At 41.2% G+C, this 243,793-nt stretch overlaps 1 protein-coding gene across 4 annotated transcripts; it reads right to left on the bottom strand.

Moving 5' to 3' along the window:
• Positions 1-664: 664 nt before the first annotated feature.
• Positions 665-200,087, bottom strand: FBXL7 (F-box and leucine rich repeat protein 7). Of its 4 annotated transcripts, XM_075744840.1 has the most exons (5): positions 199,456-200,086; positions 197,051-197,192; positions 154,079-154,168; positions 9,427-10,038; positions 665-3,758 (listed from the first exon to the last, which is right to left on the bottom strand). In XM_075744840.1, exons 4-5 carry the CDS (start codon positions 10,022-10,024, stop codon positions 3,022-3,024), a joined length of 1,335 nt encoding a protein of 444 aa, XP_075600955.1. In that variant the 5' UTR covers positions 10,025-10,038; positions 154,079-154,168; positions 197,051-197,192; positions 199,456-200,086; the 3' UTR covers positions 665-3,021. The 4 variants fall into 4 exon arrangements, with proteins under 4 accessions (XP_075600955.1, XP_075600953.1, XP_075600954.1 ...); XM_075744838.1 differs by lacking the exon at positions 197,051-197,192; XM_075744839.1 differs by lacking the exons at positions 154,079-154,168; positions 197,051-197,192 and having other exon boundaries at positions 199,456-200,087.
• Positions 200,088-243,793: the final 43,706 nt, after the last annotated feature.

Below are 243,793 nucleotides of genomic sequence, written 5' to 3'. Positions count from 1 at the left end.
CCACATCCACTATTTCAGTTTCTTTTCTGGTCATGTCAGTTTGCAAGTAGACATAGGAAAAAGGTTAAAAGTCAAAAACAGGCAAGGTGTATCAATAAGTTAAATTCAAATTTTCTTGAAATAAGTAGCAGACTCAGAGTGCCAGCTCAGATCACATAAGACTACATACTTAAAAATGTCTGGCTTAGAAAAATTACCGTTATTCATTTTCCACCCCTGCCCCTCAGAGTAGGTTTTTTTAGGGCATTCAAAAGGCAACATTGCACTAGTAAGTGCTCTACCCTTTCAGTCATTCCATTTTACTTTTCACATCAAATATGTTAACTTGCCTTTTAAACCAATGCAGAGGCCCTCCTGAAATTTTTATACATGTGCTTTTTATATACTGGTTTTTCTTTTACTTACACTTCCAGTTACTGATTACGTTTCAGGGTCAAGAGGAACCACATGAGGAAAATAAAGTTTTAAAGAGACAGATAGGCAAGGTCATAATCTACAACAAATACTTTTCTTTTCCTTTTGTTAATATAGTCATCCACCTACCTGATGTGCGGATGTGCTCATTCACCCACCTACCTTCCAAGAACAGTTTTACAAGTATTTAATCTTTTCTTTTTCACCAGAAGTTAATCAATTAGTGCAAATGACGATGCATGTTCATCAGTTACCAATATATTGCTTTATTTCTTGGTAGCAAATTAAGGCTTTATAGTGAGATTTGTACAGTACAGGCCAATTTAAACATTAGAAACCTTAAAAACCACGTAGCACTATTCACTCAATTTAGCATAGCCAGAAAAGTAGCTTTTTTTTTTTTTAATAAACAGTTAAATGTTACTAATGAGGCCTTATATTTCATGAGTGCAAATGGCTCAAAATCCCACCGTCCTCAGGAATGGGCTTAACATTTAACTGTCCTTGGGGCCATTTTGAGATAAAGGAAAAACAGAGAGTATAGCTGTCTCAGATAAAATACACTGTACTACTTGCTGGAGAAGAATCTCTAATTTTAAAAATACAGAAAGGAAAATCAAAGTGATATTAACTGGCCAAAGGATGGTATCACCCCATATTAGTGACTGACCAGTAATAGTGGCAATGCCATATTCATTTTCCATGGCCCTCTTTGCTTTAGTACAATCTGATTTCTAATTCAGAGCTGATGACATCCTGTATGTTAAGAAACTCACAACTGGAGGAACATATATAAGTTACAGGAATTTTTGCAGCAGTAGGACAAGTTCCCTTGGCAGGGACATGTCCAAACCATTGCTTTTTTGTAATTTGAGAGAGCATTGCTACAAGTATTTCCTCAGCAGTTATGTATTTTTCTCGAGCATATGGATTTTCACTTCATATCAATGATTTTATTAGTGTTGTCTGGAGATGATGGAACTACTGCTTATGAAAACCAGACACGGTGCTTCCCTTCTTATGTTCTCTACCGAGACATTTCTAGTGTTTGAGCTGAACGTATGAATTCACCTGTCAGTCAGGCGCAGGGGGCCTGCCTGAAAATATCATCACCCCTAACATGTCTGGCTTTCAGATCTGAGCATTACATGTAAAAACATGCAGAGAAATGGCTGCCAGAAAGCTGTGAAGAAAGTAACCATGAAATGACCACACGCTCTGGGGAAGGAGGCAATGAAACGGGGGGGAACGTCCAAACCACGCTTGCTCTTGCATGAGCAAGAGTGACCATGAGAGTACAAGGGGCTCCCAGTGTCACAGGGCAACACTGGCGTTTTAATTCCTTGTTGAACAGCAGCTGTTTCTCCAGCCTAAGGGAACACACACAGGCAAGGTGACACAAAATCTAAATCTCACGTAAATAACGCTTTAAGCCCCTCTGTCGCCAGGGATGTTATCTAACATCAGGCTAACGTCTTTGAAGTCTTGAGATCACCCATCTATCCTTTCAACTGGAAGGCTGCAGAAAAGGGTCAGGTTTCTACGTGTATTAAGGCACATACTGAATTTACCTCAACGCACGTGCCTGGTTTGCTCAGGGAGTGTCAACTGCAGTGGTGCCATGGCTGCTGAAGAGATACGGCAAAGGAACAATGACAGACTTTCTGGTGACAGCCACGCAGCACAGCAATTGGGACTGTCCTGTGCAAGCTGCTCCACAACGCCTCAGAGAGTCCCCTGCGTACTGCAGTGCTATCTCAGCGTGTTGCAGAATTACAGCAACTTCTCAGGCTGATTTGCTGGCTTTCCCCTTTGCCAGGACACCAATATATCATCTGCTTTCCTCCACTCAGGTAAATATGTCACCGCTTATGAGACCCAGAAGTCCCTATTTGCTACCAGAGGGTGGTACTACACATGCAGGAGAGGGCAGATGTAGAAATGAAGGCAAGTAGTGACGATGCACAAGTGACCTGGAGGTGGGCTTTCCAAGAGAATCCATGCATGGACAGAATTTCCAGATTCACTCAGCAGAGTGCTTGGCAATGGCCAGCAGATCTTATTCTGCCTCAATCAAGTATGTTTAAGAACATTACCCAGTATTTCCTGAGGGACTACAATGCTTGAATACCAAAGAGAAAGTACTTGGAGACAAGGGAATGCTTTATCAGCCATATTGGAAGAAGTTGGGGGAACACAGACACATATTGCATAGTCAGCTTCATGAGCACAGCTGGAATTCAGATGTATTTGACACAGCTTAGTAGCATTTCCAAAGGAGGGATTATGTGCTATTTCCTTTGGAGGTAGCTACTGTAGCCTGGGACAAGATCACGGCTATTATGGAAATGGCACCCCACCGGGGATGCTGAGCACTCATTGCTTTCGCATTAAGGCAGCCTCTGCATGGAGACCCACCACACCTTAAAAAGTGATCATACAAAAAGCAAACAAAATAGTCCTCTAGAAACCCCCCTCACCCACAACATACAAGAAAAGCTGACTCCCGTGAGCTATAGAAAAGACAGCATTACTGAATATGGGAGCGTGTGTTTATACATCAGTGTTTTTAATACTGCATTGTAACGACAGGTGCGGGGTGTCCTTTCAGAAGAAGGCAGGGTTGGTGTGCTCTATAATACAGCGCTTGCAATGTCGTTTAACAAATCGCAGAGCATCCACAGAGACGTCGCAGTCCTGCACATTCAACATCTGCAGGTCAAAACAGTTGGCAGCTACAATCTGCAGGCCCTGCCCAGTGATGCTCTCACATGATTTCAGGCTCAGGCGCTTCAGGTTGAAGCAGTTGAGGGCTAGAAACTCCAGGCCGGTGTCTGAGACCAGAGGGCACTTGCCAATATCTAGCGATTTAAGTTTTGTGCAATTTTTGGCGAGGTACTCCACACCGTGGTCCGTGATGCCCTCGCAGCCCCGCGCGTTGAGGTAGCGCAGCTTGCTGCAGTATTTGGCTATGTAACGGATGCCCACGTCTGTGATCCGGCCGCAGTGAGCGATGCTAAGGTATCGGAGGCGCGACTCCAGCTTGGCTATCTCCCGCATGCCGAAGTCACTGACAAAGCGACAGTCGCTCACGCTCAGTTCCTTAATGGACGTGCAGTAAATCATCAGGTAGCGGAGACCCTCGTCGGTGATGCGGACACAGCGGCGCAGGTACAGGTGGGTGAGTTGAGTGCAGTGAGCGGCAATGGTGTGCAGTCCTTCGTCCTCCAGGACGAAGCAGTCTGTCATGTCCAAGTAGCGAATGGAGATTTGTTTCCCGTGTAAGGGAGACAGCTTGATGGAGGCTTCGCGAGTCAAACTGATGCATGTTACTTTGGAGCAGCCTAAGTGGAAAAACACAGCAAATTTAAGCAAGCAGTAAAAACAAATCACACAGCAGGACCAGAAAGGTGGGCACGAAATGACGTGCTGGATGTGCTGAAGATATCTTCATTTTGCAAGAGCAGAATCATCCTGACTGACCAGTCTGGATTTGCTGTGATGTGTCCCAATGCTAGAGGAAATAACAAACTCCACTGGTGTCAGTGAGGTTGCTTTAGGATTTTGAGCACCAGTAAAGCGACAGACCGATTCTGTCCATATCCAAAATGTTACATGATGGTCCTAGGTGTATCTAGGGATGGTCTGTGATCTGTTACTGCAATATAAACCCATGACAATTTGAGTAAAATGGTGCTACATGACAACCAACAGAGCTTTTTGATCAGAGGCAGTCTCATTGCTGACTGGCTGAGTTTGTAAACCAACATCAGAGCCTCTTTCACCATCCAACCCCATTATAAAAAAGACAAACCCCACCCACCCTTCAAAAAGCATTTGGAGAACAGATGTGAATCCAGCCCCAAGCCTGCAAATGTGGGAAGGATGCAAAACTATGGCAAGACTATGTGCTTGCAGAAGGGTGGAGATTCGGGTAACCTAAGGAGAATGGGGAGGGTCAGCAGGAGCCAACAGACTGGTACGGGCATGGGAGGACATGGACAGACGCAGAAAAGGACTGTTTCAAGTGAGAATGTCTGGCCATGAATGGAGGTAACTACACGAGAGAAGAAACACCAGACCTTGCAAGGAAATATAAAGAGCTAGATTAAAGGGAAAAACGCGCTCACAGACTTCCCCCATTTTTAACCTCCACTCTGTGCGTGGTGGTGAATAAAAACTAAAGCTTTTTTTGGAAAGTGCTGTTTCTGCTGCACTGCAAACCAGCAGTCTCAGGCTCCTGAAGGGAAATTCTTATCTGTGCCAAGTCCAGATGGGCACATTGCTTTAGCATAGCTAGAAACAGCTGCAAGGAAGAAGGGAGGGTCTACCTGTTAGCGATCAAGGCCCAACAGTTTTAGCCATAAACGTCTACTCAGACAAATTCTGCAGCTTATGCCTAAACAGGTGCCCTCAGGTACCGATATAAAGAGATTTTCTGTATTGCTGAAACACTGGCCAAAGGGAATGAAGTGACCCATGAAAAGCCAGAAAGGTTAGGATGGTGACCTTAGAGCTCCATGTATTAGAAATGCTGCACAAATCCTGTAGTCTGGAAGTAAAGAGCATGGCAATGTATGGACACCACCTCAAAAACTTGAATAACCCAAACCCATACCACTTGATACAACAGGTTCTTATTCAGAGGCTTCATGGAAGGTATGAATATATTTCAGTTCTTAAAAACAAAAAGGAAAAAAATCCCTTGAGATAATCCAGTGGGCTCACACAAATGCTATAACAAGCATGGGATATGGACTTGAAACAGTTTGCCACCTGCAATTAGATTTTTACATTCATCATTTGAATTTGCAGCTGGATTTTTAATTTAGGCTTCAAAGTTATTTGAACAGATGCAAATTTACCTTAGGCCTCACATAATGAAATGGGCAAATTGTCCACAGGTCATGCAGAAGCTCTGGGACCTTCAAGCAAACCACTGTGTTCAACAAACATCATCTTCTTAAAACTGAATGCTGCTATTTCCTCTTCAGACTGTGTTGCAGATCTGTCTATGTTACGGTGCAATCTTTGGAAATACATTTGCCTTCAAATAAGTGCTACATACACGCCCAATAATGCAAAGTGATTTTTCTAAAGGTAGGCAGTAAAATATTAATAGTGTAATAATTTCACTTCTAATACGTTTTTTGGAGTAGGTGATACAAAATGCACCACAGGAGTCCCCATCCTTGAGCTGGGTTTCCACAGAAGAAGCTGGCACCTAGGCAGAGTTCTGCTGGACCTGACATAGCTGTCACTATTGCGTTTGGCTGAGGAGGTTGCTGGATTAAGGAGTCAGTCTGGATATTTTACATGCTGACCAGAATTCAATTTTAAAATCTGGCTAAGTGAGAATGAAGGGTCCATGAAGCTGAGGAGAACGTCCTGTCTGCTAGGGATCCAAGAAGTGGGAACGCTTTAATGACTGCAATTAAAAAGTGAATGGATCAGAAGTCTCGCAGCAGGGTTGGAGTCACATACATCAGTGTGTGATCACTGTTTTGACAAGCTCAGCATCGCCTTGTCTAGTTACTTTGGCTACACTGTAAAATATTTCATGGGAAGGACATTCAAAATGGTTTCACCAGAAAAAGAGTCCATGTTGCTATAGAACTGACTGATTTTCAGGCAAAATGACAAGTTCCTGGGTCTGCAACAATTTTTCTGTCCTAAATAATAAAAAAAAGTAAAAACAAAGCTCTTGTAACAGGTTTTCCATAAAGTAAGTACAACTGATTTTTAAAAGGGAGAACAAACTTCCAAACAGATCGAAAAAAAAATACTGGCTAGCCTGTTAGATAATAACTTGCAGTCAAGCTCAACCAGCTTCTAGAGATATCTCAGACCTGCCCACAAAGTGGATGCTGAGAGTGACAGAACTTACATTGTGGAAAACTCTTAAAGTTAATATGAACATCTGGTTTTGACATTAAAGATTTTGGTACGTTATTGCTGCCAAGTAACCATCCAAGAGGGAGAGGGATTCAACTAGATGTACAACTGTGAGCTGGGTTTTAATTAACTAGCTACAAGTATAGTGTTATCCCACAGCACATGTACCCAACTTCTCAGTATGAAACTAAATCAGCGAACCACTTCAGTCCTAAGCATTTCTTGAGTGTGTACGTTCAAGCCTTGTCCTCCTAACTACAGACTGAAGGAGGTAAAAATGGAATCCTGCTTCCAAAACATCCTCCAAAATTACCCACATCAAAATGAAAAAAGTAGACTCAAAACAAGACCCCAATGATCAATTATCCTCAATTCATTTGCAAGCTGTCCTGGTTTTGGATGAGATAGAGTTAATTTTCTTTCTAGTAGCTGGTATAGTGCTGTGTTTTGGATTTAGTATGAGACAAATGTTGATATCACACTGATGTTTTTAGTTGTTGCTAGGTAGTTGCAGTGTTTATACTAATTCAAGGACTTTTCAGCTTCTAATGCCCTGCCAGGTGCACAAGAAGCTGGGACAGCACAGCCAGGACAGCTGACCCAGGCTGGCCACAGGGATAGTCCCTACCATAGAACGTCATGCTCCATACTTTTCCTTTTGCATGTGGTGAGCAATTGCATTTGTGCACCAGTTGTATTATTGTTATTCTTGCTATTCTTGTTATTCTTGTTATTATTCTCTTCCTTTGTTATCCTATTAAACTGTCTTTATCTCAACCCATGAGGTTTTTTCCATTCCCCTCTCCATACCCTTGCAGGGGTAAGGGTGAGCGAGTGGCTGCATGATGCTCGGTTACCAGCTGGTGTTAAACCATGACACAGGCACAGGCAGCAAAAAGCCATGTCTGAACCCAAACACTCTGACTGCTGAGCATGTTCAAACCCAGGATTTTTCCCTTACCTGCTCTAAAAAGAAAGGACAACTTAGAAAAATATGAGATTAAAATTACTTTCCTGTTCTGTTGATGAGACAAAATTCAAGGAAGACAGGTATTTCACTCGCCCTCTACATACTTTGGACCAAACTGATGAGCTCCTAGGGACAGACACCATCTTCTAGGTCTGAAGGTAACAGGCCTGGGGAAACCATAAATGAAGACAGACCCCAAAAGAACCTGTTTCACAACCTGGTATCATCTTTTCATTTTCTTCGCTTTTGAAAAAGTTGCCTTCGGTCTATAGCATATCTATCAGTAGAAGCTGTGGACCAAAGCATTTTCAGTCACCTACAAGCCCCCAGGTGCGCTTAGGGTGGCACCTACCAGACTGGTATGCCAAGGCAGTTCACCCTCAGCTCAGCAATTCTACTTGTCCTGTCTCTCCAGGCCCAGGATACTTGAGCCACTCAACTCTCTGCACCACCCTAGAGGACATAGTAAGAAAAGCATAAATATGCCAGGGATACAGCCAGCCTTCAAAGTGATATATAGCTCTAGGTCTAAATCATACAGGCACATGCATTTTCTCCTGGTATTGGAGATGCTTCAACCTGAATGTGTGGTTAGCAATCCAGAACTAATGTCAGTATGTACCAACAATAAGTAATTCATATGCAAGGTCATTGCGAATAGACTCCATGGGACGGGACTCCCATGGAGTCCTGCAGAGACTCCTTATCACCCGGCAATTTCAGAGAGTAACCACAAAAAGTGAATAATTCTGATTTGTTGCTATTTGGTTTGATGCCTTCCATGACATTCTACCATCCTAAGAATATTAGGTAAAAGAGTTGAATAAATCAATTAAAAAAAATAAAAGTCAGGAAAAAAGAAAGCAAATCAGTGCACACAAGATATAGTCAGCCTTGGAAAAAAACAGTTTATCTGGCTACCAGTGCCTCAAAAGCATTGCTTTCTATCCCCATTTTGTCCTGCTTATTGCCATTAGTACCTCTGCAATGGCAAAGCTGGTCTGGCTGATTAATAACAACATCAGACTGATAACAAGTGAGATCACAAAATAAGTATTGAACATCAAATTTACTTCAGTGCTCTGCTTGGCTACATCCTTTCCATTAAGTGCCAACCTATTTGCAGAGAGGAAATTCTGTGTGGCTGACTGTGGGAAAAAACATCTTGTTTCCCCAGAGCAGGTCTGAGGAAAATTGCCAAAACATTTCTGCTGATCTAAACAGCTGCAGTGATACCTTGTAACTGGGTGAAAGGAAAAGCAGAAAGCCACTAAGCAAATATATACACTATTAAAAAAAAAAACCCATCCAAACTAGCTAAGTCTCGCAACAGAAACAAGGGGACCTTGAAGTTTAGCTGGGGATGACAATTGGTCTTTATACCCAGACAGAAGCCTAGCACAGATTCTGAGCTCCTTCTCAAGTCACTTACCAGATTACAGACATATACTATATATATATATATATAATATAAGCTAAAAGAGGGTAGATTTAAGCTAAAAGATGATAGATTTAGATTAGATGTTAGAAAGAAATTCTTCACTGTGAGGGTGGTGAGGCACTGGAACAGGTTGCCCAGAGAGGTTGTGGATGCCCCATCCCTGGAAGTGTTCAAGGCCAGGTTGGATGGGGCTTTGGGCAACCTGGTCTAGTGGAAGACAAAACCTGGAGCGTCCTGCTGCGGGCAGGAACTAGATGATCTTTGAGGTCCCTTCCAACCCAAACCATTCTATGATTCTATGATTCTAAAATCTAGATATAAATTATATATATAGATAGGAAAAAGATAAAACAAATTTTGCTGAAGTAACTAGCCTTCACCATATGATGTAGCACTGACTGCAACGTGGGCCCTTGTAAGGGTGCTTTGTGCAAAAATGTATTAAAAGTACTTGTGCTATTTGAACGGGCCACCTCTGCTAGCTCGTCTCCATTGGAGGAGGCCCGGGCACCCAAGAGGTGCTGCTGGTATTTGGGGCCTTGAGATTCTAGCAGTGCCTGTCTCACCAGTGGTATCTTAGGAGACTGGCGTTCCTATTTTGAAAGACAACACAGAAAGGGAAAGTGTGCAGTCATGGGGCCAGGGTTTTGACAAAGCACGATGCTTTCAGAATCAGAGGCATCCATATAGAAATGTTTCCTGTTACCTGACACATCCAGGTGTTCCAGGTTTGGGCACAGTGACACGACATCAAAGACCGCCTCATTGGAGATGTTGTAACAGCCAGACACCTCCAGCCTTCTCAGTTCTGGACAGCACTGGGCAATGGTGTAGAGTCCTCTGTCTGTGAGCCGCCTGCAGCCACTAACAATTACCGTCTCCAACATGAGACATACGTTGGGTGTATCCTGACAAAGCCTCCGGGTCAGCACTTTAAGAGCCCTGTCTACGTTGATTGTCTCGCCGGTCAGGCGAATAGTCCTCCAAAGTCGGGGGTCCCAGGCAAGGTTATACCAGCGGCGGCACACACGGGCACAGCGGCACAGCTGGTTGGTGGGCAGGAAGGAGAATATCTGGATCATGGAATGGTCGGGCAGCCGGTCTATGTTGGCCTGTTCCTTCTGGTGCTTGGACGCCAGCCGGATGAGAGGGTGAGTGAGACGGGTTGGAGGTGGCGAGTGGACCATGGCAACAGTTTCCCCAGTGACTGAGGATGAAGATGTCGACGACCCTCTGCCATTCTGGAAAGTAGGGGAATTTGGTGGAAATATTAATGCTGGACTGGGTGTGCTGAGCGTCCGCATGCTCAGGTCGGAGTCTGGAAGACAAAACACACGATTTCAGTGAGCGGTGGGCAGACACAGAGCTCTCTGCACAACACAGCACCCCGCTAGCCTGTTTGTTAATGGAGCATGATGGGCTCTGGGGTTTGTTGGGGGTTAAGCAGTCATTTTTACCAGTGAGAGTAAGGAAACACATATTTCAAAATCTATCTTACAGTATGCTCTGAAAACACTGTTCATCTCAGTGTTGGGTACATGACAGAGATGCACCCATAGCTGCGCTGTCAAAGCCACGGTAGCAAAGGAGAGGCTGCAGGTCTGAGCCCTGTAATGAAGAGGAGATGGCAGTGGAAGTCCAGGGATTCTAATTCTTTATACTCTCAACTAAACACTGTAAGAAATGAGTAAATTTGAGTCTCAGGCTTTTTTTTACAGAGTACCTTGGCACTACCTAGACAGCTGTGAGCTGTTAGGGGAGGAATACTGTGGTCCTTCACCTCTCAGCTCCTTCAGCCATTCAGTGGGAGGCCAAAGAAGAGCTCACAAGTGCTTCTTCCTTCACCAGACTTGGGCAGATGGGAAAAGTACAAGCCCATACACTTATTTTCAAACCCTGTATGCTTATTTTCATTGTGTCATTAAAGAAGTTCATTTTTTGTTCATGCAAACTGGGACTCAGCAGTTCCACCAAGAGCCCAGTTCTTGAAGGAGGGCTGGTTGTGCCTCTTCATGTGCACGCAGAAAGCACTCTTTCCCAATGGACTAAAGCGAACTTCAGTTGGATTTGAAAAAAACAAGCCCAGAAAAATAAGTGGCGAAGAAACAGCATGCCTGGAAACTTGTTACAGAGCTGTTGCACAACATTTATATGCTCTTTTTGCTAGGGCTAACTGTCACGCTGGAGGCAGTCAACCCCAAAAAACCCCACACAAACCAATTTGCTACTTCTTTTCCTTCTTTATTTCACTTTACTGGCAAAAAGCAGGCACAAAAATAAAGGGCCTCTGCTACTAAAAATGTTGCCTTTGCTCTAAGATTATTTCAACTGTTTTCCCTCTGTTCTGACATTGCTGCCTATGAGTCATTTCCACTCCTGCTCCCAGCTCTCCAAGCAGAGCACATAAAAGACTGGAAGACAACTAGGATATAATTTTGATAGTCAAGTGAATGCCATGGACAATACATTTGCCAACCCTGAGATATTTCAGCAGTACGCTACACAAGATGGAACCAGTGTGTGAGAGATGAACGCTGCTGCTGAGCACGCTCCTTCCATCTCTGACCTCTCAGTACTGATGTCAACAGAAATTCTTTATGAAGTACCATCCAGAGATGAATACAGGAACCACAATTTAGTGCCCAGTAGAATAACCAATATCACGAATGGAGTAAGACCAGTGGTTTTAGAGCACCAAGCTTTCCTCCACATCACATCTTCTGCTATCACCTCAGTGTTCAGACATTTCAGGGAAGCATGCAAAGTCATCTCCTTAAGTAACACAGCTTGTGACTGCGACAGCATAGATATGGGTTAAGCAGGGTAGAGCCAGAAATGCATTCAACAAACCTTGATTTTTAAATTAAGTACATTTTAGATCAATTTGATCAGTGTATTACACATGAATTTCCTATCAACCTTAGCCCAGCAGAGGCACGCTCTGTCTCACTAGCTACAACAGTAGCAACCACAGGCCTGCATTTTCACAGCGAGTCTACAAGGGTGAGAGGCACAACTATTTAGCCAAAGAACCCACGACGCAAAGTCCAGAAGCTTGCCCAAGACCACTTAGTTCAGCTGCAGAGAGATCAAACTCATCATGTCACGCTGTGAAGGAAAAACTTACACTACCCAGCTCCTTCTCTCTTCTGTATCTTGTTTTACTTAGACAGAAATTCAGTATTTCAGCAAGTGACAGGAAAAACATTTTCCTCAAGGCTTCTGAGTCTATGCTATGGCTACATGGATCTAACCCAGGGATTTGTGTATTTTTGAGCAAGAATCATATCTTAACACAGAGTGGGTTTTGCAGACACTCTGCTCCCCTTTGAGACCTCTTAATACCCCCCCTGGCAGCTATTGCAAATAATTGCATGGAGGAGTGTTATTTGGAAAGTGTCTGGTATACTCCGGTATTTTAAAAATGAGATTTACAGCTGGAGTGAAAAAAACCCAAAACACCAGCAGCAGTCAGGCTCCTGCAGACAAGCACTGACTCCACAGACCACTTAGCAACAGTCTCCTAGATTAATTTTTGCAAGGACTTACCATATGTTTGACCTCCCTCACATCACCACCAAAACCAATGACAGTGCCTGAAGTTAAACATGTGCAGAAGATGTGGCAGACTTGGAGCCTTTACTTCTTGTTCTTTTCTTGAGATTTTAAGACAAGGATGCTTCTAATATAAAAGAATATGTATTTTTTCCAAGTGCTGGATGTATCTTCCGCTCCTACATATATTTAGTATTGTGAATTCCTCTCCTTTCCTTTTACTTTTTCATTTGCTTTGGGCTTTTTGTTTGGTTTGTTGTTTTTACACAAACCAGCACAAAAAGGGAAAACAAAATGATATAAATAAAACCTACAGAAAAAACCACTTGCTTCCACACTGAAAAATAGATGGAACTAAAATCAAAAGCAAAAAGATTCATTTTTTAACATCTACTATAAACAATTCTTAGTACTGTGGGAAAGGTTACCTCCTGTAAGACAGTCTCTCAGCATATTTTGAAAACATACATTTTAAGTCAGTTCTTGTTGAAAACACCTAAAAATCTCTGCAGGGTTACATTCTTCCCTACTCTCCATTCCTAGTTAAGTATAAAAAAACATTTAATACTCCCTGGTTCTCTCCTGCTTCCCCTGGTGATGAAAGCACCAAGCTAATACGGCTAATCTCCACTCCTTTTGGATCAAAAGTAGCATTCCTTCATCACTCCTGGGCACTCTGTGAATAATCAATATCTTAGACATTTTGGGTGCGTAATGAATTACCAAAAATGTGGTTTTTAAATTAGACCTAGAGCTAAAAGAGGTTTGACCTTCTGTTTTATGAGTATGTGCTTGCTTCGTGCTCTCTTAATTCTCTCATTCATGTAGCAGCTTCAGATGTGCATCCTGTATTTCCTTTACCTTCAGTCCTGAAGGTGCATCATGTGAAACTTGCTCCTGCCACCTTCAAGGCACGGCCTTCCAGACAGACACATACATGCACCCTGTCTCCCCAAAGTATTTTGGAAAAAGACTGTCATTATGTTTAAACAAGAGAGCCGAGAGACCATTATGGGTCTGCTGAGCTCGTAACGCAATGCGCTCTCAGACAGGAATTTTGCTGGTAGCTCAGCTGAACTCTGTACAGAGGTATTCCCGCTTACTGTTCGTTGTACACCCCTAAGGGGAAAAGAAAAAAATAGCAGGTGAGTCCAGGAGCCTTTTGCCAGTAAAAACTGGGAAAGCTTTTTGCCAGCATATAAAGCTTCAGCAAAACACTTGGTCTACTGTACATTTTCCAGGCTTTTCAAGTATTGTTGGGAGGGGCTTCCTCTAGCACTATCTAAACCTCTAAGGGTTTCCTGCAAATTTTGTTCTTCGCCATTTGCTGAGTGCTAGCTGACAGGCTGAGTCAGTCTGAGACAGGGCAACCTAATGACAGTGTGACATTAATAAACACAACCCCGCAAGTGCAAACAAAGTTACTGATTGCAGTTCTCAATATAGATCTTTACACACACATATGCCCTGTGCAAGCATTTCTTTTCTGTTCTTTTTCTTCAATTGTTTACAAGACTGAAATGCAGCTTTACATTTTGGTGATCTTAGAAAGTAAAAAACAAAATACAACGCAGTCCTATGCTTCCCTCCCTACAAGCTCTTTTGCCCCTTTCCCTCTGATTACCAATCATCTTCTGTGCAAGATGCTTTTTATTAAAGCTTTGCTCGGGCTCTGAAAATTGTTTGTTGATGTAAGAGAAAATTTCTTAACAATCTCTAAAGAAATCTCAAAAGATGCGTGCCAGAAACAGAACTATAAAAGCTGACACAGAGGGAGAAAATGCACTGGAGGGAGTTTTCTTATTCCATTCGGAATCTGGTTTATTTCAAAGGATTCCCCCCACCCCCAGTTTGTTTCCCAATTAATACATACATCTGGGGAAAAAGAGCCTTTAAATATTTTAAAGCAAGATCTAGTCTCTGCTCCTTCTGGCATTGACAACAATATGCAGTCTTTGATTTCAGAACCAGCGAGAGAAAACAATGTTGTATTTTTGTTAGTCCAGTGATGCACAATAACACGGGACACTTGATGTCCGGACCCCAGCATGGACTTCTTAAGATTGATCCATTTTCCATGCTTAAAGCATGACTCCATTCAACCATGCCTTCCACTATGCTATTGCGGGTGTGCCTTTTCTAAAGTGAATCCTATAGCAAGCTCCTCAAGTTAACAAAATTAAAATGAAATTTTCAGTAAATATCAATCAAACTTCAGATTCTTATCTGACAACTAAAAAGGATCCTTCATGTTGATCTGCTGTCATCACTGAGGTTTTTAGCAAAACTAAGGCAAGAATTAAACCAAACTCAGGCTCTGAAAAGTCAGTATAGCTGAGAAAAATAACAAGCAATTGGCATTTTTTTTCAAAATGTTAGATGCAAAATAATGTGTGCAAGAAGCATTTACACGTAGTACAGAAATGTCACTTATTTAGCATTTTTTCAATAACAGTGTTGCATAGATATTACATATTTTACTAAGTGCAGTGTGGGTATAGACTTCACATTTTTATCACGATACCATCAACTTCGTGGATGCCAAGGAAGTACTCCTTTTACCGAGACTGGGGAAAGTGGGAGCTTAATGGTTGTAGCAGCTACAGTTTACAGTGCAAAAGGGGAACAGAAGCAGCTAGCAGGCTTCTACAGGGGGAATATCACGGGCTGATTCGAGGAGAGGCTTGTGAATTTGACAGACAGATGTCAAATACAGCTGCGTGCCCTTAGTGGAGGTTAGGAAAAGGAGTTAGCTAGGACAGCAGGCTACAACAGGATCATTTGCTTTCTAAGGCTCTGGGCATGGACGAAGTCCCAGAAAGAGCAATACCGACAAAAAAGTGTCTTCCACGTCACAAACATCCTCAGGTGTTTCTCTCAGGCTAAGTTACCCCACTGACCTCAGTTCCTTCCAGCTCCAGGAGGCTGGGATGAATCGGAGAGTCCGTGATAGCGAAAAGGCAGCTGGAACAAAACTCATTGTGCAAACTTGCGTGGGGCTGCAGCGGTCAAGTATGCCAGAGGGAAAGGGTTGCTCGGCGGAGCTACCTACGTGATTTTGCAACCTTTTACAATGAAGACCGTACAGAATGGAAAACGGAGTTGGATGACCTCTCTCGTCTGTCTTGAAGTACACAAAGTACACTTAAACCACCTCCAGTGTGCATGTCTGCCCTGTTCTTAATTTCCAAGGACAACTATTACTCAGCTCACTGAGGCGCCTGTTCCAGTGTTGTCACCATATCAAGTTTCTAAGTTTTTCCTCTTACCCAGGTCACACAAGAAGCTGTTTCTTGCCCCTCTCCTAGTGATTGCGAAGAACGAGAGGTCTCCGCTCTTCCTGCAAGGATTTCTCACATGTGTTTGCTCAAACTTCAGCCCTTTCTTCCTAGTCACATTACTAATATTCAGTTTCTCCGAGTTTCTCCTTTAAATTTTCTCCAACATGCGTATATTTCTCTTAAAGCACAATGCTCCAAACTGAGCACTGCACAACACCGCACCTCACCAGCAGCGGCTAAACTGGAGTCCTTCCCACCTATATTTCGTGGAAACCACATTGTCAACCTTCCAGATTTCAACAGTCTCAGAAGAATGATGCATTCAGTATGTGATTCGACATATTGCCTGGATTCCCACGTGCCATACAGCTGCCTAGCCATTTATTTTCTTCATCCATGTTTATATAATCTATTCATCTTCCCCACACCTGTCTCCTTAGAGAGTGGTATGTTTTCTCTCTCCTTAATCTTCTTTCTCTTTTTTCAAGAGCCTTTTAAGTACTGAGAAACCTTCTCAAATTGTGCTCATTTTCACATTTCCAAATATACTGCAGGTCTGGTGTCATAAATTTTAAGAAGTCATTCCTCTGTATATGGGTAGTTTTGTGCCTCAATTCAATTCAAACAGATGGCTTCTGGAGAGAGATGCAAAGTCTAGCAACCTATTAACAAATTCTGTAAGGTATAGCAGGGCAGATCCCTAAAGAGTCCTTCTTGAAACACCATCACAGCAGACAAATTCTCAGTGATAACTACACAATATACTATTCCCCTTCAGTGGTGATTTCACATTGTCCATATTTCACCGGCTTGTTTCCAACACAGACATGTAAAAGTCTAAATAAACCTGAGATAAATTACAGCTACTGTTTCCCTCTTACCAGACAATTTATTCTTACCGACACAGAAAATTAGATTGAAAAGTAAGGTCAAAGGAACAAAAAACCTTTGGCAAAGGTGAGAACTTATTTCTTATCCTGTGAAATCTTGTAGGTCGTGCAACTCTCTTTTTGAGAGCAAAGACCTGTGACAAAGCTCGATTTTCAGTGTAAGAATGAGCAGCCTTGGAGCTCATGAAGTAATCGCATCCACATGCTCCTGGAAGCAACGGTTCCACAGAACTTAAAATAAGCTTTTATAGTTTTTAAAAACCTCCCATAGAATGTAATAAGAAACTGTACCTATTGTACAAGACTAGAGGCATTGTTACAAGACCACGTGGAAGAGGAATATGTTAACTTACATTTGAAGCTATTTCATAGTAGTTTCTATGTGACATTTTACACCTTGGATTATACTGGTGTAACTTCCCTGTGATGTAGAGCTCCAGTTTTCTTTAGTCTATAAACTCCTCCATGTACATTTGGAGACCTGATCTTGCATTCCTGGCATATCCACACTAGATGCTTAAAGTCAAACAGCACTGCAAGTGAAGTAATCGTTATAGTTTTATTAAGCAAATAATTCTTCCTTACAATGTATTTGTCAAAATCTGGAACTAATTTCTCCCCTACTGACATTGTCCCCTGCCACTTGGCAAGAATTAATTTTATCTCCATATTTGTGAACAGAGCTAAAAATACAAAGACTGAAGGGGAAAAAAGAAAAAGCAATCCACCTATTAATTTATGAAGTCAAAGCATCTTAATTTTGCCTTCGGTACCACTGATGAAACTAGCACATCAGTTCTGAGAAAAGGATTTGTCAGTGCATCATTGCTGGGAAATTACACAGCGATAGGTGGGATGGTGCATTTTTTTACATGTTCAGTAAATATCTAACCCCAAAATGAATGCCATACATGCTTAAGTACAAGTTCTTCTTATATCCCTTCAGGTCAGATCCCAACTCCTTGCAGTATGCCAGGGAGCTCCTCCAGCTGAGTTAGTTATATCTGCATTAGCAAGCAGTGCAGCCCAGAAAGAGGAGCTCTGCGGAGCAAAACTGCTACTGCTGAGAACCCAACATCCACGGGCCAGGGAAGCGGGCGTTAGTTTTTGGACAATGTCTAATTTCATCCTCAAACCTGAATGCTCAGTAGGGATTGCCTTTGGTGCTTTAGGTGTCCTGCCAGAACATATTTTTTACTTCAGTTTCACCTGAGAGTAACCGGGTTCACATACCTTGTGGTGGTAACTAAAACCCAGTAAGCAGGGACTAAGGGGAGAGTAATTTCAAAAGTGAGCTTCAGACCTGAAAAAAAATGCTAATGTAGATGAACCCAGTGGTCAGTGAAGAACCCCCTGTCCACCTCCTCCAAATCCTGAGTTACCACCTCCCAACCTAACCCATACCACCTAGAGGAGAGGCACCCTGGGCCCTGCTGGGTTCTCAGGACTGCATTATCAATGGACCGGACACGCCGCATTCCATCATCCTCCATTTTCAGGATTACCACACCTATGGGGATCCAGTTCTTTGCTGTTCAATGCATTGCTTTGAAATGTGCAAACCAATTGTGGTTAAAATGAAAATAAGCATTTACAAGATGCTTATATATAAACATTTTCTATATACTTCTATATAAAGATTTAAGATAAATAAGACAACAAAAAGACACCATGTTTGCTTAATTTCAAAGTCATACTAAAAAGCCTGCCATCCTCTCTCTCGCACCACCTGACGAATTGTTAGAAAGTTTTAATTAACCCAGGAACTCCATCCTGGTGAATACAAAACCCCTTCCCAATTCATCCAGAGAATGATGTGGTTCAGCGAAACAGGCTTACAACTATATTCTGCCTTTTCTTCAAGTTACTCTGACATAATCCAAGGTCAAAACTTTGTCGGATGAAACACTTTTCTGCCTGACTAGGCAACATTTACATTTCTGTGTTGATCTTCATTTTTCATTTAAAACCCATTTTACAGAAATATAGATAAAATGAGTGCACAGGGCTCAATATTCGCTCTCAAGCTATACATACATGGCCAGAACCAGTCGCTTAGAGTGACACTGAGCTGGGGCAAACGGATCCTACTGTTTGCAGTATCTTTGCAAACTATATAGAAAACTGGATCAAATGCCTAATGGCTCCCAACTTCAAAATGCAGAAATCCAGTCAGCTGCTCCAGTCAGGTGTGGCTGTTCCACTATTTCACCTCTCAAAAATGGAAAAATTTGGAATAAAAGATGTATCAGTTTACATTATTATAGAACTTCATGGTAAGTTGCTGGACATAAATTTACGGGAGGGAAACATTTTCCAAATCCCCAGTTGTTCATGTGGATCAAAACCAAGAGAACCTGCAGAACCCTGAAATGTAGTTCTAGTATATGTGCGTTGCTCTAAATGGAAAATAATATACAAAGCAGAGGAATGCTTGCTTCTGGGGAAAGTTGACAATATAACAACTTTGTTCTGTAATCAAGATGACTTGCATCCAGCTGGTAGCAAACTCTACAGTAGACAAATAATTCTCCTAAGAATGACTATTTCCAGCATATTCACCAAAAGTGAATTATTCGTGTAAAAGAACATTGTTTTTCACAATCAAATACTGTCATTTTAAAAGCACACAACTCTCAGAAATGACTGACTTTCAAATTAACAGGGGAACCAGGATTTGACCTCCAAAATTGGAGACATAAATAGTAAACAATAGGCTAAACAGAAGAAGGGACAGTAGCAAGAGATTTAAATCCACGAAGTTATTCTCCTCTCTTAACACACAAGTTTAGATGCTAAAGATTCATTAAACCAATGTAATTTAGAATAGTCCAAATATCCTTCCTAAAATAAATTCAGGCTTTGTAAACATAGGCTTTGCTGATAATCTGGGAAGAGACAACCCTCCAAATTATGGGACAGAGTTGTACGCAGCGCAAGAAGAGGTCTCTAGATTAAAAAATAGAAACACTCAAAACCAGATGAGATGGTCTGTAGGGTGGCCACGGATTATGAAAAAGCAGCAGAATTGTGCAAAGTGTAACTGAAAGCCAACCTATAACACTTGCTCCCAGTCAGCTCAGATCCATTTACACTTCAGTTCCCAAAGTTTATTTTCTTTCCTAGGAATGAGATTCCTTCAAAAGCACCTGCTAGCATCCTGGCAAGCATTCTCTCATTTTGTGGGCAAATACCTCATTTCTGGGGTTGCATCCCTCCTCCCTTTTGACACGTGGCCAAACTGAGAAAGCAAAGCTGGTCTCCAGGGCTTTTTGAAGGAATGGTAGGAAACTTCACTTAATCCACAGTTTTACATTTCTTACAAATCCAAAACACTTACAGACAAAGGAATAAATTCAGCAAAGAGCTGGCCAAAGCCAGTTCCCCAATGAATTGCTTTTGGGACCTGGGTGAGTGGAACACTCTGGGGGGGAATGAAAGAAAAGGAAAGAAAAGAAACGTAGGCCTCCAAAGCAGAAACCCAGGACACCAGCGCAATCTAACGTATCCAACACCTCTCTAACAAAGATACATAAACGGAGGATTTTTCATAATAAACACTTCAGGTTATAAAAGCCCCAGAGTGACAGTCAGCAGTCCCCTCTTCTGTTACAAACACACGCAATATTCATACAATGATGCACTGAGCAAGCACATAGTGCTTACTCAGAACCACAAGGATTAAAATTTTGTTTATGGGAAATTTAGGAGTTAAGCTGGGAAAGAGACATGGCCACTGGCAGCTTTCTCCTACTAGAAAATGTAACTGGCTCAAGCCCAAGTGCACTGTTACGTGGATTCCTGACCACCAGTGTGAAGCAGTCCCAGACTGTGTCAAAACAGATGGTACTTACAACTGCAAAAGCGGTGCATTAGCCATCCTCTAAAACCCAGCCCTGCCGTCTGAGGTCCCACTTGCTGTGTCTGTGACTTGCAATGTATAAATTGCAGATTGCTATTTATACGCAACAGCATATGGTACTCTGACATTTGAGGAGTATCAGATGTATATACATGCAAGTAAATCAAGAATTCAGCACTCTGTATATATAGCAACTTCAAAAACCTTCCAGTCTACTGAAAGTCACGATAAATAATTGCCTCATTGTGCATAAAATATTAACTGACTGTAATTATTCCTTTTCTAATTAATTGTTATTTCAATTTACTGAAAGGAGATAAACAAAATTATTCACCAATTGTTTTCATGTCATTTTGATTTTATTAAATCAAAATCAATATGCAGAAAAAGAAAATGTGATGTTTACATCCACACAATCGCTGAAAGTTATTATTCAAAGAATTCTGACATTATCTAAATCCTTCAGCCTCTTATTTTTTCATATTAACCTAACCTAATTATATTGAATACCATCACTGATTTTTACCTCTATATGCAATTTCACATTTATCCTCCGATTTAGTATCACCAGCCTATGGTGATATCTTAGGGAGCAGACTTAAAGACAGGACAGCAGCAGCAGCATTTGGAATCAAGAAATATTTGGTGTCTTGAAAAAAAAAGAGAAAGGCCCTCTTCCTTACATAGCCCAAGAAAAAAGTGAACCTGGCAGGGCGATCTCATCACTATATATAAATACCTCATGGGAGGGTGTACAGGAGACAGAGCCAGGCTCTCCTCAGTGGTGCCCAGTGACAGGACCAGAGGCAATGGGCACAAAGTGAAATGCAGAAGGTTCCCTCTGAACATCATCAGGAAACACTTCTTACTGTGAGGGTGACTGAGCACTGGCACAGGTGTCTGGGAGAGGTTGTGGAGTCTCTATCCTTGGAGATATTCAAAAGCTGTCTGGACATGTTCCTGGCCAACTGGCTCCAGGTGGCCCTGCTTGAGCAGAAGGTTTAGACCAGATGATCTCCAGAGGTCCCTGCCAACCTTAACCATTCTGTGATTCTATGAAACAACTCTAATACACCTCCTACAAAGAGCACATGAAGTTTAAGCCCCACTTTCAAACAGGCACCGTATGAACCTTTGCACTATTGTTCCAGGCATCTTCAAATCTGATCTTTGTTTTTTTCATTACATCAGCTCCAGCTCCATCTCAACTGGTGCCTCATCCTCCTGTTCAAAAACACCTTTTGTGACCAAGATGATAAATGATCACCCTCATCTTTAAATGCTAAAGCTGAAGCAGGCAAGTATCATCAGCTGGTAACACAGCCATTAGTGAGAACTGTCTTAAGGCATATTTGTTCTGTGGTGTTTGCCCCCAGTCCAGAGAATTCCCTGAAGCCTGGCACTGGCTTTTGGTGCCTGTAGAAAGTATGGACACTTTTTGCCAGAATTCACTGAAAAACTAGTCTACCTCAAAACTTCCAGTAGTACCCTCATCACATGCAACAGATAATATCAGGTTTACCTGAACATAAAGTTAGTGATCCATGGGTAAAAAAAATTCTCTTAAGCTATTACATAGGCATTGTCTCCCTTAACTTATCAACAAACTGGTGAAGTACAGACTAGATAAGTGGACAGTGAGGTGGACTGAAAGCTGACTGAACTGCTGGGCTCAAAGGGTTGTCATCAATGACACAAAGTCCAGTGGGAAGCCAGTCCCCACTGGTATGCTGGGGCTAATACCATTTAACCTCTTCATTAATGACCTGGATAATGGGACAGAGTGCACGCTCAGCAAGTTTGCAGATGACACAGAACTGGGAAGAGTGGCTGATATGCCACAGGGTGATGCTGCCATCCAGAGGGACCTTGACAGGCTGGAGAAAAATGGGCTGACAGGAACATCACAAATTTCAACAAAGTAAAAGGGAAGTCCTGTACCCAGAGAGGAATAACCCTATGTACTAGCACAGCCTGAGGTCTGATGAGCTGGAAAGCAGCTTGGCAGAAAAGGTCCTTGTGGACACCAAGTTGAACATGAGCCAGCAATGTGCCCTCACTGTAAAGAAGGCCAAGAGCATCCTAGGCTGCATTAGGAGGAGCGTTGTCAGCAGGTTGAAGGAGGTGATGCTTCCCCTCTGCTGAGCGCTAGTGAGGCCACACCTGCAGTGCTGTGCCCAGTTCTGGGCTCCCCAGTACAAGAGAGAAATGAACATACTGGAGAGGAATGCCACAGAGATGATCTTATCAGTGTGTATAAATACCTGAAGGGAGGGTGTAAAGAAGGTGGAGCCAAGGCTTTTCTCAGTGGTGTCCAGTAAATGGACAAGACATGGTAGGTTCAAAATGAAATACAGGAAATTCCTATTTAAACAAAGTTTTTCAGGGTGGAACTGGTGAAGCATGGAACCAGGTTGCCCAGAGAGGTGTGGAGTCCATCCTTGAAGACAGTGTCCTGGGCAACATGCTGTATTTGGCCCTGCTTTGAGCTGGAGGTTGGACAATCTCCAGAGATCCCTTCCAAACTCAACTATTCTGTGATTACCAATTCAGCTGAACTCATCAAGCCTCTTCTCTTTGAGGCTTCACATAGAAGAACAAACTATGCTTAATTAAAGCAATTGAAACCCTCATGAAAATGTCGTGATAAATGTGTTAATTCACAAACTCTGAGTGAAGAAGTTAAGTAATCTTGACCTGTGCAGCTGAAGATCGAAAAGGCTATGCTAATATATACTATTACCTCCAATGTATGTAGAAAGAAGACAGAGATGATGAAAAGGTTACTGTACTTGAGAAGGTATGTAAGAAGAAGCAGTTGCAAAGTTTGAGACTAAGAGAAAACATTGTAATTGAGGGTTAAAAATTATCACACTGTACACAATTAGGTCAAGGCATAGCCTGCTGATAGGGTGAGTCAGGATTGACATCTAGAGCTTTCTAGGAAGCAGTGAGATAAACCAAACCAAAACAAAACAAAAAAACAAATGAAACCAAAACACAACAATAGAGGAATTCATCTATGAAGAAAATTCTGCTTTAAGTTGCTGCTTAGACAAGATAACGCAAGAACTTTCCCACCCTTTATCATCAGCCAGCCTTGACTTGTCAGCCATCCTAGCCTTTCTAAAACAGAGAAGTAAAGCTCTTACTGAAAGAATTTGTCAGGGTGCATGAAAAATGAAGGAAAGAATAACAATGAGTAATAGATGCTTATTTTCATCAGCAAAGCTGTGCCACTCTTTTCCATCAGGTTGGCACAGAACACACTTTGTGCTGAGAAGCAGTGCCCTTGTTACAACTTTTTCAACGTTGTTTCAGTACACACCTTTACAGATTTTGTATTCCTGATTCATAATATGCAGCCCATTCCCCATTTTTGGAGAAAAGAGGATGAATGTCACTGCAATGTACACGATTCACAGAAGCATATTAAACCCTGCTTATGTGGGCTGATAAGACTGCTGTGCTTCAGTGAAAATTCCTCAAGATACTCTCTTTTTTTTCCTACAATACTGAAGATCCTTGTAACTTACAACTTGAGTTTGAAAGACAGCCTTTGTGGGTCTTAGATCTGGAACTCCTGAGCAGCATACTCCATTGGTAGTCCTTCTTCTCCATGCAGAAAAAGTAGCATGCGTTCTCCTCCTCTGCAGAGTTGAGGCTACAGATTTCTTGGTGGAATGCACTATGTTAAGTTTGTGGACAAGGGCTACCTAAACTACTAAACTGGCACTGAAGTCCTAGTGAATTCACACTCAGACTACCTTTAGTACAACTGACACTCTTCCTCATAAGACCAGCTTCAGAAGTTAGAGTGATCGACACAAAGCATAGGTGAAAGTTATGCTCTGTTAAGCTGCAGAAAGCAAAGCAGGGTCCAACCGGTGTACTGCTATTATATTTAAGCAGCCAAGTGATGACAAGGTTGTGTTTACAGGATGTGTGATGTAAATTAAGGTACGTGTAATGAGTCTTGGGTTCTAAAAAAAGGCATTTAACACTGTACTACAGTTCCACTAGGTATTGAAGTTTCAGGTGGACAAATTATAGTAATGACTTCATCTTCTCCTTCTTAATTGCACTTCAAGCAAAAGACTAACACCAAAAAATTATAAAAATGTATTTCTAGCATTTTTCAGTATAATTTGGAAACATGGAGCACAGCCAATAAAGAGAGATCACAAAGTCACATTTTAAAACTTCTAATGAGGAGGTAAAAAGAATTTATATTAGGAAGTGTTTTAGAAACCCACAGTGACTTCACATTTTCCAGCTCACTGGATTTACAAGTGAAGAGGCTGATGCTGCAGTATCTGGATGCCGAGTACTTCCTGGGCTGCGTGGACTACCAGTGGCTACTGTAAGTTCAAAGCAGTCAGCATCTCACAGGATCACAATTCACTTCACCTCATGCTAAATCTGAAACACTGCTGGGCTGGTTCACTCTCTCTGTTCTATTTGTGGCAAAGAGACTTTTCTAACATCACTAATTGCCTGGAAAGTATCCCCCTCATTTCATTACACTGAGCTACACTCCACTCATGCTGTATTTGTAACTATTTATAGCATATACCATGTATAGTAACATGACACTATGAAAGTGTCAGTATGAGAAATGCTGAATTAAGAAGTGAGATGAGATTGCGAACATTGGGCCACTAAGCTACTATAGTGCAGTTACAGCGACATTTACTTGTTCCTTCATTTTAATTCCATTTACAGAACACATGAGCAATGTGCAAGGCAGTGATAATACTGTCATTACACAAAATTCAGGAAAATACTTTTGTAGCCCTGAGGGTGATTCAAGAACTAGTACAAAATGTTGAAGCTTTCACTGTTTAATATCTTATCCAGTTTGAAAGACAGTGAAATCTCTTGCCCGTTCCTGATCACCCTTTAGTTTGTGGAAATATGTGTCTCCATCACAAGGCATCCCTCTTGTTCAGTTTGATTAACAGTTTTGACATGGGACACGGAAGAAAAAGGCGATGACAAAAGCATTGCTCCTCCTGAAGCAGGACATTTTCAATAACAGGAGTGCATGTGGCAGCTTGTGTTTTAGAGATGTCTCTCTAGTAGTGGAGCACTGAAGTCCTTCTACTTGAATCTCAGGAGTCAAATTCTCCCTAGGACCATCTCCATACCACATGAAATGAGCCTTTTGTTCACCTGCTGAAACAGAATGTCCGTACATCAACCTGGAGTTGGAGAACAAGCTATCAATAATCTGTCTCTCCACCAAGCTTCTTCGCATGTGGCTTTTGCAGTATTTGAATTCTGCCACTATCAGGCCACATCAGGCTGTGATTTAACTGCATAAAACCCTAGCAGAAAAGTAGCTCATACCCTACAGAAAGGTGTCTGTTCCCAGGGTCTGCCTTAGCAGAGTGGAAGGTTGATGGACAGACTTTGAAGTTCACATGGAGCGTTATCCCTTATTGAACCCCTGATCTTGACCATCTTGCCTTTTTAAGGAAAACACCTTATAAGGCTTTGAGTTTACTGAAATGAGGTAACAAACACATACCTTACTGAGGTGATATTTGAATCACAAGGTTTTTATGTTGAACAGCCTCTGTTGATTTAGAAATCTCTATTTCATAAACTCTAGAAGGAGAGAAGCCTATATTCCCAAGTGATCTGCTACGTTATAAAACAGCCAGAAGCCATTTGAAAACCATACAATAAGAAAAGGCTTCAAATAGGTGTGTGGTGCCTCCACCCACGAGGGCTGATCATTAGGCATGGACACCAGCTTTTCCTTCCTCCAAAACAAAGGTGGGATGCCTGCCTTGGGGCTGAGCCATGGTTCCTGCACCCCCTAGCCAGTCGGTCACTTCATTACTTTTTGTATCTACAGCACTCACCAGTGATGCTACTGAGTCTTTTTTAATGAGTATAATGAGTTTCATGCAAGTGCAGCCGTATCTGGGGAACAATTCAGGCAGCGTAAGTTATTTTAGCTGAGACTACAGCTGACAGAGCCTGCTCCTTTGGCAAATCACTGAAGTCCTTGTAACATAACAAAGCCTCATCTGCCTGCAGTACATTGCAGCAAGCTCCCCAGCCTTTCTGTGAACAGCTATTTGATCCTTGAAAGGAATTCAGATTTTTGTTTACAGAAAAACTCTAAAATGTCAGGCAATCTCATCACACTTGAACTGCATTTAGCAGCCTTGCTGCACACAAAGGTATGGATGGAGGGTGTGCTTCTACATCCTGCCTGTGCAGCATGACATTACTGTTGATATCAAAATGAGATCTAGGAACACATGATGATGGCCTGGCCCAACCTTGGCAAATGGTCTGGGTAACACCACCTTTTAAGATAGAATGCCAGTGAACCATTTGTGGTGTGCTTGTGTAAAACATGCATAAAACCAGAGGGTACTTCCCAAAACTGATCATGTTAAAAGGGAAGAAAATCATCACCCTCCAACCAGTCACCTTAAAGAGGAATAAAATCATCAGCCAGACAGAGCAGCTGCCCAGTCAGCGGCCACGAGCTGTCTGCTTTCAGGCAGGCTGCTGCAGGCAGAGACCCACACCCCATAGGGTGCGTGTGGGCTCGTGGGTGCTGCCGCACCGGCTGCAAGGAGCAGCATGGGGCCCCACCAGGTGAGAGCACCCACATCTCCTGCAGGACGTGGGTGCACCCCCAGATGGGGCAGGGTGGGGACTGTAACCCACATGTGCTGGTATAGTGTAAGTGTGTGTGAACCTGTGAAAGAGAGACTAGAACTTCTGGGGATTAAAGCTGTTTATCTGTAGGTGTTTATTAACATTTATTCAGTGTTCAGTGTTGTGATTTATCTGTGACATTACTGGTACTGATCCCAAATGTGCAGTTTATTGACTACAGATTAATTTCATGTCATTATTAAACTGCTTTGATCCTAATTTTGGTTTAAATTGTGTGAACTGAATAGCACTCCACTGCAGCACATGGCTGTGATTCATCACTCACTGCTGTTTGTTTCTGTTATATTCTTGAAGATGAGAGGACTGACTTGTAGCAGGTGTCCATGAGAGTTTCAAAATAAAGCTAGGGATTAAAGAGTGTTGTTTAGCCAGCTGCAACAAGCCATTGCTTAGAAAAGGTGTGGACAAACTCCAAAAGCAACGCAGACCTCACTATGGATTTGTGGAGCACCAGTAGCGCTGCATAGTGGAGCAACAGGGAGATGCTGAACACCTGCACTGAGGGATCACGTTCTACCTTGGCAAGGACTCCAGCTGATTCAGACTCTGGTTCTCCAGCAGGGAATCAGCAACCTTGGTATAATCTAATTATCTCTCCATATATATATATGTGTATTATTTCTCTATATAGCTATATTTGGCTATATCTATAGGCAGATTACTATAATTACAGATGGCTAGAAATGAAACAGCAGCTCTGAATTTTCTAAGTATGGAAAGTACTGGAAACCACAGAAGTGCTATGACTGAATGAAAAGCTTACCTTTCATTTATAAAAGCGTGTGCCAGGGAAAACTTAGTAATATACACCTAATGTCATTGGGAAACCAAATTAAAGACAATTAGATAAATTATTTAAAACATTTTTCTAGGGAAAGGTGTCAAATTCCTTATGAGGATATTCCAATCACACAATTAAAACAGAAGGATTTTACCCTATTAACTTTCTCACTTTTCTTATTTTTTGTCTTGAAAATATTTAAGATCAGGAATTGGCACGCTACAATAGATGAGTTTCTTTGCAGAATTATGTATTTATATTTTTATATATATATGAAAAAAAAAAGAATGAGAGGCACACCAGTAATGGCTATTTTTTAAACTGAGATAAATTTAGCTTATTATGCTAAAATTAATTAAAAAGTCATTAGTTAAGCCACAGAATGTTTTTCTGACAAGTAGCTGATATACCTTTTCAGTAAGGGGTACTTTCACAGGTAGCATCTGCTATCTTTAAAACTGAAACACTTTGTGATAGCACTGCTCAAAAACCAGATAGATATGAGCTATAAAACTTTAAGGGATTTCAAGCTGCTGAAATACTGTAACTGTAAATTTATACCACATGGAAAACAGCTTCCAGTGTGTGTCCAGTGCATCCTTGTAACTCGGACAGGCAATGGACCTTCTCACTTTCCTGGGAGTAATGCTACTTGGAGTTGTACTAACCTATGAGAGGCACGACTACACTATAGTCTTTTCCAGGTTCCTACCCATTTTTTAACTGAATTCTCCTTTAATAAACACGTCTCCCCTTTCAGCAGAGTGGCACAAGCATAGACACGATAAACCCTGAGAATGATTTTAGGTTGTACCTGGTCCTCAGCTGAGCTCCAGTGCAGCCTGGGGACATGTTAATGCAGGACCAGAACTCCCAACCATGGGAAATGCGGACCACAGCCCAGAGACTCCACAACCTCTCTGGGCAGCCTGTTCCAGGGCTCGGTCACCCTCAGAGTAAAGAAGTTTCTCCTCATATGCAGATGGAACTTCCTGTGTTCCAGTTTGTGCCCCTTGCCCCTTGTTCTGTTGCTGAGCACTGCTGAAAAGAGTCTGGCCCCTTCCTTTTGACATCTACCCTTTAGATATTTATAAGCATTGATGAGATCCCCTCTCAGTCTTCTCTTCTCCAGGCTAAACAGACCCAGCTCTCTCAGCCTTTCCTCACAAGAGAGATGCTCCAGTCCCCTCATCATCCTCACAGCCCTCCACTGGACTCTCTCCAGTAGCTCCCTGTCTGTCTTGAACTGGGGAGCCCAGAACTGGACACAATATTCCAGATGTGGCCTCACCAGGGCAGATTAAAGGGGGAGGATAATCTCCCTTGACCTGCTGGCCACCCTCTTCTTTATGCACCCCAGGATACCACTGGCCTTCTTGGCCACAAGGTCACACTGCTGGCTCATGGAGTGCTGGCTGTCCACCAGGACTCCCAGGTTCTTCTCTACAGAGCTGCTTCCCAGCACGTCAGCCTCTAACCTGTACTAGTGCTGGGGTTATTCCTCCCTAGGTGGAGGACCCTACACTTGCCCTTGTTGAATTTCATATGGTTCCTCTTCACCCAACTCTCTAGCCTGTCCAATTCTTGCTGAATGGCAGCACAGCCTTCTGGTGTATCGGCCAGTCCTCCCAGTTTAGTTTCGTCAGCAAATTTGCTGAGGGTACACTCTGTCCCTTCATCCAGGTCATTAATGAGTATGTTGAACAAGACTACACCCAGTACTGACCCCTGGGGCACATTGTTAGCTACAGGCCTCCAACTAGACTCTGCATTGCTTATCACAACCCTCTGAGCTCTGCCATTCAGCCAGTTCTCAACACATCTCACTGTCCACTCATCCAACTCACACTTCATAAGCTTGCTTATGAGGATGTTATGGGAAATGGTGTCAAAAGCCTTGCTGAAGACAAGGTAGACAAGATCCACTGCTCTCCCTTCATCCACCCAGCCAGTCATGCCATCACAGAAGACTATCAGATTGGTCAGGCATGATTCTCCTTGGTGAATCTATGTTGACCACTCCCAGTAACCTTCTTTTCCTCTACATGCTTAGAGATAATCCCCAGAATGAGCTGTTTCCATCACCTTTCCAGGGATGGAGGTGAGGCCAACTGGCCGTAGTTTCCTGGGTCCTCCTTCTTGGCCTTTTTGAAGACTGGAATGACATTGGCTTTCTTCCAGTCCTCAGGCACCTCTCCTGTTCTCCATGACCTCTCAAAGCTGATGGAGAGTGTCTTAGCAGTAACATCTGCCAGCTCCCTCAGCACTTGTGGGTGCATCCCATTGGGGCCCATGGATTTGTGGGTGTTGAGTTTGCCTAAAAGTTCTCTAATTCGATCCTCCCCAACCAAGGGAAAGTCTGCCTTAATTCAGACTTTCTCCCCTACCTCCAGGGTCTGGGTTTCCTGAGAGCTGGACTTAGCAGTAAAGACTGAAGCTAAGAAGGCATTCAGTAACTCTGCCTTCTCTGTATCCTCCGTCACCAGGGCACCCACCTTATGCCACAGCAGGCCCACATTTTCCCTAGTCTTCCTTTTGCTACTGATGTACTTGAAGTCCTTCTTGTCATCCTTGACATCCCTTGCCAGATTTAATTCCAAGTGGGCCTTAGCCTTCCTTGTTGCATCCCTACATACTCTGACAACGTTCTTATATTCCTCCCAAGTGGCCAGTCCTTTTTTCCACATTCTGTAAACTTCCTTTTTCCCTTTGAATTTTTCAAGAAGCTCCTCGCTCATCCATGTGGGTCTCCTGCCTCCTTTGGTTGATTTCTTACCCATAGAGATGCACCAATCTTGAGCTAGGAGGAAGTGGTGCCTGAATACTGACCAGCTCTCTTGGACTCCTCTACCTTCTGGAGCCCTAACACATGGGGTTCTCCCAAGCAGGTCTTTGAAGAGGCCAGAGTTAGCTCTCCTGAAGTCCAAGGTTGTAAGTCTACTTATTGCCCAGCTTCTTCCATGCAGGATCCTGAACTCCACCATCTCATTGTCACTGCAGCCAAGGCTGCCCACAACCTTCACATCCCCAACCAATCCTTCTTTGTTTGTTAGCACAAGGTCCAACAGCACTCCTCTCCTCGTGGGCTCCTCCACTATCTGTGCCAAAAAGTTATCATCAGTACTCTGCGGGAACCTCCTGGACTGTGCGTGCCTGGCTGTGCCTTTTGAGCAAATATTAGGATGGTTGAAATTCCCCACAAGAACCAGAGTCTGTGTTGTGAGGCTACTTCCAGGTAACTGTAGAAGGCTTCATCGACTTCCTCTTCCTGATCAGGTGGCCTGTAGTAAACACCCACAACAGTGTCACCCATATTAGCCTGCGCCTTAATTCTTACCCATAAGCTCTTGACTTGCTCTTCATCCACCTCTAGGCAGAGCTCGATATATTCCAGCTGCTCTCTCACATAAAGAGCAACTCCACTACCTTGCCTTGCTGGCCTGTCTTTCCTAAAAAGTACGTAGCCATCCATGACAGCATTCCAGTCATGTGAGCTATCCCACATGTCTCTGTAATTGCAATGAGATCATCTGTGACTGCACACAGACCTCGAGTTCTTCATATTTATTCCCCATCCTGCGTGCATTGGTGTACAGGCATTTCAAAGAGGTAATCGAGCATGCAGGTTTCCCTAGAGGGGTGCAAGAGGGTCCACCATAGCCATACACACCCTTGAGGTGGCTGGCCTTCTGGTTCTCATCTTGGGAGGCAGCTAAAGAACATTTGTCACTGCTCTGGTTGGCCTGGCTTATTCCCCAGTTCGATGCGATGACATGAGCATTGTCACTTTGAACCCCACCCCCTGAGTTCTTCAGTTTAAAGCCTGCCTCACCAAGTTGGCCAGATGTTTACTCTTATGTTTTAACCAATACAAACTGGATTAGGAAATTCACTTTATACTTAATTGTATATTTAAAAATAAGCCATTATAACTATCGTACTAACCTACAAGGAATTCAGATGCTGTTGGACATCTTGGCAACCTTGATGTAAATTCATATTCTGCTTCTTTCAAAAGGCTGTATCCAGAAGAAACACTGCATTAAATGTATTGTTAAGACTTTCCCCACAAGTGCTTTGACATCTAGGCAAATTTTATGAGTCAGGGTGGTTGAGAAGCTTAAGCAACAGACCTGATGCTGCTGCATCTGACATATTTATCACTTAGACAAAATAAGTTGCCTGTCTTCTTTTGACAGCTGAACAGGGCATCTCAGCTACTTGGCTTCATGCTCTCTATCAGTACGCTCGCATCAGCGTTCTCCAGCTTCAGCATGCAGCCAGCCATGGCACACAGCAGGGCTGAGTGGCCTCCTCTGCAGCTGGCACTTCTGTGTTCCTGGTAACATGGAAGGAATGAAGGAGCCCCAGGGCACTTTGAGACACCTGTGCTCTCAAAGCAGCTGACAAGCACCTAAATTACATTAATCATCTGCCAGCTTGCAACAGTATAACTGCCCCCTGCATTCCCCACCACAGCATTGGCAGTTTACTTCTATCACATCTAATTAGTCACCAATAATCATTTAGCAGCCTAAGAAGCAGCTCTCAGATAGCAAGCGAAGCCAGGTCACAGAAGTCTGTGTCCTTGCAATTGCACATTCTGATACCTGAGCATTAAAGGCAAGTGAGGTTCACAGAGCCACAGGAAGATTTCTTTCCTCATAGAAATATTTTAAGTTGGCATGACCATGTGGTGTCACCAACCTGACTGCTAGGTAATGAACCTTAGGGTTGCCAGGTTTTTTAGAGCTCCTTGCAAGATGTTGGTGATTCTAAACTGCATAGTACAGTGGTGTGTCCAGAGAGTTGTATTTCAAGCCTGCTAGCATCTCTGACTTGAGCTGTTTGAGAAGTTTGTGTTGTATTATGCATTAGCTTCTTTCCCAAGCACCTGCAATCTGACTGTTAGATATTCCATGAAGATGATGCAGAATATGACATACTGGAAACCACAGTAAGCAACACATCAAACAGTTATGCTCACCCTGCCACATGTATTTCTCTGTCCTGAAGTCCCTCTACTACTCTGAATATTCACATACAGCTGCTGAAATCCAATCTGTTGTTTCCCAGCACTAGCAGTAAAAACCACGCAGCCAAAGCCAGGCGTAACTTGTCCACCATCACAGGCAGTAGTTGCAGCAGACAAAATCTGAATAAGCAGATACAAAGTGTTCTAGTCTAAAAAAGAATAAGAAAAAGCAAGAGCAAGCAGATTGCAGGTGCTTGGGAAAGAAACTAATGCATAATACAACACAAACTTCTCAAACAGCTCAAGTCAGAGATGCTAGCAGGCTTGAAATACAACTCCCTGGACACCACTGTACTATGCAGTTTGGAATCACCAGCATCTTGCGATCAACTGTGAAAAACCTGGCAACCCTACTAAAGTTCATTATTTGAAATAGTTTCAGTTTTCATTTCAAGTTTTGTTTACCTGTAAGACAGAACATATCCAAGCTGAGACATGCTATGAGGATTCTGCTCATCAATAATCAATAATCACAACAAAGTTTGTTCAAGAGGAAGACTGTTTAACATTCACTTATTAACTGTTTTGAAATCTTATGAAGATGTCACTTCAACAAAAAAAAAAAAAAAAAGAGAAATCAAAACACGTAAATTAACAAACCTCCCTTAAAACACAGAGTTACCACAGTCAGAGGCCTGTGGCAAGGGTGAAGTTAAAGCTTTTACCACTGGTTTCCACCATCTGGCCAATACATGACACATTTTAGTTTCTATATACTGTACTATAAACACATACTAGATTTGAGCTTTGTATATAAGCCTTCCACCTGCAAACCCCAAAATACCACGTTGCACACACCACAACAGAGATTTGCTATCCACAGGATGGTTTGTGTCTCTAACTTCTCGCAGCCACGGTACCCTCCAACTCCTACGACTCTCTGCAGAGAAACTCCCAGAGCTTGCTCCTTTGTGCCGCTATCGGCACACACAGCACAGTGCTGCTAGCAAGTAAACTTGGCGGGGGCTCACAAATTACACAACTTAACAATCAAGGGCCTTGTTGAGTTGGACCTTTTATTGAACACAACTCTGGCCCTTGTCTCCCCTTTCTGTTTATAAGGCTTACCGAGTATATAAACTATTGCTCTTAAATTATGAGGACCCACATTTATGAGAGCAATTATCCTTTGTTTGTTTAGAAAGGCTATTTGTCTTTCTCCTGTCTTTTAAATGTCTCCCTGACTCCTTTGCCCAAAACAAAGCAAAATGTTTGGATTTTTATTTGAGGGTGGGCTCCATCTGAAGTTCACTTAATGAGAGGAAATCTCTGCTATAACCATTGGATGGGGGAGGAGCAGGAGGAAGAGATCAAGCCTTGCTTCAGTTCAAATGAATGCTGGGCAAGGGAATTATTTGGAGGAATAGATAAAGTTTTTGCTTTTATACCTCTATAAAATTAATTATAAAGTTGGGCTCGTTTTGCTTTTAAAAAAAATAAAATCATAGTACACATCAGTTAGTAAGTACCTCACTGTCACTGTGCACTAGGGCAGAGTAGGGTTTGAGCATTTGACTGGCCCTTCTGCAGTTTGTTCAGATGAAATGGAAAGTAAAAACCCACTGCTGGGGACTTAAAAAGACCACACTACCCCTAGAGAATGAATTAAAATATAACTTCCAAAAGAATAAAATACATCTTTGTAACATTGCTCAGTTCAGAATTAATACTGCCAACATAAAACACATTTGAGGTCTGCAAGTGAGCGCACTTGGCTGTGACTGTGCTTCCCAGCGAGTTGTCAAGTACCAAGCATAGATGGATTTCCTTTAACAGTTTCAGAAGAATGATCCTACATATCAGCTCTGTCATTCCTGTAACTCCAATAAGACTTTAAAACCTGAACAGCCCTGTGGCCTGCAGCCAACTAGCTATTTACCCTGAGGACTGCTGTTCTTCCTTCCTCTCCAGAATTTGCATCACGCGCTCTCTGCTACAGAAGGCAACACCCAGACCAAGCCTTTGAAATCATCTACTTCACGAAAAAGTAAGCTTCCACTGCCTGGAAAGCCACAGCAGCAGTAAGGAAAGGTGATGTAGCTCCCCCTTTCCTCAGCCGCACACCTCACCGTCAGTAACGAGTGAAACTGTGCTTTAATATGAGATGCCCTGGGTAGGGGAATGCCTCCATCATATTTTCAAGTGTGAAACTCCATAGAGGTCCTTCTGAGAGAGGAGGATGGGACAGATCTAGAGTAGCTGAGCTTCATTTTGGGGGAAAAAAAAGAAAAAAAAAAAAGAGAATCTTTTAAAACAAGTGCTGCAGAACTGTGTCAACAGAAGGGAACACAGGGCTGGTGGGTGCAAGGAAAGCCCCTTGGCGGACAGAGTCATTGCACAACCACCAGCCACTGCAGCACAGAACAGAAACGTAGCACGAAAAAAGCCTTCCAAGAAAGTGACAGTTGTTTTGTTCAACAAAGCCTGATGAGAAGATACTTCAGAAGTGAAATGCGTTTTCTAAATTCAGGGATTTTAATTATATGACAGGGAAAACTCATGCCTTTGAGTAACGTTCAGTAGTTGTTTTGCTCTCCATGTAGCAGTCACCCATCACCTAGGTGACTGCTATTCACTGAATTTCAGTGTTTCAGTGCAGAAAGAAGAAAGTCACTTGCAGGCTGAAAGTACATTTTGCCAAAGTCACTGACACTCCCTAATACAGTTTCTATGTCCAAATATTATTAGCAGAGATCTTGTAATGGGATTTCATGACACTTGCCAAGTTATAATAAAGGAGCTTATCTTTCATGATGTAGGATGCATTGCACTTTCAACAAGGCACCTCTGAAATAAAATCTCAAGTTCCCCTTCTTGTAGAACCTGCTTTCAAGGTTAAATGAATGCAGTCATCTTTTGGTAGAAATATGAAGTATTAATAATGAAAAGCATAAAGATGAGATCATACAAGAGCTAAATGCCATTCTACTTTCCAGAAGCAGTCTTTTAACCCCCAATCCTATTTTTTTTTAATATTTTTTTTTTCTAAACCATCAACAACTGTTTTTATGGAGTAACTTTACGCCATGTCCTAAATATGAATTTTATAGAAAGCTTTTGCTGTAAAAGAGTTGTCTGGTTTGATTAATAGTCATCTTGAACAGGAAATACTTGCATAATGTGAATACATCTTGGACACAGATCTGGCTCACAGTAGGTCTTTTGTGCTGCTGAGGCTAACCTGGAACTGTTCCCACTGATAGTGCTTTAAACAATCCTGCTGGACTGCAGAGTGTGGATACCAGCATCTCCTTCTGCAGGTTTTAAGCTATCCAGCTGGAGAGGGGAATTTACCCAAGTTCCACCCGCTATGGACAAAGAAGAGGAACTGCCTCATTACCAAGCTGTATAAACGGGCTTTTCAGTCAGAAAGCCTCTCACCCCTGTAGCACAACTCAGCATCAAGTGCTTAGAGCCCTGAATACAGAGGGCCAAAATATGGAAAATTTAGGATTACTCGTGACCTGGCAAACAAAACCTCTGCAGGCAGCAGCCTCAACCAAAAAAAAAAGTACTAAAAGGACAGAGAAATATCTGGTGGATATAGTCCACTTGAATTTCCTGAAGATGCTCAGTTAACATCTACCTGAAAGCTCCTGAAAGAAACTGGGCAGCCAAAAGGAGAAGTGGGAAGATCTCAAAGACAAACTATTTATTTATTTATGAGAACAGGAAACAAAGTAAGAGTTACCAGTTGCTTCTTGCCATTAAAGGAAGGATCCAGACAGTTCAACATACTCATAAGTAATCTAGAAAAAGTGGTTAATAGGAAAAGAATGAATACGATTATTGATACATTAAATTGTTCAAGGAGATAAAGATGAAGGCTTACTCTGAAGAACCACGGAAAAGTCTTAATCACACTCTGTTATTGGACATTACGTTGTCAAATAATTTAATGTAGATATGAATGAAACTCATTTGGGTAAACTTTCAGGTATGCACACATAAATATATGATTTTCCATACAAAGTGAAGGAGTTTGAGCTGACCATTACTATCGAGGAGTAAGATCTTGGGATTGCAATAGTTACACACTGTAGTTCCAAGTAAATATAATTTCAAACAAACAAAATAAACCCCCAAAATTAAAAGCAAAAAAATCTCTAGATGGTCTTTAAGGTCCCTTCCAACCCAAACCATTCTATGATTCTATGAAAAAGCAATCATCATCACAGAAGAAAAATACAACTCAAGTACTGCATGCAATCCTGGTCCTCTCCTCTCAAAACACTTTAGTATAAGCAGAAGCAGTCCAGAGGAGGATGCTGAGGACAAACAAAAATAAGGAACAGCTTCTAGATGAAAAAGAACTAAACATTCTTCAGTTGGAAAAAGAGACAATTGAAAAATAGTATGATGAAGATCTGTACAGTCACAAGTGGCACTAAGAAAGCTATGCCCCACCTTTCTTGCACTAGAGAACAAAGGAGATGAACCAAACTAACCATCGACAGGCTCAAAAAAAAAAAAAAATGGATGAGAGATGGTAACAAACTCTAGCTGGAGGACGGCAGCATTTGCAGAACAAGACCTATCACCTCTCCTCCTATCCTATTCATAATGCTTGTATTTCTTGCTGAGCTCCACCACTGTTTTAAATCTCACTCCTTCCTTTCCCACGTTTTTTTAAATCCGGTAAGAATGCCATATAAGCGCTTGCAATAAATATAGGACTGAAAACACATGATATTGCAAAGTGTTAAGAGCTGCTATCTCTTCTATATATTGTCCTGGTTTCAGCTGGGACAGAGTTAATTTTCTTTCTAGCAGCTGGTATAGTGCTGTGTTTTGGATTTAGGATGATGTCCTGGTTTCAGCTGAGAGGGTTAATTTTCTTCATAGTAGCAAGGATGGGGCTGTGTTTTGGATTTGTGCTGGAAACAGTGTTGATAACACAGGGATGTTTTTGTTGTGTGGCCCTGTTGTTGTTGAGCAGTGCTTACAACGGGCCAAGGCCTTTTCTGCTTCTCAACCCACCAGCGAGGAGGCTGGGGGTGCACAAGAAGTTGGGAGGGGACACAGCTGGGACAGCTGACCCCAGCTGACCAAAGGGATACCCCATACCATATGACATCATGCTCAGTTTATAAGGACCTTGGGGAAGAGGAAGAGGGGAGGGTGGCAGCATTTGGAGTGATGGTGTTTGTCTTCCCAAGTCACCGTTACATGTGATGGAGCCCTGCTTTCCTGGGGATGGCCCTGTCTTGCTTGTGTGCACAACTTTTGCTTTACTTATTAAACTGTCTTTATCTCAACCCACGAGTTTTCTCACTTTTACTCTTCTGATTCTCTCCCCCATCCTGGTGAGGGGGGAGTGAGTGAGCGGCTGCGTGGGGCTCAGCTGCCGGCTGGGGTAAAACCACGACAGATGAGAATAATGTTGGTAACACACTAATATTTTAATTGTTGCCAAGCAGTCAAGGATTTTTCAGCTTCTCATACTGCCCTGCCAATGATAAGGCAGGGGGGCAGGCAAGAAGCTGGGATGGGACACAGCCAGGACAGCTGACCCAAACTGGCCAAAGGGATATTGAATATTGTATGACATCATGCTCAGTATATAACCGGGGAAGTTGGCCAGGAGGCAACATGGCTCAGGAACTAGCTGAGCATCGGTTCCAGGTGGTGAGCAATTGTGCTGTGCATCACTGGGTTTGTATATTCTAATATTATTCTCTCCCTTTTCTGTCCTATTAAACTGTCTTTATCTCAACCTATGAGTTTTACCTTTTTCTTCTCAATTCTTTTCCCCATCCCACTGCAGGGTGGGGAGCGAGCATTCAGCTCGGGCTGTGTGGCTGTTTTAGCTGCCTGCTGGGTTAGACCACGACAAGCATTGCAAACATGATTAAAATTAATCGGTGTTCTCAAGCCCAAAGGCTGACTGGAAGGTGCAATTAAATGTCTCTTTCTACAAGGACAGCTGGAGCCAAATGGTGGTGAAAAAGTGGTGAGGGCCATAAGTCAAGAAAGTAAGCTGTGAACCGGGTCAAGAAAAGGTTAAGTTGTAAACAGGCAATCTGGCATTTAGAACTAAAAAAATTAATGTGCAGTCAATTGCTTAAGCGGGTAAATATTAGGCTTCCTAATAAACATGTCTGAAGCTAAGGGAAAGAAAAAACACAGCAGGAGATAGGCATTTTCTGACAACAGCACAAAGGCGAGGTAGACCTAGGTAACATGCACCGGAATTAGTAATTTAACTCAGAAGGCTGGTGTGTATACTGCGTAAGCAAGCTCCTTTGTTTGCTAGTACCATAACTGCGTTAGTGCCTTCCTGAAGTTCAGAGAACCAGGAGAATAATTCTTAGACTAATTTTTGGAAACAACCTTCCCAGTACCTATATACTGGCCAACGGCTCAAGCTAGCATTTCTCCAAATGAATTTTGAGTTCTGCAAAGTTGATTGAGTTTTCTTGTCAGATTTTTAAAATTTCAGCCAAAGACCATCTGTAAACATGATACAGGACATTGTGATCCATATCTGACCACTTGCAGTGTTATACAAGAACTCTGGTGGAAACAAGGGAAATTTTATTTCCCCAGAAAGTCCTGCAAGACAAAAACATGCAGAAAATGGTTGGGATTTGACACTGCTTTTATTAAAACCTAGTCAAGGAACAAAGGAGAATATTTTCCCAGCTATCCAAATGTCAAGATGAGTAAACAGAACTGTAGTAAGTATATGGTAAGGAAAGACAAGATTTAATACTAACTTATAGATTGTGTTCTTCTCAGAGAAAAAAAATGTAATACAGAAGAAACAGCTTCCCTCTTCAGGGCATGAGAGGCAACAGAAGCTGAGGAACAGGTTCACACAAGCAGCTCACATAGAGAAGCCCCAATCTGGGAATGCCTGATGTGGAAAAAGCAATTTATTTCCAGTGAATGAAGAAGCGAAAGTTGTTGTTGTCACCTGAGGAAAGGGAAAAAGAGCACTGGCATGGGAAAGAAGAATGATCCTCTAGTTAAGTTACCACATCTGCTCCAGGACTGCAGCAGAGTTATCAGGCAGCCTAAGCCACAGTTGCGGTGTTTTGGCATAATTGACAGAATAACTGTGCAGCGGTGTTTCCCAAGAATTTATTTCCCCCCCTTCAGCATCTCTCCACTCACGCAGATGCCTGAGCTTCTGCAGTAGAGACACCGCCCCAGGGCCCAGAACACTACAGAAAGGCTCCCAGGCAGTACCGTGACTCGTAGCTACCAATATTGCACACACCAAATTCTGCCCAGCCAAAGCGTGATTAATCTTCCTTGAGCATACTTATGTTAACGTGTCCTTTTAGCCACGTGGAGTTACAACATCAAGCAGCCCTGCGCAGTGCCCAAGTGCAGCAGCAAGCAGATTTTGCTGCCTTACAGCTGTAAGTACTGGTTTACAGTGGAGCTGGATTGCTGCTAAAGCAGCGCAAGAAGCAGAGGGTGTGCCGAGAGCCAGGGGAGCCGCCTGTCCAGTGGTTTAATCCCAGGAAGGAAGAAGTCAACTTGTAGTGAAGCTGCTTTAGCAAATTGTTCATGCTGACCTTCGGGACTGCCTTAATTTTACCAGTGCAGAAAGGTCACTTTTGCAATAATGAGCAGCTCTATCAAAAACATTATTTTAACAGTAGTGCTGAGAACACAGAGAGTCTGTAATTGATAAAAGAAGGAAACTCCACCAAGGTGTTTTTAAAGGATTTGGTTAGACGAAGAAGGTAAGAAAGCAACTTAATGAGAAGGAAGCAAAACAAAACACATAACGCTCAGAGTTCACTGGAGTTCAGATTTCATGCATTTTATACATTTTTTTCAACACTATTGCTGTTTCTGAAATGGTCTGCTGGTCTCCAGGAACAATGAAGAGACACCGAAATGAATAAATAAATGAGCTAAGTTCCCTTTAGGCTGTTTGAAAAGGAATAGGTATCATCGGACAACTTAATTACAGCTTTTTAAGTATACTAAACACCATAGGGAACAGTAGGAACATTAAGAAAAAGGGAAGTGAACTAAGCAGGAACAATGACATTCGTGAATTAGGATCAGAAGAGGAATTACAAATGTGTTTGGATGCTCAGTCTGAATCACTAGAAGTATAGTAAGGAGGCACATTGCCATAACGTGAAAAAAACCCACTACCTTCAGTGATTTATATGATGCGTTATCTGTGAGGCAAATCACCATGGTTAGGCTGACAACTGCAGTATTATCAACACACAAAAAACAGCTGTAAACTGAGAGCAAACCTATACTGCTGTCAGGAAAGTTATACTGAGCATCAAAATTATTCATTGACTTTTCTGCAGAAAAAATAAAGGTAGATTTCTTGAATCCTCATCTTTTCTCATGCAAACCTTCAGAAGAAAATCCTCACCACCCTGTTTTTAGGAGCTGTGGCAGCCAGCCCCCGAAAGGCATTCAGCTGCCCAGTAGAGCAGGCTGAACCTGGCCCCATGCTGGAGGTGAACCCTTCTCACTTGACAACAGTAGCTGTAAACCCATGCAGTCCCACACGCAATAACCAAGATCACGGCCAACACACCAAAATTATAAGCACAAAGGCATATAGCACACCTCAGAGAAGAACTTTACAAGTTTACCTGCCATTAATTAATTACAGGGGAAAAAAATAATCAATACCGATAAGTTCCTATCTCTGAGTGACAGCTTGCCTTGAGCCTCACACCTGCAGTTTAAGGCACTGGTCATCTTTATTCTGCATGGTTATTTAAACAGTTTCCTATTTAGTGTGTTTATCTCAGCCTGCTTCATTTGACTAGCTTCATCTTCTAAGATTCATGCTGCTACTTATGGCATTTCTTTCTGAAAGACCGCTGTCACATTGTTTAGTGTCCACTTGACCATCCAGCTTTAATGTGTAAGAGACTACTCTAATGGTATGCTTACTAATAAAACTCTGCTCAGTACCATTGTTTGATTTCCATCCCTTCTTCTCCATGACCAGTACACATTTTGAAAGATCTCACTTTAAGAAATTCTTGCCTATTGCCATAATCTTCTGTACTGTTTTTCACAATATTCCTAATTTTTCATAGCACCATTTAAAACCTCTGCTTCAGAATATGTACGTGCATTACTTATCATACCTTTAGTTCCCTCTTGTAGAGGGATTGTGGAATAGAGCACAGCACTTCCTAATCTCTTAAAAAGAGTTACAGATACTATATACTGTTGCTACTGCACTAGTCTCTGATTCTTTCCAAGTGCACCTCTTCCATCAGCGATGCTCCTTCAAGCCCACAGCCCTTTCGCAGTTGCTCTCCGCCCCAGGTGACCTTCTAGCATGAAAAAGCAGCTCAAAATTTAGACATTATTGTGTTGGTTTATGTGATTTATTTTCAAAGAATTCAGACTCGATCTTTATGTGATAGGCTAAAATTACTTAGAAATATTTAATGTTTTTTTTATTTTATATATTTGCACAAGACCCACTCAATGCCCACATAAAACGTGTTTTAATCTAGATCTCAATATTTACACTTGCAACTTCTTCCAAATTTCTGAAGTTTACATTCTTACTACAGAGTGTTCTGAAAACATTGCTTGTATTAGAGTGGCAAAACTATTCCATTTTGACTCTGATTTGATGTGCCTACAAAGTTTTCCTGAACATAGACCTTCACTCCAAAACAGAAACTTTTGATCTTCATAAAAATGTAATGAGGAAAGGAAAGGACCTTAACATTATAACCACCTTAACCCAGCCAGACCAGTATTTAACTTTTTATGTATTTTACTTAAACAAAATATAAGTGACTCTAGGGAATGCAACGTTAATAAACATGATCATATAAACTTTATGGTGAAAATTCAATTTCACCTTTAATAGCATCTCTCAAACAGTAAACTTTATTATAAGACCAATAACTCTTAATCAGATCCTAGCACCAAAATCAGGTGTTTCATTTTCCATTTTTAATCAGTTTGTGCAATTGCTTCTTGGAATATTTCATGCCCTAAATAAGATAAAAAATGCCAATGAAAGTGTCAGATTCTGCTGGAAACTGGATTGATGCCTTTACTCTCCTTGGTTCCAGGAAAATTTTTCTTGACCAAGAAAAGCATTCCTCTTTGGTTACTGCAAGATTCCATATCTGAGAAGCAGAGATACTAACGTAAGAGGTGAAAGACTAGAATTTGTCCAGAAAGCCATTCTGATACTTGGGTTAGTAGCAATTTCAGAGTCACACTACTGCAAGCTGATAATTTGGTCCAAATTCTAATGACAACAAGAAAATAATTGTGACACAAACTGATCATAGTTCTCTATATTTATTTGTTCAGTTTAAGTCTCCATAACACTGTACTCCCCCGCACTATCATCCTCTGCACTTACTCCTAATCTTTCCATTTGAAGTTTCCAGAAACGCTCTAGGGCATTTTCACTCTGCCCTCATCACAGCATTTGCAGCACACAAATGTGCACAGCCTGGATTTTCCCAGAAGTCTACTTTCTGTTTTAAGACACTATTGTTCTTTACATGCAAACATATAATTTGCCAGACACTAATTTATTTCTCAAGCCATAATGTCTTTAGCATATTTAAAGGCAACTCCACAAACTTTATATGCTAGGTTAGCGCATCATTAACTTTTTCAGGGATGCTATTTACATCTATTTCCCAAGAACACATGGAAGAGCTCTTGCCCATTTGGAAACTCTGCGTGGAGCCAAGCTTTCCATACTTATTGCAAGCGCTCAGGTTTTTGGGAGCCACCAGTTCTGAATGCTCAGTTTGAGTGACTACACCCAGACTTGCCATAAAAGACTGCTTGAGCTTCTGCAATGGGGCATAAGAAAGAGAATGAAGATGCAAGCATAATCTGCTGTACCATTGTAACATTTCCACCAGACTATGGAAAAAAAAAACAAAACCCAACGTTGACTTTCAACTGCAACTTTGTGTGGCTAAAAAGTGTCAAGAAAAACAGCAATTTGTGGTCCACAAGTGTAGTTTGAAGTCAACTTTGCTGTACAAGCAAAAAGAACACCTCTGCCCCTGCAGAGTCCAGACTGAACATAAGCACTCCATATACAGCACAAGAAAAGAGATGCTTGGGTTCTGCATGGTTAAAATTTTGCCAAAATTCAGAAATATTTGAAGTGAAATAAAAGGTGTCATACGCAAGGTTAATCTTCGCAGTCTTATGGATTGCCATGAAATAATGAAGGGCAAGAAACTTCCTGGGAACATAACTTTGTTATTACTGAATCTTCTGCACTTTTGTCTCACCATCGCATCTGATAATGTTGAAAAAGATTCCTACAGATTGACGTTGGTGTAGCTGCACTCAAGAGCCTGCACTAAATTCAGTACCTATCCTGTGGAAATTCTAATTTAATTTATTTGCAAAGTTGTATGGTGGCTATAAAATACATACTTTTTGTAATGTCATAAAATTATCCTTTTGTGTACATTTCATAGCAGCTATTGAAAAATTAATTACTTGTCATGAATATTGTACCTCTAAAGGGGAAAAAATGCAAATCAACTGCATCCTCCTTATCTAACAGCTACTGTAGTTCTAAAACCAGATAAAACTGGCACACAAAATAATGCATTGATGGCCTTATCTCCGAAGTATACTACATCATCCATGGGCACAAATCAACCCTTTCATGCTCTCTGGAAAGAAAAACACGACCAGTTCTTGAGAAATTCCTCCACTCCATTACCTGAGATTCTGGACGACTCAGGCGTATGTTTCCAGTGCTTCCAATAATTTAACAGGCTCACAGGTTTCCACATTCTCTTAAGATTACTCAGACTAGAGAAACCATACGCCAAGCTGAAGGAACTACAACGGCATTACTTTGGCACACATGGGGACAGAAAGGTTCTCCAAAATCAGAAGCATTAAGGAACAGAAAGCAATTATTCTTACAGAATGCAACTCTGCAGAATATAATGCAAGCTCCGAGGGACAGACAAGGTGAAATGTTCCAGGGGATTTCTCACTATTCGCAGAACACTTTCTTAGTTCAAGGACCAAAATAGCAGCTGCCCTTGATTAACAGCTTGTTTCTGCTCTTCTGGATACTGCAAACCTGTCACACCACAGGACGGAGTTACAAGATATATTTTCTTCAGTGCCAAGCCAGACGCAGGAATTTCCACCCTGTCAACTGGGTTGATGTGACTCCACGTGGAGCCGCATCATTCACTGGATTGCTGAAATGCTCTAGTTGTAAGAGCATCCCATTGTGTCGCAGCGCTGCATGACTCACACAGCTGAGTCCCGCCGCTCAGGAGTTTGGCTCTAGCTCACGTTTTGGGAAGGTAGCACCACAGTCTCTTCTCTGCCAGAAGAAATGGATCAGTGAACCCCAGGTGGGATGTGCTGTGCTGCAGCAAAAATGAAGCCAGTTTTAAGCAGCCCTTTGAAGTGTCAATAGATGTAACGCTCCGCATCATTGCACAAACTGGGGAGTTTTCTGCCAGGGGTCACAATGAAACCAAAGGTTTGCTGCAGAGAGACATGATCTGTAACTGCTGTCATGAGCTCAAGCAAGGTATGACAGCCACTGTGCCTTCGTCACTAGTGAGGCATGTTGCAGCTGGGATATATGCAGCAAGAATGAAAAAGGATACAAGACCAGACCCACAAATCAACTAACTGAAGAGACCTATGGAAAGCTAACTTCATGACGATGAAACTGTAACATGAAGGTACTAATAGACATCTGGCAAGAGATTTCCCGTGCTTAGCCTTTGCTTTCAAAAACAGAATATCCAGACATTGGGAAAGAGATGAAGGTATAGATTCTGAACTACTCTCTGCCTCTGCAGGCTTGTAAGATATATGAAATAATATACTTTTGTTCCCAAGCAAATGTCTTTTAAATGAATAGTATAGAACCATTGCAATGTATCCATAGGGAGAAATGCCTAAGTACTCATGCTGTTGCCATATAACTACTCCAGACATTATCCTTGCTACTCACAGATGAATTCAATTGTTTAGTGAATTTAGATGACTCTTAGAAGCAACCATTACTGCTGCCTTTTTTTAAATCTTTATAAAGTCTTCTCCCCTCACGCTTCCTTCTCAGTTTAGTAAAAAATACACTCCCATGTTTAATGTGACTGCAAAGAAAATTACACAGTTTACAATAGAATTCAAATTATATTCATAATTTTTTAATTCTATTTCTTGAAACATGGTATATAAAATCCCAGTTGCTTCAGCAGAATTAAAAGAGAAAACATGCATAAAAAGCTAAGAACAAAATGTTTAAATCCAGTCTTATTTAGCAAGCACATGTTCTACACTGCTGGATGGGTTCGAGAATGAAGCTTCACATTATTTCCAAATAATCTTTACTGCCCTATAAATGGGTCCATTGTATGAACTTTTTGGATTGGACACATAAGCAGATAACACAGACACATTTATTTAATGCTCTAACTGAAACCAGGCATTATTCAGTGCAAAACTTACCCCAACATTAAGGATTGCCAAATGCCTTGGTCAATGTAATGAGAAAATGGGGCAAAACATTGTGAATCCCAGGAAACTAGACCCAAAGGCTGTCACCCCCTAAGGCACTGGATGTACCAAACTACATTTTATCACAAACTCTTCCAACTCTGAGAGGGGCTTTAAGACACCAAATCATATTTTATCCTGCTACTGACTGGGCATCTCCCCAGCCTTTCTTAAAGATGCTGTAGAACAAAGCAGCACCCATTGTAACCAGTTACGCTTTCTTGTTTGATGCTGTGAAGAAGGCTCTGTTGCATTCGTTCTCCTTGCAAAATTTCTCTTGGTCAATACAACCAACTGACTTGATGTACAGTGTGATCAGGTTGCAAAGAAAGAGACAAAAAGCTGACGTGCCACCCTCAACTCATCAAACAATTGAACTACTTCTGTGCAAATCTGGGGGCTACAAACCTGTCCTCCAAGTGCTCTATTACCTTTCTGCCTAGAGTACAGTACAAGGCACAACCCACCCGGGCCATACTAGCTCCTACTCTTATAAGAGGCAAGTCACACGCTGATCACTGTTAGGGGATATCTGAAATGGCACTTCGTAAAACAAAGGTCCTAGCTTGCCTATTTATCACAAATAGTTATAATTTACCTTCCTGTTCCCCGAAAGAAGGAAGAAAAGGGACTACGTAGCACTTGCTATTTTTTTAATGGCCTACCTGGCCTAGTTTGGGACCTTTGGTCTGTGCCAAAGTCACACTCGTACTAGCTAGACGATGGCTGTAAGTACCTGATTCAGCAACATTCTTTTCATGTATCACCTTCCCAAACACTTAAAATCAAAAGCCTTTTAATAAGATGATGCATATTTATTTCCTTCTAACAGAGAAATACCTGAGGCGCAATCTCTATGGTAGTTCTGTGGCAATGGGAAATGCTCAGAGTGTTACTGTTTTTCCCATGGGATGTCAGGGTGCAGCCATTTGTGTAGCATTACGCAAAGGCACCTGTGGTGGGTTGACCCTGGCTGAGGGCCAGGTGCCCACCAGAGCCGCTCTATCACTCCCCTCTTTCATTAGACAGGGGAGAAAAGGTACAACGAAAAGCTTGTGGGTCGAGATAAGGACAGGGAGAGATCATTCTCTAATTATCATCACGAGCAAAACAGACTGAACTTAGAGAGGGAATTCATCTAATTTATTACTAAGCAAAACAGAGTAGAGGAATGAGAAATAAAACCAAATCTTAAAACACCTCCCCCCACCCCTCCCATCTTCCCGGGCTCAACTTCACTCCCGGCTTCAACCTCCGCCCCCCTCAGCAGCACAGGGGGACGGGGAGTGGGGGTTACGGTCAGTTCATCACATGGTGTTTCTGCTGCTTCTTCATCCTCAGGGGGAGGACTCCTCTCATCGTTCCCCTGCTCCAACGTGGGGTCCCTCTCACGGGAGACAGTCCTTCACGGCCTTCTCCAACGTGAGTCTCCTCCACGGGCTACAGTCCTTCACGAACTGCTCCAGCGTGGGTCTCTCCCACGGGGTGCAGACCTTCAGGAGCAAACTGCTCCAGCGTGGGTCCCCCATGGGGTCACAAGCCCTGCCAGTAAACCTGCTCTGGCGTGGGCTCCTCTCTCCACGGATCCACAGGTCCTGCCAGGAGCTTGCTCCAGCGTGGGCTTCCCGTAGGCCACAGCCTCCTTCAGGTGTCTCCACCTGCTCCGGCTTGGGGTCCTCCACGGGCTGCAGGTGGAATCGCTACACCCCCTCATCCTCCCTCCATGGGCTGCAGGGGGACAGCCTGCTTCACCATGGTCTTCATGGGCTGCAGGGGGATCTTGCTCTGGCACCTGGAGCACCTCCTGCCCCTCCTTCTGCACTGACCTTGGTGTCTGCAGAGTTTCTGACATCTTCTCACTCCTCTCTCTGGCTGCAAAAAGCTCCCTCTAACTGTTTTTCTCTTTCTTAAATATGTTATCACAGAGGCGCTGATTGGCTTGGCCTTGGCCAGCGGTGGGTCCATCTTGGAGCCGGCTGGCATTGGCTCTATCAGACACAGGGGAAGCTTCTGGCAGCTTCTCACAGAAGCCACCCCTGTAGCCCCCCCCGCGACCAAAACCTTGCCACACAAACCCAACACAGTACCACACAACACTCGTGCCACTGACTTCTGCTCCTTGTGCATTTTACATTCACACTTCTGTCGGCGCTGGCTGAAATGGCAATCGACTGCCAGATAAGTAAAAGCTATCATAGCAGGGAGCTCCTCAGTTGGCAGTGGCTGGATGAAGCCCATCCATAACTTACCTACAAAGAACTCAATAGAATATAGGAGAAAACATAATTTGCTGAATAATATAATTTAATAATACAATTTATAATATAGTAATAATATTCTGTCTATAGCACAGAAGTGGGATTGCTGGCTTTGTTTTTCATCTCCATAGTGTGATAACATTGTATCAGTCAAGTTAGTTCACAAGACATCCATTTATGTCTTAAGAAAATGAAGACCTAACGAAGGAAGACTTTGTTCTCAAGACAAATGTTTGGAGCTCACCTTATAAAAAAAGTAATATAACACAGGGACAAGTTTATGGTCATAGTCACATGAACCTAACATGAGAGAATAAGGATAGAGTTTAAAAGTTTTGCTTGCCAAAGTACAGGTACAATCCCTGGACAGTCTGCTGGATAACTCAAAGGAGGTGATGGCCGAGAAGAAGCAGATCAAACATTTCACCCCTGACTGGCAAAGTGGTGATGTACTACCAGTTTGCTTCAGCTAAGTTCAACTGCAACCACAACCCATACTGGTCTCAAAGGCAGGTTTCCCTAGAAACTTCCCCCTATCTCTAATTACACTTTTAAACAAGCCTTCAATTTGCTAAATTCATACAGTATCAGAAATGTATTAATGCTTTTAAATTCTATGTGCCAAAAGGAACTAAACAGCTTGGGCTGACATGTTTTTCCAACATATTTCCACAACCATGGCAGTAAATCCCCCTCGCAACACAACAGGAGCAGAGGCTTGTGCCTCCCAATAAGCAATATGTGTCATCTGGTAGACAAAATGCCCTCAGGGAAACTGTGTGGGTAAGAAACCACAGCCAGTAGATGTCTGAATGAACTCAGAGTTGATAAAGGCCAGAAATATCCAGTTACCAGAGTAAAAAAAAAAAAAAAATCCACAACCCTGTATTTGCTCAGTCTGGCTTCTTTAAAGAAACGTGTGAGATCCCTTCAGAAAAGAATCTGGAAACAAAAAATCATATAGGTTCTACTGGACCCCAAAACATAAAATAAACAAAATTACAGGCTCAACAGGAATATACTGATCTTAAGGTATTTCCAGCTCCCCTCCCTCCTCCCTGACTGCTTCTCCACAATCCACAGGCAGTATAGTTTCCACATCATGCTGTTTTCCATAACAGCCCAGCATCTGTCCACCTTTCCTCCTGCTTCATAGTCACCCATCACTTCTGCTGTCAGGTGGCTGGACCAATGCAGCCTATCTACACTCCAAACAGTTGTTAAACTGCTAACGAGCTGTGAAGACTGCTGCAGCTATTTTGGATCTACAGAACAGCTTGTGCGTCCAAAAACTTGGATTCCCTCCCCCCCGCCCCCCATTAATATTACATTATTTGGTCCAAAAAATAAATTACCTCTCCTCACAAATCCTGCCTGTGAAACTCGAAGCACACTGCCCACAGCAAAGTGGGGTGCTGCCAAAGCTGCATCAGGAAGACGCAGCTCAGTGTTGCCCTCCAAGGCAGCAGCATCCCTACCTTCATCTGCTAACAGTCATTTCTAATTGTTTTCCATCCCTAATCACTTAATGCTGCCAGGCAGGCTCTCCTCGACTCCATGTGATTTACTTAAGCAATGCTAATGATTCATCCTGCACAAGGTCTTTAAGGAATGTGAGTTATTTTTTGTGCTTGTATTTACACTAAAAACTTCTCTATTGTTTATATTTCCTTTCACAGCCCCCAGACTGTTTATTAAGGCATCAAATATCAATAATGTCCTCCAGGCTGGTGATGCTCTTGGCTAACCATACTGACCAGACCATGGCCAAATTGTGATTGAACTGTCAAATAAGTCTGTAGTAAGAAAGATTTTAAATCCCTTAGGAAAACATGGCTTATCCAAAAAATGCAATAAATATTTTTTTATTTTTATTGTTTAAAAGTGTATTATGTGGTTTCTTAGTTTCATTTAACTTTTTTAAAAAAACCAATTTAGTGGTTTAAAGACAGAAAAATTGACATATTCTGTCAATTCTCTCTCCCTCATTCATGCCTTCTCTTGTTCTATTGTGCTCCAAGCATCTATTTACTTGTTAACAATTAAGCTCAGAATTTCTACATTTTTAGATGCTTATGCACTGAGGTAGTATCCACACACCCCAGAAGACAGTGGATTGTACTGTGACAGCAAAAGAGGCAGTTCCAACCTGGCAAATCTAATATAACCCATTTCTCAGGTGTTGCAGGTCCTTCTGGGCCCAAGTGAGATATTTTTGAGGTGCTGCCACTGATCCAGCTCAGGCACCTTTGCTCTGCTGTTAGGTTCACCTCTGTTCTGGAGAACTTGCAGTGCATTTACAGGTGAGTGCCAAGACACCGTCTGTTCCAGTTGATCAAACCCAACAACTTTTCAAAAAGGCATCAAGGAAATTAAGTGCTGCCTGCAGTTGCCTTCAGATGGCAAATGGAAGCATCACATATACCAGCATACCCTCTGACATGCAAGGTGGGATGCAATCAGGTTTCTTTGTTATTGTGGTGGTTTGTTTGTTTTGGTTGTTGGGTTTGTGGGTGGTGTTTTTTTTTTTTGGGGGGGGGGGGGAAGTTGATTTTATTTTTTTAAACCCTCTACATTTCCCCATCTCCACAGAAATCCTCCACAGCTCATCTCAGAGCCCATCTCTTCAGTACAGGAAAAATACTGATTTTAGTTCTGAAAGTTCCCAGTCTCTGTCATCAGACAAGGTATCAGCTGTTGCAAGTGGTCCTCATAAGGATTAAAGCTACATTGCCTCTCATCTATCCTAATACTCTTCATGGGATGCCCATGGAATACAAGCTGGTAAGGAAGCCCTACAAATATCCTTCCATGATACATACAAGATAAGCATCTTTTACAGACTCCATTTCAGGGGATCTGCTGCTCAACCAGAATGCAATTGCAAGTGTACTAGATTTTTATCCCCCTGTTCTGTGGAAAAAAGTACATAATCCAATATTATTATCTTCCATGAGTAACCACAACAGAGTTGTGGTTTGGTGTGTGGATAAGGAAATACCAAGCAGGAAGATAACACTGTCTCTATTGGCACTAACATAACCTCTGCGGGCATACCACACTGTTCTGCTGTCCACAACACATATAGTATGGAAAAATTGGAGAGGGATCAATAAGAGCCACAGGAATCACTAAAACATATTTCATCAAACTAGGAAATTCAAGCAGGTCAAAATATTTATCTTACAGAGAAGGTCGAGGATAACCATTTGTAAGCGCCAGTAGGAAAAGGCAGATTTGATAGAGGACCACTCAACTTCGGTTATGAAACATGTAATTATGTATAACATTTGGAAATTACAACAGACGTTCTTATTGGAAATAAGATCATTATTTTTTTTAAAAAAAACCCCAAGTCCAGTGAAGCTCTGGAACAACTTATGAGATGGATTCTCTTTACCTATTTTTTAGCTGATTTTTAGAGTTCTAAAAAAGATATACTGTTATATAAGGAAGGAAAGGTCTGTGACTCCTGTTCATGCAGGAGGTAAAATGCACTCATGACAGTCCCCTCTGGTGTGAGAAATGACTAAATTCACAGAAACTTGAAAGATATTTTGCAACATCTTCAAAGATATTCTTCTTCTTTTAGAATCACCACCAGTTAGGTCTGGAAATAATTACCATTATGCTGAAATTTAGTTTCAACTTTTTAAGAAAAGTTATTCTGCCACCATCTTTGCAACCACTTAAGCAATATCCCTGAGTAACTACAAAGAATGAAAGAGAGAGATGAAGAGGGGGAAAAAAAAAAAAGCAATATATTACCTTATTATTCAACTGCCTAATGCAAGAGCTAGTATACAAGGAGAGCATCTCTCATATCATTAAATCTAATTTGCTAACTTTTCCAAAAAAAGGAATGAGTACCATTTAATTCACATTATAGTTCAGTAATATCTGGAGCCTTTGGTTCCAGGAACTAAAACATCCCCAACACAGATGCTCTGCAACCAGCATGCATCCTCTCATTTGCTCTTGAAAAGTGCTGCCTTCCCCTCTGTGAGTGCAAAGCTGCTGTTCTGGAATATCTGAAGAGCTTTGGCTGCTCAGCTACCCTGCACTCACCCAGCATCATGCAACATCACCATCTGGTGACTAACCCACAGAAAAGGAGTCTGCTCTTCTGGTTTGATCTTCTCCTCCAATGGGCCTCCCTCCTCCATAGCCTGAGATGCCATGACACGTGCATGGCACATGAGCCACCTTATCCATGGCCTCCAGTGGGGAGGGCAACCACGCTACTGCTAAAAGACGTGCCTAGGGACTGGCCAGCTGCAAGCCAGCAGCTCCTGGGACAGCCCACTACCACAACCACAGGGCTAGCCTCCCTTAGCCCTTTCACACACCAAAAGCACTCCCTGCTTCAAATATGTCCTCACTGGAGGGGAAATTGCTAGGCATTATACTCACGGGTATAATAGATGGCTCAGAGGCACTAACTATCAACAGCTGAAACCTGTTTCAAGCTCAATGGGAAAATAAAGTCTCAGAGCAAATGCAGAAACTCCCGTGCCTATGGCTAGCAACCGCTGAAATGAAGCAGTTGTCATATGGCACCTCATCAGTCTCTCGTTAAATCTTAAAAGAATACACTGGCAAAAATCAGAGAGCTCAATGACATGCTGGAGAGCTGTCCGTGTTCACAAAAGGAGGACATTACCCCTGACTGAGCCCTGCAAAGGTCCATGTCATCCAATTGGTGGACTTCCTTTACAGCAACAAATTTATTAATAACAGTACCCGAGACATGAAGCTATGTCAATGAAAAAATTGAAATCTACTTACAACAGAAAGGAGCCTGGGGAAGAAAAGTGAAAATAATGAATGTTCTGCTTTGCCACATGCACATTCTCAGACGGGCTGCAGGCTCTTGCCACCTTCCCCCGAGACCTGGCGTCCACCCAGGGCAGGAACCACACTGAGGAGACCACCCAGATGTAGCTGCTATCTGCATTCTTCCTGACACCTGGGGAAAGTACCCAGCTTGGTACCCCTTCCCAATCTGGGGAGCTTGTTTGCTGAAGTACAAGAAAGGATACCATCACTTGGCAAGGCCTGGCTGTCTTTGAAGACATGCATAGTTATAAAAGCTAAAAGGAGACTGCACCAGTGTTGTGCAAAGCCAGAAGGAGTCCTGCAAAGCCAGCTCCCTGCCAGCACAACGTGGAGCACAGCCTGATGCCACCAACAGAGCAAAGCAGGAGGAGTCTGGAAGAGACCAGAGAGTCTGAGCATACTGCTGGCTAGTTACTGGCTTACGGCCTCATTTGTTAATTTACTTATAGGAATCCAGAAAGGAAAAGCAGGCCCATGTATGAAGGCATGAACCATCTGTATGTGGAAATTACTTCACCTATTCAAAATCCAATGGACAGTTTGAAGAATACTGACAAAAAAACCCAAATGACTATGAAATAATCTGGCAAGTTTCTACTCAGGAAAGAGCTGGGGAAACATATCCCTGCTGATCATATGTCTAATAGCCCCAAAAGCTGTGTTCTGTATCAAATAAATCTGTGCAGCACAACCCTGTTTGCAAAAGGGAGAGGAGTTCTTTAATTGATCACTTTCAGAATGATGTAAGAGTTTTACAAAGGAGCAAGAAAAAAGAAACAACATAGCCTGATTCATGAAATTAAGACGTATGAATTGCAGCTCATAATATAAAAATATACATGCTGTTAAAACCTAGACTGTTCCTTTACCACAGCACTTACACGTGCCAAAGTGTGAGACAGTAAGTGATTCTGTTGAGCCATGTGAGAAAAAAAATATTGTGCCATGAAAACCAAAAATATGTAGAGCACAATAGCTGTTTCCCTATTATTGCCCAACAGACTGCTACATTAAGAAATTACTGACATAAGAAAATTATTAACCAAGGTCAAAGGCTTCAGAATTTACTTTGATTGTATAATCAGCAAAAAGCCAGAAACATTCATTCTAATCCAGATCTGACAAAGCCCACTTTGTAACTTGGCTTGGCATTTAAATGGCTTGTCTAGCATTACATTATCAAAAGCCTGCATGATGAGTCAGAGTTTACTTTGTATATATGTCTATTTAGATTTTCCTTAGAAGCCAGGCATAAACACCTATCCTTTGAAAATATAATGGTGCTAATTTTTTTTATTCCCAGTGTCTTTTAAAATACTGTTAAAATACAGAAACTCTATGTCTCTGAAAAATACGTGGTAAAACAATGACAAGTTTTTAAGAGTTTAAACTACAGCTTCATTTCATATTTAACAAAATGTAAAAATATTCTCTAAAGAAAGGTGTCTGAAGAAGTTTTTTATAGGCTTAATTCTGATTTTGATAATATATTATAGAACAACAAAAGCCATAAAGATATTTCAAAACAAATACTATTTTGTGGGTGGTAAATATGTTTAAAAGTACATTTTCCAGTGTTGTTTGTTAGAAACTTATTTTCATTCTCTTCCCAAATCAAAGTGAGAGGTGGGGGAGCATCAGCATCTCGTGCCACACCTTGATTTCAAAGGGAGCACCGTTCTCTGACAGAGAACGGGTCTGTCAGTAGGAGCAGCACTTTAGAGGAGCACATGGTTTGCTCCCTGCCAGCATACGGAGGCCTCACGGCTCATTAAGCAGCAGCAGTAAATACTGCTACTCATCTCGGTGCGTCTACTCGCACTTACACCGTACGTCTGTGCATTATCAGGAGCTGAAATATGTCTGAGTATGGGTTCTAGAGGTTAAACAACTGGGCCTTTTGCAAATAAATGCACATCCAAAATCCTTTAAAATCATTAAGCGGTTGTCTCCTACATCCCCTGGAGAATCAATAGTTTCTGAAATCAGTCAATCGACAGGCCTGCGGTTCTGCTCCAGGCGGATGCCGGCCAGCTGGAACGAGATGGAAGATTTTCAGCTGGATCCCTAACTCAGCTGACAGGGAGGCAAAACCTGAGGCATTAAAGCAACTGAGGTGAAGTTATTTCCTTGGTGCTACTACTGAGTTGTGAAAAAAAAATCAAAGTAAAAGCTGATTAAAACCTTTTACTGCATTTGAGTGCCCTGCTGCCTAAGCTGTACAGTTTTTGATGTTGGTATCTAAAGACATGTGCCAGGGGCTGTCCAAGCCATGCAGTGGTATGGCGCATGTGATACAGAACTGCAGTATACCTTAGTATGTGAGAGGAGTAAACGTCTGCTCCCAGCTTCCCTCTCCTCTGTAGTTCCCACCAGCTTTGGGTGTGCTTCAGGAGACCAGGTGCTTCAAACAAATTTCAGAACCAGCCAGATTAGTAGCAGCCACCGACTGGATCAAATGTAAGCACCAACCTGCACGCAGTACTTCAGAGGCACTCCAATGGAACGCAACAAGGGAACTTCGGCGGGCAGGCTCCAGACTAAAACTAAAATAGTGGGTGGACCTACGAAAGATCCGTATGTCTGTTGACCACCAGATCTTAGATGAATGAGGACCAAGGCCTCCATGGTTTCAAGTCAATATTTCCATGATCAAGCCTGCAGTTAAACTATGCTAAATGCAGTGGCTCCAGTTAAGAGTTCTACTAAATATTTTGTCTTCTCTATTTTAAACAAGTCCCAAACACAACAGAAAAAAACCTGTTCTTTTCATACTACTTAAATATATCTTAACTAGCATACAGAAAAACAAGTTAAAAGCCCTGTAACAAGCAATGTAACTTTTCATTTAAGCATACAAGTTCTTTAGTCATGGGGACAATTGTTTCTAAAACCAGATGAACAAAGTGGTTTTAATCTTTCATTTTAAGAACAAAGGCAGTGTAATCTATTAATTAAATATCTGATGATGTAGTTTAATGACATGTGGAAAAAGTGCCTTGGAACAGCCTGGAGAACATGTGCTAGCAAGAGCAAAGATTCCCATATTGCTGTGATGGAATAAAAAAACATGCCAGGCCACTAAGAGGCACTTGCAAAAATTAAGCCTTTAACAACAGAGATCAGATGGCAGAATATCCTAGATTACAGAATCTACATTAGCAAAAAAAGTTCCCTGCATTGAAACCTGCCTAAACACAAATGACCACCCTGTACCTGAAATAAGCTGTTACCACTTCATTGCAGCCTTTTATTATATTCTGCCTCCCCTCTCCATGTTAAATATTTAGAGGACATCCAGAGGAAGCATGTAGAAAGGTTTTAGATACAGAAAAATCACTGTCTCTTAGAGGCACTAAAACCTGCACATTACCCCAATACTAGAACTAACATGGATGCATTTTTACTTTTTTTTTTTTAGTTAGCCACAAGAGGGAGCCAATAGTACTTGAATGCCAACAGCACCCCCTCCCCCATCAAAAACAAGACATGGAGCAAAAACCAGTTTAAACAAAACACATTCTCGAGCTCCCAGTGAGATTTTTTTATATGCATTTCAGGAAAATTAGGATCACTAGCTAAAGCATAAACGGAAAGCTTAATTTCTTCATATGGGAATTCATATTCAGTTCTTCATATGTGAATTTGAAGGCAAAAAGCATGTTTATAATGCATAACAATGATCCAGACAGCACAGAAAGAAATTGCAGCAAAGTTTCTTTCACTTCAGGGCACTGTCCCACACTCACAGCCTTCAGCAGTGGTACCACCAGTTTGATGTTTAAGCTGATTTACCCAACTTTCAGCCCACACAGTCTCTTCCAGTGACTCTCAAGACCTGTGTGCACAACAGCCCCAGCTCCTGTGCAACCCAGTGTACCTGGCACAGAAGTAATGCACTTTTGCTCAAGTCCCCCGCGATGTAAAAGCTGTACGTGCTTGACGGGGCACGGCCAGGCCAGCAGGCAGGCTCCAAAGGGGACCAGCAGGCACGCTTACCAGGCTGCGCTGGCACAAGAGGAAATTCTGCTTCTTGGGTTGTGTGAAGAGCTGAGGGCCACTGTAAGAGGCAGGCTGGGACACCTCAGAAGACTTTAGGGTCCACTCTCTGTCCACACCTTCACAGCCTGAGCAACCTGGACGCTGACTATAAGCTACTGATCTGGCATCCACCTTTATAAAATAGCAATCTCTTAGAAGAAATGAAGATAAAATCAAGGGTCTGAAAGAAAATCATCTCTGTTCCTTTTTTCTGAAGGTAAGGTCAGGACAGGAGTACTTGGCTATTTAGTCTCTTCACCACCTCTTTTTCTTGTATTTTTGCCTTATACATCAATCCTAATCAGATGCAAATGGCCTTGTTATCACCAAGCGGAACTTCATTCTGTGGATAGCTGCTTTAAGTCAGAAATAGCACTCAAGCAAAACTGATTGAGTATATTCTTCTCTTCATAATATGCCTACAGAAACAAGTTTGTGTTCTGTCCATTCCTACAGTTACACAGGAGCTCCTAAAATACTGAGAACCAGATCAGAAATACCAGCTTCTGTTTCAATGACTTTTCATTTCTTACACTTTGCTTTTCGAATACTTTCTCCCACTATACTTGTGAGATGAGTAAAACCACCATTCTCATTATGAAGAATATTTATATTCAGCTGATAAAACAAATTACTTTCCCAGGACATCTTGTAATCACACTTCATTTTCACATTGTACATTTCTATCCAGATGCTCATTTTGTCCTATGAATCTGCAAACAACTAACTAACTACTGCAAACTACTAACACAAGCACTGAAGATGAGTTTGCTTCAAATGTACCAAAAGAACCTAACACCCCCTCAAACACACAAAACAAACAAACAAACAAACTGTTGAGAGTTTCTGCTGGCTGAGGCAATAGAGCAATTTTAGCACTAATAATGTCACAGCACCCAAAATAATTCTGGACATAATTGATACTTTGAATTGTCTACTAGCCTGGTGATTTATGATATGGGATAGTTTTAAGTCCAGATCCCACTGAAAGACCGCTTTCGTAATAATGATTTTTGTTGTTGTGAAACTGTCTAGGTTCTCCCAGCTACAGTGCAGCTACAATGGAAGCCATTAAAAAGTAAAGATTTATCAGTTGTTATTATGAAGTTGCCACAAAAGATCTCTCTGCACAGAAGGCCACACGACACAGCCTACTATGTGTCTAGAAGGCCAGTGAAGAGAACCATTGGGTACCCACATAGGAGCACCCATTGCATTTAGAAGTTCTGTGACATCCTACTCACATAGGAGAGGAATAAAGAGGTATGAGGGAAGATGTGGGCAGCAACCTTTCCACCTGTATTCTCCACACTAGGCTTGTTTCAGCTTTGATTAGCCTTTGAACCAGCAACACGCTGTCAGCCCTAAAGGGGCCCTATATCACCAAAGTTCAGTCCTTCTGGGCATGAACTTGCCTACCCATTAATGCATTCCTAATACTTAAAGATGAAGACAACAAGAAACACTACCAAATTTTATGCTTGATGACATCAAACGTTCTACTACCTCAGCTAGGAACAGCCTTTTCCCCCTGATCACAGCTAAGCGTACATACTTAGGAACATTCTTCCCCTCTTCCTCAGACCCGCCAGAAACATGCCAAGGCTGGGGATAAACAAGCACTCTGTGCTGGAGACAGAAAATCTTTTTTCTCGTGTGCCTGGCTAGTGCACTCTGCTTATATAGTCAGAGTTATGGCTCCAAGAAGTGGTGTCCTCCCATGTCCTGTGACGCTGGAGTACACATTCTGCAGCAGACAGCACTGCCAGTGGGAAGGTCAACCCATTGTCCTCTCCTGGACAATCTGCCCTTAGTTCTCTCTCCTGTTTGCCCTGTGCTCTGAAATAATGCCAAAAAAAGGACAAATAAAAACTACAATTACAGATGCCTTTTGTGCCACAGAGAAGATTAGCAATGAGCATCATCCTCGTCTTCATGGACTCAGTGCAAGGCACTGGAACCTGAATCAGCCCAGGCAAAGGGGTAGGACCATACAGGCACCATGTAGGAAGGAGGCCACTCATTTTAGCTGTACTGCTCACTTGGAGCTTAATGCAACTTTGAATTTTTACCTGGCTAAAAAGCTGAAACCACGTAAAACTGTCAAGTTTTACATGTTTCCATCCACAAAGAATAAACTGACCTAGATTTTCTCATTCTTAGATTCCCTCACGGTTCTGGCCAGGTTTTCAGAGGGTTGCTAACCTTGGCTGAGTTAAGGGTTTATAATGAAACACTAAAAACCAAGTACGTTTGAGCTGGTTTGGATTTTATTATGAATGTTTTGGATGGCTGTAATGTTAGAGTCAATTCAGACATTCTGGGTACTTTTCATCCAAAAAAACTGCTGCTTGGAAAAAAAATCCCATGTTTACAATAAATTAAAAGCAATCATTATTTTGGGCCTGATTCTCCACTCCACCATTCCAGCACAGCATCTGGTTTAAGACTAGGCTCCTGCAGTTGCAGTGAATGTATCTTGTTATATACCTTTACTCACTACAATAATGAAAATAAAACGTACTTGCAACTCTTGCAAAAGAGTGAAAAGTATAAGGTGACAGACAGAACAATGATGAATAAAGAAATAAAATACTGAGAGAAAAGTTAGACAAAAATAACGCCTGAAATTCCAAAGATATCAGAAGCAGTGAAACAAGAGTCTACAGTATAAAAGATAGCATCTTCAAGCTCATGAGATGACTCACCACTTTGAGACACATATGAAGATACCCCATTAAGGTAAGGCTCAAGGTAATGGCTTCTTATTCAGCTGAGAGCTTCATCCTCAAAAAGTTTTAAGTGGTGATACACCTCAACTGCCAATCCACAGCTCTGGATGAAGTTGAAAGAAACTTATATCTGAGGTACTGGTAATGGAAAGCAGCACATTTAACATACTGTTAAAGCAAAAAGGGCCCAGCCCAGAGTAACTAGACGTTGAGAGTATGAAGACAAATGAAAACCATTGTGAAGACACCATGTCACAGGCTAAATAAGGAAGTTTTTCATACTTTGCTTGATAGGCTTTCAGGTTCTGTCAGTATGTGGTGTAGACTGATTTTTGCCCTTTGGTAAGAGCAGTGATTTCATGTAAGGATGCACTAGGACAGAGGGAGGAAAAAGAAAAAAAAAAATAAAGTGGGTAGGGCTGACAAAACTCTCTTGCTTTGGAGTTCTTCAGACATCAGACCATGCATATGCTACCTTTAAAGCCTTTTTGCACTTACTTTAATTGTTCTTTCTAAAGCAAAGTTCTTTCTCCTAAAGAAAAACCTAAACCCAGTCTTCCATGTTCAACTCCCCAAAAAGAAGGTTGCAAAAAGTAGTTCCACAGCAGAAACTAAATATTCTATACTATGCTAATACGGTGCATACCTTAACAATAGACAGAGCATTTAGAGATGCCTGTTTTCACTTACGAACGGGGACAGAGTAATTCTTAGTTAATTTTGTCTGCACTTTATTGAAATAGTTATGAAAGGAGGAAGAAAAAGCATGCTTCAAACTTTGCCAATATCCAAACAAAACAAACAGCAGCAGGGTTTTGTTTTCACTTAAGTTTCATTATACTTCATATATAGAGAATTAGTGCAACTTAAAACTGTTTTGTATTTAAACCCATGTGTATGAGAAGAGTAGCCAATATGCTCATTTGCGAGTGGAAAAGTCTTATTCCTGCCATTATTTCCTAGTGTAATGTGTTTTCATATGTTCTGGGAATCTTTTTCCTAAAACAAAAGTAGACCTTAACAAATTAGCAGACCTGAACCAAAAGCCCAGTCAAGAAATCTGAACTTTAGGGAGTTTGCAACTGGCTTGTACAATTCTATGGCTAACGTTCCTCTACATGATAACTGAACTTGGATAATGGTGGCAAGAGAATGCCAGTCACACAACATTGATCTGGAACAGAACAAGCAAAACAACCTTGGCAAGGCTTTTGCAACACTCTGAAAACCAAAGAGACAGCGAAGAGCAAGCTATGTTTTCCCCAAGTCAGCAGAGGTTACTCAACTGAAATCTCTATTCCTTCATGCTGCTTGTGCAGTTTGGCAGCTGAGTCATGACCTCTTAATTCGTGTTATGGCCCACTGCAGGCCACCGATCTATACAACCTTAATGAAAATCGGCAAGGGAAAATAATTAAATTCAGCAAAATGCACCAGCTGTAGGTATCTTGGATGAAAACAACTTCCAGCCAAAACATGACTGATGTGTTGCATAATGCATCTGTGAAGGCTTGGAAGTTATCTAGAAAACATGCACACAGGGAGAGGGATTAACTTTGCAAGTGTTAGTACCCAAGTGGGAATTCAAAGTGTCCAGTCATTTATTGGTGATGTTCAGCACTTCAAATAAGGAAGTTTAGAAAGAATTAGCATTACATGAAGCAGCTAATTAATGCGCATTTAAACTTCAGACTACTCATGATAGAAAATGCATGTTCAAACACTAGATTTTACTTCTTTCTTACTTGTTTTATTTGCATGCTCATTCCAGTCTTACGTCATCCAGAGGAAGATGCTAAGGAGTAAGCTGAATGAAAGGGCACTTAGATTTCAACTTAGCAGAGGGAGTGACAGGATTTCTTACTGAAGTGGAAAATACAGGAGAGCTCTCCTGCGTCAGCTTTCTATACTGTGTATATTAACAATAACTCCAGAACTTTTAAGAAGAAATCAGTCAAGAAGCCTCTGTAAAGTAACCATGACTTCAGTTAATCTGATTTAGCAAGGAATCAGAAAACAGTTTACAACAGTTTAACTTGAAATTCCTCAGTGGTATTTCTGCCATAAATTCATTGTTGAGTCATCCAACAAATATTAGATCTCTGTTCCCATAGTTTTCATGCCAATTTGCCAAGCAAGCAAAATATTTCTCAATCTTTCTCCACACTCTGGCCATCTTTCCACCAGAGATCAGACAGGAGAGAGCCAACGCATGTGACACTAGTCATCACCCTCTGGTTGTAACAAAGGTTACAGGCTAACCTGTAACCTAAAGGCAAAAGGCTCCATGTTTCATCAACACTCCTACAGCACCTGCTACCTTCTAACTGATTAGCTTTAAAAAAAGCAACAGCAGCAGTCTGGGAGGGAATTTCCATGGGCAGAGTGACCATGAAATTGCCACCACACACAGGCTTCAATATGACACCTCCCTCCCCTAGCTTAAAGAAAAGTCTTGGGAGCATTACTTAAATCAGAGAATTACCCTCCCCCCTCCCCCCCCCCGGACTTGCATGGTGGCAACTCCAGAGAGTTTGGGAGGACTGATAACAAAAAAGGCCTTCCAGTTGTGAAGCAACAGATATGCTACGGAATGGATGGATATCAGAACAGACATAAAAGGGGCAAAAGTGTTAAGACAGAAGAATTTATAAAAAAAAAAATAATTCAAAATTTCCAGAAGTTTCATAAGGCTTTTCAGAGATGGGAATAAATTTGTGAGGATGAAGAAAACAAAGATTAACATTAGAAAGGGTCTTATAGGACAGCAGAATGCTGCTGAAAAATATTGCTTAGAGTCCTAGCACTTAAAATAAAAACATTCAAAACAAGAACAAACCCATCACTTTCATGATATTAATAAACCCTTAGGAGAAAGCAAACTCCAACTAAAGAAACGTGCAGGTGATGTTCTCTAGATGACAGCATGCACTATTGCGGTCTATAAACATTTGGAAAAAGCAATTTGGTCTCATTTGTTCCAGTTCATTTAATCTCTAAATAGAGAAGCTTATCTTCTCAAGCCAAGACTAATGAAGAAAGAATGTCTTCAGCCTAATAGGTCAAATGTAAACAGGTTTAAAATTAAACAATTTCCAATACATTAGAAATTACCCTACCCACACTATTGTTCACACTCATCTTCCTCATCTGGAAGAGGAAGTCCAGACCTGACTCCCAACTTTCCTGCCCTGAGTTTTCTTCCTACCCAAAGCAATTACTGTTTAACTGAGTACATGCAATCAAATTACTTAGCAGATTTAGTAACACTCAGTGGTATCACTGTGACTGAAAAAGAAGTTGATAGTTGTGTGTTGCTTGGAGAGCTTTAGCTAGCAAGATTCTCCTTCTTGGGAACTGAATGATGACGCTGCTATTAATACTGTTTCCAGCCCTACTCCTGCTGCTCCTTTAGTGTTTGATTCTGCTCTACAATTCTGCAGTTTTACCAAGGGTTGGGTAGAAGCTGTCTTGCTTGAAGGTCCTCCAAATATTTATGTTTAGGTGTTCTTTCTTCCCCTGAATCTCCTTCTTTCTCTTTTTCCTTGCATAACAGTAGCACATTGTTAGGACAGGAGCAAGAACGAAAGTTCTGGAATAAAACCTAGAAAACCCCCACCCTAACCGCCCCCCAAAACCCAAACCACACAAAAACACACACAACCCAAAAACCTCACATACACACACACTCCCCGCCCCCAAACCCACCCAAATGTAGTTACTACAATGAATACTGAATCAAAGCGCATAAGCTCTCAGTGACAGGAACTCTTTGCCAAAACTCCAGAATGGACCCAATTAGTGAAAGAAAAAAAAAACCCAGTAAATATGGTAAATATTTCATAAGGAAATTTATGGATCTGAACAAAAGCAGAGCTAGGTTTTGCATTAAATTTTAGCCAGAACCTTTCTCTCTTATCTTCTAATTTTGTAGAGCCTGATATACAAGTACTTGGGTCATGCCATTGCTACCAGAGGTTCAAAACCTGCAAATTTCATGGCCACTGAGCTCATTGAACAGCACAAGCAAAGAGGTGCCAAATCCCTTCTGAGAAGTAATGAAGGATATCAGATTTTTCCTGAATAGTTTCTGTGCACTCAGTGTATTGCTGGATAAGGCTATTCCCCCTTTCTTAACAAAATGGTATCACTCCACGTCTCAGCAAATCTGCTTGCTTCAGCACGCTTAGCTACAAGAATGCAAGCTGTATGCAAATAGCCTAATTACTTTCCTCTACCATTAAATCTAACCTAGCTTGAATAAGGACTGATCAATTATAACTTATTTCAATGTTTTCAGAGGACTTCTGTTTCTAATCAAGATTTTACATTAGAGCTATCCTTTCATGCCACAAATACACAAGTGTAATAATAGATTTTTTTTTTCACTCAAGTTCAAAAAGTTAAAAGCTTCCTAGTAACTAGACCATCAATTGAATCTGCAAAATCCCCTTTGAACAGTGTGACAATATCAGATGATGTTATATAACTGCTATTTTTATGACTATGTCACTAAATATAAATTTTGGTGTAGCTCAAAGTATTTCTGGGGTAGTCTGTACTACACGAGTATTGGAAATAGCGATGAAAAGTTGGGCAGTAGGATTTAACTTCTGCTGCTGAGAGAACAACAGCACAGCCAAGCCTGCTCATCTGACAGCCAGTGTGACATCACAAATTGAGGTTAACCCACCTTACTTAGCATGGCCAGAAGAGTCTGGCTCCATCTCATCTTTACTCTTCCATTAAGTAGTTGTAGGCAGCAATAAGATCTCCCCAAGACTGTTCTGCAAACAGAATGAGCCCTGTTCTCTCAGCCTTTGCTTACAGGTAAGCGCTCCAGCCCTTGACTATCTTTGATGGTGCTTCACTTGACTTACTCCATTAGGCCAAAGTCCTTCCTGGACCAGGGAGCTCAAACCAAACACAGCATAGCAGGTGTGGCTTCACAGGTGCCAAACGGGGTGAAAGAACTACTTCCCTCAGCTTCTTGGTCACACTTTTGCTAATGCAGCCCAAGATGCTGTTGGCTTTCTGCAGTGCAAGGGCACACTGCTGCCTCATGTTCAACTTGGTGTGTACCAGGTTCCCCCCGCACTGTTCTTCTGCAAAGCTGCTCTTTAGTCATTTGGCCTCTAGCCTATACTGTTGCATGCAGTTATTCCTTCCCAGGCGCAGGACTCAGCATTTGTCTTTGCTAAATGTTGTGAGGTCCTGCTCAGGCCATTTTTCCAGTTGGTTGATGTTCCCCCTGCCCTCAAGTGTATCAATCACTCCACTTAGTTTGGTATTGTCCACAAACTTGCAGACAACACACTCTGTACCATCATCTAGGTTATTAACTTGGATATTGCACAGTGTTGGCCCCAGTATCAGTCAGGGATATATACCACTGGTAACTGGCTGCTTTTTGAACTTTCAGATCACCTGCCGATTTATATTGTAACCAATAATCTCACTTCTGAAATACATTATATAGTATGAAAAATATTTTTTTTTAAAAAAAGATTTCATAAAAAATGTTCCTTATGAAAACACACCCCAGTGTCTATCGTAACAGAGGTTTGCTTCCTTGAGCTACAAGTCCATGTGGCGCAATTTGAGGACTTTGTGTTGCTGTAAGTTAACCAGGAGGTACCACATACTCTCAGTGATGCCACAGCTCAGGGAATGATTTACACCGAGAGCTGCTTAGAGTTCCTTTGCAAAGCGAAAGCTCTAGGACACTCTGTCAAGATTACCACAGAAAGATGGACAGTTTCACAGTCATCCTGCAGTATCAGTGCAGTGGAGTACGTACGACAGGGATCCTGACTGTCCAGACCCACAACTGGAGCTTACTTTGTGGCCTCAAGCAAGATGCTGCACATGCAGAACTTCTGCTCTCAGTTCCAAACAAACCTACTCCCACTCAGTTCCATTTGCCATTGAACATTGCTTGGGAAACCTGTCTTTGATGTCAAGTATGAGAGGTTCTTACTGAGAAGAAACTCGTTTAATAATGCTTAAGTTTTTAATCTTCAAAAACTGACAGACCATGCCTGCAGGGGGTAGGGGAGGCTTATGAATTACCTGGTTAGAATGCAAAGCCATTTCACTTCAGCATTAAATTAAATTTTCTAATCCAGCCCCTCATATACTTATCCTGCTTGAGAGCTTCTTGATGGGATGAAAAGCTATTAACTTTATTATCTGTACTGGATGTTTCTATAGAAATACACTTCTAATGTGTACAAACAACGTTAGTTTGAGAACCTGTGCTATTAGCAAACACTGCTTCAAACTGCAAAGAAAGACTTCAGAGGCCTGTGCCTCCAGCAGCAGGAACACATGAAAGGTATTTGTCTTCATGGTTCTGTGGGCTATGAAACAGCAGAAGGAAGCTGCAAGGAAGACAGCTTTCCCCGCAGAGTCCGTCAGCTTTGAGCAGTCAGTGACCACTCTTTTGATCTATGGAATGGGTATGGGCATACCTACAGCTCGTGGCACAGCACCGAAGCAGATCATGTGCAGTGCTGCACCCTTTGGGCACCACAGAGCGTGGTGGCTCGGCTCTGCTGCAGCTGCACGTCTGCAGCCTTGCTGAAAAACCACTGTATGTCAAACACACACAACACACCTCTGCTGAGGCATTTAGTGGTATCTGTTTTCCTACAAGGTGCTCTTTCTGCCCTGGATACTGAGTAGTCACAGCAAAGTATTTAGTCTACAGCATATTCTTTGACTTCAAACTAGGATAAAAACACGTCTATTCAAAGATGTTTTCCTGAAAACTGTGATTTGCCTTACTCAAGGAGAGACTGGATTTGGGTGCATGTCTCCTGTGTCTCAGACAAATACCCTTAGTAACTGAACTTCTGGCCATTTCAAAAACAGGTGGTACCTCTGCTTCCCCAGACACATGTATTCCTATTTAAAAGTTTTGATTCCAACAAGTCAGCATTTTCCAGAGAAAAAAAATATCTCTTATCAGAAACATTCTGAAGTGTCAACAGACAGAATAGTGCCTTTGACATCCATCTTTGAAAATATTAGGCTACTCAAGTGCTTTATCTTCCCTTATTAAATTTCAAATGATTAAAGGGAATGGAAAAACAAGAGCCTGGTCCAGCAACACACAGGCATGCTCTCTCTGAATCGAGATGCTCGGCTTTATCTGGGACCGTGACTTTGAGTTAAGCCGTAGGATCAAGTACCGTAACTTTGCATCCAAATCTTGTATTGTTAAGCCCATCCAGAAGGTAAGAGGCATTTCAGTGTGAACCATCTGCTCTCTCGCATCTCCAGTTCCACAATATATTACTGACAAGTCTTAGAGATGAATGTTGATAGCATAGGCAATTAAACATATACAACATGTGTGCATGTAGTTTTTATTTTCAATATACATGCATGTATACACACAGTTTAAAAATCCTTGGAAAAACAGGCAGAGGGGAAATTAAAATACATAATGCTTTTAAAGGGCATGGATTCAAGCAGTGTGAAACTGGATTATACAGAAGACTTTGCATTCATTAGCTCTGTCAGTCAGTACCATGGCAGATGTGGAGAGGGCAGCTTAGCTCACTGCCAGCTTATAAACAGATGATCTGTGGCAATCACCCGACTTCCATGAAAGTACTGATTGACAGACAACTTTTCTTGCCCAGAACTTAAGAAAAAAAGAAAATAAAGGTTAAAAATATAAAAGCCCCATACCTTTGCAGCACTATAGGAAGACCTGGACCAAGCACAAACATCAGCCCTGACTTCCCTGAGAACTCAAATTTTAAGCACACTGGAGACTTAGGAGCAGATGCATTGCACACTTTGTGAAGCCTGAGAGGGCTGAGCAATCCCTGCAGACCTCACCAGCAGTGCCCAAAATGCTGGGAAAGGAGCTAAGCATGGAAGCATCAGTTTTAGATCTAGCCTTACTTTCTCTTCTCACTGGTGGCTATCTTAAAGGCAAATGTACCCACGCACCTAACAGTACATAAAGTTCATATCCTTCACCACAAAGACATTTTATTTCTTAATTTATTTCCATCCAACCTGCTGGCAGCTGCCACTTAAAATATACTAAGTCGATAAACTCATTTACTGTACACTTAGCTAACAGAAGTTAGCAAGCTCTTTGTACAGCTTGGAAAGAGATATGACCATATTTCAGCACTCACAGGAAAATACAGGATCTGTAATAAGTGTCCCAACTGTTTCTGTGGCCTCAACTGTCACTTCTATGATCTGGGAGATTTACCTACCAGGCTTCTATAAAAAGTTACGCTAACAGCGTAACTTGCTGCTACTCAACAGAAGAGCCCTTTGCCTGCCTGCCTGCCTGCCTGCCTGCCTTGCATACCAGATTTCTAATTAAGAGGAGATTAATCCATCTCCTGCTTTGCTTAAAATATGCATTTAACATGCAACAGTCACATGAACGTTGTTAACTGACTTAATAAATACACCAGTGTCTCCTTCCCTCATCTACTAGTATCCTTAATGCCTCCTGTAAGCAAGCAACACCACCTGCTGTAAACTCCCCATGACTTCCATAGCAATTCACAGCATCAGGCATCTCACAGGCTTGAGCCTTTTAAAGAGCTTAACAAGTTTGCATATATAATGGAGTTAGGGAGGAATGCTGTTTCCATGGAGCAAACAAAGTTATTCCTCATCTGAAAACTGCTCAGTGCTGTTAATTAATGTTTTCTTGCCTCTAAGGGTCATCTCACATCCATTTCTATTCATTCACACAATGAGGTTAAGTAGCCGCAGCGGTACTGAATGCCAAGGAAGAGAAGGTGGTGTCTCCAGCCATGAGAGGTGGGGAAAAGACCCTGTGAGGGTCTAGGAATGGAAAGGGGGCATCCAGCACCACTAGCAGAAAGATGTTGCAGTGACGAACTACACATAGCTTTTCTACATAAGTGTACACACTGGTGCAAATTATAGCCACATAAAATCCACACTTCCATTGCTATCTAAGATTGAATAGTCATGAAATAAAGTAGATGACTAAACCACATGCATATTCAGAGGGTGACTCCATCTCAGGGAATGCAGCAGGAGCAGAGCACCACGCCCACACAATTACGAGATGTGGCAGGCTAGGGGTCAGGGTGTTTTGATTTTATTTTGGTTTGGGGTGTTGGGGCTTTTTTTGAGAAACGATTTACAGAAGTTGCAGAAGACAAGCGGGATCCTGTAACAGACTTTGGGAAAGATTAGAGGGAAAGAACAATAGCTCAGGGAGAACAGAAGAACCATTTTGTCTGATGCTCTGCCAAGCTTGTGTTAACTAACAAAACAGTGTCCTAAAAGAATTTGTTAATACAGCAACAAGTCTCTCCTGGACTGATGAAAGATAAGGCTATGTAAAGCACTGCTAATCTATTTGAGCACCAGTTTCTGCTACTCAAAGCTACAGATCTTGGCTGTTGGAAGCCTGCTCATTTGTCCAGGTCTCCCTCTCCAGCACCAGCGAGCCTGCAGTAGCCCTTGATGTGCTCTAAGTTCAGCCAAGCAATTTTCAAATCTTTTCAGAGGCCCAACTCTGTCTAAAGTCACAAATGATTATCTGCAGCAGTTTCAGCCTCCCAAACAAAAAATTACTAGCTAACTAGAGAAATCAAGATATAGCTTACTAAGATCATACATTTTTTCAGAAGAGCTGAATCTAATCCCACTAAAACCAAGCAATTAAATACATTCCTTTAGTGAAAGTCTCCTTTGTCCTACAAGCTATCCATTTATACCTACCCTCCTGAATCAGGTATTTATGCTATTTTATGGCACCTGTTCTTAGTGCAGTAGATAAACACAGGCTATGGCTCAGAGAATCTATCCTCTTTATCCTGTTTTAATCAAGACACAATGAAGTGAGATGGGGAAGAATAACCAGGAATGTGACAATGAAGCTGTATGGTTATGAAATGGTGTAAAGTGCTTCAATAGACACATGGGAAGACTGGCAAATAATTTGCTGCTTTACACAACATACTGTGATACTCTAGATTGAAAAGATGAATATAGTTTGGCTATGCCATGGATAAGAAATGGGCAATTTACGTTACTTAGCTGGATTAGGACTATTTGACTTTATGGATCAAAACAAAGGCAAAATCCTAGCTTGAGCACAGCTATGCAGATAAATCAGTGCCATGCAAAGCTGCATCCTAACTTTCCATAAATTGTCAAGAAAATGGATTAAATACAACTTCAGAGCAGTGCCTAAGGAAGGATTTTTACATGCAATTGCTTTCCATGATCTTCAACATATGGTTATTGAAAATCAGATTGTTTTGTTCCCTTCCTATAACACAGGTTTCTGATTATATTTATCTTCCCTTCTCTTCTAGAGCAGAACTTTCAATGCAAAAAGTCATGAAAAAAAAGAATCTCGCAACTATGAAGTGTTTAATGCTCAAAGCAGCAACTCCCTCCTCTCCTGTGAGCATCCCAGGACAGCTTGTACTTATCTCGATCACCAGTGTACATATGCAGCTCAAATCAAGTGTGAGGAACTTGGCAGCATTTATCTTCACAGGCTTACCACTCCCAGAATTTTGTTGCTTTCTGACCTGCATTACAACACAAAAGCAGCAGCCAGAAATGCCTAGTTTTGTTTGACTTAAGGGTCACAAAGATGTGAAAATGTACAAGATTGTATGGTTAAGGTGGAAACTAAACTAGTCACTTAAATTCTCAGAGCTTAACTGAGGCCCAGATCCCATAAAATAATTTTGGAGAAATGGGGTTTTTCTGTTCCTAGATTCAGGTTAGGATTGGAGACCACACTGATGTTTGTATTTATTCCCCTGTGCAGTTCCTTTCAAGTCCAAGGAGAGACAAAACACACAGTACTACCACATTTAAGTAAGTTTAGCAGAATTTGGGTCTTCGGTGTTTATAGCTTATGAAAAAAAAGCTACAAATTGAAAAAGCTGCTGCGCTTTTTTTTTTTCCCCCCAATCAAATTTTATTTTCTACCATCTAAGGACAAAGGTAATTATAGGATTTCGGTTTTAATACTTGTAAGCTTTCAGTGCTGTTGTGTGACCTTCAAGACTCCAGCAACCTTAGAAATAAATAAATGAAAAAAATATATAATTGTGATCAGCATTTTACAGAACCACTGCTATCACAGGTCACTAATGGCTCTTAAAACCTTCCAAAAAAGCAGAGATGCTGGGAAAAAATTTAAAAATAACAAACCTGGCCCCAAAATAAAAACAACTCGATTAAGACTAAAACAATGCAGAGATTTCAATGTCTGTTATCTGCACACAAAAGGCCAGGGAATTATAAACTGAGCTAGAAAGGGAATATGACATGACGAAAAGAAGCATAAAGCAAAGAGCTCCTATCCTAAAGTGTCCATCTATGAAAAGAGAGAAAGTGCTTTAAGGCAGAAGTGTGTGCATGTGAAATCTGGCTACATCTACTGCTGTGTGCTGCAGCATACAGACGCTTGGGGATCTGCCATCGCAAATAAAATGAGCAGTTTGCCAACAACATACCAAACATTAGTGGTCTCTAACATAACTACAGGTTTTACTCACGATAGCATTGCCAAATGACAGCAGGGTTTTTGTTCAACTGCTTGCTTCACTTTCTCACTGTGGAACAACTGCCTGCCTAGCTATTGAAAACTATATACTGATAAATATGTTTGTCATATGTATACAGAAAACCCACAAGGTTTCAGTCATTAGTATTCAAATCCAGGGCCTTTAATCACACAATCATTTATCAAAACAATTACTGTGTGAACAGAAGAAAGAAAATGCTATGGGTTCTCACAACATAATACTAACCAACCCGAAACTGGAGAAGAGATTTCCAGAGCAATACTCAAAGCATGTTAAAAAGGAAGTTTCAAATCTAGCAGCTCTTCAAGTTCATTGGCTTGCTCTGATTATCATTTTATAAGCCATCAACTCTTAGTTTAAATATGGTCTTTTTGTTTCCATGTGGTCAATCTGTACAGGATCAGTTAAAAATATTCAAAGTTCCTGAAAGGTAAAAATGGCTGGAGTTACTGTTAGCTTAAGGAGAACAAATACCAGCCCATACCCATCCACAATGTCCTGGGTTTGGATAAGACACAGTTAATTTTCTTCCAGTAGCTGGTATAGTGCTGTGCTTTGGATCTTGTATGACAATAATGTTGATAACGCACTGATGTATTTAGTTGTTGCTGGGTAGTTGTAGTGCCTACATCAAGTCCAGGACTTCTCAGCTTCCTCCGCCCTACCAGGTGGGACACCATAGCCAGGACAGCTGGCCCAGGGCTGGCCAGAGAGATAGTCCCTGCTATAGAACGTCATGCTCCGTATATATGTAACTGGGAAAGCTAGCTGGGAGGTGGGATCGCTGCTCGGAAACAGACTGGGCATCAGCTTGTTTTTTTGCAGGTGGTGAGCACATGACTGTATCAAAGTTCAAGTGAAAGCAGACGAAGTTTTTCATTAAGACACACAAAGCTGAAAGACAGGTGTCTTCTTTAGTCAGCTAAATCATGTTGAAAATCTGTTAAAACCCTCTTGGCTTAAGAGCACAATATAGGCAAACTGCTTTTGGGGGCGGAGGAGTAGATGATAGGCATCCATGTGCAGTCTGTTCAGTCACAAACTGTAAGCGGTCTCCTACAAACCACTGTCAAAGGAAACAAAAGGCCAGTTCAGCAGCACTACAGACAAGGTTCATTAATCCACATCCAAATTGAAAGAACGAGGCAGGATAAAATATTATCATCTTGCCTTTGTCAGTTCTAACAGAGTTGGAAGTAAAATCTTTGCCCTAAAGTAGTGTAAGATAATCCAAGCAACTATTCTTTCCAACTACATTGCTTATACTATTCCATTGTCAAAAAAAAACCCCAAAAAACCACACAACCAAAAAAAACCCCAAAAACTGCAAACACAAAGCCCCTCCCATGAAACTCAGCTGTAGGAGATATTTCAGAATTATTAGAAAGTCTTTGTTCGTGTTATAACAACTTTTTTCTTTTCCCCAAGCAAGAATGCAACTGCCTGTCACATCCATGTTTCAGTACGTGAGCCAACCTCTACTGATGCACTAAACTTTGTGATCCTTGAAATGAAACTTAACAGTGGCTAGAGCAGTAAAGGATCAAAAATTGAAAGTTAAAAAGCTTTGAGAACTTGGAAACAAATAGCAAGAAAGGAAGTGACAGTCATTTGACAGTCGCTTCACTGCTCTAAGACTGACTAGGTTTGGACTGTATGTCCTGTGGGGCATTCCCTTCTCCCTCTGTGCATCTCTTGTAGGCATCCAGATATCTCACTAAAATAACATTGCTTGTGTGCATAGGAGTTGTATTCATGCACGTCTATGACAGCCCTGTCAAGCCTCACACAGCCACTTCCCACTCTTTCACCAAAACAGCAACCCCTCACTCACTGGTGCTGAGGGACCTGCTGCTATGTGTATCCCTTCTCATACAACCAACTTAGGAGGACATGCATGTGCTGCATCTCAAAGATGTTTGAGGACCAGATTAAAATTCACATTTGAAAACTTCCAGAAGCTACCACAAAAAATATAAAAATGATGATATAACCAGCTCAATCTCCTAGCCATGCTAATAATCAGCACACTCAAAGAAGCAAATAGAAAACCTACTTAAGCAGCGGTAAGACAAGGCCCAAACCTCTTTACATTTTCCTTCATGAAAAATATTTCTATGCAAAACACCCACAGTTGTTTTTCAAAACCCAACAGGCAATGTTAATGCAGTGCTTATTGCGATGATACAACTCTAATGCCAAGTCAAAAGCATTTGCATCCACACGTCATGCCAATGGGAGTTGGATGCTACGTCAAATTAAGTGCATCACCTAAATTGACGTGATGTTTGAATGACAGCAGTGTGCAAGGAACGGCAGAAACATGGGAAGATCATCAGTCCTGCCTGAAACACTCCTATAGTCTAAACCAAGTCCTGACAACTTAATGCAGAAAAATATGGATGATTTCATCCTGATCTTTCAACATGCTATATTAACTCTTCCACTTTGTTCAGTCAAGCTATACCATACACAATAAAAGGAACAAGTGAAACAAGTAATTGAATTAATAATTGGGACATACTACTAGCATTTAATTAAATTCCAAAGTGAAATTGCTAGTATTATCTAAACTCTTTGCCTGCTAAACCTGATGCATCCTTTGGCCGTTTCTTCTCCAGATAGCACATCATACTTCCATTTCTACCCCTATAACATCATTAGGGTCACAGCCCAACTATTCAATCCACCACACTGAGGTATACCACATTTCAGTCAAAATATTTTCTCTCAGTAACCCGATTGTGACAAAGGAAAGTTAGCTCAGTTCTTACCTTCTGTGAAAAGGAAGTGGAATGCTACCCATCAGGCATCAAAAGTAGCATCTTGCTCTTTATATGTTTTTTTGATTTCCACCACTTAAGTTTGAACAAAATTTCAGAACTCCTGGGTTAACTCCATGCATAAAGAACAACTTACATTCTCTACATTGCAACCATTTTTTTAAAATAGTTGTCTTTAACAGCATTTTTTAACAGTCAAGAATCACTGAGTTAGGTACATTCTGCATGATCCCATATTACATCTGCATCTTTGAAAGCATTTGACACTGTCCAGGACAACATCCTTGTCTCTAAAATGGAGAGACATGGATTTGACGGATGGACTACTTGAAGGATAAGGAATGGGCTGGATAACCACACTTAAAGAGTTGCGGTCAACAGCTCGATGTCCAAGTGGAGACTAGTGATGACATGTCCTGCAGGGGTCCATATTGGGACCAGATTATTTAAGATCTTAGTTGGGGACATGGACAGTGGGATTGTGTGCACCCTCAGCAAGTCTGCAAATAAAGCCAAGCGGAGTCGTGTGCTTGATGCTCTTAGAGGGAAGGGATGCCACCCAGAGGGATCTTGACAGGTGAGAGAGGGGCCCCCTGCAACTCTCATGAAGTTCAACAAGAGCAAGCGCAAAGTCCTGCACATGGGTTGGCGCAATCCCAAACAAGGAGGCAGGCTGGGTGATAAGTGAATATTGAGAGCAGCCCTGAGGAGAAGGAATTGGGGGTAGTATTTGATGAAAAACTGAATAGGAGCCAGTAATGTGCGCTCGCAGCCCAGAAAGCCAGTTGTGTCCTGGGCTGCATCAAAAGAGGCGTGACCAGCAGGTGGAGGGAGGTGATTCTGCCCCTCTACTCTGCCCTCATGAGACCCCACCTGGAGTACTGCGTCCAGCTCTGGGGCCCCCAACATATGAAGGACATTGAACTGTTGGAGTGAGTCCAGAGGAGGGCCCACGAAGATGATCAGAGGGCTGGAGCACCTCTCCTGTGAGGACAGGCTGCGAGAGTTGGGGTTGTTCAGCCTGGAGAGAAGAGAAGGCTCCAGGGAGACCTTCCTGCAGCCTTCCAGTGCCTGAACGGGGCCTACAGGAAATCTGGAGAGGGACTGGTTACAAGGGCATGTGGTGATAGGACAAGGGGTGATGGCTTTAAACTGAAAGAGGGTCGATTTAGATCAGATATTAGGAAGAAATTCTTCACTGTGAGGGTGGTGAGGCACTGGAACAGGTTGCCCAGAGAAGCTGTGGATGCCCCATCCCTGGAAGTGTTCAAGGCCAGGTTGGATGGGGCTTTGGGCAACCTGGTCTAGTGGAGGGTGTCCCTGCCCATGGCAGGGGGGGTTGGAACTAGATGAACTTTAAGGTCCTTTCCAACCTAAACAATTCTATGATTCTTTGGACAATATGTCATGTGCCCAGTTTATGCTGCTATCCCTTTGCCAGTCTGATATATTCAATGGCTGTCAAAAGCACAAGAAAAATAGGAAGATATAATTTCTCACTGGGAGGAAGTGAATAAGACATTCCATTTTTTTCTGTCCATAAGCAGCACTTCTCGTCTTTGTTTCAAATGGGAATTCAGAACTGCTGAGAGTTTGCTCAGTCTCACCTCCCAGTAACTAAGCAGGATGAAGGTGAAGCCATCCTGTTCCCTCCCTCAGTCCATAGGGGAACTGCTAGAAATTCTGTCTGTAAACCGACTCCACCTCTCCTGGAGAGTCAGCAGGGCCAATGGCATGGACCAGACATTCTACAAGTAAGGGTGGACGTGATGCTAGAACTCACTGCATAAACCTCTCCAGCAGTCCAATGAAGCAACAGCAGCCATATGAAGATATCGGACAACTTGGCCTCCTGCTTATGAAGGGAAGTAAATCAATACATCATAAGCAGGAGAAAACAGCACCAACAGGTATCAATCATCACTTGGCTTATCACATCCTAAGAGGGACAGAGTAGGACTCTGGCAGCCTGGGCAGCACGTTGCAGTAAGCCAGCTGTAGAGTGCTTCTTGCTCTCCAGCTGGGCTGGAGATGGTATCTCCGCAAACTGAGAAGCAATCTTGGTTCCTTCCAGAAAAAAACCCCACTCTTCCTTCTGATATACTTTCTATTTCAGAAGACATTTCCGTTTCTCATTTCACTATCTTGAGGGATGATTTGAGAATCTCTACCTGAAATTCCTTTTGCAAATTGTTGTCAGACTGCTTCCTAGAATGGGTCCAACTTTTCTGTTTACAAGTTTACTGGTTCTGAATATAAATTTCAGCATAAACTTTCTCCTTGTCTTGGCTGCTTTGTTTCCTTCTTCTGGAGTGTGCCACCAATTACCTAAAAAAAAACCCCAGCTCTACTGCATTTGGCAGGAATATTCAGGTAAGGCAGCATGCAGAGATTACAGAGTCCAAAACCTAGGAAGAGCTTTATTACCTAAATTGATATGAGGGGAAAAAGAGAAAAAGAAAGTTGGGGGAATTGGAACACTGGAAAAATTGTTCTGAAAGATTTCACATTAAAGAGACCTAACATTTCTAGTGCAATGGGTATTTCAAATAATATTACTCTATTTCAAGACATAGCATTGATCAGCTGCAGCTCCTATAAAAGAGTGCTGCCAAAAGGCAGTCTGTAGGTGCTGTTTAAATAACCAAAGACTTTCTCCCTTTGCATGGGCAGGAATTGTTTGTAATACTTGAACAAAGTGTGTTGGTAAAACTTTGTTACATACAAATGGCCAAGTTATTGATCGTCTTAATAAAGTGCTTCCAATGAAGTATTATCACTACCATCATTATGTATAATGGGACATATCCATTTTCCAGGTTTTCCTCTAAAAATTCAAATTTCTTCATTGCTGTGCTATTATAACATTCACTCAATTTACGTAGCATTGCTGAGCTGTGTTAATATAATGATCATTCACCTAGCATCAATTGACTATTTTCTCTTTTTCTATTAGAGAAATCAACAAGAGGAAAAAAATAACATGTTTCTATTTAACTTGGAAAGCAAGACCATTTGCAATATTCATTATGTTTGATAGCATTTAAAAGAAAAATAGTTACCCTTATTTCCTAAACCTATCAAGCAATATTTTCTATCAGACAATTAAATATTCTTAATATTTCTCACTCTAGAAGCAGTGAAGTTCAGTTTCACTAAGAAATCACTGATGACTGCAAACTCCCCATAAAGTTGTTATTACTCCCCATGAAGTAGTATTTTTCTTATGCTTTCAATATTGTACATATCTAGGAACAAGTCACCTCTTACCATGTTAGTGCAAGCCATTCAATAAAATATAGTTTGTGGCAGGAGGCAGACTGTTAACAGCTGTTGAATATAGGCACTTCTGAAGATCGTATTACCTGTTGGGCAGTTGATTAAAGCCACAAGTGATCTCACCTGGAAAGGGAAGTGTGTATATGCAAACACACAAACGTTTGTACAAGGAATTATAGAATAGTTATTTCATTATTTATATCATATTTTTTATATGTGTGTATCTATCTTTTTATCTATCTATATATATATTAACAGTAACATAGATGTACATTTTGCTAATACAAGCACTGGGTCAACACCAGACAACACTACTGACAGGAAAATAACATAGTAAGAGCCCAAACTGGCAACGGCAGGAGCCCAGATGTAGGAAGGTAGTTTCTGTATCTGCTTCCTCGAACATATGGATCAATAGTGAAGTCACAATCCCGCCTCCTGGAGGTGACCCTAGAAGCTGCCATACCACAAATCACATCTCTCCACATGTAGCACTACTCAAGCCTCCCACATAGGCCCTTTGAACTGAGATGGGGGTGAGGGAGAGTATGCCAAGTCTGACATTAAAGGAAAAAAAATGAAGTCCAGCCACTCTTTTCAGAGTTGTGCTGACCCATAAAAATTAGATTTTACATTTGAGGTATTTTGTTCCATCAATAACTTTCAGGGGTGGATTTTTCTTGAAGAGGCTTCATATCCCAGTTTATTTCAGCAGAACCTGCCTCCCGGAAAAGACATATTTATACTATTTATTCTTCTTTGGCAAGTCCTTGAGTATTTTCTTATTGATGTATGCTGCTCCTAACAAGGGTCCAAAGCCCCCTCAGTCTGACAGGGGAACACACATAAACAAAAGCATGTTTCCTCCTCCACTAAGATTTAATGATCCTAAAAACTGAACTGTAATAACCTGAACACCCCCGAGTTTCCAGTGCTCGACTACTCATATCATCAGCTCACAGTCAGAAATCTACCCTACCTGAGTTTGCAGTTGTGTTAAGTATCTTCTCCAGCCACCAGTAAAATAAGATGAAATGAAAATGCAGACTGGAGAAGCCATTTCCAGCAGATAAGCTCCTTGTTAGCTCTCTCCTGCCTGTTGCTAAGCCAGCCTTCTATCTAGAGGAAAGACCTTTGTGATTTTTTTCCTGCTTTATTATTAGGCTGGAAACAATAGCCTTTTTGTTCTATGGCAAGAATACAGGAGCCGAAGGTCTGTGCACAATTGTGTGATCATCGCACGGCCCTGTGTCCCAACCTTTCCGAAACACAGCAGGCACAAAGCTATCCAGCTGACTAGTGAGAAGATAAAGGACGGTCCAAGGGAAACAATGAACAAAATTGTCACTTCCAACAATGCAGAAGGCCACTTCAGTATTCCCACAATCTCTTGCCAATTTTTCTTTCCTTGTGTGATTTCCTCCATCAAATACAGCTGTCAGTTTTGACTGCTTAAATGATTAATTATTCTGACCATAAATATTCTTAGGAGAAACAAGAACATTGACCTAAAGCTGGAACACTTATTTGTAATAATAATCATAACTTTATGTCCTTGAACATGAAGGAGGGTCTGAGACGTGGAGCAGTTTACTCCCTAAGCTCCAAATCCCAGATCCTGCCCTGCTCGGCATCTCCGAGGTAGGTCCAGCCTACAAGGGCCAAGCTCCAGACCACGTAGTCTCTGTGGAGGACATCCGTGTAACAAAACTACTCTACAAGCCAGGGCACAAGTATCATTCCAGAGATGGAGAGACTTTTCTAGAAGCGTTTTTTTGGCTGGTTACGATATAACTAGAGCCTTCTGGGTGTGCAGCAGCAGTAGTCACAGTGCAGATTTTCAGCTGGTTTACAGCTGTGCCCTGTTCTCTGGAGCATCATCAAAGGATTTCAGTGAGCTGCTTCAACTCAGTCATACTAGCAGTTATAATGATAATATGTTGGGCTTGTGTTTTCAGTGGGTCAGAGTCCCACAAGCAGGTAGGACATTTTTGTGGTGTTCATTCATAAGAGTAAATGGTCGCATTTTTAAAAAAATAAAGGGAGAACTAGAGGATGGCCACCTTCGACAACTTTTTGCTGCCGCCACTGTTGCAACTGATTGACCCAACGTAGCAGCAGGGCTGCAAAGTGCTGCTAGATGCCCTACTCCTTCACTTTGCAAAAGTAAACTACACACCAAGCTTAGTGGTGAAACTTTTCACCACAATTATAAGCTTTTGCTGAAAAGTGCATCTGTTACTTCTAGATGAAGAGATGATCTGTTTTGCACATGGTGACCAATCATGCTAAACACCACATATTCCATTCAGCAAAACTATACAGATTAAATGGCCAGCGAGAAACCCAAATATACTATGAAAACAAGAGGCTTGCTTCAAATCACACTGCTTTAAGTTGACAGCTCAGGTGCTTCTGATCCAAAGTAGTCTCTGACTCACATGCTGGGCAGGAGAAGATTCATCCTAAATTCAGTACAGTTCTAAGATAGGTATCACTCAACCTCAGTCTGACTGTCCTCCCTTGAACTCCACACTGTATCATTGTATTTGGCAGAGGGGTAAGGGTGTTTGGAGGTGTCTCCCCTCCCCTTAAAAAAAAATTAAAAAATTAAAAAGGAAGAGGAATAGGCTAGTATTTTCTTCACCTCTCACTCTTCCATTGCATTACTCCTGCCCTCAAGACACTGGTGCAACATTTAGCTCTTACAATTTAATAGCTGAAAATCAGCAATACATCTCATATAAAATGTACTACTGATCTGACACACAAAACATGTACCAGAAGCGTATTTAAAGCAGTCCTAACACACCTCTGTTCTTAAGACAAAAATCTCCCTCCAGGGAGAGTTAGAGGTGAAAATAAACAGTCCATATTTGGGAGGAGCTCCTCAATTTGCTTCAGATCATGATGAAATTATAGAAGTTGTCCTGCTATACGTTTACTCAACTAAATATAAACTTAACCTGCCTGGCAAAACTAACTCAAATAACAGCAGAAAAACCCCAAATAATGTTGAAGAAAAATATTTTAATGTAACAATATATTTCAACTTATTATATAATACCACATAACAATATTTTTAATGTGTTACAATAATAGATATTATGATTATATAATTATACATCAGGATGATAATTAAAGAAATTGTAAAATATTTTGATTTTCAAATTTAACATCCAGTAACGTTCTAGGCAACATACAGATAAGGAATTCACAGCATTATAGTAGACATTAGCTATCACACCTACATCAGCTGTAGGATGCATGTGAAAAACAAAAAGAAAACATGTTAAGACTACTTGTAAAATGATCATCCAAAGAGAATTTCAGGTGAATGAAGTGTCCAAAAATGGCACGGCTCTTAAAATAGTGTTAAGATACATTACCATAAAATTATAAGTTAAAAATTATTTTACAGTATTTCAACAGAGATTAAGGAAAGCTTTGATCTGCCAAAGTTATGGTAGCTAAAATTAGAAATAAAGCACTTAACCCCCTCCCCAGGACTGAACACGTCCCAGGTTTTAGACTGTATCGTTTTAGGCTTGTCTTGTTCAGCATCCCCATGCTGTCACATGCAAACCCATCCAAGGTCTGGCAAATAAATGCAGGAAGCAACAGGAGTTGGTACAAGGAAATCACTAGCAGAAGACAGGATCTTCACAGAAGCTGTGCTAATTGTCAAGAAACCCATATGCAAAGGAGGTTTAACTGTGGATATTTTAGTTTCCCTGCCTCAGCTTTATCTTTCCCATATGAAGTAAAAACTGTTTGGGAGAACACTCTCACTTGTATTACAGAGCACCGCAATGGGAACCCCAGTACATCTGCTGTTTTCTGATCCTGTGACAATGAGTGCCACAGTAAGAAATGGGTGAGCGAAAGCATTGGCTTAGGCAACAGAAAGCTAACCTGGCAATGGCTAGTTGTTCCTTACACGGTGCGTTCCCTCCAGTGACGCAGAACATTATTTATTAACTAGAGCAATTGTTACAGGGACCTTATTTATCTCACCAGACAATGAACTCAAAACACTAGAACATTCTTACTCTCAAATACCATTAAAGTGCCTTTTTCCTCGGAATGAGGACTTTTGTAAGGCAATCCTTGGCATAAAAAGTAACCAGAAAGCAAACAACATTTTTACAAATACTAGATGTGGTAGATGACCTAGGAAACATCTACGTATCTTCCTCTGTCAGCCCACTCTGAATGAATTAATTTTTCAATTCAAATTTACACAGAATTTACTTTTATGAAGTTCTGTTATAAGTAAGTACTCCTGAATGCTATATGCAAAATAAAAGCAGTTATCCTAAATTGAGAGGATTTAACAAAATTCATGCTGGTTCTCAGCCTCTCATGTCATAAAACTCATGACAGTCACTGAATGAAAGGCTTTCCATTACAAAATCATCCAACTAGAAGTCCAGAGTGCACAAATATACTGGAAACTCTCCCTCTAGTTTAATTTTAAATTATTCCAACATTTATGTTTCTACAGTTTGCATAAGCAACTGTTTTACCAATAGGCCCCAAGACTCAGCAGCTGCCTCTCGCACTCAGATAAGATTTTCTTGGTTCAGTTTTGCACAGGCATCGTCTCACTCTATGGCTGCACTAACACCACAGTAAAGTCAATAAAATCCTCTTTCCTGAAAAGACATTAGATTTGACCTCATGGGATGGTACACTACACAGTGCTAAGATGCGCTGTTCATAACTTCCACACAAACAGCCCTTTGCTTAACTTGTGGCAGAACAGCATGATGAATTTTGTCCAATTCTGTCAAGGAATCTTTACCTCCATGTGGCACAGCACATGGGAGCATTGTGAAACTAATGAAAGGGAAGGGATCATAAGGAAAGAAGCTGAAGATAGGAAAAAAAAAATCATATTTGCTGACTGGTGCATTTTTCCCATGTACAAAGAGAAGGCAGAGAATGGCTTATTTTGGGATAAAGTCCTAATGAGACTGGCACAGGGAAATCTATAGAGAAGTAAGCATGCTAGCCATAACAACTTCTGTATCACAACAGTTGAAGGTGAGAGGATGACTTTATCACTTAGGAAAAATAAGCTTATTGTCATTCACTCCTTGGCAATAAAACTAGAGTTATCAGTTGCTTACATGGACACTAGTGACAGTCAAGAAAGTTTAATAAAAAGATGCTCCTAGTCCTAAATTTAAATAAATTTAAACCCTACTATACAAGTGTAGCCTGATCTTCACCATCAAACTAACTAGGCAGGTGGGCACAAGCTAGTGGAAACTGCTGCAGACACAGCTAAGGCATGGCACATCACAGGAAGATCTGCAGGTCAAGTGTTCAAAAGGGAAACAGGGAAAAAATACAACTAAATATGTGTGTCAAAGAGGCAATGCAAGCCAGTGCAAAACTAAGCAAAGGTTTAACACTGCTGCTCTTGAGATCATAGAATCATAGTTTGGGTTGGAAGGGACCTTTAAAAATCATCTAGTCCAACCCCCCTGCCATGGGCAGGGACATTTTCAACTAGATCAGGTTGCTCAGAGCCCCATCCAACCTGGCCTTGAATGTTTCCAGGGATGGGGCATCTGCCACCTCTCTGGGCAAATTGTTCCAGTGTTTCACCACCCTCTGTATAAAAAACATCCTTCCTTACATCTGGTCTGAATCTACCCTCTTTTAGTTTAAAACCATAACCCCTATCACTACAGGCCATACTAAAAAGTCTGTCCCCATCGGAGAGATGTAGAGACATCTGTGACAGGAAGCAGCAGAAAGCCACATAAACTGAATCTGGAGCCCAAGGATACCATTTTGCAGAGTTCTTCCCCACACAGGTGTCAGATATCCTTATTTTAAGTCAGTATTTTAATGAAGTCTAAACACACCACATAACTATATAAGCTGACAGTGGAAGCTGCAGTGTCTTTTGTACAAGGATTAAGTCAGTTTAATTGCTACCTGCTAAAGAAAAAAAAAAATTCCCTACAAGTTTGATGACTTCCAAAATCCTACTGTGTAGTAAAATGTCAAACAGTCAAGAAAGCTAGGAAGGCTTCCCAATTTCACGAAAACTTCATGTTCCACACTCACATGGAAGGATGACAAAAAGTTTTACTGAAAAACAGAAGTTGAAGGCAAAAAAAGGGAACAGATGAAATAACTGGAATATACCAAACGTGATCTTTCATTTCAGGGTCTTCTTCCCATCTGACTACCTCAGGGTTACAAACAGTAGTCATTTTATTAGACTATGGCTGCTAGAGATGTGCTGCAAAGTATTTGTGGTGCCTGTGATGTTAGCCTGTGCTGATACCAGGGGATACGCAGTCATCCTCAAAATAGCATGAAGTAATTCTGACAATTCATGACATACATTTAATTGTACTATCAAATTGCAAGGGTTTCTCTCAGAGTCATCAGCCTGAAATTTAGTGGTCTGACTGTTCTGCATTGGATCCCTCAGCACACCAGCTGTAGCACTTACCACTGCAGCCTCACAGACAAAGCAATAGAAGAGAGTTGGCAGGCAAAAACAAAAATGTGATTTTATGGGCTAGCATATACCCACAAAAACAGTGGTGGAACACAAGCCCAATCAATATAGGACCATGGGGACCCCTGTTTATGTAACGTGAAGCCAGAACACATTAAACTCTCAAGTTCTTTCCAGTGTTAGAGGTTTGCAGCATGCGTTGTACAGGCCTTGGAACAATATCTGATTTACTTTGCCAGCAAAAACATTACAGATGGAACTGTCAAGTCTTCTTGTTTAGTGGCGCCTGCTTTTCTAACACGTGACTTTTTTAAATAACAACCGTCACTCATCGGATAAACTCAATGTCTTTTCCAGCACCTGCAAAAAATGCTTTAAGGACAAATAATAGACCTCAAGAACTGACAATCTACACGTTTCTCTTCAAAAAGCCATTGTAGGCTGTTTTAAATTTCATGCTTTTCACTATTATAACTCCGGTTTATTGTTGGTGTGTGTGACTATCTGCCAATTACAACACAGTTTGCTATTTCTTAATTTTTTCCACAGTAAGCAACCAGTGGGGACATGCTAGATAAGATCATCCTAGAGGTAAATTGGGTGTGTACATGGCATAAAAATGGCTGCAACAAGCTTAAGACTCCTGTCCTACAAGTCTCATTCATAATTTATTTCCTCATACCATTCAGGATTCAGAGAAGGCTTAAGAGTGTGCTCAGTCATGTCAATGGGAATAGAAGAAAACCAGCACAAGGTGTATTTGAAAGGCAGCCTTGGAAGCAGGACATCATGAAATTTCACTGGGATCAAATCCTAAAACCAGATGTTGAAAAGGAGTTCAAAGTTAGAAGTCAGTCTGGCTGCTGCTGCTTTCTTCACTTGTCCTTAGAAGTGAGGACTAAAAAAAAAATAAATCATTACTGCAGGGTATTACATAAAGCAGTCTTTTTGTTTACATACAATGTTATTAAAAAAAAACCCACACCCCAAAACAAACACCAAACCAAACCAAACTAATTTCATAACAAAGAACCCATAAAAGAATGCTGAAACCATACAAGCAGAGAAAGAGTTAATGAATAGAGCACAATGAAGTTTTTTGGGGCCTCCCAAAATTGTGTGGGAAGTTCACAGAAAATCACTGCTACCAAATAAAATCATCTAACAATTAATTTTAGACCATAAACTTTCCATTATGAAAACATCAGTAATAAACGCTGTAAAAAAAACCCCAGCAGAACTGTAGTTAACAGAACACCAAGAAGGCAAAAAGCAACCTTGGAAGACTGACACTGGCACAACCCTTGCCGATACAAAGGAAGGAGCAGGAAGCAGGCAGCTCTTGTGATATGACTTAAGCCATACATATGCAAAGACTTAAAGATCCACAAGCAGAAAAATGAGTACTTGCTTTCAAGAAGATACATCACACAAACAGAACAGTAGCATCTATAGAAAAGTCTGGTCCTAGCAGGTACTTGGCTTTTTATGACTTAATTGGTTGTTTCTGTGGAAGACACGTGTTTTTGCAAATTTTGGCTGGTTTGAACTACCAGAAACTATTTCACAGTTCCTGCTTTGCTACAGGTGCAGCATCAAGACCGGAAACTATATTTTTCTTGTAAAGTTACAAGTACTTAAAGAGCACCACAGAAAAGCTGAGTATAACAAGGTAGTTCCTTTAAAAAGCTTTTCAAATGCCAAGCTATGTTGATTGTCCATACTAAATGTAGAGATACTATAAAGAACCTTTGTGAAAGGTAAAGTTACTTGTTCAGGTTGGTAGCACTTCAGTCTCTCCATGTCCAGTCTAGACTTTGATGCAGTAAGAAAATCATGACCATTTGCCAAAAAACACAAGTGGCATTAGCTATAGTTAGTATTGAAAGCAACTAAACCAAACTTTATACCATCATCTTCTCTCAAAACAGGTAGCATTTAGCAAAGCACACCTGAAATTTACTCAACAAAGAGAGTTTTAATACATATATTCTAACTCTAGCATTGAAAGAAAACTGCAGCAACATGTTTCCGTAATAGAGATAACCATTTAATAGGAAGCAACTGTTGACAGTGGTCCATTAGATGCTTACATCTAATTAACTACACACACTAGTCAACACATTGCTCAAGCGCTCAATATTAATCAGAGCTGCTGGCTAATAAGGGCCTATATGCATACATATCCACATTTATATAAACATGTGGTGTTAAACATGATACTGTCAGTCTCCTTTAAGAGAAGATTTTAAGTTTGTCAGTTCACTCCATGTTTCTTGCAGATGTTCTTGAACGAGTGGTTTTTATCATTTCTTTGGTTTAGGGAAGGTTAGGTTTGTTTCTTAGGGGGCAGTTGTTTGCTTTGTTTTTTAAGACTGTTCGTTCCACCAAGATAATGTTGAGAAACTCTGTTCCGTGAAAAATTTGCATGACAACCTAAACAGAAAAAGACTGATCTCCTTTCTTTTCTGCAGCAAAAAGGCAGCAACACTTGAATCACAAACTGCCTGTTACTCAACCTGGATGACAGTTTTCTAATCTAATCTAGTCTAGTTTTCTAATCTAATCTTCATTCAACAACACAAAGTATTTGCTTTCTTGCAACACAACATTGCATAAGGTCACAGAGCATCCTTGCTTCCTCTGAGGTTCAATGTAACAGGTACCTAGCTGGCAAAAGGTAGTCACAGGAGATGCCTATAAGATCTCCATTTCAATTAACTGAATTTCAAATGTTAAACTATATTGCTTCTACTTTTTTGTATTGAAAGTGACTGGAAATTTTAGTAACCCACAAAGCATTTCCTGAAGACCCAAAATACCACAGCTTTAGCAATTATGAGTTATCTGTCAGATCTAAAATATTCACAAACACATCAGTTTGACAGCGTGGCAAAATGAATGATGACATGTCTAAGAAAGGTAGAGCATCTGCTGCAGTGCCAAGTCCTAAGCATGGCTCATGATGCCATGGGAGAGTGATGCTCTTAGGCAACCTAGTGCCCGTTTTGCTGCAAGGACGCAAACACAGGGCAAGGTCACTTTTCTGCTGAGGCTTCTGCATTCTTCTCCCCACTCTATTTTAAACAAGGAACCATCCTGATTCCCCACCAGGTGAACAACACAAATCACAAATAATTTATCTTTAACATGCACTAACTCAACAACAGTATTAAAAAGAGCCACAAACCCACTTTTTCCTTCCACAAGGCCTTTTTCCCTCACGAGCATCAGAATTCCCCAGTCAGAAACAGCTTTTAAAAAAGTTTTAAAAATACTGTCAAAATCACCTCATTTTCATGAAGGTTTAGAGGGAGGATGAGGGAAGCATCTAAGAATGCTCAACTTGGTTGAGACACTCCAACATAGAGGTCATGAAGCTCTCGCTCTCCTCCCCATACATCTAAGTGTGGTGTCATTAACTGACTTCAACCCGCATGCTTCAAGTGCAACCTCTCTATTGCTGAGCAGGTACCCGGACAGCACAGAGGGAATGTAAACCAGATCCTTTCAACCTGACCATACAATGCTTTGTTAAAAGTTGCCAGCAAGACTTGTGGAATCTTCAGTGGTATCTACACTGGCTATTTGGGCTGGGATCCCCATGGCAGGTACTCCCAAATCCATTTCGACAGAAACAGTGATATATCGATCACTGTGCAAATTTTTGACACTCAAGCTGTACACAGCACGTCAGACACAACCAGAAGAGGAAGGAAAGCTACTAGACAGTACCGATCTAATCGCTCGGCTGCACAAAGGGCAGCAGAGGCAGAGCAAATTGGAATATACCTGAAGCCGCTGCTGCCTCCAGAGGAGGCAGGAAGTCTGTTCCTCCTGGTTATCTTGCTGAAGATCTAAGTAGGAATCAACCATGAATTTTAGTTGGCTTCTGCAATTGCTTTCCCTAAAGAAGGTCAGATTTCTAAAATGTTCCTGTGACCAAGCATCTCTGATAAAAGTGGGGGTTTGAGGGTGGACTTTATGTGGGGTTTTTAATTTGCTTTGGGTTTTTTTTTGTTTGGTTGGGAATTTTTCTTGGGGGGTGGGGAAGGGGAGGAATTTTTTGTTTGTTTGCTTTGGGTTTCTTTAGTTGGTTTGGTATTTATTTAGTTGTGAGTTTTGGAAGGCAGACCTCTAGTCAGAAAGGAAAGCAAGGAGTCTTCCGGTCAGTCTAGATGATACTTAATAAAGAAAATACTGAAAGACCCCCATCACTGTATGAGAAAACAGAAATTAAAGTGGTGTGTGCAAGCTGTGATCACAGTAAAGTACAGATTTCTATGCGCATCAGCAGAGCCTAACATCCCATGATGGATTTAAATTTTCATCCTGTCCTGGTTTCAGCTGAAAGGATTGATTTTCTTCATAGTAGCTAGCATGGGGATATGTTTTGGAGTTGTCCTGGAGACAGCATTGATAATATAGAGATGTTTTTGTTCTATGGACTTATTGTTGAGCAGTGTTTACACGGGGCCAAGGCCTTTTCTGCTTCTTGCACTGCCCTGCCAGCGGGATGGCTGGGGGTGGACAAGAAGTTGGGAGGGCACATAGACAGGACAGGTGACCCAAACTGACCAAAGGGGTATTCCATACTGTATGACGTCATGCTCAGTTTATAAGGAGCTCGGGGGAAGGGGGGGGGGGGGTGTGTGTGGCAGCATTCGGAGTGATGGCGTTTGTCTTCCCAAGTAACCGTTACGCGTGATGGAGCCCTGCTTTCCTGGAGATGGCTGAACACCTGCCTGCCCATGGGAAGTGGGGAATGAATGCCTTGTCTTCCTTTGCTTGTGCGCGCGGCTTTTGCTTTCCCTATTAAACTGTCTTTATCTCAACCCATGAGTTTTCTCACTTTAACTTTTCCAATTCTCTCCCCCATCCTGATGGGGGGGGGAGTGAACAAGCGGCTGCGTGGTGCTCAGCTGCCGGCTGGGGTAAAACCATGACACATCCTCTTTCCTATGTAAAAAGCAGTAGCAAAGTTGCAGTTTTAAATACAGAGATGATTCTTGGGGTAAGGGTACATTTTTATATATGCAAACAATCGATTTTGCACCTACAGGAAAAGACACACCCAATATTCTATTTTTGCTTCATTCATTTTGCGTTCCATTCTCCTTTTCTAGTAGGATTCAATTCCTGACTGCCTCCAGCTGGCTAAAAGAAGACAAGCTGATCACCTAAATCATTTGACTACCAGAAAACTGACTCATTGTTTTCTTTCTCCCCTTTATAAATGGTTTGAGATCCACTGAATCACAGCTGTCTGGGTTACCCTGTTATGTATCAAAGCAAGGACAGAAAAATAACTTTTTCAGTTTGTGTATATATATGAGGCACTGGCAAGGGGGAGATATCTGGGAGGTTCTCCCTTCCCCTTTTGGTCTCAATGCCTTGGCCACCACCTGATAAAAAACATATGAAAGAAGCAAAGCAACAACAAAAAATTCTCACATTCCAAGCATTAACATCACATATGCTGAGTACCAGACTCAATTATACTTTTAAAATGCATTACAGATGTAGCTCAAACCAAATGGGTGCAAGATGTACGGTCAGATATGAATGTTAGGAAATAGCTGGCAGAAGACAGGCAAAGTTGTTTGCATTTTGCCAGCCCAAATCTTCTCCCCTTTTCCCTCCCTCTCCTCCTCACTCTTTAAGAGTTTTGGCAGCTGTGTCTCAACCTCTTCAAATTACTCTTCTAATTGGGTATTTCTATGGAAACCGACTAGAAGACACAGTACCTCTCCATTAAAGAACTATAAAAACAAGAGGTACACCATGAGAAAACAAAAAGGATGAAGAATAATAATACAATGGGAAAAGTTCTTACCAACAATGAGAAACTGTACGGTCTTTAATAGTTTAACAGTACAGGGCTAGCAGGACCATGATTCTGCAGGGATGGCCTTTGACTGAAACAGCGACATTGTGCTCTTTTTCCACATAAAATTTCCTGCAGGCTGCACGTACCTGTGCCAGTGACCTGATATAGTCCATGTCCGATCATATTCTCTATAATACAAGATAAGATTCTCTTGCAACTCCTCTCTCTGCAACCATTTACTTTGACAGCCAGTGTATTTAGCATCCTCTCAGAAGGGAGATTTCCTGGCACGGTATAGCATTCAAAGTGGAGGAGCAGAGAATGCTAGTGCGCCCAGACTGTACACCATTCCTCAAATAAGGTTGCATAGATTATCTCTTTGATTGGTATTTTTTTTGTATACTTAAGTGAGTTTTGGAAATCGTCAGGAAAGCTTACTACAGTTAATCTCCAGCTGGAGCTGGTCGTGTACGCTCTAGTGATGACCACCAAGAAGCTGCAGCACGACACTGAGTATACAGAAGGTGCCGATACGCCAACAAGTGAGTACAAGATAGAACGGGTGTGCTTCACACAATGCCTGGGTCTTGCAGGGGAAACCATTTAGTTTGTCCAATCTGTTAAGGAGTTATCACTTCACAGAAGTTAGACAATTTAGGTATGTACGGTCTTTGATACTGAAAAAAGTTTTAAATCTATTAGCTGGAAAAAACCCGACATCCCAACAGTGTCAGGTCAATGGGTCTTAGCACCCAGCCCACCACTTTAGCCCACAATGAATGAGGGAAATCAGCAACAGAATTTCCATCACTTCAGATTCTGAGTCTATTTTGAATCAATTAAAAGGCACTGCCTACTAGTGAAGGAATGTCACAGCAGCCTCAGCTGAAAAGAAAGTGCATTCAAGACTTAATTAAATTAAATTACAACATTCCCTTACCACATAACCCATAGCAGGAAGAGGGACCACATGGGGAAAAAAATCAGTGCAGAAGGATAAAGCAAAATTAAAAATTAAAGAGGGGGCAGGGGGGAGAAGGGAAGAGGACTTAATGCTTCATTATTCAAGATGTTTATTTTATTGAATTTTTTAGGGTGAGGCTAGGGGGGGCTCAGCTGCTTTGCCAACCCAAGCTTAGTGCAAGACTGGAGTCGTAACAGCGGCATCAGGCCTCTAACAACAGGCTTTTAATATTTTCAAGCCCTCATCACAGAACCTGGTAATGACTTTTACTTGTTTGTTTTTTAAATTTGTCTTCAAACATTCTTCTCTGCTTTTAGTAATATTGAAGTCACTAACGCTTAGTAAAAATTTCTCCCAAACTCTAAAATGCAGTTCTCATTAATACACACTTGTCTGTTATAACTAAGTATACTAACTTCTTCCCCCTAGATTGTTGACTAACTTTTCCAAAATGTACTGTAAAAAGAAGTGCTGCTGCTACCCAGATTGTGCTCTCAGCTATGTTGATGTAACAGAACCCTGTGACTGCACTGGAGTAGCAAAGCAGAATTTGTTAATGTATTTGGGGTGGTGGTGGTGTTTAATAAAGAAGAATTACACTTATATTACACACAGGTTAAGTAATTTATGGTAAGATGAATAATAGCTACATCATACCTTTTTAAAAAAAGGAACATATTAGTTTCCAGCAATCAACGGGATAAAGACAGAATTTATTAAAACCTTGACATTAACAAGTGGTGCTTAGGACAAGTCAGGGATTTTTAACCTTGAAGTGTAAATCTGAAATCCACTGAAAATTTCATACTATTGTATGAAACAATGAATTATTTTTGTTCAAGACCATCCGTCAAGTTGGTTTTTGGTTGAAAATCTTGTACACTGAGGACTGCTGTACTTATCAGTCTAGTGATTTTCAAGCAATATAGTAGTTAACCTAATCTGATCTCACTGTTGCCAGGGCCTAAAGCTCAAACCAAGGTCAAGGCAGACAACAATAGGTCATGAAGGAAATAAAACATTAAATAAGGTGGCCAGCTGCCAACTGTTGCCTTGGCATCAAGAGCTTAATCTTCACTCTCAATCTTCTCCACCTTTCCCAAATAATTCTCTTAAAGAGGACAGTCAAATTTGAAACATGATCAGAGTTGATAAACTATCCCAGAATTACAATACTATCAAGACAAGTTTTCCTCTAAACTATAACTGATACCTCCTCCCACCCCAACAAATTTTCTCCACTACATCCAGAAATATAGTGACACAAGTATACGGCAGTTTTTCTATGAACCTCCTACTTAGATGAAGACCAATTTGTCTCCCTGAAGCAACAGTTATTCCTGCCTGCCTAAGGGATGCAAAAGATTGTAACAATTGCCCTGGCAGCAAAAAACAGTACTCTAATTGCATCTGGCTAACAGAAAATTCACATGAAATGAATATTGCAAATGCTTACACTAACTTGGTAGCAATCCTTTAGCTCCCAGCTTTTGTTTTCCTTCTGGTGCCCTGGGAGCACAGGGAAAACAAACAAACAAACAAACAAAAATAAAAAATAAATAAATCACCCTTTAGAGCACATAGGAGCATAAACCCATGCATAGACAAAGGTATTAATAAGAACATTGTAATCTGCTACCCCAGCCCTTCAGCCACTCTTGATTTGGGAGAGGCTTACTGACTTGGCCTTTTGATGAAGAAATGCAGAAAGTGGTTTGAGGGAACAAAAATAATTTAAATTAACTTCTACACAGGCCTACACGCTCTGCTCTCATATTAGGAAAAGGATTCACCAAATTTCAAGACAGAGAAGATTTTCAAAATTCAGAAAGGTTTCTTTTATTCACTAAATACATTATGTGTGACCAGACAAGAGTTCATCTTTTATGACAGTGCTACAAAGAGCCCTTGTTTTCATCACTTTCTTGATCACTTGTTCTAATTTCCCCAGGGTACTGGGAATTCCAGTTCTTAACATCTGGAGTTCTTGTCTTCATATGGCAAGCTATTTGGTAAGAAAAAAAGCTGAAAACAAACTTCCAAATAAGACACCTAATTATTCATTTTTAAAACCCATTATAATATTTAAGTCTGAGAATATTCTCCCTCCATGTTCAGGAAAATTAGTACAAAAAAACCCAAAAAACCAACAACGTGTGTCTCAAGGATGAGTTTCTTAGTTCTCATTAACATGAGGAAAACCACCTGGAATTTCAATAGAATTAAGAAAAATATCAGTTTCCTTTAGAGAGATATGAAAAATGCATGATACTTGCAGAAGAGCAGACCAATGCAGACAAATTCCTTACTTGAAATTACTTTTAACAGCCTGTAATCTTGCTTCTGAGCAAGGCAACATGATTTCATGAAGCTTTGTGCAGCCTCACACAGATGAGAGAAATAGCAGGAACTCCTACTGCTCAGCGCACACAAATTGAAGCATTCCAGGGCTCTCACTCAGGCAGTAGGCCAAAGTCATACCTAGATACAACCTGGAGCAGGCTACTGATTTACTACGAAGTCAACTGGTTCACTGTCTAGAAAAATGAATGTTTGCACACACGTTCCAGACAATTTGAGCTATTTCCGATGTAGAAAACAGCTCACATAGAACCCAAATCCCATTTACACACAACAGGAGTAATTCTTGCTGCCACCGTGCTAGACAGCTGTGGTATGTCATTGCCATTTTCCATCTCAGCCCTAGACAGAAAACAGAAATTTTTTTGGTGCACACTCTGCTACAATTATTTTAAAAAGGAGAGAAAAGGAAATTGCCTGCTTAAAAAATTAATGCTGCATATTACTCAGCAGCACACAGGAACAAAGGAGAGGAAATTGAAGAATCATGTTCATTCCAACATCAACGCAATACACTGCCTCTCAATGTCTTATTCCCTTCATGTGCACCTTCTGCTGTACCTGCCCAAAATGCTGACCAAAGTAGGATGGTTTTCATTTTATAGGAGATGTAATCATATACAAACTGACCCTATTTCCCTGCTTGCATGATCTGCCATTGTGTACTTTATGTTGTCTTGTGACATCTCTATTCATCTCCTTGCTTCCTTCGGAAAAAAAACCCAACAACAAAAAAACCAAACGAATAGGGAGCAAGAAACAGAAAGAAAAAAGTTCAGTTTGTCCAGGTATCTGCTTACTGAGCCAACAAGAAGCAGTTCTTTGGACGATGCTAGCTCTGGAGTAGGATTTGAGACTATTTGGCACATCTTCACAACCTTCCCAGACAAGCCATTAATTCTGGTCTATTGTTTAAGAATATTAACTGTGTATTAAACATCTTGCAATAGGTAAATGAGATGTTTTTAGCAAATATTTCATAAACAATAGGGAAATTAAATCAATACGTGCAGATTTTAAGCATTAAACTTTACAGTTTATTGAAGGTTGTTTCTGATTCATTGGGTCTACGAAATTGTGAGGGCTGCTTTTAAACTCCCATGAAGTCTGACAGCCCACCCCTTCCTAAGTGCTAGAAGTCATTTGCTTCCAACTCTAATGCATTGAAATGTATTACATTTATACAACAGAATTACAAAAGTTCACTGGAAGAGTGAATATTATGTTTATTTGTTTCTAATATGCATCGCTGACATAGTCTGCACATTCCAAGCCCTGTACAATTGTCATTCAGAGCAGTGACGTACTCCAGCCTGAAAAAAACCAGGACAATTCAGGCTGTCTAAAAAACCCCAGCTATTGCTGAGGCAATGCATGAGAACTGAATACCATGTATTGTCAACTCAAATTTCATTTCAGATACCTACCATTGCATTTCTCTTACACCAACTGACGTAATTATAGGATGGACTGTAATTGATGGATGGACCACTCGGATAAGGAATTGGCTGGGTGGTCACACTCAACGGCTCAACGTCCAAGTGGAGATCAGTGACCAGTGGTGTTCCTCAGGGGTTGGTATTGGGACTGGGACTGTTTAATACCTTTGTCTACTATTCTATGAATTATTTAACCATCTAACCTTTAAGTAAGCCTTTTTTGATCACATGAAATTGTGGCTGAAGTGGCATGAAAAAAAAAAATCTTACTACAATTGTCACATAGGCATTTACTTCCTGGAAGTACTGTGGACATATCAAACCAGACTCTGAGCAGCTTGCACAGAACTGTTTCTGTCAGTATGAGTACAGGCATATCCCTGCTGAGATATGGCTACCTAGGTACCATGCACCTTACATTCCCCAAATTACTCTCTTGGACGACACACCTAGACAACCTTGAATACATGCAAGAAAAATATACCTACAGTCCTACTCAGCATTTAGTATTTCCTTCTGGATAAAAGAAACCTTTGCCCTCCATAACTGTATACAGATTAACTTTTACAGTTTGATAAGCTCAGAGCAAAATGTTAAAAATCCAGGGTATCAGTGGAGAAAAATGCCATTATTAAGTACCTGCATCTGCAGAGCCTCTGTCAATTTCTTTATTTTTCATTATCTCTTTGCATTGCTGCCATTTTGATTCTTTCTTTTATGGCCAGTCTATGACAGTTTAAGCATCCCATACACTTATCCTAGTCTTCTACTAAACTAAAAAGACAAATTAATATTTGTTCACCACAGCGGGGAAAACAGAACTAAATTAAAACACCCTGTACATAAGCAGGTGGAGAAAAAAGTGTCATTTAAAACTTAACTCTCAATTTCAGATATATGTACGTTGTTGGTGGCAAAACTTACGGAGAGGAGTGGATAAACGGTGGTTATTCCCTCTTGGACTCATGAGCAGTGGTGCTGGAGTTATCTAGGATAGGTCAATATCCTATGACACTCATTTAAGTGTAGCATGGATCAATCTTAATCTTGTCTTCAGTGAAGCAGCTGGTGATGCTACAAAGTTTACTCATTATGGGGTTGTTTGAGGGCATCCAATACTATTTTGTTTTAAAAAAGGAAATCAAAGCAAGTCACCTGGTGACAACACACCAGAGCCTTAGATAGGCCACAAATGATCACTGAACTAATCTAGTTTACCTCAAATCACAACAAAATTGCCTAGGTTACACTGGGAGTTTTACAGGACAGATTGCTCATGTAGACAAAATTGGCACTGCAGTCTAAGCCTGGAGAGTCCTAAACCAGTAGCATCTCTAGAGCAAAAGTTGTGAGAACAATCTCAGCTCCATTTCTGTGCAAAGCTAAATGTCAAGCTTGAAGATTGTATAAATAATTCATGGAAGTGGGTGGAGAGATTTTCTATTAGAGAATGTTACAGAGAACAAGAGTAGCTTGCTTGCTTAAAACAATTGCAATTTAAAAGCTTAATTTTGTTTGTTTGGTTAGGGTTTTTTGTGCTGAACAGTACCATTTCAACCCTCTAAGCAACTTTGAACAACTTGGCCCAGTATCTTAGGCAACAAGCTATTGCTTAACATTTGAAAGGACTGCATGTGCGTGTGCATCTGTGTTCTTTCCAAGAGAAAGAAAAATGGCTGGGCAGGGTGGGGATGAAGAGTTTCCTTCATTTCCCCAGAATCATAGAATTGTTTTGTTTGGAAAAGACCTTTAGGATCATCAAGTTCAACCGTTAACCCAGCACTGCCAAGTCCACCACTAAACCATGTCCCCAAGCACCACATCTACACGTGGGCAGCAAAGAGTGAAGAACAACCTCAAATACATAGCACCCTATCCAACCCAATTTCATACTTTCCTAGTAAGCTACAAGGAAACGTCACAGTTCATCTGATGGGACAGCAAATATAAACCAACACCTGCACAGTTTAAGTGATTCCCTCTAAGCCCCGCATAGACAGGAAATAACTTTTTTTTCACTCCTTATAAACACTTATTGATGCAATGCCACTAAAGATGTGATAATATTTTGGCAACCAGCTGGCTCTGACTGATGGCATCGTGCAGTTTAGACAATTTATATTCTTCTTATGCTTCACCTGTACTTACATGGAGCATATCAACTCCTCATCTTAAACTAGCTAAATAATTTAAGATTAAAACTTTTAAGGGTCAATACTGAAATTAATATTGTTCAACATCTTCACTAAGGACTTGGATGATGGGAGTAAGTGCAGTTCCAACAAGTCTGTGGACAGTACCAACTCAGGGTAAGTAATTGATGTTCTGGGGGTAGGACTGGTATGCAGAAGGACCTTGATAGGTTGAAAAAAAAAAATTTTAAAAAAATGGTCCAATGCAAATCCCATCAAGTACAAACACCAGATCCTGCCCCAGGGATGGTATCACCCATGGCCAGGGCAGCAGCTTTGCAGAAGACCTGGGCAGCCCAATGCACAACCGGTTCAACACCAGTCAAAGGTACACCCTTGCAGTAAAGGTGGATACCCACAGATCATGGTGTTTGAGCCACAGTAGAGTTTGCACAGTGGGGAGAATCACTTTTCCCCTCTGCTCAGCTCTTGTCAGAGCCCACTGCGGGGGCTGGATCCACTTCAGGGCTTTCCCATGACAACACAGACATGACCAAGCTCAAATGAGCACCCAGGAGGACCCAGGTGAGCAGGTGGATGGAGCACAGGACCTACAAGAGACAGCTGACATGGGTGGCACATGCAGATGGACTCTCTTCAAAGGTGCACAGTGACAGGAAGAGATTTGATGAGCGTAAGTAACAAAATACAAAATGTCAACTAGAAAAAGTAGTATTTTGTTTTCACCATGAGGGTGGTCAGACATTGGACTGGCTGTGAAATCTTCATCTTTGAAGCAAGTTGATCTAGTTGAACTTGCTTTGAGCAAAATGGAGAACTGTGTGATCGGCACATCATTTGCAACTTATTTTGCTAAAATGGTGCCTTCTTTCAAAAAAAGTCGTAATTCCCCCCACACCCACACCCAATAATGCAATCACTGTCTTCAGAAGTTTGAGCAACCTGATCCTCTGAAGTGTCTCTCTTGTCCTTGGCTTTCATTGCAGAGGACACTAGGAGAGCTACCTTTACATTAGAGTAGCTTTTACAGAACGGATAAAGCTGAAAAGGTACAAATCCACCAACAGTATACCAGAAAAATCATTGATTACATTTTAAAATTAGAAGAGGATAGCTAACTTGATCATAGGAATAATTTATAAAGAAATGCATGGGATACCACTGTGACATCTGAATTATCGATTATAAGTAATGCGTTTGAGTACTTGTTCTAACAACCAACAGATACAGGGAGAAAAAAAATAAACAAAAACGCTTATTTATAAGGAGATTGATATTACTTACTCACACTCAGATCACAGAGTCACAGGATGGTTGAGGTTGGAAGGGACCTCTGGAGATCATCTAGTCCAAGCTCAAAACATGGCTTTTCAAAAAGCTATCTTTAATAGGTTTAACCTAATGGCTTTGGTAGTACCCTAATGGTTAAAAGTTAGAGTGGTAAAAATGTAAGCCTGACACCACAATATCCACAAAAACTAGCAGGAAAAAGCACTCTCAGTTTCGCAGATATAAAACTGAGAAGAAAGGCCTTTTGAGATGAACTTTCATTAAACACTGCTCTTTAAAGACAGGCAACGGACCCAGGTGAGTCCAGAGTATTTAAAAGCTGCCATATCTTTATACTTAATGATACACATCATTTTGTCTGTCATGAGTTTCTTGAGACACCTGAAAGGGCAAGACTAAGCTTGAACTCCAATGCTGAAGAGTCAAAACTTGTAGCTGGGAATGCAATAAATCCAGAATGAACTTCACAACTCCAGTTAGTAATTTTTTTTTTTTTTTCTGAGTAACTCAGTATCATTAGAAATGATCATTTGCTGAGCTCAAAGTGTGTTGTTTGAAACATCTGATGTCCTCAAATTTATACCAGTATATGGTAAGACTCTGCTGAAAATCCCAGTGAATCTGCACCAGCTCCCAAAGCTCTCTGGCAGTATAGGTCTCTGGGAAAGTGATACTCCATCTACACTAGAGCCAACAAGCTCCTACAGCCACCCAAGAAAAAGTGACATGCCACGAGTTGACCTCGAAGGAGAGTGCTCAGTTTGAAAAAGTACAAACAATGACACAGTAATAGAACTACAGTTAATGGAGCAGAAAGAGAAGGTCTGGCTCAGATTCAGAAGTGCTTGAACTTGGGAAGTTATCTCACATGAGGAGTGCTCTGGAGGGAAGCAAGTCTATAAGAAGGGATCACTGATTTCCTTGAAAGGTGACATCTAGGCATCTGCTTGGAATACAGGAGGGATCTGTTAATGAATAGGAGAAAACACCAACGGAAGCACTGGTCACAATCAAGAAGACAAGGATAAGGCAGGAACTGTCAAAAATAAATTTTAATTAGACCTTGAAAGGTTAAAACATCTAGTAAGAAGTTCTTAGCTATATTAAAAGAAATAAAAATAATCAAAGGTATGTAGTAGAGATGCTATCCAGAAAGAACTGCGGATAAAGATCATTTAGGAGCAGCCTGATAACTAAGATACAACAGTAAGAGAAGAGCTGTTTTAACTAAAGGGTGTTGCTTAAGAACAAATGGGTATTTTGGCCCTGAACAATTTTAGGCTTTGAATGAAAGAAATATTCTGGATCCTCAGAGAAATAAAGCTTTGAAATAATCTCCCACATAGATGGAGGGGAGGGGACAAAGTGCTTTCAAGAATAGCTCAACAAGTTAATGAAAGGGATTGCATGAGGCAGTTACTCCAACAGCAGAACTGTTACTCCCAGTGTCCCAAGACATCCCTTCAAATTCTTTGTTCTCCTCCAGACAAAGCCAGTAAAATCTTTGCCCACCTTTATTACAATATTCAGTATGACATTCACACACTGTAATGATTTGCAAACCTTTTTTAACCTTGTAAGTGTTATTTCATCACTATGTGTAAAAAAAAAAAAAAAAATCCAGCTGAAGAAACAGAGTGTTAGTCCTAAAGAACAAAAGCTCTGACGCATTGTTCTACATAGCGTTTTCTTATCCACATACAGTTAATCCATCTCCAAAAATGGGTTGATCTGTATGGGAGTAAATCAAAGTTGCTAAAATCTCAAATTACCCTACAAGTGAACAGACACTAAAAAACATTTCCTCCATTAGGGAATGACATTGATTCCAATTCTGAGACATGCTCAGGGAAGAGTTTAACATGTGTCAATATTAACTCAGTTTTACAGAAAAATGTCTGGAAAAGCTTCAGTGGAAGTACTCTGGTGAGATGTGCTTCTCTTGAAATGAGTGTCTTCCAGAAGACTGGCATAATGATCAATCATTTGCCCAATTTTAGGAAGAAGTCAGCACAATAGTTGAAGATTTCCAGAAATAAATGTCACTTTTTTCATTGTGAAGTGAATGCTTTCTCTTGCATCAAGTATTAGGAAAACAGTATTAAAAGGCAAAATAGAAATAAAGTTTCAACTGACAGGAAACAATTGAAAATTCTGACAAATTAATTTTTTTTCCTATTTGGAGTAGTCCTATACTGTAAACTATCTTTACAGCAAATGTTGACCTCTATCTCTCTCTATTATCTATATTCCTAGACTATAAAACACCCACATTTTTCTAAACGTGTACTATCCCTCATCCCTTCCTTTGTCAAAAGTTAAGGAAGAAGTTTGTTTTTATAAAAGTTTACTAGATGTATTAGAATGAGAATAAAAATTGAACAGAGAAAAGACCTCTCCCCCCCACAGTAAAGAAACTTGACTCTCTCCGTCAATTAAATACAGAATTAGTCAACTGAATACAGAATTTAGAAGAAAAGCAGAAATGGAGTAAGTCTTCAGGAATGTCCTGCTTTTTCTATTGCAGCAAAAATGCTACAAGGCATATTTTGTTATGGTGCAAGTTTAGGGGCAGGAAGACCTGGGTCTAAGGATTTGCAGCATTTATGTAAAGGGCTGCTTTTCAGCTGCTGGGGTGTCAAGTGAAAACTGGAACATTTTAACTGAAGCCTCCATAAATTAAATACTATTCTGAACTGCAACTAAGTTGTTCGCTGCTACCAGTTTAATACTCCCTGCTTGGTTTCATCTTCAGCTTTCTGTGGCTTACATTCCTTGCTGGGATACGTCAATCTGTATAAACCACAGCAAAAATTGTTAAAACTGCAGTGTCTAGGCAGCTGCATATACCCAGCCAACAGCAATCAAAAGCATTACAAAAAATATTAAGTCTTCTCTTGCTTGTATGTTTTAAAAAACAACAACAGAATTACAGGGCCTGTAGAGGAGTCAAATTAAGTAAATTACTCATCTCTGCTGGAAATATGAAATCCCACTTTGGGCACACAAGCACCATAGTGAAAACTGGCATCAGCTTGGAGTCCTGATTGACAGAGCAGATGGGGAAGAGGCAGGAAAGCTGGTGCAGGCTGTGAGGGCATCGGCTTTGTGGGACAGCCTTGCTTGGAGGGCTGCCAGGTGCCACAGCTGAATGGGGATGACATCTCCATGAGGGCACACAGTTGATGCACAGGCAACTGTGGAGAGGGACTGTGAGGAAGGAGCTTCTGAGCAGCCAAAAATCCATTGTTTCCAGGACCTTGCGCTGCATTTAAAACGCAAGGATACCAACAGAAGAGGAGGGTGAATACTGCCCCTTTCTAGTGCTGCTGGAACGAAGCCACAGGGGCACATTGAGAGAGGGCTTGGCAGCAGCTGCAGCAGGCCTGCATGCCTTTGCAGAAAAGCAGCCCCCACGCAAGCAACTGGTGGAGCTAGACCCAGAAGGGGTGAACAAAGCTGACAAAGCCAAGCACTGATTATAAGTAATAGTAACCCAGTGATTGCTGAGGAAATCTTCATGCCTCCTGAAAGGCAGTGCTAACATCTCTGCCAGATATTTAATGCCTACTTAGCAGTTAGGAAACCATCAGCCAATTCAATAGTTGTTTTGAAAATTCATCAAAAGACTGTTTCTTGCACCCCACAAAGCATCTTCTAATGTGACACTCCACTGAATGCTTCAGTTAACCTAGCTCTGGTATTGGAGCGATGCTTTGTGTCAAAACAATTTGCCTGTTCAGTATTCAATCCTACTGTGTTGTTCATCTCTATTAGCTACAGGAACTAGGAAACTTCATGGTGTTTTCGGCTCTGTCAATGCATATCATTGGAACTAGATGATCTTTGAGGTGCCTTCCAACCCAAACCATTCTATGATTCTATGATATGAAAATCTTTACCTGGCAAAATCCTCAGTGTGAGAAACTGCAGCAGAATAATTGTCTTACAATTAACTACTTCTTGAACTAGGCATTTCCAAATCCCATTCAAATTACTTCTCTCATCTGAGAGGTGGCAGAATTTCAGTGTTCAAGTGGGTCCCCTTTTGGAACTCATTTCTGGGCACATGTAAGAAAGTGATTGGGAAGAGTCAGCACAGCTTTACCATGAGAAAATCACATCTGACCCACCTGATTTCCTCAGTCACCCCATAACCTTGGGTTTTTAAACCTTGTAATGGTATCTTCTTCAATGTTCTTGTTAAAAAATTGGTACATCAAGGTCTGTATGGCTGAAGAACTAGATGGGCAAAATACTGGTTGGATGATTGGTCTCAGAGGGCAGTGATTGCTTAGTTGTACTCTACCCAGGCTAGTAACAAGCACCACAGGGGTCAATCCTGGGACCTCTCCTGTTTAACATCTTTATCAATGATCTGGAGCAGGTGACAGAGTGCAGGATCACCAAGTTTGCAGATCACGCCAAACTGGGGAGAACTATCAACACACTTGAGGGCAGGGCTGCCATCCTTAGGGACTTAGACTAGAGGAATGGGCCAACAGGAACATCATGACATTCATCAAGGACAAACATAAAGACCTACACTGAGTAGGATTAATACTATGCAATGGTACAGGTTAGAGACTGCCCAGTTAAGAACCCTCCACTCAGCATTCATAAGACTACATATCCAATACTTCCAGTTTTTGGACTCCCTGATACTAGACAGACATTGAAAAACTGGAGCAAGTCCAGCAGAAGGCCCCCATGGTGGTCAGGGTACTGGAACACTTACCCTGTGAGGATAGGCTGAGGGACCTGGGCTTCAGCCTGGAGACAGCTGGGGGAAGTGGCAAGGAGAGAGGGCTAACAGCAGTCTCCTATTCCTGCAAGAAGGTTACCAAGAAGATAGAGCCAGGCTCTTCACAGCAGTGCATGGTGTGAGCACAAAAGATAATGAGCATAAGTTGAAATAAGGAGTTCAGACACTATAAAAGGGAAAGCCTCTTTTTACCCTGAGGAAAGTCAAGCAGTGGAACAGAATGCTCAGACCTTGTACAGACACTGTCCTTGGAGGCTTACAAAACCCAACTGGATAAAGACCTAGGAACCTGGTCTGACATAGCTGATGCTGCTCTGAGCAGGCAGTTGGACTTGTCCACTTAGGTTTCTTCCAACCTGAATTATTCTATAATTTTGGAAAATACTATTTGATTTTTATAGGAAAACATCACTATAGGATGATGCACTCATCATCCAAGATAGGACAGATTTGCTAGCACATTAGCTGTATGTACACACACTATTCCAAAGCAGCTCTTCCCAGCATGGACAACCTATATCCAATTCAATCAAACAAATAATGAAAAAATTCACTTAAATTTCCCAGAAGGATCTAGAACTAAAACTCAGGAGTGCCTCATTGCATTAAATCATTCATACTATTGCCCCATATAAAAAGACTTAATTATTTAATGTGAAAAGAACGAACCATCCCAATCATAATGTAGATCAAAAACCAGGACTGAGGTCTGTCCTGTCCAGCCCACTGGATTCCACCCTTTACACTGCATTACAGTCACCTCTGTTCAAAGGCTTCCTATCAGCAGGACTACTAAAAGATCTCTCTGCTTCTGCTTTTATTAACGACTAGGTCAAGGTCAGGCAACTACTATTTCACATGTGCAACACTGGACTTTTAGTATTTCATTCTACAGACTATTGAATATTTAGGTCTCGGTCCCACAAGACGTTCTCTGTAACAAACTTCATACTGCAAGTGTTACAATATCCACAAATTAAAAAGTGCTTACAGTACACATGATTAGGCATGAAGTCACTGAGGACAACTCTATACTCTGGAAGTTAACTAGGAACACATAAGTTGACCAAATGAGTCTGGAAGAGACTAAAACAGGCTGTACCATTTCTTTCCAGGTATCATCCTACTGTACTGCTATATGCTTCGATTCTTACAACCTTTAGCAACAGACCTATACTATAGCATTTGTTGATATACTGTGCTATCCTAAAACAGAAAATAAAATTAGAAAATCATATTTTACTCTCACAATGAAAGCTTTGCCTTTTAGGGACAGAAAAATGTTTTACTTTTACTGGAAATGGGAGGAGGGAAGAAGATCCCGATCAAGAACTTCCAAAAAATTCCTAAATCCACAGATTTTCCACTTCCATCATTTGCAATCTTCGACGAACCACTACAGTTTGGAAGCTATCTAGATAAATGACTCATTTTTGGAACATTCCAGCTGTCACCGATCTCCCAGAAAGATGTCTGAACAAATGAAAACACTTCAGCAAGAGTCTGGTATCTGCAGCCAGAAAGCCTTACATTAGTAACTCAGTTTTATTGCAAGCCTCAAGATACTGCTAATATAAATGCACTTTGTCCCTTGGCTCAAGGATACAGTATATCTCAATTTTTGAGAAGGCTTCTACTTACCATACCTGACAATATTAATTCTTAGAAATTCAAACAGCTGACACTGCTCAGCATTACAGTGAGCACATCCCCACTGGTGGTTCCTAGAACCCCAACAGTATTTTTGGAATCAGGGTTCTGAAAGCCCGTTTCCAGCATTTTATTGTGGGAAAGGACTGGAATTGCACTTCTAAGTGCAGGTGGGAATGGCAAAAACTGGGGTTTTTTTGCCACGACTGCATTCGAGCTTACTACTGTATAGCTGCAGTTCTAAATAGCATTTAGCTATTCTGTAAGCTGACAAGGTGCCTTTATTTCAGACCTGCCTACTCTATGCATAAAAACATTCAAAAAGCATTACTTCCATCACATGGGAGGGAGAGGGAAGCTTTCAATCATTTGCAGATTCAAGTTACTGCAGATAGTTAAACACCTGATTTATGGGTACAGGCGCTGTTTGCCTCTGCACATTACGGTAGGAAGACTTCACATTTTGTTTTATTGTGGCTCCAATTTTACTTCAACAAGTCAATTGTGGTGGAAGTAACCAAATAGCACGTAAGATGCCAAGTAGGGGCCTCTGCAAACTTGGCCCACAGTGTACATACTTGTTAGTCTTAAATTTGCTCTTCTCGTTTTAATCCCCTGTGCTTCTAGCATCTGCAAATTGTTTAGCAAATTTAAGTCCTCCATTTATCCACTTACAACCCAGTCTGCTTTCCTATAATACTTTAGCATCAGATTTGTGGGACTGCCATCGTTCTACTTGGATGTTAAATGAAGTTGGATAGTAAATGACACTAATCTTTAAGCAATTGCCACCAAGAAGGTGCAGGTATCAGTAACAGCACGCAGCTTATTTAAAATTTTGCTGCCAGAAATGAAAAGGCAATAGGAAATACTAACAGCAAGTTTGAAGAGGGACTTAAATACAGTCATGTATTTCAACTCCACCATATCTCCAACCACACTATTTTATTATTTTTAATCCCTGCAAGTTACATCACCATGATGGGTAAATATTATCTGTTAGTGAGATGTTAACTACCCTACAAGTGATTTAAGATTACTTAAATTATTTATCTTCGGGTTTTTCCCTAACACAAAAGCAATTGGGAGAGACATACATATCTTGGTACGTTCTTGATCAAATTTCCTGTGACACACAAGGTAACTTTCCGGCACATTTTTCTATGTTCTTATGATCATTTGGCCTACCCTTCAGTTCACAGCGATATGTCAGTGGATGGAATTATTGCTGGCGTTCCAATGTATTGATAAGCTATTTTTTCCACTGTAGAAAGGAACAAAGGATAACACGATACTACTACAGTATAGACAATGGCACTTTTCTGGAAAACATGATATGAAACTGTCCTTTGTAAAAACCCTCACAAACACTGAATAAACAAAAGAGTAAGTTTAGAAGTAGGTCCCCATTTTACCTACAAAAAAAAAGAAAAAGAAAAAAAAGACAGAAATAAATACAAAGGGTCTGGCATGCAGCAAAGCAAAAAGAATCTTTCCCTCACTTCAGATTTCAATGAGTTGCACGTTTCCAGACAGCTGTTTCAAGCAAACCAGCTAAGTCCGTCTCAGGATACAAAGACTTTTCTATTAGTATGTTTTTGGCTAGATAGGGGTACATCTGCCGTGGCGTGGAGTACCTGTTATCCGTATATCCTAATGAACTAGGATATTGTCTCCTATTACTCAAAAAACGCCAAACTAACTAAAGACAAAACCCCCCCAAAAAAAACCCCAAACCACAAACACCCACAAACACCCACACAAAGAAACCAACAAACCAAACCAAAACTAAGCCGTTAGGAAACAAATTCATGTATTAAAAAGTGCTATGGGTAGCTTTTTACCATGGCATAGCATTGTTCCTCAAGCGTCTTGTCTTGCAATGAAAGTTTATCTTGCCTTGCAGATCTGATTTCCAGTTTCTAGATGAATTGCAGAAATGAGTCCCATAGAGTTCTGGATAATTCACTTGGCTCCCACTGTTCTTCCAGTCCTTCCAAGACTGCAGCCGTTCCAAGGCAAGCAGAAAAACCCAAGCATATTTGCCATTTGATGTACTATGTAAGCAAATAACATGTCTTTCTTCTGGAAAGAGATGCAAGTATGACAACTGTGTAGGGGAGATTGGCCTTACTTCATGCTGCTTAATTTATTTCAGACCTGAACAGCTAAATGACTTAATCGGTCTCAGCAGCTGACCACTATGCTTTGATGACTTGAGGGAAAAAGAAGGCTGGAGTTAGCATGGCAGCCAGAACTTTTAAATGCACAAACAACAGGTGAGAATACAAAAATCATCCAGTCACCCAAGATGGGCAGCTGCAGACATAGAAAAACCAAGACAGCTGCTTGCAGTTGGTAGTGTTGACTGTTAGAAAACTAGTTTTCCTTACAAACTTACATATTTGCAATACATATCCCCAGGAAGACATCTGGAAAGGCACATAGGGATCTTAATTCCCTCTAAAACCAAAATTCCATTGTAATTCAGCTTATCTGTAACAGATGCTTATTTTTAGAAAAAACCCCACAGATTCCCCATCAAAACTCAACTAAAAGATTTGAATGAAAACCTGATAATTACATGTAATTCATAGCATCTTGGGACTAGATATTGGCCACTCAAACTGCACATAAGAACGTGCTGCTTGACACAGATGCCAGCTGAATACTGCCACTAGACACAAAACTTGGGAATTCAGGTAAAAATCTGTGCTTTAAGACATGAAATCTGCACTTGTTTTGGACAACAAGGAAGAACGCTCTTCTCTCCATGAAAAATGCATGCTACTAGTCAGAAAAACTGTTCATGTATAACAAAAGGAACAGTAGCTGACTAGTGGGAGAATTACAGACTTACTGAAGTCTTAGAAAGAGAAAGCAGTTTGGATACAGAAAACAAACAGCTGCAAAATTACTGTAAGATTTTTTATTTTACACTTGCCAGAACCAACTTTCCAATATTGAATTATAGATCTACAATTTTTTTCTAAAGAGTGAAAGAAAATACAGGACGAGCAAAAGATTTGAAAAGATTCAAAGGGGTTTGAAACAACAAACAACAGTGGAGAGTGAACAAATGGCTTAAATATGGTAACATGCTGGAGAGATAATTTTTTGCCAACCATGAAGTATAATTTAACATGAATGTTATTTCTGGCAATGGGCATCCATAAATAGCATCATCAAGAGCATGCTAGTGTGCCAGAAAAAGCCATTGCCAATTAAACAAATTCAGCCCTTTCTTCTTCCCCCTCTCCCTCACTACATTCAACAGCTCTGCAACAAGGAACACAGTGCTGAATTTTAACTAGCAGCAACATACTTAGAGAGAGCCTTCCTGAAACCTCCTGAAGCAAAGGGCAAATAAAAAAGCTGAGGTCTATCAGGGACAAAACTCATCTATCAGACCCTTTGGGTGAGACGACACACGGAATTTTTTTTTATTTCATCCATCCTACCCCCACAGCTCCATCCCTCAACATGGATGGCTACATTAATACAGAACTTAAGAAGATTTTCTTACAGCTACAGTGCCATAAAAGAGCAGTGCTTAGCAGCTGCAAAAGTAGACCGGCCTCACCTGAACTAGATTTAAAGTTACAGACAACAGAACGGAACCAGAGCACCTCACAGAGAAATCACACTCCTTAAAGACCCTGGGGGTCAAAAATATGAGTGGGAATCCTTCCTTCCAGTTCACTTTCCATATTTCTAAGATGCTCTGCCTAGATGTACCAGATAGGGTTACAGCTTTTAACGAGTTAAAACTCAGGGGAAAGTTTTTCTAGGATAAATAAAAATGGGTGTACTGGGTGTTGGAACAAACCATATTTCCGTATTTGGTAACAGTAGGTGCTTTTTAAAACACAAGTTAATTTCACAACAGAGCAGCACAATTAGGTTAGAATTTTCAAAGCAATCTAAAGTCATAAAATAGCCAAATTCTGTAATAAAGCAAGCCCTCAGGTGAATTATTGTCATCATCAAATCTTTAAGCAGACTAATTGCAAGCTTAATACTTGTAAAAATGTTTTATAATTTTTTTTTGCTGCTGTTAGTTAAAAGTTAAGTGATGCCTGGATGCTTGAGTTTACAAACATATGTCAAGGACTTAACTTTTGGCACAGATGAGTGAACCAAGTACTTTGAAACTTCATGTCAAGGCTAACAGCTGACCAATCTAAATGTATTCAAATGGAAATATATTGGCACTGTAAGAGTTCATTTGATTTTTGCTGCTTCTTTTACCAATGTAGAAGAAAGGGTCTGGACTTTGGATTTGATTCACCTGCACTTCTGGCTGAGTAGCCAATACTGCAGAGAAATATTTCAGCATAAAGAAATCATTGATCATAACAATATTTGTTAGGTCATAAAAAGCTGATTATATTGCAACAAGCCTGTTCTAAATCAACATGAAGTGTTGGGTTTTAATACTGTGCATGCAGCAAACATACTCGCTGAGAATTATAATCTAATCTACTTGTTTATGCTCATTTTGAATGCTTTTCTCCTTAGATGATTTACAGTTTTATTTTGTCTTTCAAGACTCAGTTCCTAGAATTCTTAAACTGTTCCAACTCAGCCACTTCCAGATCGTCCATTAGATGTTTCATTAATGTTGTGATCTTACAGTGCCCACTCAGCATTCCTATCACTGACTCATTTTCACATGGCAAGCGAGTTTTGACCAGTAACTATTTCACCCCAAAACTGAGGTCTATATATCTGTGTAAGGCAAGTTGCCAGCATGCGTGCTGTAACTAGCTGGGCATCTAGTTTTAAAGTGGCCCCTGGAAAGATACTGTAAGACTTGTTTGGAGATTGCAGCCTTCAGTCATGCTTAGTCCTGCAGTCCTCAAGCATCCAGTCTCCTTGAAATCCTACATCAATTTAATAATACCAAGAGTGCAGGTAAGACCTCTGTCTTCCCTCACATTTCCTCCTGACTTATGTAAAGTATCTCCTGCCTTAAGGCAGTCTTGCAAAATCCACTTCTCTTAGAGTCAGGAAGAACTTGGAAACAAAATGCGTGCTTACCCTGTGAGAGACTAAATTAGAATATGTTTGTCACATCCCTGTTGACACTGAAAACCCATCAATTCTTCCCAATACAGAGTGTAGACTGGTGCCATGTCTAGCACTCCTAGACACAGAGAAAGCTACAGTGTTAACATATCCATTCAATTTGCTTGAATGTATAAATCCCCATAGGATTTTTTCCCCCTAAGCAAATTGTGTGGTTAGCCTTTAAATGGAGGAGCTTTTGCTTCTCACATATGTATCGCTCATCTGATCACATAGCAATGCAGCATAACACTTAAATGTGAATTATACCATTTGTTTCCCAACAATTCCCATTATATTTATGCCATTCACATTACTGAACATAGGTACTTGTTTTACTCCTCAGTTTCTTGATAGTGTGGCTCTCTTTGAAGTCTCTTAGTAGCTCCTAGAAAGTTAACCATAACAACAATCGTCTCTAAATTTAAACCGCTTGAAGTTCAGTTAGGATTCAAGCCTCAAAAAAACCCCAACAAACCCCCCCATCCTTCCCCCCCCCCCCCCCCAAAAAAAAAAGAAGTTATACACTATTTTTTCCCCCATTATTTTTATACCTCCACAAAGTGACTAAAAATGAGTATCCTACATCATTATATCCACTCTGTATAAATGCAGGTAACTCCAATAGATAAAAGGCATGTGTATATGTGAGTGAAATCAGGCCCATCGGTCACTTACATAGCTTACATATACAGAAATGTACTAGCAATGCACTGCTCAGCCACTTCAAAACACAGCAAAACGAATTGCATCAGCTGAGGAACACATACTAATATCACTGTACACCCCAAGCAGTGCTTTACTTGGAGTCTCAGCCCTAGTACATTAAAAAAGGCTAATGCTTATCAGTGTCCAAACCCAAAATATACTGTACGTTCTTTTAGGTATCGGATGGCTGTAGGAGACCAATAAACCAACATCTCATTGGGACATTTCTGGATTAACAAAGTGACATACACAGACTCCTCCTCTTGTGGCCACTCATTGACTGTAATGCCTCTGAGAATAAGTTATATATCATTGTTAAATAAATCACAGCTCATTACTGAGTTATATAATTCACCTTCATAAGAAACAAAAATGTCATGTAGTACAAAGAATAAATCTTTCTGCCTACCAGTACTTTTCTTCTGCACTGCTGTATTTATCACCCATGGTTCCCATCTAATATTTATCTCTTGCAGTTATGAAATTCATAGCCAATGTTTAGAGACATCTTAATTCTTGCAAAGTGAGCACCATCACCCTGAGGGTAAGGGTCAAATTTTGTTCTCACATTAAAGCAAAGCCTTGGAAGCCCAGGATTAAACTGAGCTAATATGAGCAAATCTGAACCAAATAACTTCATATATTGGTGATCAGCCAATATTCTGCCAGCTGTGCTACTGGAAGAAAGTTATCTGCCAATTTTTGAGCACATATGCACTCTCAACATGAAGAACCAAGATTCTTGAAGCCAGAGGATTATGTTTAGATAGCTTCTATACTACTTTCATTAAAGTACATTCTCAGGCAGACTATATATGGTTAGAGAGCATTATCCATCTGATGGACATTTAGTAACATAGGTCTCCACATTAAGACAAAAAAAAGTTTTTGTGAGAAGCAACACTGACTGAAACCAATGAATTTGCTGGCACACTTAATTCCAAGTGGGATTGAGACCTATATGACACATCTTCATGGGTTTAGCATCTGGTACAATACCTTCTATAAAACATTGAACAATCCTTTGCAAACAGGGGGTGAGAAAAGAGTTCACAACTTCTAGATAATCTCAGAGAAGATCCAACAGCCACAGTCACTAAGTTTTTCTCTCATGTTTCCACAACAGCTTATCCTGCCAAAATAATCCAAATAATTTCATAATGTTTCCTTTTTCTAAACTTCCACATTTACAGTGAAGGGTAACTGAAGATACTGCCTTCTGCACCAATTGTGTTGACAGGCCTCCCCCCACATCCATGGACTAGTATTTTGAACATCTCCAAAACAAAACTTGTGTCACACCAATAGCTAGAAATCAGACAAGCAACATTTTTTACGTTATAATGTATCATGTCTGGCAGAAAACTTGTTTAAAGAAAATATTGCATTTAAATTATTTTAATCTTTATCCAAAGTAAGAGTTTAGCTTATTGATACACAAGATTTTCAACTACATATTCTGCTTAAAACACATGCAGATTTAATTTCTTATCAAGCTGATACTGCACTGGTATCTACTGTAATATTCAGAAAAAAACATCCATTGTACTGTGTACCATAGGAGAAATGCATAAAAGATAATAATCCAAACAGTATTTCTTCTACACTTACAAGTTGCTGCTGTGCTTTTAGAAAATACATAATGCTAACTTCACACCATAAAGGACAAAGATAGGTTCCAAGCTAAGCCACACAAAACGTTATACATACAGCATTTCATTTATTAAAATAATATTGTTCATTTAAACCAAAACAATTTTCCAGTTGTACAATTAAGACATGACTTCAAAACTCATATGTAAAGCCCTAAGTTTGAGTGGGGAGTCTTCATGTACAAGGTCTCTTTTGAAACCTAGCACGCAGATGAGCGTTCACGAATAAAAGTTGTCATGTAAGACATTTTTGCAAAGTAATTTTGTATCATTGGAATTCTTTGTTTTTTCACCCTACATTCATTGACAGTTGTGTTCAATCTGATGCATATGAGCATCCATGTTACACTTTGTCACAGTTTTTAGTGAAATATGCCAGTTTCTAGTTGTTCAAGAACTACATCTGTCAACTATAATTATCATTTGAACTGGTGCCCAAATAATGACACATTACTCCAGTATTTCAAAGGTATCTTAAGACAAGACTCCTTAATCAGAAAATATATCCCCACTTTGCATAAACAATGCCCATTAGAAACCCTCAGAAATGAATAAATGAGATTCTTCAAAGAATTAAAAAAAAAAAAGTCTCAAATTTCAGACTCCAAACTGAGCTAAAACTCCAGAGGCAAACTGCAGGTTTTAGTTGATAATCCACCACAAGAGAGAGTTTCATCATTTCCAGTAAGAATATTAGCTGGAGAGATTTGAGAGAGAACTGAAGACTTCCAGATCACAAAGCACCTGACTCCCAAGAACCTACTGTTCCGTCAGATCTCTTAGTTTCCTCTAGGAAAGCTGCAAGAGCAGAATAGCTTATTGTTCCATGTCAGAGCTGCTCAAAATTTTTACTTTTCCTGGCATGCATATTTCCTCCTTAGTTACACTCATGGATCTGAATCTAATCTGCATGGGAACCACAACTCAAGCTGACAATGTAGCTGCTTAATTATTACAGCCTGCTCACATTCCAAAACAAACTAGTCCAAAAGAAATCAGAGGAAAACAGAAAGCTACTGATTGTGGCTCATGAGCCAGAGCATGGAAGATAGTGGAATAACACAAGTAGGATAACGATCAAAAGATATTTTTCTAGTAATATCAACCAGTGCCACAAAATTCATCGAAAGTTAAAAGAAACTTTCAGATAGTATTTGGTAGTTTATGCTCATATCTTCGTCCCACCTCCCCTCCAAATCTTACTCTGTGGCAAGGTTGGTCTGGTAAAGCTTTAGCAACCATAGATGTTATTAATCACCCTTTAATAGTGTAAATAGACAGTTTATCCTTAGGCAATCTAAGTATGTTAACAGTCACTACTGTAAGTCTTTGAGCACAGCAGAACACATCTGGAGCAGTATCTTTAGTTCTACCCTGAAAGAGAAACTCCATTCAACCACCACTGCCTGCTGAGGCTGAACCCAGCACAAAAAAATTGTATTCCCATTTCGCCTAGCTGCTTCAAGGAGAACATACTACAGCTACTCACCAATTTTGGCCAGTAGCAGCCCAGGCTAAGTTTGAATTGCCTTTTTAAAGAAAGACCTATCAAAAACAAACAAACAAACAAACAACAACAACAAAAAAGGCAGTAGCTTTCACCATTTCTTCAATTCATGTTAAACAAGGAATGTAAGCCCCAAAACTAAAAACTAGACTCCTTATGCTTTAATGCACCGGACCACACTGTGAATGTGTCTTGCTTATTTTATTTCCTCTCCTCCCAGGACATGGAGAACATTACTTGCAGTAGTAGTCTTTTGAAGCGCTGCTGTTTGCAGAACTGTTCTCATTTAACATTTTATTCAAGTTTCTGAAAAGAGAAACCATAACAAGTAATTCTCCATTCTCTTATCACACGCATAGGTTTAAGCTTTTCAAACAATCTGCAAACTAAACCTGCCTGAACATGAAACTGCATTTGGTTTTTATTGTACATCACCTTCAGGAAAGGCTGAGTAAGCTAACATTATGCTCCAAGTAGTACTTCTGCAATTCCTTTCAAAGCAACAGTTACTGGCTACCTATTAAATACATTTCTGCTAAAAATTCTTCCTTTGACTAGTATAATAAAAAAACTGGTAGCACATGCCCGATTAAAGCAGCTTTCACACAATACTTTCAACTAAGCCATACTTTGGCATGAGACTTAAATTGTCTTTGAAAAACATACTATGGTCTTTCTCTACAGCAAAGCAACTAGCAACACCACCCACCACCCAGCAACCAGGTCTGTTGCAAAACAGCCCCTTCATCAAAACATTTGCGTCCGCGTTGCCTGAAACCATCACAAAACCAATGTAACACTGGACCTTCTCACTCAAAGCCCATCCTCCCACATGGGACAGCAGATTTGCACGCTGCGGTGGGGGGGACCAGCAGGTAACACGGCTCTCAGAGCAGGCCACTCAGCGGAGGTCTCAGACTGAATTGGAACCTCTTCTGGGGCCATGGGGGTATTTGAAGAAAACAGACAAATGGTACTGTGACCTTTGCTCTTAAAGAAAATAAAAAAACCCATGGAGGCCTGAAACTCTCACTGGGTGGCACATGTACCACAAAGCTTTATTTTTCTCCTTCAATAACGCTTGAATGGTCAGAGAAAGCAACATGCCAGCAAGAAGGTTTACTGTCCAGCTATCCGATACCACATGCTCGCTGGAGGCTTCTACTCAGATTACCAAGTGACACTTCGTTGAGTCACAGTATGTTTCTGTAAAATATTTGACTCTACTTGGAATAAAGCCTGAACTGCGGTTGTTCTTGTCACAGAGAGAAGGTACTACGAATAAATGTCAGGCTGCTTTTTAGATATGAATTAAACCTGATTGGCAGTGTTTTTAGACATCCCAACTTCTGATAGACCAGCGGTTCTCACTCAAACGCTCTCCAAGCACTCTGCAGTTCGCCAGCCCTGAGATAATTATTGCTGCTAGATTATGTCAGTGCAACCAATAAAAGAACTGTATTTGAGGCTTCTGTTTATATACAGCCCCTAAGGTATTTTCTTTTTGAAGAGGTTGCTCAAAAAGGGCATCAGCACAGCTTCAGCATTAAGAGCTCCTTTTTCAAGCAGGGCTTCTCTGACCTGACCTAATGAAATAACTCATCCACAAATGCAAGCAATATTTATGGAATCCCTGTGTGATCTTAACACAACAGTCATTATTTTTCTGTATTTGCAAAACAGAATTGATATTTATTTTAAATATTTAAATGCATTCCCCCCCCCCCCCCTTTTTTTTTCTTTGCAGGAAAAGCCTGTTTTATTTTCACAGCTGAATGCAGTAATTTCCAAATGGGAAAACATTTCCAAATGATAAATTTCTGATTATCACCAAGATGCTCAACTGTTATTTTGTTTGGGCTTTGCTTGTTCCCAACCCCCCTCCCCAAAAAACCATTTGCAAAGAGTGTGAAATTTAAGTGTGGATAAGGACATACATTTACAGGAAAGTAGCTCTTCAAAGCATTTATTGTTTGTCCAAAAAGCACCATTAATACAGTTCACATAGGAATGTTTGCTCTTCTATGCCTAGGACAGGAAAAGCATTTTTCTCCTAGCACCTGGGAGAAGAAAATGAACATTTTTCAAAGTCTTATCTATCAAGTAATAGTGATGATCATACCGTTCTTAATAAAAGTCACAAATCAGGGGCCAGTTTCTGCAAGAACAATCTTTCCCCTAGATGTTCTTAAAGGCTGAATTCTGTTAACTGAAGAGAGCAGCGCTGGTTTTATGTAGGCTCTTCTCTGCTTGTCCCAAAGCCGTTCTTAAGCAACCACTAAGCAGTAATCATGCAATCAAAGATTACCTAGAATAACCCAAATCTCTGTTCCAATTCTTGTGCCTACACAAATATTCTGAACCCCATTAATATCAGAGCAATTGCAAAGGATTCCTGCACTAGTCTAATACTGAAAAGCTTGAATAACTTGGGCAACAAGTATCAGAGGGAAAGGCTCAAAGGATGGAAACAGGTTTGGTTGAGCACAGAAAGTCATAAAATATAGATCAGTCAATATCATGGGAAAAGCAGAATATACGCAGCTCTCCAGAAAATAATCAGGTTACATTAACTATAGTCCTCCTCTCTGCTTGGCATTTCACCACAGTGCAATGACTGCTTTTTCAACTGCTAGTAGGACTTAAATTACATTTTCCTAAATTGAACAGAATAATAGAAAACTGAATTCAGGTAACAGCCTATATAATCATGAAGTGTTGGTTTTCTACTAGATGCCAGGGAAGAACACAATCTCATTTTCAAAAAAAGATGTTTCCAGGTGCAGCCAGCTAGAAAATCAGGGTGAGCTGTTACTCCTTCCTTTCTAGGAGCAGTTGAGGGAAATATTTAAAGGATTCCTCCACCAGAAAACATCATGGCAAGTTGGTGGACTAAGTCCTTGTATCTAAGGCCTAGAGGTAATAATCTCAAAAGTGGTAGAATTGACCATGACTAAGAAAAATGCAGTAACAGAAAATGCAACAGACTATTTTTCCTGTCAGCTCAATTTTATGGGTAACACAACTATCAACAACAAATCATACCTGGCTAAAGACTTTTACTGTTTTTATCCCTTTCTCTTGATTGCTATAAAATAGTTACTGTACAAGAGTATATATTATTTTAGGTTAACAGTAGGAATAGTAATGTCTCTGGACTAATAACTACAATAAACTCCTTTTCAGATTGGAATGCCTTTCCTACAAGTACAGCCTTCACAGAGGAATCTGTCAGAAGAGCAGCATGTGTAACTAGAGTTAGTAACTCAAGAGTTGCTATTCCCAAGGAAGTCTCATTTCTTGGCTTTACCCAAAACAAACCTACCAAGAAGGTGAAATTTCACAAAGTGGATTTTAAAGACAGTGACACACACTTCCAGGTCATTAGACTCATGGATTCAGTTCTACAGACAAAAGAGGGTATTTCAAAAGCTTAACCACAACCACTTCTTCTCAATATCCCTAACTGTTACCCATTTCAAAATCATGCCCATGACAAGTGGTCCCAAAGAAAAGGAATATATTCACACTGGATGTGAATTCTCTCCACAGTTGGCACAAGGATATGTCAACTGCTGGAGGAAGAACAGCTATAGACATTCAGTTTTTCATTGTGGCCATGAAAATGGTACGTATTTATGTGGAGGATGCTTAACTCTACCAGGAAAATTAAGAGAAGAAACCAAAAATCAAGTTATACTGTAGAACCTGCACTACTGAGAAAACAGCTTTACCCAGAGGTACCCCATCCAATCCCACAGAAATGACGCATCCAAAAGAAACCAAGTAGAACTGTTGTGGTGAGGTAACGTTATGCTTGTCCTTTCGCCGAGAAATCTGGCTCTCCATAGCTTCACAAATTTCTTCACAAAAAGAAAAATTAAGAAAGAGAGGTAAGGAGCAAGAACACCAGAGAGGAAAGACTCCCTCTGCTCAAGCACCAGCAGTAACTAAAAATTGACAGTAAAAGTTAAAAAGCAATCTTTGTCCTTAAATGTTAGATCACAGCTAACTGTTTAAATGTCTGTTAAAGAAGGGTTATTTTCTGAGGGTAGAGGGGGTTGGGTGGTAGGGAGTAATGGTTAGAGAGATTAAGCCCTCTCTACTCTGTAAGTTTTCTCAAAGCCTCACAGCAAAGGATAATGAGAAACAGTACAAAGTTGCAGATTGGGGGAAGAAAAAAAAAGGGGGGGGGTAGGTATGCACAGGAAATAAAATTAATTTCTATGGGTATAAAATAGAATGCAGACAAGAATGAATAAAGTTTGGAGTTTTAAGGATCCAAAAGGGCACAACTAGGTACAGTAAACATAGGAGATTTAAGGGAGAGAAAAATACAGGGAAGGACCTGAAGACAGAAAAAAGAATGTTACATTCTACTTCTTAATGCCAAGCCTAAATACCTAAAAGCAAGGGTGTGCTTGCCAGAGAGAATGTTTAGCGGTGATGTGAATGACAAGGAGAAGGAAATTCAACATGTGGAACCACTCAGTAGTTTTTACACAGTTAGTAACAGTCTTCCCCACCCTAAGTACTCTGTGCAGGTTCCAGTGGAATTAAATCCAATGTATTTACAAGCAGGTTACTAGCCAGAGGACACATCCTAACTGGGTTAGGGTAAAAGCTGGACTTTGAGTGACTTACAACAAGTCTCCTCCACTCTGTCCTATAACAAATTGTCTGCAGGGTTTTGGAGCTCATCATGAGCAGCTCCATTCTCTTCAGAGAATGAGTCCTGAAGATGATCATCACTCCTTTTCTTTCCCCGCATACTAGACAGGAAAACAGGTTTGCCAGTGGGTACCTAGCCATACATTTTGTGGCACAATTATAGTGGTACACTTATACACACACCAGCAACGAAACATCTTTCAGTAGACAAGAGTGCTGATGATGTAGCCCCTACCCTGAGATGTAGCCATAAAATGGGACATTCCTTACACAACTGTTGACCATCATATCACTGACCAAGTTGAGTTAAACCTATGACAGCAATTCCGTACTTTACACTAAGCCAAGAGTCCAGAGCTAGCAAATAAGTTGGTATGAGTGCTTTTTCCACTTCCTCGTAAACCCGTGTAGGAATGTAAAGAACATGTTCTCAGGAAGGGCAAGTTCTTGAGCTGTAAATTTGGCACTGACACACTACTACTTACCAACAGGACCTCCTTCAGACTGGAAAACGTGTAAAGGCCCAATTCTTTAAAAAAACACACACATATATGTGTACATACTCTCACCACCCCCTACACTCTCTCAAACACAAAGACATCCTCAGATGGTTTCTTCAGATCCTAATGGCATCAAAATATGAATACATGGGAACTCCAAAGTTTGGATACAAGACAGTACACAGGCAATGCTGGAAAAATGATTAAACTGGAACACCACAGCTAAACACGTCTGGTCAGGGTTTATCACACTAATGAATAATAAAGTCCTGCTTCGGTCAATAGGTTTGTCTGTTCAAATAACACGTTGCAATTATTCAAGGTTCCACTAGTGAGGAGTTATCTTTGTCAGATAAGGAGGAGAGGGAGCAAAGGAAGCATCAAGCTCTCTTGCCTGTTCAGCACAAGAGGAGATGCTCTCTTCAAACCTCTGAGAAAAATGAGAAGTGATGAATTAGTGCTACCCATGCCCCTAGTGCATTTCACTAATTTATATAAAATGTCAAGCATGTGTTATTGCTCACAAAGCATTTTAAATATTTTAATATGTTGCACCGTGAAGCAGTATGCTATGTTCAGAGCAAAAACTTCAATTCACAGTGCTAAATATATGAATAAATTGAAGCAAATTCATTAAAAAAAGCACAAGACTAAGTCCTAACACTGGATATTTATGCTGTGTTTTCTTGAGGTGGCAATGGCATTTTCCAATGGCTGAATAAAACTTATATTTAAGCCTTTCTAATAAAAGCTCACAAATATCACCTTTGTCTTTTACATTAATTCACATTATTATTAGACAAGCTACTTTACAAACATAAAAATATAGGGATTAATGCTTGTATCAGTGAAATAAAATAATTAATTAAATCCTAAGCAGGACTGCTATGCCAAACAGACATTTTTGTCTATGCAAGAAATGTCTGATTTTTGTCTACATAAGTAAGAACATAGTCTAAGGGAAGTTAGCATTATCTAAAACTTCACTGCAGTAGAATAATTCTGAATTCTCTGAACCAGTGATTCTGTGTACTGATACTCATGTTGACAAGCATTAGTCACAAATACACATTCAAGACATCAATTTACAGTGGAAAAAGCAGCCCCAAAACATTTGACAACACACCTGCAAAGGTACAAAGAGTAAGACAAGTTCAACTTACTACTAACATTGGGAATAGGGTAAGTAAGTCATGCTTTAGACTTTATAAAGCAACAGTCAACTAATCAGAACATGCAGGATCATCTTCTTTTCTGCAAGTCACGATACATCTTAAAGTTGAACAGGTAATTATTATTATTGCAACATTTTTTCTGTATTGAGTAGGATTGAGATTCAATTACACATTTATGGAAAGAAAACTGCACCAGTGTTAAAGCACTGACATGGCTTACAATCTTAACTAATTGTCCACACTGCAAGATTCAGCTCTGATATTAATGACTGCATTTCACAAGTGAAGATCAGGGGAAAACTATTTACTTACAGTCACAGATAAAACTGAGATGATGTAAAATCTTTTTACTCTACAGAGACAAGTCATCTTTAGACCCTACACCATGAACACCAGAGAAAAACCAGCTTTTACCATAGTATGACCATGACCACCAGCCAGCTCTGGAGACCAAAATGCACAAAGCTAAGACAGAGCATTAGTAATTCTGAAGTACTGGTGTCAAGTTTTGAATTGCTTAGCAGCTTTTCATTTCTTGCGGGGAGGAGAGGGGGAAGCAAGAAGATTCTAATCCCAGTTCAGGAATTGCATTTTCTGTTTTGAACCTCTGTAAAACTCTGAATTTGGATAAGGCCAAAGTGTTTTAGCAGCTACCTCCCTACCCTGAAGTCTGACCTGATGCTACTTAAGGTCTGTAACTAGACAGAGGAAAGGAAGAAATCATTGCCAAGTAACTAGATACGCTTCTTAACCCCAGGGAAGAGGTTTTCAAATTCCATCTGGGGAGGTGAGAGATCAGAATGAGAACATGGCAGATCAAACTCATGGTTGCATACAAGACACCCACAAAATAGCAAGGAGTCACGCAGTGTAATGCATAGTGACAGTATGACTATCCTTTTCAAGGTACTTCTCCATTTAAAGGCAAAATGAAAAGTATAATTTCCCCACCACAACTGTGATCAATGGAGGAAAAAACCCAAAGATACAGCTGTGCATTCCTCTTCCCAGATACACAACTAAACCACTATGTTGTTTGAAGTGGATGCATCCTTATTTAAGATTTGCAAGTAGAAAGGCCCATACAAGGTATGGGCCACATACTGAGATTTCAGTTAACATACAGCAACAGTGCATACATGGATGCTGATAGGATTAATCCCTCATCATATACAGCCACGGGATCTTGGCTCTACTCGGGATCTATCTTCAATTTTGGATGTACTGATGCAATTTTGCTTTCTTTTCCAGTTTCCAAGAATTACGTTCCTCGATAGGTAACTAGCTGATGATTTGGAAAAGCCAATCATTCACCTCAGTCATCATAAGTTAAATCTTCAGAGTTAGTATAACTATCCAAATTTTTAACCTCTTTCTGCTTCTGAACTATCAAGAAACACCACTGACCTTGAAATTTGAAATGATTATGTATGTTCCTCCCTTGAGGGTGAATACACCGTATTCATTCACAACTTTTTTCCTGATTAAAACCAGAATTGTATTCAGAATCTACACAAAATGGCTTTTTTTATATTAAAGAAATAATCACTCAGCAACCAGTTTTGCATCTTTGGGCTTAATTGTAACATTTTAAATCTTTGGTATTTAAAAAGTACCTAACACAGAGAGGAAAGCTACACTTATGTTTTTGCCAAAGAAAAGGTATTCCAAATTCAACTCTGCATTCTGCATCTGTATCATAACCCTGACCCTGATGTACGCATACTTAGAGAGCCATAAAATTGTTACAGTGCAATAGTTTCTCAGTATATCATAATACTAATGAATAACACAGTAACTGCAGTGGGGGGAAAAAAAAAAGTTTATCTTTGAGAGATTTTAGCAATGCTTTTTTTCCCCAAAGTTATTGTACATTAATTACAATACTACAGAAAATCAATACTTTCACTGTATGGATCCTCTCGGTCTTTTCAGTTAAGGAGATTTATTACTTAGTGGTTTGAATAAGTGCTGCTTATTGATCCTATAATGAAGATATATTGAAAAATAAATTTTAAACCATTTTAATTTTATTAAGCAAATATCCTTCAAGTCAAATTGGTATAAAGTGCAATATCATACTATCAGAAATAATGTGGCCAGCAGGACCAGGGAAGCAATCGTCCCCCTGTACTTGGCACTGGTGAGGCCGCACCTGAGTGCTGTGTTCAGTTTTGGGCCCCTCACCACAAGAAAGACATTGAGGTGCTGGAGCGTGTCCAGGGAAGGGCAACGGAGCTGGTGAAGGGTCTAGAGCACAAGTCTTATGAGGGGCAGCTGAGGGAACTGGGGTGGTTTAGCCTGGAGGAAAGGAGGCTGAGGGGAGACCTTATTGCTCTCTACAACTACCTGAAAGGAGGCTGTAGCCAGGTGGGTGTTGGTCTCTTCTCCCAAGTAACAAGCGATAGGACAAGAGGAAATGGCCTCAAGATGTGCCAGGGGAAGTTTAGATTGGATGTCAGGAAAAATTTCTTCACAAAAAAGGGTTATCAAACATTGGAACAGGCTGCCCAGGGAAGTGGTTGAATTACCATCCCTAGAGGTATTTGAAAGAAGTGTAGATGTGGTGCTTAGGGACATGGTTTGGTGGTGGACTTGGCAGTGCTAGGTTAACGGTTGGACTTGTTGATCTTAAGGGTCTTTTCCAACCTAAATGATTCTATGATCTCATTCAGGATCTCTGCATTTATTCTTTGTACATGCTACAAAACCTTAAAAAAACCCCAAACCAAGCACAAGAAAAAACCTCAAACACACCAAAACCCAAAAAAACCCCAAAGAATTAAAATACTTCTAGGGCTGGGTTTTTATCTCTGACCTCTTGAGGATAATGTCCTCCAGGCAGTTTAGAACACAGTTTTACCACTGTGCAAAGCTTCAAGACCTTGAAATTAAGAGTTTAGAATTGAAATACTGGCAGATGCATAAACATACAGATTATGCAACTATTGATAAGTATAAATTAGTGTATTTATTAGTTTTCAGTTATACACACTTAGAAAGTATAGTGATGCTTTGAATTTATGCACGGCAAATTAAATCCAGTTTTTCAGCTCTAAGTTTGATTTCTCCAAACACAAAAATGAAACTTCAAATCATCTTTTAACTTCCTATCAAGATATGACATTCACATCAGCGGTCTTCAGACAAGCCATACAAACAATCAAGATTAAAACCTCTTTTGCTTTGCATTAGAGGTTAAGTAAGCTTCCATTAGATTAAAAAAAAAAAATCTTAAGATATCCACAAGTTTATAAGTAACTATACATTCTATTACATTGGTAACCCACAATCTTTGAGTTGCTTCCCAATTTAAAGAAAATAACTGGCATTAATAATTTAATCCTGCTTCTTGCACACTTTCAGTGATGTGTTTATTCTTAAACCAGTTGTTTCTGAACTATCTGAAACATCAGTAATATTATGGAGATGCAATTAAAACAAATGAAGAAGGCTTAACTTGGCTTAATTAAGAGTGATAGATAATTTCAGCATTGAGTTTCAGCTTAAGTCATACAGTGGTATGCAGCTGAGTTCCCCCTTCTGTCTTTGACTAAGAGCAAGTCCTTTAAAGGAAATATTTGGCCTCAGATTTTAACAGGGACAGCTAATTCTTCACAGCCAACTTGATGCTTCACTTTTCAGAAAGAAATTCCCATTTCCTTTTTAATTCTTCCCTCCAGAGAAGTCCTCACAAGGAATGACACTGGGCATCCAAGAAATGCTACTATTCCCCCTCCTCCACTCCCCAAACATGACTTGGCACATTTGGTGGTAAGCCATTTGCTCATGAGCCTTCCGTTAAGAAAACTTAAGCATTGATCTTCTATCACTCCAGGACTGGAGGCTGAGGAATAGCGAAGTGGGGAGAGGCTTTTCTTGTTCACAACTGCAAAGTTTTACTGGTCAACTGATCACATGAGCTTAAAGATGACATTTACCTTCCTGAATAAAGCTGTAATATACAGATAAGGAGAGACCATTTAGGCTATATAACAGCAAGACAGAATACTGGAATTAAGGGAAAGAATCTCACTTATCTGTATGTCCTTAGGCAGCTTACTGTAAGCCTACCTCCTGGGAGACAATTATCTGAAGAAATAATTACAAGGATAAATGTTCCTTCATTTTAGAGACTTCATGATGAATGGGCAAAGAACCAAAATTTTATCATGTTCAGGTAATAAGTCAAAATAATCCACATTCTCTCTTGGAAAACTTCACGTTTTCCAAACTAGCTTGTGTTCCCAGAACTCTAAAAGCAGGCATCCACATTCTATGTGAAACAGCGCTTGTTGCTGATGCTTAAATTCTGTTGTTAAATCTCTCTCATTTTATAGCTAATCACATTTTTATAGCAGGCATGAAGCACTCTACAAGGCCCTTGCTGAGCTGTTCCTGTAAATCAAAACCTTATTCCATCGTTCTGCTTGCTGGCAGCAGAGCAAGGTTACTTTTACCATTTATGGTTGTAAAACCCATCCAGTTTTTCCCCCCCTTCAGTTACTGCCTTTTATCCACTATTCTTTCCTTCTCTGTCTTGCTCTAAGAAAGATATCCCAAGTTCAGCTAAATGACTTCAGAACTCATCTTTAAGCTTCTTCTTGTCTTCCAGTACACTTACAACCTCATGAAAGCATCTAACAAGAAGGCAAGTGAAATATTAACACAGTATTTAGGTCAAGAGCCTCCTTCCCACCTTAAGTGACATGAAACAAACCAAAGCCACACAAGAACAGTGGCAGCTCAAAAGCTCTTTATGCTAAGTTATCGCTATGTGGCCCATACATATACTAGCTCATAAAATAAGGCCCAGATCAGACTAGAGGTGCTTGGAATCTCAGTTTAACATTCTGATATAAACACTCAGTCCAATGTATGAGCAAGAAGAAATAAGGACCACAGTTAAATCTTACTATTAGACCGCCTATAAGCAGCTGCCACATTCTGGAACTGCTTAAAAATGAAGCCGGGGGGGAATCCTGCTTTTAGATATGCTGTCCAATTGCATGCACCCTCCTGGCACATAGGCTATTAAACTGAAACAGCCTTTATTTACAATGACCACGGACTGAAACATCAGATGCAGTCTTTGTCAGGTCTGGTTCTGTTCTTCCCCTCTCCAGCTCAGAGCCAGAGCATCCTGTCACAGAAACAGAAGACTAAAAGGACTGTCTCTGCCCTTCCACAAGCCTGGGCAGGGCACATATCAACACTGCTCTATAAGAAGCTTCTATGCTGCATGAAAGAACAATGAAGTACACTGGAAACTCCTGAATTTTCAGCTAGAAAGGACTCTCGCCCCCATTGTGTATGGGAGTAGTCAGCATGCACACAAATCATTGCAGGGATGTTACTACAGAACACATCCAGTTACAAAAGCAAAGTAACCCTTGCTACTCAGAAATGAAGTTTAAGTGTTCCAGTGGTTTTTCCAACTGACTTGAAATCTATATTGCTTCACAGAGATATGGATAAATTGTATGGACTAAATCTGATTTATCTGAATATCAAGAACAGCGTCATTTTGATCTAAAATGGCCTTTACAAGTGTCAGCCTATTGTTTAAAATTTGATGTTAAAAGAAATTTAAGCATAGCTCAGTCTTGCATTTAGTTTCTACATTCATCTCAGCATGGGATTTGCTGAAACTGAGAAATCAGCACTGGAAAGTTACTGACCTTTAAGCTTAACATTTTCTCAATCTTACAGGGAAAATGAACAAGCTAGAGAGATTATGATGTGCACATGGACAGAAAAAGGTTTTCCAAGGAGACTATTCTGATATTAACTGAGTGGTTCAAGACAACAAACTGGTTTGTGAACCCACATCGCTCCAGTCTTTTGCCTCAGCATAAACCTGCAAGCAATCAGTGGAAGTGATGCAACTACCTGCTTATCAAGTGGGTTTGGGTTTTCTGATTTCTGGAAGCATGCCCTAAATAATGCTGCTCACTTAGAAGATGTTTGATTTTGTGCATAATTTGTTGTACATATTTTATGCAGATGTGAACATAACTAACTGTTGTTACTATTTTCCACCTGGAAAAGCACAGTGACTGTACTGATTAATAGCTCCATGACAATTACATCATTCTTGACTTCACCCCTTGTAGTTAAGCGTATTTCCTGAACAATGGAACAGAGGGTGATCAAAGGAAACCAATTTTCAAGGTCATAAGTTGTTGACACACAGACCACCTGCATGAGGTGCTCAAGATATCTTTGCATCCTGAACTCTTGGGTGCAGGATGAGGGAATCAAAGTGTTTGGAGTAAAAGCTGGGTGCTGGGCATTAGGGGAATGGTTGCACATAATGAGAAAAAGGGAGGGACAGGAGCCATACAAACCCCTGCTCTGTCTGCAGAAGCTGCCACTCACTCCCCTGGGCCCAGACGGACAAGGTACCAAGGAGAGGACCTTCATTTCACCCAGAAGGGAGTCTCTGGGGAAGAGCTGCAAAGGACAAAGACTATGAGGCTATCTCCTTGCTCACATTCTCTTTTTAATTATTTTCTTGCATAACTCACACTACTACTAAAAATGACTAAAGTAACTACAACCATCTGTTCACTGGCTATCTGACACAGAGGTCCCCACAGCTGCTACCTTTACCTTCCTGCCAGGAAGGGAAGGTAGGAGAGCATCCACTGAAACACAATAAGAACTTTAGAAATGAGGTTGCCTGCAAAAAGTTCCTTGCACTTTATGCTAAGAAACTTCAACACAGCCATCCTCTTTCATGCTTAACGTAATTAATTACAGATGAATGCCTTTGAGAGCTCATTGACAAAGGGGGAAAAGGAACTTGCTATAACCTTTCAGCTCCACAGTCCTCCTATCCCAATTGCAAACCAAATCAAACACGGGTTGTTTGTTCATCAAAAACAGAGGTCAGATTACAATCTCATGGTAAGATGAATAAACATCTGGAGTAACACCATTAAGTCAATGGCGCTACCCTGGATTTGCACACAAAATCTGGCTCGTTATATTCCAAATTGCTAAAAATGTGGCTGACATCACAGTGTAGCACAGTAGCTGAAAGATCTGAAGAAAACTCTACTTGGATGTGTTTTTCTGAGCAAAAGAATAGAAAGTTAGATTCAAATCCTACTGTCAACATAGCCAGGGTCAACATTAATATTTTCTTCTCTTATGTAATGAATTGTCAGATCTCAGCTACACTGCTGTCCTGTTATCTCCTGGGAGGAAGGATAAATTGGTTAATAAAGTTCTTTCCAAAAAAGCCTTCAAAAGTAGAAACATCTGCTATGTTCATTAGTCACTATTTGGCCTGAATTCAGTAGTAAGGCAAACTACAAACCCATTCCCCTTCTCTTACCTAGAGAAGTCACAGATCCTAGGTTTACAGAAATCATAGCTAACTGAAGGAAGATGGCTGTGAAGCTTACAGATACGCTTTTTCCCATTTGTTTACAACAGCATAAGAATGTATTCACACACACTAGCATCTGATGGTCATAGGAACTCATATGATTTACAGTAGACACAGAGGTTCAGGTAGCCAAAAACTTTTTAAAATACGGCATTTAAGAAACCCATAATATATACATTTTTTAAAAGTACATTAAGAGTTAGTTCAAAAATCTAAGCCTATAACCACATGAAAACTGGGAAGAGTTGCAGAAATCAGGCAACAAGAACTAGTCTGAAGCAAAGCTGGGAGCTGAATCCAGATGCCAGAAGTTTGGGTTTAACCCTTCCATTCAGCTGCCTGCACGACTGGACTGAGTAATACTGGAATCACACACTTTTTTTTGCATTTAAAAATACTAGTAATGTTGTAAAGTCAAGCACTCCAGAGCTTGAAAATAAACGTCAGAGCCTTATTAGTTTTTCTCCTTTTCTACTGTGTGGGACTATACTATAGTCATTTGCAAGACAAAATACTGTTTTTTCCCTCTTCATTCAAGAGAGAAGTCCACACATGCCATGCACAAGGCACACTGCCCAAAGAGAACTGTGTGATAAGATTATTAATTGGCTAGTTTATTAACAACAAAACATCCACAATAGTAGTTTGCTGTCACAATGCTCAGTATTCCAATACCAGGAGGCTAGATATCCCCTATAAAAATCCCTAAAGCTGTGGGCCACCATTTTGCACACATGGAACGTGCTTTCTCATATTCTTGCACGTAAGGTAAAACTTAAGGTTAAAATGTAGGATACTTGACAATGCCAGAATGACTTAATTGTTAGGTCATCACTGCACTTCCAAGAACTTTTAGGCAACTAAAGAATGCTTACACGCAACCCATCCCAAAGATACATCAGAAAGATAGGCAAATATTACTCTATCCAAAATATGCTGCAAGGACTACACCTGAAATACCAGTACCACAGTTAGAGTGACCATAAAATATAAACACTAGCTCCCTGAACAACTGAATCAATTGAGGCAGAAAAGCTCTGGAATGCAGACTGTTAGAATTCATAAGCACAACAAAGGTACGTTAAAGTTTTACAGAATTTCCTAATTATAGAGTGCATGAGTTCAAAGTTGTGACTACTGTCAGTAGACAGTGTTGTATACTACTTCTAAGTTTATTTTAAAAAATCCAACCTAACATAAAATTTTCCATTACTTGCATTGAAACTTGCTTGTTTCAACAGCTGTTGATCACCTTATGATCCACTACACAAACCTCTGCTATTCAAGTAAGCAGAGAATTAAAAAATAGCAGGTGTCATACTACGCTGAAAGGCAGCAGACTGGAATGAGAGGTGACCAATGGGTTTCATAGGCCTTTACAAACAGAAGACACTAAGTAGCCATCTACTTTGGAGGTTTCCTACCCTGTCCCACTCTTCTGCCCAGGACTCTTACCATTCAGACTTTTATTCTTATCTTCCTTCCCCCTTCAGATACCTGTCCAGCTTCCTTTTCACAGACAGCTGTAAAACACAAACTTCCTCATCTAGTGTCTGCCCCTATTTTCTAGGGTTTGAAAGTTTAGGGTGTGAATGTGGGGAGGGTGGGGTTTTGTTCTGAATTTTTTTTCTTCACAAGTTTTTCACCCTTGCTTATTTTCTTTCTCCGCTTTCTCATTCCAAACCACAGCATCTGTGCAAGCAGTAGAGGGATGACACCGGGGAATTAGGACGCAGTTGCTTTATCAGCTTTAGTACCTCTGCAAACGATCCTAGGGCGTGTTCATGGCAACACCTAAGGTTTTGAAGGCTAAGTTCTAACAAGTCTCGTTAAACACAGCCAAACTGAATGTTTTGGGGTTTGTAACTCCACCTAATTTGGATCAGGCACCCCAAGGATATGTGCTTCTGACAAACACTACCCTAATTCAAACCAGGGACTCTGTATTCCACAGCTACAGAAATAAACAATAAAACTCCAGTAAACATCATAGTATGATTACAAAGTATTTTTCCCAATTAACCTTCACAGAAATAGTTAATCTGCTGTAAGGAAAAAGGCCAAAAAAAGTTAAAGCTCAACCAGTGCATAACACAGACGCACAACAAGAAGTGATGTAATTTAACTTCTGTCATCTTTTCGTAGCGTAAGTGTTGTGCAGGTTATCTTAACGGTTGAACAGCTTCATCACACACATTAAAAAGCACTGCTTCAAGCTGTAAGAAACTTATCTGTTCCTCTTAAACAGTCCAAAATTATTTGCTAAAATTAATTATACTTTATCTTGTTATAAGATCACCCCATATTTAAAAATGGGGGTGGGGGGCGTGGTGTTTGAAAAGCACCATACAATGTCGTACCTGAAATCTCAAAAACACTTAGTGCTTTCCATAAGAAAAAAAAAAAAATTTCATCCTTTATTTTATTTTTTCATATCAAACCTCTTCTTGGTTTCTCGCAGGCCTAGCAGTTTCAAAATTAGACAGAACTATATGTTTCCAAGCAGTAATCTTACCAAAATTGTTAAACATTTCTCTAGACTGAAAAACAGAAGGACATCGCTATGGTTTTTATTATCTGTTTTTCTCCTCAAAGTAAGCTTGTTCTGTTTATCTTCAGGGATCTTCCATATTTAGTAGTCATATTCTGCAGTGCTGAATGAATTCACTTTCAGGAAAGAAACTTTTCGGCTCTTCCTGGTAATCATGCTCACTGTCACTTGCATATAGCATCAGGGTGAACCCACACATATATGTTATGTCCGAGCTGGAGAAGGGAGTGGGAGGGAGATTCTGCATCTGCAAAACACTCTAAGCCTATGGTCTTATCAGTTCACTAAGGAAACTGAGATGTTTTGAAAAAAGCTACTACAAGATAGCAATCATCCTCATAAAAAGAAAAAAAAAAAGCCAAGAGAATTGTACAGGCAACTACACGCAACCTCCTGTTGTCCATTCTTACATCAACTATCTTCTCATCCTAAGGATTAAGGAAGGACTTTAATGTAATAAAGAAGTTACGCCATTCAGCATCTAGAATTTGGAAGTAAATTCTAACTATATCAAACTTTACAGTGAGGTTAATGTCCCAAGACATACTCTATTTTAGTCAGAGCCTGTAAGCTTTGATGCAGCAACTAAGCATTTTTCATTACCTGAGGTGGAAACTGTAACAGGGTACCTCCTGACCTTCACATCTATAGCAAGTAGTGATCCCTTTTATTTACATGTATTTGTGCTAGCAAAATAATTTATTCATTTATGATGTATCATACTTTCAATGAACTCCCTAAACACATTTTCATATACTTCACTCCTTTCCATGCACAGGAGAATGCTAAGTTCTGTTTTCTCATGTGTTTCTAAGAACAGAAAGGCCAAATAATTTTTTTCCCCATGTCCCCTTCTGCTAGATTTTACTATAGTTTTAATGCCTATAAAAGTTGATCCAACAACAGAACAGGTAGATCAAAAGTACTGAAGGCTTCCTGGAGACCATTTACAAAACCTCTCAGAGATTTCTAAGAAAACTACCTTGGCAATTACATTGTCAGTGATGCTTTTCCAGCCTGTGAGGCAATTCAAATCCCAGTTTTCTTTAGGCTAGTATTCTCTAAAGGGAAAATCCAGAATTTTGCAGTAAAGCTGGAAGAATGTTATTTTTCACAGAGGCAGGCAGAATGAGAGAGTCAGACAGAGTAGCTTGGGTTGGAAGGGACCTCAAAGATCATCCAGTTCTAAACACCCTGCCAGGGGCAAGGACACCCTCCACTAGACCAGGTTGCCCAAAGCCCCATCCAACCTGGCCTTGAACACTTCCAGGGAGGGGACATCCACAGCTTCTCTGGGCAACCTGTTCCAGTGCCTCTCTACTGTCATGGTGAAGAGTTTCTTCCTAATGTCTAATGTAAACTTACCCACCTTCAGCCTAAAGCCATTACACCTTGTCCTATCACCACATGCCCTGGTATACAGTCCCTCTCCAGCTTTCCTGTAGGCCCCCTCCAGGTACCGGAAGGCTGCTATAAGGTCTTCCCGGAGTCTTCTCTTCTCCAGGCTGAACAACCCCAACTCTCGCAGCCTGTCCTCATAGGAGAGGTGCTCCAGCCCTTTGATCATCTTCATGGCCCTCCTCTGGACTCCCTCCAACAGCTCCATGTCTCTCTTGTACTGGGAACCCCAGAGCTGGACGCAGTACTCCAGGGGGGGTCTCACAAGAGCGGAGTAGAGGGGCAGGATCACCTCCCTTGACCATGCTTCTTTTGATGCAGCCCAGGATACAGCTGGCTTTTTGGGCTGCAAGCACACACTGCCGGCTCATGCTGAGCTCCTCGTCCACCAACACCCCCAAGCCCTTCTCCTCAGGGCTTCTGTCAATCCATTCCCTGCCCAGCCTCAGGATTGCACTGACCCATGTGCAGGACCTTGCACTTGGCTTTGTTGAACTTCATGTAGTTCACATGGGCCCACCTCACAAGCCTGTCAAGGTCCCTCTGGATGACATCCCTTCCACCCAGCATGTCAACCACACCACACAGCTTGGTGTCATTGGCAAACTTGCTGAGGGTGCACCCGATCCCACTGTCCATGTTGCCGACAAAGATGTTAAATAGTGCCAGTCTCAATACCAACCCCTGAGGAACAACACTCATCTCTGATCTCCACTTGGACATTGAGCCGTTGACCACAACTCTGACTGTGACCATCCAGCCAATTCCTTATCCACTGAGTGGTCCATCCATCAAATCCACGTCTCTCCAATTTAGAGACAAGGATGTCATGTGGGACAGTGTCAAATGCTTTGCACAAGCCCAAGTAGGTGCCATCAGTTGTTCTTCTAATCGACACTGTAACCCCGTTATAGAAGGCCACCAAATTTGTCAGGCATGATTTGTCCTTAGTGAAGCCACATTGACCGTCACCAATCACCTCCTCATTTTCCATGTGCCTGAGCATAGTTTCCAGGACAATCTGCTCCATGAGCTTGCTGGGCACAGAGGTAAAACTGACTGGCTTATAGTTCCCTGGGTCTTCCTGTTTTCCCTTTTCAAAAATGAGTGTTTCCCCTTTTTTAGTCAGTGAGAACTTCAGACTGCCATGACTTCTCAAATATGATGGATAGTGGCTTAGCAACTTCATCCACCAGTTCCGTCAGGACCCTCAGATGCATTTCATCAGGTCCCATGGACCAGTGCACCTTCAGGTTCCTTGGATGGTCTTGAATTTCATCTTCTCCAGCACTGGGTGGTTCTTTGTTCTCCCAGTCCCTGTCTTTGCCACCCTGAGGCAGTGTGGCTAGAGCCCTCACTAGTGAAGACTGAGGCAAAAAACGTCATTGAGTCCCTCAGCCTTCTGGATATCCTGAGTAACCAGGTGTCCCATATCATTCTAGGATGATTTTCCCCACATTTTCCCTAATCTTCCTTTTATCACCAACATACCTGTAGAAGCTTTTCTTGTTGGCCTTGATGTCCCTGGCCAGATTTATTTCTACTAGGGCTTTAGCTTTCCTAACCCAATCCCTGGCTCCTCAGACTATTTTGCTATATTCCTCCCAGGCTACCTGTCCTTGCTTCCACCCTCTGAAGGCTTCCTTTTCATGTTTGAGTTTGTCCAGGAGCTCCTTGTTCACTCATGCAGGCCTCCTGGTGTTTCTACCTGACACAATTCATAAATGACAATCCATTTCCAATTTACAGGGTAAAACTAGCACTATCATAAGGAAAATGTTCATTTGTGAAGAAGTCTGATAGGACAGCAGATAAGGTGTAGAGACTGCAAAAGGTCATCAATACTCTTTTTTCATCTTTAGATCTTCTATTTCACAGCAGCGTTAGCTGTTAGTATAAGTCCTACAAACATCTAGGCCGATCTTTCTTTCCTTCATGTCTCAACAGAAACACCAGAACTTACCACAGTCTAGTTCAATGCACATAGGAAAATTTGGATCTAATATTAAAAGCTAATTGTCTCATCCATAGCAAGTGTGGACAAGATCTCAATCCTTTCTCTTTTGCAGTAATTTTTTCTGAATTCAAGGACATGCTTATTTCCTCTTCCCTTCCCAACCTTACCCTAGACTAAGGAAATACAGATCTTTCGGTAGTCTCCCTTATAGGTCAGGTTTTCGGGACTTCTGTTCATTCTTCTTTCCCCTTGAACTTACTTTAGTCATTACACTAATAATGAAACACACTTATAAACCCTCAAATCAAGTACCAAGATGCTTCTTAAAAGTAAACACGTACTTTAAAACCCAAAGTACTTCAAATTCAATCTAGAGAAGCTCGCATATTCTACTTTAGTGCTTTGCAAGCTGAAGGCAGGCATTTGAAATGCCAACGTAAAAGAACTCTGAAATAACTTTATTTACATTAGCTTGCCTTCTTAAGACCCTGTAGTACTTGTTGCCACCTATATACATAATAACTGTTTTTACTTCAAATACCACAAGCTTCTACGGTGTCAAACAGTATGGCTGGGCCTAGCTCAGTCCCTTCTTCCTTACCAAGATGACTGAAATCCTACTGAAGCGCTGCAGGACACGGACTTCATTCATTACAAAGGCACTTGCATCTCGCGACACCCGATGTATCACATATATCTGAGAACGGAAATACCTTTAAAAAGCCCCATGGTGTTAGAAAGTGTAGCACCGGACGAACTAAGCTATTCCACTCAAGTTTGTTTTGGCAGATTTTCAACTCTCTAGTCTATCCTTGCCTTGTTTTCACACACAGGACTTGGAACAATTCCATTTACCAAATCTACCTAGATGGAGCATTAAGTTGGCCTCTAAAATAAGACAGGGAGAAAAAGAGGAAAAAGTTATGCAATTCAATACCGTTAACAATTTTCTCACCATAGTTTTATGTATGCAGGACAAAAGTAGAAGGTAGATGGGGAAAAATCACATTTGAAATCTGAAGATTCAAAAGTCTACTTTTCAAGCCATGCTACTTGACATGAGACAATGTCAGCTAAATATGAAAACCTGGTTTTGTGGAAAGAGTCATCATACAAAAATAGTATCTCTGAATCATCTTCAGTTAAGCTAGAAAAGAGAAATATGCTTATTTTCCATGGTTTTAAGGGCTTTACTACAACTATCTGAAACAGAGTTGTAGCATTTCTTGTAAGACTGAAGAGCTTCCAGTCATGTACATTTTTTTAATGTATTAATAAAATGGTTATAAATAGATATACTATAATTATATACCATATATCCAGCATATATCCACTAACAGGAATATAAAATGACTCTGTTTCAAGCAAAAGCTACAGTGATTAAAAAGCTGCACTTCATTTTACACTGTCTTTCAAGGGAAGCTTCTTTTTTACAATACCAATGCTTGCTTTAGATACTAACAGGAAACAACTACGAAACATACACACTTGGATATCTATTTATATAAGAGCAGCTTTCCAATTGCAGAAGAACTTTTGTAACAGCTTTGAGGAAAAAAAAAAGAAAAAATAAATACTAATTGGCTAACTGCTGTCATTCATTGAACTTGGAAAATCAAAGAAAAATCCTTATTCTATTTTAGAATTTAACTTTCATTTAATTCAGCTTCAATTTTATTCTCTGATATGTCAGTAAACCACAATCAAGTTATGATCAGTTTTAATTAAGTTAATGGATTATGAAAAATAAACTCGCTAAAATTACACAATTCCTTTTTACTAGGGCTTGCATATGACTTCTGCAAACCAGTCCAGTTTGGCAGACACTCATATCTACAACATGGCAAGACCAAGAATACAAAAGCAATGAGAAAGCATTGCCACTGCCATGACATTTTTTCATCTTCAAAATTTTTTCTATTAGTGAATGTGCCTTGCAATACTTTTGTTATCTTTTACAGACCTTTAGGGAACAAACTGTATTCTTATAAGATGTAATTCCCAAAACAACTTTGCCAAATCTGTTGATCATTTTTAAGTACTACTGCAAGATACATGCCACCCTTCCTACTGTATTTTCTGCTATACACAGCTAACTGTCAAGTAGAGCACATGCTCTAAGTCAGTCTTGTGCTCCAAGTTTTTACTACATAATACAATTTAAGTCAGAGCCTTAACTTGATTCAGAGCCATCGAGTATCAAACTGATGGATACTTAATACTTGTTTATTCAAATTAGAAATAAGTTTATTACATGTAGGACAAAACATAGTATAGTTAAATGACTCATTAAGATTATAAGATAACATTCACCATTTAAACAAAAAACCCCCCACCTTCTTACATCTTGTTAAAGTTGCCTTTGATTGCAGATAGCTGTCCTGCTTCATTTGTGGGTGAGTGTGGTGGGTTGACCTTGGCTGAGGGCCAGATGCCCACCAGAGCCACTCTATCACTCCCCTCCTTCACTAAACAGGGGAGAAAAGGTGCAACGAAAAGCTTGTGCGTCGAGATAAGGACAGGGAGATATCATTCTCTAATTATCGTCACGAGCAAAACAGACTGAACTTAGAGAGGGAATTCATCTAATTTATTACTAAGCAAAACAGAGTAGAGGAATGAGAAATAAAATCAACTCTTAAAACACCTCCCCCCACCCCTCCCACCTTCCTGGGCTCAACTTCACTCCCGGCTTCAACCTCCGCCCCCCTCAGCGGCACAGGGGGACGGGGAGTGGGGGTTACGGTCAGTTCATCACGTGGTGTTTCTGCTGCTTCTTCATCCTCAGGGGGAGGACTCCTCTCATCGTTCCCCTGCTCCAGCGTGGGGTCCCTCTCACGGGAGACAGTCCTTCACAAACTTCTCCAACGTTGAGTCCTTCCCACGGGCTACAGTCCTTCACGAACTGCTCCAGTGTGGGTCTCTTCCATGGGGTGCAGACCTTCAGGAGCAAACTGCTCCAGCGTGGGTCCCCCACGGGGTCACAAGTCCTGCCAGCAAACCTGCTCCGGCGTGGGCTCCTCTCTCCACGGGGCCACAGGTCCTGCCAGGAGCTTGCTCCAGCCTGGGCTTCCCATGGGCCACAGCCTCCTTCAGGTGTCTCCACCTGCTCCGGCGTGGGGTCCTCCACGGGCTGCAGGTGGAACCTCTACACCCCCTCATCCTCCCTCCATGGGCTGCAGGGGGACAGCCTGCTTCACCATGGTCTTCACCACAGGCTGCAGGGGAATCTCTGCTCCGGCGCCTGGAGCACCTCCTCCCCCTCCTTCTGCACTGACCTTGGTGTCTGCAGAGTTTCTTACATCTTCACACTCCTCTCTCTGGCTGCAAAAAGCTCCCTCTAACTGTTTTTCTCTTTCTTAAATATGTTATCACAGAGGGACTGATGGGCTTGGCCTTGGCCAGCAGCAGGTCCGTCTTGGAGCCGGCTGGCATTGGCTCTGTCAGACACAGGGGAAGCTTCTAGTAGCTTTTCACAGAAGCCACCCCTGCAGCCCCCCCCGCTACCAAAACCTTGCCACGCAAACCCAACACAGTGAGGAAATGGACTGAAATGACAAATGACAGCTTCAAGGGAGAGGTTTTAAGACATGGGAATTCCTTGATTCTCCCTGGAACTGCTCCTTTATCAGCAGAGATCTCGTATCAGAAGTTGCTACCCGAAGGTTCAGAACTTTTACTATCAGTGATACAAAAAAAAAAAAAAGAAGAAGCAAGCCTATTGTCAGCAAGCTTAAGTTCAAGATTGGACTCTGTACTCCATAGAAAAATTTTGAGGTCTGCAGATCAACAAGTTGGCATACACAGTACATTACTTCGACTCTATTAATCATTTTGGCAAGCGGTCAGTCCTTGTACAGTCATCAAGAAGTATAGACAATAATTCTTACACTCTAGGTCTACACTAAGTGCTTGATTAATGACATCAGAGTTTCACCAGTAACCTAAATCAACATATTTAGCAGGGAAGCCATGGAAAATTGTTTGCCTATCAGTAGAAATTAAACATACAGGACTTCTACAAAGATTAAGCTTACAAAAGATGGGACACATAATTTGCAGTAGGACAAAATGCTCTGGTAACGTCCCACCACAGGAGCTCTTCTGGAAAAGATTTACTGCTCTCTGCAAGTCTCATCTTGAACAACAAGGAGGAGTAGCAAAGTCTCAGTAACAGATAGTATTGCAAGACTGCAAGCAGATGCTTTCCTCTGTATTAGCAGGATAAACATGGCATACTTTCAACTCCTGAACTCACCTACTTCAGGTTTGCTCATCTTCAAAGTTTTTCCCCCAGAACAACTCAAGATTAAGCTACTCAGTTACAGCTTTACTTCTCAAAACATTTTTACCAGACATTTAAATTATCCAAGACAACAGTTTAACTGCTCCTAAATTTAATAAACTTCAGTGCAAGCAACAGGTAGATCATGGTGATCGCTGATGACATTCTGTATTAGGTTTACAATCCTGAAGCCCTTTTAAGTTTATAGGGGAAAAAACAGGCAAGGCTTTTTATTTCCTTCTTCCTGTGCACAATATTTGGTGAAGAATAGTCATGACTGTCACTTCAGCAATCAAGCCTATTTTTCTGCTTGTGGGAATAGATTAATGACTTTATGACTGCCGTTGCTTGTTAAGGCATTTTTTTTTCTGCAAAAATATACAATATAGTATATAATTTCATTTCAGGTGAGTATCAAAATCCAAGGCCTATAACTCCAGGGAAAAAAAAAAAGAAAAAAAATTCTGGATTAAATAACATTCAAGTCTACTTTGCAATTGCACAAAGTTCTGCCATGTCATTCTATTTAATTTTCATCTCCTGCAGGCAGTACTTACTCCTTTCATCCATGTTTTCCACATGAAAATGGACTGAGTATAGTCAAGAAAGCCATCAGCCACTACTTCACGCCTCTGCCCCTCATGCCAGCTGAGAGAGACCTTCTGACCTTCAAGAAGCTCTGATTTCTCCTGCTGGCCAGCCCAAACCCAGCATTAAGAAGGAAAGTGGCAGTACAACAGAATTAAGCACTGTCACTAAACCAGTCCCCTCAACCAAGAACACCAGAAAGTAGGTCTCCAACCTAACCTTCATACCATGTCCAAAAGTGAAGAGTCCAGAGCTTTGTTCAATCCCAGCTAAGAGGCTTTGAGTGCATTACATGAAGGAAATGCACAGCTCTGAGGGCTCCAGAGAAACTGGTGTCTCATTTGCCTTTAATCCTGTGAATGCAAACTGCCAAGAATGCCCTATCATTCTATAGTTAGGCATGGTTTTGCAAAGTCATTTGTCTAGCTATCATTAAAAAAAACAAACATTAAGGCCTTCATGCTAAGCAACTCCAGCACAGACAAGCAATGCAGTAAGAAAGGGGTTGTGCATACCAGTGGCTTCTGACTCCCACACAACCAATGGTCCCTCTCACCCTCAACTTGTAAACCTCAGTGTAGCCATACTTTATACATCCTTGGAGAGGATTAATTTAATTTTGATTTCCTCTCTGTGTTTGCTTTGGAGGTTTGCAGCTTGAGCAATATATATATGACTAAAGTTTGGCAGCAAGCAGCCTGTAATATGATGTATATCATTTCAGCCTGGCCAACATATTCAGGAAAACAACAAGCTGGCAGTAAGGACAGCTTCATTTCACATTCAGAAAGTCGAAGACTGGTGCAGGAAAAAGAAAAAGAAAGACATTTCCAGGAGCTGGTCTTAAGAGGGATGGGGTCCAATACCATTTGTCTGACCAAGGGAACACAGTGCCCAGCAAAACAAGCTTTGATCACAATAGAGGAGGCAATGGGCATACAGGTCTTTAAACCCACAGCCTTTCTGTCATCCAACAGCTTTCTAGTATATTGGTTACTTCCAAAGCTTGCCAGGGCGATGGCGAAACCAGGGCCATGCAAAAAGGTATTGTTGCCATAGAAAAGCAGACAGAAATAAAAGGATTTTGCTGGGCTGACTTGCATGTTTGAGCATTGTGCTAGATTAAAGAAAATATTAAGTATTTTCTATAACATTTTTCAATGAGAGAAGTAGGAATTAAACTCTGAACCGTACCATTTCCAATGCAAACTTGAGTTAAACATTACAAATTTCAGTCTCAACTTTAATTCCATCAGTTGTCCTTCATGAAGAAGTTAACAGAATAGCATATTACATGTGCTATGTATATAATATTCTATGTAATCATGATTCTATGATTCTAGTACTGAAGCAGTAATGTTCTATGCACAACAGAAAACTCTTTCTTTTTAGCTCATTCACACCATTTTTCATAACTCAAATGCATTTGCTCAGCTGACTTCAGTGGTACATACTCAGAATCATAAGCTCCAACCAGTGTATGAAGGAAGCCATTATTGCCTGGAGAAAACAACCCAGCCATCCTGAGACAGACCTTGTTTCAAGGATAGCCCAGCACATAAGGATTCTTCAGTGAGTACAAACCTCAAAATTATCCAACATCACAAGCTATTATTGTTTCAATAGTGTACTAGTCTTCTAGCATTTCCAGATTTCCACCCACCTAGAATTGGCAAGGTTCCTTTTATTAGACCTCTATATTAGTTTATCAAGATTATGTTGTTGCTCCTACCAGAAGCTTTCTGTAAAGGGACATGAGGGCTGGAATGCAACGGCCTACATCTGCCTTAATGTCTGTTATCACTGCTTAGCAGTGTGTTACCCCTACACATGAAATCTGAAACTACATCTACTTATTTAGTATTATACAGCACAGAAGCTTTACTTTCAACTTACTGTTTACTACCTTTGTTATCTTTTGTCATCACTGCTCCATTTTCCCAGTCTAAATTCAGTGCCTTTAGTTTGAGTTGTCCCTTTCCTCCCCAAAGTAAAATTCAGTTTGGTACTTCCATGATATGGAACCAAGCTAACTTGTGGCAGAAATGGCAAAAAAATCCTAGTCCATTCATACTCAGTCACAAGCTCAATAACAGAACCAAGTATGACTGTTCCATTCAATTTCAAAAATTAGACATAAAAGAATAGGAGTTATCAGACTCAACACCACAAGTCACCCTTAAAAAAAGAGGGGGGGGGAGCGGTGGGATAATAAAAACCATTACAAATCAGTATTTAAGTTTCCTACACAGGATTTCACCCATGCCCAAGCTACAGCATGCAATGGTCAAACACTGAGAATAAGGCCGTGTATTTCAACACCTATATATAATTTTCTTTTTTTTTTAAAACCTTTGCCACCAAGTGATTTGTGGTTTGAATACTTGTATCTGAAGACTATCATACTCTGGATGTGTAAGACAACAGCATTTCCAAGACAGTGTGGCATATTCAACAAACACCTAGTTCTCCCTAGCCTCGTTCTGTCAGCCTACAATGCTTTCCTCAAGGAAAAAGATGCTGATTTTTCTCCTACTTCCAGATGTTAAATGGCAACGGCTCTGACCAGGATACCTGAAGCTTTAAAAGCTTCAGATAATATGTACATCTGCATTAAGATGAATCATCCTAAATATATCTGACTTGGTGAGCAAAGACATCACATCACACTTTAAGAGTTCTATGCAGGATGGCCCAACAAATTGGGGGCAGGAGTGTCCTTCATTTGGAAAGTATTAACACAGATATGATGTACAAATGAGGAAGTTAAGTTACTATGCCAATAAAACAGCACAGGAGCCTAAAAACTTCCAAGCCCGGTACAAGATCTAGTTCTGAGCTGAGCAACTCATTCACAGATCATGACAACAATCCCCATAAAACTGGGTCAGAAGTGAAGATTACTGTCCAAGGAGAAACAAGTTCTTTCATTTGATATTTGAACCATATTAATATTAAAACATACTTAAAGTCAGAACAGAACTGATGTTACTTGTTTAATTTTCAAGAAGCAACCAAGGTAACAAAACCATTCTAGCTTTTCTAATGAGCAAACACACACACTGTAGCTTTTCTAATGACCAAACACACACACTGCAAACTACTGCAATACAGTGTGCAAAGAGGTGAGGACTAGCAACGTGTCCTCACTTAGGCATCCTCCCATGCCAAGTTTCTTGAAAATTCCAATACATGCACAGATGGGAAGAGTTGAAGCTCATCCAAGTCTTGAATTTTGTTTCCTGGACACAAGCAAATGAATGCAAACATAAATAAATACAAAACCCAATACACAAATAGCACCTAAAATACACACATTTTCTTGCTATCGAGAAATCTGTCGGGACATAAATGGAGATCAGTATCATTGTCAGCACCCCATTTCGTACCAAAGATGACCCTGGTCCTGAGGTTAAAAGGAGCTGACAAACATGCCTCAGATTTTCACCTAAGTTTCAGCTATTTTAGAATTATAGTTTGTGTTGGAAGGAACCTCAAAGATCATCTAGTTCTAAACACCCTGCCAGGGGCAAGGACACCCTCCACTAGACCAGGTTGCCCAAAGCCCCATCCAACCTGGCCTCGAACACTTCCAGGGAGGGGACATCCACAGCTTCTCTGGGCAACCTGTTCCAATGGCTCACCAACCTCATGGTGAAGAGTTTCTTCCTAATGTCTAATGTAAACTTACCCACCTTCAGCCTAAAGCCATTACACCTTGTCCTATCACCACATGCCCTGGTATACAGTCCCTCTCCAGCTTTCCTGTAGGCCCCCTCCAGGTACCGGAAGGCTGCTATAAGGTCTTCCCGGAGTCTTCTCTTCTCCAGGCTGAACAACCCCAACTCTCGCAGCCTGTCCTCATAGGAGAGGTGCTCCAGCCCTTTGATCATCTTCATGGCCCTCCTCTGGACTCCCTCCAACAGCTCCATGTCTCTCTTGTACTGGGAACCCCAGAGCTGGACGCAGTACTCCAGGGGGGGTCTCACAAGAGCGGAGTAGAGGGGCAGGATCACCTCCCTTGACCATGCTTCTTTTGATGCAGCCCAGGATACAGCTGGCTTTTTGGGCTGCAAGCACACACTGCCGGCTCATGCTGAGCTCCTCGTCCACCAACACCCCCAAGCCCTTCTCCTCAGGGCTTCTGTCAATCCATTCCCTGCCCAGCCTCAGGATTGCACTGACCCATGTGCAGGACCTTGCACTTGGCTTTGTTGAACTTCATGTAGTTCACATGGGCCCACCTCACAAGCCTGTCAAGGTCCCTCTGGATGACATCCCTTCCACCCAGCATGTCAACCACACCACACAGCTTGGTGTCATTGGCAAACTTGCTGAGGGTGCACCCGATCCCACTGTCCATGTTGCCGACAAAGATGTTAAATAGTGCCAGTCTCAATACCAACCCCTGAGGAACAACACTCATCTCTGATCTCCACTTGGACATTGAGCCGTTGACCACAACTCTGACTGTGACCATCCAGCCAATTCCTTATCCACTGAGTGGTCCATCCATCAAATCCACGTCTCTCCAATTTAGAGACAAGGATGTCATGTGGGACAGTGTCAAATGCTTTGCACAAGCCCAAGTAGGTGCCATCAGTTGTTCTTCTAATCGACACTGTAACCCCGTTATAGAAGGCCACCAAATTTGTCAGGCATGATTTGTCCTTAGTGAAGCCACATTGACCGTCACCAATCACCTCCTCATTTTCCATGTGCCTGAGCATAGTTTCCAGGACAATCTGCTCCATAAGCTGACCAGCCTGTCGTTCCCCAAGTCTTCCTGTGCAAGGTGAGCAACTGCACTGCAGAGTTTCTGAGGTTTCGAGTGGCACACAAAGGTTTTTTTTCCTCAAATGAGAGCTAAAGATGTACCTTGCACGGCTTAGAAATTTTCAGCTTGCCAGGGGGATGTGAGGGGATGTTTAAGGAAAAAAAATTTAAAATATCTATGTTTATATATGTCTACAAGAACATACAAATATCTTCAGATTAAACAAGTCAAACTTCACAGCTGGAAATAATTTGTTCCTACTACCCACATCCTTGAGCTCTCTTAACATTAATGTTTGTCTTTCAGAGATTCACACCTAGCACTATTTACCTATAACGAACAAGTAAAAGACCTCTCATTTGGATATATAAGATCAAAATGGACTTCACGTTAGGGAAAAAAAAAAAAGCACTCTAGATTAGATTAGGCACCGGTACAAACTGAAATTTCACTATCTGACTCTGAAAATAATTTACAATTGAGATTTATCCAAGCAGCATAACAGGTTACACTCACCCAGTAAAGCCATCAAGCTTCTTCCCACTCATGCATTCACGTATGCAAGGCAGCATAAACACATCACGGGTAGGCTACGTGCCTATGAAAAGTCTCCGTACTTCACTTTGTTGGAGGGTAACTCAAACTAGCTGATCTAAATTGACTACTAAATCTTACAAACAAGCAAATGCAATGCATCTCTAAAGAAATCCTGCCCGCCGTCTGGCAAGTCTATGTACACACGAGTCCAGAGCAGGTGAGTAGCAGTCTCATAGCTCAGTATAGCTGATAGGCTGCTACTGTGGGCATTTGTTTTCCTGTAAATTTTTTTTTTTCTTTTAAACCATTAAAATAGCAATTCTACTTTGAAGTTCAAGAGACACAAACTCCCAATCCATCATCACGGTTCACGTTGAAAACTAGCCTTAAATATTAAAGGAAATATCACAACGGACAGTTGAACATACAGCAGGCGCAATACCACACAAGTTATTCAGCCACACTTAAACATATAAGGCTAGAGGAATATGTAGATGGCTAATCACCAGATTATATTCATGTTCATGACTTCTGGTTATACTTCCAGCTTAGTCTATTGCAACCGCCTAAACCAATGATGATCCAGCAGTCTGAATTAACATAAGAATTACCATCAACTGCCATTTTTGTCAGCCAGTCTCAGACACGTTTCTCAAGGGAAATCTGAGAAATGCTGGCAGAAACAAGGAGATGCCAAACTTCAGTAACTTAAGAAAAACACAGCAGCAGGCACTATGGTACAATAGCCAGAGGAGAAGAACAGAATGAGTCAGCAACTCTAAGCTGATGTTTCTCAAGCATGCTGCTAGTTTTGGCACTGTTGGCAGTATCAGTCTTAAAAATTATACAGTCATTTGACAAGCTGACATAAAAAGATAAGATACAGGAAAATAAGGCAGGATATTTTGTGCAATAAATTTAAGCTACAACATCTTACCAGGGATTGTCAAGTTAAAGGCAAAATCTTACTGTTCCAATTTTATTTCATTATTTCGATCAAATACTAGAATTAATCTGGAGGAACTTGCAAGGGTCAGTTCATAAATTCTGGAAAATGGATAAGTCAGACATTTAAATATGCATTATCAGGTTGTATATGTTCTTCAAGCAGTCTTAGGAGACAGTGTAGCATTCAAGAAAGATGGTTTTCAGACTAGCAAAGGTTGAGCAATTATTAGATACTTCAAGGATGACTCCACTTTTCAGAGAAGAAAACTACTTCAAATAGCTAGCATAGGCAATAACAGACAAAGAACAATTTAGTGTCAGAACCTCCCTGTGATAACAGTATTTAAGTATGGTACAGCATTTTACAGAAAGACTTACATTTGGGACCTTGGATTCCTTAAAATCAGATTTACAGGTAATTGAATAAACTGTAATCGCTCCTACCAAGCATCAGACCTTACTTTGGAAAAGCTAATGCCAGGTTTTTAAATTGGGATAATTTCTCTTTAACTGTACTGTAAGTGCATTTGTTCTGGTAGGTCTCACATTTCAGGCAGCAGATCAAGTAAGACTGCAGTTTTATGTACCTTTCCAATTTGTTCGTAGTATTGTTTAGGCAAGTTTTAAACATTTGGCTATAGCATTTCAGTACAAATTAGCCAGAATAACGTAAGGTTTCAATTTGCAGCTTTAACCTTGCCAATGTCCTAACTACTTTTGCCTTGTATTTGAACTCCGATTTAAATGCTGATTGCAATGGTATTGTTATAATTAGCAGAACAGCTTTACAGGAACACTGCCTATTAGATAGAAAAAGCATAACAAGATGTGGTTAAAAACAAAAATAGTGCCTAAGAACAACCTCTATACTACTTTGTACCTCCACATACTGCTGGAGGTGATTATATTTGCATATGCATTCAGATATTTTGGTTAAAGGAATTTAAATAGTGAGCTCTGTTTATTCTGCCAAAGTGTTTATAGTTTTGGATTTATGAACTGTCACCCCTCCCAACACCTCTTATTCTTCCCCAATTTTTTGGCTTCAATTTATTCTGTTTTGGCACATTCAGTATTGCAACATTTCACTCTTCCAGAAAAAATCCACTGTTAGAAAAATAACCCCAAACCCTAGGAAACTTACCTGGTCTCCAGTTTCACTACCAACTCAAAGTGGCTACAGTTCACCCAAAGCCAACTGAATCTCAGCCTAGTTCCAAGCAAGTAGGGGCAAATTCAGGCATTCATATCAAATTCAGACATGGTTTTGTGCACAAAAAGTCTGTTTAGAGACTGCTTCAACAGTAGAACCAAGAGCCCAATTCCCAGTAAGAGATGCTGTAAAGACACAAGGACAGAGATAAACAGGAAGAGAACTGTCATCAAAATAATTAGGAATTATGCCTATGCTTGCATGCATCCAGAAAGAACATATATGGGGTTTAATTTCTGATACTGGGTTAGTAAGCTTCTAATGTTAAAGAGAAAATGAAAATACTAAAGAACTGAAGTGGGAAAAGATTTCTTAACAAGTATCAGACATAGGAAGGGATCAAAAGAGCTGTTCCTGCCAAGAGGATCGTCAAGAAAAACTAGGTGGAAAACAGCATCTCTTTTCAGCAAGTCTTTTGCCACAACACTTAATTAGCTCAATGTCCTGAGAGGATACACAAACCACTCAAAAGCTTCAATAGAACTCCAGTATATTAAACACAGCTACATACCTTATTATGTGAACCACAATACTCAGAAGGGCTACCTATTTGCAAACTGGTTCTCAGATTTTTATCTTCCTCTGAAATAAGATCAGGATTGCACTCACCTGAATCTCAGACTGAGCTGATTCTCCATCAGGAACCATTTTAAATACCAAAAGCATTCAGTAGCAAAGGACTCATTCCATCTTTCCAAATTTTTCATAGTGTCTATCATTGTACACAACACAAGGATCCCTCCTCTTAAGTTCATTGAATAAATTAAGAATTACTCAGAGATCCAAAAAATACCCAGCCTTTTGAAAGAACATGATTATGAAGCCAAGAGAAATTAACAGAATGACATTGTCCCTGAAAATATCCTATAATGTCTACTTTGTTCCCTCACTTGTAAAGTAAAATGAAAGGCACACAACCCAAATAAACCTTTCTGTGTTCAAGAAATGTCACTTTATATATTCCCGTGTAGACCAGTAATAATAATTTTCTGATGCGTACCTCAAATTTTTCTAGAAAAGAATTTTTTTCTATACAGAGCATGAAGATATCGCTAATTTTCTATACCTCTGGGTATGAAAGCCAGGGACAAAAGTGTCTATCATTCTCAGACACAGAAAATAAGAGTGCAAGACAACTGTTTTAAGAGATTTCACATATTCACAAAACTCAAGCTGTCTTTCCACAGTTCATAAAATTGTTTCAAAACCAGCTACTTGTTTCATTAATCACTGTAGTCTTCTAAAAATGACTTTAATATCTTAAGTGTCAAAGTAAGAATTGGTAAGGCTGAACACTCTCTTTTCTTACTTTCCTCAATTAGATATTAATTACACAATAATTCATTTACAATTTGTAGAATAAAGCAATGCAGTAGTAGTCGAATTCCAGTGGTTTTGAAAGTCACTTGAAAGATATTTTCTTAAGAAATTATTAGAAAAGTACAGCAAATGCATGAAGGACTTTTGCTATTATTACACAAATAGAAGCTAACTTCTCTTAGAAAAGCTTATCCAACTATGATTTTTCTAAAAATGTAAATGTAAAACTGGATATAAAGCCAGTTTCAGCTACTTGAGTAGCTGCTATTTCTACAATTAAAGAAAACTTGAGTGAATTCTGTACTTCTATATTCAGAATAGTACAAGTCCTACTGAGACCACCTAAACTCATAAAAGTTGTCATCAGCTGTAACTCTTAGCTTAATTTTTTATTGGTTTTTTTTGGGGGGTGGGGGGGTGTGTTTCTTTTGGAGGGTATGTTTGGTATTGGGGGAGCTGGGGTAGGGAGAGTGTTTGTGTGAATTTTGTCTGTTTTTTGGTTGGTTGGTTTTAGTTGGGTTTGTTCTGGGTTTTGTTTGATGTTTTGTGGTTTGGTGTATGGGTTAGGATTTTTTTGTTGTTTTGGTTTTTCAAGAACTTCAGCAGAACAAAAAACCAGTACTGAGAGAAGGCTGGTTCCTCAATCACAGCCATCCTTTTCTCTAGAACTTATCATGTGCCAGGGGAAGATAATGGACAGCAGAAATTCCATAGCACAGACCAACACTAACACACCATCCACTTCAAGAAGCTTCAGTGGCAGGGACCCACCATAGACAGCGCTGAGGACCACAGCAACACAGCCTGATCAACCTTAGCCAGGTATCACATTGGCTTGCCAATGTGACGCCCATCTACAAGAAGGGCCAGAGGGAGGATCCACCGAACTACAGGCCTGTCAGCCTGACCTCGGTACTAGGGAAGATTATGGAGCCGTTCATCTTAAGTGCGCTCACCAGGAAGGTGCAGGACAACCAGGGGATCAGGCCCAGCCAGCAAGGGTTCATGAAAAGCAAGTCCTGCTTGACCAACCTACTCGCCTTCTATGACCAGGTGATCCGCCTAGTAGATGAGGGAAAGGCTGTGGATGTTATCTACCTGGACTTTAGTAAAGCCTTCAATATTGTCTCCCACAGCATTCTCCTAGAGAAGCTGGCAGCTCATGGCTTAGACAGGCGCACTCTTTGCTGGGTAAAAACCACCTGGAAGGCTGAGCCCAGAGAGCTGTAGTGAACGGAGTTAAATCCAGTTGGTGGCTGGTCATGAGCGGTGTTCCCTAGGGCATCATTTTGGGGCCAGTCCTGTTTAAGATCTTTATTAATTATCTGGACAAGGGGATTGAGTGCACCCTCAGTAAGTTTGTAGATGACACCAAATTGGGCAGGAGTGTTGATCTGCTTGAGGGTAGGAAGGCTCTGCAGAGAGATCTGGACAGGATGGATCAATGGGCCGAGGCCAACTGTATCAGGTTCAACAAGGCCTAGTGCCGGGTCCTGCATGTCAGTCACAACAACCCCAGGCAACACTACAGGCTTGGGGAAGAGTGGCTGCAAAGACACCTGGCAGAAAAGGACCTGGGGGTGCTGGTTGACAACCCGCTGAACATGAGCCAGCAGTGTGCCCAGGGGGCCAAAAAGGCCAACAGCATCCTGGCTTGTATCAGGACCAGGGAAGTGATTGTGCCCTTTTACTTGGCTCTGGTGAGGCCACACCTCGAGTGCTGTGTTCAGTTTTGGGCCCCTCGCTACAAGAAAGACATTGAGGTGCTGGAGCATGTCCAAAGAAGGGCAACGAAGCTGGTCAAGGGTCTAGAGCACAAGTCTTATGAGGGGCAGCTGAGGGAACTGGGGTGGTTTAGCCGGGAGGAAAGGAGGCTGAGGGGAGACCTTACTGCTCTCTACAACTGCCTGAAAGGAGGTTGTAGCCAGCTGGGTGTTGGTCTCTTCTCCCAAGTAACAAGTGATAGGACAAGAGGAAATGGCCTCAAGTTGTGTCAGGGAAGGTTTAGATTAGGTATTAGGAAAAATTTCTTCACTGAAAGAGTGGTCAGGCATTGGAACAGGCTGCCCAGAGAGGTGGTGGAGTCACCATCCCTGGAGGTGTTCAAAAAACATGTAGACATGGCACTTTGGGACATGGTTCAGTACACATGGTGGTATTAGGTCGACGGTTGGACTTGATCTTAGAGGTCTTTTCCAACCTTAAGATTCTATGATTCTGTGATCTTGCACAGAGTATAAAGTAACACTCTTACACGAGTAATTAAAGCATTATATGTTTGCAAAATGCTACATTGCCCCCAAACATGATTTAATGGAAGGAATGGTTCCTAATGAATTGAATTATTCCAGCCAGGCTATAGGGCCTGCTTCTCCCAGAATCATAGGATCATTTAGGTTGGAAAATACCCTTAAGATTGAGTCCAGCTGTTAACCTAACACTACCAAGTCCACCAGAACCACTAAAAAGCCCAAATAAAACAGAAAGGAGGATACGACTATGAGAATGGGAGACTTGTCGAGTACACATCTAAATTGCAGAAGAAATATGCATGAACATCATGTGAGGAAGCCAGACTAGAAGTCTCAGAAGGAAAAAGAAACAAAAAAGAAACACTAAAAGCAGATATAATTTTAACTTCTGCAGAATACAGCTGCTGACTTCACTATATTTCTGCAAAACTCAAAATATAAACATTTAACAGGATATATTCAGAGGTATTTCAGCACTGAGGCCCTCTGCTAAAACAGTATTTTGCTTCAGGCCTGATCCTTCAATTTGGTTTTATAGAAACTGAGAAATAAATTAGAATTTATACATGGAGCTCATACACGAGCCCTCAATTTAAAGCTGACTCTGGATTACCACTTAACAGCCATATACTGAAGTGCAAACAGTATTGTTTTTTTTTATTTGAAAAACAGTCAAGTTAATATGAAGCATCCAGCCTGGACATAACATTCCACGCTCTGCAGGTAAGTGTTAGAAGAAAGCTCCCTGATCAAGGTAAGCCCATACAAAAACATGGAGTCTAATCTTCTAAATCAAGTTTTAGACAATAATATTCCAGCTGTAACTGTCTAGCAAATTGCATTTAAATGGCCCACAAAAATCCATTTAGTCTTTCACTTGCCAGAAGAGCAATGGGGGATAGCAAACACTCATAGCTTCTCAAGTTTCTAACTGTAGTTGATTGATGTGGTAAAGAATTGCAATGTCTGAGACTGGAAAAGTAAAAGGCAGAGTATATTCAAAGCTAGAAGAGGAGACAGTGTGGAAGCATCAGTGTGCCTCCACACCCACAGTCTACCATGCTTCCTTTTGAGCCAAGCTGTAGCCAAACAGTCTCTACAGCATACTCTGCGATTTACAGAGAGGACCAGATATCTATTTTTTACCACCTGTCCTTCACTGAAGTACAGAAAGTGAAAACGACAATGAGAGCGAGTTAACTGCAGACTGGACTTCAGTTTCTGCAACAGTACAGCCTCACCTTTGCATCCCTCATGTACATCACTGGTACCTCAAAGTCTGAATTTAGGAAGTTGCGTGGTCTGCCAGCTACCATCTGCATTCCTCCACACAACAGAAACTGGGCAGTAGTTATCTCTCCAGTGCATCACAGAGCAATGCTGGTTTAGCTAAGGGTACTAACACATACTGTCTGTTTTTCACTGGTAGAGGATGTGCAGTTCACCCAGGCACATTTAATAGCACAACAAGCATTTTGTCTCTTTGAAACATAAAATCTCCTTCCACAACTCTACAGATGCTCATAATCTACAGTTTGAGGGAAGGTACCATATTTTGGCCGTAACAGCATCTCCCATTCCAATCAAGAGATTTAACTGATGTTGTTTTAACAGCATACCTAGACTGAAACACCACATAAAACATTTCAAGCATCTTGTTACCCATTTCTGGTACCCATCTCCTAGAGAAATATCACAGCATTGATACTCGACAAATATAATGGTTGCAAGTAGACAAGATGAGGAGTGTGGTTCATTTGACTGTTCAAAATTATGTCAAAATAACACCTGCTGTCACATAGCAAACCATCTCAGGAAGTCTTTCAAGCAAGAGTCCTGCTTGACACTTTTTTGCAGTCCTTGGGAATTCATACCTGCCTAAGAAGCAGCTTTACACCACTGCTTCTCTGCTGTAGAGTACCACAGAAATTGTGTGAATCAGTCCCACAGATTTCCTTTCTAGTTGTTTCATGGCATTTCATTGATTCAACAAGTGTTGTGTCAACTGTCTTACAGAAGAGAAGACATGCTGTGCAGAACTGGAAAGAATTAGGTCTGTTTGCAAAGCTGGAAAGCAGGAGCTGTGAAAGGCCTTCCAGCCTCAAACATAAATTCTACACTCTTCAGGAAGCTGGGCACTCAGGAATTCAGCTGCCAATAGAAATTCAAGGGATGCAGAGAAGCTGTCTGCAAATTGTTCAATTAAGATCATTTCACATGTCAGTGAAGGTGAAGAAGAGTTCACCTGCAATGTTCCATAGTCCTTCCTACTCCATACCTAGGACGCATACATCTCGCCACACCATACATGACTCATTTGACAACATACAATGCCATGAATTTACAATACAGGGGTAAAGTAAAGGGCAGAACTGGAGCTTTCTGTCCCTGCAATAAACCAGTCTTATGGTGAAGAGCAAGATACATTTACCAGTCTCTAGGGTGGGCAGGTACTACTGTATCATGGCAAGCAAATACTAGAGCATGGAGTGCTATAAAGGTAGATTTAACTAACAGTTATAAAATGTTATGTAAGCACCCAATGCAAAGACATAACTACCACTGCTTGTACAGCATCTAACACAATCAGGCTCCTGTTCTTAGCTGGTCCCTGGACACTACTCTATAACTGAACAGTATAAAAGCATTCAGCCTTGTAAGCACAGAACTTTACTTGTTTTGCAGAAGGTATGAGTCTTTCTGTTCAGCTGAATCCTCCCTACAGCATAAGTCTACTGTAGATGGGGAAAAGAGACAGCACTTGTAAAAAAAAAAAATTTCAGACCCCCACCAGTTGATAAACATGCCTTCCAGTAAAAGCACCGGTTTCAACAGCCCCTGTTTTTCCCCAGCACCACTTCCATGTCTCTGCTCTCTCTTGCCTTCATGGAATTCTTATGCTTCCTGGTTATGACACTCAAAATATCTGCCAGATTATACAGCAATCCACATTAAGGCAATTTATATTAAAGTTATCCACATTAGTAACTCCTCAGCAGAAAAACTTGGTAGGAAAGTAGTAGTAGCACAGGCTGAGGAAGAGACTGCTTCTGCTGTTGTCAAAGTGTTTGTCAAATCACACTCTTCTATGGCACAGAAAAACTAGGCTGACATCTGAAATTGCCTCCAAGTATAGAATACACAACTCCACTCCTCTGAACACTTTCTGAATCTGCCCAAGAACTCATAAAAACACATCTTTACTGCAGCATCCGCTGGCCTGCATTTAAGCCTCCCTCGCTAATTAATTAACTGCAAACCAGTGGTGAATATTTCAGGGTCAGCATTGGTATTCACTGGCTCTACAATGGGCTAGATTAAGAACATAAATCTTAGACATTAGTAAAGGATTACTTTGCATTATCTGATTTGAAAATAAGGAAAAAAAGCCATGCTTTTCTGACTGAAGTAAAACAGAAATTTAAAGCAATTGTTAAGTAATGACTTCAGAGTTTCCACTATTCCTTTGTGGTTTCTTCCCCCTCCCCCGCCCCAGGCTGTCATACAGAGAAATTAAAATGCTTTTATACATCTCCTAAATTTATTTCATGTCTTGGCAATTCACTTCCTTCAGATACCTCAAAACTTTTGAATCTAAGGCTTAGAGTAATATGGAGTCTACTGTTCAATGTTATTAACCATTTATTAATATATTTTTAAATTTATTACCCAGACTAAAAAGCAGAGATTCTAAACCAGTATCTCTCATGATTCACAGGCACCAGATCTTCATTCTTGATATGGGATTATGCATGCCTAACAATAAATGCTCATGATTTATGTGGTCATTTATTACTTACATGAACTGCTTTCACTGTACAGATTCTACAGTCATAGTCAGACTTGCCAAACTAGAACTGATCAAAGTCTATGACTTCTTTTAATCATAAGAAATAAAGCTATACTGAGAGCAATCAGAGCTTGTAACAATTTTCAATGACAAAGTGTAAGAAAACAGAATTATTATTTGATAATTACCAAGTACAACCAACTTACTATGACAGAGTTGAGCAGAAATGCTAGTTAAGGTACATGAATTTATCATTTAAAAAAATCCTTTCAGTTTACATCATTAAACTACACATAGATTTAATGATTTCCTCTCAGCCTTCGAAGACACTCTTGTAAAAACTAGAGCCAATATACTCTAACAGAGCACACCTACTCACATATAAGGCAGTAGGAAAGGATCAGCATTTCTTTGTTCATAGTCCAGTTAGTACAATGTTATATTAATACTGACACATCTCCTTCCCCTAGACATTAAAAATCTAGTCCCAGATGACCACACACTCCAGTAACTGTAGGTCAGGTATGTCGATCTAATTAAATTTTTGTCAGCTCTTCATGTCCATAGCTACACTTTTGAAATCTTGACACAAACAGCTCACATTTTCATGGTGTTCATAATACAAAAATGAGAAGCTGAGATTTAACCTAGACCATATGCCAAAAAGCTTCCATTAAGTATATTCTTCAAAAATAAGTTCAAAATCAGCTCACATCAAAACCTAAGTATAAAAACCCTTGCTGAAAAGGTAACATGCAAAATTACATCCAAACCCTCTACACTTTTGTTCCGCAGAAGTATCTTAAATCCTTTGTCACAAGCTTAAATCAGAAACAGCAGCAGGTAGGAGTGGAAACCATATACAGGAAGAACTATTTTTTAGTTTCTAGTACACCAATGCTACTGTACACAGAAGGAATGAGGAGGAGGGGTTCCTTTTCTGAAAACTGCTAGGATTATACTGGGGGGCCTGACCTGGGTAATGAGTACCAGCTGCCTACCTTCACTGGTAGCTGCATTCTTCTGGGCTTTGGTAGGTGTGTGATCCGTACTTGAACTCACGTCGGATGAGATGCTTGAGCTGCCTTTGCCTGCAAGGGGAGAAAGAGATGGAGAAGATGGAAGAGAGAACAAACATGAGTATCAACAGCAAAACAGAAAGACCTTCCATATCAGAACCTGGAATAATTCCAGGAAGCTTTAAACTAAGTTTAAAGCAGCTGATGTTCAATTTGCACACACGGGGGTAAGGAGTTAACTGCATTATAACTTATAGCATGTGCATCTTTATGTGTACTAAGGCTGCAAACAACCTTCTGTGTCACAGGGGCTGTTTTATGTGTTCACATCATGTATTCAAGTCACTTGGTCATGTGAAAATGAAAGCGAGGTACCTGCTGTTTTCTCCTGCACCACGCTCACTGCCTGATTCACAATTGGTATGGGTTGGAAGGGACCTCTGGAGATCATCTAGTCCAACCCCCCTGCTAGAGCAGGATCACCTAGAGCAGGTTGCACAGGATCACATGCAAGCAGGATTTGAATATCTCCAGACAAAGAGACTCCACAACCTCCCTGGGCAACCTGTAATACTCCGTTTTAAAACTAACTTCTACAGGCGCTGTTCTTCACTTTTTGTTTTTTAACTGTAAGTCAAAACCAATGGGTGTTTGTTTCCTTATTTTCTTTAAGACTTTTTACTGCATTTCCTACATCAGTGCCCTCAGACCTATGTGTGAGATGTCAAACCAGGTACAAGTTACCAACAAAAGAAATACAAATATAAAGAAAAAACTGAGATAAATACTACAGAAGAGCAGCAGAGGCTAAATGAAAGATGTCTTTTTGTTTGTCTTTGAGGATCTTAGAATGAGTCACTTGTGTTTCCCTTTGCTCACTCTACCCAATCTCAGTAACTACTACCTCAATACATTCTGCTCTGCAGCAGGAACCAGACCAGCCACCCAATTCGCAATACGTGAAATAGTTCTAGAGAGAGGAAAGGTAATGAATACTATTACATTTTAAGAAGTTATCTATCCCCACAAACACCGCATCAGTGAAGCCTTTAAGAGCTATGTTAGTTTTTGGACCAAAATTAGGCTGTATGCAGAAAGCTAGCTGACACCATGTTTCTGTCACTTGAGTAAACCTATAATCATAGGAATGTTAGCAAGAGACTTTTCTGATCTGTTATTTCAATCAAGCATTCCTTGGGGTTCTGGGTTACAGTATGCCTGGTTTTCATAACATTTAGATGTAAGGAGGAGGTCTGCTTTTTAAAGGTGCCACAACAGAACAAGGATTTAAGTTTTAATGGGAAACGACTGGAGAATGTGCAAACGTAGGTTGCTTCACAACCAAGGTACTGCCACTTAATCCGTCAGCCAGCCCTAGAGAATCATTCTCCACATAAAGTTGCTTAAGTTAACATGCTCAGATTTGAGAGATGATTGCAGAGTGAAAGGATATTAAAAAGGCCAGAAGGAAGTAAAAACTAAATGGCTAAGGCTAGTAGTTGGGTGGGGTGAAGAGGAGAAAAAAAAAGTGTATTTTCAGTGATTCACTAACTGCTTTTTACATTCCTTTAAGAAGTTAAGCAAACCCAAGCAGCAGTGCCTCTAGAATATCACTTCAATTGCTCTCAAGCTGTGACATGAGTTGGAGTAATAGACTGTGGTCTTTATAGAAATTACTGCCCCAAAATAGCTCTCCAGCTAAGGCAACTAGGGTTGTGGCAGAAGAAAGGCAGATGAGAAAAGAGAAGGACAAATGTAAAATGTTTTTTCCCAGGAAGAGGCCAGAGAACTTGAAACACCTGCAATAGCTGATAATAAAATCATTAACAGGAAAGGTATTTAGACAGTATCACCACTACCAGCAACTCCTCATGTACCAAGCACTGCAACTGCAGAGGCAGAAAACAAACTTCCAAGGAGTATCAGCACCCCTTAACAGATTAATAGAAAGAAAAAACACCAACCAAAAAAAACCCCAAAAAACCCCCACCGACAACTGGAAAAAATTATTTCCTCAACACACATAAACAGGATTTCCTAAAAAAAAAAAAAAAATTAAAAAAAAAAATCTTTTTTGGGGAAAAGGAAGTTAGTGATACCAAACAACAGCAGAGTTGCTAGCTGGTCATCTGTGGCATAGGTTGTTTTCACAAAGTGAATGCTTCCTGCAGCTACATACCTCCCCCATTAACACCAATGATATTTTTACTAACACCACATACAAGCAAGCCTCCAAGAGTACAACAGAAATATTTTACCCACTGTAGGATGCTGATTGCCAGTACATCCAATAACAACATGTTATTTAAAATTGCACACTTCTGTGGAAACTGAAATGCCAGATTTAAATTTAGATATTTACCATGTAAATCTACTTGAATTTTAAAATATTTTAACTCCTTGTAAGAAGTTAAAACTAGAAATTAAGAAAAGAAAATCAATACTCGTTACTGCTTTGGTTGGATACCAGTTCTTCCTGCATTATGTGGCAAAAGCCAACAGCACCTTGGACTGCATCAGAAATGTAGCCAGCACGTTGAAGGAGGTCATCCTTCCCCACCTCTGCTCAGCACTGGCAAGGCACATCTGGAGTGCTGGGCCCAGTTCTGGGCTCCCCAGTACAGGACAGGTAGGGACATACTGAAGAGATTCCAGAGAAAGGCCATGAAGATGAAGAGACTGGAGCATCTCTCCTAAGAGGAAAGGCTGAGAGAGCTGGGACTGTTCAGCCTGGAGAAGAGAAGGCTCAGGGGAAACTTACTAAAGTATATAAATACCAGAAAGAAGGGTGTGAAGAGGGACCCAGGCTCTTTTCAGTGGTGCCCAGTGACAGGGCAAGAGGCAGTGGGCACAAATCAAATTATAAGAAATTACATTTAAACATAAGATTTATTTACTTATTTAACTGTGATGATGGTCAAACACTGGAAAAGGTTGCACATGGAGGCTGCGGAGTCTCCATCTTTGAAGATACTCAAAACCCAAATGGCCATGGCCATGAATAGCCTGTTTCAGTTGACCTTGCTTCGAGCATTGAGGTTGAACCAGATGATCCAGAGATCCTTTCCCACTTCAACAATTCCATACTTTTATAATTCAGGTATCTCTGTGAGGACAGCATTTTGTAGACTAGTATGCTGTGTTAATCATCCCATGATTTCAGAGCTTCTATGAAAATTCATTATACAATGCCTTTCCAACTGGCCTCACCTTAATTTTTTACTTTTAATAGTAGCAACTTGATAGTAAAGTACTAAATCTTACTACACAACTCTCTACAAATTTATATATCCAACAAGTATATACCCAAAACAACGGCAAAAATAGCTCCCAAAGATGTTGCCTTTTTGTTTTCCTTCAATAGCTTATCTTAATGAAGCTCTTTCTTTAAAAAAGATATGCAGGCAGCTGCACTAGTAATGAACAACAGCAAAAGTAGTAGCTACCTTCTATGATCCTGAACATACACTAAATTAAAACCTAAAACTAAACAGACATGGAATAAAATAGGCCTATCATCCAAGGTTCATCCTCTGAAAACCACATCAAGAAGGGTCTGTAACAATAGGGAGCTTTTCAATAAAAATATTTTAAGCTGCAGTTCCGTGTTAGAGGAGACATCATCTACTCCTCAAGTCATAGAACACCTGACTCAGTAGAGATGCCTTTTGCCATGCCATATTTGATGCCCACATACTACTTTCAGGAAGCATGTTGCAAGGCAAAGGAAAGAGGCAAATTAGGATTTAGTATATGGGACTGGTGCTGCCAAACATTCAGCAAATAGCGTGAATTCCCAGATGTCTCACATTCGAGCTTATCTGAGGCAGAGTTCTGCAATGCTTTTCTCAGACCACTATCTCCCTAATATGTCAAGTAAATTCAAAGAATACCATAGGAAAACTTGAGGTGTAGCATAACAGTGGTCTTCAGAGATCAGTTCATCTCTTCAATTTAAGAAGTGCACCGAGAAAGTCATAGCAAGTAAATATAACCTGACAGGGGGTCTAACGCAATGACAACTAAAAGGATCAAACAGAGGGCAATATTGCAAAGACTATAGAAGTAACAATTGTATTTGATTCTCTGCTTAAACAAATTAAAGGCCTACCAAATCTTCCCTAGTATAACTTGCTATTGTCTAGAGTTTCCCTCATACATTCAACAGTTTTTTATTTCAAAGCCAGGAGATGCAATTCAAAAGAAAGCAAATTGCTCTATGGTAGTAGGTAGATACGGTAGAAGAAAGCAATTTTCCTACAATACAACATAATTCACACCAGGAGCAAAGTTAGCATGGACTTCACCACACCTGCAAAGAATCACACAGCTACCCAGTTGCAATTCAAATCATGTCTCTGACCTGCTTCTGAAGAAGCAAGTGTATGGATATTTTTTTCCATATACTGGAGCCAAACTCTTACAATAGTCATAGGAACAAGACTCCAGCCATCTAACCTGTACATTTTATCTTGATCCTGCTGGACAGAAACTTAGAATAATGCAAACATATAACAGATACTTCCACTGAACATTGTCTCTGCCTCCAGCTCTTTGTAGCCCAAGGAATTTTTTTAGTCATAGATGTCTTTGCACTCAATAGCCCTACAACCCTATTAAATCTACCTGGTCTCTTTTTCGAGTCATGACTGTTAAAAAGAAAATGGAACACATTATTTTATCACAGATGGCTATACTGACTAAAATGTTAGGTTTATTTGTTTTGTAAAAGTGTTTGCATTTTCAGTTTTGGTAAATACCTATATTAATAAAAGAGATGCTACGGACCAGCCAATGAAACAGTACTAGAAGGTTGTGCATGGAACTGGGTGGTCTTACTCCATTTTTCAATAGCGCTGCAAAAAAAGCAATATCCTTTCCCTGCTGCTTGTATAGCTAGTTATAATTTTTTTTTTTTTTTCAAAAGCATACTGATTAGAGCTCCAAACACCTCTATCAATGTATTTCAGGCTGTCAAAAGCTTGAAGGGCAGAAGTAAGACTAAACACACACAAGCCAAATGGAAGCATTTGATAAACACTGGAAAGGAAACAACATGAACCCGTGAAAAGACAACTTTAGATTCTGCAGTCACACTCACTGCTGAAAAGTGTCAAAGACATCACAAGTCAGTCAGGACAGAAGGAATGCAATTTAAACTTACCCAGGAAAATACAGCCTATAACTGTCCAAGACTGAAAAACCATTTTCAGAGGCACATATGCAAAGCCTGTCCTATTACAGACAGTGTTTCTGACTGTATTGCTGTCACCTTTTCTGTGGCATTTTGTTATTTTCCTCGTTGTTACCGCACATCCAGCCAGCATAAACAGAGACCGTGTGAATTATGTGATGCAAGTCACAAGATACACGAGGCTCAGTGACTTACGTGACAGACAAAGGTGTGAATGAGTCCCTTTCACTCTGCTCTGGAATAGTTTTACTAGGGGGGGGTTTGCAGCACTTTTGCACTTGTATTCTGATATATGGCTGGTTTTGTGCTGTATTTTACACACCCTTCTAAGACCTCATACAAACAGGCTGATTTCTTACATGCCACCCTGGAAAATAATAGCAGTATTACTCCTGACATCAAGTTTTAATCCGATCACAACCTGCCTTCAGCAGGCAGTGACAGTTACCTCAGGAATTAAATGGACAGTAGGGCCAAATACTCTGCCATGCTGAAGTGAAACATTAGATAAAATGCCAAAACAGAAAAACAAAACATAATTCTTCAGAAAAAAAAGAGCAAAAAGCAGTAAAGTCCAGAATAATAAGAGCTACAAATCTTTCAAATTGTCCAAAAGCATTATATTGCAATGACTTACATGAAGTCTGAAAAAATTGTTTAAGCCATCAATTCTTATATAAATGGGATTGGTCAAATTCAACTTCTCAACATGAAAGGGCATATGCACATGGCTTTTCTACCAGATGACCATTACTTTCTTTTTTATATACTCAGACAAGATTTTTTTAATCAAATATATGCCAACTACATCAAGAAGAGATCCAGAAAAAACCCAGTCCAAACCTCAAAGCATCAGAGATCATGCAAGAGAAAAGAAAAATCTCTTTTCCTTCTCCTGTTTCCACGACACACATTATGCTGGCCCAAGTCTCCAAAACCTCAGATAGATCTTTTTACAATCTGCACCTCCAGAGACCGCAGACTCCTACTATGTTTTTAAGTATCCCCATGGAAATCAGGAGCCTGCTGCGATACTTAGACTTTGAGGATATATGGCATCCTTTAAAGATGCAATATATCAATTCATTTATCCAAAGTAAAAGCAAAGCTGGACTACACACTTTGTACAATCATTATCCTTGGATTTTACATTTCTACCAATGGAAATTACATGTCATAAAACTGGTTTCTATTTATTAACTCTTAACTGCCAAGCAAACTACCACTGATTTAACATTGAAGTTGCCTACCTACAAGTGTTGACACTCACTGAACTACTTTCAGGATGCGTTATGTGTTAATTTGCAAATCCACGTGGTCCTTCAGCTCTAGAATCTTAGGAGTAGGGTGCGAGCGATTTTTTTTTCCCCCAAATCAAATTAAAACATGTGCCAACATAACACACACAGGGGCTCCAAATTTCATTCCACCCAACATTTGTCAGGATGTGATAAAACAAACAGCAATCTGCACAAACTCCAACCCCGAGGAAAGGAAATAAGCTGAATGTTTCACAGGAAGCGTACTGAAGATTGAAGAGTTTGCCGATACGTGGTAGCTCTGGCACTTTGCGACAGTATTTCTTAAATTTTTCAAGAGTATAATCTCTACAGGCATTTTTACTTTTTTTTTTTTTAATTTCTAAATCATAAATCCAACTTCTAGGATCACTTAATTTGGCATAACTTATCTATGAAATAGTATACTGATTTCTGCAGCATTTCCGCAAGTTTTAAGCTAAATTTCAACTCAGGCCACATAGGTCAGTTTGGCCTCCATCGTCGTTCTTCCAGTCACTACCTTGCTCACCTTTTCAAGTATCACAGTGTGTTATAAAATCCCCTGCAAATGCTAACAGAACGTAACTAGTAGTAGTAGTAAATTATCTCTTGTAGGGAGTCAGTCACCTTCCGCATTTTTAATGTCTTTTTGGAATTTGTACTAGGTGCAGGTGCCCAGGCGCTGGCCGCAGGTGCAGCCCCTGTGTGGAGCGGCGGGGGCTGCCCGGTGCCGGACACAGCCGGTTCCATCCGGCTCCAAGGGCCCCACCGTAGGGCACAGCTGAGCCCCTCAGCCACGGGCAGGTGCCCTGCAGTACCCAAGCCTTGACACACAGCTTCTTACTATCACCTTTTTTAATCAATGTTACAAGAAGATTGGACAAGCCACTTGCAAGGTGAAGCTCTAATACCGAGGGCGATAAGGCTTGGTTTATTTCTGATGTAAGTACAACAGTGCAAGTTCTGCAGCTAGTAAGACACAACAGTTTATCCATTATACTGCGAAGTGCATGAAAAACTTACATAAAAATGCATGTGTGGGATTGAATTTTTCAGAACTGTTTAGCAGAATGATGTCTATTGCTAGCAAGGCAAGCCTATTCAGAAAGGCAGGATTAAAAATGTAAAAGTTAAGGAAGATTCTTCATATATACACAGAGTCTACTTGCTGTGCCATGCTGGAAGCGTATTTGATGCTTGATCTTTGTCATTACTTTGATGCTTGATATTTGTCATTGTGACATCCTTAACTCACATCTTGGTGCCACATAACTCACTATGATTTCAGAATGGCTAAAGACTTTATTTAATGACTTCTTCAAGCGGACTCATCTAATCTAATGACTAAAAAGGGGCAGGGCACATATTTTAGTGCTCCCAAGTAACCCGTCTCACTCCTGTACCTTTGCATCCCCCATGTAACAGTTGATAATATTGATCCCTTTTTCTAGAAAATTTCAACACTCACTCATGAGGCTTGTTAACCAAAAGCTGCTAAACGGGACGACTGAAGTCGCCATCATTGTTGAAGATAGCACATCTCTGCTTATAAAAGCATTTCACAATAGAGAGTGATGAACAGCACGTACCACTGCTGAGTTTATAAAGAAGTAATAGAGTCATAAAATACTCTGGTACAGGGTCTCTGTTTGAAGCCTACTAAGCACCCTGCATGCCAGAAGGTAATGCTAATTTGCAGCCAAACTTTGCACCCACTCCAAGTGTTAAGCTCTACATTTCAAACATTGGTAAAAGCCCATGAACAATTTAGTCTAGAAGGTAAAACATTATTTAAGTAATTCTGCCTGAGAAGGAAAGAATGCAAGTACATTTCTTACTTGAACTCAAATTGAGAAAACAAGATGAGATATCTGTAACATCCTTTTTTTATTACTTAACAGGACTAGCATGTCTCTTGACTGAGTCTTAAAATACTACCTTTCACTGAAATGGCTTAGCCTGTACTCCAAAAGCAGTTCCTACTCTGTAGCCTTCTACTTTGCTGCAGAAACAGGGAAATAAAACTTTGGCTTTCTTACCAATCACAGAATTTTCTTAGAAACCGTTACATTCTTTCAATATTGGGCTTTTCATTACAAATTCTCTTCCAATCACCAGCATGTTTTAAGGGGGGTATTTACTCAAGATATGCTGTTCTAACATTTAGTTAGAAACAACGCTTTCTTAGCATATACTACCTAACCTTAACTCTGCTATTTTAATCAACAGCCGAAACTAATTATTAACACAAGAAATTAATAAACACAATTGAGGCAGAACAAAACAAAATCCTTTTCTTGGCTTTATGCTATTTCTTAGAATGTCACTTCATTGCCAAGTTCTCCACTAATGGCTGCTTCAAATTTGGTTTTCCCCCAACTCCACTGTAATTTTAACAAAACTCTAATCCTTTATATTCAGAAAAGGCAATGGCTATTCAGTTCAATACCAAACAAACTTGTAGAGACTTCATTTGCACATTAACCTGCTCTAGGTGAACCTGCTTTAGCAGGGGGGGTTGGACTAGATGATCTCCAGAGGTCCCTTCCAACCCCTACCACTGTGTGATTACCACATGAGACATGCCAGTGGGTGGAAGTAGCCTGAGAGGGTAAACTCCAGTATAAATTCTGAAGTGGCTGCAGAACCTACCATTGCACTGGAACACATCAGACATTTGGTATAGGTCTGATTTTCATTAGATAGTAACATACTGTTCAGAATTCCAAAATCAAAACCACCAGATACATGTTTGCCTTTCACGATAATACTATTAACACTTAAAATCTGTATTTAGATTTTTCACAAACAACTAGTCTCAGCATTTGAACACAAAAGGTTAAGATTAAACTTGCACTATCAATTTTACCTCTCATTTCACTTAAAGCACAAAAGTTACTATATTCTCAATGATAATTTTCATCCATTTATTAGAAATGCATCCAACACATGCACTAAAATGCAAAATTCCTATTACTGCTGCATGAACAGACACCCTGTGTTCACAGTTGAAAGTAGCTGTGAATGTTCTGGTATCAAGGCCCAGCTATCCTGCTTACAGCTTACAAGACATCATCAATCTCCCAGATGGAGTTTTAATCAGCACTTAAAGATGTAATTAGTGGGCATGCAGAACATTTTCTTGAACATGGTGTTTAGTCCCCAGTCATGCCTCATCTCTCCATCCAAAAGGAAGTCTAAAAGCAAAGTGACCCAGTCAGTCTGGCTGCTCCACTCCACTTGCTCATCTGTGAGGAGGATCCAAATCAAGCTGTGGTCCCAATCCTCTTCCCAGCTCTTTACCCCTTTTCAATAGCTGACTTACATCTCTTCTACTGAAATCTGCACACTACTCTTCGTTAACTTCACCAGACCTTTCCCTGGCTGGCTAAGCTTTCACCAGTCCGTGCTCTTAGCCTCCCTTGTGGACTTGGTTCTTAGCATGACTAGATTGCAGAACACTACTTCGGAAAGGTTGACAAGGGAAGGCAAATTCCCCAACTTACCAAAACAAGCACAGAAGCAGCAGCACAGAACATGAAGACAATCGGTATGATATCTGCCAAGCTTGACTGAAGTCTAGATTTTTATGGAAGTCTTTCCACCCAAATAGGAGCTTCTGCATGTGCTTAAGTCAGGTAATAGACCTCCAAAACCTCTCCCATAGTATCAGTATTCCCACAGCCTAAATTTGATGCTATTATCTGAAGTCTAACAAAGTTAGGGTACCATGCTGAAAATATTCATACAGAAGTTTCCACTGAAAGTGTTTTACTTTCCTGATCTGATACTAAATTGGCACAACGAGGTATAGCATAGATTGTAGATCTGATTAAAAAAAGTAATTCCTTTTTCCTCTACCTTAGTCCTGAGCTGGATCAGCAAACTAAACAGATTCTTCCTATAACTGCGTGACTGGTAAATCAGGTACAGTGGAAGCAGAAGGAGCCCCCAGCTGGAGGTGGCTGCTGCAGCAGTGCTGGGGAAGCCACTCTTTTGCCATAGTACACAGTAACACCACAATAACCAAGATCACAGTAGCCCCCAAATTTTCAGTTTGAATGGTGACAGCTGGTTAAGTCAGAGTAAAGAGGTGAGGAAGTGAAATACCTTTTTTAAGACTAAGTATGCTGTGAAAAGCAATGCTAAAATCTTTCACATGACAATACAGATCTGAAAGCCTAAGACAACTTTTAAAATAAATAAATAAAGAACAAAGGAATCTGTCAGCTAAGGAAAAACAGACAAGGATCACTTTACTCCTTTAGATAAGCACAGTCACTTCCAGCTTTTCTTCACTGATGGATACAGGGAGGGGGAGTGGCCAACTCAAGGATGCAAGTAAAAGGAGACTTTGAAAAACTGTGGGATTATGAAAACTAAAGAAAACAGATTTGTGAAAAAGGCATACAGTGATACAAAGTCGTATCTTAAAGCCAGTTAAAAGGACATAATCTGCATACTTGAGAAATATGTCTATATTTTTTTATTGACTATCAAGATGGCAAATTTATGAGCCAAGTACCTACAGGTTCAGAAACCAAACTCATCAGCACACTTAACCAAGTTAAAAACATGACCAAATTAAAAATAATTAAAGTATGAAAGAAGCCATGCTTACAAAAGAAAATTGAATCAAACTAAGGCTTCACACTTTACATTTGACAATCACCTTTGAATTTCACAGAGTTCAGAGGAAAAGGAGGAAGACATCTAAAGAAGCTTTAACATTGCACTAACCACAGAATGTCCGGCAACGTTAGCAAGCAAAATAAATAAAACCAACAACCACAAAACAAAAAAAACTACTACCTGCCTGAACTTTTTTATTTCAACACAGTTTTAACAGATCATTTTATTATAATAGAAGTAATTCCATTATTCCTATTGAAAACTCTGTAGTTTCAATTGCATAATTTAATCATCTTCTGCTCTTAACTCCATACAGAGACTGCGCACACTACAATTTACTGCTGCAGTCACTGCCTGAACACTGGGAATACAGATGCTTATCCAAAATACAGAGGATCATCTATCCTCTGAATAGATAGTAATTCTCCATAGATGTGACTTTCAGTGCCAATTCAGCATTTTTGTTTGTTCTGCAGCATTATCTGTATTTCAGCTGTCCTTTACATAAACCTTCCATTCAGACAGCATGGAAACATGGCATGGAAACTCTTACAAGAGTTAAATATAAATGCATCAGCCACAAAACATTAGAAATTCCTCATCTATTTTTAAGCATAGCATACTCCAAGGTATCCCAACAGACTAGAAACAAAAAGAAAAAAGACACTTTTTAGCCTGCCCTACAACCTTCACTGGGGCACTTTTATTTATAACCCATACACATATTCAGTGGGGGGAAAGACACATTAAGGCAAAAATGAAGGCAGCTAATATCTATCCTGTTGATTAATCAGTAATTAATTTGGAAATTTTTTCATTCTGTTTAGCAGTATGTATGCCACTGGCATAAAGATTGTTTAGTTATAGTGTGAGGATAAAAAACACATCCCTTCTGAAGTATATCTGTGAAGCTCAGATCGAGCTAACTCAACGAATTTCAGAATGGCACTATTTTCAAAAGCATTTTATCCAATACCTTTGTGATTTGTTGTGAAAAGACATGCTTCGGTCCTCTTTCTTTCCCACAGTACAGACAAGAACTAATTCTTTTCTTAGGAATGATAAATCATACTTGTAGTATTCAATAATAGCACCTCATTAGGGGAAAAAAATATTGAAACTAAGGTACATCTGCAGCAGAAGTAAAGAGAGCAGAAACAACATGACAGCCACTAATAGCCAGACCCAAGATAAGCACCTGGAAGAAGGGTAAGGACAGCAACTGCTTAACCTTAGTTTTGCACAGCCAGAGTAGCTTGCACAGTTCAGCTTTAACCAGCCTAGACTTCTTGCATTTAAGATGGATCCAGAAAAAGTAATGAGAAGTAGATTAGGTCTGTAAAGTCACAAGAGCCTTTGGCAAAGGTGTAAAATTGCCGTGACACTAGAAGGCGGAGGGGTTAGCCACGTTTATATACACTGGGTGCGTCTGTAACCATGACACGTGAGAGTCCAGAACAATCTCTAGCTCAGGATGTTCTTGTCTGGATGGTTTCTGGGAACCACAAAGCATACCAGGAGAAAGTTACTACCATTATGGCCTGAAAGGCACTGGGATCCCAGTCTGTTCGTGCCCACCTCCCTTCCTTCCCTCGGGCCTGACCACAGCCCAGGACCCCATTTCAACCCCCCAATGCAACTGATCCCTGTCCCAGCTACACCACAGCAGGGTCAGTCTCCAGTTCCCTACTGCCCTGCTTTGTGCCACACTGATTCTTGCAATTTTCATTAATTAATGCTAAGTTTCTTCCCCTGACCCAACTCATCATTTGTACAGAAGGGGGGATAGATGCTTGCATTGATATCCTGTTATTTGACACTAGATCTTCACCACACCTACTGCAGTGTCATGTGAGCACCCTGAAACACTCAGTGGAACCTCAGTAAATCTGCTTCTTGATCCCACTTTAACACATGTTTTAATTAAGCAGTACTGATAAAAACTAACAAAAGCCACACCAAAGAAATATGAAATAAATATTCTCTAAAATGATCCAATGAAAAACATTGTTAAGCTTTGCAATAACTGAGGGAGTTGTTAAAAGTTCAGAGAGGGCATATAAAGTGGTGCAATGGCTTATGGCAATGTAACAGCAATAAGTACAGAAGAAACAGTTCATTATCTTAAAAAAAAAAAATGCTGTCAAGAATCGAAGGGTTGGCAACATGGGAATGAAACTAGAAATCCAAATGGGGCTGTCAACTGGTCTGAGACTAATGGAAAACACAGACCAGACTGTGGTCAACAGGCTAAGGTCCAAGTGCACTATCTGCAAGCTCCTTCTGGTTCTCTCCTTGCATAAACTTCCACTCAATTATTCATTTTAATGTTTTTTGCATCATTCTGAAACTGACTACACTACCTACGTAGTGCAACGAAGGGAGATGGCCCAATTGGCTCTATTCAAGGGTTAGCACCTTATTGCTTATGACTTTGAAAGATGTGACCTGATGAACCAAATGAAATTAAACAGACTCCAGAACAGCAGCCTGTATGGCAGACCTGTTAGGCCAGAGTATCCAAGCCTAAGTGAATACTTTTGTCATCGAACAAAAGACAACGTAACTTTTTTTAGTCTCTCTGGTTAGCTTCATTTTGCTGAAAGCAATCATCACTGCTAACTCACTTCTGTGAGAACTACTCCAACTCCTTGACCACAGTCTGTCTGACAAGAAACATTCTCAATGCAACTTTCAAGTGTGGAGTAGAGAGGTCTGACAATTTAGCAATTTAGGATGTATTTTGCATCTTCCTGCATTTGCTGCAGCCTATCTGATGATTTCTAGCAACTAAGTTTAATAAAATTTACAATCATGTTAGTAAGTTTTTGCTAGCAGACAGAGCAAGTCTGGACTTTTGTATGCAGGAGTAGAGCATGGAGCAGAGAAGTTGTGTCCTGGGACTTGACAACAGTTGTGCATTTCCTCCCACTCCCTCCTTTTTCAGAAAGTCTTGTCTGCTGCCATTTGGCACCTTTCATACCTAAGCACTTCCTTAACTAGTAAGCATCTACTTTGGTAGTGGCAGGCAACGGCAAGCCGCATTTAATTTCCAGGGAAGCATATAGTTTACATGAGCCAGAGGGAAACACCTGCATCTCTCTGGTCTTAGTATGCCTGTGGCTGCATATCAGATCAAAACATAGCTGATGTCAAAGAGACACAGGTGCAGGAAGCTTGCTCCAGTGTTCATTTCCACAATATCCTTTTAAAAGGACAGCTTATCCTTTGCTAACTACACTTAGGAGAGCTGCTAACTGCTCATATGATTTTTTTTTCCTAACATATGTTTTAACTAAATGCCACTATAAAATTACAGTTTGAGAAATGCTGCATGCCATGCCAAGAACCTGACTTACTCCTCTTAAAGTTTAGTCTTCAGAAACCATCTGTACTGTGACAACAAGGAGCAACACTGCTTGTCCAACCCAGTTAGAAGTTTTGCCGATTTATTTCATTCTCCATCATGCTATTCAGTGCTACATTCAGTGAAAAGTCTGAGCTAAACCATTGCTCTAACACAGAAGGGGCCTTCAGAAGGTCTCAAAATACTCTTCTACCAGTTCCTTAGTATGTAGTGCAAAATATAATTGAATTGAAATGCTGTCGTGGTTTTCCCCAGCCGGCAGCTGAGCACCACACAGCCGCTTGTTCACTCCCCCCCCCCCCCCTCAGTGGGATGGGGAGGAGAATGGGAAGGAAAAAGACAAGACCTGGTGGGTTGGTATAAGGACAGTTTACTAGGATTGCAAAGGGAGGGGGGAAGACAAGACAAAACAAAACAGTACTTAACAGAGTATACGAAACTGGTGATACAGAATACAGTTTCTCACCCGAGGACCGTACAACTCAGACCGCACGCTCAGACCTGTCCCAAAACCAGACTGTCCCCGAGCCACGCATCCTGGAGCTGCTGCTGCCCCTCCCCGGCTAGCCCCCTTTTATGCTGAGCATGATGTCACGTGGTGTGGAATATCCCTTTGGCTAGTTTGGGTCACCTGTCCTGTCTGTGTCCCCTCCCAACTCCTTGTGCACCCCCAGCCGTCCCGCTGGCAGGGCGGTGCGAGAAGCAGAAAAGGCCTTGGCCCCGCGTAAACACTGCTCAACAATAGGTCCATAGAACAAAAACATCTCTATATTATCAATGCTGTCTCCAGCACAAATCCAAAACATATCCCCACACTAGCTACTATGAAGAAAAATCAATCCTCTCAGCTGAAACCAGGACAAATGCAAAAATAATTCTACGTATCAGGGAGTAATTGCCAATGGGATATGTATTAATACTGAAAAACAAGCACCCATTTATTAAAGTTGACTTCTACAAAACTATGCAACATACTGAAGCAGCAATTTCTCACTCAAACGTTTTCCAATTATTTCCTGGGGTAGCCCTTACTTTCATTAAAGGAAAACCAAGGCTAACATTTTTCTAAACATAGGTAAAAGCCCTACAGCAGCAGGGAGGCCATCACAGTCCCACACCAGCCTGGAACAATCAAGCCCACTAACTCTGCCCAGGGAGCACACTGAGTGCCTGGGCCAGGTCCCAGTGCAGCAGCAGCAGTCCACGTTACTATTACCCTCCCTTCAGCTATTGCCTCACCTGCACCGGTGGTAAGCAATACTTGCAAACACAAATGGAGCAGATTACATTCTTGCATAGTAGGTGCCTCAGTGCAAAAATCTGCTACGTTAGCTCAGGCCAGCTCCAGCAACATTTTAAAGCAAACAGGCTGATTTTTCCACTTGAGCCAATACTTGCATGTTCATCTTAAATGTGCTACCAGAGGACCTGAGACATGGCAAGAATACAAGTAGGAATACAGGTAAAATGTTGAGTGGCAGAGGTGAGGCGATATAAACAATATTTTCTAAAAAACCAAACCCTATGCTTCCAACAGTGTGAAACAGATGTTTGTACTAATAGAATGATCATACTACACCTCTGAAATAAATCAAAATCTACCAAAAGGAAGTCACCGTAGGAAAAAAATTGAGACGTTTTAGACAGTAATACCACCACTGTTTCTTCTCTAGAAAAGTTCCCTCTGCAACCGTTTTACTAGGTACAGCACATGAGGTATCAGCATGGCACATCTAGTAATTCATAGTTAAACCAAAGAATAAATGTTATTTGAACATCCATGCTGTCTTGAAAACTCAGTGAGAGACTATTTCTGCATGTAAGTGCGCGCACACACACACGTATATACAACCAAGAAGAAATGTAATAGCATTTCCATTTTTAAGATTCCTTCAGAAATGGAAGTCATACAGTACAGCAACTGCACCAGTATTACTTCTTTGAAATTAATGATTTATATTTCAGATGTCAGTGAACACCTCACAGCAAGCTCTCTCACTGGTTACTTCTTAAGGTGTGATGCTCCTTGGCCTTTTCCTCAGTAATACTGCACGCTTTTTGAAGTGAACAGTCTAATTTGAGTCACAGTAGTAAAATCCAGCTTCAAAAAGCATCACCATAAAACCTGAAACTGTAGAGACAGGCATCTGTTAATGACAAACGTCCTTGGTAAATAAGACCACTCACAACTGACTGAATACATTTTTAATTTAGTATCTAAAGCATTGTTAAAACATACACAGCTATTGAAGATTGTTTGCCAAAGTGGTTTTGGCACACAAAGGAAGAAATGGATACTGAGCACGCACTGTATTGGGTCAGACAGAAAGGTCGATCCGTCTCCAAGCTCCGGCTGACAATGCTAGACAGCAGACCTCTTTTTGGCACAGTTATATCTGACTCTGAAGAAAAGCACGCCTCTCAGAAAGGACTACTATCATGCCCTTGTCATTTTCTCTTACCTTAAAGCCATGTAACTATTAGTAAATGCCTGTTTGAAAATGAACCTTCTTTGAGGAATTCATTATGTAAAGCTCTGTCACCAGGGTGACCTTTCACTATGTAAAACTATCCCTATTTCAGAAGGATAAATCTCAGCCTCAGCTTTCATTACCCCACTCTACTGGCCTACAGTAGTGCCAAAATGTTTAAGGAAGGTTAGTCTGCAGTCTCCTTTTCCAAAATAGGCACCACTGATAAAAAAACATCTTTTGGCAAGAACTCACATTGCTTGCACTGTTCATTTTAAAAGTCAACACAGTGAAAAATATCCCCAGGCACTACCTCACACAAGGGAGGTACAACTGCTCGATTCAGACTCATTCATGGTTTACTGTACCCATCCTGACTGTTGGTCCACTGAAACAAACCAAAGAGCTCTTTCTTCACAGCCTTCAATTCCAGCTACTCCATAGTGACATCCACAGGGACTTTCCCAAGGTGCCCTTCAAGCTCATGACATCTCTGCAAAGCTCCCTCCTCCTTTGAGTCTCTCAGCTTAAGCTGTCCATGACTGAGATGTTTGCCTACCTACTGGCAGACTGCTTAATCAAGCCACCTAGTATTAAATACTATTTGTTTTCTTAAATCTGCCTTTCTATATCCATCTAACTCATTCAATGCATGAGATGACAAGCTCTGGAGAATTGAAATTTTATTCTATTGCTACAGTCCAGCATCAAGAACAACCCACCCAACCAATGTTTCAATTCTGGAAGAGCCCAGGGAAAGATTTTTCTCCTTTTGCTGGCAAGGCCAAGCAGTTAATCATATAATTTTCACTGAAAAGAGCAGCAGAGAATAAAAACCTCTCTGCGAGTTGATCAAGTACCCACCACAGTGGGTAAAACAAACTGCTAAGTGACATATAACAGGATCCCTGCAAAGGAATGCAGGGTCACGATACACTCTATCTTCCACCGTGATTTATTTCTTTAAAAATGTTGTAAAAGTCAGGGGATAAAGTAGGTGGTCATGTCACTCTCTTCATCTAACAAGTCTGCACTGATACAGTGCACTGAACTAGACTTTCATGACAGCATTGTCAAAAATCCACAAAAGTATCGGTAACCAACGGATGGCTGAGCTGTGTGCTTGCAAATGGCCACTTACTACTAATCCTGCACAGGGGAGGAAGAGATTCCATTCACTGAAAACTTTACAAAACTGTAGATGAGCTTGTTCATTCCCCATCTGTTCAACCCCTTTCGGTCTCTGTTCGAACTGGAAGGACACCCTCTGGAGAACATGATCCCCAGGGTGCATCAGGTTTCTCATCAACACTGACTGCTTGGTCAGAGTTTGCCTGTGGAGAATGTTTTAGTTATGTCATGCTGGAATTTGGCAACAGTCCTGGCATTTAATTAAACAGCTGTTTTTTGAAGCAAAGTCCACAGTGGGGCAGACCGAGAGACGCAGAGGCCTGATGATGTACCTCATTACAGTTCTTTCCCTATGGCCCAGTACTAACTTTGTGAGCAGTCCTGTTCTACTGAGAACATTCCAGATCACTGGGTGCCTAAAATCAGGCTAAAGAGGATGGTGTACACCCAAGAGTACAAAAGCCACTCATTTTCCAAGAACAGTGAAAACTGTAGTTGACTGACTTCAGGCGAATTAAAACTGTATAGCCAGTATTAGGAAAAGATGGTCTGGGTCCTTCCCAATTGCCTTCTGCTGTGAACAAAGGTCCACAGAGTAGCCTTGCCACCACCTTTCTAGACACTTACAAATGTAAGGCCCAACAGGAAGATAATACAATAGCAAGCATGATTGTCAGAATATTTTAGGCGGTTTTACCTAGAAAGTATTTTTTCCTGAGGCTACAGAGAAAGGTCGGCAGCACTGTAACAGTTTAAAGACCTCTTGCTTTAACATAGAATCCCTACCCCTGCTGTCAGGTCTGGAAGATAACTTTAAAACTTCATTCCTGTGATCAAGCACTACAACTTCTGGTTTCAGCCTTTTTTCCCCCATGACTGATTTATATCTGATTTATATCATGACTCTGAACATTCGTAGAGGAACCAAGGATGACTCCCCAGAAGCACATACAGAGTAAGCACGTCCGCCCAGAACATCTGTTCTACCTCTGGGAGACAAGACCCATTTCTAGTTTCACAGTCCTGAACATAACAGTCTTAAAGGAAGTCTACATGGAAGGTAGAGTTCCCACTTTCTCCAAGCACTCTAATAGCAATTTCCTACAGATGTTGTGGTTTAAATCAACCATTCTGGCCCTCTAAATAGGATCTTTTACACAGGTTCTAGCATTCTTTTATGAAAAATACTTTCTCTGATGTACAGTAGCCTTTCCCCTTCCTCCAGCCATACGCCATGCAATGCTGACAATCCATGGTCAGTTTAGACTCACGCAATACGCTCTTGATCCTTCTTAGCTGTCTCCAATCAGTGAGATGCCCACTAAATATTTTACTGTAATGGTCTCCTCCCTGCAGTACTCAGCATTTTGCATCACTGAGTTAATTCCTACTGCAGCAAGGATGTTTCCCATCATTATTCACAAATTTCTGGAGCTCATCTAGTTCAAAGTAAGTAATGAAAATGTTAGTCAAGACAGGTCTCTGAGGGAACAGCATTAGTAACACCTCCATTGTGGTAACTCCCTCTTGAAAACAACTTATTATACTCTTCATATCAGCCAAGCTTTTGTTCACTCAATGACAAGGCTCATTTCAATCCCCATTTTTTTTCCCCAACAGAAAGTTGTATCAGAGGATTTAATTAATCCACACAGGCAAGGCTAATGCACTAGATGCAATCAATTGTCTTACATCTCAACTAGAAACAACCTACCTTTGTCAAGATAGCATCTCTTGTTTGAGTTCATTTAACTCTTTTGCTTGATCTCTCACTTTCAAAAATGCACAGAATTGGAGAAGATGAAAATCAGGCCAACTGATCAATCAATTATTTCCCATTGGGTACTTAATTTCTCCCTTCTCCACTCAAATCACCGCCATCTGCTCCCCAACATGAGAGGCTACCAGAAAGCTGCTGCTGTACAGTTTTGTTTTCTTGGTAGTTGTTACTCTATAGTAGGGATATCTTTGGGCCTCTACAACAGAGGATTACCAGTCCAGGCAGGACGGGGATTTTGAAAGAGGGCTGAAGGGTTGCACAGACAAACCGTGTGTGAAGTTTGTTTTCTTAAGCCCTCAAAAGGCCTGTGACAGGCAGAATCTGCACAGGCAGGCCTCACTACTTGAAAAAATTTGGACTACCATGGCAGTAGCACTTGCATGCTCAGAGGCTAATGCCTCGTCCCAGGAGACAGGCTTGCAAGGACTACTGGTGGTAGGGGAAGAGGAGATGAGGCAGCTTACAGCTTCTTATCCATGAAATGTCAATCATTAAACTTTCTTTGATAGCATTTGGAGAGAAAAGGAAGAGTAAGGCACCAAATGTGTGAGATCCATTCAAAGGTCTCCTCTCCCTTTACCAAACTTCTTTTGATTCAGTCTAAAAAAAAAAAAAAAAGCCACAGTTGCCACCAAGAACAGGAGGTCAAGTGAAGACTCATAGGGCTGATTTACGGTCAAATCCCATAAAAATTAACTTGAACTTCTAGTCAACTAAGATTCATACTTGCACATATTGAAATTGAAAGCTAAGCATGCACAAACCCCAAAAAAACCCAACAACAAAAGCCCCAATAATAGCAATAATACCTGCAGCTAAAATAATTGAAATGCTATGAAAGCCAAGCTACTTGCTTTAAGTCTAACCCACATTTTCAAGAATACCTGACCTTGGTATACAAACACTGTAGTGATCCAAATGTATGAAAGACTTTGTATGTTTGGCCATGAGAACCCATTAAATTGAACTCTTTCCAGACAAAGTACCTTACAGGGAAGATACAAAGTTCTACTGTCTTTACAAGCACATTGCATGCTCAAACGAAAATTTATGAGAATTGGGAACCTTTTAAAAATTTCTCTGCTGTACACAATAGCTGCAGTATGGTATTATAAGTTGCTCTCATGCCAAGATTAGATTTCTATAGGACACAGTAGCAAACAGTAAATTTCAAATTTAATCCAATATGACACATCAGATTTTAAGTTCTTGTATGCATAGTCATTTTAACTCTGAAGAGACAAGCATTTTTTTTAAAATGGAGGCTAAAATTCTCCACAAAAATCCAGCTATCTAAAGGCTGTCAAAATTCATATGACTGCAATGATTTCAAAACACAATTAAAAACACCTTGAAAACTGGTATGCATTGTGAACACAATTTCTACTGTCATGATTAATAATAGCAGATTATTTTTCTCCATCTGTTTGAAACAAATACTAACTGTATTTCCTGGGTCTTGGCTATGACTAGGCTAGTAATTTCCATCCTGCCTAAGCACGAGACAATGGGAGTCCTGACGCCCTTGAGCGAACACCTGTTTCTGTACACCCACATTTCAGACGAGGCTTCTGGAATGTGTTTCCACCAAGGACCGCTATTAACTTGCTACATCCGGAGTAGAGAGAAGTACTGGCAAGCAGGCAAGACAGAGCACAGCTGAATTAAAACAGACAAACACATTTGCTTATACAAATACTTATACCACTTAGGGCCAGCAAAGTAGAGGTGTCAGATCTCATCTCACAAAGTTCCTCCTCTCAATCTCCTTTCATCTAAAAAGTGTGTAACTACATAGGTACTGCTAAATAGTAGGTACCTTACTATATACCTATATTGTTTCGATTAGTACTTACATTCGAGTCAGAATTCTTAAACAAACATTGAAAGTTCTAACTATCATCTGACTTCATAATGAGTTAGAGTATATGCTTGATGTCAGGCATTCCCTGCCTGGTTTCCAAACTCACTCAGAAGCAGTCACAATGCCTCTTTGCATTCCATTGTCAAATTTTATTTTGAACATAAAGAATCTACATTTATTTTTCTTTCGTGTCAAAGGTTCCAATAGTTTCATTAAAGGATTTAATATTTATATGATTTGCTGTTAAAAACAAGCAAAATATTTACCTTGATTTTCTCATGGCAGGAAGTCAAAGTGCTGCTTGGAAAAATTTCTGAAGACCTAGTCACATTGGGAGCACACCTATATCTACTTAGGCTGTCATTTTCCATGTGTTTCTTAACTATTTTTGAGTAGTGTATGAAGTGACAACCACATCTTACTACTACATTTTTGGAACTTATCTTGACAATTTCCATAGTGATTTTTATTAAAACCTTTTAAATTTATTTTTTTATTTGAATCAACGACTGGTAAATCATGCAAGTACTTAGCTTTTAATAAAGACCTGACATTTAACTATAAAGTAGTTGGATTGCTTCTTTATTTCCAGAATTACATAATCAACAGTATACCTCAAATTCAACACATGTAGATTAAAAACCTCCTCAGGCCTAAGTTTCCTCTCTACTTACACTTCTGCAGAACACATTTCCCTGAAGTAGGTTTCCCCCAGTTTGAACCATCTATTACAGCTGTTTGCTAACTGAAGATGGAGAGGGCCAGGGCATGCAGAAGAGTCAGTGTTTCCAGGTCCCAATTGCTCTGTTTAATCCAGAGCATTAACACATATTCCCCAAGGTGGGACGCAGCCATGCTGACATGCCTGCAGGCATCTGACATCCAGCTACCAGGAGCTATTACTGCCAGTAGACACAAAACATGAACAAATGGGCCAGTAACAAGAATACTCCTTGGAGAAGAGCAGCAGATGCTGACAGTGTTCAGCTTTTAGTAAAGTACCTAACATGTTTAGGGTACTTAGCATCCTTCTTTTAAGAATATAGTCCAGGAGAGAGCAACAGTCCTCATTAGGTCTAAAGAGAAATAGGATCTACAGAATAAGTCAGAAACAATTAAGTCATTACTATCAGACATTTGTTTAGATATGGAGCATACCACCTTGCGATGGGAAAGAACCTCTCCAAAACCCTTTTTAATCATGTATTGCAGGAAGTGCTCACCATACAAAAAACAGTATTCAGGAAAAGCAAGCCTAAGCAGGATTAGATAATTACAAACAGAGAGACATGCAAGTTATGCAGCTTTGAGTCAGAGCTGTTATCAAGCTACAAAATCTGCTTTTTGCAGGATTCAGCCAATAATCACAGATAGTAAATGTGTCCATTTGCCTGTCTTCTATCCTTACCAAGAAGGAAACATAGACCCTGCAATCTTATTCTTCTTAAACCCCTGGAATGGCTGCAAGTCCCTAAAGGAATTCTGCACAAGTTACTTGAAATTCATAGGCCAGACCAACTTTAGAAACTTAGTGATGTCCATTAGCAACAACATTTCTTCCCATGCGAAGCTTCTACACAGACGAGGATCTCACTTTAGACCATTATACCAGCGATACATGAATTCTCCAATGGTACTTTACCTGATGTGAGGAAACCATCATAGACTACATTTGAAAATGCCCTTGTCCCAGTATAAGCCAAAATTAAGAGAGGTCTTATAGCTGTACCTAGCTGGTAGATTTGCTCTCACCGTATGTTCACCGTCAGTTTAAAAGGTAGCCTCCCTTGTTCTGAAGTAGAGACTTCCAGAAGAACAAGCATACCTTCTGCATGCAAACAGAGGCTTAGACTTGCAGACAGAGTCACTCTCAGTGAAAGTTGTCCCAGTCAGACCCATCAAGTCCAAGCCAGGGCTTGGAGCTACAGCAGTCCCATGTGATTCAAGCAAAGTATTTGAGAAAAACTATTTCTGGGTAAGATGAACTTAAGCAACGATACGCTTCAAAGCTTTTACTGTAAAAATGTTTTATAAAACCCTTCCCTTATTGAGAGCTATTGAAAACAGATGAACAATAAAAATGCTTATGCAGGAAAAATAAAAAGCTTGGAAAAAGGCAGCTTTATTTCTTATGGTCCATAAATCCAATAGTCAGGGATGTACTATACATGGGACAAAATTGAATTTCCAGAACCCTAGAAGGGTCCTTCATAGTTCAATGCAAATTCATGGAGCTTCAGTTAATTTCTTCTTCTCGAGAGGAATAATTCACACAACTAGGTTAATACATTGTCCCAAAACTAGGCTGAGTTTTTATAGTAGAGCTAGAAAAGCAGCATTATACAGCAAGGAAAAAAACCAGACTCACCCTTTCTAATGAAATTTCTTATTTTGCTGCTGCTCTGGGGCTCAACCACAAGGTGTCAGAAACAAACATTTTCAGATAACTGTGGTGATACATGATCACAATTTGCAGGTTTTAATTTTTAAAAACAAAAAATACAACTGCAGCTTTTCACTTCTGACTACTTTAGCTGTAGTATTTCAAACAAGGAGCAGTGAAGACCTAACACCCACATATCTCATATTCCTTCTTCAGATAGCAGTCATACTCCTAAAAAAATATTTCTAGCTTACAGGTTCTGTCAAATAACTCTTCATGCTATTCCACTAAACTTTTCTTTCTTCAGGATTCACTAGGGGTTACTGTGGAAGACAGGACACCAGGCTACAGGGATCTCTTGTTTCCAGCCAGTACATATATTTCAGGCTCTGTGCAAAGGTACTACCAGGAATGTCTTTAGAGAGAGCAATCTTGCCCATAGAGCCCTTTTCTTCCAATTCCTACTTCTGCCACTGTCGGTAATTGCCATTAAGATTTTAATTTAAATCATTAATTGTTGGACACACACACAGAATCACTATGCCAACCCTGACCTCTCAAGCCTTGAGAGATGAGCATCATCTGCACAGTCGATACACACCATTTCTTAGGAAAAGAGCAAAGAATTAGTATTAAACTCCGTAACAGAAATATAACAACACGACATGCAGATTCTCTCCCCGATAGAATCCCATACAAGAAAGTACTGCTCTGAAGGACAGACAGACACTCAGACACCCACACATTACAGAGGAAGGCAAGCAGTCCCACAGCAGCACACTCTCGCAGGTCAAGTACACGTTTTGGCTTAGCAGAAAGCACACTAATGTATCCCAAGGACTCAATCACCATTTGGTGTTAGTATCAACCAAAAATAAAGACGTTCAAGTCTAAACAGCATTTTTACATCACACATGTGCAAACAGCATTTTAAGATAAAAGTAGTACTTTCCTACAAATGAGGCATAAACTACTTTGCAACAATTTATTTTACTGTCACTAAACATTCAAAGAAGCAGCAACTCTAGTCTGTTTACTATGGCTAAATGCCCAGATTTAAATTTTATATTTTTTTTCATGCAGCTATTTAACCTAAAGATCCGACAGTTTCGGCTGCAAGAAAACAGAAGGCAGAAAATGCAGACAACTTCGCCTTGAGGCGAGGGGACTTGCAAACCTGGCAGGTCATTTATCTTTATAGCAACATAGGTGAAGTTTCACCAAGCATAGAGATTCCCAATTAGTTGAGGCAATAGAGGATCATCCAGTATTTTACATCAATTTCCTCGCACTTAGACAGCGTATCCGTCCTTAGCATCCTCCCCTACCATCTGCAACTCTAACTGGCAAGAGGAAATCAAAAACATTTCTTCTACTAAGAGAAAGTGGAAGAAAATCCTCCCTTCAAACTTGCCTGCAGCTCTGGTACCTACTTGACAACTCACCTACAGAGTTGGGAGATTTGGGGAGAGAGGAGGAGAGGAGGTTTCTCCCTTTTCTATGTGATAATCTGGCTCTGAACCTCTGGCTTCATTTCCCTCCCTGCTTTTCTGGAATGAAGGAGCCTTGATCCGGTTCTGCCACTCGATTTATGAGAAATGTGCAACAGAGACCCAGTGGGCAGCAAGGTCCAGATCTGTCACTCCTAAATTTTCCTCTGCTTCAGAGCAGTTTGCCGACTGCTATAGTTTAGTTGGCCTTTCTTATTTCCTGTGCCTCTCACAGACAATAAACAGAAATATTCCAGACATTACTTTTTGTCTGGATCCTAAGAAGCATTTTCAAAACAACACAAGTACTTGCAGTGCCACTCTCCCACACTTCTCCTCAAACTACACAGCAGAAGAGAAATACTCATACTCCTCTGAGGACGCAACCATGCCATTAAGCAAGGGAAGATCAGCTTCTTACCCACTTGACAGTTTACTCAAAATGTAAGGGAAAATTCTTCAGGATGTTAAACACTTCTGGACAGTCTGAACTACACCCATAGAGAAGAAACTCTACCTGAGCTGCAAAGAGTCAAGCAGCAGTTGCAGCCAGCCAACCATCTCCACATGGGAGCATGCCCAAGGTTTCATTTACTTCAGAGACAGCCATTGAACTATGAGGAACTGTTGTCAGACTTTACAAGAGAGCAGCAGGCAACTGGAGTAATGGTGAATCCAAGGATAAGAGAATCAGAGACAATCAGTGATGTTTGTATCTCAGAATACAATAAGGTGAACTCTGACTGATCTTAGATTGAAGTTTGCTTTCAGCTGCAGAGAGACAATTTGAGAGGCAGCTCTTGAAAGAGCGATACCAGATTTGACCCAAAATTACAAGCTTAAATTGCTTTAGCAGCTTCTGGATGAATTCATCACCTGTTCTGTTTTCAACTTCATTCAAACATTTGAAGCCCTGCTTGGAAAAATAAGAACATATCTCTTACCTACCCTTAACTGTTCCAACATTGTTGCAGAGCTTTGGAGCAGTTCACACTGCAAGATGGAACAGGAAGTAATTGAAGTGGCAAGCTTTTTTTAAAAAAATACTTTTAAAAGCCTTTGTACCACTTACCTGAATGGTGTTATCTAGCCATACAACATTATCAAATCATAAATCCATTACACTTCAGAATAATCTTCATGTAAGTGGCAAAGAAACTACAAAACATAAGAATAGGAAGAGTTCTCCATTTGCCACTCACAACTGATGCTATCTCTTCAGACAAGTTTTCGTATGTCTACAGTAAAGAGTCAATTGTCAAGAAACGAATCAAACTAATGATACTCTTCCCCAGCTTAGTTAGAAATCACTGAAGGACTGCCTGATGTGCCAGACCCTTGAGGTGTCTTGGACTATGGCCAAACAGGAAGGATAATATTAAGCTACTCTAGTTCTTTTTAACCTATTGGGAAAGAGAAAGATGAAAGTCAGTCCTTTAGTAAATGGAAGACAGCAGCAAATTTGCTTACGTTCACAAAAGTTATGATTGTACAGCTCCACTTTATAGGAATTACTCTGCCACTGCTCAGATGCAGCATCCCGCTCTCCTCCATCACAGAACACCAAAGAGTCCCAGGGGAATACCCAGCTTATTGCATTCGGTGTCTCATCTCATCTCCACCAGAGGAGCAGCAAACTAAGAACACATTACATCAATAAATGAACTTTAATTCCCCAACTTTCCAAAGGGTATAACTGTACCAAAAGAGACTAGGGCTGTCACATTTCACGGGGTGAATTCAATGCACGACATTAATATATATTAACACAAAGCATTAGTGTTAGCATCATTTCTATATATTGAATACATTCAAATAGAAATCACATTCTGCTTTTTAATGAAGATATTGCTAAAGCTTTTAATACCAGGGAAGGGGGTGCATGGATATAAACTTGGTTTACAAAAACAACCCAAACAAGCCAAACCAAAACAAGACAACACTGGTGAAAAAAAGAACACCACTATAAAACCCATCAGAACTGAAGATGCATGCATCTGTTGAAGAGTACAGATTTTGCCACAATTTCTTTGTTTCTCAGTCTCACACAAAAGAGTCAGAGGGCATATCTTTTTCTTTCCTTCTCCGCTGAAGCTATGAAAACATTATGCTAAACTGTTTATGAAAAGTGCAATTAGTTGGTTTCTGGTCTGCTGGCAACTAGAATTATCAGGACTCAGCTGATGCATTTCAGAAGATAGCCAGGATTTAATGACTTTCTTGTGTAACTGATGTGGGCTAGACAGTGTCAAGAAAAGTACAGCGAGCTTGGTTTCCAGTCTCCTTAACACATTTCATTCTTGCATCACTTGTGCTGGGTTGTTTGCATTTTTTCTTCAGGCACAACTCAGTACATTTGACTGTCCATATCAGAATATTGCATTTTAATAAAAAATGTAATAACAATACCGTTTTATTACTCTGAGTATTTCAGAAATAAGCCCTCCATTTTAGATCATAAAAGTCAATGCTGATCACAGAATACTGAAAATCCTGTTCTCAACCTTAACTCTTCAAAGCCATTTTACTGGAACCAGATTGAAAACTACCTTGAGGATTCTTACTGGAATTCTAGAGCTTGAAATTTTAGAAATTCCATTAACTTAGCACATACACTAAGAAGATATAGGGGCTTGAAGCAAGCCGTAAATGCAATTTTATTTTTTTTTAATAGACTACACTTTTAAACTAAAGGCCAGAATATCAGCAACACTGCGTAGTGTGAGTACACATCTCCTCCCTTATATACGTTGACCGTATAGAACTTAAAATTTTAAGGCTAGTTTATTAAAGAATTTTTTTGTTCAGATATTTCTATTCTCATCATACAGCTTTGCAAGAGTCCAAAATGCATTACTCGTGTTGTGATCTTGGTATCATTAACACAGGACTTCAGGCAGGCAAACTCAAAACCTAAATGCAAGAATTATCATATTAAGGTGTGTGTGGGGAGGTGTCATTGTTTTTATTTTTGGTTGGTTTCATTGGTGTGGTTGAGTTTTTGTTGTGGGTTTTGTGGTTTTGGTGGTGGTGGATTTTTTTAAAAACAAAACTTTTCATGAGTCTATCACAAAGGATGATTTAAAAAAAATAAATTAAGTCCTTGTTTTAAAAAATATCCTTTTTAAAAAAGCAGTAGCTCTTGTTCCAGAGGTAATAGGCTCAGCCATACCATGAAATAGGGTCCCATTCTCAAAACTAAAGCAAACTGAATTTTGATACTGCTGTAGAAGAGAATAGCAGAGAATACTTCATGTAATTTGCTAGCTAATCTTCCACCATTTTCTATCATCCAAACACGCACATAGTAAAAACTGGGAACATCTCAGTTCACTAGTGAAACAGATTGACCTACTATCTGCAAGGCATTCATTCAAAGGATGTTTTTATTAAGGGAAGCTTCTGCTGGTAACTGCTAAATGTCTCCTGTATGGTCCAGGAAAGATTTTTCTCTTAATCTTCTACATACACACACCTTTCCAGTGCAATCCCACCTCTTTGGGCTTTCAGCTGTAAGACTCAAAAGACTCTAGAATCTGTACTTGAGATTACATTGAATTTTTTCCTGAAACCTCCTATTGTCAAGTCTACAGCAAAGAAAAGGTTTTACACAAAAATCCTCACATTGGAACAGCATATGTTGTTACAATGCAATAAATGCTGGGAAAGAGTAACCTTTATCTTCAAATGAACTTAGAGCACCTACCATGTGTAAAGTGGGGGAGAGGTGGAGGAACAGTTTTGTTGGTCCTAGTTCTGACATCCACTGCTACCAATGAAAGAGCAGTCCCCAATTCTCCCAAAACACTACTTGATTTAAGTAGCTATAATCCGTATTAGTAACACACATCCAAACCTATGAGGATGGAAAAGGGATAGCAGTAGTTCTTGCTCCTAACAAAAAGATTTGTCATTGGGGACTACAGAACCTCAAACAGATCAAATCCCAACCAGGTGAAGTATAGTACCTGCAAGAACTATGAAGAAGAAATTATGTATATTTCCTCCTGTGGAAAAGTAAAACTCTGCAGAGACGGAAGGAATTGCAGAGTGCTTAAGGAAAAAGTTGAGTGCAAAACACAAAGACCAAAACTAGAGTTGTCAATGGAAAATAAAACACAGCACACTTGTTTAAGTGCTGTCGTGCTGCCTAGTAGTTAAGGATTGGTATGAAAGACTGAGGAACTCCAGAGACACCACCCTCTTCCCTGGGTACATAAAACAGGTTTCCCCATCAGCCACCTAGGACTGTAGGGCTAGATTACTACATACCAATAGGTGAGCTTGATCTATTCATTACAGAGAGTTTTTGTACTAGACTCTGTTTGTTATTTCTGGAGAATGCTACCTACTGGAAGATTTTACCACGTGAAATAAAGGACTCATCTTGGACAAAATGGTTGCTTTTGGATATGAGCCAGCAGACTTGAGGGCTCTCTTCACACGGCCGCCCAATGGTCAAGTACCACCACTTTCAGCCCTTGGTAAATACAGGATTTGTTCAACTAACAAAGAAAAATTTAGAAGAATGAGTTCTACTGATCATACAGGGATTTTGTCCACACTCCACTGGCTACCTATAAGCCAGCATCTACAGGGTTAAATCAAGTTTGTGTGAGGATTCTTTTTGTCTCAAGTGCATAGTTATAGACCTGGCCTTGGCTCAAAAACACCTCCTAAGTTTTCACAATCCTTCACAATTTGTCTTACATTTCCTCAAAGCCATAGATGGCTAGAGTTAGAAACCAGGCAGTTATCAGTACTACTCAATGCACAAAAAGACCAGACTCCGTGTCCTACCTACCACATTCCTTTCAGCCAAGTGCTGATACCTCATTTAGGAAGAAAATTGAAGAAAACAAGGGTAGGATTAATTGGCGCTTAAAAGGCACAAACAGACAAACCACACAACCACTAATAGCCAACTCTGCTGTGTGAAAGGCTCCTGTGTCTGACTAGACTTGTTCTGGTTTAGATTCTAATCCTGTGGAAGCCAAACTTCACTTTCTAGGAATGTTTTTGCTCATGTAGGGACTTAATGAAGAAACCCTACACCTCAGTGAAGGACACAGAGAGGGGGAGAGCAGGAGGAGATCTTATCCACAGAAGGGCATGAATATATTTTCTATAGAAAACGAGGCCTGGCAAAATGAAAGCAGGAAACCCAGAAAGGAACAGGTCTGCAACATTCACTTGTGTCCAACTTCTGCTGCCAACATTTCTTTCTGTGCTCAAAAAAGGTAAGCAATAAGGTTGTTCAATTCCACTTTGTTACCAGGCCCACAACTAGAGAAACATGTACCATTTTTAAGATGCTGGACAGTCATTCCAGTTCAGCTCTCAGGGTCAGAAATACAGCTTGACATATTATGTATTTTCATAGTGAGAAGCAAATGACATCATCAAATCAAAATGCAGTCCTTAAATCAATAAATTCCTGGACAACCAAACAGAAACGAACCCTTCCACTTACTCCCAATTCCTGTGTTACCTCTTGATAAACTGTAAGCACACTCACAGCTGGGTAGATTCTCAGATATGAGAAAAGCTCTCTCACATGCGGCCTCTTGAAACCAGAGTCAAAGCGGGAAAAGTTAGTAATTGTTTGAGGGAGAGGAAGTCTCACGTTCACCTTTGTTCCAGCAGTTCCTGGCAAGAGAAATAAATACCCACAACAAGCATTCATGTTTCTCCATAAAGACAACGAGGCAGTGCAACAAAAGGTACGCCCACAGGGGAATAAAGAGCAATAATTTCCCAAGAGAAATGAAGACATAAGCAAAATATTCTGCTCATGACTAATGAATGCCAAAGAAAACTTCATACCGGACTATGCTGTATAGTGTATACATACAAATGGAAAGAAAACCTGTTTTAGAAAAGTCCCCCCTGAAATCTTTTGTTTCAACGTTTTAATTCAGGCACTGTGGATATAGTTCTGATCCCAACAGCTTTCATAGACCTGATTACGTCACAGGGCATTCATCCTTCAGCCTTGCTAGAAAGTTACCCCCTCTACCACACAGAACAAATGTTCAAGGAATAGATAATATTAACAGGTGAATTAACCTAAAAGTAGCTTTTCAATACTAAAATCTAAATGTAAGTTCCATTGCCAAGTAGAGTAACATGTAACAATACCTCAAACCGCATTGTGTTGTACATGACTTTAGTTTTAAACATAAAATTCTAAACCGAGAAGGATCTGCTAGCACTTTAGAGCATTAAAAATTAACTGTGTCATCTGGTAATGACAGTTTTGGTTTTTTTCAGAAGTAAATTTAAGACAATAATATTTCATTACTTCACTTGTGAAAAATAAGCTGTTTCTTCTAAACTTGAATATTAACCTACCCCTTGCACCATAATTTAAATGGGGGATTTAAATCCTTTTTGATCCAATTCTAGCATATGTGCAATGAAACAAATCCTTACACTGGCAGAATATGAATTACTGTCAAGCATTTTTGCCAGTCATAGCTACATCAACTTGAAAACTGCAGAAATTATTTTCTACCATGATCAACACAAATAAAAATTAATTAAAGCAACAATCTTCATTTTCTAGGAGAGAAAAAAAGAAAATGTGATCCTCAGCTAGCTGTTCCTTCTGAAACAAGCAAAATTCCATTGAAGAAGCTTTTCATAAAAGCACAGACCATTCATGCTGCCAGAAGCAGCAACAAAACAACAGAGCCAGATTCTACCACCACAAATCTTAGGAGGATTCTTCTATTTTATCTGTTCTGTGCCAAGAGAAAGCAGAGTCATTGAGAAAGAGCGAGTTTCTTTATACAGTGGAAATGAAGACTTTTTTTTTTTTTTAACCTTAATAATATAAGGTAAAAATAAATTCTAGCTGAAAAGCTCCAAACCAGCTGTAGACACAAGTTTACAGAGTACTGTTTGAAGATACTCAACTACTGTAAGACAGTCTTAACACTTGCCAGAACTTGTTACAGTTGAACTCTATTGCTTCTGAAAGCCTGGTAGAACCTTTAGTAAACATAAGTAACCAGTAGAAGTATAGGAGCATAAAGTTAGGTAACGTTTAAATGAAGTGGACAGACACAAATCCATGAGACCTGATGTGATGCATTTCTGAGGGCTGAGTGATCTGGCCAATGCCATGGCAAGGTCACTCTCAATTATCTTAGAAGGGTCACGGCAATCAGGAAAGGTTCTTGATGACAGGACAAAAGCAAAAAATCATAGCTATCTTCAAGAAGGGCAGGGAGGACAATCTAGGGAGCCACAGGCTGGTCAGCCTCACCTCAAAACAGGAAAAGTGACAGAGCTTCCTGGAAAACAATTCCAAGCCAAGAAGGTGATTCGGAGTCATTAGTGCGACTTTATAAATGGAAGTCATGCCTGAGCAACCTGACAGACATTGACAATTAAATGACTGGCTCAGTGGATGAGGGGAGTACAGAAGATGTGGTTTATCCTGACTTCATTAAGACTTTCCAACTCTGTTTCCCATAGCACCTTCATAGACAAACTGATGAAGTACAGACCAGTTAAATGGAGAGTGAGACAAACTGAAAACTCACTAACGTGCCGGGCTCAAACTGTTGTGACCAGCAGCATGAAGTGCACCTGGAGCCCCGTCACTAGTGGTAACCTGGTTGATGGGACCAGAGTGCACCCTCAACAAGTTCACAGATGATACAAAACTGGGAGGAGTGTCTGATACACCAAGGGATTGCTGCCATTTGGATGGACTTCAACAGGATGACAAATGGGTCAACAAGAGCCTCAGGAAGGTAGTTCAACAAAGGAAATGCAGAGTCCTGCAGCTGGGGAGGTATAACCAGCTGGAAAACAGCTTGGCAGAAAGGATCTGGGGGTTCTGGTGTATATCAGGTTCAACATGAGCCAGCAATGTGCCCTCCCGGAAAAGAAGGCCAACCGTATCCCAGCCTGCATCACTGGCAGGAAGCATTGCTCTACTCAGGACGGGTGAGGCTACATCTGAAGTGCCGGGTCCAGATCTGGGCCCCTTGGTACAAGAGAGACATGGACATTCAGAGAGTCCAGTAAAGGGCCATAGAGAAGATAAAGGGATTAGAGCATCTGACACACAAGGAGAGGCTTAGAGAGCTGGGACAGTTTACTCTAGAGAAGAGAGGGCTCAAGGGGTAATCTTATCAATGTGTATAAATACCTGGAGAGGGGAGAGAGGGGAATAGAGAAGGCAGAACTAGACTCGTTTCACTGTCAGACAAGAGAGAATGGGCACAAATTGAAATACAAGCACTTCCATTTAAAAATAAAGCGCTTTTTTTTTTTTTCTCCCCTTTAAATCTACAGATGACTGAACACTAGAACAGGCTTCCCAGAGATGTTGTAATGTCTCCATTTCTGGAAGTGATCAAAAGTCTGACTGCGCATGGTTCTGGGCAACCTATGCTAGTTGACTCTGTTTAGAGCAGTGGGTTGGCTTAGACATCTCCAGAGATGTCACGTCCAGTCTGTGAGTTTGTATACTTCAGGCTTTAAAGTAGACATTGAGATATGGCCGGGAGTTGATTAGGAAACATCCTAATGTAATTTTACTGCCTACGCTGATCTCCACTGGCAGTCTAGTATTGCAGAACAAGAGAGCAATTCCTCAGCAAGAGGCTCTGCAGTAAGAGCACCTATGTTCTCAAACCCTGCTAAGAACAGATGAGGGCCTTCAAGCTTGTTGGCTACAAAAGAGTACAATCAAACATGAACTCAGGGAGGAAGGTCAGCTACTAGATCTTCTTGACATGCAAGAGCATATTGTTAGTTTCAACTTAATGCTAGCAGGGCTAACTGGAATTGAAATCCTTCTGCTCTGAGGCTTTTATTTATACCTCTTTTAGTAAATCCTAAGGTTCCCAAAATTCTAAAAGCATGAGTCGTAGTAGTATAATATCAACAATTTTCACCACATATTTCAGCAATAGCTTATTGTTTCCATCATCTTAGCTTAAAAAAAAAGTTATGTTGATGCCACAAGTAACTTCCTTATAAACTGTCAGAGAAAAGGCAAATGGAATACAGAGAATAGAAATAGTTTTTACTAGGTACCACATAAAAGATGATCTGTTCAGTACTTCTGTTGGTGACCAGCTGTTGCCTTTTGTCTTCCACTCCAGTAGTGAGCTAGATCAAGTACTACCATCATTGTGCCAGTGACAGAACAACAACATATTTCATGATAAGAGCTACGAGCACTGTAAGAAACTCTCAAATACATGCACTTTCTGTTGATCAGTTCCCACAATAGCTTCACTATCTCTCAAGGATGGGATTTTAAATGAAACACTAGTTCTTTAATTGTTACACAATTTAAAAAAAAAACAAAAACAAAAAAACCACCCCAAAATCACAAACAAACCAAAACAAAAAAAAAAAAAACCACCAAAAAACCCCCGAACCTCCAAGTTCCTCTATCCCATGTAGTCACACTTGCACTGAAAGAGGATTGTGTGCAATCTAACAACAAAGTGGTATCAGAGCCTTCAATAGATGGCCTGCTTCTCCACAATGCATGCAGTCATACAAGCAGTAGAAGTCTGGGCTCCCCACGAAGTAACGAGATTACACTTGTAACGTGAAAAGTAGATTTGATCCAAACTCTCCTTCCACTGTCAAACAAGCCTGTGTGACTCTTGATCAAAAGGGGTTTTTCCTTGTTAACTATCATTGATATTATGCCAGTGTTTCTGGCTTCTCCTTTTTCTTTTCTTTCTTAAAAAACAAAAAAGCAAGCAAAAAAAAGACATCTGACCTCATAACTGATGCTTTTGTAATATCACCTGCAAATTTAATTAGTGTTTTTACAGGAACAAAGGAGGAAATCGAGGAAGATAATTTTTAAAATAGATTCACTGAAAAGAGTATTAAAGCACCTTCTTTCAAGTTAGTATGCTGTCTGAGAAGACTGCAGTATAGTATTCCTGAAGCAATTACACACATTTGTACACAGATCCCCAAGAAAGAAAAGTGTCACGTGATTTAAGATGTTGATATCACAAATTTATGTATTGTAGACAGGAATTTCCTGATTCAAAACATGGGCATGAAAGAGAGCTTCCTGTTTCTCTCTTTACTCCAAGAAGGGTCTTTGGAAGGGTTTGCTAGCACAGCCTGCCTGGAATACAGAGCTCCAGGTTAAGTGCTGTACTGCCACGCACACCACTAAAGCAAGGACACGATGGCTACGTAAGTCTAACCACAACTCTTCAGCTCAAGAAAGTCACTATGCCACCTATTTCCAAATGCAAGTTGCTGTATGTTGTACATTTTCACATCTCAATTCTGAAAATGGATGTGTTAGAAAACAAATCCTTCCCCCTGAGCAAAGATCCACTAAAATGAGAGCAATAACTGATATGCCACTATAGATTCCTCTGTTTAAAAGCCCATGCATATAAATAAAACCTGGGGTTGCATTTTCAGCAAACAGTGCTGTTGACCAGAGGAAGGGAAAAGATTCCCACTGCCATGCAGATGTCTACAGTGATTACCCAGTTCAAGTAAGTACAGACATGTGTGTTAAATCTCCATTGGCATGAACAGGTAGTCTTACAACAAGGGGTTCACCTTGGTGGGGTAGGGGAAATGCATACAGGAAAAAAGAAAGAAAGGAAAAACCCAACCAGCAATCTTTGTCTCCATTTACTTGTTTAAGGCAGAGGTCATGAAAGTGTGTAGAGTGAAGAGACCTACTTTGCCAAGAAAGTACTTTTGTTGAGTTTGCATACTGGCACAGAGTTGGAGCCTTTTCCTTAAATCTGTTCAAACACAGCCAACTCAAGCCTTGCCTTTAAGGCAGTACTTGAAACTGTGACTATTCCAGGTTTTCCTACAATTCAGTCTATGTAACACAATCACAACAGCACTTCTTCACACCTACATATAGAAGATACATGAGAGCATTGCTCTGATCAGCACAGTTTAGTCCTGTTTGGTTTTACTTTAGAGCTTCTTGGAGTAAAGACCCTTACTTTGGTCAATACGCAGACCTTACTAATTTCTTGAGAAGAATGGCTGTGTTCCCTGCTGAATTCTCCTTGTGTATGGAGACATCTACCCATACAGACACCACAGTGGCAAGCATGCAAGAGGTGTGATCTATGGTAATGGGGACTTCTTTTATGACCTACAGCATAACATCAAGATGATAGCACCTCCTCTGTGCTTCAACTCCTCCAAGGAGGTCTCACAGAAAACTGTCCTTAATGTGATGTCTATCCTAGAAGGCACGCAGGTAGACTTGGAATTTAGTGAGGGATACAATCAGGCAGAACTAATAGCTTTTCCTCCCGAGGTCAGCTACACTACTAGTACTCAAACTATAAATGCTTCTTGAGTAACAGAGTCCCGCAGCATGTCTATCCAGTCACAACTTAGACATCCATATTCATAGAAAGTGTTGCATATTTCTTTTCCTTATGACCAAGGAACAGACTCTACTGACAGTCCACCACCCATTTTCCAAGTTTAGAAGGTTTTTACTCCTTAATGTTGCCCTAGTTTAGCAAAGCACACATTCTGTATTAAGGAATATAAACATAGCTGACTGCAAAACAAAGAGCAGAAATAAACCACTCGTGCATTTCAGCCTTCAAATGTCATCCACTGCCTTCTGCCAATCACTTTCCTAACACAAACAAGACCCACAAAGAAGCAAACCAATTCCTAGTTAGGAATTGTTCACAGAAGTAGAGAATCCAGAAGTAGCCAAAGGACTAGAAAAACCAGAAAATGAAGTTTGCTGCCGAGATTTGGAGGTTAGCAATTTAAACTTAAAACCACGTAGCCAATTCTGAATATATGTTGATATTTTTCCCACAGGTGATGATACAGTATCAACTTCAGTTGGCATTTTATGAGACCAGTTTGGTAGAAGGACTTTCTTTCAAGAAAACAAAAATACAGTTTCAGTTTAGGAAAGTTACCAAAGCAATCTCATTTCCTTCCTTGCCTGCCGGGAATTGGTGAACAACAGACTAGGACGTGCAAGTCCTGGGCTTCTACTACCTTAGCAGAGAGGGTTCTGCTGGAAGCTTTCCACGTCATGCCGTCGTGGCTCAGCCCCAGCCCCAGCTGAGCCCCAGGCGGCCGCTGGCTCAGCCCTCCCCGGCAGGATGGGGGGCAGAACGGGGAGACAAAGGCGAAGCCCCGGGGCTGGGGTAAGGGCAGCGCACTGGGACGGCAACGGAGAGGGAAACAGCAACGGTACTGAGAACGGAATATACACAATGGGTGACAACACAGGGCAACTTCCAACCCCACACTCAGCCCATGCTCAGACCATCCTGGAGCTGCCCCTCCCCGCCTGGCCCCCTTTTCTGGGGAGCATGACGTCACGTGGTATGCAATAGCACCCCCGGCCAGCTTGGCTCACCTGTCCTGGCTCCTGGTGAAAATTAACTCGATCCTAGCCAGAACCGTGCATCACGAGTACCAAAGTTTATTCAAGCCTCAAACTGGCATCCAGTTAACTTTTTTTTAAAATAAATTTTTAATAAAATGTACAAGAGAAAGAGCATCCAGTTACTTTTGCACTGGCCTGAATCAACCATCCAAACCAAAGATAACTCCCTAGAGTATAGTTAGTTGGTTTATATCTATTAACAAAATAATAATAAAATAAAAAAGACCCTACCTTCCCCTAGAAACATTTTATAAAATGAGTAACATTTCATGAAGTAACATGCATGTGAGCCGCTAGAAAGCTACAGATAATGTCAGCAACTTTGTAAGCCTAAATCTCCACAAATCTGTTACTCTGTATGTGTATATAAACACACATGCCCTGTAGACACACAGAGGCAGGCTTTGGTTTTGTTGGGTTTTGGTTTTGTTTTTTTTTTAAAGAAGAAAATACTGTGGGTTTTTTTTTTTTTTTTTAAAGAAGAAAATACTGTGTTATGAGAAGCCGAAAGCAGCAGCAGCTCAGTTAAGTGCAGTATCCTCCCCCTGCCGTGGGATCTGGACAACAAGCAGCAACATGAGCACTGAGCTTAGAGTAAATTTACTTTTTGAAGACAAACTGAGTAAACACACACACACACACACCCCCCATCCTTTTGCATCACTCAGTTGAAAGTTACATTAAAAAATATCATAAGCGGCATTTATAAAGGTTACTTCTGGTTAGCAGCAGTTGGCCACTGTCAGAGTGCAAATTCACTTTTAGAATCAACATTGCTTGAAGGATTGATGTTTTGAATGTTGCTATCTTTCCTGTCCAAATCTGGCTGTTAAGAGGGCAGTCTCAACACCCTGAATGCAGCAGAGTGAAACAGCTACAGGTAAAACGCAAGAACCAACCCTGGCCAAGCACCAGAAAGCAAAACACGATCCCATAAGTAAGCGCAACACAAAAAGTGCCATTGAGCAGCACCATAATATTTACAGTAGCCCTGCGGAGGGTGTTAAGGTTCAGTTGCAGCTATTGCGCACCGGGGAGGTGTATGAGAGAAGACTAGCCAAACCAGGACAAAAAGACTTCTTGGAGAAGTCTTTCTCAACAGACCACCTGGAAAGGCTCAGAACAGTAAGGAAGACACTGGTAAAAGATACGTGCTAAACTTCATGTTTAACACATCAGACAGTAATGCATAAACACAACTCAGACATCAAAACAAAGTGGGAACAAACTGCACGGCCTAAGAGCCATTTAGCACCTAACTTGATGACACTCTTGATTCTGGGAATCTCATGGGATGGGGGAAAAAAAATAATACCAGAATCAAAAACTGCCCTGGCTGTTGAAGATGTAGTACACAGAGAAGATACCTTGGGGGGGAGAAGGGGGGTGTCATAATTTTGTAATTAAGTATTCAATAAAAGCTAATTACTGTCATTTCCATTCCCTTACACTCATTAAAATATCCTGTGAGGCTCCACGAATTCTAACAACCAGTATAAACCATTGTTTAGGAAGTTGAATCAGAATAGTTTATCAAAATAGCTCACCCATCAGAAATACCATTTCTCTAGTGCAAGACCACCATCTCGTACTGCTTTTCAGACCCAACATGAACACTGCACATGAAATTTATCTACCAATACTTCATGGGGAAACAAATCCTAATGTATGCAAAAGTCTATAGGTCCTTGTGGGATGCCGGACTTACCCAGGCTTGTTGGTGCCGAATACAGGGCCGTTATGACCCAGCAGAAGGGGCCCTGGGGGAGTCCAGCTTGGGCGAGAGCAGGGATTGAGCAACTTGCTTATCTTGCACTGATAAGCACTGGACCTGAACAGGGGCAGGAGATGAGCGATTTGTTCATCTTAACAAGATGCAGCGCCTGACGGGTCTGCTCCTTAATCAACTAAGTGACGCCTGGGGTGAGGGGGAGCCTTCACAGCTTGACCTTACTTTGGTAAAACTAAACAGACCACCGCTCCTCTGTACTGAATGCCTTTGTTCTCTGCCACTTCCCCCCCCCAGCCCCGATCAACTGCACAACAAGCCTTGTTAAGGGCCAATCGACACACAATACCTGACTTAGTCCCACCTCGCCAAAAGTATAAATCTGGCATTTAGAATCCTCTTTTCTGAGGACGAGAACTCCAACTATCCGGACGGGTCGACGGGCCTGGACCTCTCTCCTCCCTAAGCAGGGACGCCTCTTTGGTAAGACTTGCGCCTCTGATTATGTCGGATGTTACCCCGGGAAAACTATCATTAACAAAAGCGCTGAACTATTAACTTGAGCTCAAAATTGTTGCAGTTAGTGCATTTATCAACGGCAATTCCGAACTTTTATATCTGTCGCTTCAATAAATTACCTATTTTTCTTTTTAACTTTGCAAAACTGTTTCAGTGAAAGTCCTTAGTGGGGCTCTGACAGGCAAACGTTGACTCTGATAAGTGGCTGCACACATAACCCTTTAGACATAAACCATTGACCAAGTCTGGGACTAAGACTGGACCTAGCCACACCTAGGCTCCTCTCTGAGAAGGAGTTTAGAAAGCAAGGGGGTCCTTTCTGAACCTCGTGACTCAACAGGAGGGCCTCCCTCAGCCACATATCAGACTTGTACCCTTTCACGCGACAGTCCTGAATAACAGAACTTCTGGATTTAAAAGATTTCCACATGCAACATCTGACGTGTCAGAACACTTGCTACCGCTAAATTAGCAGAGACCTAATCAAAGGCAGCATTTGCAAGGAGTTACTGTGTCCAACAGCACCTTCAAGAAAGAAGACACAAGTATGAAATCTTAGGTCTGTAAAGCAGACCGTAACCATTTCCCCCTGCTGAAGCAGAGATTTAAGAGAGTAGCCAACTCCAAAAAGGGCACAGGCTGACCTATTTCACCACACTGCTGTATGCTGGCAGTCCCTAGAAAGCTTCAGCTACCATACATCAGCTCACACATCATCATAGTTAAAGCCACCTTCATGAGCCATGTTGCCTGTGCTTTGTGGCAACTACATCCCGTGACAGAGGCAGGTTTCTGCACTGGCACTTAACACTAGCAGGACACCAGGAGCTATGCAGGAATTCTCCCTCTGGACAGTTTGTGAATATAAAATGACACAAATAAAAGTTTGGAGAAGGAATATTTTCAAAACCTGAACTGAGTTAAAGCTATTCCCAAAAAGCCTCCATTGAAATCTTTCCAAATTAAATATTCAAAAAGAAAAAAATTAGTTTGTCAGCAAGGCTTGTGATTTAGGAAGGATCTTGATTTCCTTGCCTAAGCTGTCATTTCATCTATTTCTCCCTTGCCATCCTCTGTTCTCCATAGCACCGGGCTCCTGGGTCATATCAAGTCTTTCATGATGCATTTTAGCAGATGAACCAGAGCTGCTGCACACTGTCACCAACCCTCTCTAGACCAGTTTCTGGAAGCAGAAAGGGCAGGAGATACCCAAAAGTTTTATCAACAACTGCAGCAATCTGGACAGTTGACTCATTAAAAAAGACATCCTTTCATAAGGTCTGAACATTGGTATTGTCAAGATGATGTACTATTATTTAGCTGCTCTCAAGTTCGACTGGTTCCCAAGTCTCGCAATTCAATGACAAAGACAAATGCTGAAAAGTTATGGTTATTTTGCAAAGCAGCCATTCCATCTCAATGCCACAGCTTCCCTTTGTATGTAAGAACACAGATTGCTCTGCTGGCTCATGTCATAAAGCCAATTTTCTTATAAACCAGATACCTGTGATTTTAAAGTCCTCCCCCTCAGCTTGTAGAAACAAAAGTGTCTCAGGTGGTAAGAGGGACAGTGGTCAGTCACCTTTTCCCAAAGAAAGCGGGTAGATGCCAGCTGCTCTCCCTCCAGCAGCAGGCTCTGACCAGCCCCCACCTAGCCTCGAGCCCAGCACACTCAAGGTTATTCTGTGCAGAATTGTTATAAAACCTGATTTTTGATAGCTTCTGTGACAACAGGCTGCTCCTTCTGCTATCAGATATGAGGTAGGCATGCCTCCTCTTATTTAAAAAGTCAAGCAAAGAACTAGATCAATGACAGTAAGGTCATTGGTTTATCCCTGAGGCAAAGGAGCGAAGGACAACAATAAGCACTCTCACTGAGGTCACTGATGATACGCTTCCGCTGCACAGGTGCGAGCCTTACAAGAACTGCTCCATGACCAAATGGATTCCTTGCTCCAGTGATCTATTCCCTTCAGTTGTGCTCAAACACAAGTGCCAGAACTTATTCAGAAAGACGAACTTCAAGCTGTAGCACTTCAGTCAGAATCTACCGCACACTATGATAAAACTGAAATCTCAAGCTCTTTCTTTTTCTAGGTAAACAAGCATTGAGAAATCATCTCCCTCACAGAAACATTTTAAAAGGCCAAATGAAAACAGGGGAAATAAACTTTATTTAATAATTTTCTTTTAAAAAGAAGTAAACTCAGTAGACAATTTGGATGTTATAATTTTAATTTTTTTAAATGAGTGTTGTGTTCATATCCCATCTGCATGACATGTTATCAAAAAAGCAATTTTATTCACATTTAACCTTTGTTTAGAGCAAGTTTTAGCCTATTTAAAAAAAAAAATTAAAAGTTTTAAAAAAATTACATTTGTGGAAAACAGATCTACTCAAAGATGCTAGGAGTTATTCACCAGGCTTTGTAAACAAACTAATTTAAACTCCTCGAACATGCAACTCTCCTGTCCATCTTAATATGGCAATTGTAGCTTCCAATAAAATTCTATTCAATAAAGCCTTGGACTAGAAAATAAATAAACAAAAGGCAGCACAGTGTAGTTAATGTGATTAGTCACAAACACTTAGACAGCTGCCTGAGATTATTACTCACATAGTGTATATGTGAATGTCAAAAAGTTGTCTAGTACTGATAAGTGTAACAATGTAACAATCCATGCAAAACATTTATTACTAGGGAATTATGTTATCTCATGTTTTAGAAGTGGTGTCTTGAGCAGGAGTTATCCTTGCCCTAAGGGATCTCTTCAGCTTTGAGATGAGAAGCAGTTTGGGCAACTTCCTGATGCTCCGCAGTTTCACAGCAGATGGGAAGGCTGTATGAAAAACAACAGCCATTTTAAAAACCATTTGTAGTTGACTGTCCGAAATCTCACCTAAGATACTAGCAAGCAGCAAATGAGAAGGCAGCATTCAGGACGTTTCATCATCCCTAAAATGGCATACCATAGTACAGTGTTAGCCTACAAAGCCCACTGTGCTGAAACCTATGTACCACATACCTAACCACAGGTGCTGCTCTGAACACTATCGACCCAGATATTCGGGTTGCTCCTAAGGCACACAGCAATTGGGTGTTTCCTCAGTGCTACTCCTCCGCCCGGGATCAGTCACATCCTGTTAAAAAGCAACTTTTTACAGTGATTAAGCAGTTCAGTTGCCAAAGGCACCCGAAGCCCCAGCAGCTTATGAAAAGAAGGCTTCCCTTTATCAGATTTAGCTTTGTTCTCCTCTGCATCACCCAGAAAGAAAGCAGCAAACAAGAGCTTCTCCAAGTGTCACAGTAATTAACGACATGCAGAAGCTGCCAAGGAACTCAGATCCATGAGCACACTAGTGATGCATGGAATGAATTACCCAAATTGAAAGACCAAAGTTTTGACCAGGGGGTTTTGGGAATTTTTTTAATTTAAATTTATTTTATTTTAAAACCAGTATTCTACCTATTTCTCAACCCAGGTAATGGTCTGTACTGCAAAAATTAATTTGCCACATGTAGTCTGCATTCCCAGGATCCAGCCTCCACTCTGAATGGATGAAAGAGGTGAATTAATTAAGAATATCCTACTGGCACTGATCCTCCTCTTCTTCACAGTTTCTATCGAGTAGTTCTGGAACAGTAAAGCCCACTTCCACTTCACTGAGGCCTCCAGAAGACTCCTTGTCCATCACATTCCTCCCCCAAAATTGTACATGAATTGAAGCAAGTATTCCTCTGAACTCACAGGGAAGCAGCCATGCCTTCCTATCACCACGCTAACCACTCCTCAGCAAAACAGTTTTTTGCAACTGACCCTTTCAACTCTGGGGACAAACTAAGACTTCTCCCTTCAGGAGGAATCCAAAGAGGCTTTGATCACAACATCCAGGTTCACCCCATTTATGCAGAAGTTATTCTAGCGATGGTATCAAGTGAGTGAAACCTCACAACAGTGAGAATATCTTTAGCTTAAAGCTTCCGACTTCTACAATGCTTCCGAAAGTGGAGCTCATTTGGCAATAAATGAAAGGAACTGCAGAATCTGCTCGAGGAGTAGTGTTTTCCCCCTTTCCTTTTTACAATCTTCATGCATATTTTGGATGTGAGAGAGGTGTATTCTTTGGCAGTTGCCTTCTGGACTCCCAAAGAATTGAGCAGACCATCTCTGTCGCTCCACCCACAAGCCCTCAACAACAACAAAAAAAAAAGGGGGGGGGGGGGAATGTAGTGATCCTATGTAGTGGCCCAATACTATGAGGGGACGGTATATATCCTATAGAGTTTCCCAAATACTAGGAGGGCAACACATATATGAAACAAATAAAAGTTAAAGAAAGCTTAGAACTAGCTGGCAGGAAGACAAGCTTTCTGTACTCGCCTGAGTAAGAAGTCAGCTTGCCTGCCACCAGCTGACTGTTCCAGTAGTCCTTCACACCAGCAGCAAAGCAGCTGAAATTCATCCCTGATGCAACTCCAGAGAGACTAATAGGTTTCCACAAGAATGAATCAGGCCCTGTATATCTAAAACCAAACCCACTAAAGTTTCACTGAAGCGAAATTGCAGGAGTACAATCTATGGATAACAGCTGGAGAACATTAACTCTCCCCCTCCTCTTTCCTGGGGTTAATTTTTTTTTTTTTTTTCTGTTCAGACAGGAAGCAGTCATATAGCATACTGCATAATATAAGGATCCTGGGATATAAAGACAAGTAGAAAAGGATTACAAAGAGCGCTCTAAAAAGCTTTTAGCAAAGTTACGCTGCCATAACCCCTGAGCTGCCTCCACATTGTAAGCCACACCGCTACCCCTACATCATGAATCGAGACAGCAGTTACCTCCCACCTATTTTATTTATTTTTTTTAATGTATAATTAAAGGTATTTTGAGGGTCTCAGCGCAGCGGAAGCCCGAGGGCCGTGTCCTGGTTCCCAGCGGGGGTCGGCCCGATATGAGGCCGGGGGGGGGGGGGTACCCGGGCGAGAGGCGCCGCGGCGGGGTACCCCGCCGCGGCGCCTCTCGCCCGGGTACCCCCCCCCCAACCGGGGAGACCTCCGCTACTGCCCCAGCACCCCTCTTTTCCCCCCCCCCACGACTCACCCTCGCTGCCGTACTGCTTGCCATTGTTCGCGCCCATCCTGCCGGCTTCATGCTCGCCGCCTCCTTCCCACGCCGCCGCGCAGCATCTCTACCGCGGAGGCGCCGAGTGACCGCGGATGCTGGAGTGGAACCGGGGTAGAAGGGTTGGGGGAACCCTAGGAGTTTTTACGACGACATGTCCAAAGCAGCCCTACAACTTCTTCCGCTTCTTCTCGGGTGGCTGACACCCTCCCTTCCCCCCCCCTCAAAAAAAAAAAAAAAATTAAAAGAAAAAAAAAAGAGAGGGAAAGAATTAAAAATGCGATGTATCGGGGCGCCTTCCCCGCCCCGGTTTCCAGCCGGGGTGTCAGGGCAAGGGAGGCGGCTCCAGTTATAATCCACAAGCGGGACGGGCGGGATGACCCCCGGGCTCAGGCTCCACCGCCCCGCGGCCGGCGCTGAGGGCTCCTCCGGTACTTCCGCGCCTCTCCGCCTTCCTCCTCCTCCTCGCAGCCCCGCTGCTGCTGCTGCCTCCCCCGGGAAGCCGCCGCCAGCCACTTGTTGCCCGGGGAAGGGAGGAAGAGGAGAGCCGCCGCCGCAGACTTTTGTTAGCGGCAGGCGCCTCCTCCCGGCGCCCAGTACCGCCGGGCCGGGGGGAGGGATGAAGGGAGGGCGGGAGGGATGGAGGATGGAGCCGTGAGCCGGCCCCGGCCTTTAAAGACACAGCGGCTCCCCCCGCGACTCCCTCCCTGCCTCTCCCAGTTTCGCCCCCGGCCGCGGGCCGCCCCAGCCGGTGATGCCCCAGCGGAGCACCCCGGGGGCCGCCCGGCCCGGCCTTCCTGCCCTTCTCCTTGCAGCGGTCTGCTCCAGCCCCGGGCCCGCCGTCCTCCCGCCCTCCTCGGCTCTCCCCCGGCCGTGCCCCGGCGGGGGGTTTGCTGGGCCCTCCCGGGTTGCCCCCCGCGGGGCGGGCTCACGGCCGAGCCCCGAAGCTCACCGTGAAGGCAGCGGGGGGTGCAACGGGGCTGTGCAGCATCCCACCGTCCAGGACGGGGCTGTTTGCCCGGGTGTCCTTCCGATGGTTAGACGCTGCGGGTCGGGCACCTTCGTGGCACCCTCCAACCCTCTGCCACCCACAGAAGCTGTCAGAAATTCGCTCTGTGTACAAGGAAGCGGCACAGGTCTACCTGTCGCTCCCTGCTTCTCCGGAGTTCGAGCTGTTTTCTCCTTTGCAAATAGCCTTCCCGCAGACACTCAGCTTCACTGAATCACTCCTGGCCTTTGTCACCACATGGAAGAAAAAAGCCCAACTGTTTAACATCTCCAAACTAGCTCTTCAGGTATCCTATAGTGCTGGTGCTTTGAGATGAGATGTTTCTATTTAATTCAGCTTTCTTAAAAACCAGCTGCTTCTTTCACCCCAAAAGACAGACTCTAATGCTCAAGAGCATGGGGATTGCCATGAAATCAGAAGCAATATATGCCCATTCAGCTCAAACGTTAGGGCTGTTATTACAAACTCTGACAGGGACCTACCTACCGTTGCCAATGTCATCTCACAGAACGTTACGTACCTGAAACAGTGGAGTATGCTCAGCGGTGTGAGGGACAGCACTGATGGGGTAAGGGCCTTTCCGAGGGCCCCCCACCCTAACGACAGAACTGGGGATCACGGTTTTCGCTACTGCAGGGGAGTTCGCAGTGCTTCTGCCTGGCAAAAGGGGCTGGGTGACGAGAGGTACCCTCATATGGATGTGAGGGTAAACTGCCTGTGCGAATGGGTTAATACCCGAAACTACCAGTCCTGAGAGGATGCTTGGCCCCAAAGGGATAACACTGAAACAACAAAAATAGCGACAATGAAGTTTGCTCAAGATGACTATTACGCAGATTAATCAGGGGTTACCAACAAGATTTTTGGAAAAGAGATTGAAAAGAAGTAAAAAAGAAGAATGAAAGTTTGCGATAGGTGGAGAGAGACATCTTGGAGCAGACACAGAGCAGCAGTCCAACCTGGTTTGGCACTGCCAAACGTCACCCCACAGGCATCTGGCCTCTGCCTTGGCCTGATGGCACCCGCCCTCTGCCTGGTGGCAGTTTGGGGTGTGGCGAGTGGGGACCCACACCCCAGGTGTGCGGGGGTACTTGTGGCACATGCATTAGCCAGTCATAGGGAGCAGCACAGGCATGCGTAAATACTCCTAAAATGTGGGTTAGGCAGGTACCTGCAGGAGGTGTGTGTGAATAGGGGGACCCACACCCCCAGAAGAGGGGTGTGTGCTTGTAACCCACACAGCCTGGGGGGCGGTGTGCCCTCAGCCAAGTGTGTGTGAGACTAGGAGCCTTTAGGATTAGTTATAGAGGGGTCTTTAGAAGTTTATAGCTGTTTACTATCATTTTGCAAGTCTCTACTATTGTGGTTGATGTGTCGTATTGTTGATACTGATCCTCAGGGTGCAGCTCACTGATTGCCAGGTCATTGCATGTCCTTATTAAAAAGACAAAAACGCTTTAATCCTGGTTTGATTTAAACTATGAGTCGAGCAGTTTTCCCTGCACCACACTATGTTCTTATGTACAAACCCCCCCGTCTTCCTAAATATATCACAGCACACACTAGACAATTACTGAGCAAATTACATCTTTGTCAACATATGCAAATGCCATATGAAACTGCAGAGGCGAAAGCATCAACACTGACAGCACTACAGAGAAAGTTTCCAAAACCTGAAGTTTTGAGGATGGGAGGTTAACTTCAAAAGAAAAATGTGCATTTTCATTAAGAGGTGGGCTAATTACCTGAACTGAATCCTGGTTTCGGCTGAGATATCCTGGTAGCTGATATAATGCTGTGTTTTGGATTTAGGATGAGAATAGTGTTGATTGATAACACACTGATGTTTTAGTTGTTGCTAAGTAATGCTTATAGTAAGTCAAGGACTTTTCAGGTTCCTATGCTCTGCCAGCGAGGAAGTGCACAAGAAGTGGAGAGGGGGCACAGCCAGGACAGCTGACCCAAAGTGGCCAAAGGGATATTCCATACCATGTGACATCATGCTCAGTATATAAACCAGGGGGCGGATCACTGCCCAGGGACAGGCTGGGCATCAGTCAGCGGGTGGCGAGCAACTGCAGTATACATCACTCATTTTGCAAATAATAATAGTATTAGTATTAGTGATAATAATAATTCCTTTGCTGTCTTATTAAACTGTCTCTATCTCCACCCACGCATTTTACTTTTTCTTCCGATTCTCCTGCCCATCCCACCAGGGGGTGGAAGACGAGTAAGTGAGCTGCTGTGTGGTGCTGAGCTGCTGACTGGGGTTAAACCACGACAAACTGAAATGAGTACCAGCAGCACAGATGACTGACAAGTAATCAGGCAATGTTAATTAGGCTCTAATGCCATCAGATACTGGTCATTAATGCTTCTACTTGTGCAAAAGTTTTGGTCCGGATTCAAGATGACTACACACATGCTTCAGTTCTCAAAAATCAGTGAAGGTCTGAAGAAAAGATTGCCTCCTGGGGTCAGACTCAGCAAATGACCATCCTAGTTTTTTTGAAAGTTAGTCTGAAAATATAGTTTTCTGTAATCAAAGGTTAATTTCTAACTGCTGATAGTAAACCAACTTTGTACTGTGCCAAGGCAGGCAGGCTTTGACACAAGTGTTTGCTTTCAACATCCTCTGTTTTCTTTTTGAGAGCTACCTGTTCAGGGAGTGGGGGAGAAGCAATCTGCCTTCTGTAAAACGGTAGAAGATTATGGTGCAAGGTTAATGTTTGCCTTACTTACAGGCCTACAGACTGCCAACAAAGACATACAACCAAGTACTTTATTACCTGCTGTGTGGCTTGTAGGGTTTGAAAAACCCACCCCAAACACTTCCTAGGAGCTCACCTGGAGAGAGCAGGATGCAAAAGAACAAAAAACTAGGGCTTTCTATGGCGCAGCAGCCTACCTCTGCCACTCAAGCCCTCACCTCCATCTCAGCGATGGGGAGATGTGGCTGCTACACCCAGCCATGCCACCCTCCCCCCAGCCAGTACTGCGGGTCAGTGCAGTCCCCAGCTGCGGGAGAGCACATGCAGGCTGAACCCCACACGTGTCCCCACTCCGCGTGCAGCCCAGCTGTGGGCTTAATCTTAGTCTGAAACACAGTGACGGGAGTAGCCACTGCAAACGGCTCCCTAGGCAACCTCTCAGCTCCTCATGGCACGTCGTGTGCTCTGCATCCCGAGGCGGTCAACCACCTGAAAGGTTTCCCGTGTGGGTGATAGGGACGGGAAGGCCAGCGATCCCACTTCTAACCCCTAGAAAGCTGTGCATTTGTTGCAGCAGCCGGTCTTGCACATAAAAGAGAAATTTCTTAGACCCATTGGAAACATAACCTCACATAGACCCAAGCGCATAGCTGTACGTCAATAAGTTTACAAGAGTCAGAAAGAACATGAGAAGGAGTACAGCAGCTTCCATCCAAACTCAAAATGCGAGGTACCACAACTAAAATGAATCCCTTTGCCAAGGAGCATTTTTAAGAATAGCATAGGCTGGTGCTTTGTGAGATACGAAGTTCAGCTGTTGAGGGAGCTCTGTAAAGAATAAAGACATTAGACAAACAAGTTACCACTCTGTCAAGTTTATGGTATAAACCTCAGGAATGTTCTGACATTACAGAACCAAAAGGAAAGGAAAAAAAAAAACCCACCAAAAAAACCCCAACCCTAAAAAAAAACACCTTTACCAAAAACCAGAAAAAAAGCCTAGAGAGGAAAGAACATCTTGGTTTAGGAGATCTGAATTTCTCAATTCAGCTTTCAGATGAAGGACTGAGTATTTCTGCTTGACATCTCATTACACTTTTTCTAGAGGAGAATGAGATGGAGAGCACATGGAGAAGCAGTGAAGCACCAAACTCATTTTGGTACAAAGACATAAAACTCTCAGCAGAAACGTATTTGTCACAGATGATATTCCTGACAATGGGTAACCCTTTTGTGTGAGGCATTTAGGACAGTCAATCTTGGGGCTTCATAAGCCCGAAAGCGTCAGCATGAACAGAGAAGTTGGGAAATGCTACTTCAAAGAGGACCTACCAGTTTCAACTCAGACTGAGTCATCGTATAGCCATTCGGTATTTACCAAACGCTTGGTTCATTGTGGGATTCGCTGTGGGAGTCTGGGAGGCCTATTATGCATAGCCATATGGTTTGGGACTTAGTACCATTATGGTGCCTGTGGATGAGGCCTAAGAAGATATTTTCAGAGAAGTTTCACTCATTCTTGGCAAACTTATGTAGTAGTCGGGTTTTTGGGTTTTTTTCTCCTTGTCTTCCAGTTGGTCAATACCTTATGTGTTGAGACTATTCAGCCTGAACTACAAACATAGTTATTTATATATAAATTCAAAGGACTGGTGGGAGTCTCTTGGCTGTGACTGAGTTAAGCTCCCTGAACCACATCATATAATTCCTCTGTGAAACATTTTACAATAACCCTTTAAGATACCCTAGCCTTCAAAATGGAGAAAAGAATCTGAAAGCACATCAGTTTTGCTGTCTTCTCAGCGATCCAAAGCAGATGAAGTGCTTTCTGTAAGGACAAGAATAACTTTTGGATTTGTTGCCTCTTAATATAAGCAGTATGAGCCCACCTAAGAGGGAAGGAGGTGGAGTACTATCAACTACTGTCTTTGCAATACTGGGAAAGATCCATCGTTATATGAGATGTGCCTTCCTACTTTTTGCCATTTTCCTTCTTCATGAAGAGACATCAGTGCATTTTTCTTAGACTTGTATCCTGTCCCAGCAAGAGGAACTTAGAAATTATGAGGGCTGAGGAAGAACAAGCAAGCTATGGACCAAAATGTTTCTATTTGGATGTGTTGCTACAATCATTCCTGGGAGTGTTTGTATTACATCTCTATTCATTATGGGCCTCCCTCTGTGGTGCATTATATGTCTCATGATGCACCGTTTTTCTATTCCATGAATAAAACCACAGTGATTTTGGAAGAAGTAGCCAAACAAAGGGTTCTGGATAAAGAAAAAAAAAAGTATAAAAAATTTGAAAGCAATGGAACTATTTCCATAAGGCATCATCACAGCAATTCCAAGACTAAATATTTTGGCTCTGGAATTTTTGCCACAGTTGGTTTTGGTGGGGTTTTTTCTCTTCAGTTTTAGTCTAAGCTTTCCTGTTTGAAATAATAATAAGCAAAAATAAAAAACTTCCAGCTCCTTCAGCTTTATGTCGAACTTCAGTTTAAAAGCTGTTTGTAACCCAGGCCTTCAAATTCCACCAACAAATCTAAGACTACTTTCCTATTTGGTATAGGAAGCTTTGATTTTTCATACTTGAGACATTCTAAGCATTTGTTTTCACACACTGTATTTAAATAAAATTATGAAAAAAATTAGTATCTTTTTAAAGACAGCAGAAGCCAAGTAATATTTTTCTAATTAATTCTACTTTTACATCACCATGTTCAAATGGCTGCATATATTTTGTGAACACTTTGTGATAATATCTGTGTTGACTGCTTTTGGGCGTTCTAAAGTGAAAAAGAGTCCAAAAGAAATTTGACTAATAAGTTGCTGGCAACTTAAAGCAATTATCAAAAGCACATGGTTTTATTAACTACAAAACGATCCATTAATACTATCTACCTCCTAAAGAAGGGGGGGGGGGGGGGAAGTAATCTAAGTTGTCTTCATCATTATAGATAAAAGTTATGTCCTCACTGCCATGTAACTTGAGAGTATGTGCCATTTTATCATTAGTAGCCTTACTACAAGTATGAGTGACTTGACCTACATGGCTAAAAAGCTGCAGGATCTAAGGATAGCTCCAGTTGTATTTTAAAGGGCAGCTTTTAGTAGAATCTGTTCTGCCGGCTGAGAACTCTCATAGCATCCCCTCGCATGAGGTCAGGCTGCTCCAGCCAAGCAAAGGCTCTGGTCCCACAATGACTGCAGGAGGACTGGTTAAAATGCTTTAAATCAAGGGGGGTGCTCAAGTTCTAGGACACTTTGGACTTCAATGAGTTTGTCTTACGATAGGTGCTGATGGGATTGCAGAACAGATCAAGTACAGGCGGTTGTATCAAATAATGATCCAGTTTTATTTTATACTTCTTTCCGAAGTTCGACTAATTTAAATCTTAAACAAAAAAGATTTTAACCAACCTGAGATTTTAAGGCATTTTTGCTGATTTTTTTTCAGTTTTACAGGAGAAGATCCTCACTTGGACTTGATTTTTCCCTTCTTCCAACAACAAAAGCAACAAATAAAGATCAGACTGTGTTGAAACATGTTTTATATTGCATGTCAAATCTGTTGAAAAGAACAGTGAGCTTGCAAAGTCAAGCTCCTAAGTCTCAAGTGTTAGAAAACGCAGGAATGAAGACCGTGTGCAGGTCCAGAATCACCGTCCTGAATTCCCCTGCCTTGTTGATGATACACCTTCCACAACAAGGCTGGGGCCTACAGCCAACACTGCAAAACCACTTCGTTCCCAGAAGCAGTTTGCAATTATGTAAATTACAGCATTATAATGCGTAAGCATATTGGTGACATAGTAGGGCTGTAGAGGCAAAATTAATTCTGGCATTTCGCAGCTCATGTCTGACCTTGCAATTTTAATGTAGGGGATTTCTTGTTTGGTTTAAAACACTGGGTTGGCTGGTGCATTCTCCAAGAGCTAAGCAAAGAATGAACTTAAGATGCATTGCCTCATCCCAGTGTCATCTATAGCGATCCTTTGCAGGGTTGGAAGCCCAAGCTCTGCTAAACAGACTGCTGCTAGTTGGACTAAGGGAAGCACCGATGGCAACAGAAGCCTTTCCAAGCACCATGGTGGTATCAGTGCTGTCCTTCTGCTCGGGGCCCTGGCTGCGGCACGCTCTGCAGCTGGTGTGGCCAGGTTTCCTTTCTGTGCAGCACGGGGCAGGGTGAGATTTGTGCCTGGGCTGCACGTAGTGGACACTCGCACTGCGGGCACTCCCTGACCAGGGATGTGGACAGACCCTGGAAACCCCTGTCTAGAAACAGCCTGCAGGAATCAACACCAGGGGAAGATAAAGCAATTTTTCAGCGACGCGTATCTTCTCCCAAGAAGGAGCAGCTGCTGTGGGGTCACAGGGTGCTGGACAAAGGATGCTGAACAGGTTTGTATCTGGGATAAGGGGGGCAGGCTATTTTATTTTTCCCAATCTTTACCTGTTTTCAAGAAGCAGGCAAAAAAAGAAAAGTATTAGAATGTTGATTTTTTACAAACAGTATTCCTGATCTTTTGGTATGGATTTATCCTTTCTCCCTATAGACAAAAAGCTTGGAAGGTAACAGGAGCTGAGACGGAACATCTTAACTTGATTCCTTCAGGTGCAGTATCATATATTTGAGAAATTCGTTTTAAAGTATTTTTTAAAGTTTTGAAAGTTGAGGGTTTTTTTTTTTTCTAAGTATTCAGAGGAACACACATACCTTTAAACAGAGGCATAAAAGCTCTAAAAGGAGTATTTTTGCATGTGTTTGTCATATATGTACTGATATGCATATACACAAAACCACATTTCATTTAACCTTCTTGTTGATAATAGCCTAAGGCCAAAAGGGTAAAATCTTTATTTGCTGCACCTCCGAAGCAACCTCCTCCTTTCAGATGCCTTTGGCAGGAGACAGCACAGTTAACGAAACAGAGCACTGCTGGGTTGAAAATGCTGCCAATACAGATGACAGCAGCACTTTGTCTCGGTGGAAATGCTTTGTAGCTTGAGTCATGCCTTGTCCCTTCAGACATGCTCAGTAGAGCTGCCCTGTCCCCCATCCCTTTCTCGCAGCCTTCCTAAAATGCCTTTCCCTCAACAGGGAGGGATCCTATGTTAAGGGTAAACATAGAGCTCCAGCTATTTCCCTTTTTGTTTTACTCCATTTCTGCTTTTCAGTATTGTTTAAGCATAAGATAAAACATAATGCAGAAATGGCCATTCACCCAAAACCTTAAAAGTTAAGGTGTTCAGAAGCAAATGTAATGCTTTCTTTTGCCCATACTCCTACTGGACAAGTCCACATAGGATGCAGTAAGTTATAGTTGTTGGCATACTGAATTATTTTAATAAGATCATTCCCAAAGAGTCCTTCTGTACACTTCTCAAATTCTTCAGTCTTATCAGGATTGTCAGAGAAAAGAAGGGTGTGATACTAGTCGCATTGCTTATTTATCGGCTGACTGTTGGGTGGGGTTTTCTAATACTTATTTTTATTTTTACTTGCTCTCTCCTAGTTCCTTGCTGAAATAGCAGAAACATCTGTCTCCCTTCATTGAGGAGAATCATTTATGAGTCCCAGATTTACCAACAGTATCAGTTACATCCAGCAAACCTCACTCTTGGTCTTATTAATTACTTTCCATCTGCTTTTCCCTCAGGCATCTTGGTTAACAGAAAAATGCTGACAATCAACAGTAATGGCTTCTTAAGTTAGTTATTTATTAAGTCAAGCCTTTTGCAGACACAGTTTCAATAAATACATGGTGGTTGGTTTTATGTTTCTTTTTTTTTCTTTTTTTTTTTTTTTTTTTCCAGAGAGAGTCATCTTTGGATTGGACCTAGTTGAAAAACAAAAATGCAACAATTCCAGAAGCTGGGGACAGTATGGGAGCGGGGCTGGTTTGCTTTTATTAATTATTTTATTTTATTTTATTTTATTTTATTTTATTTTATTTTATTTTATTTTATTTTATTTTAAACTCACTGACGGTCCTAGCCTCTGCTTTGAACTTTTAAGCTTAAGGAAGCCCCATTTGGATTCTGTAGTTATATGCTTAACTCATGGAAAAAGTAGAGCTCCAGAAGTTGCGGTTGGAAGCAGTTACTGTGGGCAGAAGGGGATGGTCCTAGTAGGGTTTGGGGGTTTTGCTTTTGTCTTTTTTTTTTTTTTTTTGTTTTTTTTTTGTTTAAGTGAATATTTATATTCTTCTTTTCCCATGACTTTTCCCTTCTTTGGCTAGGTTGCTCCCTTGGTTTCCTACTGGGAAAGCAGCATTGAACTTGCCGTGCTGAAAAGATGATTAATGATAGGCAAAACTGTATACAACATGCAGTTTATTTGGGGGGGGGAGGAGCACGCAGTGAAATGCTGCATTGGAGAATTCTAGGCAAATGGTGTGTGAAATTGTTGACAAATTGCCCTCATTAAGCTCACTAAATGAATGCTTTCATGAGAACATTGGCTTGATATCACCATGTATAATGTAACTTCTACTTGAAATTGCATGTGCTGCTATTCTTATCTTTTAAATTCTTGTAACAGCTTTAACGTCCTGATAAAGCCAACCATTGTAGCTGTCTTCACTGTTTAGTACGTGGGATGTGAAGGAAAATTGCTGAGGGTGACTTCCATGAGTGGTTCTGAATTATTCATTAATTTATTCATTATAATGAACCATTCTGAGCCCAGTCACCAGAGTTCATAAGTGCCAAGAAATGGATTCAGAAATGCCTTAAGTTTTTCAGTCTTTAACTTGACCCCTGTCAATAAAAGGGGCAGTAAAAGGACAACAGTCAGAGAAGCATCTGTTTTAGAAAATGCAGCTTCGGATACTGGTTAGCCTTCTTGATGGTAGAAAACTGTAAGAAAAAATATGTCTTAATGGTGATGGTGTTTGATGATCCAGCACGTTCACTGTCATGTGAGTAAGGTCAGTGTGCGCTACACACTTGCCCTACCAAGTTGAATTCTGGCCATCAGCCTAAATTTGCCCCGCTGAAGAAATAATGAAGTGTGAAGCCATCACAGGGAGAACTGCGCAGACTACTGAGTCCTTCAAAGATGAAGGTCAGGCCACAGCCTAATGTCCGGGCTTGTGCCACACACAGTGTGTGTTTGTTACCAGGTTTTACCATAGTAAGAGGGAAAGAATCCACGCAAAAAGCTACCAGCGTGAATGGTTTACCTTTGATCAAGCAGTTGCTTTAGCTGCTGCAAAGTAGATGACAATCAACCATATTGAAAGATGGCCCAAATAATGAAAAGTTGAAAAAATCCCTGTCCTAAACCAAATGTACACCATGCAGAAAATGACATGAGTATAGATATAAGACAGTCTTTGTCTTGAAGACAGATGGTAATTTTGAAGAGGAATTATAGCATAGGAAGAAAAAGGTGGCACGAATATATTGCCAGCCATTGACCTACTTGGGGTAAAACTAGATGTGGCTGGTCCTTCTTAGGGCTTTTACTGCAAGGAAACCCTGGCTGGAAAAAACCTGTCATGCAGGAAAAGGAAAAGCACACCATGTAAACGAGAGAATGGGAGACTGGTTTTCCCTCATCTTTCTTCTCTATCACACAGTGTGACTTCTCAACTCGTACTCTTGCTCGGCTCCAGTAATCCCCTTTCCTTTCATTACAGCTAGGTAAGCATGGGTACAGGAATATATGGGAACTTTGGGAGACAGTATTCTTTTGTAACCTGGCTTGCCAGTATGGGAAATGTTGGGAATGATTGAATTACATCAGTCTGCACTGTAATGAGCTGCACTAGAAAACTGCATAAGCAGCTGCAGACAGGGAAGGGTTTGCACGGGTGCTCTGTGGTGGGCCTCAGGCCAAGCCTGGGGTGTGCCTTAGGGTACCTCTGTGGGCCACTAAGGTCCCCTTGCTGACTTCAACGTGCCTGGAGGAGAGTACCTATGTTCCCCTTCAACAGTAACACTGAGGGTGTGAATACATCTATGGCAGGTGACTGGTACAAGCACTTGGTAACAAACATCTGTCTACATTTTAGGTCAGATAAATAAAATAAAGCCACTTAGATCCATCAAGCTGTCGTAAGGCAGCTTATTTGGTTCATTTTCTTACTTGGAGAGGACTGTGTGAACACATCTTCCCCACTACCACAAACTATGCAGTCCAGTTTCCCACATTCAGAGAAATCTCAGATGAGCTCCATTGCCTTGGTAAACTGTTTCCCTGAATATGGTGTCTCCTCAGCCGTAAAAATCTAGACATTCTGTGGCTGTGATGTGCTGAGGCTAAAGCTTAGGTGGGAGGTACCTCTGGGATTTGAACTTGACTTCTCCTGTTTACTAGGCAAGAACTTGAACCAGCTCAGCCATTCTTGCAAAAAGCTGTGTAAACTATGTCCTCACTGATCACCCTGCTGTCCAGAACGGTCCGGAGCGATCTCTCTACTGGTCAGTAGCGTCATTGACTATAGAGTACATAGGCCCTGAAGTGTGTTTTTGAGTCCTTTAGAGAGGCAGCATATGGATTGTTATCAACTCTGAGCACCCTGGTACCTCATAAATGGAGTACATAAACTGTGTATCTCATTTTATGTGGTACAGGATTTAAAGCTGGTCATATAAAATAATTTTTCTAAGACTAGTAAGTCCAAGATTCCTCTCTTTTAGCAATCATATTTAAAAAAAGTCGCTTAAAAGAACTGTTGATATGTTCACCATAGCAAATCTGCTAGTGATTGCAGCCTAATGCATCTGAGAAATTTTAGAATTAGCAGGTTACGAAATCAAGGAGTTATAATAATAACTGTATTTACCCACTATGTTTAATCTGGGACTTAAGACCTGTTGGGAAAGAGGGCATGAAGGAAGAAATAGGAATTCTGAAGAACATGGAGAAATGAATAATACTGTGGTGGGTTGACTCTGGCAGGATGCCAGGTGCCCCCCAAAGCCGCTCTGTCACTGCCCTCCTCAGCTGGGCAGGGGAGAGAAAATACAACAAAAGGTTCGTGGGTCGAGATAAGGACAGGGAGAGATCACTCACCAACTACTGTGACAGGCAAAACAGACTCAACTCAGGAAAAAAATTCATCTAATTTATTACCAAGCAAAACAGAGTAGAATAATGAGAAATAAATCCAAATCTTAAAACACCTCCCCCCACCCCTCCCTTCTTCCTGGGCTCAACTTCACTCCCGATTTCTCTCCCTCCTCCCCACCAGCAGCACAGGGGGACGGGGAATGGGGGTTGTAGTCAGTTCATCACACGTTGTCTCTGCCGCTCCTTCCTCCTCAGGGGAACACACTCTTCCCTGCTCCAGCATGGGGTCCTCCACAGGAGACAGTCCTCCACCAGCTTCTCCAATGTGAGTCCTTCCCACGGGAGACAGTTCTTCACAAACTGCTCCAGCGTGAGTCCCTTCCACAGGGTGCAGACCTTCAGGAGCAGACTGCTCCAGCGTGGGTCCCCCCCTGGGGTCACAAGTCCTGTCAGCAAATCTGCTCTGGCGTGGGCTCCTCTCTCCACAGGGCCACAGGTCCTGCCAGGAGCCTGCTCCAGTGTGGGCTTCCCATGGGGTCACAGCCTCCTTCAGGTGTCTCCACCTGCTCCAGTGTGGAGTCCTCCATAGGCTGCAGGTTGATCTCTGCTCCACCATCATCCTCCATGGGCTGCAGGAGGACAGCCTGCCTCATCAGGGTCTTTACCATGAGCTGCAGGGGAATCTCTACTCAGGCACCTGGAGCACCTCCTCCCCCTCCTTCTTCACAGATCTTGGTGTCTGCAGCATTGGTCCGCTCACATATTCTCACTCCTCTCTCTGGCTGCAATTGCGCAGCCTTTTTTGTTTCCTTTTTAATGATGTTATTGCAGAGGTGCTACTACCATTGCTGATGGGCTCAGTTTGGCCAGCGGCAGGTCCATATCAGAGTTGGCTGGCATTGGCTCTGTTGGACATGGGGGAAGCTTCTAGCAGCTTCTCAGAGAAGCCACCCCTGAGCCCCCTGCTACCAAAACCTTGTCTCACAAATCCAATACAAACATCCTGCTTGGACAGGGCCAGTGTCTCTATTGAACATGTAGGACAGATACTCCACAATCAGTACAAGCAGCCTATCTTCATAAGCAGCCTCTCCTGGGAGGTGTCCCTTGAAAACACCAAGGATTATGGTGCCAACTGTCCAGGTGTATATGAATATGGCGAGCAATCAGGGTAGTAGGAGTGGGTTTTTTGTAGATACTCCCAAACCTTTGTTGACAGAGACAACAAAGTCTCGTTTCTTCAAAGTTAGAGACTGGAAGAGATGTAAGGAAAATCCACAATCTCCACAAGGAGGTGCTCCCAAGGATGTGGTAGCCCTGCAACAGATCTTGTAGCAGCTTCTTGCAACTTCATGGAGCAACAGACTGAGCTGGCAAGGCTGTCGGGGTCTGGAATATCTCTGAGCATTGACTGACCAATGGCTCAGTCCCAAGTGCTCCCTGTTGGAGTAGACCGTATCATAGAATCATAGAATGGTTTGGGTTGGAAGGGACCTTAAAGATCATCTAGTTCCAATCCCACTGCCACGGCCAGGGACACCCTCCACTAGACCACGTTGCCCAAAGCCCCATCCAACCTGGCCTTGAACACTTCCAGGGAAGGGGCAGCCACAACCTCTCTGGGCAACCTGTTCCAGTGCCTCACCACTTCCTAAGATCTAATCTAAATCTACTCTCTTTCAGCTTAAGGCCTTTACCCCTTGTTCTATCACTACATGACCTGATAAAGAGTCCCTCACCATCTTCCCTTTAGCCCCCTTTAGGTACTGGAAGGTCGCAATAAAGTCTCCCGGGAGCCTTCTCGTCTCCAGGCTGAACAACCCCAACTCTCTCAGCCTGTCCTCATAGGAGAGGTGCTCCAGCCCTCTGATCTGCTTTGTGGCCCTCCTCTGGACTCCCTCCAACAGCTCCATGTCTCTCCTGTACTGGGGCCCCCAGAGCTGGACGCAGTACTCCACGTGGGGTCTCACAAGAGCGGAGTAGAGGGGCAGCATCACCTCCCTTGACCTGCTGGTCACGCCTCTTTTGATGCAGCCCAGGACACGGTTGGCTTTCTGGGCTGCAAGTGCACACTGCTGGCTCATGTTGAGCTTCTCATCAATCAATACCCCCAAGTCCTTCTCCTCAATCCATTCCTCGCCCAGCCTATAGTCGTGCTTGGGATTGCACCAACCCACATGCAGGACCTTGCACTTGGCCTTGTTGACCTTCATGTGGTTCGCACGGGCCCACCTCTCCAGCCTGTCAAGGTCCCTCTGGATGGCATCCCTTCCCTCCAGCATGTTGACCACACCACACAGCTTGGTGTCATTGGCAAACCTGCTGAGGGTGCACTCGATCCCACTGTCCATGTTGCTGACAAAGATGTTGAACAGCATCAGTCCAAACACTAACCCCTGATGTCCTAATGCTATGCTTCTGATGGTCCACCGGTTCTGGTGAGAATAACTACTTTAAAGGTATCATAACCTTGCATTTTGGGACTTGCTCTTGCGATGTATATTATAGTATGTTACAATATCATGACCTGAAGGAGAACGCTGAAGTTCACCCTTTCTCCTAGAAACTGCTTTACATTAAGACTCTAGCTCATGTTCCTCCAACAATGGGCTGTGGGAGTTTAATATCCCACTGTCCTTCACCTGTTTGTAATGTCTATCTATTGCCTGTGAACCTGTGTGAAGCAGAAGGAGGTTTTTGCCCACATGCCCATCATTCCAGTGTGCTAACACAAACCTGCATTTATTGATGGTTTAAGTGAATACCTGGCACCTTGACCAGACATGCCTGAGAATTTGCACTCAGGTTTTAAGCCATTTTGGCTACAAAACAGTGACTTCTGACATAGGAGGACACATAACTTGGGATGATAAAAATCGAGTACTAGCAGAGCAAAATCTACCAGAAAAATCTGTCTAAGGCTTTTTAAACTGCTCATGGCAGTTTCTTTGATAGTTGGAAGATGCCAGCTTTGAAAGCAGACAGTCTTAATTTAAGCTATTAATTTTGATATTCGTTTAAGCAGTATAATGTTAGACTTTTACATACAAAGAGAAGGCAGCGGGGTAGAAAAATACTTCAAAAGAGAAAATATCCAGAGCCTTAGTAATAGACAATATTTCAATATGGGGTCTAAAGTTTCATGTCGCCCACGCCTGTTCTGATTGCTATCACCATGTACTTGATCTATTTGATCTTCTATCTAAGGGAAAAGGATGAGTTAGGTACTTGATCCCAGCTCCTGTAATCTGCCAGTTGATATGAAGGCCTCCTCTTCACTTCTTTCCACCAGACGCTGAAGAAAGGATTTACCGTTTTCTGTTGGACTCTTTGCACTGTCATCAGGTGTCTCCTTGAGCCAAGTTTTGTGGTAATGAAATGGGCAGACTTCTCCTGGAGCCATCAGTGAGCAGTGAGGGGCACATTGTGTGGTGAAGGGCTGAGTCTCACAAAACAGAAATATCAATGAAAATCAAATTGAAAAAGTAATGCTTCAGCTGTTGGCTCACTTTGTAATAAGAGCCCTATAATATTTCTCTTAACTATGAAGGACATATGCAAGTCATTTAATATGTACGAGCAAAAATATTTAGAATAATAGATCTGAATGTTAGAAATGAAGCAATGACACTTTGCTTCCCAGAAGCAATTGACTGATTTAATTAAGCCAGAAATTAGCCTGTTAGATGATGGCTCATAAAATTCCTGGAAATATCAGATGCATGTTAATGGTGCTGGCTTTACATGTGGACACTGTCCTTATGGCAAATTTCCAAATTAGTCATGGACATATGGGACAAGGCAGGCTGTCTGTGGGGGATGAAAACTGGAGGAAGCAGGGGGCCTTTTCACTGAACCTGATGCAATGCGTGCTAGAGTCAGTTCACTGGAACATTTGCCATAGGCGGAGAAAACTTGCTCTGTTATTACGTGAAAAACCTCCTAGCAGAGCACACAAACAAGACTGTCCTGTTGTGCAAGGGGAAGTATACGTCTTCTTCATGGACCGATGCTTGAACCGTTCCTTTGCATTGGGACAGTTGCCATCAGTTCATGCCTGGTGTTCATGCTTTAGCTTTGTTTCAACAGGTAAATGCCGATGTTTACATAAACATGCACTTTTCCTGCACTGTAGCACAGTAGTCCAGCTTACAGTATTGAAAGGGCTCCTTCTGCATGGTTCTTCAAGCACCCATGTTTCTCAGAGTACCACACTGCTGTTTACAAACTAAGTTCTGGTCCTTTGTTAAGAGTGCAGGACATGGTGATAGAGTGGCATTAGCGTTACTGACAACAGAGGGACCATTTGTTGGCTTTACATTTGGGAGAAGGCACATAGCTTGCTCTCAGTGGGCACAAGCTGCCTCAGAGGAAACCTAGTTCAGCTCCATCTGTGAGTAGGGTGACTCGGTGACTGGGCAAGATACGATTCTGCCATACGATTCTGTGAGGAGACCTAGGGGCATCAGAGAGACCTTTTTTTCCCCCAGTAAGCCTAGCGCAGACCTATCCATGAATTCTTCACTGAAAACCAGGGGAAGTCAAACCAAGATCTGAAGGAAGTCCAGCCTGGCTGTGCAGGGAGTGACAGCATCAAGGGAAAATGAGGCATTTTGCCTGCAGGCTCCACAACTCAGCTGTGATGTCTCAAAAAGCTCTGAAATACAACAAAACTTTCTGATAGAAACTCAGTGAAACTCCCTTTCGTGTTGCTCAATTGTGCTGCCTCTCCTTATGAAAAGAAGAAAGCTCTGGGAGGGATCCCGTCAGGGCTGAACAATTCAAGAGCCACTGCCTGTGAATTTTCTTAGGATGTTTTGCATTAACATCAGTCTGAGGCAGAAGAATGGAACTGGCGGTGGCACAGCAAGAGACCAGACGAAAGCAGTTGGTTCAGGGAACGCCGATAGAGACTGAATATAGAGGGAAGTTAGTGGAGATTAGCTCTGAGGAGAAACATTCTGTGGAAATACGAGATGTTACTGGTTACTGCCTTGGGAGGGAAGACAGTAGAGGAAGGAAGCAGGAAGGGAAAACCAGAAGGGTGGAAGGGAGTTTGTTGAGTGAGGTGTCTGGGATAAATGGGGCCCGAGAAGCTGAAATGTGACGGAGGCGTCAGCGTGGGTGTGGTGCGGCGCTGTCTGTATGGGTACTGGACCACGGTCAAAGCAGAAGGAACAGTGCTCTTTTACTTCTACGTCACAAAATTCAGTGTGGCTGAAGGGCTGCGGAGTGCATTTCTGTGTCAGTAGGCACTACAGGGGAAGAAAGATTGACTTAGCATTTTGTCACGTAAAGTCATCCCGTGAACTTTTAAGAGCTACCTGGAAAACTCTGGAAGGCTTTGGCTATACTGGCCTTTAGCAGCAGAAACCTCCGTGTGCTCAAACCCTTCTGCAAGGAGGGCCAGGGAGAGCCACAGGAAGCTCCAGTGGCTGCTCCACCAGCAGCTTCTCCTGCCGCAGCCTGAGGACACGCAGGGTGGTGACGGAGGCAGGGTTTCCATAGGACCGACTTCACTCACAGGAGGGAGACCAAGGGTGTGCCTGTATGGAGGATAACCCTCAACTCATATTGTGAGCACTGGATCAAACATTTCCCCTTTTAAAAGTATAGATATACCAGGAGGACTACTCTTCACGGTTCCTTCCCTATCATATAGATAACCTACAACACCTATCCTCCTGCAAAAGGATGTGATCCTGACCTGGAATATCTATAGGTACACAGGTAGCTCTTGTTGCTTAAATACTGAAACCCAAACATTTGAAGAGTTCAAGGTGGGAGTGCATCAGTTTTAGTTAATATTTTGATTAGTTTTGTTACTACTTGGTGAAATATGGACACCATCTTAAGGATACATCACATGGAAGAAAGCGGATAAAAGGCTATGAGGATCCTTTTGTCTCTATGCGGTCCCAGCAGTAACCAGCAGAAAGTCTACAAATATGTGCAATTGCAGGGGCAGAAAGGAAACTCCATGCCCAGCTCCACATGCCTCAAAGGTATTATTTTGAAGTGATCAAGTTGTAGGAACTAAAACTTTCTAGACAGAAAATCAGAAAGGCAATCTCAGAGGTCCCTTTCATGAAAAATCAGACTATACCTCATGTAAGTTTTGTGGAACTTGCTGCCACAGGAGATCATGGAGAAAGACAGCATCGTCAGATTCAGAAATGAGCAAATAAATTTATGGGCAGTAGGTCCATAAACAGAAAGGGAACAGAAGGGAATGCACCCTGTAACATCCCTAATACAACAGCGGCGGATCTGGTGCAATGCAATGGGAACAGACCAGAGGAAATGACTAAGCTTGCACCATCTCACTAAATAGCATCTATAGTTATTTGCGCTGCTGAAAAGAAAGTGCACTGGGTGAGACAGCCCACTGGTCTGATTTTGTAGAACATTTAGAGAATTTATGTCCTTCTTTGTAGGCAGTTAAAATCTGTCCTGCTTGCAACTGCACAATCAGGAATCTACATGACATTCAGCAGACACGCCTCGAAACTATTGAAGTATGCGATCATGGTTTCTGTACTGGATAGAGCTGGGTTAACATTGATATATTATGAGCAGCCCTACAGTTATTTCATTATTTCAGAAGTCTGAAGAAAACCAGCATTGTAGTTTTACGTTCTTTTATCCACGCTCCTGTCTGCAATGATGGTGGTGTCAGGCACCAGTCTCCTGCCTAAATCCAGCATCTCAGCCCTGTCCACCCCCACACTGCTGTTCCCGAAAGTATACTTGTGACAAACTTGGAACAACATCTGACCTTTGAGTCCTCTATCCACTTCCCTGCTGCCTGCCAACAAATTCTGGCTAACACTTAAAGAAGATATCTCACCACTGACCTGGCACCCTGAGTTATCAGCCTACAGTGAGGCCCCTGCAGTTTAGTAAAACCGTGCCCCAAATACCCCAGGACTCCTAACCCTGCACGCTCGCACCCCATGTTTGTCAGAACAGTGCAACTCAGCTTTATTATTGCATCATTACTAATTTGAAGTGTGTGTGCTCTTTTGCCTTGAAAAATAAAAGTCTGAATTCAAACAGAAAAGTGCAAGGGAATACAGAAAGTCAGGCTTAACAGTCAAGAGAACTCTGTAAGCACTTCATTATGTCAGATGCGTTGGTGGAGGCAAAGTGACCGGCCTCACAAGCTGTCTCAGGACTGTCATGCCCTGAAAAGCTACACCTACACCTAGAGACACATTTCTCTATTATTCAGGATGGCTGTCCGCACTCCAAGCCTTTCTGAAGATGTTGCTAAAACTTTAGTAATTGCATATCTTTAGATACGACATTTGTGAAATTCTTGTAAAATTTAGAACCTCTCACAAAAAACCAATGATGTGGCACAGTTAACAAATTGCAGTAGGACTGGGTCTTTAAGTGGATACCTTTGCTTTTAGGCTATGTCACTGCATGGCTTGGGAAAAAAATGTGCTATACTATTCAGGTACAGGAAAGGAGAAACTTAGGTTGTCTTCCAACAGAAATCTCAAGGATGAGTCTCAGAAAGTCACCTGGGAAAGGCAGGGATTACATAAACTGTTCCTGGCCCATGCTTATCTAATCCAGTTGCAAAGACTTCAAGTGATGAAGACAAGTTCTCCTGTACTTATGTATGCTTGCTGTGAGAAACTTTTTCTTAATATCAAACTTGAATCTTCCTTGCTGCGCCTCACCAGATTTTGCTCCACCCACTGTGGACATGAAGCACTCACATATGTGGGCAGTTATCATACCTCCCGCTCAGTCTTCTGTCTCTGAGATGAAAAAAACCCACTCCGTTATGTCCTTCCTTGAGAGAAATGCTAAGAGCCCTGATCATCCTTATGAATGGTTTTGGATTTTCTCTCCTTAGTCTGTAAGGATCTCTAAGCGCAGCACCCAGAAGTAGGGACAATATCCAAATTAAAACCTTACCAGAACCCGACCATCCCGCGCAGCGCCGGGGGATACATCACACGCAGCCACCGCTCCATTTGTCCCTTGGACTGTGGGCTTTGCCTTTTACGCAGCCGCCCAATACTGTCGATTGACCCGTCTATAGGCTCTGTGTACAGGCACAGGCAGTTGTATTTTCTCTTGCCTGTTTGAATTGCTGTAGCCTTGGTGGAAGTGATAAATAGATTGCTGTAGATTTATAGTCAGTTAGCAGATGACTCAAAACTGCACGCACTTCACTTTTATTTCTTCTTTATCAACAGACTTAAACTCCACGAGATGCGTAAATTCCACAAACTTTTCTTTCCTTCTTGGACTTCAGTAAAAGTGCAGGTCAGGCAGTGGGCGTCCTTTGTACAGGACAACGCTTATCCCTACATGTGTTCGTACTCAAAAAACCAGTTTGCACACCCTCGAGAGTATACGGTTCAGACATAACTAGCTCTTTCTTGTTTGGAAATACTCGGCAGCCTTAGATTTCATGAGGAGTTCAGCTACTCAAGAGCAAATGGTGATCTCAGTTATGTAAGCAAATTGGCCACACCAAGCAACATGCAGTAGAAGGAAACTCCAGACTGGAAAAAAAAATCTCATACTAAGTGACTTTAGATTAGCACGCTTGAAGCTTAAATTCCCAGACCCAGCAATTAGCACAAGGTACTGGGACGACAGTGTTTCTAGGAAACTACTGACCATTGTTTGGCAGGTAGGAACAAGCATGGAAGTAAATGGTTTTAAGAAACTCAGAAAACACTCCGAGTCAAAAAATACCAAAAAAAAAAAAAAAAGGTAAGAAAGAAGAAAATAATCCAAATAAGGATATCTGAAAAAAAGTGATACTATAAAAACCATTAGGCCTGTTTTTTAAATTATTCTTTGAATGATTAAGATAATATTTATTGTAATAAATAAACAGAAAAAAAATGAACTGCTTACAATATTCTACACTCTTTGAAAACAGGAAAAGGAAAAATTAAAAATATTCTTCAGCTGGAAGAGAAAAGCTGCAACAATCTTTACCAAAATACAAAATAGCTACTTTACAATTACAGTGGTTGTTCACTGCCAATTTTAATGTTACAGCAAAAAGATTGCTTACGTATTTTGGGATTAAACTTTTCCACTACGGTAAATCTGTAAAAAGTGAGATATTAATTGGATTAATTATTAAAACAATGTTAAGTGTTAGAAGGCTTTTTTTTTCAAAACACATAAATCAGAAACTTGTTTAGAGTCAATTTTAAGAAGTAAAAACCATTAAGAAGCTCAAGTCTACCCACTTGCCAATTTAATTTCTTGTTGATGATTACTATAGTAAAAAACACTATCCATAAAATGCACCTCTAAAAAAGCCAAACAAAATCAGAATTTATTCTAACTAAAGCTAGTGTCGCATTTAGTCACCCCCATTAGCCTGAACACCCGTGAGGTTTGTGGCCTGCAAACAAGCACAGCTTAGGCTAGCCCCGCCAACGCCGCTGCTGACACCCACCCCCCACGCAGGCCGAGTTACTCATGAGCTCATTGTCATACCACTAAAATATTACTCTGCTATGACCCGTGGCAATGTAGGAGCAGCTTTACAAAACAGTACACTATCCATACAGTGGGGTTAGGCAGAGAGCAGAGCAGGAACAGCATTGGACTTCAGCAGAAGTCATCCCTGTTCGTGAGTCGGTGCCTCTAACCGCAGCCTGCAGGGACTCCATCGTGCCCGAAGCAAGCAGACTGGAGCAGCAAAACAAGAGAAGGGGTTACAGCCAGGTCCTGACTACAGGGAAGACCCACAGGCTGGCAGTGCGGCAGAGAAAGCAGACCACGGCGAGTCACAGTAACTCAGAAAATCTGGGTAAGAATAGGTGTGTGCTGCAACAGCTGCAGGGCTGGGAATAGCCAGAAAGCCAAAGGTACTTGATCTTGTGGAGGAGATGCAATTCAATGGGATGCAGGAAGAATGGGCAGTTTATTTGCATTTTGGTGAAGCTAAACTTCCCTCTACGGTGACGTCCTTATTAATTATTTTAGTCCTAGCTGCCAGGTCTCCATTTTCAGCCTTCTCCTACCATTCACTTTTTTTCAGAGGAGCAAATGGCAGAGTCTATATGAACAGAAGAGAAGGAAAAAGGAAGAACCAAGGATGTACTGGTGACTAACCGAGTGAGCAGTGTATGTTTGCTTTTATCATTTTAAATAAACTTGTTAAAAATACATACCCCCAAAATACCCACATTAATATGAATTTTCAGGAAGCCTCTAACTACTGGACTAAAAGCCCACAGAAATAAATAGTGATTACAAAAAAATGTTCCAATATTCCTTCCACAGGTATTACTATTCTTACATCAGGGAAGAAGAGCATTCACTCTTTTATTCAAGAAAATTGGCTCTTAATGCTTTTTTTTTTTTTCTTTCCTGAGAAAAGTGTTTTGCTGGAGATGCTGAATCTTTTGCTTGCTTGAAAATTACCTCAGTATTGCCTCTCCTAAGAGCTTACGATTTAAACCACTCTGGACAACTGGCCTAGCAGAAGACTGTGCTGGCTCTCAACATCCAGTTCAACACACAGAGCTTCTTTAATTATGGAAAGCACATTTCATGGGCAAAGTCAAGTTGTATGAATAAGTGCTCTCCAAGAGTTAGGTGAAGAGGATCTCAGGGTAGAACTATCTCAGCCAAACTTTAATCTTCATCCATCTCATTGCCACAGAATTAAATGCAACCACATACATCATCAGAAACCTTTCCCTCTATTAAAAACTAGACATCATTGGGCTATACTGACTCACTGATGGAAGTGTCAGCAATATGTCTCAGAAAGGGAGCCAAAGGCATGAGGAATAGTTCAACTTACGGGGTGCTGCTGCTAGAAATCTAAGAATTTATGTAAATCAACCCCAGACTTCACTGTGTGGGGAGAGAGGGGAACTTGAACATCACCATGCAATATGATGTGGTCCTACCGCATACTCGAGCTTGTTTGGTTTACTGTAATACCCAATCTGCCAATATTAATTTCTTAATGAAGAACTTACATCTGGGAAACTACATCACCATCAAAGTGACAAAACCCACATCCTGCTTAAATTTCATTCACTTGAATGACATTTCCATGGAAAATCACTGCAAAAAGAACCAGAACTACAACAGAAGCAGACAAGGAAAAAGCACTATGTTTATTAAAACTAAAAGCATGTCTGTCTTCAAAGAAGCCAGACCAACATCTTCACTAGGATCTACTCATTTATAAAACAAAAACATTCCCCCCCCCAAAAAAAAAAATCCCCACACAACAGAATCACTGAGGTTTTATGTTGAAAATAGAAACCACATTTCTACTGAATACCTTTGATAAAGAAACAGGTCTTTCTGTAGTAGGAGTGAAACAGTTAAATTCTAGATATCCTAAATACTCCCACCTTTCCCTGCAGCTGAGGCTGTCTGCACATAATTTGAGAAAGTTGAATGAAAGGAAAAGAATACTGTATACATAACACGTTAAACTATGAGTATGAAAAGAATGTATGTGAAAATCCTGCATATTTTCTGTTTGCCTTTAATTAGAGATGGATTCCTGATCTTGATTATCCTAAGCAGAAAATCAAGACCAGTCCCTGAAACCAAACAGTCTTCCCTTTGTGGGCCTCCTCTTGATTTATGTAGGGCTTTAAACAACACAAAAAAACCCCAGAGCTGGGGTTACTGTTCTTGCACATTAGTTGCTTTTTTTGAGGCTGCAGATGGGCCTGTGTTTTAGGATATTTATTTCTTGCTACGCCTTACAGCACAAGAAAACAGAGAGCTGGGAAAAAGCACTACTGAAAGTGATACACTTTCATACCTGTATTTGCTAATCATTTTAATTATCTTTTGATTAGTGGTCCACCCATTTTAAGACGGGCCTCATGGCAACCCCTCTTGTTGGTTTGGATACTCCTGTGCCACTTTTAAGCAAACCAAAAGTCCCTATTGCAGGGTATTTTGTGATGACTGGTCTTGGCTCATTCAAAACTGAAAATAGCACCCAGATGATACCTGAAATGGATCATTTGATCTACTGAGGCTTCAGTCACTCTGCCACAGGAACTGAGGCAATGATATTTTGGGAGAAGCTGCATTTTCAGCTGTGGCACACACTCAATAATATGACAAAGTCAAACTTGTGAAGTAGGTTGCCCGTGTGGTTCACAGCTGGGAGGGGGAGGCATAGGAGGAAGGTAAAATGATAAAAGGAAAATTACAATGCTAGGAATAAATGGCAGTAACCTGGTGAATGAATGAGTTTACCATCACACATTTTAGCTGCATGTTCTCTTCTTGCATACACAGGGAAATATTTGAGACCTACAGCTCCCCCATAAAACTTTGAAAGATTTAGAGTCCTCTTTTCACCCTGTGACTACATAGGGGAAGACAAGGAGGCTGAAGCCCCTCTCCCTTCCTATCACCCTCTTTGGTAAAGCAGCCATTGTCCCTACCCTTAGGAGGAGGGAGAGACTGGCTGATCTCAGAGGAGCTGCAGCACAAAATTACACGGGCATCCAGCCCGCTGGAGGGGACATTGCACAGAAAATGTTGACCCAAGGGCAGAGGGAATGGGATGTGGCCAGAGCAGGAAATGCAGATCAAATCAAGACAGAGCAGGGGCCTGCTTCAGTGCCCAGCAGGGACTGCATTGCCACGAGGGATGCAACAATCCAGCAAGCTGCGAAATCAGATGTACATGTTGGATTACAAAAAACATTATGCAAAATAACCAAGTCTCAATTGTTTTCCAAAAATGAGTGAAAATAGCAGGTCAATATAAGATGAAATGCCTATACCCTGGTCAAATTCTCATTAGCTGAATAGAGAAAAGTAGAAAACCTGTTTTGCATTTATGTTTTCTCCTGAAGCCATAGACTAACACATCACTTTACGGCACTGACAATTTCTGAAGTTATCATGAGATCAGCCATTATATCTCATCTTTGTTTTACAACTTTTTCATCTGTTTCACATTTCTCGGCTCTTTTACACGGTACTTTTAACAGAAACCTGACCACCATAACTATAGTACTATACTGTACAACTAGCTTGGAGGATATTTACGGCTCATCAGTGAGAACATATGAGGAACACAAGTCTTAGCAGACTGATAGAGTCTTTGTCATGGCAGATTTCACTCTGCACAGCAAGAGCGTGTGCACAGACGTGCTGTAGGAGAGGTCTGTACCAATGCCAGCAGAGCAGAGCACGCAGCTCTCCTTGGCTCAGTTGGCCGTAGGCCCCATGTTTGCCATTCTGAGGGGTCAGTATGGGCAGTTTCTTCTGGAGCTCCACACATATCTTGAGCCCAGCAGTCAAATGTAGTTACCGTGCTCCTGAAACTTTTGTGAAGTCGTTCCCTTAATTTCATTTCAAAGACCTGCAGGATGGATTACTCAGCCAGTAAAGAAACTTAACCAAATAATTCTGCATACAGATAACCTTTTTTTTTTTTAAAATTTGAAAGTTAATTGCAGTTGCAATTGCTTTTATTCAAATTGTATTTCTGTAGATCTTTAACACTGAAACATCAGATTCTCCTTCAATTACTTTTACTGAGGTAACTAGTACCATTAATCATGTCTACGTTAATTCAACAACTTTGTATAGGCAAGTAACTGAACGCTTATAGTGTCTGTCACTTCCTGACACGCATACTACTTAGTCACTTTACAATATGGCTATGTGAAATAGTTTGTATATGATTAACATTGGTGCACGGGTCCTCATGGATGGAAGAACAATGTTTTACATAATGATTGATGAGAAGAAAGGGAAAAGATTTATTTGGAATGTGGTACCACACAAGGGGAAAATTTAAAAAAGCACATTGGAAAAAGGAAGGCACCATTCATAATCTTCTTTCTTGGAAAGATTCAAGGTTGAGTTGGATGGGGCTTTGAGCACCCTCATCTAGGTGAAGAATTCCCTGCTCGTTGCCGGCAGGTTGGACTAGATGGCCTTTTAAGGTCCCTTCCAACCCAAAACAATCTATGATTCCACAATTCTATCACAGGTCTCAAGGACACAGCATCTCAGTAATGGATAGATCTGAGTCTTCTAATTGCATTGTGTTTCTCTTCCATGAAAAGAAAAAAATAGTCTCTAAGAAATGTCAATGTCATAGATCCTTATTAAGGCAAAGTTTAAATTACAAAGTAGTATTCTGCATTCTTGAAGCATGTTGAGGTGAATGGTCTCAAAACTCAAACCATCTTCTTTGAGCGATTCCCGTAATGCACATACTTATCTGCTTTTGAAATCACATTGAAATGAACTGCATTCACTGTGCTGTAACAAATAGCTGAAAAAGTTAGATTGTATACATTGTATAGCTTCATTCTTAGGGACATGTTGCTATTTAACATCCTGTATTCCCTTACCCAAGATTAAACTGCCAAACTCATTTCACTACTAACAGTCTCCATAGTTAAATAACCTCATGCAATACCACTAGCATTGTAAAGCCGGTGATCTCAAGAGGCAACACACAGATCTGTCCTTTGATGCAAATAGCTGCTGGACAGAAAGGTCCCCCTGAAGAAAGGGATGGTGGACACATAACAACTTTATATCAAACTCAGAACGGGTTCAAGGTGTTCAACTTTATCTTTGCATCACCCAGTGCAGGCAGAGTTTATATTCCTTTTGTTACCAGCTCAAATGGGCAGGATGGGAGAGAATGGAAAAAAGAAATATGGAGCCACGTTGTTGCTGTGGTACCTTACTTTCATTTTTCAGACCCCAAAATTGGGTTTTTACCTTGACCCAGTGTTCCAGAGGCCACTAGCTGTTACTAAGAAACCCAATTTCAGTATGGTCAGTGGCAAAGTCCTTTTTAATGATGAGACAAAATGTTTAAAATTTGCCTAGAAGAGAAACACTTTCCTATGAAACAATTAATAGGATTTTATTTTTACCTAGATGCTTTACTCCGGAGCCCAAGCCCTAGAGATCAAAGGAAGCATTAAGAGAAATTCTCATCAGAGACTGTTTAGGATCATCTAACTTTTGCTTTGCCTCTAGTTACTGAGGAAAAATAGATTCTTTTAGTAAGTTTTTGTCATGCTGTTTGAAATAATAGCATGTCGTTAAGGACCCTAACAGCGCAGCAGAGCACACCAAAATCAATACCACACTTTCGTTCAGGGGAGCCTGGTGTGTATTTACAATGCTGTGGATCTAGATGCTGTAAAAGCCTGCTTACCATAATAACAGTGGCATTAGCACACTGATATACATCCTGGCATTCCACCATTGGGCCCTCACGTATATTCAGTGTTCTTATGCAAAATTCCTTTGCATGACATTTGTCTCTTTTTCATTACCATGTTGACAGGATCACCTTTCCCTGTGAGCAGAAAAAGAGAAGAACAGCTAAAAGATCTATCTGTTGGTGAGATTCTTGTAGCCTCCTCACTGACTCTAATCAATTGCAAAATAACCCTTCTTTTTCCCCAGGATGACAGGTCTGAGGTAAGTCAACCGCTGTATCGCTGTTTTCCAGCTTGAAGAAATTTTCATCCAAGCACAGTGAGAACAGTAAAGTCTAATGTATGTTTCAAAAACAAGTTACTATTTTTGCTCATGAACAATTCTTTCATGTGAGCAGCTCTTTCTTCTTAGGTAAATGCTAAACACACATGCCACATACCAAGCACACTGAAAATTATCTACCAAATCTTGTTACAGATACATATGCTCTCATATATTTCAATAACCATGTCAAAATTTGTACATAAAATTTGTATACATGTAGGGTTTTTTAAATCACTGAAAGAAATAAACCTAGCTTAAGTCTATTGAAATTATGAGAATGGCTTTGATCACATTTGCTTCACCTCTCTCTGCAGTCTGTGGTGATCAATTAGGAATACACGATTAAGTTCATTATTATTAACAATAAGATCTGGGAGCCAATCTTTTTGCTCTGAGTTATCTGTCTTCCATGGAGTTAGTGCACATTCATAATAGGAGACATCCTTTTATGCTCCCAGGGCCTCAAATCTTTCAAAGAGTACTGGTGTTGGGAAGGGCAGGTTGTTAACTTTATGTTCTGGAATCAGTGCATTTGTCTTCAGCACAGGCTCTTGCTTCCATACGATAGCCCAGCATTCAAGACTATCCGCAAGTCTTTACAGGAATAGGTATGAAAGGTGAAACCCAAAACAATGTAAATGCCACAGAGTTGACCATGACTGTCCCTAACTTGTGGGTGCCTGGTTTAAAAGGAGGGATCCAAAATCCAACTCAGATATTAAGGCTCCTTTTACAGCACACTGTGAGAACTAAAGATCTGACAAAGGAATCCAAATTAGTCAGCCTCTAAGTCAGAAGTTGCCTGAAATCAGACATTGAGTTAATGTCACTTAAAACTACCTGATAAAAGGAGTACTCATGAATGGAACAAATGAAGAGGGGGAGCAGGAGGAGGACATCAAATTGGCTGCTCTCTGCTGCTCAGATTGCTTGGCATTAGAAGCAGATGGCTGCCTCTTCCCAAGAACCGACCACAGCTCTCTCTGGAGGGAGGTGCCTAGCAGGAGCAGAATGGCAGAGGTGGCACACTAAACAAAATACCAAGTGGTTCCAGGAATAGAAAGCCAAACACACAACTCCCCTCACCCAGGTGAATGTCCATCTCATCCACAGACAGTCATGCCTACATCTTACACTGCAGCTCAGACTATTTGGTGTTCTTCGGTGTTGACTGAAGACGTCAAAATTGTCACTCTGCAGCACACCTAACTGCTAAAACAATTGGCAGATTATTTGGGAAATGCAGGTTTCAGCCTCCCTTGGGCCAAGAAGAGTTGAATCAGAATTTTCCAGTTCCTGAGGGGAGAAACGTTGTAGTCATTATCTTTTCCCACTTTCCAGCCCAGCACGGAGAGAACAGCAACCGCTGTTGCATTTGTAGACTCTCATGGCTTAGGTCTGTTCTGAGAACATTTACAAAATTAGGGAGGCAGGCAAAGAAGGTATAGCTTCTTGATCCTAAATAGCAACCCTAAGGCAGGAGCTGGCCTGACACTTAGACTTGTATAGACTGAGGTGCTTATGGTCAGCACCAAAACCAAAATAGCGGGTGAAATATAGCGCTTAAACATAGAGGTTATGGACCTCTGTGGGATGATTACCGTTTTCCAACTTGAATAGAGTGTAGGGGCACATTTTCTTGGAGATGTTGGTGAGGTAACCCTGTAGAAGAATTTAATCTTAGCTACACCTATAAAAGCAACCAGAACATCAGACCAGAAAATTACAAGTCCACATAATTCACTGAGAACACGTACAGTTGAGTAGCTGCTTCCGCTGACCCCTCAACCATCCCATCAAAGAAAAAAGCTTACTTCAAATCCCAAAGAGGTTTCCCAATGCATTTAAATTTTCTTTATGTGAGGAAAAAATCTTTTTATTTCATACAGCTATTTACAATTAAGCATCTGACTCTATATACAATAAACTAATTGATAATTACCAAAGATGAGCAATGAGCACTCCGCTGAAGATATTCTCAGCTATGTGAAAAGTAATACTAAATATATTAGTAAGGCTAGATATTTTAACAATCCCCAAAATGAGACAATCCAGCAGACTTGGCAAGAGAAAATAAAGGTCAGGAACCTGACTCAAACAAGCGCTGATGACCTGCTGCAAATATACAGAACATGCTGTTTTAATGAATTCCATTGCTGGAACAAAAACTTGGTACAACCAAACAACCGTGTTTGTTTAGCGCAGTTGTGGGCTTTTTTTGTAATCTATTTGATTGTGCAAGAGAAAAAGAGGTCAAAGCATACTGTGTATAGAAATGTCATTTTCATTGGACAAATCCATTCAAATAATTTTTGCCTGATTAATCTAGTCCTGAATGTGTGAAGGCATTACCTAAGTTTATTTCCTATGGGTTTCTTTACATTTTAATTGGCCCTGGAACTCAGTCTTTTGCAGGACAAAATTTTAAATATGCTGTCATATTTTCCATTGCATAAAAATCCTTAAACCTCAGGAAAACTTTTCAATAGCCTTGTTTAACCCACTAGCAATGCAAGAGTTATACAGAGACTTAGCAAATCAGTGTTTAAAAACTGACAGTGTGTCGTGCAGTACAACACAGCCTGAAGTTCTGGACATTTCATAAACCTATCCCAGTGTAACTCAGAAATTACTGTCAATTGGGTCATGCAGATCTAAATTTGCATCGCACATAATGGTCAGAGCTTGTCTCGGTGCAATGATAAACCCCAGACACACAAGGCATCTGGCATGTTTGTGTTCAACGGCCTGAGTAGCTAAGATTTCCCACTGTTCCTACCACTGTCCAAAATTAAACATGAAAACTATGGAAACAGCTCCATAGTCATGACCAAACTACTGCACAAAGCAAAAGACTTAATGTGAACTGGAACTATTGTACTGATTGGTAGTAGATAGCCAGAACAAATCTGATAGACACAGAAACATGTATTCTCTCAGTTGCATGACTGACTTGTCATTAAAAAAGCTGGTGTTGCAGGTAAAAAATAAAGAACCTGGGCTGGCTTCACAATCACTTTGAATACTGGAAGGTATTTCCAAACTAGGACATCTCATCTTCAACATTCAAAACAGCCAAATTCAGATAAGGCCACAATGATCATAAATAGCTGATGGTTTTGGATAGCCAAAATTTTTAATCTTATTAAAAGTGAACCTGTTTCAAGCATTCTCAGTTTTTGAAATATAGACGTGGCCATACTGATCTGCAGGTGTTGAAGCTTGTTTTCATGTTAAGTATGTTAGAAGGTAATTTCGGTTAGTTCAGCAGTTAGTGATCTGTCTTTCATAAGAGAGAAATCTAAACCAGCACAACACGGATGACACGTATTCCATATAAAGTACCAGAGCAGCACTGTGGTCTAGAAAGCATGACAAACTTCCTGATTTGTTTCCTATTTTAATCATTATGAACTACTGATGTTACAGGGTCAGTGAGTATAGGGAAATCGCTAGAAGCAACTGCAGTGCCAATTTGCTGGAAATAATGAGAACTTCCAATGATTTGTTAGCCTACAATAATAGTATCAGCACACATCGACAGCTGTCAGCAGAAATTCAAGATGGCAAGTGTTATCTACTGGCTGGTTTATGACAGGGCTGCCCTTATGGCTCTGCACCCAACAACCTTGGCTCATGACTGACTTGTCATTAAAAAAGCTGGTGTTGCAGGTAAAAAGTAAAGAACCTGGGCTGGCTTCATAATCACTTTGAATACTGGAATGTATTTCCAAAATATTTCCCTACTTCAGAGTTTTCTCATCTCCTATGTTTTCCAGTCATTTTATTTCCTAGTAGCACAACTAAAGGTAAGTTTATCACATGCAGCCTGCCACTGTTATTCAGTTGCTTCTTAAATGGTTATTTTATGCTATTTATTGAAGTATTTTATGCTAAAGAAGATTTCCAGGCCTATTAAAAGAGTCAAGAAGTAGTAAGTCTGTACAACTACATAGGAATTTTGATCTTGGGTGCTGAGTGAGTGTCAAGGTAGATGAAAGAGGTAAAAAAAAGGAGTAGAGTGCTAAAAGAGGGTGGAAAGACAGACAAAGGAAAATGCAACTGGGATGGGAAAAACCATTAGAAGTTAGGTGAGAAAGCAGCAAAAGAAAATTAAAAAAATTACTGGAAGGCCTTAATTGCTTCTCATATGTAAGTTTCCTCAGATTCTGAAGAAAATATGAATGCCATCTACAATTACACAGGAAAGCTAAGATCCTTGCTACAGGCAGCTTCTCGCAGTCCTGTGCCCTGGGGAGAGCCAGCAGCTGCTAGTCTTTCTCAGAAGCAGGAGGAATCAGTGTCTACCCCAAAGTTTTCTTTGGGTGACATAAAACATTGCAGAAGGGACCAAAAGCAAGGAATGTGTCCTGAGACCACCTCAGGAAAACCGTGAAGTCATCCAGCAATTAGGAAAGGCCTGACGTTGACATGGAGCTCTGAGAGGGTCAGAACTCATTAATGGGATCAGACACTTATCAATGGCTGAAGACTACTGCGCTGATCATAAAAGCTGAAAATTTCGGTGAGCGTGAGGAAATACTCCCTCTTCAGCAGCCAGTTGGAAGTGTACACAATTATTGCCAACATCCCACGCCCCGTGATACTCCTCATTTCGAAGCAAACAACAACCGCATGAACATGCTAAGAAAAAGGAGGAAGGCGGCTGATGGGCAGGAGACTCCAATGCCCACGGTCAGAAAGGGGACCCACAGGTAGGTGTCCCAATGGACTCAGCACCAGCTACATGTGCAAGAAACAACTGGGATCTGCTGGGGCAAGCTAGTTTCTCCAGAGCAGCCTTTCCCTTAGGACAGACAGCAGAGGTATTTACTAATAGAAAGGCCAATGCAATGGCAAAACTGAAGATGACGCTAAGTATTGCACTTTTCAGGTAACGCAAATGAGTTAACAAAAGTCTGGGTTTTAACTGGGGAAGAGAATAAATATATTTTTCTACCCTTTTATAACTGTGAGGACAACCAGAAAATGCTTCCAAAATTGATACCATACGTGCAGATTAAAACCAGGCTGCAAGCCAAATCCTCCTCTTCAGTTTCACTGGCGGAGCCCAGCAGACTGCCACAGAGCTACGCTCGAGCAGCAGGGGAAAGAATTTGACCCTTTGACTGCTGCATCAAATGCAGCTAACTTCCCACTGTATTTGGCGGCCTCAATATTAAAAGTTACAAGTGGCTTTGTGCTCAGAAACGCATCGATTTTCTGCTAGGGTAGTTACGTGCTAATGTTCTCTGGCCCTGCTCTCTCTGAAATTACATTCCCTCTCCTCCAAGGCAGCATAACTGGCATCCTGAGTGTTGTCCCTGTCCAGCTCTGGACATATTGGACTGTATTGGTTGCTGATGAAGGAAGTTCCTCCATCTCACTGATAGACGAATACGTGCAGCACTCTTATGTAACAGGTAGGAAAACTAAGAACATTAGGATAAATTACTTGTTTTGACCTTTGCCACCTTCCTTTCCCTCCGTTCACTAATCATTCTCCCAACACAGATAATCTGTCAAAATAACAGATGATAATTTTTCAGTTGGACTATCATTTAACTTCATTATTCCAAATGATCCAGTTTCATACCTATGTACTCAAGTATAAAATGTGCTACCAGTCAAAGTCAGGTGATTCAAACATCAGGGTTTATCTCATGATCACAACTGGTTAAGATTTATTTTTAAGGAACAGAGGCTATGTGTTATATATATGACCAAGAATGTAGATTCCCAAAAGAAGAATATACAGTACTTTGTGGTAAAGCTAAACCTGGAAATGCAAATCTTAAGTTAGTGATGCCTATTTACACCGTGAAATTCTGGACTCTCTCTCAGTAAGGACTGAAGGCTACAGTATCGTACTCAAACAATAGATATAAAAAGTATCCCAAGTGAAAAAATAAGTACTCACAGCATGAAAATAGCTATTTTTCTACCAGACATAGTATACTCTGCACTCAAATACCTTACAAATGCTAAACTTGTTAAAGCCAAGAAATGAGAAGTTTTGCTGTTGTTCATAAAGAAGCTCACGCTGAGTGCAACTGTCATATATAACTTTGATTTGTCCCTTAATGCACTAGGATACAGACCTAGTTAAGAGCACCTGCCTAAGCAGTTTAGGGAAGGGCAGGGATGCCACTTACCCAGACCTCACACCAGCTGATGCTGAATTCAGTTTTCAGGTGATGAATTCAAGAAAATGGGAAAGGGAGGGAGAAGAGCCAGAAACAGCACCTCAGTGCTCTGTTTCCTATGCCCCTGCTGCAGCCGTGTAACCTTCAGATCCTTCTCCCTCCTCAGAACTCCCTGCTCTCCAGCTCTTATCCTTTTTTTCACCAGCTCCTGTCCTGCCCCCACAGACCAGCTGTAGCCCATGTTTCTACCAGACTCCCTCCACGGGCCTGGCTCCTCGTCTGCTTGCTGAGCCAGACCTGCTCCCTTCTCCAGCACCAGAAATTTCTTTCCAGTTCCCGTCTCTCCTCGCTGGCAGCATTTGAGGCAGTGCTGCTTGGATGCTTACTAAGAGCAGAGGGAAAGGTTGCTGTTTGTCGCCCAGCTTCCCAGATTCACCCGCTCCAAAAAGGCAGCGCAGAAAAACTCCAGCCTCCACCAAGAGCAAGCAGACAACTTTCCCCAAGGCTCAAGCCTGGTACATACTTTTCCAGAGATGGCAAATCTTACCTGAAGAAAAATAAAAATCACAAAACCAACCTCACTGTAATTTTAATGTACTGCAATGTTTATTCTTCATAAGTTCTAGTTTTAGGTATGATTAAAGTTTTGGCTAGTTGTGAAACAATGCAGCAAAAAGCACCAAGATAGAAAACTTCAGATCAATTTTTCTTTTTCTGGCAGGGGCAAAACTATATGGAGCATCTCAAAGATGAAACTCAAGCAAACACCAACAACTGTAGTGCCTGACCTGCTTGATATGGTACAGGGAATACAAGAGATAGGACAATCTGGTAAAAGAGAGTCATCAATAAACTTTAGAATGAATGGTGACACTCACAGCGTTGAGGAAAACAGTATGCATGGGGCGTCTTAAGCAGCCAAGCACTGCTATGGGCACTGCAGCTGATTAGCATTTCCACTGGTATCTGTTCCCTTACAGTTCCAGGAGACTCCTGTCACATGGGAGGCTGCTACAAGGTGAAGTAGTTCATCTCTGAACTGTTTCTGTACAAGATAAGGTAATACAATCTCTTAGATCCTAATATAGCCTAAAGAGTTTTATAAATTTAGTTTTCGCATGTGTTTCCAAAAAAAAGTAATGTATGGAACATCACATTAAGATGACAGCAAGGCAAAAGGAAGATCATGAAGGGTGCTTGTAGCTATACAAATAAGGTTTGAATGAAGTGATAGCAATGCTTGCAATTGATGATTTAACATTAGCATCTGGTCACCAAGACTTTCATAGGAGGTATTGAAAATAGTCAGGTCTTAGAGTGCCTTCACACAGGCTCTCTTTTTTTCCTAGTCAGTGTCCTTTGGCATCCTTAGAAAGTGCTCTTCCATCTTCAGAGGGAGAGGCCTGACCTGGAGTAACATGGGCAGTTGTAGGCACTGCAGTTACAGATCTTTATGGATTGGGTGGAGGATTCCAGAGAAGGGCACTGAGGATGATCAGACAGTTAGAAAATAGGACCAATGAGGAAAGATCAAAGGCATGAGACTGTTAGGGAAGAAAGAGAGATGACCATTTTCAAAATGTAAAGGATAAGTTTAACCAAGACAGGCAGCAATCTTAGATGCTTACATATGATTAAAATGCAGAGAAGAGATTGAAATAGTGAGGAAGTGACTTGTCCAAAGCAGCTCAGAAAAGCCAAGAACAAAATTCAAGCCTTTTCCTGATTGGTCCCATGCTTTTGCCTGTAGCCATTATTTCCTCTATACTATTTGGGTGACAGGCTCCTTCCAAATGGAAGATAATGGATGACTGTCATTTTACACACAAGGCAAAGTCTATCCCGTGGAAGTCTTACCTGAGACTGTTTTATCTTTATACTTATCAGTTGTTTTCTTTCCAACCACTCTTATTCTCATTTAGATTATGTGCAACCAGCTGTCTATACAATCTCACTTCTTTCCCAATAAAACAACAGTACGAAGAACAGCCAAAAAGCCTACTTGTGAAAGGCAAGGTAGGCAAGGGATAAATGGAACAATCTACCAGTCAGGTTTCTTGTAATCTGGTGACAATCATCCTTCCCTTCCAGCTTTCATTTCCTAGGACAACATGAACAATCACAGTGGGGTGGCTAATGCAAGTGGTACTTCGCTCACTGTATTTTTGCTATCAGGTCTGAGTTGCTAGTATTGCAGTTTGAAACTATAAGTTTATGGGGATCTTCACAATATTAATGGCTGCTCCGTACTTTTTGAAAGGAAGCTGTCTATAGCCTTGAGGAAGAAAGTCTGCTCCCCAGGTACAAATTTGTACCTGCAAGTTTGAGGCTGGGCAAGGAGGCCGCCTGCCAGCCTGTTCAATTTGTTACTGGCTAGGAACTTGCTACAGCTTAAGTGAACCCCACTAAGAGTATGTTTGAAGAACCATCTCAAATACTAGACCCATGGAATGACAGATGCCCTGTCAAAGCACAATCCCACTCTCAGGCATGTCACAGATGCAGTACTTCATGTCTTCTCTCATTACTTTAGAAGTACTCACTGCAGTGTTTGCAGGAATGGCCCTTTGAACAGTTCAGTCAGCAGAGTGATACGATGAGCAAAACACTGCTGTTCAGCTACATCTGGCTTCCACAATGGGTAGTGATTTTTTTCATTTAAATCAGCATGCTGAGGATGTTCCAGCTGGACACAGTAAAACAGGGATAGCATTCTGTTAAGCAAAGAAAGAAAAAGAAAGATAGATATTCAATGAAGTACATTTGACCCTCAGTTTGAAAACCCAAAGATGAAAGCAGCTATTTACAAGTACATCTCAGAAAGAGACTCTCCAAAGACCTGAAAGTCCACATTTTCTGGTCACCCATACAGCCAACTGTCAATCTCAACATGCAGCAGATAATTTGACTGTAGGTAATACATTCTAAATTAAGTTGGCTATCCAGTGAGCAAGTTGCTTTTAGTCAGGTGGCAAACAACATCAAATCCATAGGGAGTCAGGATGCTCAAGCATTTTGAGAACATACTTAGAAAGGAGAACAGTGTTATAAACTAGGCAGGAATCCCCATTATCCTATTTTTTGTTTGAGAAACCAAACTCTTAAATGACATATGAAGCAAAAGACCCTGATTTACTAACAGTGTTATTCAGAACATGATTTCTCCAAGTGCTCTCTTGTTAGGCGCCATGTGCAACAGACCAAAATGTAAATCAGTGCAGTAAGTCATGGATCGTCATAACCACAGTTTTTGTTGGCTTTCTGGAAATTTTCTTAGACTGCACATGATTAGTGTAAGTTAATGATATATGCAGTCACTTTTTTAGTATAAACAAACACCACTGCAGAGGGAACAACTTTGAACAGATGGAACTGCCAATCAGCAGTTTCTTAATCTTTTTTTGGTGGAGAATAACCTCCTCTTAGGGACTAGGAGTAATATGTAAGTGAAAATCATCATTTCATGTCTTAAAACTTTGCACCTGTCTGAGATAATAACTATATTCCCTTGCTCTGCATGCAAACCCATTACCATTTGACATTTGATATCTTTAAGCAAACATATGCGACTGTAAGGAAAGGTGAGATTTAGAATGGTCTCTGGTTTTGTAGGTAGCTGAATTCTTCATTTTTGAATGCTTTCATAAAATAGAAAGGTCATTCTTGTTCCAGTAGAAAGTTTTTTTACAAAAGGCTTGAATTCTCAAACTGTGCACTGGGGTGAGAACTAACTCCTTACGTGGGATGTTTATGGGATCAAACTCTGACACTATTTCAGATGCAGAGACTTTAACAGAAGGCATCCTTAAAGTCAAACCTAATAATCAGAGAGACTTGCATACAGCAGCAGGTGACTGTGAGATGTGTATGAAACTCAAGTGGGGAAACAAAATTGGAACATGGGGATATCTGAGAGTTTTCTCAAAGATATTGTACCCTCTGGTGAGTCTGCCAGACATCTGACCCCAGTGTGTGCACAGAATGCCACATCTTACTGAGAATGCTACACTGTCAAAGGTATAACAAACGAACAAATAGGAAAAACAGACCAGAACAATTTGTATTATTTTTTCCTAATGAGAGTCACAAATTAGACAATGTAAATACCTCGAAGTTCAAGTTCTGTAGAAACAAAACAACTCCCCCCCACACACACTCCATAGCATCACATTTTGTTGCTTTCCAAAAATCCTGATATAAACACTTTTTTCAGCAAGCAAGTAACAAGCCAACCAAGCATTGGAAGAGTTTCGAACCATGACAGGGTGCTGATATCAGCCAGAAAACAGAATTCATCATGAATTAATAAAGAATGGGGGAGAGGAGATACTGTCAGTAGGTTTTAATCATCTACAATGAAGTAATAGAAAAAAACCCCAAAACCAAACAGCAAAAGAACAGGAACTCTAGATTTTTTCATTTGATACTGCAAGTAATGCAGACATGTTCTGTACTCTATGGGTCTGATGTTCAGGAAGCTTTAGTGTCCAAAATTTAAGTGTACCAGGAATTCTGTGGGAAACTTTGTGCTTCTAAAACAAGGCTGTTTCTTTCCTTTTACTGTCCAAACACGCTGGCCTCCTGTAATATCCTAAAAATGAATAGCTGAGATTGACATATCCCATGCTCTGGTTGCTTTAATTTTTTTCTTCTGTGTTGGGGAAGCCACTGTTGAGTTATAGAAAGTTAAATCTGGGTCCAGATTAAATTTAATCAATCTTAGTGTTAATCTCAAATTTAACACAATCACTTTCCAGTAAAAAAAAAAAAATATATTTTATCTCTAATACTAGGTCCCAATTAAAATAACCTCTCTGGCTTGAACACCAACATTAGAGATGAGAGATCAAACTAATATGCTTTGCTTGGCTGGTTATCTAAGTCTTTCCATTGGCACTTTCTCGAAGTGACAGCAGTGGAGGAAGGCAGAGGCAGCAACAATATTCTGGGGTTTGCTGTCAAGATGGGAGACAGAAGAAAGCAGCACACAGCACTATGAAAAGGGTTGAATGTGGCTGGGAATCACTGGTCCTGACTGAAATGCTTCATAAACATACTTAACTCAAGAAATATTTTGTAATTTCCTCAAATATGCCCCCCGCCCCTGCACGCACGCACCTCTTATTATGGACTTAACGCGCAGTGCAAGCATCTCCCTTTCACTTGCGCAGTGAGAGGGTTTTGACGCGTGAAATCTTTGGACACTATTGCAAAGTCACATGCCTGTGTGACCCTCTTGCCAGAATGCAACTGGCAGCAACAAGGATACAGTTTACATTTAAAGGCGTTTTTAAAGAATACTGTCTTGACCCTCCTCTGGGGAAAGGGGAAAATGCCTGAAATATAACTTTAATGACAATTTACTTTTTTGTTTGTTTGTTTTCTGCTGAAGTCAACTGCTAAAGCCACCTAGTTGCCATCCTGGATGAGTAGCAAGGTTCAGTGTCAGCTTAGAAGATCAGCAGCCATGATATTTTCCTGTAGTGGGTCCTGCCACCTTCCATGAACTGTTCCTCCCCCTGCCAGTCATGCATTAATCCACCCCTCTTTCTAACAACAGTGATAACTTCCCTGCCGCTCGGCTCACAGTTTGTTATTTCAGCTCTTTAGAAAGTATGGGTAACAGGGAGAGCTAACTACAGTCTATCAAGAATCTCCCTTAAGGTGATTCTTCAGCAACTGCTTTTGTTTCTCAGCTCCCAGGAAACTCATAAGAAGCCTTTTCTGTGCCACAGCTTGCCAAACACTTGCGGAAAAACTTCTCATGTCCCCTTCTCTTCTCCATCCACTTTAACCGTTGCGCTCCAACACTGGAAGCAATTCCTGCACACCGGGGGATGCACTCATCTCAGGCACAATTAGGGGTAATTTGCCTGGGGTCCTGCATACTGCTGTAGTCTCTCTCTCTGCCTTTTTCAGCAGAAAGTCCTCTCAAACTTACTAATGCATGCAAATCCAATATATTTTAGGCTTCCCATTGGTCCCCCTTCTCTCCCCCTCACCTCCCGATACGGAAACAGAACACTCCTGTTTTAGTTTTCTCTGCCCTCTGGTATTTGGGCAAAGTGGGAAAGTGCAATGTGAGGGGTTAATTTTCACTTTAGGCCCAGCCAACAGGATAATATATATATATATATATATATGTTACAACTTGCAGGTTTCCCCAGAGAGAATAAGCTGACATAAATGACATTTTGTGCAGCCATCCAGGTCCTCTACAGCAGTGCTCAGCCAAGAACCTGAGAAAAGATGGAAAATACCCCCCACAGCAGAGAAGAGAGAAGAGTATAAACAGATCTGGGTCTTCGACCACAGCTACAAGAGAAAATCGGAGGGAAGGTGAGATACATAATGTGCATGACTTCACGCAGCAGGATGTTGGGCACCAGAAACTGTGAAAGGAGAATGTGGACATTGGTTCTGGGAAAAGCAACGACCAGTCAAGCACAGTGCTGAGAAAGCCCCATCATCACACAGTACCAAGAAGGATAGAAAAAATTTGGATAATGGTGTGGAAGGAGTCAAAGCTATACTGAGGAATGGGAAGAGCTGAGCACTTGGTTGTTTCTCCCAGAAAAGTGATGCATTCACATTGCACGTGATTCTTGCACAACTGCCCTCAGCATGGGCATCAAAGAGCATGGAGCCTGCTTGGGGGAAGTAGCCAAAACAGCTCTGTGTCAGGAGCTAAAGAGTCACCGCCCCAAGCCCAGCCCAACCCAACACTCAGGGCCTGAGCTCCTGCCATTCCTGCTCCGCTTCTGCCTAAGACCTCTTCACCATTCCTCCTTCCAGTGCCTCTCCTTCCTGCTTGTAACAAAATCTTCGCAACATCTTTTATAAAGGCTAATAAAGGAGGTGATGCTGAACAGATCCGTGGCTTCTCATTTGGAAGGAAAAGCACTGTGAGCACAAAAATGTCAGGGAAGAGGTGGGGGTGGGGGGCCAGTGATGCCAGGTCTGTTGCTCTCAGCTCCGTTTGCTAAGTCCCAGATGTCCTGAGGAGATAGTAGTTGTCAGCTGAAGCAATTGGATGGGGCTACACGGGTGTGCACAGACACAAAAGCTCTCACTCTTGGTGCATTGAAAAAGGAAAAGGAGACAGGCTATTAAACTCCTCATTTTCTCTGGCACTTTATGAACCCCAGTGCTGGCAAGGACAAGTGTTAGGTGCTTTTGGCTTATAAGCAGGAAAAAACAGAGCACCATCCCAATGAGTAATGTACCTAGATTAATTACCATTAAGAGCGAGAGTGGGAGGGAGGAGGAGGAAGAAGGGAAAAGGAGGGAGATAAGGGGAGAGAGAGGGAGAGTATATAACAGTGTCAAGCTCTCTCTTGTAAATTTATGCAAAATCAGAATACTTTCTGCACCTCCAGAGCTTAATCAGAATACTTTCTGCACCTCCAGAGCTTCTGAGGTGGTCATCCAGAGGAGTTGTTTTCTCCTTAAGAGACCTATCCACAGTGTATGCTAGAGGTTATCTTTTACAGCATTATTGCTGAAGATAGCACCTATTTTTTCTAGCTTTTTTATTTATCCACATAGGAGAGTCATGCGCCCCGTCCACATATCACAACCTGACATTTTTAAGTGGATCTACAATGTCAAGTGAACTGGCACACCGCTCTATGCCTCAACTTAGGCCAACCTGCAGAGGGAATCAACAAGTCCTTGTTACAGAAAGGTTCAGAAATCAGGACTATTTCTCCTCTCCCCCAACATCTTCTGCAGTGCTTCATTTAAAAATAAGTCAAGTTTTAGTATCTCTTTAGAGAAGCTATTCCCAGCTTGGTAATAGTAGATACCAAAATAGTTTTCCTCTGCCATCTCTTTTGCTTCTGTACATCACTTTCACCCCTTAAAAAAGATTCTCAGATCCTGCCTAATTTCTGAGAAGGTGTTATGTATCCTCTCCATGTAGCTAGAAACTGATGCTTTGAAACCCAGGTTAGAGACCTGGCAGAAATATCATATATTGCCAGATAAGTAAACTGAATCAGTCACCTCAGAAAGCCTACACAGTTTATGGCACGTCTAACTCACTACAGTATCTGAATCCAAACAAGAAACCTGAATCCACATCGCTCACAAGCTGAGAACGAAAAAAAACATTTAGAAGTTGATACATATCTGGATTATTTCTTCCAGGTCTGATTAAACAAATATAAACCAAACCAAGTCTGTTTTCAGGTCTAGCTGACACCCAAGTGAAGATGTTGGCAGGAGATCCTGTCATGAGATCCTGGTAACCCCAGCTCCAACTCCCAGCGCTGCCTGGGCTAGTTTTCTGGGATTCATTTTGTTCCTAAAAAAGTTATCTTGTTCTTACATCGAGACTCCTGCTTTAGAGGCCAGTGAGATTCCTCCCCCGCCCCAGCCTTTCCTGGGACTGGGAGGAGAGGAAGTAATGACATGATGGTGTAGGAAATTAATGTGGTCACAATCTCAATTCCACGCAGCTCAGAAAGGGGACAGGTAAGTGGTGCTGGCTGCCTCGGCCACTCTGAGGAATCAGAGGAAGGAAGAGGAGGGCAGCTCTGAGGAGCAGGAGAGGGACAGAAGGGACTCAGGCATGGGGCATGGTATATGCTTGCTCAGCACATGCAGCGGCAGTGGTCGTGCTGCTCAGACTGGGGGATGACAATTCTCCCCCTGTGCCACGCAAAATAAAATTACCGTCTGCTTCCTCTTCTGCCTGACTGATTTATACACATGTAACCTTAGAGCTGTCAGACTCCATCGCAAATAATGAGATCCTGACAGATGAGAAAGTTTCCCAATGTCCCTTTCCGAGGGTGCAGCTGCCAATCACTGGAACTCCAAACCTCCCAACCTCATCATTAGTAATACTGGAGGCACTACCAAAATCTTCGGCAATGTGTTTTGGATAAATTTCAATCATCTCTGCTGCTGACTCAGTGCTTACTTCTCCACTTCCACCATGATCCCTCACCCACCCACTTCTATGCACACAGCCCTGACATATGGCCTGAATTATACCTTCCCTTCGATGCAGGATTTAAATCATCTCACCTGCCCAGCAGGCTGTCATGGATCAGCCACCAGAATGACTCACCTGCTGGGGAGTAAGGTCACACCTGAGCACACCAGCCTATGCCATAGGGATGCCAGGGCCAAGCAGACTCAACAGCTGCCTCCATGGGGAAAGCACAAAAGGAAGACAGAAGTTAAATGGTGACTTTATCCTCCACTGCCCCAGTAGATTCAACTTGCTTGAAAGAGACATCTAGCTTTGTCCCCCCACCTTTTAGGGGTTTTTTTTGAGTTCAAAAGACTCCTTTTGGAAGATTTGCTACCAAAATAAAGTAGCGGGCAGGCTGCTCCTTTTACAAATGAACAGCACAGCAGATCAGCCTTGAAAAATGAACACGATAAAGAGGAATTGAACAGGTATTTAGGTTTATAAATGTCTGTGATTTCCGAGGGCGCTGCATGAATAGATGCGTTTCAGACCCTTTTGAAGATTCTCAACCTGTACTATTGCAATCACCTCTTAGGTACCCCATACCTTTTCCTCTCTCGTCCTTCCATTTACTCATCTCTCTTCTGGGAAAAGAGATGGAAAGGAGAAGTTGAAACTACCAAACTGCAGATCTGGGACCTATGAGGAATGCCAATAAAGGGATGAAAGAGTATCTTGGGCAAGGAAGAGGGAAGATAAAAATCTGTGGCCTTTCATTGAACGAGCAGGCAAAAAAGAAACATACACTGTTTATCTTTGTACAAATACATTGTAGAAGCACAAATGAGGATTGCCTTCAACCATTTATGTGGCTCCATTTGTTAGTGTGGGATAGCAAACACATATGTGTTCTCCAACACTCACGAGCAATGAAAAAAAGGACAGGCTGCCAAATTCAGTGAAATGGTTTAGAAGTAA

The sequence above is a fragment of the Balearica regulorum genome, chromosome 2 (assembly GCF_011004875.1).
Source record: "Balearica regulorum gibbericeps isolate bBalReg1 chromosome 2, bBalReg1.pri, whole genome shotgun sequence".
Taxonomy (NCBI): domain Eukaryota; kingdom Metazoa; phylum Chordata; class Aves; order Gruiformes; family Gruidae; genus Balearica; species Balearica regulorum.
The sequence above is the reverse complement of the archived record's forward strand: the minus strand, read 5'-3'. Positions and strand labels throughout refer to the sequence as shown.

Bases quoted from the DNA above. Each gene is read 5' to 3' on its own strand.
- FBXL7 (XM_075744838.1), bottom strand. From the start codon at position 199,492: ATGGGCGCGAACAATGGCAAGCAGTACGGCAGCGAGG. The intron at 10,039-154,078 runs GTAGGCAGCTGG...TTTGTCTTCCAG, and splicing joins GAATGCAGCTACCAGTGAAG to ACTCCGACCTGAGCATGCGG. The intron at 3,759-9,426 runs GTAACAGGAAAC...TTTTCCACTTAG, and splicing joins GGAACACCTGGATGTGTCAG to GCTGCTCCAAAGTAACATGC.